This window comes from Delphinapterus leucas, chromosome 20 (assembly GCF_059928025.1).
Source record: "Delphinapterus leucas isolate spDelLeu-1000000601 "Yukka" chromosome 20, BTC_Dleu_Yukka2, whole genome shotgun sequence".
Taxonomy (NCBI): domain Eukaryota; kingdom Metazoa; phylum Chordata; class Mammalia; order Artiodactyla; family Monodontidae; genus Delphinapterus; species Delphinapterus leucas.
In genome coordinates this window covers 60,080,099-60,357,005 of record NC_143148.1, presented here as the reverse complement: position 1 = coordinate 60,357,005, position 276,907 = coordinate 60,080,099, and the positions used below count along the sequence as shown (strand labels likewise).

At 59.7% G+C, this 276,907-nt stretch overlaps 7 protein-coding genes across 32 annotated transcripts in view; 4 read left to right on the top strand and 3 right to left on the bottom strand.

Annotated features, from left to right (window-relative positions):
* ACSF3 (acyl-CoA synthetase family member 3) overlaps window positions 1–59,281 on the bottom strand; it is a 61,576-nt gene extending 2,295 nt beyond the window's left edge. The window contains exons 1-11 of one of the 8 annotated variants that reach the window (XM_089903431.1): window positions 59,128–59,172; window positions 55,475–56,622; window positions 52,074–52,773; window positions 50,974–51,129; window positions 37,864–38,018; window positions 36,138–36,283; window positions 28,834–28,946; window positions 13,237–13,363; window positions 5,620–5,754; window positions 5,067–5,178; window positions 1–1,884 (exon numbers count right to left, since the gene is read on the bottom strand). The exon at window positions 1–1,884 is cut by the window's left edge and continues 1,201 nt beyond it. In XM_089903431.1, coding sequence (XP_089759557.1) covers window positions 729–1,884; window positions 5,067–5,178; window positions 5,620–5,754; window positions 13,237–13,363; window positions 28,834–28,946; window positions 36,138–36,283; window positions 37,864–38,018; window positions 50,974–51,129; window positions 52,074–52,745 — 2,772 coding nt within the window. In that variant the 5' untranslated portion in view covers window positions 52,746–52,773; window positions 55,475–56,622; window positions 59,128–59,172 and the 3' untranslated portion in view covers window positions 1–728. The other 7 variants (XM_089903430.1, XM_089903429.1, XM_022582900.3 and 4 more) reach the window with 7 other exon arrangements.
* Window positions 59,282–143,187: 83,906 nt separating this feature from the next.
* CBFA2T3 (CBFA2/RUNX1 partner transcriptional co-repressor 3) lies at window positions 143,188–228,326 on the top strand. The gene is made up of 12 exons (XM_089903414.1): window positions 143,188–144,178; window positions 206,067–206,213; window positions 209,205–209,282; window positions 213,474–213,715; window positions 213,825–213,914; window positions 218,145–218,326; window positions 219,000–219,223; window positions 222,035–222,120; window positions 222,764–222,962; window positions 223,406–223,474; window positions 223,741–223,931; window positions 225,183–228,326. Exons 1-12 carry the CDS (start codon window positions 144,091–144,093, stop codon window positions 225,480–225,482), a joined length of 1,896 nt encoding a protein of 631 aa, XP_089759540.1. The 5' UTR covers window positions 143,188–144,090; the 3' UTR covers window positions 225,483–228,326.
* Window positions 228,327–232,488: 4,162 nt separating this feature from the next.
* On the top strand, window positions 232,489–236,215 carry PABPN1L (PABPN1 like, cytoplasmic). The gene is made up of 6 exons (XM_089903427.1): window positions 232,489–233,653; window positions 234,069–234,207; window positions 234,530–234,582; window positions 235,085–235,191; window positions 235,298–235,385; window positions 235,873–236,215. Exons 1-6 carry the CDS (start codon window positions 233,405–233,407, stop codon window positions 236,182–236,184), a joined length of 948 nt encoding a protein of 315 aa, XP_089759553.1. The 5' UTR covers window positions 232,489–233,404; the 3' UTR covers window positions 236,185–236,215.
* A 4,318-nt stretch (window positions 236,216–240,533) lies between these two features.
* Window positions 240,534–244,992, bottom strand: TRAPPC2L (trafficking protein particle complex subunit 2L). 4 transcript variants are annotated; one of them, XM_022582925.3, is made up of 5 exons: window positions 244,890–244,992; window positions 243,029–243,201; window positions 241,792–241,879; window positions 241,575–241,654; window positions 240,534–240,741 (listed from the first exon to the last, which is right to left on the bottom strand). In XM_022582925.3, the coding sequence occupies exons 1-5, from the start codon at window positions 244,920–244,922 to the stop codon at window positions 240,696–240,698; spliced, it is 420 nt and encodes a 139-aa protein (XP_022438633.1). In that variant the 5' UTR covers window positions 244,923–244,992; the 3' UTR covers window positions 240,534–240,695. The 4 variants fall into 4 exon arrangements, with proteins under 4 accessions (XP_022438633.1, XP_089759552.1, XP_022438634.1 ...); XM_089903426.1 differs by having other exon boundaries at window positions 243,029–243,178; window positions 244,890–244,963; XM_022582926.3 differs by lacking the exon at window positions 244,890–244,992 and adding an exon at window positions 244,117–244,195.
* Window positions 243,964–266,713, top strand: GALNS (galactosamine (N-acetyl)-6-sulfatase). Of its 14 annotated transcripts, XM_089903405.1 has the most exons (17): window positions 243,968–244,406; window positions 244,506–244,963; window positions 245,058–245,296; window positions 251,110–251,233; window positions 251,960–252,034; window positions 252,536–252,638; window positions 255,095–255,238; window positions 256,005–256,071; window positions 256,152–256,279; window positions 256,555–256,694; window positions 258,294–258,397; window positions 258,667–258,803; window positions 259,389–259,491; window positions 261,531–261,786; window positions 262,504–262,625; window positions 263,149–263,266; window positions 265,743–266,713. In XM_089903405.1, exons 3-17 carry the CDS (start codon window positions 245,087–245,089, stop codon window positions 266,393–266,395), a joined length of 2,484 nt encoding a protein of 827 aa, XP_089759531.1. In that variant the 5' UTR covers window positions 243,968–244,406; window positions 244,506–244,963; window positions 245,058–245,086; the 3' UTR covers window positions 266,396–266,713. The 14 variants fall into 14 exon arrangements, with proteins under 14 accessions (XP_089759533.1, XP_089759535.1, XP_089759537.1 ...); XM_089903407.1 differs by lacking the exon at window positions 265,743–266,713 and adding an exon at window positions 263,382–263,659 and having other exon boundaries at window positions 243,964–244,963; XM_089903409.1 differs by lacking the exon at window positions 265,743–266,713 and adding an exon at window positions 265,302–265,736 and having other exon boundaries at window positions 243,965–244,963.
* A 112-nt stretch (window positions 266,714–266,825) lies between these two features.
* Window positions 266,826–269,696, top strand: APRT (adenine phosphoribosyltransferase). Of its 2 annotated transcripts, none has more exons than XR_002645898.3 (5): window positions 266,826–267,519; window positions 267,655–267,761; window positions 268,781–269,059; window positions 269,169–269,247; window positions 269,344–269,377. XR_002645898.3 is itself a non-coding variant. In XM_022582923.3 (5 exons), the coding sequence occupies exons 1-5, from the start codon at window positions 267,257–267,259 to the stop codon at window positions 269,484–269,486; spliced, it is 726 nt and encodes a 241-aa protein (XP_022438631.2). In that variant the 5' UTR covers window positions 266,826–267,256; the 3' UTR covers window positions 269,487–269,696. The 2 variants fall into 2 exon arrangements, 1 of the variants encoding a protein (XP_022438631.2); XM_022582923.3 differs by having other exon boundaries at window positions 268,781–268,914; window positions 269,344–269,696.
* Window positions 269,484–274,475, bottom strand: CDT1 (chromatin licensing and DNA replication factor 1). 2 transcript variants are annotated; one of them, XM_089903415.1, is made up of 10 exons: window positions 274,124–274,475; window positions 273,557–273,712; window positions 273,331–273,482; window positions 272,642–272,839; window positions 272,398–272,543; window positions 272,140–272,240; window positions 271,542–271,730; window positions 271,116–271,256; window positions 270,838–271,039; window positions 269,484–270,478 (listed from the first exon to the last, which is right to left on the bottom strand). In XM_089903415.1, the coding sequence occupies exons 1-10, from the start codon at window positions 274,343–274,345 to the stop codon at window positions 270,315–270,317; spliced, it is 1,671 nt and encodes a 556-aa protein (XP_089759541.1). In that variant the 5' UTR covers window positions 274,346–274,475; the 3' UTR covers window positions 269,484–270,314. The 2 variants fall into 2 exon arrangements, with proteins under 2 accessions (XP_089759541.1, XP_022438630.2); XM_022582922.3 differs by having other exon boundaries at window positions 273,557–273,688; window positions 274,115–274,473.
* Between the last annotated feature and the right edge of the window lie 2,432 nt (window positions 274,476–276,907).

Here is a 276,907-nt window from a genome sequence, read left to right as displayed (position 1 = left end):
GGCCCTCCAAGCGAGATCCAAGCACTACGGGTTTGACAGAGCCCAGGGTGCCCGCCCCCGGCTTTGGTTTGGGAGTCGAGCGCAGGGCAACACGGAGCCGCCAGGCTGAGGCATTTCCAGCCCCGGGAACTTTCCCAAAGCCTCGGGACCTTCAGCCTTGCTGGCTTAGCAAGTGGGGCTCTGTCTGTCTCGAGGGCCAGGCCAGGGCCCCCGCCAGGCTGGGCTGGACCCACGTGAGGAGCGACAGAGGATGAACCTGGCCCGAGGGCGCCGAGGAGGCAGGGCGGGCAGGGGCCAGGCCACGTTCTGCATCCTGAGGGGCGAGGTCTAAGAGCCTGTCAGCGACCCAGCCCGGTCTTGCTCTCGGTCAAAGATGGCCGTTATTCTTCGTAACGTGGTTTGTACAGACGATAGCAGAAGGCAGATGACGGCGTGAACGTTTTCAGGAATCACATTTTCAGTATCAAGACAGACACAGAGTCCAACCAGTGGGATGAAGTAAAGATCTGGGGACGTGGGAACTGATTCTTCCCAGGAGCTCGCGGTCCCCAGGTCCCAGGACACGAGGACAGCAGGAGCCACAGTGTCCGGTGCTGCCCTGAGAGTACTGGGCTGTGGGCCAGCGCCAAACAGGCGGGTGACCAGTGCGTGTCCAGGGCTCGGGCAGGAGGGCGCTGGGGTGGACGTTCCTCCGAGCAAACGCCGTGCCCAGGGCCAGTCTCGTGGAGTCACAGGTCACGCGCACAGGGTGGGGGAGCAGCCCTGGCCCCCACGTGCTGCCCACCAGGTCCTCGGCTCTGTCCTGGCTTCTGCCCATCCTCCCCACGACACCAGGGCCTCCAAGGGTGCCTCTGCCCTTGGCTGAGGAGGGCAGGGAGCCTGGGGGCCGGGCAGCAGGGCCGGGTGGGGGCGGTCTGGGAAGGAGAGGGAGACATCCAAAGGCCAAAGGGGGCAGGGGGTGTCGTGGAGGGAGCAGCACAGGGGAGGGGATGGGGGTCAAGGAGAGCAGCTGCGGGGCCATTCGTGCTCAGCCTCTGGCTACTGCACTTTGGACTCTGTATGAGGTCTGTGGGGCCCGGGCTGCGGCCTCGACAAGGAACACTGGCCCCAGAGCCCAATACTGGCCCCCTGGCCCGTCCCAGAGTGGTGCCGACCCCTGGTCCAGGAGGCCCCCTCTGGGGGCCGAGGGTCCTCTGGTCACATGAGCTGCATCCCTGGCCCTGAAGCCTAGAGAGCCTCTGCCAGGGCCACGGATGCCGGACACCCCAGCAAGGCACTCGTGTGGTGGGAAACGCCCTCCCCTGGACGCCCAGGACCATCGTCCGAGTCCACCAGAGAGACCCCCACCCTGTGCACCGTGCACACGCGTGCAGACCGGGCCCTCCCTGTGCCGTGGGCAGGGACCACGCAGGCCCTGGGAAGGAGCGCAGGACAGGTGTCTGCTTCTCTGTGGAGCCTTTATTGAGTTTCCAGGGAGACCTGCTTTCCCCGTGACACCTCCAGACCTGCAGGGACCTGGGGGGCGGGGACTGCAGAGCACATGGAGCTGTGTGGTGTGCCGTGGCCACGAGGCCGGGACAGAGGGCACGAGGCGGTTTCCTTCCGGTCAGGCGTGGCCAGGCGGGAAGCCGGCTCACTGGCGCCCGGTCTTGGGGGCAGCCCAGTCGCGCGGGTAGAGCTGCCGGACAAGGTCTTGCTTGTTGACCTTCCCCATCTGGTTCCGCGGGATCTCCTCCACCAGCAGGAGTTCCGAGGGCACCGCGTATGGGGCCAGGACACCTCTGCAGAGACAGGCCAGGCCTGAGGGCAGGAGCCACGGGCGCGGGTGGGGCCTCCGCAGCAGGTCGGGGCCTGGTCCTGGGCATGGAGACGCCCCTCTGCCCACTGGGGGAGAGGGTGAGCCTCACCCAGGGCCAGGCCTCCCGAGACCCCGCCCCTGAGCCCCTGAGCTGGAAAGAACTGGTCCTACCTCGCGGTCCATTCACTGCAGCCCTGGCCAGACAGCTGGGGGAGGTGGGTGGGCACCTCACAGACCCCTGGGTGCCATGACCACACACGCCGGCTGGAGCCACCCTCCCACCCCAGAGCCTGGTGCCCAAGCAGTAGGAGTGGCCGTCTGGGTCCAGCAGCTGGCCTGCAGCCGCACCCCCAAGAGGAGCACCGTTAGACAATGCGCCCTCCTGTGAACGGCCACGTGGTGGGCCCAGCCCCAGGCAGCTCTGCACACCACGCCCAGGCTTCTCCTGAGCAGAGCTACCTGCTCCTTGCTCGAGGGCCGCACATGGGGCCCTTCAATAAGGAACCAGCAGGTGCATAGGATGCCGCCTGGGGTTGTGGGGAGAGGGGCCACCCATCGTGGCCTCCTGGCCCACAAAGGCCCTGCGCTCTGTGGCTGCTGCCAGTGACGCAGACAGCGGGGCATCGGGCAGTGGGGCTCTGGACAGCAGCACCGCGAAGTCTGCTCGGGGCCCGCAGGAGTAGGGACAGCCTTGGCCACTCAGGACGTGTGCAGCAAAGGGCCGGCGAGGGCGGGCAGAGAAACCCCGTCCCTTGGCCTCAGTAGCTGGTGCCTGCATCCACCTGCCCACAGATGGAGAGAAACGCTGTTACCTCGGGGCAGCTCTGGCGCAAATCGCCTGCTCCGGGCCAAAGGTCACGGAGGTTCCACCAGGGACACCCGCTCCCCGCCCCCCGCGGCACAGCACCGCCTCCCAGGCGGCACCCACCTCCTCTCCGCCCACCAGCGTGGAGCGGGTCAAGGGGCAGCCGCAAGGATGCAGGCCCTGCGTGAAGAGTAGGTGAGGCGGGAGTGGAGCACGAAGGAAAAGGAAACCCCGTCTGTCTAGAATCCCAAACCCAGAGAAGGTCTCCTTCAAGGATGAAGATGAAGTTAAAGGCTTCAGACACAGGAGCTTGGGGTCCCCAGCAGCTGACCCACTCCCCACACTTGAGGGTCTGTGGTGGGAGGGGCCGCCATGGGGGGAGAGTGCCAGACAGGATACGTGTCATCTTCCTTATTAGCGAATCCTCCTTAAGAGATAACCGTTTGAACAAAAAGTGTTCAAGCACATAGCGTGGGCCTTGTAACGACATAAAAGTAAAAGGTAGGACGACAGAGCACAGGCGGGGTGGGGTCACAGCAAAGGCAGGACACACAGCCGGAAGCCTAACTCACGGCCACCACGAAGAAGCAGAAGCTGAGGACGTAGAGGGACGCACTCTAAAGCCTGCAGACCCGCGGATTCTGAGAACAAACCCTGTTCTCCTACGAGGGGCGTCAGCTTAGCAACTGGTCTCATAGGAAACTGTCAGAGCAGCTCCCAGGCCAAGTGAGGCCCTGGGCAGGAGCACAGCAGGGCTGAGTGGTTTGTTACAGAGCCAGCTTCCCTGTGGGAAAAGCCCCGTGGGCAGCGGCGGCCTCAGCTCCACCGCTCAGCCCCGTGGGGAAGGGAGGTGGCCCGGGGGCCCAGCAACATCTCCCCTCCACGGTCTGATCGGACGGCAGCGCCTGCGCCATCTGGACACCGGATTTCTGAATTATCCCTGGGGTGTAAGCCCCACGTGGGCCACTGCAACTGGACAGTTTGGTGGGCGGGCCACGTCCCAGACCGGGAACGTGGTGCTGCCACCGAGCCCAGAGGCCACGCCGGCCCCTCCAAGTGTCACGGTGCCTGAGCTGGGGCGGGGGTGCCAGCCTCCCCCAACTCCACTAGGAGCACAGCACAGGGTCTGCAGGAGGACGTAGGACAGACCTTTGCTTGGGGGTCTTGTAAGATTCAAGAATCTTCAGAAATGAAAAAAATGGCAGCAAAAGGGAAGACATTATTTAAAAAAAAAAAAAACCCTTTAAAAAAGACCCCCAAATGGCAACGAACAGGACACAGAAAGAAAGAGCAGCTTCACTGAGCCAACGTCTGGAAACCTCAGAGTGAGGCCCCTCCCCCACTCCCCCCCATGAGGGGGCGGAGCCGGCCCTGCGCTCTGAAAGGAAGGTCCCTGCCCTCCCTCCAGAGAGTGGGCAGCCGCGGGGTCACTGTCCAGTGACCGCCCCATGGGAGGACACAAAGCCCAGGGAACCGGCCGCGTGGAGACTGCAGGCTGACCACCCGCCCCAGGCCCGCCCTGCTGGGAGCATCTCCCCAGGGACCCAAAGCCTCAGCACACAGCACGGCGCCGCCCCAGCCGGGGTCTCAGGCCCACAGCCGGCAGCACGGGCCCCTGCGGTGAGGGGACAACGGGAGCCCCGGGCGTGAAGGAGCAGGTTTGAGGGCCGAGAGACCTGCTCTCAGCACAGGATGGCAGGTTCTTTCTTTTAACAAAGCAACTGTTTAACCAAAGCGGCAAAGCCGACTAGAATCTTCTTCGTGCCTTTGTGAAACTGCAAAGTTCCAACTGTGATTTTGCAAATCCAGGGGAATCTAATCGCCCAGCTGTGCTGCCCTGATAAACAAGGATTCCTCCTGTTTGTGAAATCACGGTGGCTGAGCCACAAGTATCTTCCGTGCAGAGGAGGAGGGGGTGTGGGGAGAGAGGCCAGAAGGAGGGACCTCTTGGATCTAAAATAAAGGCCTTGGGGATGTAACTCACAGCTCCTTTCTGAGCTCTGGCCTGGGGCCAGCAGCGGGCACCCAGGGGCCCGTGTGATGCCCTGTGCTTAGCACGTGCTTCGGGCCCAGCAGCGCCCCGAGCCTGCTCAGCCCACGCCCCGGGGTCCCATCGGGATGGCTCTGAGCTCAGCTCCTGGGAACGGACCTTCCTTGACAAGGTTCCTCCTACACCCAGGAGGGGACGCACTCACTCACCATGGGACCCCGTCCACCTCTGACCCGGCCTCGGAAGCTTACACCTGAGTCAGGGGTCGGGGTCCTACATCTGCTCCCATCGTCACGACACAGCTTCCCCGGGGCCCTTTGCACGCGCGTATGAGTGTGCGTGTGCATGTATGTGTGTGCGCGTATGCGTGTGTGTGCATGTGTGTGTGGTGTGGGGGGCGCAGCTCCTACAGGACCACGTCACCTGGCCCTCAGCCCCCAGCCCGAGACCCCGCCCACCCGCCCGGCCCTCACCTGGCCCACTCTTTGAGCTCCCTGTGGGACAGCGAGTGTCCCTCTTGAAGGGTCACCACTGCGGTGACCCGCTGGCCCCACGTCACGTCTGGAACTCCGATCACAGCCACGTCTGCGGAGAAAGAAGAGGGTGGGGGACCTCAGAAGCACAGGAGGACGAGCACCACAGGCTGCAGGGCAGCGGGCACCTGCGGGAAACACCTGGGACCCGCCGCCCCAGAGAAGCCCGCCTAGTGGCCAGAGACAGGGGATACGGAGTCTCTGAGGGGCCAGGACGGCCCAGGACGCCACCACTCCTGAGCACGGGGTCCCGGCCTGCACCTGGCCAGCCTGGACCCAGGCGGAGGGCGGGGGAGCAGGCCGACTGTGGGGAGGGGTGGGGAGGGGATGGGAGGCAGGCCCTGGTGCTGTGCCCCCTCAGCACAGGTCAGGTCCCCGTTTTGTCAACAACACACACACAGAAAGACACATCTGGACTGGTCCCAAGACAGCCCGGGTGGCCGAGTGCAGCTGTGTCATCCAAAGGTCAGGGTCCGGGCACCTGGCCGCTCACCCGTGATGCTGGGATGGGCCAGCAGGAGCCGCTCCACCTCCAGGGCGCTGACCTTGTAGCCGCCACTCTTGATGATGTCCACGGACGTGCGGCCGCGGATCCAGTAGTTGCCGTCCTTGAACACAGCTGTGTCACCTGGGGAGAGGCTCGGGTCAGCGGGAGGCACCTGGCTCGGCCGCAGTGGGTGCTGCACACGCACGTGAGTGCCACCCTCCCCGGCACGTGTGGGCCCCGCGTCTGGGAGCATCAACACCTTTCTGGGACAAGGCAGCAAGCACCAGGCAGACGGCTGGGACCTCGCGTGACGCCGACGCCAGACGCCTCCGTGGCCCTGCCACTAGGCAGGTGGCGGCCTCCCACAGGGACGGGCAGGACCCCCGTGAAACAGCCCAGGACCACGGAGGCAGGAAAGAAGAGCTTCAGGGCCTCCCTGGGGTCCTGGCCACAGCAGGGCCACAGCAGGCCCTTTCCCAACAGGGCTCTGGACCATACGCAATGTCACACGGGGGTCTGGCAGGAGGGAGGGACCCCGAGGGACCCCGCCCCCCCACCCGGCATGCTCAGCGCCGGGGCTTCCCCACCCACTTCTCCTGGACGTGGTCCTGGCGGGAGCCCTGCCCAGCTAAGGACCCACGCGGTCCCACCTCAGGAGGCGCTAGAGACCTGAGTGGGGGGCGATGAGCTCAGTGAGGGCCGGGGCCGCACGCCAGACAGGGCATTGCGGTCGGGGAGGTGGGGCTGAGCGTGAGCGGGCACACACACGTGTGCACGGACACGTGGGGACGCCCACCGTGCACTCTGAGAGCGGCGCTGACGCTTCACCGTCTGCTCTCACACACCCCATGCTGCACACGGGTGATTAGCTGGAATAAATCATCAATACTTCATGACACATCACACCGCCCAGCGCAGGAGGGCCATCCGTCAGCTCGCACTCCTGGCGGCCTGCCACGCGGGGCGCCCCAGCCTACGAACGAGACGGACGGCACTGGCTGGCTGTGATGCAGCAGGAGCTGGGCTCCTGCCGGTGTGGGGCCTCCTGCCTGATGCGAAGCAGAAGGAACGAGAGGCACTGTGGTCTCCGGACAGAGGGATGGAGCAGGTGGCCGGCTGGTGGGCAAGGATGCAGGCGTGGAGTAAAAGGCGGGCCGCAGGGACAGGACGCAGTCTGCCCCCATCCCATGAGGCCCACCGGGGCCCCTCTCCCATTCCTGCTGTGCGGCCCCGGCTCCAGCCATGTCCCCTCCACACTGGACAGCCACTGGGTCTCCCGACGGCTTCCCAACCACTGGACACCAACCCCTTAAATGCACCCAATGGCCCAGACAGGCCTCCGCCGGCCAGAGACCCAGCGGTGTTGGGGGTGGGGGTCACTGCCCTGCCCTGGTCCTGCCAGGGATGCCCCCATTGCCCATACCAAGGCCGACATTGCTTCGGGGCCTCTGGCCATGTCGCCTGCACCCTCTTCGCTCTGTGTGACACCAACTTAAGTCAGGGTGAGAGCTCCCCACGGCTGCACCCACACGCCCTACGGCAGGGCCCCCAGCCACGGCCTTCACCCCAGGGGTGCTCACACCCGCTACCCCATCTGCGGCATCTGGTTCTCCATCTGCCCGATCCCCTTCGCTGTCCCTCTGCTCAGACATCACTTCTGTGGCATCTCCAGGTGCCCCTCCCCGCGCACCAGCTCACAGTTACAGCGGCTTCCTTGCACTGTCTCCTGTCACCAGCTCTTACACTGACCCTCATCCAGCCTGATGAAGAGCAGTGAGAATTAGGATCTTCTCTGAGAAAAGCCAGGCACCGCAGCGGTAGGGATGGCGCTGAGGACACACGGACACTGTCCCGGGCGAGGTCTGGGGGTCTGTGTGCCGAGTGAGGAAAAGCCCCGCGGGAGAGCCCTGCTGCTTCCCGGGACCACCGTCAGGCAGGGTTGCCGACAGATGTCAACACCACCCTGGACTACCCGGTGGCCTCAGTGTGATCACACACGTCCTTGTGAGGGGTGGGGGCAGAGGGATATTCGAGACACAGAAGACCCAGGAGGGACCCCGCGGAGACGGAGGGAGGAGGCCCCAGCGGCTTTGTGCCCCTCACACGTGGCTGTGCAGGAGGCCAAGGAAGACGCTAGAAGGAAGACGAAGACACGACAACCTCCCAGAGCGGAAGCCTCGCCTGAGCACACAGCTTGGTTCTCTCCCTCTCGGAGTGAAATCAACAGCAACTGTCGTTTTCGAGGCCCAAAGCCGCGCGCAGGGAGACAGGAGAGGGCACGACAGTGAGCGGACTGGCGGCCGGGAAGCAAGCGGACAGACCCCGCGGGCGGAGGGAGGCTGTGTGAGGCGGGTTATGGCCAGGGTGGCAGGCGCCCTGCGGGAGGTGGCGAGGGCGGGCCGAGCGAGGAACAGCGGCACCGGCCCCCAGCGCACGGCCGCAGGTCCTTCTCTGCGGACGGAGGAGGGTGGACGGCGACACGGGAGTCCACGGGCCCTGAGCAGCGGTGGCTGGGCCTCCCCACCCCCTCTTCCTGCTCCCAGCCCCCGGACCCCTGCTGGGCATCAGAGGGGAGAAAATCAGCCATCAACCCCCGGAATTACAAGACGTGGTCTCCAGAGCCCCTAGGGTGCATGGCCTGTCGACTTCAGGGCTCCCAGGGCAAAGGGAAGATTCTCTAGGACCTCAAGAGGGGAAAGGTCATGATGCGCCAGGAATAACGCAGCTGCAGCCAGCAGCACACGTGGAGGCCTGACAGCAGTAAAGACAATTTCTAGCCCAGACTCCTGTACCCGGCCCAGCCAGGACGAAGACGCTGGCAGACACGAGCTCTCCTGAGCTCACCTCCCACCCACCCAGCCTCAGGAGGCTCCTGGGGAACGTGGCCGACGAGGAGAAAGGAGGCCGGTGGGAGCTGTGCACTGGCGTGGGTGGCAAGCACAGGGGGGGTCTCCCAGGAGGACTGGAGGCCAGAACAGATGAGCCCTCCTGCCTCGGGAAACACTGCGGCTCCCACGTGGCTCAACCCTGAACGGTGTGTCCACAGGCATCTGGCAGCCTCCAGGTAGCCAAGATGGGCACGGCTGGGGTACGAGGGCCATGCAGCCTTCTTCCCAAACCAGACAGACCACTGGAGTCTTCCAGCTGTGCACGTGGGGCCTTGATAAAAACAAAGACCTTCTGCCCAGAGGCCTGAGGCCGACCAGGGTAGACGCAGCGGCCAAAAGGCAGCGTAGGGACTTCCCTGGCAGTCCGGTAGTTACGACTCTGCACTCCCAATGCAGGGGGCCCAGGTTTGATCCCTGGTTGGGGAACTAGATCCCACATGCCGAAACTAAAGATCCTGCACGCCACAACTAAGACCTGGTGCAGCCAAACAAACAAACAAACAAAACAAACCCAGAAAAACAAACAACAACAAAAAACAAAGGGCAAGGCAGAGGACCAGCAAGAGCACGCAGGATGGGGACACGCCGTCCGCACAGAAGCCACTCCAGGTGGCTCGGAGACTTAACTCCAACAAAGCCGGGCGTTTCAGAAGAACATGGAGGAAAAGCTCTTGACGACCGCTGGGGAACAAAGGGACGACCAGCAGACAGGCCCGCAACACAGCCCCAGCCTCCTGTTCACAGGGCGCCTCCACACAGAGCCCAAGCCCCGCGGGGCAGGGGGAGGGCCGGCGGGATCGGCAGCCTGACCACACCACATGGCCTGGGGGGCCTGGGGGCCCTGCCCAGGGCTCTGGTCGTACGCGGTCAGCAGACGTGAAGGGGTCGACCACCTCCAGCTACATGTGCTGTCACACCCCTAACACGAAGCACTGGGCGCCCTCCTTTCAACATGCTGCCTGATTCCTAACTATTGTTGGTCAAAATAAAAGCACTGCTTTCTGGAGAACCACATCAGAGCTCAGTGTGGCTCAGAGTGAGCGGCTGGGCAAGAGGACGGAGCTCACGCCCAGGTCCACCCTGGGGCCTTCGTCACATGACAACTGGAAAGATTTTATACTTCTCGTCCGTGTTTGTAAGGGAACGAAGCTTACTGAGGAAACACTGGCAGAGAGAAAACAAAGGGACAGATGACAATCACAGAGACAGCAGCTAGCGTCTGTGCTTGGCGGTGCAAACCCGCATGACGGCCACACACACACACACACACACACACACACACACGTGTGTGGTGCACGCCAGCAGGGGCTCCCTCAGGCCAGGATCGCTCGAGTCGTGGTTGCAAAAGGCTCACGATCCTCTGTGGTCTGGATGCACCACGAGGCACCCACAAGCCCAGCGCAGAACAACGGACTCCAATTTCCCACTTTATAAACATCGTATGTGTCCCCCCGCACCCGGTTTCCTTTGAACAGATTCCCAGGAGCCCTCCTGACACACAACCCGCCCGCGGGTGCCAAGCACCTGCCTCACAGCACCAAGTGTCAACTTCGGAAGAATCTCTGCCAGTTTGGTGAAAGGAGACTGTTTCCATACTTGCTCTTTCACCACAAGGAAGTAAAACGTTTTCCGTATTTTTATGTCCAATTGCACTTCCTCTCGATCTGCCCGTGGCCGTGGCTCGTTTTTCCTACTGGGGCTACTGGGCTCAAGGGACCCACTCCCTCAGCCCCAGTTGGCCCTCACTGACTTCTCGGTGGACTCCATGTTCCACCGAGGCTGCAGACCTCGGCCACATGTGCACCCAGGGCTCTCTTGTTTCCTGCTAGGGAGTCTTTTTTTCTTATATAAATAGCCTTTTATGTTTTCCCCTGATAACATCATGTGCTCATTAGAGAAGAAAAAAAAGGCAGTAAACTCAGCAGCACCAAGATACCCCCGTTAATGTTCTGCAGGGTTTTCTTACAGACCTTTTCCCCAGTTACCTAAATTTCTTCTACAACTGTGTTGACTTGTCATTAGGTGTGTGCAGTTTACTACGTCACTTTCTAACAGTAAACAGTGTAAGGAAGTCTTCTTTAGAATAAGGCAGAGATACCATTTCTGTTTCCTCGTGTTCAGTCACAGTCTTTCTACGATGTCCAGAGGGTAGGAGCTATAGCCCAGCTCAGCCCAGTCCCTGCATCCCTGTGTCCTCAGCTCCGTCCGCAGGGTCAAGGGTAGGAGCTGTAGCCCAGCTCAGCCCAGTCCCTGCATCCCTGTGTCCTCAGCTCCGTCCGCAGGGTCAAGGTAAAGCCCTGAGCAGAGGGGGCTCCCGGCACTGCCATCTCCCTGCCCCGGCCAGCACTGGGCCCGTGTGCGTGTGGAAGGTTCTCCCCAGCCTGGCGTGCGCAGGTGGAACACGATCAGGGTCGCCATTGGAGGTGCTTCTGGATAGAGAGCTTTGGTTTCCGGCCTGAGCTGCAGCCAGGACCCCTGGGGCTGGCAAGGAGCTCCCTGGCGATGGAAACCAGGCTTCATGCAGGGCAGGGAGGGCGGCCATGGCTGGCATGGCCGAGGGAGGCCTCTTTCCTCTCGTCCAGACACGGAGGGGGCCCTGAGGAGAAGCCGGCTGGACGCGGCCCCTCTCCAGCCCGGGCCAGAATCTGTGTGGCAGGAAGGGCTGGCCAGGGAAAGGGTTAAGTTTAATTCATCCTGATTTCTATTTAATATCATGCTCTCCCCCGCAGGAGCGGCAGCTGTGAGCTGATTGCCGCGCTCATTATGCAGCCTGTATCGCTAATGGCCTGTGACAAAGGCACGCGGCTTCCAGGCCTCACCCCCGAGAGCCAATTAAACACACAGACTCCCTTCCTGTTTGCTGCGCATTACAATGAAATTAAACTGAATTTCAAAATCATTTTCTCCTAAAGACATCTCTTTACGATAATTAATGCATGCTATTCCTTTCAACTGAAATATTCATCACGACCAGGGACTAAAATGTTTTACCGCTGACTGCCCTGCACTTCGCAGCGCTGCCGGCCCAGCGTTCAGCGAGCCCTGCTATCTGCAAAATCCACAGGGCTTTGGTTCCTGTGCTTTAAAAAAAAAAAAAGTTGCAGCTCTTTAGCTGAATTTAAAAATGAAACAGGATGGCCACAAAGAAGTCAGATTTCCAAGTCAGGACACTCGGAGGGCTACAGGAGGGACCCACAAAAAAGCAAGATTAGCTCAAAAGTAGTATTTCTTAAATACTGCATTTGAAGGACAATGATAGTGGTTGGCTGCCACCAGGCTGGCCCATATGAACGCGAAGTTTACAAAGGGAAGCCGGGGCGCGTGTGAATATGCCGCACGGACAGGTGGCCCGGGCTCCTGGGCCCCAACCACAGAGCCCTCTGCTGGCGCTGGCCAGGGCTCCTGGCACAGGCCTCTGCTCTGGGGGGCCCGAAATGGAGCCCCAAGGTCCCCCAGGAGAACCCCTCATGTGCCCCTTCCCCCTCAAGCCCCACCCAGCGGAGCCCCAGCACCCCGAGACCTCGGGGGGTCTGCACGTGGCCGCCGGCTCTGTCACCTGGTGACCTCAGGCCCACGACGGCGGCAGATTGGAGGTGATTTCTGCCCTTCCTAACCCGTGCTGCCCGAGCCCGTGGAGAAGACACGTGTGTGGTATCGGCCAGCAGCAGTTCCCCAAGGGGTTACCAGGCCAAGGACACACCCACTGTGCACCTCCTTGCCCGCCCCCAGGTGCGCCCGGCACCCCGTCACGGCCGCGCCCCCCACACAGCCTTTCTCTTCAGCTCTGTGGTCCACAGAAGACCTGGCAAGAGGTGCGTTTCTAATTATGAGGCCAGCACATGACGGACGGGGTAACAGGCCTTCCTTCTCGGAAAATACTGCTTTAAGATTATTATTATGAAATAATGCATTTTCAGTATGAAAGTTTTAGAAATACAGACAGGCAATAAGAAAAAGAGAAACCCCAGAACCCCACCTTCTGGCTGTCACGAGCTGCTGTTCTGGTGTGTCGTGTGAACACAAACGCAGTGAATCAATGCAGCTGCAACCGTGAATACACCCAGTACCTGCCGAATCGTCCACATCGATGGGACCGCCTGGACCAAGGAGGAGGGGGGCGGGGCGGACAGAAGGGGTGGGGCTCCTCAGAGCGGGACCCGGGTGCGCGTCCGGTGAGAGGGCTCCGAGGTTGGGGGGTGGGTGCCTGCCTGCCCACGCACAGACCCCGGGCCCTGGCTCCACGTGCTGCTCTAGCAGGCGAGAGAGTGCAGACTTCAGGGCAGGGAGTAACGTAACGAGGGACCCAAACCAAAGTGAAAACCAACCTCCTTCTGTGAAAACGGGGGCGGGGTTACAAAGCAGGGGGCGGTGGCGGCGGGGAGGGCGCGGCGCCCAGGAGGGTCTCGGAGGTGGAGTGCACTGGTCACTCGGGAAGGAGAGTCCTGACCCACGAGGGGCAGAGGGACCACCTCGTGCAGGGCTGCTGGGCCAAGGGACAGGACGGGAGCCTGGCCACAGGGCTGGGGGCTGCTAGCCCCCCTGCGGGTCATGGCCTCAGGACCTTCCTTCTAGAGGCCTCAGGGGGGCTGGGGTGCAGTGTGGGAGGTGCAGCCTTTAAGACGGAAGCACAAAGAGTACCCCACCCCATCTCTGCCCACCAGGGAGGATTGTGGGGACGTCCCAGTGCGGTGGTACCCGGGTGACCCTCCCGTCCCCTCTGGACCCTCCGTCCTACCTGTTTTGAACCAGCCGTCCGAGGTGAAGGCGGTTTTTGTTTCCTCCGGCTTGTCCCAGTATTCCCGGAACACAGAGGGCCCCCTGACCAGGAGCTCCCCCTCCTTTTCTTCAAACCCTGGGGTCACCTGCAACGGGAGAGAGAGGTGGGCGTCAGAGCTCGCCCCTCCAGGGCACGTCTCCACCTGCCCCCGCCCCTCCCGAGGCCCACATGCTCTCCTGAAATTAGACACTTGGGTGGGAAAGACGGCAAACGCAGCTTTCCGTGCCCACCTCAGTCATGCTGGCCACCACCTCCGCGCCTGCCCTACCTGGGGGGCTGTCCACCTCGCTTCCCCAGAGCTCGCTGCTGGGCCCCATTTGCCTGACTGTCCACCTCTAAAGGCCACGCTCCCGTGAAACTCTGTCTTCAGGGTGTCTCTTGGACCAACTGCAGACACGGGAGGAGAGGGCAAGCTGCCCACACCTACCGTGGCTGCTGGAGAAGCTTGGGGTCGGCAGCTTCAGGGTAGGGAGCCCACAGGGCAGCCCGTTAAGGAGGGAGAGCCGGGCGCCTAGGAGAGCGAGGTGGTCAAGAAGCAGGGATCTCAGCGTTTCCCCTGCTGGGAGCACAGCGAGGGCTGGAAGGGGGCTGCGTGTTAGAGGACACGGAGTCGATGTCTGTGATGCCAGGAAAGGATACAGCGAGGCGGCACCACACACCGCGGTGCCCAGCGAGCCCCTCGGGTGCATCCTCGCTGGCTCCATGCTCACAGAGTTGGCTGACGTAACTGTGACCCACGAGATCAAGTGCCGTACAGGCCTGTTCCCTGTTCAGCTCATCAGCTCCCACCTGGGATGAACTTTCCTGAGGAAAGAATATCCCCCTCTTTTAAAATAAATCAGAGCCCCTTTGAAACGTGCTGTAAAATCGTCTGAGTTGTTTGTCTGAGGCCTGGACGGCAAGCTGAACGCCCCCGGGGCCGACACTGCAGGCAGAGGGTGAGGAGAGTCTGCCCCACAGCAGCTCTGTTCCCAAGCCTTGCTGTCGACTCATCACCCTGGTTCTCACACAGGAGTGATGTCACCGAGGGGACCGGGCTGCATGTTCTGGGCCCAGCCGAGCTGCTGCCATCAGCCTGCTCAGAGGAGGTGTTTGTTTGTTCAACTAAACTGCAGGCTTAATTTGTACTTCACCATTTTTCCCACTGCCATCCTTTATCTCCTCCACTGCCAAGGTCAGCCTGGCCATGGGGTGGCACACCTGCAGGGCAGGTATACACGGCAAGGCAAAGGCTGTGAAAATAATCTGACGTGGAAACCAGCTCCAGAGATGGCAGGTGGGAACTGGCAGACTTAAGTCAACGAGATAATAGTAAAACAAGAATACCAACATCCTCCACTGGAAGTGAACAAGGTCCAGAGTCTCATAACACGATGTCCAAAACGTCTAGGACACAACACGAAATCGTTCAGCACGTGGAAAGCCAAGCAAGGTCCACCCTTATGGAAAAAGGCCATCAGTGCAGGACAACACCAGACGGCACAGACGCTGGGAGTGCCTGAGAAAGACGTGAGAGCACGTGTCATCAGTGCTCCAACAAGTAAGGGCGAAAACACTGCGAATAAGTGGGAATATAAAGTCTCAGCAGAGAAATAAAAGACAGAGGGCAGAACCAAATGGAAATGTTAGAACTGAAAAACACAACAACAGAAATAAGAAAAATTTGCTGGATGGGCTCAGTAGCAAAATGGAGATTACAAAGCAGAGAATCTGAGAATTTGAAGACAGAACAATAGAAGTTACCCAATCTGAACAACAGAGAAAAAACTATTGGAAAAATTGAACAGAGTCTCAGAAGCCTACACCAATACCACAAGGGCTAACAGTCACGCTATTGGCTTCCCAGAAGAGAAGCTAGGGGCAGAAAGATATTTGATAAAATTTGGCTTAAAACTCTTCAAGTTTGGTGAAATACATTAGTGTGCAGATTCAAGAAGCTCCATGAACCCCAAACAGGACAAGCCCACAGAAACACAAGCCCAGACACATCCTAATCCAATCACTGAAAACTAAAAAGAAAGACAAAAATCTTGACAGCAGAGCATAACTTAGAGGCATTCAAACGACTACTGACTTCTCAGCAGAAACAATGGAGGCCAGAAAAAAGTGGAATAACATTTTTTTTAAGTGTTGAAATAACTGTCAACCCAGAATTCCAAATCCAGTGAAAATAACCTTCAGGAATGAAGATAAAGTGAGGACATTCTTAGATGAAGAAAGAAGAGAATTTGTCATCAGCAGATCTGACCTAAAACAATGACTACAGAATTTTCAGTCAGAACAGAAATGACACCAGAATGAACCTGGAAGATCAGAAGTAAAGGAAAAGCAACAGAACTGGTAAATATCTGGTTGAATAAAACTGACTACTCTTTTCCTCATGAGTACTTTAAAAATATTTTGACCATTGAAAGCAAAAATTATAACATTGTTTAATGGAGCTTACCGTATACATAGACGTTACGTATGACAACAACAACCTAAAAGGGAGAGGGCAAAGTGACCCACAGAGTGGTGACAAAGATTGGAACATATGTATATGTATAACTGATTCACTTTGTTATAAAGCAGAAACTAACACACCATTGTAAAACAATTATACCCCAATAAAGATGTTAAAAAAAAAAAACTAACATCATTTCCATAAAGACAAGCAAAAAAAAAACCTTTAAAAAAATCCAGTTTTAGCAAGAACTTGGCTAAGTCAGTGTAGTGAGAGGCCCCCTCCACCCTGATATCTGCTCACCCTCATATCTGACCAGGTTCCTCATCCCCCACCATCTCGCACTTGATGTCTGACCACCAGGCTTTCAAAGATCCTGTTAGGTCGGTTTAGCCAGAATCCCCCTGACCCTTGATGTTTCCTCTTAGCAAATTTCCATCCAATGACTCCACCTGCTCCTTGGCTGTGAACCCACACTTGCCGACGCTGTATCTGAAGTTGAGGTCAATCTCTCTCCCCTCCTGCAAATCCCACTGCAGTGGCTCCTACACCCATCGTGACGGTCCTGAGTCCGCCTCATCATGTTTTTTTTTTTTTGCGGTACGTGGGCCTCTCACCACTGTGGCCCCTCCCGTTGCGGAGCACAGGCTCCAGACGCACAGGCTCAGAGGCCATGGCTCACCGGCCCAGCCGCACCGCGGCATGCGGGATCCTCCCAGACCGGGGCACGAACCCGCGTCCCCTGCATCGGCAGGCGGACTCTCAGCCACTGCGTCACCAGGGAAGCCCCGCCTCATCATCTTTAACATGAGTGATGATTAATTTTTCCTTGACATGTACATGTAGTAGGAGTTCTGTGTTCTTCTGGAAGTGTCAAAATGTTGAGTCTAAGTAGATTTCAAAAAGTGAAGTATGTATTTTGTAGTCCCTAGAACAACTACTAAAAAACTGGAAGACATGTGTTCAAAAACTCAACAGATAAATTAAAATGGAACACTAAAAAACTGACCCCAAAGAGGGCAGTTAGAGGGAAGCCAAGCAATGAGAAACCAAGGGACAGAACAGTAAGCAAATAACAAATGAGAGGCTTAAATTCAAACATATCAATAGTCACATTAAATGCACATGGTCTAAACTGGCCAATTAGAAGACAAACTTCAGATTAGATTAAAAAACATACATGATGCAACTGTGTGCTGTCTATAAGAAACTCATTTCAAATACAGTTACATGGTAGGTTAGAAGCAAAGGGATGGAACAGTATATACCATACAAACATCAATCGAAAGAAATGGAAGTGGCTATGTTAGCACCAAAGTAAATGAACTTAGCAGCGGAATGTCAGCAGCAGTACAGGATGACAAAAGTCAATTCACCAAGAAGGCACAGTAACTACAAGTGTGTGTTCACCAAGCAACAGACTTTCAAAATTCATGAAACAAAAAACTGATAGGAGGGGGCCTCCCTGGTGGTGCAGTGGTTAAGAATCCACCTGCCAATGCAGGGGACACGGGTTGGAGCCAGGGTCCAGGAGGATCCCACATGCCGCAGAGCAACTAAGCCCGTGCACCGCAACTACTGAGCCTGCGCTCTAGAGCCTGTGATCCACAACTACTGAAGACCGTGCGCCTAGAGCCCGTGCTCCACAACAAGAGAAGCCACTGTAATGAGAAGCCCGCGCACCGCAATGAAGAGTAGCCCCCACTCGCCACAACTAGAGACAAGCCTGTGCGCAGCAACAGAGGCCCAACGCAGCCAAAATTAAATAAATAAATTTATTAAAAAAAACTGATAGGAGAAATAGACAGATAATTATAACTGGAGAATTCAACACTCCTCACTTGGTGCTTGAACTAGTAGTCAGAAAACCAGTATGGCTTTGAGAGACCTGAACACTACCATCAACCTTCTTCATCTAACTGACATTTACACCCCAACCAAAACCAGCAGAATACACACTCTGTTCAAGTGCACTAGAACAGTCACCAGGAAAGACCACATTCTGGGCCATAAAACACAGCTTAATAAATTTTAAAAAACTGAAATAATATCAAGTATGTTTTCTGACTGTAGTGGAATTAAACTGGAAATCAATAACAGAAAAATTGAACAACACACTTCTAAATTATCCACGAGTCAAGAAGAAGTCTTAAGGAAAATTAGAAAATTAGAAAATATTTTGAACTGAATGAAATTAAAACACAACATATCAAAATTTCAGGGGTAAATCTCAAGCAATATTTAGAGGGAAGTTCATATCATTAAATGCATATATTAGAAAAAAAGAAAAAAATCTCAAATCAACAACCTAAAGTTTTATCTTAAGAAACTAGAAAAAGAGAAAAAGAAGCCAAAAGCAAGCAGAAGAGAAGAAACAATTAAGATAAAAACTGAAACCAATAAAAATTGAAAAGAGGGACATCCCCGGAAGTCCAGTGATTAAGGCTCTGCCTTCCAATGCAGGGCTGCAGGTTTGGTCCCTGGCCAGGAGCTAAGATCCCACATGCTGCCGGTTGTGGCCAAAAATTAAAAAAAGAAAAAAAATTGAAAAGAGAAAAATAATGGAGAAAATTCAATGAATCCTCAAGTGAATCCTTTGAAAAAAGATTTTAAAAATGGATAATCTTCTAGCAAGAATAACAAAGAAAAAATAAATAGAAGACACAAATTATCAACGTGAGTTGTGGGAAGCGTATCACCTCAGACTATGCAGACATTAAAAGGTCAGTAAGGGAATAATACTGTGAAAAACTCTATGCGCATCAAGATTCAATTTCTCAAAAACCACAATCTACCAAAACTCACCCAAGATGCAATAGATGACCTGAATAGTTCTTTAACTATTAAAGAAACTGAATTCATAGTTAAAACCTTCCAAAAGAAGAAACCTCTAGGCCCAGACGGTTTCAGTGGAAATTCTATAAAATACATAACACTAATTATATACAATCTCTTCCAGAAAGTAAAAGAGGAGGGAACACCTCCCAACTAATTTTATGATGCTTACATTACCTTGATACCCAAATCAGAAAGAATTTGCAAGAAAACTACAGACCAAAATCCCTCATGAACAGAGACACAAAGATCCTCAACAAAATGTTAGTAAAGCAAATCCAGTACTGAATAAAAAGAATGACCCACCACGGCCAAGTGGGGTCTGTCCTGGAAACACTAGGGAAATCATCCGTGCAGTCCACCATATCAGCAGCCTAATGAAGAAAACCCAATCAATGCAAAAAAGACATTTGAAAATATCCAAAATCCATTCATGATAAAAAACACTCTCGGACTTCCCTTGTGGCGCAGCGGTTAAGAATCCGCCTGTCAATGCAGGGGACACAGGCTCGAGCCCTGGTCCGGGAAGGTCCCACATGCCTCAGATGGAGCAACTAAGCCAGTGTGCCACAACTACTGAGCCTGTGCTCTTTGCCCGCGAACCACAACTACTGAGCCCATGTGCCACAACTACTGAAGCCCGCATGCCTAGAGCCTGTGCTCCGCAAAAAGAGAAGCCACCGCAATGAGAAGCCCGTGCACTGCAACAAAGAGTAGCCTCCGCTCGCCACAACTAGAGAAAGCACATGCAGCAACAAAGACCCAACGCAGCCAAAAATAAAATATAAATAAATAAATTTATATATTAAAAAAAAACCTCTCAGCATATCAAAAGTAGAATGGAATCTACAAAAAGCCTATAGCTACTGTCATGCTTAATAGTGAAAGACCAAATACTTTCCCCATAAATCGGAAATAGGACAAGGACATCCACTCTCACTCTTCCTATTTGGAATCATACTGGAAATGCTAGTCAGGACAATTAGGCAAGAAAAAGAAATAAAAGGCATACAGATTGGAAAAGAATAAATAAATCTGTTCTATTTGCAGAAAATAATTGTGTATATAGAAAATCTCAAGGAATTAAAAAAAAATCCTCCTAAAACTGAAAAACAAATTTACCAGGATTACTACAGGATACAAAGTCAATACACTAGAATCAACTGTATTCCTATACACTAGTGATAAACAATTAGAAACAAAAAATTCTATATTTACAATCGTTGAAAAAGAAGAGGAAGAGGAGAAAGAGATGGAGAAAAGAAGAAATACTTAGGTATAAACCTAGCAGAACATGTTCAGGAGCAGCATGCTAAAAACCTCACACATACACTCCCCCACACCCCCCCGCAAAGCAGACCTAAGTAAATGGAGAGGGGCACCATGTTCATGGATTGAAAAGAGTCATCGAGGTAAAGATGTTAATTCTTCCCAAATTGATCTATAGGTTTAATGCAACTTTGACCAAGATCCCAAAAGGATTTTTTGTAGATACAGACAAGCTATTTCTAAAATTGGTATGAGCAAGCAAAACAACGAGAATAACCAAAACAAAAAACAAAAAACCCTGAACAAGAATAAAGTTGGTAGAATAACACTACAGTTCTGAGGCTTAGCCACAGTCGTCAAGACTGTGGTATCGCAAAGGAACAGACACACATATCAGTGGAAGAGAATATATAATCTATATATGAACCTGCTGAAATATGTAAAATTGATTTCTGACAAAATTGCAAAGAAGAAAGGGTAGTCTTTTCAGCAAACAGTATTTGAACAACTGGATATGGAAAAAAATAAGCTCCAACTAAATTTCATATATAATGCAAAAATTCACCAAAATGCACAATAGATATAAATGTAAACCGTAAAACTATAAAACTTTTGGGAGAAAACCTTTGTAACCTGGAGTTAGAGATAACACCAAGAGCGTGATCCATAAAAGTAAGAGAAAGAGAGAAATTAGACCTCATGAAAATTAAAAACTTCTGCTTTATGAAATACAAGACAATGTAAAGACAAGCCACAAACTAGGAGGAAATATTGGCAAATCAGATATCCGACAAAGAACTCTTGAAACCCAACAGTAAGAAAGTAACCAGAGGGGAAGTGGGCAGAGCAAGAAACACCAGGAATCCAGCTCCCACCTGGACGGCAACTGCACAGGCAGGATCTGTCTGATGTAACTATTTTTGAAACCTGGAGTCTGTTGAAGGCTTGCAACTTCCAGGGGAAGGCTTGGAGGGTAAACTGTGGTTAATTTTGGTCATTTTCAGCTCTTAGCTCTGTAGCAGCTACCACTCCCCCCGCCCCCACAGGCAGCTGTGCATGTATTCCTAGAGCAGCTTGCAGACAGACTGTGGAAGCCAGGGCGGGCAAAACGGACGCAGATCTTCAATAAGATTATGTCAGCAGATTTCTCATCAGAACTTTGGAAGCCAGAAGCAGTGCACCCATATATTCAAAGTGCTAAAAGAAAAAAAAGTTGACAAAGAATCCGATATCCACTAAAAATGTTCTTCAAAAATGAGGGAGAAATTAAGACATTTCCAGATAAACAAAAGCTGAGGAAGTCTGTGACCACTACACCTGCCCTGCAAGAAATGCTCAAATGAGTCCTGCAGGTTAAAAGAAAGCACCTAGTCAGTACACTGAAGTTGTATGGAGAAAGAAAGATCTCAACAGAAGTAAATACACTTACTATGACACATTGTTTTCTACATGATTTAGGAGAGTAACACATTAAAAAAATTATGTGTAAAAACTAGTATTACAAACTCTGGTTTGTAACTCCAAATCTTGTTTTCTACATAATTTAGGAGACTAATACATTGAAAAGAATTAACTTATGTTTTAGGGCACAGAATGTATAAAGATGTAATCTTGTGACATCAACAGCTGAAAGGGGTAAGGACAGAACTGTAAAGGAGCAGAGTTTTTGCATGTTATTGAAGTTAAGCTGGTATAAATCCAAATTAGTGTTAAAATTTTTAGAAAGATAAATGTAATCCTTGTGGCAACCACAAAGAAATTAGCTGGAGAAAATACACAAAAGGAAATGAGAAAGGAATTTAAACATTTCACTACAAAAAATCAACTAAACACGAAAGAAGACAGAAACGCAGGAAATTAGGGACCAAAAAAAGCTATATGGCACATAGAACACAAATAGCAGAAGTAAGTCCATCCTTATCAGTAATTACTTTAAACGTAAATGGATTAAATTCTCCAGTCTAAAGACAGATTGGTGGAATGGATAAAAATCCATGATCCAACGACAGTAGACCCTTGAGCAATGTGGGGGTTATGGGCAGAGACTCACCACACAGTTGAAAATCTGCATATAACTTTACAGTCAGCCCTCTGTATCTGTGGTTCCACATTCATGGATTCAACCAACTGTGGATCGTGTAATACTATAGTGCATGTTTACTGGGAAAAAAACCCCACATATAAGTGGACCTGTGCAAACAGGGTCAGTTGTATAGCCTGCCTACAAGAAACTCACTTGAGATCCAGAGACACAGGTGGATGGAAAGTAAAAGGATGGATCAAGATATTCCTGCAAATAGCAACTGACCAAAACAGACCAGGGTGGCTGTACTAACATCAGAGAAAACAGACTTTATTCACACACCTAAGGACAAACCATCAAAATATATGAAGCAAAAAAACTGACAGAACTGAACAGAGAAATGGGCAGTTCTAACTGAGTGCCATTCTACCTTAGAAATCCACATCCCTGTGTCCTCTTCCTCAGCACTCCCCAGCACTGGGTGCCCTACAGAGACCTCTTATCACAGTCACTCTTCTGTCTCAGCGCAGGCATTCTGGGTATTGCACATCACCTGCTCAAATCACTGTGTGCTTGTGTCCTGACAATACCTACTGTGTGTTAATTTACAGACACGATCACCCAACCCTGTGCTGCGTTCACTCCAGCTCCTGTCGTCTGTGGACCCTCCCTTTATTCCTCCATCATGCTGGACCCACAGCCAGGTGCGTGCTGACCGCAGGCGAGCAGGCCTGTATGGTGGGCAAGAAGCGGACCAGAGCTCATCCAGTCAGAGAGGACTTCCTGCCCACCCCCAGCACTGAGTCCTAGATTCCTGATTTCATACGGTAAGAAAAGATATTCACAAGCTTCTTCCAGGCAAGTTGCATGAAATGCAAGATACTAACTTTTGAACTCCACAGAACATTTTTTCACGTTTAGCATCTCTGAAATTGGGCTGTGCCTCGCCACGGATGGGGCATGGATTTGACAAACAAGGATGACCACTGTCCACGGACACTGCTCTGCCCCTTCCCGTGACACGCAGACCAGCCCCCGAGCACAGGAGCTGCGGGCATGCAGGCTCTGTGGCCACAGACACGCGGAGCATAGAGTCAGGGTCTTCTGGAACCGAAACCAACTCTTTGAACTGAGTCCCCTCAAGACCCCTCACCTACTCAGCACCATCCCACTCAACACTCCATCTGAGCGTGTTCTTAGGTTCATCTAATACACCCATCATGGGTTCAATGCCACAAAGACACACCTACCCCCCAATTCTAATTTTTGTACAGATCTGCCAGGGAGTCTCTGGTCTACAGAAAAAAAGTATCAAGAAACTAAGACATGGGACTTCCCTGGTGGTCCAGAGGTTAGGACTTCGCCTTCCAATACAGGGGGTGCGGGTTCCCTGGTCTGGGAGCTAAGATCCCACATGCCTCACAGCCAAAAACCCAAAACAGAAGCAGTACTGTAACAAATGCAATAAAGACTTCAAAAAATGGTCCACTTCAAAAAAACATCTTTAAAATAAAGAAACTAAGACACGTCACCATTTTCTTTATGCCAGAGAAAGACAAGGCATTTTTTCATTTCTTCAGGGAGGGGGAAAGTGAACCACCAATTCGAAGTTCTAATAACAAACAACCTAAAATAGTGTGTAACCATAAACGCTGCCTTCGGCTAAAATCCGTCCTGCGTATCACCAGGTCACAGGCAGAGCCAGGGCGCTGCGGGTTTCTGCCACCATGCCTCAGAACCACGTGGAGTTACACTACCCGTCCATGGGACTGGGCGGGCAGTCCCCGTACTCTGGGGACCCAGCTTGGGTGCAGGGGGCGAGGCACGCATCCCGAACCCGGACTCCCGGTGACTGCATGGCTTCAGACCACACCTGCCATCCACCCTGCAGTGAAAAGTCTGGCTGCCCTCACAGGGGATCCCGTTCGGGCGCACAGGAACGTCTTGACCCAGGGCACCCACACCTGACACGTGTACTCCTCGTTCGAGGGCCACTCTGTCGTTGGGCGGCCAGGGCCGTGCTCGAGAGCTGCCGGCGTGAGAACACGTGCTTCCTCATCTGAAAGCATCTCAGAGGCGGGAGTTGCTGTAAAGTCCCCGGTGGAACCATGACCCAAGCTCCAAGGAGGGGGAGTTGAGCTGGCGGAAGGTGTGGGAGCCCAGGTGAGGGGGCAGGACCGGGGCAGGGGCAGAACCGGACACAACACAGAGCCTGTCCCCAAAGGCCTGGCGCCCCTTGGGCCGTGAGCCCCGCTCCCAATGCATCCTGATGGGAGGGCTGTGTAGCTCACTGCCCACTGCCCAGCCCCAGGACAGGAGCCGGTCCTCACAACACGGAGGATGAAGCCAACAGAGGGGGCGGGGTGGCTCCAGGGGGACATTAAAAGCACAGTTGGGGGCAGGCAAGCGGCACAGGGGTGCTAAGCGCTCCAGATGCTCACCTGGCACGTCAGGGGGCCTACTGGACCCGCTTTCCCGTGTGAAAGTCCTCATTTAGGGTCCTGCCACCTCCTACCAGGCCTTTGGAAAAGAGGTAGTGGACCCACCTCACCCTAAGAGGCAGAAGCACACGGCTGACGACGGTCAGCTGCTTGTCTGAAGTGAGTGCCTTTGTGGGGACAGCACCCCACCACTCATCGCAGGGCAGAGCGTGCCCAGGCCCCGCAGGGCCCCTGTCCCCGTCCCCACCTCCACGGTCCGTGCAGCAATCCATGGTCCATGGCAGCAACAGGGGAAGTGGCGAGAGGGAGCACGGAAGAGGCAGGTGGCAGGGGGAGCACAAGCACCCACACATCAGCCCACTGTCCAGGGCAGCAGCTTGCACGTGGGCCACACAAAGTAAGTGATTTTTTTTTTGCGGTACGCGGGCCTCTCACCGCTGTGACCTCTCCCGTTGCGGAGCACAGCCTCCGGACACGCAGGCTCAGTGGCCATGGCTCATGGGCCCAGCCGCTCTGCGGCATGTGGGATCTTCCCGGACCAGGGCACGAACCTGCGTCCCCTGCATGGGCAGGCGGGCTCTCAGCCACTGTGCCACCAGGGAAGCCCAAGTAACTGATTTTAAGGGGATAAAGGGAAGCGGCGCTCGCTGCCACTGTCCTGCCCCAGCTTGTCCCACACCCCACGTGGGTGTCTGCATCCTCTGCAAGACAAGAGGATTCCACGTAAGGCCTGGTCACCTCTGCGCTACACGGCAGTGTGGCCCGTATCTGTCAATGGACCCGGCTCTGCTGGCTGGCATTTGGCTCTTACGTAAGTGAGCAAATTGAAACCATAAATAAAGAGACAACTACACCTCAATAACTAAATTAAAAAAAAAGAGAGAGACCACACCACGTGCTTGCAGAGTTTGCCAGCTGGGAAGAGGGACACACAAAAAGAAGCATCGCAGCAAACAAAGCCCCCTACCCCATCCCCAGGGCCTCACGGGAGACGGCAGAGGACACCGTGAAGCTGGAACCACCTCACCGGGGCCAGGAGACCCTCACGCTGTGGGGAGGCTGCCCACTCTTCCAGCCCCCGACATCCCGCCGGACAAAGCACAAGACTCAGGAAGCGATGGCTGCAGAGCCGTGGAGGCTGGGGCACCGGAGTGCCCCCAGGCCGCCGACCACGGAGCACCCAGCGCGGCCAGGGCCCCCGCACGCTGGGAGACACAGACGGGGATCCACAGCAGGAGCCCAGCCATGCTCTGCAGGGTGCGCAGGGGACCCTGACCATACCCAGGACAAGGGAGCATCCCCTGAGCGTCAGGAATCCGGCCTCCACTGCCTCCCTCTGCCCTTGCTCTGGGCTGGCAGGAGTGGACCGGATTCTCCCTGCTGCCTGGGAGCACCCCTTGGCCCAGGCACCCTGTGCCTTCACAGGGCTCCTGTCCTCCCCTGGGCCTCCGCTTTGCGGGACAGACACAGGCCGGAGAGCCCCCTGGTCACCACTCCTGATTCTCGGCGGTCGGTTCCTGCCAGAGAAGCAAGAGCTCTCAGGCTTCAGAGGTGGGGGACCCTGACCGCAGCGCTGCACCGCCTGGTGGGCGCTGTCACCGCTGCTGCGCTTCCTTCCCCAGGCTCCGGCCCAGGGGGCTCCCCACGTGCGGGCTGAAGGAGAGAAGGAAGGAAGGGAGGATGGAAAGGCCCCAGCCACAGACCCCACAGAGAGGTCAGCCCCAGAGAGGCTTTGGCCCACCACCAGCCCTGCTGCCCCACCGCAGGCTCAGCGCACACACCTGCCACGCTGCACACATCTCCTTGGTCAATGCGCCTGCGCTGACCTTGCGCCTACCATTCGGGTCAAAGGGCCTGTGACCATCAGGCTTAGGGGGTACTTCCAAGTTCAAGATGTGCCCTCATGACAAGCAAAGAGGACCCTGACCCCAGAGAGCCTGCAGTGCAGGGAGTCGCCACGCGGCGTCATGGGGGGGGGGGGGCCGGGGATAGCGGCAGGCAGGCAGTGAGAGGAGGACGGACGCTGCAGGAGCCCATGCTGGCCTGCATGGCGCCCTGACAGAGGGGAAGGGCAAGTGCACCGGGAAAGGGCGCATGGGCTTTCTGCACACTGGTATTTTTGCAACTTTCCTGTAAGTCTGAAGTGATTTCCAATTAAATGTTAACAAAAACCTTGAACCACATCGCCTGCAGCCCCCCAGATTTCAGAACATGAAAGAGTCCCTGCCCTCCGGACCTGCCGAGCGTGGGGGCGATCAGAAGCGAGTGGGTGGGTTTTCGCTGCGAGTCCCCGTCAGGGACAGAGCCAGCACCTTCCAGGCCTCCTCACCGCCACCGTCAGCAACGGGGAGTGCCTGTGACGTCACAGAAGCCGAGCGCAGGCGCTTCCTCAGCAAGGCCTGAGCCCGGTTCTCCTGCCTTCGGGGCGCACCCCGTCCCAGCCCGTCCTGCGCAGCGCGGGGACCCAGGCGGAGGCTCCACGGAGGTCTCGCCCGCCTCAGTGTGGAGTCTGGCCTTGTTCCCCTCTAAGGGTCCCGGGGGCGGGCCGGTGAGTAATACCCCCAGCCGGGAGGCGGCTCCTGGGGAAAGCCACGGGAGGGGGGGAGTGCCCCTGTCGTGCTCCCGGCAGCGGAGAGGGGGGGACGGCAGTGGCCTCTGACCAGCCAGGGAGCGAGCCCAGGCCCAGGCCCACCCCAGCCCCCGGGGGCAACCGGCCTGTGATTGTTCTCTCCGCCCCGGGCCGTCATCGGCCATGGAGACGGCTCCATTCTGGACCGTGTGTCTCACTGACCCCTCGACTGAGTTGGAAACGTTCAAGAACACACCGCCGCGAGCTCCAGGTCTCCTTACCTTCACGTTTATGAGGCCTCGCTTGTGGCCAGCAGATCGTCATCCCTGCCCTGTCTCCACCGCCCCCGAGCCCCCACACCGTGGACCACACGCTTCCTTCTCAGACCGTCAAGATGCTCAGGGCCAGGCTGCCACCTCCTATTCTGAGCGCGTTTCAGTGAGGAAACCCCTACAGCCCCCAGCAGGAGCCGGGTGAGGGGGCGGCTGCTTGCCCCAAGTTGTTAAAGTTCAGTGTGACTGAGGAGGGAGACGCTGTCCACCCGCACCTCCTCTCTGGCAGCATCCCTGCCGCATCCAGCATTACAGGTGCTCAGGCAGGGCGGTGCAGGGGGGCTCCCTGCCATCTGTGCTGCTACTGCCTGATGGACCCACATGCCCCGACGCTGCTCTGCTGGGGACCTCCTCCCAAGCGGGGTCCCCGGAATGACACCCAGAACCGGCGGACTGAGCATCCAGCAAGGGGAGGCAGCCCCATTACTGCAGGAGGGCTGGACGCTGGGACAGGTGACTCGGCTGTGAGCATGAGTCCCCGAGAGGCAGAGAGGACCGCAGGGCACAGGCCAAGAGCCAGAAAAGGACCCTAAGCCATGGGCATGGCTGACGGCCCTGGACCAGCTGGGCTGATGCAAGAGCCCAGGCAGCAGGCAGCCAGGGAGCGAGAGCCATGGCTGGGGACCTTGAGGCCACCCTGAAAGCTGCCCATACAGCGTGGGCGGGAGCAAGGCTGGTCTGGAGGGCCATCACGTGTGGGAGGAGAGGCCGAGGGGGCACGAGCCCAGCAAGGGGGGTCCAGGTGAGAGGTTCTTGTGTAAACGGATACATACTTCTTGGTGTCATTTTTCATAAAATTACAGTGAAAACCACCCAAGTTGCGCCTACGTTCTCGAGCTAAGACATTCAACAACCATCTACTGAACGCTGCCGTTTCCCACTGCAGACCGAGGCCCACAAGGGCAGGGCCTGTCCGCCGCCCCTCCTGGCACAAGTGAGAGGCAGGATCGCTGCTGCTTTCAGCTTTTAAAACTTCTCACGGTGACAGAGGTCAAGAGTATGTACATCCGCTGTGAAGAAAACAATCTCTCAAATCAAAATTCCACCTCCAGCAAACCCGAGCCTCTGCTGTGACCCTGACCACTCGTGACCAGCAGACTTGTGTCACTGAAATGAGACAACAGTCCTCTCTTCCCGTTGACCCCCGGAGCTTAGAACAGCACAGAAAGCAGGGAACAGTGACTTCCCAAGCGGGGGACCTCAATTTACAGCTTCCGTGAATCTGTCCAAATGGGCGACTGCAAGGCTGGGGGCCGGTGACACTGTCGGCGTCCACTCTGAGCGGGTGCCAGCGTCCCGCCAGCGCAGAAGTTTTAACAAGATCCTGCCGACAATGATCTCTGCTTGAACTCGGGCTCTCCTAGCTGAGGCTATCAGGACCCAGCTCAACGTGGCCCAGAGGACAGAGCCCAGGAGGAGCCTGGCTGAGCGCGGGGAGCCCTGCTGGGCCTCACTCTGCTCTGCACCGTCCACACGGCAGGCAACGCCCCCAACACCAGCACTGCCCTGAGTCGAGGCCCGCCAGCGGCGCCGCAGTTCAGGCCCGTCCCCGAGCGGTGGGGACTCACCCTCTGCCATCGGCCTCCTGGGTGGTCGTGGCCGTGTGATGCCCACGTGCCGCCAGAGAGAACACAGGGGCTCACCTTGGTGTCCTCCTCATTTCCCTCCGCGTGGACAACGTAGGGGTAGCCGTCCTTCTGCAGGTTTTCGGACACAATGCGCACCTCGACGCCGGGCAGCGGGGTCCCCACAGAGCCTGCAAGGGGCGGGGAGGCGCGAGGGAAAGAGGCGGTCAGCAGGATTCTGAAAGACAGAGCTGCACACTGAGGTGCTCGGGTCTGCCTGACGTCACGTGCACACACGGAGGTGGGGGGATCCCGCGTGGATGTCACGTGCACACACGTGGGAATCCCGCATGGACATGACGTGCGCACACAGGGGTCCTGCCCCTTGTCACGTGCACACAGCGGGGCGAAGCCCCAGGAGCCAGAAGCACAGCCTTAGGCGGGACACGCAGAGCAGCAGCCAGGGCTTTGAACGCCCTACAGGGCCTCCAGGTCACTTGGGGAGGGCCGTCCGGTGCCCAGGGCAAGATGCAAGGGCACTTCTATCTCACTGGAGCGCCTGGCTGAGCGGTCAGGGCACCGATGACCGCAGTTTGTCGCTGGCGAGGGACTGGAGTGGGCCAGATGCCAGAGGGTGAGCGGATCCTCACGGCAGGGGTGACGCAGCCAGCGTCCCGGCTCGCTTGTTAGGCGCCTGTGCGTGGCTCAGCGTCTTCACCCCTGTGTGGCTATAATCAGCTTTTGAACCTGCAAAGGTTAGGTCAGGTGGTGCCCTGGCCGCAGTGGAGTCCCCGTGGCCACTGTAATGAATAGCCGAGGCGGGGCAGAGATTCCAGGGCCAAACTCTTCGCTTCAAGGTCTCAGGGCCTTTTTTTCTTTTTTGCGGTACGCGGGCCTCTCACTGTTGTGGCCTCTCCCGCTGCGGAGCACAGGCTCCGGACACGCAGGCTCAGCGGCCATGGCTCACGGGCCCAGCCACTCCGCGGCATGTGGGATCTTCCCGGACCGGGGCACGAACCCGTGTCCCCTGCATCGGCAGGCGGACTCCCAACCACTGCGCCACCAGGGAAGCCCCTCAGGCCCTTTATTTTAACTGTTATCAATGAGGACTTGTCGCAGGAGAAAAGTCCCGGGAAGCCCACTTGGCAAACTCCACGAGGTGCTTAGTGCTCTGGGATCCACACGCCTGGAAGAGTCTGTGACACAGGGCTCCGCTTGCTAGATGGCGCCGTCCTGTCCTCCTCAGCCTGTCTTCTGTCTGAGGTCCTGGGGGCCGCCCCCGCCGCATCTTCCTCCTCCTTCCTCCCCTCCTTCTGTTTTGCTTCCAAAGATTTAAAAACTACAGTGAAATCCATATATGATGCAGCTATTCGTTATAAAGCCTAGGATTCGGGGGCATTCAGTACATTCACAACACTGTTCCATTACCACCTCCATCTAGCTCCAGAACTTTCCACCAGCCCAGAAGGAAACCTGTCCCCGTCAGCTGTCGTATCTTCCCCCCACCCCAGCAACCACTAACCCATTCTCTGTGGACTTGCCCCCTGGATGTTGTGTATGAAAGGAACCGCCAGGCATGTATCCTTCTCTCTTTCTGCTGCGGCCAATGGCTGCACGAGTGCCAGGATGCTCAAGACCAGAGACAGCCTGGAAAAGGAGGTGTTCCACCTCAGCTGCAGACAAGACACGAGGACCAGAGACAAGACCTAGGCTGTGAACGTGAGCTGGGTCCAAGCCCTGCCCTCCTGCAGGCTCTGCAGGACCCGGGGCCAAGGCGGCCACAGTCCCGACACTCGGGATGTGTTTCCCAACGGACCTCAGCGTCGTAGCTTCCCTCTGGATCTGTCTCCAGTGAAGCGTCTGTCTCAGCCCTGTCGTCTGCGTTGCTCCTCCTTGGACCTCACGTCTGATAAGGACCGGCGGGGCCACAGCTCTGACTGCTTGGTTACAGACCAGGCCCAGGCATCTTGGAGATTTTCCCAGGTCTTCACATCACTGCCAATTGCTCATATTCCATGGCCAAATGTCAGCAGGCTGACCTAGGATTTAGCCCTCGGTGTGTGTGTGTAAAAGCCACAGAACAGAAGGTTTAAAGGAAGAAATGGGTTGATAAAGTGCAGGAGAGAAAGGACGTGTGTAAGAGGACATCGGTCGGGCCCACTGGGCTGATGGTCCTCCTTCCTGGGTTCCCAGGCAGTGAGAGGCTTTCTTGCTGTGTGAATTGATTTATCACTTTCTGAGACTGGTCAGGGTGATTCCTTTAGTATGTGGCAGAAGTAAAGCGTTCCATGAACACACCTAGAGCCATCAGGAGGAACGTGATGATTTTATCAGAAGCCACTTCATTAAGCCAGGTACAGAATCTTGAGCACGAGCAGCCGCCTCGCTCAGGAGTGAAACCTGCTCCTCCTCCCGTTTCTTCTGAGCTCTCGTCCCCACGGTGGTGTGACGCCTGCTCAGGCCCAAGCCCTCCAGACGGCGACGCCTCCTGAAGTGTGCGCCCTGGGGATCCTCGGAGTACGAAAGACCCTCCATGTCCCTCGTTTCGTGTTTGTAAAAAGACACTTTAGTCTCCTAAACCTTCCCTGAGATCCAGAGAGCAGACTGAGGCAGTTACTAATTAGAGAAACAGAGGAACACAGACACAAAGAAAAAGCAGTTACCTCAGAGCTCAAACAGTAAATCGGTAATAAGACAGAGTCGCACCTGCTCCTCAAGAGATGCACACACTAAGCTGACGCGCATCCCGGAGTTGTTCCGCGTGAACTGAGGCCCCCACCCGGGTGGAGGATGGTGACTACATGCTGAGACCCCCAGACTCGTTGGAACCAGAAGGCTGATGACTGATATTCCTGGGACACCACCCTGTTACCTCACCACCAACCAGTCAGAAGGATGTCACACATCCTGCAGCCCTCCCCGCAAATGTCGCCTTTAATAGCCCTTCCCTGAAAGCCATAAGGAGTCTGGGTCCTTTGAGCGCCAGCCGCTCGCTCTCCTTTCCTGGATCCTGCACTTTCCTTCACCACAACCCAGTGTCAGTAAATTGGCTCAGTTCAGTAACACTTACAGAAAGGAGGAAGCAGAGGCTCCATCCAGGCGCTGGGAACACAGGGAGATGTGGGGAGATGCTGTGGAGAAGGGAACCCTACGGGATCTGCTGTGGCCTCCAGGGAGGTGAGTGGCTGCCCTCAGTCCCACAGGACTGACAGTCACAAGGGCATGTCCCCACTTACCCACAACTTCTGTACAACTTGGCTGCAAACTGGGGGTCCCTGAGCCCCTCCTGGGATTAAACAGTTTGCTAGAGCGTCTCTCAGAACCCAAGAAAACAGGTCACTTCCTAGAATATCACTTCATTACAAAGGATACAAGGTGGGAACAGCCAGTTGGAAGACACACCTCTAGCAAGTATGTGGTTGGGTGGGAGTCTCTAAACTTGCACACTCTCCAGGCACATCACACTCCAACACCAACCCGTGTTCACCAGCCTTGTTTTGGGTTTTTATGAAAGTTCTATTATGCAGGTACAATTGATTAAATCATTGGCCATTTGTACTTGATTCAACCTCCAGCCCCTCTCCCAACCTAAGGAAGTCAGGACTGTCCACCCTATTCAATGAAACCTGAACCGCTAAGAACGTCTATAAAGAAAACACTGACAGGGCTTCCCTGGTGGCGCAGTGGTTAAGAATCCGCCTGCCAATGCAGGGGACACAGGTTCCAGCCTTGGTCCGGGAAGATCCCACATGCAGTGAAGCAACTAAGCCCCTGCACCACAACTACGAACCCACAAGCCACAACTACTGAAGCCCGCACGCCTAGAGCCGATGCTCTGCAACAAGAGAAGCCACCGCAATGAGAAACCTGCGCACCACAGCGAAGAGCAGTCCCTACTCGCGGCAACTACAGAAAGGCTGCGCACAGCAACTAAGACCCAACACAGCCAAAAATAAATAAAAGTCAAATAAATTTATATATAAAAAAAAGAAAACGCTGACCGAATTACAGCACCACTACCACAACGGTGGCATTAAAATCTCCACAGAAACACCTATGCTTTGTTAAAGTTAGGTCTACAAACGGCAGAGACTGCTGTTAGGGCAGGGCAGCTGCTGAGACCCCAGAAGCCCCCGCCCCTACCCCAGCGGGTGGAACAGAGCAGGGTCAACCATGCAGGGCCAGCCTCCTACACCGAACTAGATGGAGTCCCGCCCACGCCAAGTGCACGCTGCCCTTCCCACGCCGCGTGACGCTGCCCGTCCCATGCCACGTGACGCTGCACCACCCACGCCACGTGCACGCTGCCCCTCTCACACCGCGAGAAGCGGCCCCGCCCACACAATGTGCACGCTGCCCCGCCCACACCACGTGGACGCTGTCCTTCCCACGCCCCGTGACGCTGCCCCTCCCAGGCTGCGTGACGCGGCCCCTCCCACGCAGCGAGACGCGGCCCCTCCCAGACCGCGGGACGCGGCCGCCCCAACGCGTGACGGGGCCCCGCCCACACCACGTACACACTGCCCCGCCCACACCGCATGACGCTGCCCCTCCCACGCCACGTACACGCGGCCCCGCCCACACCACGTACACGCTGCCCCGCCCACACCGCGTGACGCGGCCCCGCCCACACTGCGTGACGCTGCCCCTCCCACGCCACGTACACGCGGCCCCACCCACACAACGTGCACGCTGTCCCTCCTACGCCTGACACTGCCCCTCCCAGACTGTGGGACGCTGCCACGCCCACACCGCGAGATGCTGCCCCTCCCAGACCGCATGACACGGCCATTCCCACACAGCATAGACGCGGCCCCTCCTACACCGCGTGACGCAGTCCCTCCCAGACCACGGGATGGGGGCCTTCTAACCCCCCCGTGACGCTGCCCCTCCTACGCCTAGTGCACGTTGCCCCGCCCCCACTTCATGCGCACTGCCCCGCCCACACCGCGTGACGCTGCCCCGCCCACACCGCATGACGCAGTACCTCCCAGACCGCGGGATGGGGGCCTTCCCACGCCGCGTGACGCTGCCCCTCCCACACCGCGTGCTGCTGCCCCACCCACACCACGTGCACGCTGCCACGCTCACACCGCATGACGCTGCCCCTCCCACTCCTCGTGCACACTGCCCCTCCCACGCCACGTGCGCGCTGCCCCTCCCACACTGCGTGACGCGGCCCCGCCCACACAGCGTGACGCGGCCCCTCCCCCACTGTGTGGACGCTGTCCCTCCCTCACCGCGTGCACGCTGCCTCGCCCACGCCGCGTGACGCTGCCCCTCCCAGACCGCCTGACACTGCCCCTGCCACACCGTGTGACGCTGCCACGCCCACGCCACGTTCACGCTGCCCCTCCCACACCACGTGCACGCGGCCCCGCCCACACCGTGTGACACGGGCCCCACACCGCGTGATGCAGCCTCGCCCAGACCGCGTGGACGCGGCCTCTGCCACAGCTCGGGACGGGCCCCTCCCACACCCGCAGGGACTGAATGTCCTCCTGGTGTCCACTGGGCAACAGGCTGGCTGCAGTCAGAAGGGCAGGCTGTCCTTCCGCCTCCCTTTAGAACGGTGTCAGCTGTGGCCAGGTGACTTTAATTGTCCTGTGGCTCTGTCCGGCCTCCGGTGACGGTGCCTCACTGGGTCCTGGAGCGCCTGTCCGGCAAGCCCTGTATCTGATAGCAACCGCCTATTAGCGCATGTCAGGCCCAGCAGTTCAGGTCACCACCCGGGGCCTCAGCCGAGCAAACAGTATCCTTCAGGCCACGCGCCCCTCCGGGCCGCCAGGGAACCTGTGATGGGCCAGGCTGGCAGGATGTGTCCCCGGAGCAGCCCAGAGTCCCGGCTGGAAGAAGCCCGGCCCGGGAGTCAGGGGCACAGAGGACACAGCCTGATTGCTCCGGAAGCGGCGCTCAGGGACTCACTCCCGGATTCAAGGTTGACGGCTACTTCCTTCATTGTTTTTAAACCAAAGAGCCGGCCGTGCACCCACTGTGAGCCGCCTGCTTCACGGGTGAGAAAAGACCCCGGGCGCTTGGTTCCGGTGTCGAGAAGAGGCCACGCACAGCCACGGCAGAACCCTGAGACTGAAGAGCTGCAGCCAATTAAGATTCGAGAATTTCTGCCCAGAAGCCTCGGGTTTAGGGCACGGGCGCAGGTCCCTCTGTCCCGGGGCCTTTGCCCCCGCCCGACAGAGGGTGTCCTGGTCCGACAGTGCGAACGCCTGCTCCGTCTGTGTGACTTCTCCAAGGCCATCAGAGGGGTAAGACCAGCCCAGTATCGGGGCTGTCGTGTGGACAGTTTGCAGCTTCTTAGAAAGTCAAGCTCACGCCCCCTTCTGACCCAGCAGTTGTACTCTGAGGCGTCTGCCCACGAGACGTAAAGACGCATTCGCACAAAACCCTGCATGCAGACCTTCACGACGGCCCGCCTGGGAGCTGTCCGAGGCTAGACACGACCCAGCGTCCTTCGGTGGCGGACAGGTTAGCGCCGAAGATGCTGCTCGGCACAGGATGTGTCTCACACTTGTCCTGCCAAGTGAGAGAAGCCAGACCCAAAGGCAGGTCCTGGAGGCTGTGCCTCTGTGTCGTTCCAGGAAACGCACAGCTACAGGGAGAGGAACCAGGGATGTGCTCGCCGGCCTGGGGCAGCAGGCGCTGACCGCCAAAGGGGGAAGGTCTGGAGGTGATTCAACTTCGTCTACCTGAGTATGACGGCAGACACACTGAAAACTCACAGACCTGCCCACCAGAAGGGTGCCTTTTACTGTCGTGCAAGACAAGTGGATGCACAGAGGCAAGTACAGGCACACGATGACTTAACGTTTATTTCCAGACGCCTACTGTGTTTTGGACAAGCTGGAGGGTACTGACCGGGAGGGCTAGAAAAGGGCCCAGGACAGGACAGGCTCACGTCTCAGGCCTCAGGCTCCGCCTGCAGGTTCCCTGTCAGGGACCCGGGACGTGAAGGCTGTTTATGTGGAATGGCCTAGAGAAGGGGGGACAGGAAGACCAAAGGGCAGGAACCCGTCTAGAGCAGCAGGCCCTCCAGACGCGTGCAGGTCCCCGAGCACAGGCGGGGTGTCCCTCCTCCCTTGCCCCCGACACCTGCCGTCTCTCCCGCTGCCACCGGCCTGTGTGGCTCAGGGCACCTGCATGGGAAACTCTGGGCCACGGGCGACCTGGTCTGGATGGAAGCAGCCCCCAGCCCGGGAAGGGGGGAGGGGGGCGCCCTGCCAAGCACACGGCGTCTGGGTAACCTGGGAAGGACACTGCCACCCTGAGAACGTGACCGTAGCCCAGCAGGGGAGCATCCTCCACAGAATGGCCTACCCGAGGACCCAGAGCAGAGGGAGGACACGGCTGGCGGGCGCCACTCGTACCTGGCAGGCGAGCTGCGGTCAGGGGGTTGGACAGGGCCATGCCGATCTCCGTCATCCCGTACCTCTCCAGCAGAGTGTGGCCGGTGATGCCCTTCCACTTCTCCAGCACAGGCAGGGGCAGGGCGGCCGAGCCCGAGACCATCAACCTGCCCGGCACAACCACAGGCTCCTGAGCTCTCGGGAGCACATGGCTTCTTCAGCCCGGTGAGAGCCACACGCGCCCAGCACCCCAGTCACCGTCACCCTTTAACTCACGGCTAAAAGTGCAGTTCGGGCTGAAATTTAACTCTGTTCTTTGGAAAGAATCTTGGGTATATTTTAGAATGCAAATAGGTCTTCACAAGGAAGGGGTAATCACAGTAAAAGGAAAAGTGATTTGAGGGTCCCTGGTGGCACGCTCTGCAAAGAGTCAACGTGCTGTCCACAAACAGCCCCGAAAAGAGCAGTGATAAGAGTAACGTGATGATAGCTTGTCTGCTTTGGGGACAAAACACCACCGGGTCTGAGGCGGAGTGGGGGAGACGGAAGCAGGTAGTCTCCAGGGCGGGGCGCACGGGGGCTCCTCCACGAACACTACCTGGTGCTGACGGCTCACTGACAATGACATCGATCTGATATGAGAGCCTCGGCATGCGCTATGTCCCGAAAGCACTGTGTGCAGGAAGGAAGGTGCTTCTGCTTGTAGTGGGGGCCGGAGCAACGACCACCCCTGTGCTCCCCCGCCCCGGAGGTGCAGGCACAAGGACCCCCCCCCCCACCAGGAGCCCGGCTGCTGAGGTCTGAGGGCCTGTCACCCAGAGTCACCCTCATCTCCCCTCTCTGATCTCATTCTTGCCCTTGGCTCCTGAGATCTGGGTACATCGTGCTACCAGTCCCACTCTTGTCCTGGTGGTTGGGCTTTGGATCCCAGCCCCACCATGGTGCCTCGTGGGCGGCCAAACCAGGGAGGTGCTGGCGTGGCACCCTCAGAAAAGGGCTCTAGTTCCATCAAAACGTCTTTACAGAAAAGGCGCAAAGAGTGGTTGAATGGGAGCAGAAGAACAAGATGAAATGCTCGTCTTGAGTAACTGGAAATTCTCTCCAGGAAACGAAGGGCTTTCCTGAGCTCCTCTCAAGGACTAGGAATCAGATGCACAGAGGCCATGAAGCTCGTGGCTGTCCAGCGCCAACTCGCTGCCCTGTTAAAGGCTGTGTCTGCCACAGACACACGTGTCACACGTCTTGGGCGCACGTGTCATCATGCCTGCGAAGACCTGCCAAACCGCTCACTTCTGTGTGCTCTGCAGATGAACCGCTTGACCACAAGCAGAGAGGAGCTGCAGTTGGCAGGCTCATGGGAACACGCAGAGCAAACCCCATGCCACCGAAGGGGCCAGACAGCCACACGTCTGTCAGGGAGTGTGTCTGCATGGGGTCAGGGAGGGGGCAGGGCTGAGAGCCAGCAGGTGTGGGGTCAGAAAGGACTTCCCCATCCTCGTCCTTCAGACTCTACCGGAAGACAGGCGGACAGACAGAGACAGAGGGACAGAGAGACCCAGAGATAGAACAGAGACACGGATACAGAACACAGGCAGCTGCGTTGGGAGCACAGATACGTAGAGAGAGATGTAGATACACATTTTAAAGCAAAGAAAAAATACTGCTTCCTAAAACTTAGTAGAACTGACTCACTAAAAATAAGTTATATTTGGCTTTCTGGATGGGAAGGTGGACTATTTTCATTTACCTGATTTTTTCTTCACAAACTGCACGCACGAAATCCTGGACATGAGGGTGGGTAAAATGTTTGTCGTAATAATCCATCAACTTGCTGTATATGGTAGGCACTGCCATAAATACATTAATCCGTGGAGTTTCAGAGCTTAAGAACTTTTCCCAAACCTAAAAAGAAAAAAGGAAGCACACAGCAAAAAGACTAGAAGACACGCATGCACAGACACATACGGACCCTCGGTTCCACGACGAGTGCTCTCAGCAGAGGACCCCCCTTTTCTTAAGCATCAGACAGTCTGTAAGCGGCTCCCGTCTCAAAGGGGGTCTCACTTTGACAGGGTGACACAAGCTCCCGGACCTTCCGTGGAGTCACTGTGCAGGGGACACTGGCGTCTGGCCTCAGGGGTGGCCCGTGAGGAGGAAGAGGACTGGGGGGAGGAGTGGCCCTGGGCCTGGGCACCGGCCTCGGATCTGCCGTCAGGGGAGACGTGGCGCCTCAGACTTTTCCAGCCACGCGGACGAGGGTGGACAGAGCTGCAGGAGGGGCCAGGTAGGCCTGAGCACAGCGTCTGGCAGACGGGCACGCACGCACGGGGAACCGATGGCGTCTGCTGTTTTCTCCGAAGAAGTCATGTGAAGTTTGTATCTTACTCTGTAACGGATGTTTCTCGTTTTAATATAAAGATGCTTCAAGTTTCTCAGCTTATGCTGAGAACGTGCTCGTGTGTTAGCCCTCATCTTCAGAAGGAGCTCTCTCCGTTCAGCCACCGCATGAGCCCATGGTCAGGGCGGGACGGGGAGCGCGGGGTGCTGCGTGCTCAGCACACCCCACACAGACAGCCTTCCCCCTCAAGGCATCCAAAACGCTGCAGCCAGCCCGGCCTGCCCCAGTCCCTGATCGCACACTTGCAATTACCTCCTCACCACAGCTGCTTGACAGAGCAAAGGCACTCCTCTTTGGGGGGAAAATTACATCGTTCTTTTAAAGACAACCCCGCCCCCATTATAAAGCATGTATGGGGCTTCCCTGGTGGCGCAGTGGTTGGGAGTCCGCCTGCCGATGCAGGGGGCGCGGGTTTGTGCCCCGGTCCGGGAGGATCCCACGTGCCGCGGAGCGGCTGGGCCCGTGAGCCGTGGCCGCTGGGCCTGCGCGTCCGGAACCTGTGCTCCGCAGCGGGAGAGGCCACAGCAGTGAGAGGCCCACGAACCGCAGGAAAAAAAAAAAAATCATGTATGAAAAGAGAAAAATGTGACCCATAACTAAGAAAAAAGTCAATAGAAGCAGCCCCTCAATACGGATGTTGGAATTATCATACAAGGAATTTAAATTAATAAGTAGGTTAAGAGATTCAGAAAAGGTGAGTGAAATGGGGGATGATCAAGGATTTCATCAGAGAAGTGGAACTGCAAGAGAACCATTATAAGCTGGGAAGTACATTATGTGAAACTAGGAATTCACTGGATACACTGAACAGACTAGATGCAGCAAAGACAGCAGTCAATGGAAATGATCTAAACCGAAGTACAGACAGGAAAGAGGAGAAAGAGAAGAGTGTCACCACGTGTGGGACAAGATGACACACTCTGACCTGTCAGGAAAGACAGACGTGCTCGGTCAGTGGAGACACATCCACGTCCACACATGGGAAGACTCAGTGTTGCTAAGGTGGCAGCTCTCCCCAAACCCCAGCAGCTGTGTTTTCCGGAAATTGACAAGCTGACCCTGCAGTTTACAGGGAAAGGCAGAGGACTCGGAAGAGTCACAACAACAAATGTGAGAAGGAGGGAGGAAGGTGGAGGACGCACGCTTCCTGACCCAAAACTTACTCCAAAGCACCAGCATTCAATGCCGTGTGAGGCTGGCGTAAGATCAGACACACAGACGAACGGAGCAGATGCCCAGAAACAAATCAATATGATGATGGCCAATTGAGTTTGACAGAGGAGCCAAGTCACTTCCATAGGATAATCTTTTCAACAAATTGCGCTGGGACAACTGAATATCGACAACCGAAAGGATGAACTTTTGACCCTTACCGCACCGTACCTAAGAATCCAAAGTGGATCAGAGACCTAAACGTATCAGCTAAAACTATAAAACTTTCAGGAAAAAACATAGGTGAAAATCTTCATGACCTTTGGTTAGGCAAAGATTTCTTAGATACGACAGCAAAAACATGATCTATGAAATTAAAAAACTGATAAAATAGATCTCATCAAAAGTTAAAGCATGCGTGCTTCACAAGATATCATTAAGAAAATGAAAAGACAAGCCCAAATGGGAGAAAATATCCGCAAACCATCTATGTGATAAAGGACAGGATCCAGAATATATAAACTCAATACTAAGAAGACAAATAGCCCAGTTTACAAACGGCAAACATCCCAATAGACAGTTCAGCAAAGGAGATACACAGACGCAAATAAGACCATGAAAAAACACTCCCCGTCCTCAGTGATTAGGGAAATGCAAATTTAAAACACAATGACATACCACGTCATATCCACTACAATGACCATAACAATGGTTTTAAAAACCAACAAAACACACGTTGGTGAGGATGTGGGGAAACTCACGCACTGCTGATGAGAACGGGGACGAACGGCCACTGGGGGAAAGTGGGGCAGTTTCTTAAAATGTTAACAATAAACATCGCACACCCAGCAATTCTAACCCTACTTATCTACACAAGGTAAATGAAGAGTGTCCACACCAGGATTTGTACGTAAATGTCCACAGCAAAAACTGGAACTGACCCAAATGCCCAATAACTGATAAATGGGTGAACCAAACGTGGCCCGGCCACATGCTGAAGCACTACCCAGGGACCAAAGTGACAAAGTACTAATACACATGCTACAACGTAGACAGAACTCAAAGACGTTCTACAGAGTGAAAGAAGCCAGACCCAAAAGACCACATGTTCTATGATTCCATTTACACACAAAGCCCAGAAAAGGAAACGCTGTGGAGATGGAGGACAGACAGTGGTTCCCAGGGGCTGGGTGTGGGAATAGGGACTGAGATAATAGTTGAACAAATCCTATAAATTTATGTAAAATCACTACATCGTTCACGATAGGTGAATTTTATGGTATGTGAATTACATCTCAATAGAGCTATTTTTAAAAAAGGACAATGCAATGAAAACATTTTCAGTGAAACAAAGCTGAGAGAATTTGTCTTCAGCAGAGCTGCACTACAGGGCTTCCCTGGTGACGCAGTGGTTAAGAATCCACCTGCCAGTGCAGGTTCAAGCCCTGGTCCAGGAAGATCCCACATGCCGCAGAGCAACTAAGCCCGTGCACCACAACTACTGAGCCCACGAGCCACAAGTACTGAGCCCACGTGCCTAGAGCCTGTGCTCCTCAACAAGAGAAGCCACCGCAATGAGAAGCCCGCACACCGCAATGAAGAGTAGCCCCCGCTCGCCACAACTAGAGAAAGCCCGCTCGCAGCAACGAGGACCCAATGCAGCCAAAAATAAATAAAGTAAAATAAATATATATTTTTTTAAGCTGCATTATAAGAACTATCAAAAGAATCCTTCAGGATTAAGGGAAACGACCCAAGAGGGAGACACAGATCTGAAGGAAGAAATGAAGAGCGCCAGAAAAGGAAATATATGGGTGATTTAAAAAAATTTTAAGGACCCCTGACTGTTTAAAACAACAATAGTAGCAGTGTGTCATGAAGATGAAGGAAGGGAATAATAAGAAACAGAAGGAACAGGAATATAAAGCACAGGTGCATTAGAGGAAAATCAACACAGTTGGTTCTTAGAAAAGATAATAAAGTTGATAGGCCTCTAAAACAAGAGTGATCAAAAAAAAAGAAAGAAAACATAAACTACCAATATCAGACACCTAAAGGAGACGTCACTACGGATCCTAAAGATATTAAAAGGATAATGAGGAGAAATTATAAACTACCCTATGCCAATAAATTTAACAATTTTGACGAAATGCACAATTATTTTTTTTAAAGTACCAAAACCGACACAAGAAACAAAATAGAAAATATTCGAAGTCCTACATCTATTAAAGAAACTGAATCCTTAATTAAAAACCTTCCCAGAAAGGTTGGCCCAGATGGCTTTAATGGAATTGTGTCAAACGCTGAAGGAAAGAATACTTTCAGCCACACAGAAACTTCCAAAGAACAGATAAGGGGAGGAGGGGTGGCTGCCACACTCCTTTCACAAAGGAGCAAAGCTCCCATACAGAAGCCTAACAAGGATGTCACAAGGAAACCACAGACCTGTGTTCCTTGTAAACACAGAAGCAAATGCCTTAACCGAGTATTAGCAAACCAAAGCTAGCAGTATGTGAAAAGGGCAATGCATCACGGCCGAGAAAGTTTACTAAAAGAAATTAGAGATATTCAAAACTTTACTCAGTATAACTAACCACATTAACAGAATAAAGAGGGAGACAAATAAAGGGGGTAACTCTATACAATCAATTCAAGAGGTAAAGAAAACCCATTTGATAATATTCAACCCACCCTATAATTCAACTCTCAGAAAACAATGGATAGGAATGTCCTCAAGCTAATATACGGTATCTGCAAAATGCTATAAGTAACATCATACTTAATAGTGAAATATTAATGTTTCTCCAAGATTGAGAATAAGTCAATGATGTCCACCATTACCACTTCCAAATTAGACTCACCAAAATTTAAAATTCTCTTTATCAAAAGACTATTAAAAAAGTGAAATGAGAAACCAGAGACAGGGGGAAAGACTCACAACACGTATTTCTGACAAAGGCCTTTTATCCATAATATATACGGGACACCTACTGATTAGTTATAAAAAGACAACCCAATTTAAAAATGGACAAAAGCCTTGAAGAGGCATTTCATAAAAAGAAAATCTCTGAATGACCAGTAAGCGTATGAAAAGCGCTCAACACGATCACTCATCAGAGAAATGCAAATCTTATGAGGCCAGTGAGGTAGCAGCATTACACACCCACTAGGATGGCTGAAATCTAGAAAGCCCGACCCAGTTGCTGAAGGGTGGGGCACGCTGCAGACAGGAGCATAGAACGGATAAGCACTTGGGAAAGGGTTGGGAGTTTCTTAAAACATTTCACATACGTGATCCTGTGACCCACTAATTCTAACCCTGGGTATTTACCCAGAAGAAATGGAAATGTGCATCTGCAAAAAGACATATGAGAATGTTCCCAGCAGCTTCATTCATAAAGCAAAAACTGGGAAAAGCCAGATGCCCATGAACAGGAGAAGGGATGACAACTGTGGGTCCTCGGTGATGGAAGGAACTCGCCGCTTACACACGCAGCACAGATAAGCCTCAAAGGATGCCCAGTGGAAGAAGGGAAACACAAAGCCTACAGACGCTGATCCCATTACATGCAAATTTCAAGAACAGGTCAGCTAACTTATAGTAACAAAGACCAGAAGACGTGGTTGCCTGCAGGGGGGTGACTGGGGGTTGTCACGAAAGAACTTCTGGGGCAATGGGAATGTTTTCTTTCCCAGCCTGGGTGTGGGTTATACAAGTGTAGTCATCAAAACATACTAAACTGTACACTTAGATCTGTGCATTTCACTTCATGGAAACTAAAACTCAATAAAAGGAAACAAAAGCACCCTCACTGAGATGGCTAGAATCAGCAAGACTGACCACAGTAAGTGTGGGTAATGATCTGCAGTAACTAGGACTCTCACACATTGCTGCTGGGAGGATAAAACATGCACCCACTCTGCAGAACTCTTTGGCACTTCCAACCATAATTAAATATACATCCAGCCCAGTGGGTGTCCAGCACCAGCAGGTACAGATCCAAGAGAAATGTCCACAGAAAGATCTTTATGCAAATGTTTATAGCAGCTTTATTCAAAATATCCCCAAACTTGAAACAATCCAACCTCCTTCAACAGAAGAATGGATAAATTGTGGCGCTTTCATACAAAGGAAGGCAACACAGCAACACAAAAAGAACGAATTACAATTGATGGAACTCAAGAGTAAATCTTAAAATAGTACGATTAACTGAAAAGCACAAAAGGACACATACTATGGGGTCCACGTATATGAAGAGCATGTGAAACTCAGCTATGGTGCAGCCCCGACTAGGAGAGAACACTGTGGGCCATGTAAACGTGCTCTGTCTTTATCTGCGTGGTGACTGTCACACAGACACATACTCAGTTTACATACATTTTACTGTATGTAATTTATGCCTCAATTAAATAAAAGAAGCGTGACAACATTCCCCACTTTACAAACCCCGGTGAGTTGACAGCTCTAGGCTATGAGCATCAGCAATGCTGACGTCAGAAGGAGAGGGACAACTGGGCGTTATGTGCCCTGCTGGACAGATACACACACTGCCTGTGAAGTCTCCTCCCTGCCAAAGCAAAACAAAACCCTGAACCTCATCACGCCTCTAGACCTAACTACCAACTTTCAAGAAGTATAAGGGATAGCGAGGCATGTTAAACGACACCACAGGGATGTAATCCACAAGATCAGACTGGGGGAAAGTCTACAGGACACACAATTTCATAAACAAAAACTGCGAGGAAAAGACTGAGGAGAAACTGAGGAAGTAAAACCATGTGCACGAGCAGTGGTCCAGCCGCCGAGAGCAAAGTGCCTGTGAGAATCCCCGGGGCACAGAGACCTCCTGATAGGCCTTCCCGCCCAGCAGGACCCCTGTGGCATCCTTGACCAGGCCCTGCAGCTTTCTTGCTATCTTCTCACACCACTGTGTTAATCTGGACAGAATCCCTCAGCTCCCTTCCAAGCTCTGACGTGCAGATTTGCTGGAAATCCTGTGGGGCATCCTACTTCCCACTGGCTTGTTAAAGAAACTCTGTCCGCCAAGTCCGCGCTGGCCTGGCCAGGCCACTCCCCAAGGTGGAGGGCAGTGCCCTCGCTGCCACCTGGCACCAGGGAAGGCATGGGTCCTTGGAGGACACACCGGACAGCACTCGGGCATCTCCGGGAGCGTGGGTATCCCGATCTGGCTAACCAGGAACAGCCTCGAGCCCGTTCCTTCTCACTCACGGTGGCAGCGTCTGCAGGTTAGCGCCTGCAGTGTGCAGACCCCGCCACTACCCAGCCTGGCGAGTCCCGACAACCGCCTCACGGGGGGGTGCTTATCCTGCTCACCAGGGCTCGCCCGTCGCCACGAGCACTAGGACAAGGAGACACAAAGCAGCGCAGACTGTACCACGTCCAAGGTGAGGTGCAGGGCCCTGGCCCGAGAGGAAAGGGAACAGGCTGGGTGAGGTGGCCGTCACTCTGGGAACCTATGGTCCTGGCCAGGCCTCTGGTGGACGCACATGTGGTCCTCACCCAGGCTTCCCACCGGAGGCTGAAGGAAGGACAGAGCTCACACTCAGCCGAATGAAGGGGGAGGACCGGCCCTAAAGTCATCAACTCAGACACTTGACCCCTGGCACAGAAACGACATCTGCCCCGGGGGCTGCCTCCTGAGAACTGTTGCAGCCGGGAAGGCGTGGCCATTGTGAGAACTCACCCCCATTGGCAAAGGGAACAGCAGCACCGCCACCGTGCCGCGTCCCCGCTGCTTCAACACGTCCATACACTTCAAAGTTGAAGGTCGGGCGATTCCGTCAAAAGCCTCTCTAGGGCCTGCGTCTTACCAGTGAAAACACTCCTGCGGCAGCCAGACCGCAGAGCCCAGACGGATGTGAGCAGCTCCCAAGCGGGCTGCACACAGGAGCCCACACCGGATGCAGCAGAGCGAGGGTCCGGGGCCTTTTCACGCACCAGCTCCCCGACGTGACCCTGCAGAGCATCCGGGACTGGAACCTGGGGCTAGACCCCCAGCAGGACTGCCCTGCCCAGCAAAAGCCAGGACAGGGTTGGAGCACAGCTGCCACGGACGCCTCCTCAGCTTGAAGCAGTGGCCAGGGGTTAAGCCATCACCCGTTTCTGGCAATTCTAACAACACACGGGAGGGCTCTTATTCTGTTTTTAAGGTGCTCTGGCCAAAGTCTGGCAATGACAGAGGACACTCCACAATGAAAGGCTGGAGACAGGAGAACAGATGCCTGTTTATCCCGTTCCATGGGCCTGTGTGCGCGGCCCCGCCCTAGTGGCCCCAGGCTGTGGGTCAGATCAGAGATGCACTTGAGCTTAAGAGCTCTGCTTCCCTCCCCCAACTCCGCCTGCAGACACCTCCACCCACTTCAACAAGACGCAGATTTCTCAAAGCCCAGAATGAACGACCTCTGCGGCCACAGGTGTGCCAGGCAGCAGGCTTCACCGGAGTCCCGAGCAGGGCACTGGTCTCTACAGAGTGCCCTGGCAGTGGCCCCAGCAGCCTGCACCGCCGAGCCGAAAGCAGCGCCACGCGCCGGGGTCTGCGCCCTCCTGCCTCACCGGCCGGGCCCCACCCTGACTCAGTGCCTCTCCGAGAGCCACCGTGATCCTGAGAAGTCACCGGATTACGTTATCTGCGACAAGGAATCGATCGCAGCCAGGCAGCCTAATCAACAACCAGACTGCATTCCGCGGGGCTGTCGGCGGACAGCCCGCCATCACTCTTCCTGCCGTCCCCGAGGCACCGCCACCGCATCAGTCAGCCTCGCGGGACGCAGACAGCCCCTCACCCCACCGTTCACGGAAGGGCTTGAAGCCACCAGGAGCTGAGACCGTGTCAACACCAGTGCAGGTTTCTGGGCCCCGCACCTCTTTACACTCATTTCTTTGTTTTTTGTTTTCAATGAATGGTAATACACTTTTTTTTTTTCTTTTTAAATATATTTACGTATTTGGCTGCGCTGGGTCTTAGTTGCGGCAGGCGGGATCTTCGTTGCCCCATGTGGGATCTTTACTTGTGGCATGTGGGATCTAGTTTCCTGACCAGGGATCGAACCCAGGCCCCCTGCATTGGGAGCGAGGAGTCTTAGCCGCTGGACCACCAGGGAAGTCCCCACGTGCATTTCTCAAAAACAAGCTTAGACAAGCCCCGATATTTAATAGTGCTAAAGGTGGGGTTTTCCTATCAATAGTATAAGTAGATTCACAAAGCTCTGAAACTCAGGGCTGCGTCTTTTATCAACCACAGCAAATGTGTTTGACTCTTCAGCCCTGCTGCATGGTTCTGAGAAACCCCAAGTCAGTGCCTAGGATCAGGAAGGTCTGAGCTGACTGTCCCGGCAAGCTGCCCTGCAGCCTCTGGTCTCCAGCCCCCAGGCAGGAGAGAAGCAGCATCCCAGGGTCTCGCTCTCAGAGGTGCAGGCTAAGTAGTGACAGCGACGGGCCACTGGAGTGACGGGAGACAGCTGGAGGCCAAAGAAAATAAATGGGACCTGGTGGCCTGGGAGCAGGTGGGAATCCCTGAGGTTTGTTTCCCTGTTGAGTGCTTCCTTGTCCAAGATCCGCTCTCGTTTTCACAGTATCTAAGCTACACAGGTACATGTTGAACAGAGCCAATCCCATTAGGCTTTACACCAGCAAGACCTCTCGGGAGGGTGAACACCAAGGCCGTCAGGTGGAGCTGCCCACACCCCAAGGATGATATTCCACATGGAACCCCCGGCTCAGGGACACTGAGAAGCCCGCCCGTGTAACCCGCCACCTGCGGCCACGGGCAGTGGCAGATGGAACTGAGCTGTGAGCACAAGAGGCCCCATCCGCCGTCCTGGTCTTTTTTTTTTAATTTAATTTTTGGCCACATTGGGTCGTCGTTGCTGCACGCGAGCTTCTCTAGTTGCAGCGAGCAGGGGCTACTCTTTGTTGCAGTGTGTGGGCTTCTCACTGCAGTGGCTTCTCTTGTTGTGGAGCACAGGCTCTAGGCGCATGGCGTTCAGTAGTTGCAGAGCATGGGCTCAGTAGTTGTGGCTCACGGGCTCTAGGGCACAGGCTCAGTAGTTGTGGCGCATTGGCTTAGTTGCTCCACGGCATGTGGGATCTTCCTGGATCGGGGCTCGAACCCGTGGTCCCCTGCATTGGCAGGCGGATTCTTAACCACTGCGCCATCGGGGAAGTCCCCGCCCTGGTCTTTATACACATCTACAAACCCAAAGTGTGCAGAGAACTCTATCCCTTTAAGGGAACCTTGTGGTGGGTTTTTCAGTGGAATGTTATTATGTTTATCTGCTTATGCTCTGATTCCTGAGGAGCTGATACAGTAAAGTTTTCATTAAACAAATAACCACTCCCCTAAGTGACTTTCAGGGACGCTCCCCCCAGAGGCCTGTTCACAAGTCCAGATGATCACAATGACAAAAGCCAAGGGGGAGCCTGTGGAGAGGGTTCAAGGAGCCAGTGTTCCCTCGTGGCCCATGGGGCCCGTAAGTGATAACCGTCCATTCATCTACAACAGCTCTGAGCCACCTGCTCTAGGCCCTGGGGACAGGCCCTAAACAGAAGGAAAACCATGCCCTCGGAGGTGACATTTTAGAGGGAGAGAATGAGGACCCACAGCAGAGTCTATGTGGCTTCGAGGGGGGAAGTGCTACACTGAACAGTAGCACAGATTAGGCCAGGACGGGGGCCAAGATGCACAGAGACTGAGCCTGCAGGCCCAGGGCAGTGGAGGTAGGTGGGGAGGAGAAGGTGGCGGTGGAAGAGGCCAGCAGGGGCTGGGGCTCCCCTCCTGGACGAGGCAGCCACACTTCCTGCTCTTTCTTTACCTTCCTGGGTCTGTGCTTTGGGGAAGGAAAGGCCTGCTCAGTCTGCAGGCCAGCAGCCTGCCTGCACCCCTGCCTCGCCCACCAGGCACTCACATGGATCAGGAATGAGGAAATCAGGAAGCTGGGACTGTAGCCGGCTGGTCAGCCACTGCGGCTCAGCCTGTCCGGGTCCCTGATCTAAGCTCAGGGTGGGGCACCCCTCCGTCCTCCTCCTGTCTTTGTAGTGCCCTGCAGGGAGGCCCTCCAAGTGAATGAAGCATTGGGGGGAGGGCAATTTGCATTCTGTGGAGACCCCAGGGCGCTCCTGCACTCCTGCTGCACAAGCCCAGTCACAAAACCTCCCTGGGACTAGGGGACGAGCTGGCTGTCCCCACTTGCCCTTAGCAGTCACTCCCGATAGCCTCAGGGCCCCCCTTTCTCCCCCTCCCCGCTGCCCAGTCAGTTCAGTCAGAGCCCCCTTAGGAAGCCATGTGTGCCGGGCCGGACCGACCCCTTTGGAGAGTCACTGGGACTTGTGTTAAGAGGCAGACAGCCCTCTGTAGACCCCACTGTCTAAATCCTGAGGCCCTGCAGCTGAAAAACAAACAGCAGGATGGCGGCGGAGCTGCGGTAGTGGGCGGAGGAGGGGGCTGGCTGGCTGGGTGGGGTCTGAACGGGCTGCCCTGGCCCTCGGACTGCCACTTCTACTGTTTGGCTCGCCGGTCTGTCCACAGCGCTCACGCCGGATTTTAAGCTATGTTCTCCTCCAAACCCAACAGCATCACCTGTCAGCACACAGGGTCCCCAGCTTCCCTGACGCTGGTCTGCACGCAGCACCCTTGCAAACAGGAGGAGAAAGGGTCCCTGCTTCTCCCTGCTTTGCGTTGCTGGGATTGGGCTCAGTGCCCACCCTGCGCCAGGCTCATCGCTCCTCCGTTAGACGACGAGACGGAAGGTCAGGGAGGTGCGGGGCTCGCCCGGGACCAGCCTGTCTGTAGCACCTCGTCCTCTCACTCTGACCTGGCACCAGCACCGATGTGAATTAAGGCTCCAGGCGTGACGTGAGGACGGGCCGGAGACGATCTATCTAGAGCTGCCTCTTTCTGGTGGAGACAGAGGAGGCCGACTTCAGTGAACGATGGATTCTGCAGACCAGGGACCCCAGGCCTCAGGGACCCCTCGTGAGGAAATTCACCCTGGAATAAAGTGACTAAACAACAAGCTCTGTGCTGCGGGCCGAGCCTGGGCACCTCTCCAGAGACCTCACTCGGCAGCCCTGCTGCGCAGAGGTCTCCAAGCCACTCCTCTCCTGGGGCTGCAGACCTGCAGGACAGCAGCCAGCACAGGAGCCCCGCCCCCACAGGAGCCCTGCCCCACCTGGAGCCCATCCCCCAACCGGAGCCCTGCCCCCACAGGAGCCCACCCCCACCTGGAGCCCCGCCCCCCACAGGAGCCCGCCCCCACCTGGAGCCCAGCCCCCATCTGAAGTCCAGCGCCCACAGAAGCCCAGCCCAGGTGCTTCCCGGGCTCTCCCACTTCGCATTCCCATGCTGTATAGGTTACAGCGTGAGTCAGTGACAGAGTAGGGTCTCGTTCAAGCCCTGTGCTTCCTGGCGGCCCCACGGGGACGTGTCACTTCGGCAGCCTCTCCGTGCAGTCAGCCCATCACCACCTCAGAGCCCTGCCTTCACCTGCCCCAGGCACCTGTCCCCACCAGTCCATGGGACACGGAGGCTGGGATGGGGCTGCTGCACAGCAGCTCACCACGTGCCGGAGGCAGGGGCAGCGTCTGGCCAGGTCGCTCCCCTCCTTCTGCACTCTGCAGTGACCGCTCTGCCCCACCTCGTAGCCACTCGGCCTCCCTCCCCCGCTGACCGCACGGCAGTGCTGGGAAAGAACCACCTGCTAGAAAGGGGGACCGGTGGGGAGACTGGCACGGAGCCCCCAGCTGGGCCATCCGCTTGGGACCTTGAAAGCCAGCAGTCAGCTGCATAACAGCCCCAAGACATCCACGTGCTCACCCCCGTGGATGCGCCCCCTCACGTGGCAAAGGGGACTCTGCAGGGGTCTGGAGATGCTGCAGCTGCCCTGGACACTGGGTGGGCCGGACATGGTCACGGGGTCCTCATGTAGAGGGAGATCTGGCCACAGAAGAGGCAGCGGCCACGAGAATACAGAAGCAGAGGTGGGGGTGATGCAGCCACAAGGCAGGGCACACAGGCGCCTGCAGCAGCTGGAAGAGGCAGGAGCAGATTCTGCCCCGCAGCCTCCAGACAGAATCAGGCCTGCGGCACCTGGCCCTTAGCCCCGCGAGCCTCATCTTGGACTTGGCCTTCCAGAACCGAGAGTACACACTTGGGCTGTGCGAAGCCCCAGTGGGGACCCTCTGCTCCAGCAGTAACAGGAAACTCGCCGCTGGGACTCTGCACCCCAGAGAAGGGACCTAGCCCAGGGAGGCCCAGAGCCCGCGACGCCGAGAGCCCGGCCCTGACTCACCAGCTGAGCGCTGAACTCGGGCAGCATCACGCAGGTGGCGCCCACCCAGAGCGGACAAAGCAGCTTGTTGACCACGCCGTGGACATGATGCAGCGGGAGGACGTGGAGGATCACGTCGTCCTTTGTCCAGGCCCATTTGCGGACCAGCCCCGTCACCTGAAAGACAGGAGCACAGCCTCAGAATAGGACGGCGCACACAGCCGGCCGCCCCGGCCGAAAAGGCAGGAGGAGATGGCCGCTGCCCCGCCCTTGACGGCACGGGAGGACATGGTAACAGAATGACCTGGGGTCTGACCGCGGAGCCGTCTGTCCACCACTTACCCTCCTGCTAGAGAACAGGGCCGCATGCAGTCAGGGGCTTCAGCCAGTTTGAAAGGGCCTTTGATTTGGGGTCAAAGGCCTCTGCAGACTCTGGGCGGCTCTCCCGTCAGGCGGCTCCGACAGGCCCTGGGACTCTGGCCTCGCCAGAGTCCAGGCTTGAACCCGGCTGTCTGTCTGAGCCACGTCTATTCTGGTACCACCCTCGCCCCGGCTTAGCCTGAGTCCATGGCGTTGACCTCTGACCTCCCTCTTTGTGGGCCCCAGTCCTGCTGTGTAAGAGTCTTCACTGTGCGTGCAAATGCTTTTTGGAAGCAAGAAGAGTACAAACTGCAGATAGATACAGCGGCCGGGGGGTTTCACAGAAATGGTAACTGAGGCCACGGAACACAAGATAACACCTACGATGTGGCGCACACGAGTTCCTGCTTCTCGTTTCCCAGATCAGCCGCAATTCTAGGTGCTGACGGCACATTCTGGATAATCGCTTTGTGGCTGGTTTCCTTTAAAACCTCAGCGTCACATATAGTGACCCGTTCCATGCTCCACACGCCACGGCTCTAGAGGAGCCCGAGGGGGCCTGTTAACCCCCCGGCACCTGGGCACTGCACCCCCTACACCGCCAGTGGGGCTGCTGGTCACACGGCCCGGGGGTGGGACGGTGAGAGCTGTGACTGGCCCTACAGAATGAACAGAAGGCCGCCTGCCGTGACTGCTGCTGGGACTGGCCTGCGGGGACACAGCAGACACCTCCCGACTATGGTGGCCCCAGAAGCACTCACCACAGCCCTGATGTTCTGATGCGTGCTCAGGACACCCTTGGGTCTCCCCGTGGTCCCGCTGGTGTAGATGATCATGGCGCCCCGGTCTCTCCAGTCCCACTCTGGCAGCCGGCCTTCCCCGGGGTCCTCGGCTGCCCCGTGGTAGACTGCGGGCGGGAGAGGCAGGAGCGGGACCCCCAACTTCTGGACCACTGGGCTCAGGAGCTCCACGTGCTCTGGGCCGGCGAGGACCACAGAGCTGCGCGAGTCCTGGATGAAATACTCCAGCTGGGCCTGGGGGTGCTTCCTGCAGAGGGGGACGGCGATGCCGCCGCTCATCCACGTGGCCCACTGCGCCACCACGAAGGAGACGTCATTGCCGCACAGGAGGGAGACCCTTTCCTCCCGGAGGTCCCCGTCGGCACACCCACGGAGCCGGCAGATCTCCCGAGACAGGCAGAGGCTGCGGGAGTAGAGGTCCTTGTACGTGTGGCTGCCGTGCTGGTCGACGAGGGCGATCCTGTCCCCGAAGCCCAGGGCGCGGCGGAAGCCCAGCGTGCTGCTGTCAGAGCGCACGGCCGGGGCCGTGTGCAGGGTGCTGCGTCCTCTGCACCTCCGGGGGGCTGGCCACCAACATGGCCCAGGCCAGGCCCAGGCCAGGCGCCGGAGGGACATCACCACGCAGGGCAGCATCGCAGCAGCAGACGCCAAGTGCCGGTACCTGGCAGGAAGAGAGGGCACTGTGGTCACTGCCCTGTCCTGCCGGACCCCCACAGTGGCCAGGAGAGGCGGCCTCACTTCCAATCACAGGGGGACATCCCGAGACCGGAAACGCTAACGATCTCACAACACACACCTTTGGAACTTAAATGACCCAAGTTTCAGCTTTTTATTCAATCTCATTGCTTTAAAGGTTTTAAAAACATGCAAGATTCTAAAACAATGAACTAAACTAGGTGAAGCCAAGGAGAAACAAACAGAACTCAATGCACTTCAGGTAAATTCTGAATAACGGTTTTCAAAAACCTGAACCCGGAGAAGTACGAGCCGAGAGAAGTAAGTACCAAGGGCCCTTGAACGGTGCAGTGTGCACGACGCGGGTCCACTTACGCGCGGGTTGTTGTCACTAATCTGCACTGCGGCACTTACACGAGTGTGAATACGGAGGGCGGGGATGTGCAGGAAGGGCCGGCTGTGAAGTTACTCGGATTTTCGTCTGTGGGGTCGCTCCTAACGCCCACCCGACCCCCTCCTGGTTCAAGCGCTGGCTGTGTTCCCTCCCCGCCAGCAGCGGGGCCTGGAGATTCCAGCGAGCGGAACACAGACACTGGGCTCGCTTCTGCTCTGGAACACGTGCCAAGCCATGGACTCTTAGGAACCTGTCTAAAATAGAGCAGAGACGCAAATAGGGCAGGTTCACATGTCTGCAAAGCGTCACTCCGTTTTTTAAGCCAAAACATAACTCTTCCCTCTCTTCCCCTCAGCCTAACTACTAAACAATGACCAAAACAGTCCACCAGGAGGAGGGCTCCCCAGGAAGGCTGTGAGCCACGACCCGCACCTGGAATTCTCCAGCGTGCTCAAGAGGAGGAGGCCTGGGAAAGGGTGGCCGGGCGCACCCCTCCACGCTGCCGCCCCTCCACTCGAGAGGTCAGGAGCCCTCCTGACCCCCGGGACCACGGAAGACGGTTCCTTCCCAGCGCCAGGGCGGCCAGCAAGGTCCACGGGCCACCACCTGCCCTGGCTCGGCGTCCCCACTGCCGTGCCCTCCCCACTGTAGCCTCTGCTGCCTCTGCTCCGCCTGGGCGCTCTCAGCCAGAGCAGCGTCCCTGACGGGGGGCTGATGGATGCACCAGCTCCCCCGGTTGTTCCTGAAGGATTTTTAATGAGTATTATTTGGTAACACACTTAATATATTACGTGTGTTTTCACCTTCGACCACCCTGTTCAATAAGCAAGGCAAGCACTGTTAACCCTATCTCACCCACAAGAAAATTCAAAGTCCCCCCTCCTAAATCACAGCCAGGAGCCCAGCTGGAGCCTTCCCACCCCCAGCCATCGTTCCCCACCAGAGTCACCACGCCAGACGCCCACGGCCACCCTGGCCCACGACAGCACAAGGAAATGGCCTGATGCTGGCTATGCCGTGGTGGGGGGGCGTGTCTCTCCCTGTTACTGGGGCGGGGCCGGGGGCGGTGGGCAGACTTCACAGGGACCCTAGAGGGTACTTCTGAGTGCCAGAGGCTGATGAGGGCGCCTCCAAGGGGCTGTCCAACATCATAAAATACAACTTGTAACCCTCGTTCCCGTTCCAACGGGCCCAGCAAAGCAGGGAAGGTGGGGACTGGTGGGCGGGCAGCCCCGCACTTGCCGCCAGGAGGCTGCTTCTCCCGGGCTCAGTGCCTCCTCTCCCCGACAAGCCTCACTCTTCCGTCTCCTTCATTAACTTGCTACAGGGGAAAACAAATGTGCTATGTTTGTTACATGTACCAAACAGTTTTGTTCTCTGTTGTTAATTTAAAAAACAGACTACACACAACACTTCATAATTACCTAACAAAACAAACAGCCCACAGCAGTCAAGGTCGGGACTGAGCTCTCCTCTGTCCTGAGATCCTCCGCGTGCTGGCTGCCCCGGGTGGCAAGGGCTCTGACACAAGGTCTCCCAGCCTCCCAGCCCAGCAGGCGGAAACCTGGCACCAGGGAGATGCCCGCCTGCCTGACCCTCCTGCCTGCAGGGGCCTCGGCGGCCCCACCTCCTCCCCAGCGGCTGCTCCGAGGTCCTATGGAAACACTCCCAAAAGCTCCAGGCCTCCCCCACCGGTGGGCTCTCCAGTACACGTGGCCCACACCCCTTCCAGATGAAGGAGGCCAGAGTGTCTTGTGACGTCCTGGGCTCTGCCCTCTACACAAGGTTCAGAGGTGGGCTCGCAGTTGGTTTCACACCTCTGGATTTCTGTTACTATAAAGAAACCTGACAAATTGTAAGAAAACAGCTGGGCTTGACCAGAGAAAATAAGAAATGTGATAAACATGTGAGATGTGCCAGTTTCACAAAGAAAATGAGCTAGTGTGGGCTTCCCTGGTGGCGCAGTGGTTGAGAGTCCGCCTGGCAATGCGGGGGACACGGGTTCGTGCCCCGGTCCGGGAAGATCCCACATGCCGTGGAGCAGCCGGGCCCGTGAGCCATGGCCGCTGGGCCCGCGCGTCCGGAGCCTGTGCTCCGCAACGGGAGAGGCCACAACAGTGAGAGGCCCGCGTACCGCAAAAAAAAAAAAGAAGAAAAGAAAAGAAAATGAGCTAGTGAGAAGCAAACCAGGGGCTTTAAGCGCTTCCTCTTCTCACTTCTAGCAAATTCTTTTCTATTTACTTTACAGGCAGGAGAAACTAAAACAAAGAGAATCTATAAACAGAAAACCTACCGCACAACGTCTCTCGGTTACAGCCCGAGGCCTGAGTCTTGTTGGTGACCACGCAAGACAGATGTTCTGGGGTGCCCGCTGAAGTGACAGCATTTTCTGGGGTGTTGAGGAGCACAGCACTCAGGCACTGGGTGCCGTGGAGGACAGACAGACGGACAGCCAGGAGTGGCTGCTGCTCCCACCCCTCTGCCTGGCAGGCCTTACAGGGCTTCACAGGCAGTCACAGCTGCTGCCAGTGAGACCCACCGGCTCAGCCTTCCTCTGTCCAGACACCCCATGAGGGGCCTAGGAAGGGCAAACTTTCTGCCTGCTCCCCCTGGGGCCCCAGGGACTGGACCACACTGAGGGGGGCCAGTCAGAGAGAAGCTGGGGTCTGAGAACTTGAAATGAAAACTGGAAGACAGGCTGACCGCCACTTCCCCTCCCTCCCTGGCCGGGGCTGGGAGGGCTAGCTGACTTCTGACTCCACAGCAGCGAATCCACAGTGGGCTGGGGACGGATCCCGGGGGCAGGCAGTCAGAGCAGCACCTCCAAGGAAAACAGAGAGGTGAAGCCACCTGCCCAAGGCCACAGAGCAACTGGAGAAACAGCATGGAGACCCAGGCCCGGCTGGCTGCAGCACACCGACCCACTCTGAGACACCACAGGTGGTGAGGAAGGCCCTGGGCAGGGAAGGCCAAGTCCGTGCTGGGAGCTGCCCCAAGAGACACCACACATTAACTGGGCGGCACCCCCAGCCTAGTGACGGCTCAGCCGTCCAAAGAGGGCACTCAGCAGTCCCTTCTAGATGCGACATGAAAACAGGAAATGCAAGCCCTCTGTTCCCACGGTTTTGTTTTTTAAATGTATCCTAAGGAAATAATCAGCCATGTACATAAAGGTTCACTGTGGGGTGTTCACTGCAGGGTTATTTCTGATATTGAAAAACTGGGGCTAAGCCGGGTGGTCCGGAAGGTCTGAGGAGGCCAGGGCACACACACGCGTGTGGGGCTGGGCCACGGCCCGACTGCACCAGCCCCCGCAGCGCTGCTCAGGGGAGGGACGTCCCTCCAGAGACAGGAAGGTGAGCCTCCAGGTGGACACGAGGCAGCAGGGCCACAGGTGGCTTTCGTTTTCTTCTTAGCGCTGCTCCATCTGCTCCAGATTTTCTGCAATGAGCACGTACGACTTTTGTAATCAGATTTTAAAAGTCTAATAAATGACATTTATATTTTCAAATGGAGATATTTCAACCTCAGCATTAACATTTTCTTTGGTACAAAAAAGGAAAAGAAAAAAAATAGAAAAAAAGAGGAAAATATTAAAATTATTTGTTCTGGATGGTGGATCTACAGGGTGTCTGTAATTTTCTGTAGCTCTTTAATGTCTCAAAACGACAGAGGCAAATAAAAATGAGATAGCCTTCTTCTCTCAAGTAAACCTAGTGGTTCACGGAAGGCTCATGGGGACAATGAAGAAGTCCTCACAGAAGCAGCTGGAACGCCCGCTGCGCTGGCCCTCAGAGCACCGCAGGGCTGGCGTCCGGCAGCAGTGACCTGGCCCCAGTGTCCCAGTGCTGGGAGGTGGCAAGACCGCCTGGCTCCGCGTGGGGGCGGGTGTCCCGAGGCAGGGTGGAGCAGGTGGCTGGAGCTCGGGGGACGGGGAGCCTGCCAGGTGACCTGCAGGGAGGGAGGCTCAGGGACACGTAGCTGTGCTCACACGGGGGTGTCTGTGGAACAGACGCTGAGAAGGGGCCCTGCCTGCTCACCACGGAGCCTCACAACCCAAATGACTTTTAATCGGGTAAACACTGCCAGAGTGGCCTCCAGAGAAGCTGCACTAATTTTTTCTCCCACTGAACATGTGGGAACATGGGGCCACCCCTTCAAAACAGCCTTTATGTGCTCCCGAAACCACCCATCATCGAGCCATTCAATACAGAGCTAAAATCTCCAAGGTCAAGGGGAGCAAGGCCCTGCCTTGAACAAGCAGAAAGAACGAGGTCAGGTCAGATGACTGTGTCCTGAGCAGGTCCAGGTGCAGAAAGACCAACAGCTACCTCAGGAAAAGAGGCCACGCCTTCCAACCACCAGCCCCCTTGGCCACGGGGCCCCCCATCACTGCCGGTGGCACAGCCTGGAGTGATGTTGCCACCCAGTAAATGCAATTTGGCCACGGATTTCTCCCTGTCTCGATTAACCAACGTCATGAGGTCAGCATCACCGTGCAGCAATGTGAAAAAATCCCAGCCAAGAACACGGAAACCTGAATTCTGGTGAACCAGACGCCTTCTCCCGGGCAGGCCACGCCGCGCTCAGCTCCCTCCAGGAGGCCAGAGCCCAGGCAGAGACCCAGCAGAAGCCACTCAGTGCTCTGACCATCAGGTTCCCAGGCCAGACCACTTAGGTGCACGGCCCTCTCAGGACACACACCCAACACCGGGAAGATGACATCTGTCACGTCCTAACCGGGGTGCTGGTTGAGAGCACAGATTCTAGAGTCAAAACAGACCCAGACTGGAACATTCACTGGTTTTTCCGAGTTTTCCTCAGCCGTCTAAGCCTTCGGTTCCTGTGAGAACCGCCCAGCACACACAGTGGGAAGCACACGGCCCAGCCATCCTCAGCACCATGCTCACCACGGAGCCATGTGACAAAAATTACTCGATAAGAATGATACTTGCATTCAAATGAAGGCGGCTGGTTTCGAAATGAATCAAATGGCACCTGACGGATCATCACCACCTGCCGCCAACCCTGCCCACTGTCTGCGGACTCGGTGAAGGTGCGCGGCTGGGGAGGGGCCCGCACTCTCCCTCTGTGCTGGACACTTGTTTCAGCATGCTGCCTGCGGTTTGGGGAGCCGTTTTCAAAGTTACGTTTTTAAGTAACAGACATTCACACTGCATTCAAATCAAAAACACCAAAAGGGAAAAACAAACGCTTAAACCCATCTCCATATTAAGACGTAAAATACTATTTTAAAGATGCCATCTGGAGGGATGAAGCTTACAATCTTGGGCCGTGGCTTAATCCACAGATGCCGTCTGCCTTGAAGAGTGGCTCTGGGACATGGGGTGGGGGCACAGTAAGGACTGAGGAAAGCTCGCTAGACTCGCTGGGCTTTCACGTTTCACATCAGAACCTCCGGGGGCCCCCTGAAGCCTGCTGGGGATGTCTGTGTTCCTGGGCCCAGCACCGGTGCCCCCTACCCCCACCTGTCCCTGCCTAGGTCTCCAGACAAACATGCCCCTCTTCGGGATGGAAGCCTACAAACTCCCCAAACACGGGATTCCTGTTCCCACCTCCAATTGTCATCCTTCCCCCTTTTGGCAAACTCCTAATCATCCTTCAAAGCCCCGCTGAGTATCACCTCCTCTTTAGGGCACAAAGCAAACAAAGCAAGTGAGGGGGAGGGGCGTGGTGCTTCAAGGAGGATTCCTGCGGCCCAATGAGGCCGGAAATGGATTTGTTTCCGACAAGGCAGATCAACTTCCCTCCAACTATGGCTGAACGTGGACTTGACTCACTCCTACACCCCGGGGGCCTGGACGTCGCCACCAGCGCCGCGAAGGGAAGGCAGGGTCCCCACTTGACGCAGCCCCTGCGAGGGAGGGGGCGCGGCGGGACGCGGGGTGGAGGAGCGGGGGTGAGGGGTGAGGGGGCGGGCTCTACCTCCGCAGGCCGGACTCGCGCTCCTCCTCCTTGCCGGGTCGGAACCGGAACCGGAACCGCGGCTGCGCGCGCACCCCGCGTCCGGCGCCCAAGCGCGTCCCCCGGCGCGGCACCGCGCCGCGGGTTCCGGGCGCGAACGTTCCCCACGATCGGTCGTCGCGGCCCCGGGGCCCGGGCGGCAGCGTGTTAACCGCTCCCATCCCGAAGCGGGTTGGGAACCGGGCGCCTCAGGTGTTCTAACTCCCTGTTGGGCGGAGCCGGGCACAAGTCCGCTCGGCCGAAACGTGAGATTTCTCTGAAGTAACAAATCAACCACGGACACACGGTTCGGGCCAGCGCGGTTCCCGCCCGCCTCCCGGGGCGCCGCGAGCCGGGCCGAACCCGGGCTGGGCCGCCGCCCCCCCCTCGGTGTCGGCCGTGAACCTCCGGGGGGGCTGAGGACGCGGAGCCCGAGGGAAGAGGGGCCGGAAATCTCCGAGGAGCAGCAAAACGACTGAGATGGAAAAAAGATGAGAAGATCCCTGGGCCCTCCGTTCGGTCCAGGAAGAAAAGTATAATAGTTTCAGGAAGGGACCGCAGACAAGACAGAGGGGGAGAATCATCGAAGAAATTCAAGAAAATCAGAACTTCCCTGTTGCAGTGACTGGCAGGGGCCCACAGCACTTGGCAAACAGCGGGGTTGTTCCCGAGCGTGGGTGTGGGGACGATCCTAATCGCCCACCTGACCAGACATCCACCTGAACGTGGGCTCTTCTCTGCTATGGTCTGAATATCTGTGTCCTCCAAAAATCCGTTGTTGAAGCCCTGACTCCGCCAATGTGATGGTGTTAGAAGGGGGGCCTTCTAACCTCATGAGGTCATGAGGGCAGAGATTCCATGAATGGGATTAGTGTTCTTAGAAAAGAGACCCCACAAGGCTCCCCGCCTCCCCTTCTCCAGGTGAGGACACAGCGAGAAGACGCGGTCCATGAACCAGAACGGGGGCCCTCACCAGACACCGACTCTCTTGATCTTGGATTTCCAGCCTCCAGAACTGTGAGAACTCAAGCCCCCCAGTCTGTGGCATCTGTTACAGCAGCCCAGATGGACTCCGACTCACCCCTGAGGTTGTCCGTCAGCGTTCCCATCATTCCTGGGTTCAGTCGTGCAGACTCCCCTCCTTGCTTCCTGCCTTACCTCACATCCAGTCCTGCTGGTTTCTCCTTCAGCATCTTTCAGAAACCAGCCACTTCCCACCATCACCACTGCAGCCAGGGGGCGGTGGGGAGGGTGCTGGGAAACCATGGTCTCACACCCTGATTACTAAAATAGCCTCCTCCTGGCTTCCCTGCTTGCACCTCCCTGCCCCGTCAGTCTGTCCCCAGCACAGCAGCTGGGTGGCCCAGTGACCAATCTTGTCACATCCTAGCATCCTGGACTCTGGGGTCCCCCACCTGGCAGACGGAAGCAGTCATCCTGAGGAAGATGAAACTGGGGGAATAACTGTTGTGTTTGCTCTATTGAGAGGAGATTTGAACCATTGAGGGAGAGTTTGGGGCTAGAAGGAGGATAAATACCTAGAAAACTGATCAAGAGGAAAATAGGTGAGGGACTTCCCTGGTGGTCCAGTGGGTAAGACTCCACGTTCCTAACGCAGGGGGCCCAGGTTCCATCCTTGGTTGGGGAGCTAGATCCCACATGCTGCAACTAAGGGTTTGTATGCCGTGACTAAAGATCCCATGTGCTGCAACTAAGACCCTGTGCAGCCTAAATAAATACATAAATATTTTTAAAAAGAGAGAAAAATAGGCAATAGTTAAATACTGGGAGAACAGCAGCAAAGGCAAAGTATCGCGTGGCTCTAGGAGGCTTGGCTCAGACAAGCATTTACAGAATTGCAATAATGTAAACACTTATAATGCAGACATTGACGTTGGTCTAACGAATTTAGGCAGTCTCCCTCTCCCTCTCCCCCGTCCCCCTCTACCTCCCTCTCTCTCCCCACCCTTCTCTCTCTCCCCCCTCCTCTCTCCCTCCCTCTCCCCCCCTCTCCCCTGCTCTCCCTCTCCCCCGCTCTCCCTCTCCCCCTCCCTCCCTCTCTTCCCTCTCCCTCCCTCCTTCTCTCTCCCTCCCTCCCTCTCTCTCCCTATCCCCCTCTCTCCTTCTCTCTCCCCCTCTCCCCACCCCTCCCTCCCTCTCCCTCTCTCTCCATCTCTCCCCCTTTCTCCCTCTCTCCCTCTCTTGGGCAGGGATGGGGGCACAGGAAGGGTGTGGCGTGGAGAGAGACGCTGAGGCTGGGTGTCCATCACAGGAGCAAAGAGCGCCGGGGTGGACACGTGGAGGTAAATATCAAAGGAATTGAAAGCCGTGTCTCTGGTGATTGGGAAGGGAAGGGGGGTTCCTTAAACTGTGTGGCTGGATAACTGTGTGTACCTGTGATAAAGATAAAAGTTAAACTAGACTATAAAGTAAGTTTTAAAGGGGGAGGAGACAGGAAACACCTCAAGGATGTCCACGTGGATGTGGCTCCTCTCCACCTGCAGGCAGCCCCTGCCCATCACTGAGTCTCCTTGGCTGCTCTCTCGCCTCTGGTCCCAAACACTCCAAGGATTCCCAGGGGTTTGCTTTCCACCAGGCACACAATGGGAAAAGGGGCCTGATCAGCAGCCGTGGCAAATCCTTATCATGGCGCCACCACCTCTGCCGAATCACCCAGGACCCCACGGCCTCCCGCAGCTCACGACAGGCAGCTGGGTGTTTGTGCAGGTGCCGACATGTCCCCAGGTGTGTTCCAGGCACCGGAGATGTAAACACAGCCCCTGCCCTCCGCTCACTTATGTGCTCGTGGGGGAGAAGGAAAGGGAATAGACAAGTCATATGCCATTGATGACATTATAGACTGAAGTTTTTGTCCCGCCCCCCCCCACCAAATTCACCTGTTGAAACCCTTAGCTGCCCCTAATGTGATGGTGTTAAGAAGTGGGGTCTAGTGAGACAATCAGGGTTATATGAGGTGATGAGGGTGGAGCCCCCAGGATGGGATTAGTGCCCTTACGAGAGTCACGAGAGAGCCTGCTCCCCTCTCTGCTCTCCGGCCAGTGAGGACACAGTGAGAGGACGGCTGTCTAAAGGCCAGGCAGTGGGCTCTCATCAGACACATCCAGCCCCCAGACGTGTGAGAAAGAGGCACGTGTCGTTCAAGCTGTCCAAGCCGAGACAGACAAGTGGTCTGGAGGAAGATCAAGCCAGGCCAGGTGATGGGGGCCCTCAGGGGGCTGCACGGAGCCGGTGTCCGAGGCTGGCTCTGACCACAGGAAGTGAGGAGACTGAGGCTCCAAGTGCCTGTCGCTCTGACAAAGTGACAGAGCAGGGTTTGAACCCGGAGCTCTGCTCCCTGCTCCCCGCCTCGTGCCCCTCACCTTTTCATGGCTCTGAGATTCTTGAGCAAACAAGCAGACACGTGTGTCCTTGTGTTTAAGACCAAAACTCTTCCCCACACAAAGCCAGATAGCTCCTTCCGACAAGAATAAATGGTCTCCACGGCGACATCCTCAGAGGTGTTCCCAGCAGTGTTGCTGTTGTAGCCAGGAAACAACCTAAGTGCTGCTCGGTGGGGGCTGAGTTAGGACAGAGGAAATAGCGAGATCACAGGGCCCCACGAAGTACTGTAGTGAAGCTGTATAGAAACACTAGAGGGCTTCCGTGGTGGCACAGTGGTTGAGAGTCCGCCTGCCGATGCAGGGGACACGGGTTCGTGCCCCGGTCCAGGAAGATCCCACATGCCGTGGAGCGGCTGGACCCGTGAGCCATGACCGCTGAGCCTGCGCGTCCGGAGCCTGCGCTCCGCAACGGGAGAGGCCACAGCAGTGAGAGGCCCGCGTACTGCAAAACAAAATAAAATAAAAAAGAAACCAGAATTGCTCATAGCAGTCTACGGTTGAATAGAAGTAGCATAAATAATTTCTTAGATCCTCCCACTGAAACACTGGAACCCAAAGCCACGTGCACTAGGATTTCCCGCTGTGCACTCAGACAAGCTCTGAAGGATGGGACAGCACCCAGGAGGGAGGCACCTGTCCTCTGAAGAGACGGGCTCCTGGCATCACCGCCGCTTTGGTCTCCCATGGCCATGTGTACGGTCAAGAGGGAGCGGCCCTGCGTGCAAAGTGCTGGGGCTGCCTGGCACGGCAGGCCCTAGAGCCAGGAGGCCACAGGAGGTGAGTGCTTCCCTGCTCCTGGGGCATCCGGGGGAGTCCTGCTGTTCCGGACCTCAGCTGCCCTTGGATCTGACCCTGGGAGGAGAGCCGTCCCCGGGAGGGGGTCTGGGGGCGGGGATGGCCTCGGCAGGGCTGTGGGACGCTGGGGTCCACGTGCTCCTGTCTATGAAATGGGCAATGACAGCTCCCATCGCGGTTCCCAGCTTAATCCCACTGGGAAGGTCAAAGAGCCGGGACACTTAAAGCTGTTCATAAATATTAGCTGCGGTCACTGCTGTCGTCATCGGCGTCTTTATCGCCCGCCCCTCAACAGAGAAGAGACCCTGAGCAGGTGCTCGGTCAGCGGAAGTGGAATGAATGGGCTGCTTCTCGCGAAGGCTGGTAAGAGCCTCCCCACCTGACAACTTGCCGAGGCCCCCTGTCCACTCCCAACCCCCAGCCTTTCCCAGGGGAAGCGCTTCCAGCTGGAGCACCCAGGAGCCGCAGGAGACCAGGTAGGAATCTTTCCCCCCACTGATTCTGTTCGCACCTCTAGCTTAATGAGCCCAAGCTGCTGGGGGCGTCTGGGTCACACCTTTTCACTTGATTAAAGCAAAACACAGATGCGCTGGCAGCAGTGTCCTCGCGAGCACGGAGCTTCCCGCCTCACAGGGACGGCTGCTACACGAAGAAGGGGCTCGAGGGCACCGAGTCAGCCCCGGAAGCACTTATGGAGGATGTGCCAGTCAGAGCTGGGGTTAGGGTCAGGCAGCACTCGGGTTCCGCCCTGCCTTTGGCCACCAGCCTCCACGACGGAGGTCCAGCCCCACTGTGCCCGCTTCCTGGTGTCCGTGCCCACGTACAGTCCCATCCCAGCTGAAGAGGGCTGACCTGGGCAGGAATGTGAGTGACTCTGGGCAAGGTCGTGACCAGCACCGAGCTTCCTCCTGCCTCTCGGATAGCTCACCCCGGGGGTAGCCACGTTGTGAGGGCACTCAGGCAGCCCCGGGGAGAGGCCACATGGGAGGAGCTGAGGCCTCCTGCCCACAGCCAGGGGAGGAGCCTCCTTGGAGGCGGGTGGAGCCTTCAGGTGAGACGGGAGCCCTGCCGACACTCCAGCTGCAGCCTCACTTGAGTCCGAGCCAGGGCCGCCAGGCCGAGCCACGTCTGGGTTCGGGACCCACAGAAACTGACATCGTAAGTGTGTTGTTGTAGCTGCTAAGTTTGGAGTGATTTGAACATAGAAACAGAGAGCCAATACCCTGCTTCTGCTAGCTATAGTTGTGTGATAGGCAAATTAATCTCTCTGAGTGTCAGCTTCTCACCCGAGAATAAGAATGCCTACCTCCAATGGATGTTATAAAAATTAAATAAGCTCTTGGCATTGGGCCTGGGATACAGCAAATGCTGAAAAACTAGCTGTCATCATTATTATGAAATATTTACATAAATATATCACAAGATGCGAAGGGCTCAGGAAGACCTCACTTCAAACAGGTGGGTTCAAGGAAGGCTTTGTGGAAAAGTAATGTTTGGCTTGGTCCTTGAAGGAGAAGCAGGATCTGGACCCGAGGAGATGGCGGGAAGGGCAGGAGGGTCCCTGTGGGCAGTTCACGCTCAGCGTAAACTCGGGCAACAGGAGGTGAGACTGTGAAGGCTGGCTGGGGTCAGATTGGGCTGCTGGCATTAAGGGGTCTGGAATTTACATGCTGGGAAGTGAAGCCACCGGTTCTGAGTCAGTGGAAGTGGAATGAATGGGACGGCTTCTCCCGAAGGCAGATAAGAGCACGGTGGCCTCCCCACCTGACAACTTGCCCTGAGGCCCCCTGTCCACAGGAGCGAGAACCCCAGGCACGGCTCCCCAGCACACAATAGCCCTTCGGAAGAGGTGTTGAATGAATTAAATTCTTCCCGACCCCCAAAGCATCCCCTCTTGGATTCTGGCAGGAGCAAATATTAAAGAGGGTGCCTGGGGCTGGAAGGAACGGTTGTCAGGCTGCTGCTGCAACTGATCCTTTTTCTCCCAAACCCAGGATCCAGCTCTGTCTCTGCTGTTTGACAAACGTTTCCACTCGACCTCCCTTCTTCCCTCTGAACCCTGAGTTTGTTCATGTTCCCAATTTCCCCGCGAGCCATGTGGGGAAGAGAGGTGGGTCCCAGACCTCCAGCCCCAGAGGGCAGATCACGATTGGCCTAAACCAGCCACAGGGGTCTCATCCCCTTGCCAGAGATTCTGGCCCAAGGACGTGAGGGCAAGTCTGGGCAGGTTCTCCTCGCGAAGGAAACAAGATGCGTTGGAAGCAGCAGCCCCTCTTTTTTCATGGTGGACGCTGTGTGTGTGTGTGATGTCTGGAATTGCCACGGCCATCTTGTACCATGAGGAGTGCCGTCCTGAGAGTGAGCCAGTGGGATGCCAGGCAGACAGAGCCTGAGTCCAGGGTGATATCCAGAGCCACTGCGCTTACATGTGGTGCCCTCCTGCCTCCAGACTTCTGCTTGGGTGAGCCTAGGATTCTCCTTCCTCTCTGATCATGTTGAGTTTGGGTTTTCACACTGCAGGTGCCAGAGGAAGGTGGGAGTGGGAGGAGGGATAGACTCATGACGAAGCAGTCAGCTAATCAGAGTCTTTGTTGAGCACTGGTTAGGGAGGAAAAGGTGAAGAGGGAGAGCTAGGTCACCACACTCCAGGGGCTTCGCCACACAGCTGGGGTTCAAAACCGGCACCCAAGACCAGAGCAAGTGAGCGAGGAAGGGAGAGTCCTCAGATAGCCAGGACTTGGAAGTGGGGAGGCCCCTGGCTGGGGCAGGTGGACACTGCGTTACACGAGGAGGCAGTGGGGTAAGGGGGCGGGCGTGAGTGTTCCCCCTGGGAGCTTGAACTGGGTCCCCTGCGCCAGCCCACAGTCTACGCCCCAGGGCCCCAGCCCTTCCGGGGTCTGTGAGGTCAGACCCGCTGCATAACGACACTGCAGCCATCTGCCTTTGTCACAAGGTGACCTTTGCACTATGGCCTCAGCCCGGACTGTGCTCACGGCTCACGCTCATGGTCAGAGCAACACGGCTTCCCCGCGGCTGTCCTCAACGAGGCAGCAACGAATACCAGTGGTGTTAAATCCCAACCCCAGAGTAATCGTCTTTCTAATGTCTTCTGTGGCAAAGTGGGAAGTACACATAAGCCACTTGTCTTGCTCTGGGGTTTGATTTTATGTGTCACCCTGACTGGGTTCAGGGAGGCCCAGGTGGCTGGTAGCACATTATTTCCGGGTGTGTCTGTGAAGGTGTTTCTGGAAGAGATTAGCGTTGGAGTCGAGTGAAGATCACCGTCACCAAGGTGGGCGGCCGTCGTCCAATATGCTGGGGGCCCAAATGGACAAAAAGGGGAGGAAGGTCGAATTCTCTCTCTCCTTCAGCTGGACATCCATCTTGCTGCCCCTGGACGTTGGGGCTTCCGGCTCTCAGATGTTGCTTTGGACTGAATCACCCTTGCAGACGGCGCATGGCGGGACTCCTCGGCCTCCGTGGCCACGTTGTTACTTCCCATAACAAATCTCTTCTCACGTATCTATATGTACCCTACTGGTCTGTCTCTCTGGAGCACCCTGACCGAGCACAGGGTGGTCTCAGGGAAGCTTCTCTCGGGACACCTTTTTAATGGGAAAGAATGACACAGATGGCCCGTCGTCACCCAGACTTGGGCATCTGCAGACAGTTCCCTGAAAATGAATGAAGTAAATCTGCCAGTTCAAGAAAAACACCTGACGGTATCTGTGTAAATGGTAGCAGTTTGTCCTGCCATCCCACTCCTGTGCGTGTATCTGGAGAAAACCATACTTCAAAAAGATACACGCGCCCAGCGCGTTCATTGCAGCACTGTTGACAAGACATGGACACAACCTAAGCGCCATTAACAGAGGAACGGATAAAGAAGGTGTGGTGTGCATATATATATATACACCGTGGAACATTACTCAGCCATAAAAAAGAATGAAATGATACTACGTGCAGCAACACGGATGGACCTAGAGATTACCACACTGAGTGAAGTGCGTCAGAGAGAGAAAGACAAGTACCATACGATAGCACACGGATGGACCTACAGATTATCACACTGAGTGAAGTGCGTCAGAGAGAGAAAGACAAGTACCATACGATAGCAGTTATATGTGGAATCTAAAAAAATGAGACAAATGAACTTACTTACAAAACAGAAATAGACTCATAAACGTCGAAAACAAACATGGTTACCAAAGGGAAAAGTGGGGGAGGGGTAAATCAGGAGGCTCGGTTTAACACACACACAATACTATGTATGAAATAGACAACCAACGAGTACCTACTGTATAGCACAGGGCACTGTGTTCACTATAGTGTAACATAATGGAAAAGAATTTGAAAAAAATATCTATACAGAGATAGATAGATAGAGGTATGTACATATATATATATATATATATGTATGGAGCTGAACCACTGTGCTGCACACCTGACACTAACACAACATTGTAAATCAACTCTACTCCAATTTAAAGAAAAATAATTATTACTGGAAAAAATAAGACATTTACCAGGAAGAAAAAAGGTAACATTTGAACTCACAAGAGAAAATTCTAATTTTGGAAAAATTGTGCTACTTCTTTAATCTTAACAGCTTTCCAACACTTAAGGACATTTCTGAGAGCAGGGATAATATTAATAAATGTGAACTTTTACATAAAAAAGTGTCAATATTTGGATGCATAACTCAATGAACCAATATTTTCCAATGACCCACGTGGGATGTTATGAAATCATTCCTCGGGGAATGATCCACTCAGAGTGCAAAACACACCAGAGGATTTTCATGGAACGGAGTAGAAAAGGGTCACTGATTTGGTGTCAGACTCCACCTTACAGCTAACCTTTAAGAAAATACTACTTGTTGAGTAGTATCAAAGAAAAAAACATCCAACATTCTCTGTTAATAAAATACTCCACACCACATACCTGTGTGAGGCCGAATCTTCTTCACATATTTCAACCAGGACAGTGTATCACAGAGACTGAATGCAGAAGCAGATGTGAGAATCCAGCTGTCTCCTGTTAAGCCAGGCATTACAGAAATGTGCAGAAATGTAAGATAACGCCAACAATGTACAATAGTGAAAAATACATAATAATAAATACAAATATAAAAATATATAACAATAATTTAAAATAAATGTAAAAGTGTCTAGAATTGTTTTTTTAATAATAACAAAGATGATGTTTATTAAGGGCTAGATACTATGTTAAGTGGTTTTTTTTTAAGTTATTACTATATTTTATTAATGAAGCAAAGTGACTAATTTTTCTACAGTTACACATCTAGTAAATGACAGAGTTAGATTTTTTTTGTTAGTTTCTGCTTTATAACAAAGTGAATCAGTTATACATATACATATATCCCCATATCTCCTCCCTCTTGCGTCTCCCTCCCTCCCACCCTCCCTATCCCACCCCTCCTGGCAGTCACAAAGCATCGACCTGATCTCCCTGTGCTATGCGGCTGCTTCCCACTAGCTATCTACCTTACGTTTGGTAGTGTATATATGTGTTTTTGAAAATATAGTTATTTTCATTAAAATGTAATTTATGTTACATTTATTTATGGTGATTTTTAGTAAATTGATAAGTAAAGATTTAACTTTTTAATTTTTAATATAGTATGTATGTATCGATAGCTAGTGCCACATAAAGTAAAGCTTTTTGGGGCCCCTGATGATTTTTAAGGCTGTCAAGGAGCCCAAGACCCCTCAGGAGCCAGCTGGACTTGAGCAGCTCAGTGCAGGCCCTGATCCCAAGCCCAGGTGCAAGGGGCAGGCTGTGCAGAGCCTCGCTGGCCCCCTGTCCTCTGCCTTCTCTCACCTGTGATCCATCAGACGTCTCCCGAAGGCCTCAGCACAGAAAGGCGTGAGCCAGGAGTCCTGGGAAGCCGAAGGACTCCGCTGGCCGGAACGTGGGTGTGCGGGAGCCTGCGAGGTAGGCTTCCAGCCAGTCGGCTCCATCCTCAGTTGTCCTGGAGCCTTTCCTCCTGCAGCGTTGGGCCCCTGAGGACAGGGCACCAAGGCCACAAGCCAGGCCCACAGGTGGGATCGTCCTTAGGTCCTGTCTTTTAACAGGAGATGTCCTATTTCCCCCATTTTGTAGGGAAAATCACCCTGGGCTCAGATCAGAGAGGGTACGCGAGCCGTCAGGGTGCACAGCGCCCAGCCCTTTCTCCAGTAGGGTGTGGAGCCCGGGAACCTGCAGGGACGGAGGTGGCAGGTGGCAGCAAGGTGAGTGGTGCTGGGAGCCTATGGAGGACGGAGCGGGGAGGAAGTGAGGCAGGTGACCCAGACAACGCACGTGGACGCCTGCGGGGGCCTTTCTCCCGCCGTCAATCATGAGCTGAGAGATCGTGCCTGAGGCTGACAGCCGAGGGATTCGTCCACGAGGCCACGGTGCCCCCAGGTCCAGCAAGATCTTGGGTTGCCCAGGGCAGAGCCATGGGGCTGGGGAGCTGGTGTGTCGCTTGGGCTCCAGGCTCGCCCCAGCTCCTCAGAGCAGCTTACTGTCGGGAAAACCAGAGGCCTGGCAAGGTTCTGGACCTGTCCAGGGCCCAGCTCTGCCATAGTCTGAACCCAGCAGCTGGCCCTGGAGGGGTCCTGCTCGGCTCACGTCCGCATCGGCTTGGAGCAGGAGGTCCACTGAGCCCAGCCTCGGCGGCAGGCCCGGCCCCTCCCACCCAGGCCCCGCCCCTAGGCCTGGCCCCGCCCCTCCCCTCAGGGAGCGCAGGCCCTGAGAAAAACAGGTGCGCTCGCCGCGTAGTCCGTTCGGCAGTTCGGCCGCTCCTGCTGGGGCCTGGTCTCCCGTCCCCATCCTGGGGCCTGGACTCGGCCTCCGCTCCTGGTCTCTTCTGCTGTTCTCTGTCGGAATGATATTCGAATTCAGGTCACTTTGGGCTCAACGCCCCACTTCCAGACCCAGGGCAGAGTCCTCAGAAGACAGGGGTCGGCCTCCACCCAGGCATCACCCAGGCAGCCTGGGGCGGGGCAAGGTGGCCTGGGCCCATTCCCAGAAGGCAGAGGCTGGAGGGCCCTCGCTGCACAGGGGCCACTGGCCATGGGCGAGCAGCGTGGGGCTCCACAGCCCGCTCTCCCCTTCCCCCTCTCCCCACGAAGCAGGTTTCCAGGAACTCTTCTCCGATCCTTGCGCTTTTCATTTAAATGCTCCCAGGGCACATCTGCACCGGTAGGAGGGACGTCTGGGTTTAATCAGAATGACAGCTGAGCGGCCTGGGCCCCCTACCCCGGGCGTTCCTGAGTGGGCTCGGTGCCAGCCAGTCTGCAGCACAGCCGTCCTGTCCTCATGCCCCTTCCCGCCACCCCACCGGCCCCTCGGTGCCTGTGTCTCCCGGCCTGCAGAGCAGGAGGTGGGCCCAGGTTCCTCTCCAGGACCCTGTCCTGTCCCCTCAGACGGAAGCTGCCCCCCGGGGCACCTGCGCTTGGGAGAGGCCACAGGGTCAGGCCGATTCTTGGCCCAGGAGGCCTTCGGTCCAGGGCACTATGGACTGGGCCCTCGGGGGCCTGCAGAAGCAAGGCGAGGCAAGGTGACAACGATGTGACAGTAACGGTGGTGACAACAGTAACTCACTGAGCTCTGTCTCGGGGTCAGCAAGGGCCAAGCAATGCCACAAAACTGCCCAGTGCAGACCTCTCAAGCCCACGGAAGGAGCTTTTACAGTGGAAGAAGCGGAGCGGGGGTGGGGGCCACACGTGGTGAGTGACGGGCAGTGGACGCTCTTCGTAAGGGAAGCATGGGGAGACACACGGGTACCAATGTACTCAAGCACAGACAGGCCCTGCGGGTGGGGGAAGGGAGGGAGGGAGCCCTGCTGGACAGGAGTAGCCGCAGCCGGGGCCCCAGACTCCCTTGGGGTCCAGAGAAGGGAAAGCAGCCCCAGGAACTGGGAGGGGCAGCAGAGGAGAAACACAAGTGCTGGGGTCCCGGCTCCATCACTCACCGCTGATGCCTTACTGAGCCTCAGTCTGCTCAACTGTGAAATGGGTCCGGTGACGGTACCAGCCTCACAGCGGTGGGAGGATCGAATGAGAACATCTGAAGAGGCAGGCTTGGCTGACAAACATCGTTTCTGTCTTTCCTTCTGTCTCTCAAGCAGAGACACACTGGAGAAGAGGAGCTCCAGGAAGAAGCCAGCAGGGCGCAGCCTCCCAGAGCAGATGGCATAGGTGTCCCACTCCTGTCCCAGCTGGTCCTCAGGACAAGAAAGTGATGGCACTCACTCACAAGGAAGTGAGTGACCATGGGTGCAAGTAGCTGAACGCCTGACTCACTGGTCTAAGAGGCAAGAGCCGGGAGACTGTCCCGCCCTCCACCCGGGGCAGCTGGTCTCCCCGGACTGTTCCCTGCAGAAGCAGAGAGACAGAAGCCCCCGGTGGACACCCCAGGCCTTGCCGCCCCCCAGTCCTGCCAGCAGCCAGGTGGGCCGGTGGCCACACTGTCACCTGAGCCAGGGCAGGTCACTCCAGGGGGGCAGGTCTGGGTCCCGTTGGTGAGGGACAGAGGGACAGCCAGCGCTGTCTGCCGCATGCAGGGGTACATCCAGGAAAGGAGCCACGGCGGGGTTGGTGTGCAGCTTGCCTGAGTCTGGGCGTTCCCAAGTCTGGACTTTCCTGGCCACGTCCTGCGACGCGGCCGGGGGAGCAGTAGCGATGCGGGGCGGAGGCGGCAAGCGAGGGCTTTGGCGAGGCAGGGGCTCCAGGCCCTGCCCCTGCTTCTGACCGAGGGCCCCTCTCCCACCAGCCGGCCGTGTCCCCTCAGAAGGCCCAGCTTTCCGCCCCGAGTCCTGTAGCATCTGGCGCATCTGGCACCAGGTGTAGCCCTGCTCAGTCCTGAAGACAAGACTCTTGGTAGATGGGAGAGTTGAGGCAGAGAGGCCCTAAGGCCCAAACCCAGGAGGGAACCTCATGGGTCAGCGGGACAAGTTGCGGAGGGGGCGCTGCAGCTCCCTGGAGCAGGACTCCATCCGTGACAGTCGGTCAGAGATCCCCCGCCCCGCCCCGTACCAGTCAGACCCTCCCACCTGGCCCCTACACGCGTCCTTCAAGACACAGCTCAAACCTTGCCTCCTGCACAACCGCAGGCCCTCCATGGGCGTCTCACTCTCTCCTCCGGGCTCAGCCCTATGCCCATCTCACCAGGTACCTTTGTGGGAGGCAGGATGGCTTCACGGGGCAGCTAGGGGCACAGACTCCAACCAACTCTGTCGCTCTGAATCCCTGCTCTGCCACTACCTGGCTGTGGAGCTTTAAGGAAGTTACTCCCTCCCTCTCTTCATGCCTGCCTATCCTCATCTGTAAACTGGAAATGATCACTGGCCAATTGTGAGAATTAAAAGAGTTAGTGTGTATAAACCGCTAGAGCAGTGCCTGGCGTGCAGTGCGCACCATCTCAGTGTTAGATATCACCACCACCACCGTCACCACCACCAGCATCACCACCACCACCGCCACCACCATCACTATCACCACGATCACCACACCTCCACCACCACCATCACCACCATAATCACCCCCCACCATCACCATCACCACCAGCACCACCAGCACCACCAGCATCACCATCACCACTGCCATCACCACCACCACCATCACCATCACCACGACCACCACCATCACCACCATAATCACCCCCCACCATCACCACCGCCACCATCACCACCACCATCACCACCGTCACCATCACCACCACCATCACCATCACCCCCACCGTGACCATCACCACCCCCACCATCACCACCATCACCACCACCACCACCACCACCATCATCACCATCACCACCACCACCACCATCACCACCATCACCACCATCACCACCATCACCATCACCACCACCACCACCACCACCACCACCACCACCACCACCACCATCGCCACCATCACCACCCCCACCACCACCACCATCACCATCACCACCACCATCATCGCCACCACCATCACCCCCACCATCACCACCATCACCACCACCACCACCACCATCACCATCACCACGACCACCACCATCACCACCATAATCACCCCCCACCATCACCACCGCCACCATCACCACCACCATCACCACCGTCACCATCACCACCACCATCACCATCACCCCCACCATGACCATCACCACCCCCACCATCACCACCATCACCACCACCACCACCACCACCACCATCACCATCACCACCACCACCACCATCACCATCACCACCATCACCACCATCACCACCATCACCATCACCACCACCACCACCACCACCACCACCATCACCATCACCACCACCACCACCATCGCCACCATCACCACCCCCACCACCACCACCATCACCATCACCACCACCATCATCGCCACCACCATCACCATCACCATCACCACCATCACCACCCCCACCATCACCACCACCACCACCACCACCACCACCATCGCCACCATAATCACCCCCCACCATCACCATCACCATCACCGCCATCACCACCACCACCACCACTACCACCACCATCACCACCATCACCATCACCACCACCACCACCACTACCACCACCATCACCACCATCACCACCACCACCATCACCATCACCACCATCACCACCATCACCACCCCCACCATCACCATCACCACCACCATCGCCACCACCACCATCACCATCACCACCATCACCACCATCACCACCACCACCACCACCACCACCATCACCACGACCACCACCATCGCCACCATAATCACCCCCCACCATCACCATCACCATCACCACCATCACCACCATCACCATCACCACCACCATCATCGCCACCACCACCATCACCACCACCACCATCACCACCATCACCACCCCCACCATCACCATCACCATCACCATCACCACCATCACCACCCCCACCATCACCATCACCATCACCATCACCACTATCACCACCATCACCACCCCCACCATCACCATCACCATCACCATCACCACCATCACCACCACCACCACCACCATCACCATCACCGCCACCACCATCACCACCATCACCACCCCCACCATCACCACCACCACCACCACCATCACCATCACCGCCACCACCATCACCACCATCACCACCCCCACCATCACCATCACCACCATCACCACCATCACCGTCATCACCACCACCATCACCACCATTATCACCACCACTGTCACCATTACCGTCACCATCCTAGTTGAATCTCCAGCTCCCTTTTCTACTAGCTGCATGGCTTCAGGTGAACTGCTAAACCTCCGTGCTGTCCCCTCTCCCATAAGTGGCAGTAACAACACCTCCATTCCCAGGTGCCTCTGAGGATCAAAGCGCCTGACCTCTGCCAGTGACACCATAGCACATATTGGGTGGCCGTCTTCTCATCTGATCTTCTCAAGGACCTAGGAGGGTGGAAGTACTCCTACCCCTATTTTACAGATGGGGAAACTGAGGACTGGGGAAGGCACAGATCTGCCAAAGCCTTGGAGCTGGTGGGTGGTGCAGCTGGGAGACCACCCTGGGGCTGGCCAGGGCGGGACTTGCTTGTGCCCCTTCCTGTCTTCCTGTTGGTGATTCTCAGCTCTGAGTGCCTGTCAGTGAGCCTGGGCGCTTGGTGACAAGGGTTCTCATGGGGCTGCTCTGGCTGGGCTGGGCATCGGGACTTCTCGAGTGCACCAGCTGTGCTGAGAGCCCTGCACGAGCTCAGTTTTGGAACTGGGCCACCCAGACCCCTCCCTGGGTCGCCCACGTTCCTGGAACTCGGTGGCCGCCCCTCACTGGCCAGCACGTTGGGCTGTGTGAGCAGCTGCCGACCCCCGTGTGGGAGGTGGCCTGGCAGCCCTAGTAGAGGACAGGGCGGGTAAGGGCTGAGCTGCCCGTTAACGCTCAGCCTCCAGCCCAGGGCGAGCGGGAGCAGGGCTCCGGGCAACACACTCTGCAAACAAGAGCCACAGCTGTGGGTCCGTGCTGGGCGGCTGCCTTCCACGTCTGCCTGGATGGTGCCGCAGCAGCGTGGCCAGGCCCCCTGGCACTGGGGATGCACACCAGGTGACAGCCTCCACGGCAGCTGCAGTTCCAGGGCCTGGGCACTGCTTTGCCATCATTAGCATGGCCTGGTCAGTCCCCAGGGCTCCCCCAGAGGCTGTCCCCTGACCAGCTCCTCACCTTGCTTTAGCCACAAGGCTCATGGAGAGACACTTCCTCCCGAAAAACAAAACAAAATGCCCCTTGAATGAGACTCCCCTGGGCCAGCCTTTCACACGGGTGACCCACTTGCCTTCACTGAGCACGCTGCCCCCATTTTACAGGTGTGGACATGGAGGCTCAGAGGGGTCCAGCAGCTTGCCCAGGGGCGCACAGCAAGCCCATGGCAGAGCGGGATCCAAGCTTAGACCCTCAGGGCAGGTGCCCACAGCTGCCCAGCAGATATCTGCTGATGGCAGCAAAGAGGTGGGTGGGGTATGCCCATGTCCCCGTGCAGCGGAAGGAGGGCCTCCAAGGCGGGGGCAGTCCTGAGCTGCAGATCGGGCCACACCCGCTACTTGGCCAGCACACGATGACATCTGTAAAGTTTGATCTCTTTGGTAGGGTGTGCCCTCCTTTTGCCCTCGCCTCCACTTACCTCCTGGTCTGCACCTGGCCATGCCCCCTCCACTGTCACTGCTGTTGGTTCTTGGCTGGCGGGTACGTTGTCAGAGGCCAGGTGTGAGGGACAGGCTGGACTCCTGTCACCTGCCCCTCCCCGACCCGGGCGATTCCACACACGGGTCCTGCTCCCCTAAATGTGACAAGCACCTCGAGACACAGTGACAGTCCCCTCCCACTGGAGGGGACCTTGATCAGCAGTCCCACGTGCAGACGTAGAAGTGCCACAAAGGACGACCGGTGTCAGGGGCTGCAGCTGTGAGCCGGACGGTGAGTCCTGAAGAGCCCCCGGCCTGCAGGGAGCCGCCCGAACCCGACTCCGGGACCAGCTCCAAGCCTGTCCAGCCAGGCTCTGAGTGACAGGCGGGGGACGTGGACTCCGCAGGAGCTCCCACTTGCTCTTGGGGCCTGTTTCCCTTATGTTGAAATACGGGGTTGGATGAAACCCATGGTTTGCATTTTCAACACATATAACTCTTTGAACCTTCTTTCCTTCAAAAAAAAATTTTTTTAAGCATGGAGCCTCAATATTCACTTATTCCAAATGATATTGACCACGAGTATGTAAACTAGAATTGCAGTTCCTGGGGGTCGGGTGGGGGAGCCTGGGGGTTTTGCTTGGCCACCCCCCAGGGCAGCCTCTGCGAGGCCCACGGAACCTGCTTCTCCAGGGAACCCAGTCTGACAATGTCTGGACTGGGCCACTTCAGACCCTTCCAGTTTGGCCTGGGAGTCCCTGGCAGTGGGTCTCGCCCCTGGGCGCTGAGGGCTCCGCAAGGCTCAGTGGCGCCCGCCCTTGGTTAATGCTCGGCCGTCAACGTCCTGAAATGCTTCATACTTTTTAAATAAGTGCCCGAATGTTCATTTCTGTGGGCCGCACAGCGAGGTAGCTGGCCCCGGCTCTGAGCCTCTGTTCCCTCATCTGCAGAAGAGGTGGGGGAATGACGCCGCTGCAGGGCTGTGATGAGCGACACGTGCTGGGCGCTGCGTACTGAGGTAGGCGTCTGGCCAGGTGGACCCTCTCCCTTAGACCCACCACGCAAGATGCCCGACCGGCAGGGGACGCTCGTGCACGGGCGCCACCGATCCGGCTGCAGAGTCACCTCTTCCTCCTGGCCGGCGAGCAGGCGGTCAGTGGCATGTGGGTCTCTTGGCAGGTCCGAGCCTCCAGATCCCGTGCCGAGGACACCAGCGCCCACCCCGGTGCCTGGGCAGAAGACCAGCCCCCACGCTGCCCTTGACAACCCCGCCCGTGGACCCTCCCACCCCTCGCCCATCCGCCCAGCAATTTCACTTCCCAGTCCCGGTGGGCGGGGCGCGGCGGGCGGAACATCGCTGCGCCCACGCAGAGTCCGCATCCGCTCAGGTGCAGCTGGGCCGCAGGCCTCGGAGCGCACCACGCCTGATGGAGCGGCTGCCAGCACGTGGGCCGGGGGACCGCTCTCTGCTCTCACAGGCCTGGGCTGCGGCCGCACAGGTGGTCACTCCCCAGGGCCCGGACGAGCTGCAGGACGGCCGTACTGGGGGAGGGGCGGCCGGGGCCTCCAAACGAGGCCCTGGGCCTGGGACACCCTCCTCGGACCACTGGGCAGGCTCAGTGTGTGATCAGAAAGGCAAATGGCTCATCTGAACAGGCCGTCAAGTTCATGGAAATTTCCAGAAGCAGTGGCCGAGCAACCTGGCCTGAAGTGAGCCCTCTCACCGGTCTCGGCCTTGGCCACCTCCGGGCTCTTCAGGGTAACTCCTGCAAACTCCTGCATCCTCTAGGCCCTCCTGGCCCCTGGAAGGAGGGCCTCACCAGCCCGAGGGAAACCCTTGTGTGAGAGGGAAGCTGTGTCCTAGCCAGGTGTGGCCAGAGATCTGCAGGGGACGAGGACAAGCTTTCACCCTCTCTCGGTCACCAGGGAGGGGCAGCAGCGGCCAGGCTCCCTGTAGGCTGGCTGCCTTGGTCCTGCACTCGCCGGGGGCAGTGGTGGGGCCCCTGGGCCAGGCTGTGACTTTGCTGTTCCCAGAGGATCAGGGGCGCCCAGAGCTGAGCGTCCACCCAGAGGTCAACTCGCCCAGGCCTTGGGACCCCAACCCTGCAGAGGCCAGCGGGATCTTGGCAAAGGGTGCCACTGAAAGGGCTCTGAGTAGGTGTCTTAGGAATAACACTGGTGACACTGCATGGCACTGACACTCGAAGGTCTGTAAAGCTCAGAGGGTCAGATGTAATGGGCACAGAGGGGATGCTTGCTTAATAAATGTTTTCTCCTCGAATCACCATGTGGCCTCCCCAAGAGGCTGTTCACTCTTGCAGGGAGAGAAGGGACAGCTTCCCATGCCCCTGAAATGAAGCCTGTTCAGGGCAGTGAAGGAAAAAGAACTAGCACAGGGGCATCTCAGATGGACCAGCTGTGTTAGGGACCTCCATTCCCAGCCCGCAGATGAAGAGACTGAGGTTCAGAGAGGAACACATGCAGCCAGCAGGCGGCAGGTCTTGGACTCCAGTGATCACCTGCGCAGCTGAGACCCACCCTGCCCAGGGCCCACTTAGGGGCCTGGTGGGAAGAGCTGGACACCTTGGTCGCCCAGGGGCCGTGCCTTCCTGCAGAGCCCTCCGGACCCTCCCTCTCTCTAGCTTCCAGCAGGCTCACTCCTTCCCTGGACTTCCTGGGGCCACTCGGTCATTGTGGGCCCAACGACCACACACAGGGGCCACGTTTGTCCTGCTCGTCCCACCTGGCTGTGTCCACGGCACCCCCCGTGGTGCCCATCTCTGGGGATGGACTCCCGGGACCCTGGACTCTGTGCCCTGGACTCCCAGGACTCTCTCCTCGTCCCCTCCACAGCTTCCTCTCCCCCCGCCCCGGAGGTGGGGGGAGGGGCCCCAAAGGTGCACAGGAAGCTTGGTGGGTGACGGGCATGTTTGGTATCTTGGTTGTGGTGATGGTTTCATGACTGAATGCAAACGTCAAAACTTAAATCGCACATTTTAAATATGTGAAGTCTATCCTGTGTCACTTATGTCTCAGTAAAGCTGTTTAAAAAATGGACAGCAAAGGCCCCCCTGGCAACTGGGATGCCAGGAGAACGGTGAGGGAGGGGATGGAGGAGCTCGGGTGGTGGGCAGGTCCGGGGTGGGGGGTGGGGGGGCTGCCATCCCGGAAAGGGTCAAGAGCAGGGGCAGAAGCGAGTCTGTCACGTGACAGGGGAAACTTCCCATCAAGGTGAAACCCCTCATGTTGCAGCTGCTGAAATTAACGAAAGGAAAAAAACCTTAGATGATTCTCAGAGGAAAAAATATTTTCAATCTGGAGACTAAAGAAATAATTATATTAACTTCCAGGAAGAAGAAATTTACATTAAATTCATCACTTCCTTAAAATAATAAATTCTGAGACTAGGCAGTACACTCTGAGAGCTCTGAGAGAAAATGATTCTGGTCCAAGATTTTATGTAAAACCAAGGTGTTATCCTGTGTGGCAGCAGCAGGAAGACTTTCCCACTTATGCAAAAGCTCTGAGATTACGCCCCAGGTGACCACAGTCCAACGAGAGGTTGTACCCATAGGAATAAGGAAGCGGGATAGCTGAAGACAGACAAAATCTACACTTAGAGGCAAATCCAAACAACCATTAAGATGTGGTTAAGAAAACAGGATACATGGGCTTCCCTGGTGGCGCAGTGGTTGAGAGTCCGCCTGCCGATGCAGGGGATGCGGGTTCGTGCCCCGGTCCGGGAGGATCCCACATGCCGCGGAGCGGCTGGGCCCGTGAGCCATGGCTGCTGAGCCTGCGCGTCCGGAGCCTGTGCTCTGCAACGGGAGAGGCCACAGCAGTGAGAGGCCCGCGTACCGCAAAAAAAAAAAAAAAAAAAAAAAAAAAACCCAAAACGATCCTGCATGCTGCAACTAAAGACCCTGTATGCCGCAACTAAGACCCGGCGCAGCCAAAATAAATAAATAAATAAATATTTAGATGAAAAAAACAGAAAGGAAATCAGAAAGGTTAAAATTTAAGTGAGACAAGACAGGCCAGGAAGTGCAGAGCACAGGAGATAAAAGTTCCAGTGTTAAGAGTGGAATTCCACGCGTAGGATAAGAGAGACCGCTTCTTATTGGTGAAGCGTATAATCTGCAACAGTAACCCTTTCAAAGGTGCTCACCGATATCTATCAAATGGACAAATGAGCTGCATGGACCACACACCTGTGTTTGACAGTCCTGATGGCAGAGTCCCCAAACCATCGCAAATGGACTGTTCTCGAGGTTCTCTAGTCCTTAAGGCCATTTTTTACCTAAATGAACATTTTTGTTTTTGAGATCATTGTAGATTCACGTGCAGCTGTAAGAAATGACACAGAGACCCTGTGTGGCCTTTATCCCAACATGCAAAACTACGGTAAAACGTCACAACTGGGATGAGGGCATCAATGCACTCAGGACCCAGAACATCCCCACCCCAGCGGGGGCTCCTCCTGTTGCCCTTTGTAGGCTCCCTCCCTCCCCCACTTTCTCCATGACCCCTGGCAACCGTGAGTCTGCTCTCCACTGTCTGTCATTTCAGTGATGAGGCACCAACGGACCCTGCAGTACGTAACCTTTGGGGACGCCCTCAGCATCCATCCGCGGTGCTGCGTGCACCCGTAGTTTGTTACTTTCCTTGCCAGGTGGCGTTCCTTGGTGTGGACGTACCGCGGTTGGTTTAACCATGCACCTGCGGGTGGACATCGGGACTGTTCTGTTTTTGGCTGTTGCAAATAGAGCTGCTGTGAATATTCACGTACAGGTTTTAGTGTGAATGTAAGTCTTCATTTCTCTGGTATAAACGCTGGAGAGTGCAGTTGCTGGGTCGTGTGGAAGCCGCATGTTTCATTTCATTGTTTCACAGCGGACTGCCAAACTGCCCTCCTGAGAGGCGGCACTGTGTCTGCTCCCAGCAGCAACATCTGAGAGAGGAAGGTTTTCTGCATCCTCACCAGTGTTTGGTGTGGCCGCTATTTATTTTAACCATTCTGATATATACGTGATATACACATGTGTGCAGTGGTTCTAATTTTCATTTCCCTAAGACTAACGATTTGAACATCTTCTCATGTGCTTATTTGCCATCTTCTCTTCGGCGAAATGTCTGTTCATGTCTTTTTCCCACTTTCTAATTGGATTGTGTTCGTAGTGTTGAGTTTTCAACGTTGTCTGTATGTCCTACGTACTAGTGCTTTGTCAGAGCTGTGGTTTGCAAATATCTTGTCCAGTGTGAAGCTTGTCCTTCCATCCTCTTAACAAGGTATTTCATAGAGGGAAAACTTTTAATTTTGATGAGGTTCAACTTATCAATTTTTTCCATTTACAGACTGTGCTTTCGGTGGCAACTCTAAGAGCAAAAACTCTCATGTAGGCCCTAAGAGATTTTCTCCCATGTTTTCTTCTACAAGTTTTATAATTTTACATTTAAGTCTGTGATCCATTTTGGGCATTTTTTTTTATTCTGGAAAAGTGCACATAATATAAAATTTACCATATTCAAGCACACAAGTCAGTGGCGTTAAATCCATTCACAATGTTCTGCCACCGTCACCACCAACCAGTTCTTTCTCCACGCCCCAAACGTAAACTCCGTACCCACTCAGCAGTCACTCCCCGTTCCCTCCTCCCCCCGCCCCCCACCAGTCCCTGGCAGCCACAAACCCACTTTCTGTCTCTGTGGATTTGCCTATTCTGGATAGATTTGGAGTTAATTTTTATATAAGGTGTGAAGCTTTTATATATATATGGTATATATAATTAATTTTTGTATGTTGGTCTTGCATCCTGCTGAACTCACTTATTAGTTTTAATTATATTTTGTAGAATATTTTTTACATAGACAATCATCTCATTTGTAAATATGGACAGTTCTCATTCTTCCTTCCTAATCGATATGCCCTTTCTTTTTCTTGTCTTATCTCACTGGCTAGAACTTCCAGTACTATGTTCAACAAGATTGGTAAGAGTGGAATCCTTGCCTTGTCCTTGGTCTCAGAGAAAAAGATTCATTCTTCACCGTTAGGTATGACTTTAATTGTAGGGTTTTTACAGATGCCCTTTATCACATTGAGGTAGTTCCCCCATTAATCCTGTTTTGCTGAGAGGTTTTTTGTTGTTTTATCATGAATGAGTGTTGGATAGTGTCAAATGCTTTTTCTGCATCTACTGATATAATCACACAACCTTTTCTTCAGCCTGTTGATTTTTTTTTTTTTTTTTTTTTTTTTTTTTGCGGTATGCGGGCCTCTCACTGTCGTGGCCTCTCCCGTTGCAGAGCACAGGCTCCGGACGCACAGGCTCAGCGGCCATGGCTCACTGGCCCAGCCACTCCGCGGCATGTGTGATCCTCCCGGATTGGGGCACGAACCCATGTCCCCCGCATCGGCAGGCAGACTCTCAACCACTGCGCCACCAGGGAAGCCCTGTTGATTGATTTTTTAATGTTGAACCAGCCTTGCTTATGGAATAAGTTCTATTTGGTTATGATGCTTAATTATTTTTATACATTGTTGGATTTGATTTGCTAATATTTCGTTGAGGATTTCTGGATCTAAGTTCCTGAGACATATTGGTCTGTAGAGTTTTTTTGTTTGTTTGCTTTTGTTTTTGTACTGTCTTTGGTTTTGGTAACCAGGTAATTCTGGCCTTATAATATATGAGGGAGAGTATTCCTTCTTCTTCTATTTGCTGACAGAGTTTGAGAAAGATTGGTGTTAATTCTTCATTAAATACTTGATACAATTTTCCAGTGAAACATCTAGACTTGGAAATTGATTGTTGGGGACTTTTTACGTTATGATTTTGATTTCCTGAATGGTTACAGGGCTATTCAGATTACCTGCTTCACCTTGGGTGAGTTCTGGTGGTGTCCATTTCTTCCAGGTTGGCAAACGTGTGCATGTAAAGTTCTTGCTAGTATTCTTGGATTACCTTTTTTTTTAATTTTAAATTTATTATTTGCCTTTGCTTTTTTTTTTTTTTTTAAGATTTACTTATTTATTTATTTATTTTTGGCTGTGTCGGCTCTTAGTTGCAGCATGTGGGATCTTCATTAAAGCATGCAGGCTCTTCGCTGTGGCGCGTGGGCTTCTCTCTAGTTGTGACGCTCAGGCTCCAGGGCACATGGGCTCTGTAGTTTGTGGCATGCAGGCTCTAGTTGAGGCACAGGAGCTCAGTAGTTGTGGCATGTGGGATCTTAGTTCCCTGAGCAGGGATCGAACCTGCGTCCCCTGCATTGTAAGGTGGATTCTTTACCACTGGACCACCAGGGAAGTCCCTGGATTATCTTTTTAATGGCTACAGCATCTGTGGTGGTATCCGATTCATTCCTGATATTGGTGATTTGAGTTTTCTTTCACTTTAGTTTCATCAGTCTTGCTAGGGGTTTATCAGTTTTACAATGCTAACCTTTTTTTTTTTTTTTTTTTTGTGGTACGCGGGCCTCTCACTGTTGTGGCCTCTCCCACTGCGGAGCACAGGCTCCGGATGCGCAGGCTCAGAGGCCATGGCTCACGGGCGCAGCCGCTCCGCGGCATGTGGGATCTTCCCGGACCGGGGCACGAACCCGCGTCCCCTGCATCGGCAGGCGGACTCCCAACCACTGCGCCACCAGGGCAGCCCAACAATGATAAAGTTTTATGTGAAAAATAACAGCAATGAAATACGTAAGGCAAAATCTGTTTGAAAAAATTGACAGACAAAACAGTGGTGACATACTTTAACGTACTTCTCTCAGTTTTTGACTAATCAAATTAGCAAATGGATAGATATTGAGGAACTGAGAAATATTATTAAGTTAATTAAGTAAATCTAAATTTAAATTCTGCACCCGGAAATATATCCTTTTTCGAGTTCCTTTGTAGCAAGTGCTAAAACAAGTCACACTTTAGGTGACAAAGAAAGCCTCGGTGACTGGGGTTACCAACTTGTGCTGGTTTGCCCGGCATCAAAGGACTTGAGTCCTGAGAAGCCCCTCAGTGCCAGAAAAACCAGGACGGTTGGACACCCAGACACGATCCAGGCAGAATCCAGAAACCACAATACATTAAAGTTAATAATTAAAAGTTTGTTACAATTCCCAACTGGAATTTAAAACATAACCTAATTGACTACTTTAACAAAAAGAAAACCAAAACTGTAATTACAAGGTATCTAGAAAATAACATAATGAAATTCCTGGATTTTTATACCTATGGCATACAATTCAAGCTGAACTAAAAGGTATATGCATGGCCTGAAATATTTTCATTGTTAAACGTGGGGTATAAGGCATTCAAATCAACAGTTGGAATAGAGAAAAAAGAAAGTAGAAGAATGAAAGATAAAGCAGAAAAAAATAAATTAGGAGACAGAAAAATGCATATTGATAGATTCAGCTGAGAGATACTTTTTTTTTTTTTTTTTTTTGCGGTACGCGGGCCTCTCACTGTTGTGGCCTCTCCTGTTGCGGAGCACAGGCTCCGGACGCACAGGCTCAGCGGCCATGGCTCATGGGCCCAGCTGCTCTGCGGCCTGTGGGACCTTCCCGGACCGGGGCACGAACCCGTGTCCCCTGCAGCGGCAGGCGGACTCTCAACCACCAGTGAAGCCCCAAGAGATACTTTTTTAAAAAATATCTTATTACTTTTTAAAATTTTATTTATTTATTCATTTATTTATGGCTGCACTGGGTCTTCATTGCTGTGCGCAGTTTTCTCTAGTTGCCGTGAGCAGGGTTTACTCTTCGTTGAGGTGTGCTGACTTCTCCTTGCGGTGGCTTCTTTTGTTGTGGAGCGCGGGCTCTAGTTGCACAGGCTTCAGTAGTTGTGGCACGCGGGCTCAGTAGTTGTGGCTCACGGGCTCTAGAGCGCAGGCTCAGTAGTTGTGGCACACGGGCTTAGTTGCTCCGCGGCATGTGGGATCTTCCTGGACCAGGGATCGAACCTGTGTCCCCTGCACTGGCAGGCAGATTCTTAACCACTGGACCACCAGGGAAGTCCTGAGAGATACTTCTTGATTAAACAAGCAAACAATAAAATATCTTAACTTCTAGTTAATCTAATCCAGAAAATAAGAAACTGGGACATAGAGTGAAGCATAAGAAAGGGGGTATAATGACCAATGAGAAGACTTTAAAAATTACAAGACAACAGGCATAATCCTATACTAATATATTCTAAATATTATTGAAATACATAATTTTCTAGAAATATATGTGATCAAAATTGACCTAAAGAAGTAGAAAATCCAGGACTTCCCTAGTGGCACAGTGGTTAAGAATCTGCCTGCCAATGCAGGGGACACGGGTTCGAGCCCTGATCTGGGAAGATCCCACATGCTGCGGAGCAGCTAAGCCCGTGCACCACAACTACTGAAGCCCGGGTGCCTAGAACCGGTGCTCTGCAACAAGAGAAGCCACCGCAGTGAGAAGCCCACGCACCACAGCGAAGAGTAGCCCCCACTCGCGGCAACGAGAGAGAAGCCCCTGCGCAGCAACGGAGACCCAACGCAGCCAAAATAAATAAATAAATAAAAATAAAAAACAAGTAGAAAATCCAAACAAACCAATAAAAACAACCAAAGAAGAAACTGCAAAAATAATTTGAAAGTTACTCCAAGGAGGGCCCTAGGCTCAGAAGGTTTCATAGTCAAGTTCTTCCAAACACTCAAGGAAACTCGATTCCCAATTTATTTTACAAGGATAGCTTAACCCTGATAGCAAAACCAAAGATAACACAAAAAAGAAGAGGAAATACAGACACCTCTTACTATGGCTTTGAAAGCAACCCACTGGCAACAAATACTAGAGATTGAATCTCACAGTATAAGAAAGAACACTGCACGCTGACCAAGTATGGTTCATTCAGAAATCCAAGGACAGTTCCATACGAGAAGATCCATTTTTGGAATTCCTCACATCAACACACCAAAAGAGAAAAACCCACTCGATAGCACTGTCATCCATCACTTCTTCTAGGAGCAGAGTGTGTTTGTGTGTTATTTTGTAACTTTTTATTTTGAAATAATTTCAAACTGACAGAAAATTTGGGGGAATCGTAGGAAGAACGTCCACACACCTTTTTCCCGGTTCCCTCAATTGTTAGTATTTGATGACATTTGCTTATCGTTCTCTCCTACATTACGTTGCAGACATGATGCCTCCTTACCCCTAAATACTTCTACGGCACCTCCTTTCTTAATGAAAATCAACAACTTAAACTCCCAGCACCGGCATGACTGCAGAACCAGCCCAGGGTAAAGTCACAAAACGTTCCCGACGGGCATAAAATAAGGTCGAGAGACTCACAGCCAGATTCCAGAAGAGGCGATCCCACCTTTGCGTGCACGGTGACAATCACACGCTGAGCCGCTCCGGAAAGGGTGGCGCTCATTCTCCCCTCCCCGAGTTCGGTGACCTCACGTGCGGCCGGACACCTGCCAGGTGGGGGGACTGAGGCCTCGGAACCTGGCAGGCACCGCCAAGCAGCTCCTGGTGGTCCTCGGAGGCCGGCCAACCTGCGCGCTCTCCAACACAACGCACCTGACCTGGCACGCTTGTGCAAATGCCCACCCAACCCAGCTGGGGGCGCGTGGCCCCACCCACCACGGAGGCAGGGCGTGGGGCGTGTAGTAATCAGGCCCCCCGGGGTTTGAGTTGCGGGCACCTTGTGTCCGCAGCTCGGTTTCCTCGTCTGTTTTAAGTGGAGATGGCAGTATGGGCATCACCGGGCTGTTGGGGAAGTGACTGCAGGCAACGACCACCTGAGGGGCCTGGCGCACAGAGAGCACCCCAGGTGGTAACCGCCACCCAGGAGCTGGCGCTGGAGGCCCGCCCTACGCCTCTGGTCAGTGCCGGGGCTCGCCAAGCAGGCCTCAGAGCAGGCCCCGAAGGGTAACCTGTGGGCCTCAGCCCGGCCAGCGCCAAGGCAGCCCCAGTGGGCACCAGAGGCCTCCACCATCAGAGGGCAGCTGATGGATGGATGGGCAGGGAGGGGCGGGGAGCTCCCTTCCCGCCACTGCTTCCTTCAACCAGCACCTGCGGCTCCTTCTCCGACCGTGGACCTGCCCTCACCAAGCTGCTGGTCTCTTGGGGGTCAGTAACACAGCACTCCGTTAGCTACAGCACTTCAGAGAAAAGGCACGTAGGGGTGGGCCTGCGAGAAGTGCTCGAAGGCTCCCCCTGGGAAGCGGTTGCTGCAAAGCTGGCGTATGAACAGAGACCTGCAGGAAGCGTCTTCCAGGCTGACGGAGTAGCAAGTGCAAAGGTTCTGGGGCAGGAGCCAGCGTGGGTTCCCGGAAGAGCATGGAGGCCGGAGGGGCCGGAGGGAGAAGGCAGGAAAGGAGAGGGAACACATTGCATTCATCTCCAGGACTTACTGTGCTAGACGTTTCCTCAAGTCGAGGGCAAATCAGGACAGGAATGGACACAAGACCACACAGTCAGGCCGACTTGAACTGTCTGGGGTGGGAGAGACCAGGACGCACCAAGGCGCTTGGGGCAGTGTCTCACCCACATGCTGCTGGTCAGCCCTGCAGAGCTGGGAGGGCCGCGGGGGCCGCAGGACTCACAATGAGCTGCAGGGCTGACCCCGAGATCTCTTCCAACCCCTGGGGCCCCAATGGTGGAAAGGGGGCCGTGGAAGGAGGACTCAGGACCCCTCTCCCACTCGCCTACCCCCAGACGCGCCCCATGGGTCCACCCGCAGCACACGTGCTCACGTGGGTCCACAGCACTCGCAGGCGGTCAGACACGCACCTACACCTGCTCTGCCGAGGCCTCAGGAGCCTGTGACCAGCCCTGCAGTATCCGCCAGGAGGCCGAGGCACGGAGGGTCACAGAAGGCACAACACTGCGGGGCCGCCCACTTGCGCCTGGCTCTGCCCCCCGCACAGCCCCCAGGAACGCCCCTCCTGCAGCCGGACCACCAGAAGCCCCTCTGCCACAGCAGGCGGCAGCAGGTGGCACCTGGCCAGGGTTCCGGGGGCTGAGGGGGGTGGGTGTGGCACGGCCACCCGCCCTGGCTGGGGAGGGCCCGGGGGCAAGAGGCACTTAGCGCCCACTCGGCAGCCTCCGAAGGCATGCACTAGGCACTCGCGCAGCTGCCGCGCCCGGCCTGCCGGCAGCCCCCAGTGATGGATGAGGCATGAGTCCCACAGGCAGTGGGGTGCTGACCCCAGCTGGGGGTCCCCTGGCTCCGCCCATACATCAGCGTGACAGGTGGAGCCCCAGGGAAGGTGGGGCTGGGCAGGTGGGGGAGGCTGAGCCTCCAGCAGCTGTACACGCGGGCATCCCCGGGAGGACAGGGCTTGGAGTCACTCTGCCTGGTGCAGCTGGGCAGTCAGACCGTGGCTGCGGGTCCACCTTCCTGATGGGCTGCGCTCCCGCTGACCGTGCCCTAGGCACGCCAGTCCAGGCCCACAGTGGACACCTGGTCGTTCATCGTCCCTCGGCCACACCTGCCCTCCCCAGCTCAGGTCAGCCAGCTGACTGCTGCGTTTTAGCAGGACGGCTGGAGCCCTCCTCCCCCGGCTTCTGCGTGGCCCAGCTCCGACAACCACGCCCGGATGGCCAGTGTCGCCTTACTGGGTGCAGCGGCGGCTGCTCGGGTGTCTGTGGGCCTTGGGCCCCACAGCCCCGGGTGCGCCCAGCAGGGCTTAGAGCGTAGGGGTGGTGGCGTGGCCCTGTCCACGGGGCGGGGCGGCCAGGGCAGGGTGACCCCCAGCCCGGCCGAGATGGGCACCCGGCTTGTGTTTAGGGGAATTGTGTATCCTCCTGTCCCACACCATCCTGAGTCACTAAAAAGCTTCATTCTCGTCAAAGCGAGTCTGGCCCCACCCGGTCACACCCTGCGGTCACCATGGACGGAGCCACCGGCGCGTAAGAGGAGGCAGGGCCATTGAAGAAGGAGCCAAATCAGCCCCCAGAGTCGGGCAGCCTCGCCGCGGGCCACAGCCTGGAGCAGCCTCGAAGCACGTCACAGAGAGGAGCCGCGTGCGGGCGGAGCCACATGCGACAGCCAGAGCAGGGGCCCCAGGTGGAAGGCGGAGGTGGTGGCCACACAGCCTGTGGACGTGCTGGATGCCACTGACCTCTGCTCTCCCACGTGGTTCCAATGGTGACCTTTACGTGTATTTGAACACACTTTAAAAAGGCATGGTCGGGGGCTTCCCTGGTGGCGCAGTGGTTGAGAGTCCGCCTGCCGATGCAGGGAACACGGGTTCGTGCCCCTGTCCGGGAGGATCCCACATGCTGCGAAGCGGCTGGGCCCGTGAGCCATGGCCGCTGAGCCTGTGCGTCCGGAGCCTGTGCTCTGCGGCAGGAGAGGCCACAACAGTGAGAAGCCCGCGTACCCCAAAAAAAAAAAAAAAAAAGGCATGGTCAGGGGCTTGGCTGGTGGCGCAGTGGTTGAGAATCTGCCTGCCAATGCAGGGGACATGGGTTCGAGCCCTGGTCCGGGAAGATCCCACATGCCGCGGAGCAACTAAGCCCGTGAGCCACAACTGCTGAGCCTGTGCTCTAGAGCCCGCGAGCCACAACTACTGAGCCCGCGTGCCACAACTTCTGAAGCCCATGTGCCTAGAGCCTGTGCTCCGCAACAAGAGAAGCCACCACAGTGAGAAGCCTGCACAACACAACGAACAGTAGCCCCCGATCACCGCAACTAGAGAAAACCCACGCACAGCAACTAAGAGCCAACAACGAAGACCCAATGCAGCCCAAAATAAATAAATAAATCAATAAATTTATTTAAAAACAAAAGGCATGGTCATGGGACTTCCCTCGCAGTCCAGTGGTTAAGACTCTGCGCTCCCAATGCAGGGGGCACAGGTTCAATCTCTGGTCAGGGAACTAGATCCCGCATGACGCGACTAAATATTCCGCGCACCACAACAAAGATCCCACGTGCTGCAACTGAGACCGGGCGCAGCGAAATAAATAAATATTGAAAAAGAAGAGGCATGGCCAGGGAAGACCCCCTAAGGAGGGGGCACGTTGGCCTCTCAGGAAGGGAGGGGATAGCAGTACCTCTGCAGGAGCTTCCGGAATGTTCCAGAGCAGTGAGAAGGATATGGAGGAGTGCGGTCCTGGCTCACCGTCCAGAGAGGGACACCCAGTGGCCTCGAGGTCAGAGCTTGCCCTGGAGGTCACCTCGGAGCCACCTGCATGGTGCGTAGGGCCAGGCCCAGGTGGCGCAGGGGGGCCGCTGGGCCCCAGCCCCGCAGAGCAGGACTGTCCAGTGGTGACTTTTCCTGCTTGTCCACCTGGGGCACTTCAAGGAGTTTTCAAGCCAATTACGGTTGTCAAGCGCTTAGAATAATTGGTAGGAAAAGAATTCACACAGAGAAGAGCAAAGCAAGGCCTAGAGACGGAAGATCAGAGAGGTTCCTGCCGAGGCCAGCCGCTCAGGGGAGGGCAGGTGGTTGGCTTGGGTGACCTTTGACCCAAATGGACACCCAGCCAGACGGCCAGACCAGGTCCCCGAGAGGGGCAGGGAGAGTCCCGAGAGCTGCTGGCCTCCCACCTGTGTCCGCGGGGGCCGTGGTCTCTGTGGGCTCCAGGAGGCTGCCCCGCACTCGCCCAGCTGGCTGCCCAGCACGAGGCCCGCGCTCAGCCCTCCGCGAGTGAGCATCCCTCAGGGAAGGACGGGGAGTGGCTGTAGTCACCGCGGCAGCGCGCCAGCGGGACGGACGCTGTGGCCAGGCCAGGCCGGGGACAACGTGGACCCGTCTGGAGGCTCTGAGCATGTGTGACTCTGAGTCCGTCTCCTTCCCCAAGGTTGACGTAAGAGAGAGGCGATGGCAGAGGCAGCCGTGCAGAGGCTGGGTCTCCACCGCCCACCGCCGGGCTGCCTCGGCTGGAAGTGCTCCCGACAGACGGGCTGCGTGTCGTCAGGAGCGGGGGGCCTGGCGTGTGCGCATGCGCGTGTGCCAGAGCACGTGTGTGCGTTCAAAACATGGAAAAAGGAAGCGTGGCTGCACTCAGCTGTGAGAGGCTGGCCAGCTCCGTCTGAGCTGGCGCCGCGGGGACAGGAGGAGGGCGAGGCTAGCGGATGCTGCAGAGGGGAAGATGGACGCCTGCCATGGCCAAGCGGTAGGGCTGGCGCCTCCCGGGTGCCAACGGGCGCACGGGGCCAAAATTCACAAACAAAACCCATGGCAAATTGCTGGCAGCCCGTCCCGAAGGCGCCAGCCGCTCGTTAGAGAAGCCACGGAGGACCGGCTGGAAGCGGGCAGCCAGCGCAGCACAGGTAACGGCCGCGTGGGGCTCACCGGGCAGGCGGCTGGGTCTTAGCCTGGGCGTGGGCGACATGGCATGCAGCTTGAGGGGACAGCTGCGTCCAGTGTGGGTCTGGACCCTCCCATGTCCAGGCCAGTGCAGTTGGCCCTCTCACTCCCCGGTTCCCCGAGCACTGCCCTGGGTGCGGGCGAGGGTCCGCCACCCCAGGGCCTGTCTGTCCAGGTGGCACAGGAATCGTTCCTGCACCGGAGAACAGAGATGCCAGCAGCCACGCCCAGGGTCCCTGGCTCTGCACGGCGGCGCCTCTGGCTCTGGTGCTCGAGCCCTCCCTCCGGGGTCTTGTGGCTGTGGCATCTCCACCCTGCTAAGCCCTGCTGGCTCTCAGGGCTGGGTCCTGTTGTCCCCCGTTTTGGAATGTGTCCCCCAACCGTTCTTGAATGTCTGTTTCTTCTCACAGACCAACCTGGGGACTGGGTTGGGAAGAGGGATTAGAGGGCAACACCTGGAGGGGCTGGGAGATCCCAAGATCTTCCCTCCCTCCCGTCTGCGCAGAGCCCCACAGCCGGCCTGGCCCGGCAGTGCCGTGTGCAGACCCGCGGGAGCACAGCCAAGCGTGCCCGTCAGAGGAGCTCGGGCGGTGTTGCCAGCTGTCGAGGGCACGGGCTGGGGGCGAGCAGCCTGGCTGGGGAGGACCCGTGCCAGGGGCTCACTGGACAAAGCCCTCCTGGGCAGAAGGGGCCAGGCCAGCCGGCAGGCGCCTAGCCACCCCTCCCTGGGTGAGAACCATGCTTTCGGGGGAGGGAAGCCTCTGAGCACCTCGGCTGGGGGCACAGGAGCAGACGGGATGCCACTGCCGCCCCAGGGGCCCGAGGCTGGACACTGTCCACTTTGACGCTTGGAGCTCCCAGTATAGACCCAGAAAGAAAGCGCATGGGGCGCGTGGCCCAATAGGGTGTGCGGTTCCCCAGCAGCGCCTGCGCCCCAGGCAGTGGCCGGTCCCAGTGTTGCCGAGTTGGTAGGAGCTTGAAAAGCCAAGTGCAGGGTCTGGCTGGGCTGGGGGTGCCTGGCCCTGGGAGGCAGAGAGGGGTCTGGGCTCTGCGCAGTCACTCGGGCAGGGGGAAGGGGCTCCCAGCGGCGGGCCACCCACCTCACCAGGCAGGTAATGGGGGCTCTGAAGAGGGCGCCCAGCCCAATCCCCATCTCCGGGAACCGGGCCAGCAGTGCGCAGCCTCGAGCACTGGGTGGACAGCACCCGGGGGCCCCCAGAAGCGGCAGGAGAGCAAGGTCTCCCGGCCTCAGTGGGCGGCCCCCTCGATGTGCGGCCAGTGGGACCAGGGGGTCCTGTGGAGAGCCTTCCCTGCTCTGCCAGGGCCACGCCCTAGCCCTGGGGTGAGTTTGCCCAGGTCTTTGAGGCCGGAGGTGTCACTCCGTCCCAGCCCCCAGGCCTCGCCATCTCTGGCCCTGACACTCTCACCAGCAGGGCAGGTGCTGGCCTGGCCCAGGTGAGCCCCGGTCTGAGCTCTCAGCAGATTTCGGAACCCCAGGGGCTTTGGGAAACCGTGCCTGTCCACTGTGCCCCCAGTGAAGGGTGCAGGGACCCCCGCCCCACCGCAGCTCCCCTCCCCCTCAAGCTCCAGGTGGGCACTCTCTGCCTGCCTGGGCGCCCCTGGTCGCATGCTGCCCCAGCTCTGTGGCTTCATCTAGAGGTTCCGACCCCAGGTCTAGCCCCACTCTGGGGTCCCCTGCCCCTTTAGAAGCTCTGACCTGGCCACGGGCCTGAGTGGAGCAGCACGGGCCATGGGAGCTGTGCTGGGGGAAACGAGGAAGCTGGCCCAGGACGTCCACCCCCATGCCAGCAGGTGTTTGTCCACAGAAATGGGGTGGTGGCCCACGCCAGCGTGGCGACAGACAGGGCACGAGGGACCCCGGGCGGCTGGACGCGAGAGCCACCCTTGGTGGCAGAGGCTGGCGTCCCACCCGCTGCCTCCGAGCCTCCTGCCCCGTCACCCCCATTTCACTCTCCTGCTTCCTGCACCGGGTCCCAGCGCCCTGGAGACCCTGCCAGACATTCCTCACGGTCGGCACAGCGCTCCCCTAATGAAATATTCACAGAGTCTTTCTGCTTCTTGACAGAAAAGTCTCTGCAGCTTCCCACACCTCGGAAAGTGAACCTCGGCACCCAGCCTCCCAGAGAAGTCCCGGGAATGAGCAGGTGACTGCCAGGGTGCCGCCCTCCCCCGCATCAAACCTTGGCCACCTTTCGTGGGCACCAGCTGCCCCATGGGGACAAGCTGTGCCGCTCTGCAGCCCCAGCTGGAAAGGGATCTATAGCTTCCTTTGAAGACTTGCTCTGGTGTCTGATGGCCCACCTACCCCATGCCAACAAGACCAATCCACAGCCCACAAAGTCTCACCCGCTGTGTGCTGGCCACACTATGGTCACCTGCCAGCCAGCCATCCACTTGCTCACTCTGTATCAGCTGAAAACCTATGTGTGGTTTCTAGGCGTGGAGATGGGGCTTCATAATGGAGCAAAACAGACCCAACCCCCTGCTCTGGGCCACACACACTGACATCACCCACGCTGGTCACGCTGGGCGCCCCCAGACCCTTGCAAAGTCCGTAGAGAACCCCAACGATGGTCTGCAGCCTGCAAGGGGCCCCAGGTCTCCCCATCAGGCGCCTGAGACGCAATGGAGAACGTCACAGTCACTGTGCCCCCTTCCCAGCCACGCCTTGTGGGAGTAAGTACGGGATGGCGGGGGGGGGGGGTGTCCCAGCCCGGGGCCTGGCCCTGAGTGGCCTCAGCCACTGCTCACACAGGTGGGCCAGGCGCTCCATGCGCATGGATCCTGGCCCCCGGCCCCACTGTAGCATTCCACGAAATGGGAGAACAAACCAACCCGGCCAAGCCCCTTGGGGTGGCTGCGGACCGCCCTGCTGTCAGTGCCAGTGGGCGGCCCCCAAAAGCCGCCTGCCGGCTGAGCCCTGGGCAGACGCTCTGCGATGGTGCCAGGCGCATCCACGACAGCTCTGAGGTCGGCTGCCCGTGCCGCCGTCCCACCTGCCCGGCCCCTCAGCCTGCACCTGTGCAGCTCTGCATAGGCAGGGACTACCCCTGCGGCGTCCTTCCTCTGCTCCCCGATCTCACTCGTGCTCCCAGGTGGTACAGCACTCCTCCTGACCCTCGGATACACGGGGTATGTGTCTGCGCTCGAAGCCAAGGCTCCGTTGGTCCTCGAGGCTGGGTCTCTGGGTGAGAGGCAGGGGCTGGACAGAGAGGAGAGGAGGGGGAGGTGGGTGGGGCTCAGGCGGTGTGGCTGGTGCCTGTGTGGCCTGGCGCTCTGCTCATCAGGAGCGGGGGATGGAGTGGGGGGTACAGGTGGCGGTGCCACATGCTGAGCCCAGCTCCGACCTTGCTGTGTGACCTTTGTCCTCTCTGAGCCTCCACTTCCTCATCTGTAAAATGGGATGATGGTCCCAGCCACATGCGAGTTCACGGAAGGATGGTGCTTGGCCCCAACGGCCCCCAGGAAAAGCCAGCTGGCAGTGACCAGGATCCAGTCGGCCAAGGCCAGCCGCTGCCATTGGCCACCCTGGGTCTACGCAACCCCTCTGCCACCTCTTCCCCCAGGGACCATCCTCATGGTGGACCAGGGGAGCCCTATGGAAACTTCTGGTCCAGCGGCCTCCATGAAGGAAGGTGCTACTGGCAGGCAAAGGAGCTCAGAACCTCCGGAACTCTGGACTCAACGTTCCTTCCCTGAGGAGACACCGATGGCGTTTCCCCTAATCAGGGGGCTGGTCTGGGGGACCAGCGGCTTCTCCACGCAGCGTGAGCTCCCCAGGCGCACCTCCCTGGGACTCCAGCCCCCGAGGGGCAGAGCAGGCGGCTGGAAAAGCTCGCAGGGGGAGGGGAGAGGCCCGCCCGTGGCCCCAGGTCTAAGCTGGGAAGCCGGCGCGTAGCAGGTCTTTAACGAAATCCTCCCGGTGCTGGGTTCCTCTGCTTAGCTGGGTCTCCCAGGTCTGGAGGGAGGGCTGGTGGGGCAAGTGGCTGCCCCTGAGACCCCATGGAGGCGGAGAATCATGATAAGAGTAGCCCTGTGAGGGGTCTGTGTGACCCCAGGCTCCGGTGGCAGGCTGTGGCCACAGGGTGGCTGTGCCCCCCAGGGCCTGAGTCCTACCCCCAGGCCTTCCCTGGGCATCACACGCTCAACCCCCCCTTCCCCCCCCCCCCCCCCCCGTGCTCTCAGCGTTCAGTCCTGGAGACGCTGCCCTGGATCAGAGCCAGGCGGCCCACCCCTGGGCTCACTCCGCCACATGCAGGGGCTCCAGGGCCGCCCAGCTCCCCCGAATCTGCATGAGGCCTCGCCCGCCTGTCCTGGCCTCTGGGTGGAGACTGTGTCTTAAATGCCTGCTCTGACCTTGACAACCGTCACCTACAGTAACAAAATAGACTCGGTGCCTTTTACTGAGAGGTGAGCTCCAGCTTCACCAACTGGTTTGTCTGATTGCCTGGGAGGCCGGTACGGGGACTCAGAGACGTCAAATCACCTCCCCAAGGCCACACAGCTGGGCGGTGCAGGAATGAAGTTGCCAGGAGTGTCAGGCCGGGAGCCCTGAGCGTTGTCACCCGACCCTCCCTCAGAAACGATTCCCAGAGCCCACGAGCCTTCCAAGTTCACGGCCCAAGGATCTGGCACCAGCGCCCTCCCTGGTCCAGGCAGTGGATTGGGGATGGAGGAGCCGGAGGGGCCAGCGCCTCTCCTGGAGCTGCCGCGAGGTAATGAGCTCTGTGTGGAGCGTAGAAATAAAGCATGTTCTGCAGAACAAATGGTGTTAATTTGCACCGCAGCCTGGCCGTGCCGATCGCTTGGGGGTGGGGGGCAACAGCTGCGCCAGAACACACAGCCGCGCGCACACAGCGAATTACTGGGGCCATGCATCACCGTCAGAGGGACAAAGCCCCAACCCCGACGGGGGCAGCCCTCACCTCCGGGAGAGGCCGGCTTGGGAAGCGAGAGGATCGGCTTTTCAGACTCTCCCCCGTCCCGGACATCCCTGCTCAGAGCGGCCAGCACCCACCACTGGGTCAGGAGTGGGGTCCAGGGGGGGCTCAGGTGTGGCTGGCCACCTGGACCCCCTCCTGCAGGAACCCAGGCTGGCGTCCCACCCACTCGCGGTCGGCACAGCGCTCCCCTAATGAAATATTCACGGAGTCTTGGTGGGGCAGGCGGCCAGTCCTGCCTTGGACCCTGTGCTCTTGGGCCCCTCTCCCTGGCGGCCTCGAGGACACCCCACCTCCTGGCTCTCCCTCACCGGAGGTCCCCTCCACCCCGGCCTAATTAGCCCCTGTCCATTTGCTCTATCACCGCTGAGGCTGCTCAGAGCTGCAGCTTCCTATTGACACAGCGACACTGGAGGCTCCGAGACGTGCTGCCTCCCCCGGGGGATCTGTCTTCCTCAGCCGCCACGGCCCTCTGATTGGCAAGTGCCCACCTCCAGGGTCAGGGAAAGCTGGACCACACTCCACATACCTTGTCGCATCTGAGCAGTGTTTGACGTCACCCACGCACCCACCCATCCATCCCTCCCCCCCTCCCTGCTGCCTGTGCTCCTGCCTTCCTGACTCTAACTCTGGACACATGGGCTGCCCCCGGGCTGGGCAGGGAGAGGGCAGGTGTGCAGGGCGGGGGCGTCCGCCTGCCTGCTGGTCCTCTCTGCCCTCCCGACTTGTGTTCTCTCCGCTGTGGGGAAGAGGGTCGCCCTGGAACTGTGCGTCCGCTGCTGAGGTAGGCACTGGGCACCCAGAGGCCTTCAGTGGGTACTTAAGGGGTGATGGATGAACAGACAGATGGACAGGTGGGATGACAAGGCCCTGGACTCGGAACTGTACACGAGGAAGGATCTTGGGAGGGCATCTAAGCCAATGGTCCATATGGGGAAACTGAGGCCAGCGCAGTGGGTGTGACCTGACCCACGGCACAGCCCCAGGACTACGACCCACGGGCTCTGTCCACTGCCCACTGCTGTGCCCTTCAGAGCCCGGCACACATCCGCTTCCAGGTGGGGGAGCGCGGGGGTCTGCACCCCTCTGCAAGCCAGGACAGCCCCGGGCCCTGGGGTGTCCCTGTCCTGCCTGCCTGGCAAGGGTGCCAGTGCCCACCCACCCATCTGCCCACTCTAGCCTCCCAACCTCCTGCAGTCGCTAAACCCCCACATGGCTGCTCCCTGCCCTGTGCTTCCAGTGTGTCCGGCAGAGCAGGGCACCCGCTCAGCCCGTTCACCGCTTCCCCCGGGCCAGATCTTCAAGCCCTGAGCCGAGGGCCAGGTGCCAGGAGAGCCACAGAGCCCAGCACAAGGTGTTGTCCTGCAGTGGACCTGGAGGCGAGCTGGCAGCACCTCTCAAGACTTTGCGAGGCTTCTCAGGAGAAGTGGCCCAGGGAGTGGGGGGCTCGGGCACTCGACCTGGAGCTGGGCCCGGAGGGGTAACCGAGGTGGAGGCCGGGAGGAGGGGTCTCGTGTGAGCACCCGAGAGGGAGGGGCAGTGTGTGGAGGAGGCTGCAGCGGTGGGTGGGGAGGGCTGGGGCTGACGGGCAGAGCGCCGGGCCTTGAGAGTACAGGAAGGACCAGGAGGGGGGCTGGGGTCTGGCCCACCTTCAGCTCCTGGGCCTGTCTGCTTCCTGCTGACACTGTCAGATGACAGGGAACCGCTGGCGCCTGTCCCCTGTTCTCCCCTGTTGTCCAGACACCCACTTTGCAGAGAAACACCTTTGGGGATGAAGTTGAACCTACAGCCACAGTATACGAAGCAGCTTGCGAGAGCTCCGTAGAGAGGGGGCTGGAGGTGAGGGTCTCGCTCAGCTACCCCTGCTCGCCCCGCTCGGAGGCCTCGTCCACCAGCGGAACTGACCGCCCTGCCCACTCCCGCCGTCATGTGGCAGCCATCACTGCAGCCCCCCAGCCCACAGGCCTGACCCCGGGCACCTGCCCCACGGGGGTCTCGGGGGGATGCTGCCTACAGGTGGGAATGTGGGGTTTGGCTCGGGAGAGAGGGGAACAGGGACAGTGCATGGGGTCTCCCCTCGGCCCCTCCCCTCGCCTGGGGCGAGTGTGTGGAGGGCGCTAGTCCTGAGGCCCTGCCTGAGCCTGGGGGCCGTGGCCACTGCTGGGTCGCATCTGCCGGCACAGGAGAGCGGCTCCAGATGCAGCAGGGGGCAGGCTCAAATGTCATCCCATCTTCTCACAATCATTTCAGCAGCCCGCCTGCTTGAATGCATAATTAGCCTGAGCATCCTACCTCGCTAATTTCAAGGCTGGGGAAGGGAGTGGAGGGGGTTTAGGAATTTGCATATTAATTTAGCCCAGGGAGAGAAAAATTGTTTACCACTTCTTTCTCCCAGTCGCTCACAGAGGACTTAACTCTTTCCTGCTTGCTGCCTGCAGCCTCACCCGCAGGGCATGCCTGGGGTGAAGCCAGCGTCCCAAACTCCCACCCACACCCCCACCCCCACCCCTGCCCCAGGCCTCCTGCTGTGTCCCACCCTGGCAGCCCCTGCACATGCCAGGCTGCAGCTTCCTCTCTTTGCAGGGCCCACGTGGGGCTCCTCGGGGGCCAGACAACACAGAAACTGGTGTTTCTGGGAGTCTGCTGATGACCGCGAGTTCCCCTTCTCACTGACCCTCACCTGTGGTTTTCCGGGACTACAGATCCCCGGGTCCCCGGAGCCACCTCGCCACCCTCACCTATTTACTCCATAACCTCCACGGCACCCCGCATCCAGTCTCCGCCCAGTGCCGGGGCCGGGGGCCCCGCCCCACACTGGAGCCAGAAGCTGGTACTCACAGAGGGGTGGGACTCTGTGGGGAGCCCTCCGACTTCAGAGGGGAGAACAGGCTTCCAGGTGGAGGTGGCGTTTGCCCTGGGCCCTGTAGGAGGGAGCTGGTGAGAGGAAGGGCCTTGGGGCAGGGGGCACCTGGGAGGGAGACGTTTGGGGAGCTGGGTTGTGAGGGCTTGGAAGATGGAAGGCATTGTGCAGGGCCCCCGGTGATGGACCTGGTCTGTAGGGGATAATAATTCCAAGGGTTGTTGCAGGGTGGAATGACATGCTGTGAGCAACCAGCACAGGTGGTACGGCTGGTGTCCTCAGGCGACACTGCCCTGAGCTGTGGTCACATTTCCCACTCAGATGGACAGCAGCGCATCCGCTTGCAAGGGCGTGATGCTTCAGAGCCGTGCGGGCAGCTCCAGTTCCCCAGAGACGATGTTTACTGGGGGGCTGGGGGCGTACATCTCGCAGAAGGCCTGCTCTTTGCCTCGTCAGAGGCCCGAGGACACATCCCCGGGCCTAGTGTGCACTTCAGATGCCGGTCGGCCCACCACGCACAGTGAGCGGGACAAGAGCGGCCCCCGTCACGCGCCTGATGGCAACCAGGAGCTCAGGCCGCATGTGCGGCGACACGAAGCAACCCGTAAAGTGTGTAGACACCAGCCAAGCCACAGCTGGCCATGCAGGATTTCATCATCTACAGAACTGGGACAGGGTGCCCATGTCAGGCAGTGGGCAGGCGGGGGACTTGAGGGCAGCTGCCAGGGCCCCTGTGAGCCACAAGACCTGGGAGACCCGGGTGGAGGGCTGACCCCAGAGACACAAACCGGTGCCCGCAGGGAGAGCTCGGGCCAGGGCAGCTACGTCCCCCCTGGAGACCCAGTTTCTCCGTCTGTATCGAGAGGCCTGGCCCCATCCTGAGCCAGGGCAGACATCACTAATCAATCACAGAGCCTCTCCCACAACCCACGGGAATTCCAGGGAGCCGCTGTCCACCAGCTGTCTGCCACCTGGATTGCATGAGCTCCAAGATGACCATTCAGGGTAAATCTCTGCCCCATGTGGCAGCCAGCACAGTGGAGACCTGGCACAGACCCGTGAACATCCTGCTCCCACCAAGCTCCCTCGCAGGCGCCAGACCCACCAGGAGCTGGTGAATGGTGCGTGGATGCGCGGTCTGCCCAGCACTCTACCCGGGAATCTCCGCAGCCAAACGCTGCCTCCGTCCCTGCTGAGCTGTGCACTGTGACCAAGAACACAGACCATGGGGCCACAGATGATATGCCTCCGTGGGGCACACTGCACGTGCTCGGTAAAGCATCGACACACGCCCACACGTGAAGCTGACAGTGCCGAGAGCTGCAGGGCATCGGCCACGACGACAGACACAGGGCTGGCACCTCCCAGTTCGGGAGGCCCGAGGACACAGGACATGGCCGAGGTCAGGGAGGGAGGGTGGTGGGTGCGCACCAACAGGCTAGAGGCCGCCCTGCTCCCGGAGCTGCTGGCTAAGAGGAGGGGGTGGCCACATGCAGTAACGAGGCACCCAGAGCCAGCACAGGGGATCTGGGCCCCTGACAAGTCCTCGGGCCCCTCACCGTGGGCCTCCACGGAGCCTACTCCGCTCAGACAAGCTGCCGAGACCAGCGTCTGTGCATGGGAGATGCAGGCGCCACAGGTGAGGAACCTCCCGGGCACAGCCAGCACCAAGCGGCGGGCTGCCTGCCCCCAGCCCCTCTGGGTCACCCTGCAGAGACTCCGGCAGACTCAGAGCGCAGCCAGGAGCCCGGCGGCTCCAGAGAGACTAGCTGCCCCCCATAACGTGGGGCCCGGAGACAGCTGCTCCAGATAATTTGGGAGGACGGAATTCAGTGCTGCGTCTGGTAGCCGGGAGGGAAGAAGCCCCAAGGCTGAACCCCCTCTCCCTCTCCCTCTGCCTCCAACAAAAGGTGGCTACGAGGCCCAGGGGCTGAGGACTGGTGCAGGGCTCGCCTGGGGACCCCAGGCCAGTGGCCCAGCATCCTTCTCAGGGTGGTCCCGGCGAGCCTCACCTGTTCCCAAGGCACCTGCTCAGAATGCAGATTCCCTGGCTCGCCCTGGCCCAGTGAATCCAACCCACCCTCCAGGGTCCCACTGCCTGACTGTTGGGGTCCTCCCAGGGTCACTGGCCACCCAGGGTCCAAGACCCCAGTGCCCTCGAGCCTCACACGGGGGCGACAGCCTCCCCCTCCTGCTCTCTTCCTTCAGGGAACCTGTGAGGTGAAACAGCAAGGGACTCAAGAGGCAGAGGCACGGCAGAGGCGAGGGGCTGTCACCCGGGGAGCACAGACACGCGCGTGTGCGGACGCCGAGCGGCAGGGCAGGAGGGGCTGCAGCCAGGCTGCGGTCGTCCGGACACCCTAGGAGGGTGGGAACAGCCTGCTCAGCCCTGCCGTCCCCGCGCGTCCACGTGAGCCACGACGGCGCTTTTGTTTGCACCTGTGGGCGTCGTGGGCTGGGTCTGGAGGCGCTGTGTGCCTCCCGCAGCTGCTGTCAGTGCGCATCTGTGAACCGGCCTTATTCTCACTGTCATTAAAAATCCCAGGTCTGACAGGCAGGGAAAATCCAATGTAAAAACACCCCAGGGACCGACCGCAGCTCCGGCGGGAGCCCAGCTCCTGGGCCAGAGGCCAGGGTCCTCTGGGAGCCGGGGTGGGGTGTCCACCCTGCCCCCACTGTTCTGGGGTGGGTTAGGGTAGGACAAGAGGGGACAGAGAGGCAGAAGGAGGGAATGGAGGAGGAAGGCACGCCACTGGGGGCAAAGAGACCGGCCCAGGGCCACACGTACACGCCTTGTAGGGCGCTGGACACCGCAGTGAGTGACCCAACACCGCCCCATCTACAAATGAGGCGCCACAGGCCACAGACACACAGATGGAACCCGACGTCCACCTCTGACCTCCACTGGGCCTCCTGGGAGAGGCCCTCTGGCCAGAGACCATCCTTGAGACTTGAGGCCTCCCTGCCCTTCTGGGTGGGAGATGTGCGCCTGTTGGCGGTCCCCAGGGCCCTGGGAAGGAGCCGACGCCCCTCTCCCAGGGCACTACAGGCAGCCCCAGTACCCCAACCGGGAGACACAGCCCCGTGGGCACTCGGCAGGCCCCGAGGATGGACATCATCCCTGTTCTTGGAGATTTCTTCATCACTCGGACGAGCCACTCGCCCCTTCTGAACCCCTGAAGCCACAACCATAAATGGCGGTAGGTGGGTGGGTGCATCCCATCTGGGCACAGGGAAGGGCCCGTGTTGGGGGACTGGCCTTCGGCCTGTCTGACCACGCCCTGGGCTGCAGTGAAGCACCAGCTCTTGGGGTCTCAGCTCACAGGGTCGGAGCACGTGCTGGACACCAGCCCCAGGCCACAGATCTGGGGAGTCCGAGATCTCCCACCACCCTGGGGCCCTCCTGCAGTGGGATGGGGTGTCGGGCCTCGGGGATTCTCTGCCGCTGCACTCACCCTGGTTTGGGGGCCTCTGGGCGCCGGCACTCACACGGCTGTTACATCTGGGAAAAGTTCACGGAGGGCTCAGGAGGGATGCACGCCCCTCCCACCTGGGGCTGGGGAGACCTCGGAAGGGCGGGGACCACCCCGGCATTGAGCTGAGGAGCCCGGCGCGCGGAGGGTTAAGCGCTGATTCTCCTTCTTCTGCTTGGGGCGCATAATGCGCTCGTCTGCACAGTGCAGTGTGCGCTCAATTAAAATGAACTTTTATGTCTTCTAAGTAAATTACTTCTTGCCAGTACGTGACGCGCACAAATGTCAGAATAATGGGAGAGCCCTAATGAGCTGGGGGTGGAGAGGGGGGTGGCGCTATTGGGAGTAACCCAGAACAGGCATGTCCCCACGCTGCACAGACGCACGGGACGGGCGCGCACGCGTGCCCTCCACAGGCAGGGCCCCCCCCACACGCAGGGCCCCCCCCACACGCAGGGCCCCCTCCACACGTTACAGGATCTATCCCGCTCCTGATGGACACAGACATTTCTCGCCAAGCCTCAGCCTTGCTGCTGCTTCTTACTCATCTTATGAATAAGGATGTGAGTTTAGAGGTTGAAACAAAGGAACAGAATCAGAGCAACAAAGAGGCTGGGCCACCCCCCTGCCCTGTGACTTCGGGGAGCGCTGGGGGGGAGGAGTCACCCCCTCCACCTGGGCCCCAGGAGTCCAACCCCATCATCATCCCTCCTCCTCTCGGCACCTGAGGGGGCCGCGGACAAGGGCGCCACAGTCGGCCCAGGGCACACGGCTCAGTCCTGCGAGGACGGCACGGGGGTTGGTCTGCCTGCTTTTCTCTCCTCACCCTTTGAGGATGTGGACGTGGCATCAGCCTTGTGCTGCCCGGCTGGCCGGGCGGTCATTCAGCACTTCGGAGAGGGCTGCAGACCAGCCTGGCCCCAGGGTTCTGAGCCCTGATCCCGGGCAGGGCTGCAGTCAGCAGCCATCTCAGGAGAGGCTGTGGCCTCTGACCAGAGTCCTGCACAAGGTCTGTCCCCATCCAGAGGAGGCGGGAGACACATGGATGCTGGGTCCACACAGATGTGGGGTCAAACATCGGTTCCAGCCTTGATGGCCCCGGACAAACCACAGGGCCCCCTGGCCACCCAGCTGTCTCCTCTACACCCACCTGGGGCTGGGGGCTCCCTGGGGCCACATTTGACCCCTGCCCTGCACTGTGACAAAGCTGCCACTGGGCAACTTTGCTACCGGTGACCACCCACGGAACTGTTGAGAGCCACTGCCGGATGCCCCGTGGAAACACAGCTTGGATGCCTGCGGGCCAGAGCCCCCACTGATGCCAATGCTTGAGTCTTGGGTAGACCAACCTTCTCCTCAGGTCCCAGGAAGGTCAAAGGAGAGTCAGTGACATCGATGATGAATCTAGGACGGGTGGACACAGCTCCCAGGAGGATGGAGCACGCCTAGGAGCCCGTGGGCAGGTGCTCTGGGCCTGCAGTGCACCTGGAGGTGTTTTTTTTCTTTTTTTTTTTTTTTTTTGCGGAACGCGGGCCTCTCACTGCCGTGGCCCCTCCCGCTGCAGAGCACAGGCTCCGGACGCGCAGGCTCAGCAGCCATGGCTCACGGGCCCAGCCGCTCCGCGCGCATGTGGGATCTTCCCGGACTGGGGCTCGAACCCGCTTCCCCTAATCGGCAGGCGGACTCTCAACCACTGCGCCACCAGAGAAGCCCATCCTGGAGGTGTTTGAAGAGGCTTGTGGCCCTGAGGGGAGGGGCACAGACATCGCTGACCATGCCTACAGAGGGTGATCAGGGAGGGCTTCCTCGAAGAGGGCTCGCCTGGGGAACACCAGGCCAGTGACCCAGGCCAGTGTACGAGGTGGCAGAGGGGCTGACGGGGGCCCCATGGGGAGGCACGCTGCAGGCAGGAACGGCTCATGAGGGGCACAGGGCACGATGCCCCCGGGACACACACCAGAACACCTGCAAGGGATGTGCCCCAGCCGGGAGGGCAGACGGGAGGGCTCAGTGTCCATGGGAGGCGGGGATGCAGGCGCTGGGGGTCCGAGGCTCTGGCTGGAGCCTCCCAGTTGGGCTGGGGGTGGTTCCTCAGTGTGCGGGATGCAGTGAGCAGGCGGCAGGGGCCGCATTTACAAATCATTTGTCATTACTGGCAAGCTGCGGGAGGTGTGCGGGGAATGGTGGCAGCCAAAGGGAGGGCAGAGTCACCCAGGGCACAGATGGAGAGCCCCGGCCAGCCCTCACTGGGAAACCGAGGGGGAAACCGAGGCCAGAGGCTCATTCAGCTGGTCTGGCACGGTAGAGGGCTGGAGGGCCAGGCTGCCCATGCTGGCCGCGGTGCAGTGGGAGATGGGTCTCTGTCACCTTCACCTGCCCCAGGGACATGCCTCTCCCCCAGTCTCCTTGCAAGGGGGTGCCACCCAGTGTCAGAGGTTCGGAGATGAGCTGACAAGTGAGAGGGAACCGGGACGGCGGCAGGCAGAGAGTAAAGGAGAGAGAGAGGCTGGGAGGCTGGGCGGGAGGGGCCCCTCCCCTGCTCAGCAACTCTCCATGGCTCCCCAGTGCCTCCTCAACAACACTGGAGCTGGCATCCCTGCCTTTGCTCAAGGGGTCCCTGCACCTGCCTGACTGAACCCCCAGAACCAGCTGAACTGCTACACCCCCCGACAGGGACCATCTCTCTTCTGATCCCTTGATGGCCCCGTGTGACTGTGCCACCCAACCTCGCCTCCCGCGGTGGGAGGATGGGCCGCACATGGGGAGCAGGGACACCCACAGGGCTAGGGCCCGGCACCCTGTGGTGTATCTATCCTCAGCTGAGGGCCGCAGGGTCCTCCTTGGGCTGCTGTGATATCAGAGGGCCTGAGCTCAGAGCCTGACCAGCCGGAAGGTCCCCACCAAGTTCCCGCATCCTCCTGGGGGGAGGGGCGTTCCCCTCCTGCCCATCGAGCAGGTGAGCGGCTGTGCCTTTAAGAGGACGAAATCCCACCCTCAGCCCCCTCCCTGTTGCTCATGCCCTTCTCTCCCCACCTAGATGGGTTCTGACAATTACCACTTCCCTGGCAGCTGGGGTGCACTGCACGCGCGCGTGTGTGTGCGCGCACGCGCGCGTGTGTATGTGCGCGCGTGTGTGCGTGTCTATCCGTGCACATGAGGTGACTGGAGCCCAGCTTTCCCCCATCGCTGAAATTTACATTGAACCACAAATTAATTTCATAATTTTTCCTCTCTAATTATGCCAACATGTGCTGCAAAGCCAAGCTGTGCACATGCATTTTAATATCTCCCCTCCTCTCCCCTCACAGCACCGCTCTGTCCTCTCCCCCTCACAGCATCGCTCTGTCTACACTGAACTTTTCAATAATTATCGCCAAGAGAAGAGCTGGACTTCCACTGCTCTTGCTTTTCAAGAGGAGGAAGATGGGGAGGGGACGAGGGGAGACAGAGACAGAGAGAGAGATGGAGGGAGAGAGAGGGGGGGAATGAGGGGGGGAAAAGGATAAAGAACGAGGGAGCGCAGAGGAGAGACGATGAAGAGACGTGAGCGTGAGGGGAGGAAGATGGGCAAGTTAATGAGCAGATCTGCGTGTCAGCGTCTCCGGAGCAGGGCGGGAGGGTGGCTGACAGTCCATTTCTTTGTTGCTGCAGGGGGAGAGGGTGGGTCTGGAGGGAGGGAGACAGGAAAGGACAAAAGGCGAGGGAGGAAGAGAAGGAAAGGGAGAGAAGGATCTTGGGGGGGTGAGGAGGGGCGGGGTCCGCAGGGGTACGCGGTCAGAGGCACACCCGGCACCCCAAGAGCGCAGCCACCCTGGGACCGGGGACGTGCTGAGGGGGATGTGTTGGTTCTGCCTGCCCCTCTCTGATGGACAAGCCACGCAGCCCCTGTCCCCAAAGACACAGTCGTAACAGAGCACAGGTCTGGGCGCGGCTGTGGGACCCCCGTCTCACCAGCCCTCACGCAGGGCGGGCCCGATCTCGGCACTGCTGTCCTGGGGCCCTGGCACCTTCGCCTGCCAGCCATGTGCACGTGGGGCTGCACCTGACGGGCAAGTGCTTCGGGTGAGCCCGCCTCCACCTACCACGACGCCCCCCGCCCGCACACTCATGTGGGTGTGCGCGTGCGTGGGCATGTGTGCGCAGTCTTGGCCGCAAAGCCACCTCCGCTCAGCCCCGCGGCACAGGACGGACATCACCTGTCCGAGAGCCCGTCTGTGCACACGGGGTGCCCGCACACAGCTGGTGGTCCACGCCACGCGGTGAACGGAAAGTTAGGAAGCCCTCCTTGCCTCCGTGCCATCGGGCTGTGGTCTCAGCTTGGGGACAGCCAGCTGGCATTTGGTGAGTGCCCCCCCGTCCACCTCCTGGTCCCCCCAGAGCCCGCCTCCCTGCACGGCTCCTCACTGCCGTCAGATCACAGCCACCCTCCTCATGCTGGCACACAAGGCCCTCACCCCAAATCCCAGGCGAGCCCACGTGCGCACCTGGGACGCCACCCCCAGGCCCCCCGGCCCCTCCACAAGCTCCTCCCTCTCCCCCTCGACAGCTCCACAGCTGAGCTCTGCTCTTCCCGAAGCCCTTCCGTGGGTGGACATCACTTATCCATCCCTCTACTTCCCCATGTCACCCCCGCCTCAGAGCTTTTCCAGGGCACAGTGTGTCATCTCTAGGTCCAGCGCCTCACACATGGCTGACGTTCAACTATTTTTTGTTCAAGGATGAATAAATGAATGACATCATTGAAACACATCACAAATCTTCCCTGGGCCCACGTCCTCATATAGAAAATGAAGACACGGGTCCCTTGTAGCTGAAGATCGTCGCCCCCCAGTCTTTCCCACGTCCACTGCAGCCCTGCGGAGAGGTCAGCTGCGGAGGGAGGGGAGTCCCTGCTTCAGCACTAATTCAAACCTCCCACATTTACTGAAGCTGCAATGTGCCAGGATCCGTGAATGGTTTCTACAGGGCACAGCTCAGAGCCCCTTCAAGGTGCTCACTGTCCAGAACAAGACGGGCAAACAGCCAACCAAGAGGCCCGTGAGAACGTGACGAGGCTCGGCGCGGGGAGCGCTCCGCCTGATGGCTCCAGGAAAGTGCTACTGATGACGCAGCATCCGAGTGGGGTCGGGGGAAAGAGAAGGGCTTGGAAGGGACTGGGTGTGTCCTTGGGAAGCCCAGTACAAATGGAAGGCAACAGGTTGCAAAAGGAGAAAGTGGGCCTCTGCTTCTGGCTGTGATCAGTATAAAAGGCACAGGCTTGCCCTCCTGCTATAAACAACTGCTGAACTGCACAAAGTACGTGCACAAACCGTCTTCAGATGTTGCACAACAGACAGCTCCACGTTCCCCCAGCTTCCTGTCTGAAAGCACTTCCCAAACCAATACAGGGAAACAGAGCCCAACGTACTGCCGTGGCCTTAACAAGAAGGGAGTCGGAGGTGACACTGGGGCTGCTGAGATGTCTGCAGCTTGCACAGCACAGAGAGGAGGAAGCTGTGCACAGAAGGCCCAGGAACGTGCACGGGCTCCCCGAGTCTCCAGACAGTGAGCCCCACACGCGCAGGGCAGGAACGCACAAGAGCCAGCAGAGAAGCCCTACGCCGTGAGCTGACCAGAGAGTCTGGGGTGGGGGTGGTGCCGGGAGGCACAGTGCAGCCCAGACGGCTGAGTGCAGGGGCTGCACCGACACCCCAGAACGGCCTGTTTCAAGAGTAGGGCTCTCCTAGCCTGAGGGGGAGGGTTGCTTGAGCTCCTGCCCTAACAAAGCCCCAAACCAAGCTGTGACAGATCAAGCCAAGCTGCTAGCAAACTAACTCCCAGAACAAAATGTAACACTCTTTAAAGAACATAGTGTGGGGGCTTCCCTGGTGACGCAGTGGTTAAGAATCCGCCTGCCTGTGCAGGGGACATGGGTTTCGAACCCTGGTCTGGGAGGGTCCCACACGGCACAGAGCAACTGAGCCCATGCGCCACAACTACTGAGCCTGCTCTAGAGCCCGTGAGCTCTAGAGCCTGCAAGCCACAACTACTGACGCCCACGCACCCTAGGGCCTGTGCGCTGCAACTACTGAGCCCACGTGCAACAAAGACCCAACATAGCCAAAAAAAAAACCCCCAAACAAACAAAAACCAAAAAACCACAGTGTGATCCAGACCCTCAACAGTATAGGATTCATACTGTCCAGAACACAATAAGAAATTACGAGATGTGCAAAGAAGCAAGAAAATGTAACCAGAAAAGAAAAAAGAAAAAACGGTCAATAGAACAGATCCAGAGATGACACAGATGTTGGAATTACAAAAGAAAGACATGAGTGAGGAGATGAAGACTCTCAACAGAATGGAAACTATAGGGGGTGGGAATCTAATGGAAAATGTAGGACTGAAAAATGCAAAATCTGAAATGAAAAATTCACTGGATGACTCCAACAGCAGATTGGACTACAGGAGAAATGACTTGTAACCTTGAAGACAGGTCCTATAAAAACAATCCAAATTTAAGCAGAGAGAGAAAAAGAAGCCTTTTAAAAAAACAACAAAGACCCCCAGTGACCTGTGGAGCAACATCAAGCAGTCCAATGTGTAAATAATGTAAGTGCCAGAGGGCGAGGAGAGAGAGTGGAGCGGAAAGAAATATTTGAAGAAATAATAAGTGAAAATGTCCCAAATTTGACAAAAAATACCAACCCCAAAATCAATAAAACCAAGAAGCAGAAACTAAAAAACAAAAACCAACATCCCATACGTAGGAACATACTAAAAACAAAGATACAGAGATCGCCTCAAAAAGCAGCACGTCACAAGGGGACAAGGATGAGAAATAGAGCTGACTCCCCATCAGAAAGGAGGCAATCCAGAAAACAATAAAATGACACCTTTAAAGACGTAAAACAGAACTGTGAACCTAAACGTCTGTATCTTGCAAGAAAAAAGTTGTTAAAAATATAAGTGAAATACAGATATTTTCAATTCATCATATAAATGTGTATGCACTTACAAGCTTCAAAACACATGTAGCAAAGACTACCAAATTAAAGGGAGACGGATCCACAATTAACGCTGGAGCTTTTAACATTCCTCTCTCAATAATCGATGGGCCACGTAGACAGAAAGTCAGCAAGGGATTTAAAGACTTAAACGACACCATCAACCAAATGACCCAGGTGACATTTATAGGGCACTCCACCAAACAAGAGCAGAACACACACTTTTGTTTTTCAAATGCACATGGATTATTCACCATAAAACATGTCTCAATAAGTATGAAAAAACTAAAATCACACAAAATATATTCTCTAACCTAGTACAGCTGGAAATCAATTACATCAAGATATTTGTAAAATTCCCTCGAATGTTTGGAAGTTAAACAAAAAACTTCTAAATAACCCATGAGTAAAACAAATCACAAAGGAAATTGGAAAATATGTTGAACTAAATAACAATGAAAACGTGACATATCAAAAGATGTGGGTTATAGCCAAAGCAGAGCTTAAAGTGGAAACTATAGCTTTAAATGCTTGTGTTAGAAAAGACTAATGGCTTTTAATAAGTGATCTAAGTTTCCACCTTGAATATCTAGAAAAAGAAGAGCAAATTAACCTCCAAGTGGAAGGAAGGATTAATAAAGAACAGAAATCAATGAAACAGAAATTGAACAAACAATAGAGAAAATATTTTAAAACCATAAAAGTAGTTTTCTTTAAAGATTAATAAAATTGATAAACTTCTAACTATATTACTCAAGGGAAGAGAGACAGACAGACAGAGGGAAGAGAAACAAATTATGAGTAACAGGAATTAAAGATAGGACAGCATCACAGACCCCACAGACATTAAAAGGAAATAAGGGAATATTATGAACAACCTTGTGCCGGTAAGTTTGACACACGGAGAAAAGGGAAAAACCCCTGAAAACACGAGTTACTAAAACTGACAGAAGAAGAAACAGAAACTCTGAAGAGATGTATATCTGATTTTTAAAAATGAATTCATAATTGAACCCCTCTCCACAGAGCAAAAACTGGAGGCTGCTTGGTGCCCAGAAGGCGGGTCAACGGGTTTTGCCGAGGAAGGTGTGTGGGAAGTGTGGATACACACAGCGAGGGTGTGTGAGCCTAATGCCTCCGCCCTTCTTCTGTGTCTGCCCTGGGCGACACCTGGTGATTATCCGACCACCTCTCACCCTCAGGGCAACCTTGGTTCACAGATGAGAAGATAAGAGGCTCAGAGAGATTTACTTTCTGGCCAAAGTCACACAGCAGGATTCAGAGCTCTCCATGGCAGGGAGGCTACTTGGAGCTGCTGAAGCTGGGCTCCCACATCTTTCCTTCTCACCCCCGAACCTTCCAGACCAAGGACAGAGCCGCCCTCCCCCCCAACAGCGACACCCCTTTTTGCTCTCTGGACCTCATGCCTTGTCAGCTCTTTGGTAGCACACGCCCCGGAGGTGAGGGACTCCATTTTATTAGTGCGTTAGTAGTAAAGCAGAAACATAAATACCTATACACACACATACGGTCACCCTATCATTTAACCCCCAGGGTAAGACACTTGGAGAGTGAAAGGGGCACTACTGGTAGCCACCTCAGGACGACGGGCACAGACCAGGACCAGCCTGAGCAGGAGGTGTGACAGGGTCTTTATTGTCCAGGGACCCGACGTGATACAAGAACCATGGCAGTGACAGCTCTGCAGCCACGTCACTGCTTGCACCGTGCTTCCTGGCCATCGGCCCCACGCCCGTCCACCGCCCGGGGAGCAGGTGGACACTGTCATTCCTGCTCCAGGCAGGTGGGTTGATTTTCTTGAGGTCAGAGAGCGGGGATCCACTCTAGGCCTTACACAGCCTTCCCCTGAAAGCACCTTCATCTCCTACAATTTCCTGGAAACTCTGAAATACAAACTTGAACCTGTAGCACCTTAGGTGTCAGGAGGCCCGGGCTGATCTGGGTGTGACAGGTCGACCTGCCACTTCTGCCTCCACAGTCTCCTGATTTCTCACGTTTCCCCAAAACCCTTTTGGAAGCACATGGGGTGCAGGTCACAAACGCTACTTCTAAAGGAACCAACCGGTGTGCACAGGTGGGCCTCGTGCTCCACGAACCAGTCCTGCCCAACGCCGAGCCTCCTGCACAGGACCTTCCTGGGCGTGTCCACCCCGCAGCACTCCTCTCTCAGGGCAACTCAGCGCCTGCTTCCAGGAGGAGACCCGCCCACCATGGGGGGGCTGGTGAGTGGATCTGGGGCAGCGGACAGTTCCAGCCCTGCAGGCTGGCCCTCAGGACGCTCCACCGCACCCCAGCCTCAGAGGCCCTCTGCTGAGCCCAGGCTCCGTCAGCTAAATGGTCCTGGGTGCCCAAGGCTGTGAGCCGTCCAGGGGACCCTGCTGCTCTCTGGCTCCTCCCAGCCCCGACTCTAGGCCCCTTCTGCTGGCACCACCTTTGCCTGATCCCCCCATGGGAAGCCAAGACATCACGGAGGGAGGACCCCCACCCCCAGGGCAAACCTACACCCCTTCCAGCCCCTCTGGAAGCACGTGGCAGGCCTCCGTCCTCTCATCCCTAGCTGCTGAGCTGGGGACACGCCCGTGCCCTGAGCGGCACACGGGCCTGGACACCACAGCCCTCTCACCTGTGGAGCGGGGTTGCCCGCGGCCTCCCGCACAGTGAGGGACACGGGGGCCCGCAGCCCCCCGGCCGGCCGTGTCATACCTGAGCGGGTCAGTGCAGCCAGGACCTGAGGGCTACTTGGGAGGCCCCGCTCCCCGCCTCGTCACACCCCCCTTGCGTGTTTGCTATTTTGTTATTGTTGTTAATTCCTCGCCAGGTGGACCCCAGTGCTGTGGGGCTTAATTGAGCTCAGCCAGCTGTCGTGGAGCTCAGGGGTTATGATGCGTGGCAGGGCCAGCCTCGGGCGGTGGCGGGGGAGGGCGAGGGCCGAGGAGGGGGCACCTCGGAGCCGCTGGGGGAAGGGGCCCCAGAATGGAATGGGGTCTGGGTTGGGGGGCAGGAAGCCAGGCTGCCAGAGGGGACCTCGGCTGGCACCCCAACCCCCACTGATGCAGAAACCCCAGCTCCTAAGTAGTGAGACCCCAGGACAGGGGAGAACGTGTGCTGGGGGCGGATCACCAGGGGCCAGTGCTCAGGACCTGCTGCCCAGACGCTGGAGGGCAGCCGCCGGGGGGGGCGTGGTGTGCCGTGTGTGTGCATATGTGTGTGGTGGGTGGTGTGTGCACGAGCCTGTCCACACGTCCGGCTCCAGGTAGGACCAGGCTGGGTCAGCACTTCCCACTCGTTTCTCGGAACACGCCTCACAGCCTCCCCAAGATGGTCACAGATACTCTAAAGCTGGTCAGTGAGTGAGCGGGGCACTGGTGGAGCATGGCTGAGCCGGTCTGTTTCCCCAGGACGTGTCGGGGCCCCTCACGCGGCCACCAGCTCCGTGTGAGCCCCTTCTGCACTGCACACATGGGAGGCGCGGGGCCGGGAGGAGTGCAGGCGGGAGGGGCTCATGCAGAGCGGCCCGCGTCACATCCTGCCCCGTGGCCACAAGCCGGGCTGTCCTCCTGGATGTATGAAGAACCCCTACACGTCAGTAGGAAGAGGCAATAGACCAAACAGACCCTTCACAAGGCAGATCTGCAAACGGGCAACACGTGAACAGAAGCCTTGGGGACGCCACCACCGCGCCCACCGAGCTGGCTCCTGCTAACCCCGTGGGGCTCACGCCCCTGCCGCCCCTCAGCAAAACCCTGGCATCACCTGTCGGTGGGGAACACAAACGTGCCCAGGATGGTCTTCACCTCTCTCCTACCCAGCACCCCTGCCCCGTCCCCCGTTTCAGCTGCGACGAAAAAAATACCACAGACTGGGGGGCTTAAACAACTACCACTGAGCTCCCCCAGCTCTGGAGGCTGCAAGTCCAAGATCAAGGTGCCGGAAGACTCGGTGTCCGGTGTATGCTAACTGTGAACTTATCTCAGCTGTTGGAACAAAGCACCCAAGAAATGAATCCAGATTCCAATCTCTGACCAGGAGGAAGAGAAAAAATGGAGACACTCATGTCTGTCTCCTGACACAGTCTGTAGTTTTCTAAACGTTTTTGCCAACAAAGCTTCACTGGGTTCTGATCACCCCTTAGCGAGGTGAGCAGGATTTTAATTACCTGCCCACGTCACACTGTCAACAGCAGGTAAGACTAAGTGGATGGAGACAGAAGCGGATTCCCCCAGTGCTCCTGGCAGCGGTAACAAGCTGAGACAATAAGTAAACGTCCCCTCCCAAACGGAAGTCCACAAAAGGGCTGGGTCCTGCGTGGGCGGATTCAGCAACCCCGCTGTGTCAGCACAGTCCCTGTTCCCACCTTGGCCCTGTTGCAGTTTCCCGCAGCCCTGCACACTTCTGCACATGTCACAAGCACAGTCGCGGGCAGCCTGTGCTCCAGACTGTCTTTTCAAGGATGCCTGTTTAGCAAGTGGCCTTGACAGAGAGAATGTCCCTCCAAGTGGAGAGCAAGGTGACTTGTTCTCAGGGGTGTCATCAGGCAAGTTTGCCTGCAGCCCATATGAAAGGTTCAGGTTCCCTCAGCTCACCATTCCTCGGCATGCACAGCACCTACCTGGACCACGTCCGGGGAAGGGAAACCAGTGCCACGAGGCAACTCCAGCTCCTGCTGTGCTGTGGGTGACAAAGCTCTTTGGCTCTGATCCAGGACGCTTGTGTCCTGCCGGCATGTTCAAAACCAGGGCAGACTAACTTATTAGCCTCAGACCCTTCACAGTTCCCAACACAGGCTGGTGGTGAGAAGGCTTAGCGATTGGGGCGTCACGCTGACACGGGGGACTCACATGGAGAGGAAGGTGGTCCATCCTCCCAGGATCTCTCTGAAGTGCCAGAAGAACGTTTCCCAGGAGTCTCCCTCTATTGGGTCTCATGCCCATTTCTGAACCAATCCGTTGAAGGACAGTGGGGCAAGGACGCTGGGTGGGAGGCGTCAGCATCCACCCAGGAGGGCGGGCGAGCCACGCAGGACCCAGGCAGCAGCTCACACCTCGTCCTCGTGAAAGCCCTAGTGCTGGCTCTGCCATGTCACACTCACGATGCGTGTCCACGGAAGGCCAGGCCCTCCCTCTAGACGAAGCCTCAAGCAGCCCCCGGAAGGTTACAAAGCCGGCCGGGGCCGCACTGGGGCGGGAACCCTCATGCCATCTTCTGCTTGCTGGTGACAGAAGCCGTTTCTTGGGGGCCGCCATCTCCCTGCGGAATGAGACAGCCGTGACTCAGGCACTCCTCCCTGCACTGAAGAGCCGGTGGGGGGCTGGGGACCCCCCGCCAGCTCGGCCTGAACTCCCTGTCACCTGTCTTTCCAGCTGTCACCACCCGGTGGCCCTAGAGCCCTCCTCAGTGGCCCCCTCGCCAGGATGCGCCCTGCAGCACCTTGGACGTCCTTGGCAGGTGGGTGAAGACAGGCAGCCTAGGCGCTGGTACAGGTTCTGGACCTCAGGTCCCTCCCCATAGTCCATGTGAGTCCCCTCCCCCACTAACCGCCTGTGGGGGAAGGAGTAGGGTGAGGGGAGGGGCGGCTGAGCTGCCAGCCCCTCATGTGACCCAGACCAGGGAGGCCGGTCCCTCTGGGTCCCAGCCTGGCTCCGGCCTGTGGCCTCACCTGCCGCCACACCTGGAGAGGGGGGCTCCGACCTGTCAGCCAATGGCCGCCGGCCCACTTCCGGTTGGAGCAAGCTCCTCCCCCCGTGTGAGATGACTGACAGGTGCTAGACCCAATGAGAATCAGGCCCCGTGCACGCGGAGGCACTGCGCCTGAGCAGCAGCCGCCTTCGCACCCTGCGCCGGTGGAGTAGGGAGGTCTAGAGCAGGCAGTAGTGTGCACGCAGACCTGGCTCTGGAGGGCCCGCCTCGTCTAGCCGGACGCCCGCGTTGTGGTAGAAGGAAGGCCTGCAGGCGGGGTCGGGAAGGCAGGACGCTGGGGTCCACCTGAGGAGCTAGTGGGACCGCGCACTGCGAGAGAAGGGGAGATATGGCCGGGAAGACGGGCGGGGAACCCAGGCACCCTCAGCACTGATAACCTGGCCGTCTGGAGGCCTGTCCCCAGGCCTCCACCCATTTAACCCCCGGGTGTGAGCTGCCTGCAGGATGGTGGGCAGGGGTCTGGGCAGCCTTCCGACACCTGGCAGCGGTACCGTGGAGGCCAGCTTCCCGTCCATGGCCAGGCCTTCGGCTGGATGAACAGGTGGTGAACCCCAAGCTTCAGTGAGGCGTTTCCAGGGTTATGGCCATGCTGCCCTCGGCCCTGGAGCTCCCTTTTCCAGGTGCTCTGGGGACAGAGGGTGCAAATGACCCCAGCTGGAGCTGTCACCTCCACAGCCTGTCCTGCTGATGGCCCTGAGCAGTTCAGTCTCATGGACCACTGGGCCCCTGGGAGACAGCCTCGTGGACTCTTGGCTTGTGGATTCAGCCCCCAGCTGGCAAACAGCTGGGGCCCTGCCTGGTATGCATGCTGCAGGGGACGGGTGCGTCGGATTCCTGAGAAAGCCCATCGCAGCAGGCTGCTTCCTAGGTGGGGCACGCAGACGCAGAGGGCGTCCTTGCCCCCCTCAGCCGCCCCAGCTGGCCAGTGCCTGTGGTCTCTCCACGGTGCGTCCACCCAGGCCCCCTCTCCGGGCCACGGGCTAATCCACTCTGAAGGGAAGGCCCTAGATTAAGGTCACAAGCCAGAAGAATCCCTGGGGCTTGGTATAAATTCAGAGGCCCAGGATCCAGCAGCCTAGGTGGGGTGGGGCCGGTGAATCTGCATTTCCCAAGCCAGTGGCCCTGAGGGTCACAAACCCAGAGGGCCTGGCGGCAGCGATGCTAAGTGAATGCGCTTCTGACACTTTCTTGGCGGTTGCCTGACTGGGAGGGAGCAGGGCTCGCCAGGCAGCCCAGCGGGAGGAGGGGTGGGCGTGGGGGAGCCCGCAAGGCGGAGGAGGACAGGTAGGTCCTGGCCCCATGAGGGTGTTGGGAGCACCTGGCTTCTTCCTTCCACCTTAAAAGCCCAGTCCAGTGAGCACCGGGAAGGCTGCCAAGACAGGGTGGAGGCGGCCTGGGCCTTCACTCGTAAAACATCCAACAGCAGTGGCAGGAGTTCCCCCCACGGTTCATTTTTAATTGGATTTAATTATTTTCCATTTAATTGCATTTTTTAAAGCTCTCCCCGGTGGTTTGTGGATCTGAGGATCTCTCCTCTCCTCTCCAGGCTGGATGCTTGGCTCAGGTGGGGGTGAAGAGGCAGAGCCGGGGCTCCCTCAGGACCTGGGAAGGGCCCGTGGAGGCGGGGGTAGTGGAGATTGAAAATGGGGTGGGAGACCAGAGCCGGGGGCTGCCCCGGGTCCCTCCCTTGGCCAGGTAGGCAGATGTCGGCCTTCCCAGAGGCCCCTCGCTCCCCAGCCCCGGGTCCCTCACTCTCCCTCCATGGCTCTCCCCGACCTCACTGTGCCCCCCCATCGCTCCCCTGGTCGGCTCCTAACTGACCACCTCCTCATATCCACCTCTATCCTCAGCTCCACCCCACAGAGCCCCTTCAGGCTGCCTCGACCTGTCCTGGCCCTTTCTCGCCTCTGCACCTCCGCAGGTGTGCGCCCCTCCCCTTTCCCTTCCTGAAGCATCCCACAGCCAGGCACTCAGCAAACACCTGTGAGCACTTGGCAGACACCGTCCTCGGCACTGGAATACGGTTGATGAAATGTGGCCACAAAGGATTTGTGGAAACACCCATGAAGAGGTGCGTCTCCCGCACCCTCAGGCCTGGGCAGGCCTCTGACTTGCTTTAGCCAATAGAATGTAGCAGAATTGATGTCGGGGGAGTTTGGAGCCTGGGCCCTAAGAGGCCATGTGGCCTCCACTTCACTCTCTTGAAACGCCACCCCGAGTGGGAGGAAGCTGGGGCAGCTCACGGGGGCCGGAGGCCACAGACAGCCAGCTCCACCTGCCGGCACATGAGCAAGGCCGTCTTGGCTTGTCCAGCCCAGAGCTCCTTTGTCTGAAGCGGCTGCAGGCATAAATGCAGGCAGAAGCCACCAAACCCCAGTCACAAGAAACAACCTCTGTTGTTTGAAGCCACTGAGATGTGGGGTGCTTTGTTACACAGAAAGAGTTGGCTGATACACAACACAGCGAGCAGCCCCTGACTCTTCATACTTGGCCTGGGTCCTCTGTCTCCCCGAACAGAGCCAGCCTTGCCGTCTTCCTGGTCCCCACAGAGCTTCACGCACACACTGATGCGGGAGATCTGATTCCGGCGTCCTCTCCAGTGGCTCCCGTCACCCACCAGGGTGGAGTTCAAGCTACCTGGCCAACTGGCGTCAAAGGCCGAGCCAACCCTGCCCCTGCCCACGCCTCCTCCTGCCCCCAGCCGCACACTCAGTAGCCTGAGCGGCTGCCCGCTCTGCAGCCCGGCCTCCCCTGCTATGCTGATTCTGCCCGTGGAATGTTCTTCAAGTTCTCCACCTCACAGGCTCATCCTCCAAGACCCACACATCCTCACCTCCTCCAAGGAGACCTCCTAGGTGTCCAGACACCCCTCGTTCTGCAGCCTCACACCCCCGTATGGAGGCCCTTTCAGTCTGAGCTGCTGCGCTGTTCTCACTTACCTGGCTAAGTCACTGCTCGCTCCCTTGACTGCAGTCCCCAGAGGAAAAATGTGCCAAGCAACATCTTCCCTGTAAACAGATGCACAGACAGTCGTTTAAATGATGGGATGGGGTCAGATGCATACACACAGAGGTGCCAATGTCTCCTTCCCTGCAGCCCCCAGTGGTCACATATGCAGTCCCCAGGGTGTGTGCTCCCCTGCCTGGAGCCCCAACTTAGATGGGAAGCTTGAGTGTTGACATGTGGTGTCATTGTTGTGCTTCCCAAAGGCTGGCACAGTGCGTTAGGCACGTGGCCCAGCTCGGTGACTATCTGTGGGTAGGTGGGTGGGTGGGTGGAGGGGTGGGTGGATGGATGGGTGGGTGAATGCTGCATGTCCATGAGAACAAAGTAGAGGCTTAACTTCCCAAATGGGTTAACTTCCTAGGACAAGATGGTAGGACAGCCCCGGACAGGCGGTTTTAGCCACGTGTGCCTTCTAAGAGACAAAGGAGCTGAGCTGAAACCGTAGCTCTGCAAATGTTCCACTCTCCCTAATGCAGGAAAAACAGCTCAGTTCTGAGGTCCTACCTGGGGCATCAGGACATACACCTGGCTCCTCTGGGCCAAGCCCTCTCCCCAGGGACAGCCTCTGAGCACATTCCTTCCAGCACCTTCTCTGGGCATCCCTGCCATTAAGTGCTTCTGGGAACGGCTGGACCCCTCCAAGGAGCAAAGCCTGGGGGTGGGGGTGGGGGGTGGCTATTAAAGGGTCTACTTCAGCCGCTTAGTCTCGGGGTGTCGGTTGGCAGTGTTGAAGGCGAGGCCCTGGGGAGAAGCAGGGTGGCCGCAGCAGTCGGGCTGTGTGTCCTCACTTGGTTCCCATCCAGCCGGGCTACCGTGAGGGTCACGGAACCATCACAGGACACAAACCCCAGATGTCCCTTGCTCCCTGTGTCTGTCTCACTCTGGAATCCACTGTGATGTCTTGGAAAGAACCCAAATTAGGAGAGAGGAAGGCAGTTTCTGGCCTCAGCCCTGCAGCTTCCTTGTTCCAGAGCTTCAGACCAGCCACCTCACCTTTCTGGACCTCAGGTTCCGCACACGGGCCTCCCTCACACACACGTCTTCCTGTGCTGTCCCTGCGGCAGACATCACTAATTGATCCCAGTTCTCTTTGTAGATGATCAAGCACCGCCTCAGAACATTTCTGGACACAGCATTTTGGGCAGGTACTGTGAATAGACTGGCCTGTGTGAGACCACTCCTCTTAACCATCCCTGAATTTCTAAGGTACCGTCTGGCCGTGACAGTGAAGAGTACTGCCCTGTCGACTGTGTCTGTCTTCCTTACGACGTCGGGGGCACCTGAGCTCTGGACTGTCTCTTTGGCCCCAGGAAGCTCTGCTGGACAGAAAGGAATGAGTAACTGCTTATACTTCTAAGTGCTTTCGCCTCTGGGCCTGGGGAGGACATTTGTTGGGACTGATTCCAGTACCCACACCTGCTCCTGACATGAGCAAAGCAGATATGTCCTGTCGGGACCACCAGCCTCACCCACGTGCTTTAGGCATCCCAGGATGGAACATGTCACACGAGACCCGGTAACCGTCACTGTGTCACAGCCTCACCTTGGCTGGGGGTGCAGCTTCTGCTCCTTCCCCCACATTACAGCCACCAACCCCCTTCCAGCATCAGACAACAGCCTGCAGACTGTTTAACTGCATGTGGTCAGCTCGTTGTAACAGACCCACATACATGTGCACATGTATGTATCTATATATCCTGCATGCACACACGCACGCCCGGTGGGTCTGCTGCTCAGGCTGAGCGCCGGCACAGACGCCCTGAGGACGCACAGGTGGAGCACGTGGGAAGGAGAACAGTGGCAGAAAACCATACGGAAAATATCCTCCTTAGATTCCATGACTGTTGAAATATGAAGCCCAAACAAAAGTTCCTCCTCCTCCTGGTGACGTCAGAGGAGGTGGCCTCCCTCTGTCTGACCCAGAGCCCATGTCTCTGTCCGTCTCTCTGCCACTGTCTCGCATGTCTCTCTTGCTCTCCTCTCTCTCTTTCCTCTGCTCTCCCATCTTTCCTGATGCTTTCTTGCCCCTCACCTGGCACGTACTACCTGGGGGAGGCTGGACAACGTGCCTGGTTCCTAGGGTGGAGGAAGCAGCATTTCCTGCAAGACTGTGGTTCAGAACCACGGACAGAGCAGCAGTTCTAGAAGAACTGGCGCAGGCTCATCTGGTGCGATGGGGCTGTGGCCACAACATACCAACTGCTGTGTCAAACCGGGCCATACGGAACCCCCATTTCATGCATTCTCCTTGCAAGGCTGGAGGAACTGGTGGGATGCTGACTGATCCGAGATACCAGCTCACCACCACCCTCACCTTACACCTGGGAACACTGGGGCCACCTGTTCATCAGAGCCAGAAAGAGGAGCTACAAAGAGGAGGTGGGTCTGTCCCTGAGCCGCCATGGATGGCCCCAACCACTCAGAAGCAGCCCACAGCCTGGCCTGAGTGCAGCACTCAGAGCCTGCGATGGGGAGCTGGGGAGAGGCAGGTGGATCGGCCAGGGACCCCTGTGGCCCACTGGGTACCCACTCTTGAGAGAGACCTTCCTATTATAATTCTCATTTATTTATCATTCTCATCAATGATTATTAATGATGGTGATATTTGCACAGAGCTTTCCGGCTGACTATGAGCTCTGGATCTGGGTGACTTGGCATTTGCTTATGAATGAAGCCAGATGTGGAAGCAGCCCGGCCTTGAGGGAGGGGAGGTGCCGGCACTGGCATCCCGGAGATGAGGGGCGGCTCTGAGCACAGACGCTGGGGAGGCGGCACTGCGGGCCAGAGGGCAGCTGTCCTCGTGTGCAGGGCTGATGCTTCCGCGCCTGGGAGGCTTGCATGACTAAAACGTACGCCTTGACGATTAGGAGAATTAGGAGTTCGGTTATACTGATTTCCTCTTTGTGTTCTGTACATTTTCCTTTGAATGTGCGGGCTGCTGTCGGCTCAGCCAGGAGATGAGGCCTCGTTCCCTCTGCCTCTGGGACCAGAAGGGGCAGGGATAGTGGGGACGAGCTGCGTGAGGTGTGACGGCAGTGGTGCCCATCTCCTGAGGGCTGTGTCCCATCTGCACCTCACAGCGCCCTTGATGGGAAGTCCCCAGTGTTACTTATGCCCATTTACAGAAGAGGACACGGACGCACAGAGAGGAGAGGGGACTGATCTGGGGGCAACCCGCCAGGGAGTGTGCAGCCAGTATACGTGCCTCGTCTGTCCACCCCGAGGTCCCAGCTGCCCTTGGACAGGCTAGCCGCCCCACACCTCAGTTTCCTCGGCTGTGGAACCCGGCGAACGAGGGCGCTGTGAGCACCGGGCCAGTAGTGCACAAAGCAGGAGGGTGCAGGGTGGACGCGAGCAGTGGCAGCCCTCCCCACCACACTCAGGCACACGTCCCCAGAACCACCTTTCACAGTGTTTACTTTTTCCACGTGCAATGCATCCCAATTGTTTTTAGGATGGTGGTCTTAACCCACAGAGTTAACCTCACAGACCACAGCTCTAACAAGCCCTGTCGCTGACAGGGGAAGGACCCCTCCTGGAGCGAGAGTGCCCGGGGACAGAGCCTCCCTCCAGGGTGGTGCTTTGTCTTGGAGAAGGGGTGCTCCACCCCTTATCCCGCCCCCCCAAAAAACCTGGTTATGACCAGGCTTGATGAAAGAATCCATCCAGAGAAGGGTGGGCAGGGAGGGTGGCTCCAAGGCGGGGCTGCAGCCCCAAACGGGGGCAGCCTCGGGGGAGGGGTACAGCTCCGAGCACAGACGCTGCGCCTTTCCTCAGGTGCCAGATAGAAGGACTGTCCCCCGTGCCTTGCCTTTTCCGTGCCCGGCAGCTGGGCATCCTCCTGACAGTCCTGGCATCTCTCCCTGGCTGCGGGAGCCCACCTGTGAGCGTGCTGCTGGGGGGCCTGCACCAAGAGAGCTGGGCACGAGCTGTGTGCTGGGTGTGTGCTGCATGCTGGGTGCGTGCTGCATGCTGGGTGCAGGGAGTGCTGGGTGCCCAGGGGAGCTGGACGTGCTCTCCTGTTGCTCTTGGGAAGAATCCCCCAGAGTCTTCCCCGGCCTGAGGCCACATCTGCCTGGCCCACCTGCATCTGCTGCCTCTTCTCTCTCCCCACCACCCGCCGCAACTGCATCAGACTCCACCTCAGGGCCTTTGCACAGGCCAGTCCCTCTGCCTGGAGGTCTGTCCTTCCAGCTCCATTTGTCCAACCCCGCTCCCCGTCCACATCTCCATGCCCTTCCCACACCCAGCGTCTAAACGAGGTGCCCCATTCGGCCTCCCTCCTTCACTCAGTAAATGTCACTGGACACCTGCTATGTGCCAGGTGCTGTTCTGAGCTCTGGGCTGTAGCACTGGATAAAACGGGCACAAACGCGTGTTCCTGTGGTGCCTGCGTTGTGAGTGTGGTGGGGGAGGGGTGATGCCATTAAGGGGGTTGGGGAGATGCGGGGTGGTCAAGGAGGGCCTCTCTAAGGAGGGGGCCGGGTGGACATCCGGAGGAGGCGGGCCCCCGGGAGGCAGGTGCACGCGCAAAGGTCCTGCGCAGAGCGAGCCCGGCATGAAAACGAACAAGCGCCAAAGGCCAGGAAAGGAGCGGGAGCCTCTGGGGAGATGGCAGCCACGGAGGGTGTGAGCAGAAGCCTGGCTGGGTGTCTTCCTGGCCCCTGTCACGCCCCTCACTCCCCTCCCGTCACTGTCTTGCGTGTGGTGTGTGTTCATGTTTCAGCCTCGGTCCCTGCCGGTGGGCTGACAGCCAGGGAGGAGAGGGCCGCTCACAAAGGACCAGGAGGATGCGGCCGGCTCGGCCACGGCGCTCCGCAGAGCCCCCTGTGCCGACGGGAGCCATCTCCTTCTGGAATCACTGCAGCCCCTGAAGCCCGGGGGGCTGCCCTCGCCTGTCTCCCACAGGTGTGCAGGTGTGTGGGCCCCCTCCCCTCCCGGTACCTCCACCCGCAGCTGAAAACTTAGTGAACTAGAGGCTCAGAGGAGGGGCGGGGGGAAGGACAAGATGGATGTCGTCCACTTTCCGCGGGATTTAAATGCCTGCGAGCGGATTAATAGGGGCTCTGCGGCAGCGGTCTCTGCCCCTATCTGAGCGTCCGCGGCCGGCGTGTGAATACTGATGGCCGGCGGGGTTGAGACCAGGCAGCACTGCCGGCTTTATCTCGTGGGCACAGGCGGCCGGGCCCTTATCAGGCCGGCCCGGCTGCTGCAGCTGCGTCTTCAAGGGCCCGCGCCTCCCACCGCCTGCTTTGTAATCAGAAAAGAAGAAGTTGCTGCCTTGATATTTCCATTTTTATCTCTTTTATTTACTTCATTTTAATGTCTTTCAGGGAATATTTTCTCTGAAACAAGGCAGGGCTGTCAGTGGCTTACATCCTTCTGCCGCCCCCTGGCCGGGTGGGGAGGGGGGCTGAGGATGGGGTGAGGGGCTCTTGACCCCCTGCCCACAGCGTCCCTGCCCTCCACTGGTGCGCCCCATCCTCTCCCTGCCCTTCCTCCTGCCGTGGGGTCCTTCCCAAGCGATTTGCACCCTCCAGATCCAAGGCCTCACCCCTCACCCAGCCCAGCCCGATGAGGGATTCATGACCAGGAGCCTTCACCCACAGCCCCTGGGGGACCCCGGACACTGGTGTGAGGGCGCCATCCAAGAGGAGCCCGTCACGGCCCAGGGACCGGCGGTTCAAGCCTCCTTCCCCTCCGCCGTCCCCACTGATCCAGGGAAGACATTATCTCCCTTTCCCAGGTGAGGAAGCAGAGGTTCCTAGAGGTTATCAGTTGCCGTCACCCGGCTCCGTGCTGGCGACTCGCGACAGGGAGAGGAAGTGCAGAGCCCCGGCCAGAGCGTCTGCGCGGGGCCTCCCTGCGTCCATGGTGTGTGCTGGTCGCATCCCTGTTACCACAATTGACCAAGACAGCGTGTGACACAGCTCACGGAAAGGGCTGGCCGTGGGAGGGCAGAGGGGCCGAGCCCCCTCCGGTCCTTGGTTGAGTCTCATCAATGCCCCTTTCTGGGCTTTTTGAGTCTCCCAAAAAGACATGCCCACATCCTAAGCCCCGGAACCCATAAACGCGACGTGTCTGGATGAAGGGTCTTTGCAGACGTGACTGAGTGAAGGATCTCAGGATGAGGTCATCCTGGGTTGGGGTGGGCTCTACATACAAAGACTGAAGTCTTCATAAGACAGATTCAGACACACAGGTGGAGGCCACGTGAGGACAGACAGAGACTGGAGGGAGGCGGCCACCAGCCAAGGACGCCTAGAGCCCCCAGGAGCCAGAAGAGGCAGGAGGGACCCTCCTCCAGAGCCTCCAGAGAGAGGTGGACCTGAGTGTCAGACACGGGCCTTCAGAAATGGGACGGAATAGATTGTGTCGTCTCAAGCACCACCCCCCACCCGTCCCCTGTCTGTGCCAGGACGCCCACACTGTCCCCACCTGGCTGAGAGCCCCTCAGGGCACGACGGCAGCGGCCCGATTCTCTCCAAATCCTCAGGAGCTGGCGCCTGCTCCTTTGGGGAGAGCTTTGTTGAACGAGCGATGCACCAAGGGTGGGAATTGGGCCTGAGCACTGAGGACACTGGTGTCGGATCCCAAGCACACAGGTGCTGGGCTCAGGAAGCCCAGAGGCAGCAGGATGGCTGTGTTGCCCCCAGACCCTCAGGGTAGGAGGGACGCGCCTCTCAGGGTCCAACTCCTCCTGGAGGCACCGAGGCAGCGGCTTTGGCTTCAGGAGGTGCGAGCAGCTCAGTCCCGAGGCCCCTGGAGGGCTGCGGCCAGGGGTGGGGCGGGCACCCTGACTGAATCAGTGGCCGCCCCACGGTGACCCAGGGACTCAGCAGGACCCACGTCTGCAGTGGGACGTGGGCTCGGGCCCCAGACACTCTGCCATCTTCTTCACAGCGTGAGAAGCAGAGGCCACCCCAGGAGGGACTGGGACAGAAATGGCTATGGTTGTTCCACAGAGCGGAAATCGGAGAATTTTCCAGAATTCATGCTAAAGAACAGAAGGTGGGAGTGGATGAGAAGTGATGTGGCTTCTGTCACCAAGAAGCAAAAGGTCACAGGTGATGCACTGCTGCCCCACCAGGAACACGGGGCTCTGGGCAAGGCCTTGTCCCGCCAGCGCCCAGGAAGCCCCGCGGCCCTGAGTCACCCCGCCAGGCACATCCCCCGCCAGGCGGCCAAGCACCAAGACCTGGCCTGCTGGGCCCAAGGGAGGACCACCTCGGCCACTCTCCAGGGGCCTCAGGGCTGTGTCCAAGCGGGCAGCAGGGAGCAGGGCAGCACAAGTGGAGACCGAGCTGAAGGCACCCAGCCAGCAGGACGAGGCCGGCACTGGGGGCAGCCCTCTGGCTCCAGGGGAAAGGCCAGGCCCCTCCAAGCAGAGGCTGTGAAGTGCCCAATGAAGAGCCCTCACGGGCTGGTCAAAAGCATGTGCACACCTCATCCTGCAGGACTTGCTGCAGCTCTGTCCAAACCGCAAGAGGCCGCAGTGACAGCTCCCAGGAGGGGTGGCTGGGCCACGCAGCCTCCCTCCCACCTGCCAGCCTCGGCCTCAGGCCGGCTCCTCCCCACTCCTCCCTCCCCCTTGGATGCCCCGCCAAGAACGGAAGCAGAGCTGGAGGGATGCAGACTCCTGCCCTGATCAGTCTAATGGGATTTGGTGTTGTCTGTTCTTCCAGCTAAACCTCAAGCCTCCTGGACCTCCTTGGAGCCCCCGGCAACCCCGCTCCCCTCCGGCCCAGCCCTCACCTGCCCTCCCCACCCTGTCTGACCCCAGGGGTCCCTGGCTCACACCCTCAGTTCTCTCCCCTCTGCCCCTCACACCGGGAACCAAGCGGCACTCCAGACCTGGAAGCGCCTTCCTTCCAGGGCTGCCGGGGAGAAAATGCCAGCCTCCTGCCCCAGTTGCCCTCTCGGTCACCAGGCCTTGCTGATTCACCTGCAAACCCCTCGGGTTGGTCCCGCCCTCGTCTCCTGGGTCAGAGCCCAGACCGGCCCCGTGGCCACTCACCCGGCTCCAGAGTATAAGAGGACATGCCGTCATTTCAAGTGCCCAATTTGTGGTCCTTTGTTACAGCCGTCCCCGGACACGCGTCCAGCGGCAAGACAACCAGCCCGTCTGCCGCTCGGCCCTCCGAGCACACAGGGCGTACACTGGGCCAGGCCGGGTGTGATGAGGCAGCCAGGGCTGAGACGGCTGGGTGTCCCGTGGGGAGCCGTGGTCTCCACCAGAGCCTCACGCCGGAGGAAGCTTGCTCATGCAGAGAGGGTCGTTCATCGAGGTGTAAAAGCCAACAGTGTGTGGCTTCTGGAAGGAAACGAGGAAAACCTACCAGCAAAGCTTCCTTAGTTAGGACACAGAAAGCATTCGCTGTGGAAAAAAACCATAACTTCATCAAAATTAAAGCCTTCTGCTCACCAGGACACCATTAGGACAATGAAAAGGGAAGCCACAGAGAAAAGAAATGAGACGTATACGACAAAGAGCTCGTACTGATGTTTATAAAGAACTCTTACAGCTCCATAGTAAAAATACAAACAACCGAACAAAACGTGACCCTGAGACTTAGACACGTCAGTGAAAGAAGGCACATGAACGGCCAATAAGCACAGGAACAGATTCTCGACACCAATGGTCACCAGAGAAAGTGCCCAGTGGACCCCACAGGCCATCACTGCACGCCTACTAGAAAAATTAAAATTCTGAAAAAAACAGAACACAAAAAACTAACACTATGAGACGCTGGTGAGGGTGTGGAGCAACCAGAACGCCCTTCCGCACTGCTGGGAATATAAATGAGAACTACTGCTTGGGAAAACAGAAATTTCCTGTAAGAGCAAAAAGAGTTGATTAGAATAGACCAGCAATTCTGCTCGGAGGGATGCAGCTGGAAGAGATTAAAAAGCACAAAACGTCCTCATTTGCTGCGCAAACGTTCTCAGCAGCTCCGTTCACCCAGGGTAGTGACAACGTAGAGCGCAGGTGACGGACAGACGTGACGTGGTGTATTCACACTTGGGGGTATTACTCAGCAACCAGGGGAGCCCCAGACACACATACACAGTGCATCCCTGAACCGGGAAGAGCCCACGAAGTCAGGCACGAAGCGAGTGCTCTGTTTAGACAAAGTTCCACAAACAGCCAAACGAATCTTGTAACAGGAGGACGCTGGTGACTGAATTGGGGGTTGGGGGGAGTCGATTTTAAGGAGGGGCAACATGATGGAAATGCTCTATATCTTCACTGGAGAAACGGTTTACCCCTTGGTTCACACTCACTGAACTGCATGCTCAAAATGTGTGCATTTCACTGTATATAAATTTCACCAAAATGAAGTCAATTTCAACGAGGGGCAGTGCAACCTGGAGGCAGCTCACACTGCTTGGTGCATTAGTCAGCTCTGCTGCTGTGACAAACAGTCCCCAAGCTTCGGTCTCACACGTTTATGTCTTGCTCCCATTACAAGCTGGCAGTGACAGGCTGGCCGTGGTGGTCTGAGTGCAGTGCGGAATCAGTCCCACAGGCGACACTGGTCTCAGATAAAGGGGTGGGAGGGAGCTGGGGGGAGACTGAGGCGACTCCTGAAGCTGCTGCTTGGACGTGGCAAACGTCAGTCCCCCTCATTCCACTGGTCACACCTGATGCTGCCCAGGCAGGATGTGTCCCCCTCCTCCTGCCCAGGCAGGTTGTGTCCCCTCCCCAGAGGGCAGGGGTCCTTGGAGCCCCAGGCAGGGCCCAGGTGTAATCCCGTCCGGGGAGAGAATCATCAGAGACCCACCACCCACACCCCCGCTCCTGGGAAGCCACCCAGGGCTCCAGGCTGGGGCTGGGTGGCCAGGTGAGGAGGGGACACAGGCAGTGGGTAGGGGAGAGTCCCCCAAGCGAAGCCGAGGGGATGAGGGGGCCCATGGGCTGGAAACAGTGATAGTCACAGCACCTCCCGGGCACCTCCCACCCCAGCACCTACTGTGCCAGGCGCTCAGCGTGTTCTAACTCCTGAGATCCTCACCCAGCGCCGGGGGTGGGCACTGTCTGGAGGAGCAGGAAGCACAGACCAGACAGGTCACAGGACCTGCCCGAGGTGTGCAGTGAGCAGAAGGGCCAGTGTGAGGCCCAGCGGCCTGACAGCACAGGTCACGCTCCACGGCAGGGGCCTGGGGCGTGGACGTAAGAGGTGTGGCTGGGGCCACTCCGGGGGCCCGCCTGCCATGTTGCCAGCCTCCTCCACTGCCAGGGATGTGCCGGGCCACGCGGGAGCCACCCTGGTTTGCCCGGCCCGCTGCCAGCCAAGTGAGCTGCCAAGCCAGCCGCTGTGTGCCAGGATGCTGACGGCCGGGGGCCACCGCCTCCCATCTGTCTCTGCTCCCAGGTGACACCTATTTTTAGAGCCAAGGCTTCGCAGCCTGGATGCAAGCAAGGCTTCGGAGTGGTGGGCTGGGCTCGGGCTCGGGGTGCGGGGGGCGCCACGGGGGAGCCGGGCCAGGTCCACCTGCCGAGAAGCCAGCAAGCTGATGAGGACGGGCTTCCGGGCTGGGGCCGGCTCGTGGAGGAGGAGGGTCACCAGGTCTGTGCCCGGCCGCCCGCGAGACTTGTTGCCCCCTCTTACCGCCGAGCACCCCTCTCTGTGCTTCCTCCCACCCTTGCTCCTTCCTTTCCCTCTGGAGACCCTTTGGTCACCTGGTCTCCGGGATGCTGCACTCCCTGCAGCCCCTCTGCTGCCCCCACAGCTCCGCATCTCTTCCTCTCATCCGTGGCCGCTCTCTCCGCCGATACCATCTCCCCTGCGACCGAGGGGTCTGGGCCTGACTCTCCCACCAAACCTGCAGAGTGAACTCCAGGAGTTCCTCCCCCACTGCCCCGGCTCCCCTGGGCAGCCCACCCTCCTGCACACCTCGGCACCGTCCTAACCACCTCCCCGCCGGCTCCCTCCCATCTGCGGGCTCTGGAATCAGCCTCACCCCCCTCCCTGGCACCACTGGCTTCACCCTGGCCAGGCCTGAGGCTCCAGGTGACCTCTGACCCTGACTCCTAGCCCCCGTCCTCCGCTCCAGTCACACTGGCCTTGAACCCCAAGGCCTCTGCACCTGCTGCGCCCTCCGCCTGGGCCCCTTGCTCCCCCTCTTCAAGTCTGCTCCAAGGGCTACTCCTGGGGCGTCCCCGCCAAGCACCCCCTGCACCCCCACTCCGTTCCTGGCTGTAACTTCCCCCGTGAATTTGTCGCCAGCTGGCACAGCGTCAGTCTCACTTCAGGGGTGTCCCTGGGGCGTGGCACAGCACTGACACACAGTAGGTGCTCAGTGAACTTTTGTCGGGTGAGTGACTCACCATCACACAGACCAGGAGGGTAACCTTCTTTCAACATTTCCCACAAGGCAGGTCTGCTGTGATGAATTCCCTGTTTTTGCTCATCTGAAGAAGTCTTCGTTTTCCATTCACCTTGGAAGAGAATTTTGCTGACTTCTAGATGGGTGGTTTTTTTCTTTCATCTCTTGAAATATTCCACTCCACTCTCCTCTTGCTTGCATGGTGTCTGACAAGAAATCCGCTGTGACGTTCACCCTTGTTCTGTAGGTAAGGTTTCCCGTTGACTTCGAGATTTTCTCTTTGTCTTTGGTTTTCTGCAGTTTCAAGATAACGTGCCCAGATGTGGGGTTTTGCTGTGTTGTTGTCTTTATCCTGTTGGGTGTTCTCTGAGCTTCCGGGATCTCTAGCTTGGTGTCTGTCATTAATTTTTGAAAGTTCTTTGGCATGATTATTTCAAATATTTCTTCTGCTCTGTTCTCTTGCTTTTCCTCCTGGTGTTTTGTTTGTTTTTTAAAATTTTTTAAGTTATTTATTTATTTATTTTGGCTATGCTGGGTCTTAGTTGCAGCACGCAGGCTTCTTAGGTGCGGCATGCATGCGGGATCCGGTTCCCCGACCAGGGATTGAACCCAGATCCCTGCATTGGGAGCGCAGTCTTACCCACTGGACCCCCATGGAAGTCCCCCTCCCAGTGTTTCAGTTATGTGTATTCTGCACCGTTTGATACTGTCCCACGGTTCTTTTCCTCTTTTTGTTTCAGGTTAGGAATTTTCTGTTGATCTACCTTCAAGTTCACTGATTCTCCTCAACCCTACTGGGCCAACTACCAAGCCCGTGGAAGGCGTTTCCGTTTTTGTCACACGTTGATTTCTCACATTTCCTTTTTCTTCTTTCTTAGAGTTTGCGTCTCTCTGCTTACATCACCCACCTGTCCTTCACACTGTCCGTCTTTCCCATTAGATCCCTTAACGTATTAATTATAGTTATTTTAAACTCCCCATGCCATAGACCTGGCCTCTGCCTCACGTCTGAGTCTGTTTCGACGCCTGCCTGGTCTCTTCAGAATGTGCCCAGCAAGGGCAAAGCACACGTGAGACCCCGGGGCCGCCGTGCACCCCGCGCTGCGCCTCCGCCCGGTTTTAATGGAGGTGATGTGGCAGCCTCAGCCAGGAAGAGCCTAGCGACCGGGGCTCAGTCCCTCAGGAATGGGGGTGTGGGCAAGCTGCCCAGATGGCAGAGATGCTCGTGACGGTGAAGGGTGCAGAGTGCGTGGTGTCCAACTCGGCTGAGATGGACTCAGTCTTCACTTCTTCTCTTAAAACTTTCCCCCCAAAACGTGACCAACCACAACTCAGTTGGGGCAAGTTTCCTATAAGAAGCAAGCAGGCTCAGCAGCTCATGGGATGGAGACTCTATGCTCCCCAACCCCGTCCTCGGGGCTGACACGCTCGCCCTAGCAGGGGGAGGAGTAGTCCTGCATGGAGTGTGGGGAGGGCAGGTGACAGAGCTGGGTGTCAGTCCCAGCTCTGCAACCAAGCTATGTGGGCCTTAGGCAGGTGCCTGCACTGTCCAGGCCTCCGTCTCCTGTAAAGTGCGCACAACGGTGACAGTGCCGCCCACAGGCCCTGCAGATGCACCAACACTTGGGGGGCTTTTGAGGGGAGATTTCTGTTACACCCATGAGAGAAGGCCGGCTGAGGAATGGCGGCCTGCCCAAGTGAGGAAGAATGACACAGCAAGGGTACCGTTAGCAAAGCTGGGGGGGGAAAGAGTGGGCGTGGGGAGAAGGAGAGACAGGGACAGAGGGAGAGAGGGGCGAGGGGCACTGGTTCATGCAGAGGTCAGCCCCGTTACACGTGGGCAGGGGGCTAAACACCCCCGCTAGGCCTTCAGAGGGACTCAGAGGTGGGGAGGCCAGCCCGCCCTCTGGACCTCCCGATCAGAATGGCATACACTAAGGCTGGAGGTCCACCCCGCAGCAGCTCGTCCACTGCTCTGCCGACCGTGGGAACCTCCCGGGCAGCCTCAGCAGGTCGGGGGTGGGGGGGGAACCTGGCTGACACCCTCTCAAATCCTGGCCCATACCAGCTCTGTGTCAGACCCCAGAAGGAAGTCAGTCCTTAAATTGAGGGCGAGCAGCCTCAGTAACAGTGAGAAAATTCATCCCCACGCAGATCCCACAGGGAGCTGCACGGCTGGCCCTTCCCAAGCTCACACCGGAGATACAACTGCGTTGGCCTGTGGCTGGGACCCGCCAGGAATGGGCACTGGGCCTGGGGGGCTGCCATCCAGGATTGTGTGCGCCTTGCAGCCCAGATCAGTAGCCTACTAGGGGCACCAGTGCGGTGTATTCAATCAGCACTGCTCTGACTCGGTCTCAAAATCCGTATTATTGGCCCAATGGAGTGTGACCAGCTCCTCCAGGGTCTGTCCAAGCCACTTGAGTGAGACTAATAGGAAAGCTTCAAGCAGGCGGCCATGACAGCAGCGCCAGTGGCAGGGGCCTCAGGGCTCCCGCACTGCAGCCCCACCACCCAAGAGTGCAAGCCCCTCACCCACACCCAAATCGTGCCGCGTTGCCACATGCACTTACTCTCTGGGAAGCCAGGGCTGGCGCTGGGGTGGAATTCAGGGTATTTAACCGCTGTGGGTTGAACTGAGTCCTCCTCAAATCCATGTTGACGTCTCGACCCCGGCAGCTGTGAACGTGATATTATTTGGAAACAGGGTCACTGCAGATGTAATTAGTTAAGATGAGATCATCAGGGTGGGTTCTCACCCAATATGACTGGTGTTCTTATAAAAAGGGGAAATTTGGACACAGAGACAGACATGCACACGGGGAGACGTCACGTGAAGACAGAGGCAGAGATGGGGGTGAGGCTTCCACGAGCCATAGAACATCAGAGGCACCAGCAAACGCATGTAACACACAGGAGCAAGTAAATATTGGGCAGGGTATAAAATGTATTTCCCACTATAGCTCATACTCAGAAAGGCTTGAAAGCCACGGATCTAGACAATTCTCAGAAAGATACCAGGATACTTGTTCTTCTGATTCCCATTTGACAGACAGGGAAAACTAGGCTTTCAAGGAGTGGGTGAGACAGGGCTCCTGGGCCCCCTGGGTGGGAAGCCCTTGCGCTGAGGCCCCCCGAGGGGTCTGCAGGACTGGCTGTAAGGGCAGGACTCCCGGGTTGCAGATCTGGTGCCTGGTCCCCCTGCTCAGGAAAGCGGGGCTGGCCTGTGTCTCACATCTCAGCAGTCTGGGGACCAGAGGGTGTGGATGTCTGGAGCTTGGAGGCGGCGCTGGGTTCAAATTCCAGCTCTATTTTCTCCTGCCTGGGAGACTGTGGCCCTCAGGGACAGAGGAAAGTGCCTTGAAAGGCGACGGCCCTCCTGCCCGCCCACAGCCCCCATGGAAAGCCAGGGTGCCGGCCAAGGCCATGCTCGCCTCCACCTGGACACAGGTCTCCCGCCTATCCAGTGGAGGGCAGACGCCTGGGACTTGGCCTCAACGGCCCGTATCCCTCTGGGCAGGCCCTGGTTCCGACCAGCCATCCAGACCTGAGCCTGGGGCTGCCGCTCACCTGGCTGTCCCTGGCACTGAGCAGGTGGGGACCACAGGAGCGCCTGATGGGTGGGAAGAGGCAGGGCCACCACCTCTCAGGCCTCAGCTTTCTCCCCCGGCCATCCTGTTATTTCTTCCTTTGGCTACGTCCAGACTCCAGCCCCTTCTCAGCCCCCAACACCTCTGCCTCCTTGTCCAGCCCCATCCTGGAACTCCTGAATGACGGCTTCCGTGCTGGTCGCCCCACGTCCGCCACTGTCCTGGGGAGGAAACAGTGGCCGTTTTCCTTTCTCTTCCCCTCTTGAAATAGGACCAGTAAAGATGTTCATAACATGAGGTAGACGGGTCTTGATGTGAGTCTCAAAGCAAGAAAGAAACAGTCGTATTTGTCTAGTTCCAACCCTGTCTTAGCAAAGAGCTGCAGGAGGTGGGGGAGGGGCAGGTGGCCCCTGGGGAGAGTTCTGGGCAGGGGGCAGCGCAGGTGCAAACGCCCCCAGGTGGCCTGCCTGTTACTCGGCCGCTGTCCACCTCCTTCCAGAGCAGCCCTTGGCCCTGTCCCCGCTTTAACCCCACGGCGGGCTGACAGGGGGCTCAGGGCAAAGGGGCCCAGCTGGCCCCGGGGGTCCCCGCTCCCCGCCGGTGGGTGAGGCTCCTTGTGGGTCCCGCCCTGGGACGCTCCTCCTGGTCGGCGGGGGGAGCCAGCCCCTTCCGGGGTGGGGGCGTGTTTTGGCCCAGGCTCCTGGGCCCAGGAGGGGCGGCGGAAGGGGGAAAACAGGCAGCAGGTGCCGGTTCTACCAGCCTTGGCGGCTGCCAGTGGCCTCTGCGGTCCAGAGCACACCTGCGCTCATCAGTTGGCCAACAGATGGGCCCCGGTTTAATATTTTTGGATTCGGTTACACTTGGGGGCCAATAGGAACCGTACAGCGTGCAGGTGTGTGAGCAGAACAGCATCCTGCGGCGGGGCAGGGCGGGGGGACGCGCTCGGGGCCGGTAGCCGGGAGCCTGGCTGCAGGCGCTCCGGGTGCCCCTGGGGAAGCAGCCTCATTCCGCACCTTGGGTTTGGCTGCGGGTTTTGTTATAAGCTTCTTGCAAAGCGCGGGCCGCGGTAATTCCCCCATCCATCCCGGGAGTGACAGCACCAGTCAGCAGGGCTGGGCAGGGCCAGATGGCTGGTGTGGCCGCTCATGTTCCCACCAGCAACTGCTCTTGTTACTTAATCATGTCACAGGCAGGAAAGCACCCACCCCCATTCCTAGTATCTCTGGGGCCACCTTTGCAGCTGGCCCCGGGGGAAGTTCCCAGGAACTGAGATAAGGCTGCCGGATGCGGCCTTGGACTTGGAGCTCCAACCAGGACCCCGCAGACAGTGACCCCACGGCGACTGTTTGGGACGGGGAGGTGGTGCCGACCAGGTGCCTGGGGGACCCTGGCAGGAAGACGTTCTGTAGCCGAGGTCCCGGGCAGGGCAGCAGTCACAGGCCCGCCCTGCCCGGGCTCTTCCTGAAGAGAACAGCTTGCTTCCTCTTACGCCTGTTATCTCCAGCTGACGATGGGGAAACTGAGGCCCAGGGCAGCCAGGGAGCCTGCCCAAACCACAGCCCAGCAGGCCGGGGCTGCAGACACTGTGGGCGAAGCCGTTTGCTTCACCAGCCTACGGTGTTGCGTCCCTCATGGGCCCGATGGTCTTACAAGGCCCGCCTCACTCTGCAAATTCTCCTGTTCATAAGGCGCCACCTGTCTCCCGGGGCCCCCATGACCGCAGCTGTGTGGGAGGTCCTCACGGGGTGGGCCGGGGGAGGCCTCGGGAAGGAGTCCCTGCCCACGGGCTGCAGTCCAGCTGGAAAGGAAGACTCACACGTGGTAAACACACACGTACATGTAACCAGACTGAGTGCACGCTGGCCTCCCGGGCCTGGTACAGGGGAGGCTGCAGTTCACGTACTCCTTCACTCATTCATTCAGCAAGTAGCAACACTTATTGATCACCTTCTGTAGGCCAGGCACGGCTCCAGGGGCAGGGGACACTGGTGAGAAGACAGACGCCTGCCCTCCATAAACACAAATATCAGTATGTGGTGTGTGAATTAACAGCTAAAGGAACCAGGGGACTCTTCATTTGAAAAGCAAAAGTTGAGATTTTTCAGGGCAAACAATAAAAGCTAACCTCTTTGGGGCTCTTAGTAGGTGGCAGGCAACAGGAGGAAGGCATCGCTGAGGGTCCCTTTTGCGCTGAGAAGGGGCAGGGACTCCCGAGGGTGCCCAGCAGCAGGCGGCGTCCAGCCGGGCAGAGGGAAACGCCCGTCCGGCAGGGGGTGCACCCAGGCCGAGAAGAGCACCTCCACTCTGTAGATGTGAGTGCACGCCTCGGCCCCTGGAAACGAGAAGCAACTCATACCTCGTCTGTGTCCCAGCAGAGCAGCCCGCAGCCCCTCACCAGGACAGGCCCCTCAGCCCACTGTCGCCACTCTAGGCTGTGTGGTCCACGCCCAGGTCCACCGTGAAGGGCCCAGGGCACTGTCACTGAGGCAGGAGCCTGGGGTCACCCCCTCGACACACCCTTGGCCTCCTATGGGTCTGGGCGCTGCGCACCAGCAGGGCCAGCCCTTCTCCCTTCTCTCCTAAACCCAGCCTCGGGGAAGCTCATCCTCTCCTCCCCAGTCCTGCCACCCCTGCCTCCTCTGAGCCCTGGCCACTCCCCACCCCCAAGTGCACATGGCCAGCTCAACCCCTCCCAAAGGCAGGGACCTCACAGGATGTTCCCAGCCTCCCTTGCAGCTAGGCACAGCCACAGTTTAGCTAACAAGCTGGAAGGGGAGAACTGCCTGAAAATTTCTGGGAAAGATTTTCCTCCCTGGCTCCTTTTCTTCCTTTTTTTGAATGCAATGGTCACAAGCTGTGATAGTTGCAGCTAGAGCAACCACCTTGGAACCATGAGGCAACAAGCCAGCACTCAGGGGATGGCAGAGCACGAGGATGGGAAGAGCCGGGGTCCCTGATGACATCATTGGCTCACGGCACCTAATCCAGCACCACCTTCTCCAGTTCCAGAAAATATACGTGATTGTTTGTTAAACCACTGTTGGCTGGACATCCTGTTACTTGCAGCTGAAAGCATCCCCAGGAAATGCAAGGCTTAGTACCCATGAACCCCCAGGCTGGACCTGGTCCACTGCCAGCCCTGCTTAGAGGCCAGTGGAGGAGAGAGAGAACCTGAAGATGAAGCCAAGATGGTTCTGCCACTCACTGCCTGGTGACCTTGGGCCAGTACTGAAACGACGCCCACTGGGCCTCTGCTTCCCCATTTGAAACGGGAGGGGGCCCAGCAGCCTCCCTCCCGACCCCGAGCCCCCTCCAGTGCACCCGTCTGGAACCACTGCGCCGAGCCATCTCCGAGGGCTTTGCCAGCTCACATCACCCATGACCCCTCATCTCTAGTAAAGGAGGGCTGAGTTGGCTGTCGGGGAGGCACGTGGTGGGCATTCTAGGGGAGGGGACGTCATAAAGACCACACAGAGCCACAGGCTGGAGAGGCGCACAGAGGTGGCTTAATCGGGGCCTGGATGGGAGCTGAGGAACCAGTGAAAGGTGGTGAGTGGAGGCCCCCAGCCCCAGCCCCGGTCCAGGCTGAGTCCTGACACTGCTCCCGGGCTCCCAGGCTGCCCTCGAGCTCTGCTGGGAGGAGGCTGGTCTGGTAGGGGGAGGAGCGGGAATCCCGGGGTCCTCCCTGCGTCCGGGTAGGCGGCCGAGCCCTCCTGCACCCCTGACAGGCCATGGGGTTTACCCGCGGGGCCACACCTGGCCCCTCCCCTGGCCTGGGTCAGAGCCACGAGGGAGGAAAGGTAACCAGGCTGCTGCCGGGGCGCCGGGCGTCCCAATGCCCCCATCTCACCCTCACGCCCCCACTGGGCGGATGGGGAAAGTGAGGCTGGGGAGGCGCAGACGCCCCCAGGGGCCAGGTGGAGCCTCCCCTTCCCCCCGCTCTCGCCGAGCGAGGAAGGGGGGCAGCTGAAGAGGCGCCAGATGGCCCAGATTCCCGGCTTCCGCAGAGACGCCCGGGAACAAGACCTCCTCTCTCAACTACTCTCGCAGCTGAAAATATTTACATCCAAATACGTCCCAATGCGCCATATTTCTGCCTCAAGCCAGCCTGGGAGTCTGTCCCCGCCACCTGGGAGGCGGCGACGCCTGGGTAGGGAGGGTCTTGCCTTCCAGGGGAGCTGACGAGTCTTACCAGAGGCCAGGATGAAGGAGCGCGGGCCTGGGAGGGAGCCCAGAAGGGACCCCGGCGTTCTGAAAGGCCGGCCTGCTGGGCGCTCCGGCCTCGGCCTCGGGGCCCTTACACTAGCACGAGGCTCTGCTCAAGGGCGCGTCCCACAGGAGACGCGAGAAAAGCACCTCCTCCTAGAGAGCCAGTGTGGCACTCCACTTCCCTCCCGCGAGACTGCCCTCCAGCGAGACTTCCCACCCGCGAGACTTCCCACCTGCTAGGTTGCCCTCTCGCGAGACTGCCTTCCCGCACACCCAAGTAGCGCAAAACGTGGGTTGTTTTGCTGCTCTTCGGCTCGCGGTGTCCTCCGACCGGTAAGGCGGCGCCTGGCCTCACTCGCCCCGGCTCCCCGGCACAGAGAGTAGCGTCCAGCTCCGGTAGGCGCTCAGTAAGTGCATGTGCAAAGCACAGACCACTGAGTGCGTGGGAAGCTCACGCAGACCACTGGCCTCTGGCTTCCCGTCTGTGAGATGGGAATAACCAGTGACGCGGCCACGCCTTGCCCGGGCTGTGCAACAGGCTACGGTGGACGGCAGACTGAAAGCAGCCGAATTGTGTCCTCTCCGAGTTCCGCAGGCAGGGAGGCCAGAATCAAGGCGTCCACAGGCTGCGCTCCACCTAAAGGCTCGAAGAACGGATTATGGGCTGCATTGTGTTCCCACAAAATTCGTAGGTTGAAGCCCTGACCCCCAGTATCCCAGAATGTGACTGTATTTGAAGATGAGGTTGCTGGGGTGGCCCCGAGCCAGGGTGACCGGTGTTCTTATAAGAAGAGGAGACTAATCCACAGACGCTGGGGCTGCAGACACGCAAACCTGGACGTGGACGTTTACAGCAGCTTTATTCCCAATCGCCAAAACTTGGAAGCAACCAAGATGTCCTTCAAGGTGAATGGATAAATAGACTGTGCTTCATAATAAATAGACAGTGGAATATTACTCAGCACTAAAAAGAAATGATCTGTCAAGCCATGAAAAGGCATGGGGGAACCTTAAATGCAAGTTACTAAGTGAAGAAGCCAATCTGAAAAGGCTACAGACTGTGTGATTCCAACTCTGAAACATGCTGGGAAAGGCAAAACTATGAGACGGTGCAAGGATCAGTGGTGGCGGGGGGTTGGGGGGAGGGAGGATCAACAGGCAGAGCACAAAGGACTTTCAGGGCAGTGAAACTACCCTGCATGAGACTACGATGGTGGATACAGGTCATTATGCACTTGTCCACACCCACGGAATGTACACCACCGAGAGTGACCCTGGTGTAGACTGCGGACTCCGAGTGTGGTGGTGCAGGGCCATCAGTTGTAATCAAGGTACCACCTGGTAGGGGTGCGATAATGGGGGAGCCTGTGAGTGTGAGGGGGCAGGGGCTCGATTTTTCTGTAAACCTAAAAGTGCTCTAAAAAACAGAGTCTATTTAAAAGAAAAAAACCTGGCCCACAGAGCTGACCTTCTAGTGGAGGAACAGGCAATAAACAACATGAATGAGTAAAGCTTCTCTCCCTGGAGCTAGTGCCCAAGGGGTAGGAGGGGGAGGAGAAAAGGGGGCAAAAAGTGAAAAATGACATCGTTCCCAGTGGAGAGGTTTTCCTTTTTTATTCTTTCTGGATCAAACACAGCCTCAGGTCCACTGGGCTCATGCCTCATGGGCTCACAGGAAATGCATTTAGAGCTGATTGCTGAGATGCGGGGTAGACACTGGCTCCTCTGCAGGCGGGCAGCTCGAGGGACGGGGTGGGGGGTGCCCAGGACGCGGGAAACCTCAGCCCAGAGTCAGAGAGAAACCAGGACCTGCCGGGGCCTACCCCACCCTCCACCTGGGGCTCCTCAAAGGGAAAGTGGCCTCGGGGAGGGGCCTTCCCCTTTGCAGCTTGGCTGCTCAAGGGAGCAGGGTGGGCAGCTCCCCACAACCCAGAGGACGCGCTCTGCCGGCAGGCAGACAGGTCCCCAGGAGTGTTGGGGTCACGCAGAGGTGACACTCTTCCCTTCTGAGCCTGGGTTTCCCATCCCTCGGAATGGACAGCCTTGCCCGATGCCGCTGGAGGGGGTGGCTGGTAAGCAAAGAGACTAGGGGTGGGGCGGTGAGGGGCTGGGGTTTGGTGCAGCGGGACCCTCGCCCATCCCGCCCGGCTGACCCAGCGCAGCCCCACACCCCGGCCCCGCGCACCGGCTGGTGACGTGGGCAGCCTGCTGAGCCTCTCGGAGCCTCTTGGTGACGGTGACAGGTATTAAGTTCAGGTGCAGACTGAGGAGACGTCTCCGCGCTGAGTCAAGGGGACTTGGCTGTCGTCACTGTCACTGGCAGCACTCTGTTTCCGTCCTCACACTGTCCTCCCTGGGCTCAGCCCAAAGCCCCAGGCCTGCTGGTCAAGCGAGTGAAGTTCAGGACAATAGGAGTGGGCATGGCTCCCCCGCCACTCCACACCCACCTCCAGGTTCGGAATGTGCATGCCGCCCAGGCACAGGCCACAGAGCCCCGGTCCCCCGAGGGCACTACACCAGGCCCCTGGCTCCCAGAAGCTGGGCCTGGGGCACACCCTTAGTGGGCCGGGTCTCTAAAGGCAGACCACTTAGGGCCTTGGGCCCCGTGACCACCTCCCCTGAACCAGCCACACAGCTGGGGTCAGGGGTTGAGGAAAGCTGGTCTGTCTTCCTTGGAGGGTGTGTGGCGCACAGGTGGGGAGTAGCGTCCTGAGGGCTTCCCCTTCTCCTCCCAGTGAGTGCGCCGACTGCCCCAGAGCCCAGCCTCGTGTGCAGGATTCCCAGGCATCAACCCAGGATGCGAGTGGCCCTTCTCCATGGCTCTGTTTGCTCAGTGACACCCTGACTAGGGATTGGCGGGCAGGGTGTCCAGCCCTGGGCTGGCCCGTCCTGTCTGCCCCAAGTGAGCCCATGGGGGCAGGTTTTCTCCTGCACCATCCCTGTTGACTACCACCATCTGGCCACACTTCACTCTGGACCTGGAAACAGAGGTTGGCCTCCAGCCAGGCACTGGGTCCGGGGTTGCTGGTCTGTCTTGGCTCACGTGTAGCCCACATCTCCCCATCTGGCCTCCTCTGGGGCTGCCTTGTGACTCATATCCCTCTTTTGGGTGCTTTGTGACTGGGACTGTCGCCCCTGTGAGTCCCAGTACCTCCTCTCTAAAGCATGGCTGGCATGAGATTTGCATAGAATCATGTTTCCACTAATCCATCCATCAGTCACCCATCCATCTACCCACCCATCCCTCCCTCCATCCCTCCATCCATCCACCCATCCACCCACCCTCCCATCCATCCATCCACCCATCTGCTCATCCCTCCCTCCCATCCATCCATCCATCCATCCACCCATCCACCCACCCACCCATCCATCCACCCATCCACCCACCCACCCATCCATCCACCCATCCACCCACCCACCCATCCATCCACCCACCCACCCATCCATCCACCCATCCACCCACCCTCCCATCCATCCATCCATCCACCCACCCTCCCATCCATCCATCCATCCACCCATCCCCCCCTCCACTCTCCCATCCACCCACCCACCCACCCTCCCATCCATCCATCCACCCATCCACCCACCCACCCTCCCATCCATCCATCCACCCATCCACCCACCCACCCTCCCATCCATCCATCCACCCATCCACCCACCCTCCCATCCATCCATCCACCCATCCACCCACCCTCCCATCCGTCCATCCATCCACCCACCCTCCCATCCACCCATCCACCCACCCTCCCATCCACCCACCCTCCCATCCACCCATCCACCCACCCACCCACCCACCCTCCCATCCACCCATCCACCCACCCACCCTCCCATCCATCCATCCATCCATCCACCCACCCACCCACCCACCCTCCCATCCATCCATCCATCCACCCATCCCTCCCTCCACTCTCCCATCCATCCACCCACCCACCCACCCACCCTCCCATCCATCCATCCATCCACCCATCCACTCACCCTCCCATCCACCCATCCACCCACCCACCCTCCCATCCATCCATCCATCCATCCACCCAGCAGTCATGGGGGCTCCTACAGGATAGGAGAGGAGGTGGAAATAAGACACCCAGCCCGATGGGCTTCCCTGCCCACCTCCACCCAGTGTCATCTCACCACTGAGCCCCGCTGGCCTCCCTCCAGCTCTCTGGCCATCCTACAGAATCCTGAAAGCCTGAAAATGTGACCGCCTCAGGGCCCCTCTATCTGGAATGCTCTTCCCTTCACTTCCCCAGGGGCAGCTCTTAATTGATCCCTCAGACACAGCTTCCAAATCACCTCCCTTGATTGCCCCACGGGCCACATCTATTGGGGGCTTTTTGGTTGAATGTCTGCCTCCCATAGGGGAGAAGGTCCCTCGCCCCCTGCCCCCCGTCCAGCGGTGGGTGCTGGCCGCGGTGGCCTCTGGAGGGAGCAGCCCCACCCGCTCCTGCATCCACTCCTGCTGCAGCCACTTCCTCCTCGGGTCCTTATCTCCCGGGCCGCCCAACTCCGAAAGCCACAGCCAACGTCTGCTTCCCCACAAGCCCCAACTGCCCGGCCTTGGGGGAGCGGGGAGCAGGCAAGCACCCTCGAGGTGGCCACCAAGAGCCGGGCAGCCCCCGCTCCCCACTCGTGGGCAACTTTCTTTTCTTTCAACCCAACCTCTGTCAGCCCCTCTGATCAGAAAACCAGGCAGGATGAGACGCCTCCTCACGAAAGTGGAAGTGGCCCATCTGGGGTGCTCCCTGCAGGTGCAAGCGCCCTAAACGACTGCCCAGAGCCGGGGTGGGGGCTGCCTTCACAGGGGAGGGGCCTGTGCCTTCCCAAGACCCTCTCGCTTCCCAGTTCGGAGAGGCCCCACCGCTTGCAGCCTGGAAAACGGGGCGAGGCGAGAACCCCAGCACCAGTGCGGGTGACAGCTGCACCGCCGACCCCGAGGCAGGCCGTGCCCGGCGTCCCCCGCGGCATCTCCTCCCGGAACAGTCTGGGAGCTGGAACCACTGTGATCAGGGTGTCACACACGCCGAGGAAACTGGCCAGGGTGACCCTGAATCCCACCCTGACTGAGAGCAGGGGAAGCTAGGAGTGGCCGTGAGGACAGTGGCGAAACCAGGGACTGGCCCCTGGCTCCCGGCACCCTCCCCTCCACCTGAACCCTGGGGCCCCGGGGCAGTGCACCCTGAGGGGACATGCACGTCGCAGCCCCTTCCAGGAACAGACAGGGTCTGTCCCTGCCTGGACTGTAGAGGGACGCCCACCTGCTGTGACGGTGGCCTCTGGGGAAAGAGCGGGAGGCACTGGTAGGGGTTCTTACTTGCTGCCCTGCGCCCTCTGCACTGCTTGGACTGCTCCCCACGGGCAGGAATTACCTACAATCCAATTCGGTTCTGTCGGAATAGCACAGAAACCTGTGCGTCAGCCCCGGGTCTGCGGGCTGCACACCTCTGGCCTGTCTGAGGCCTTGAGACTGCGGCCGAGGTACGGTCCCCAGGGACTGACTGCCAGGCCAGTGGAGGGCGAGGGGCACACTTCGAGGGGTCTTCCCACGGCGGTCACCACCTTCACCAAGTGGCCATTTGAGTGACTGTGAAGGGCCCCGCCTCCCCTGTGCGGGGTGCCGAGTGGGGAGCGGGGCCTGGGACACCCGCTTCTGGGCTGAGTGGTCACAGAGGGCCCTGACCTTGTTTCTGGCGTCCGTCAGAGTGGGGAGCAGCCTGAACCCCCCCAGCAAATTCCACCCGTGAGCCCAAATCGGCACTGTTCCCCAAGGCGTCCATCGGGAAGTGGGGTAAGGGTCCCTGAGGAGCCCCCAACCAGGAGGCCAAGCCCAGAGAGGGGGTTAGCCTGCCCAGCCTGGCGGGCAGTACTTCCAGGGTGGGTGGGGGCAGGACCCCCAGGCCGCGAGGGGAAAGCCCTGAGTGGAGGGGAGCTGGCCAGAGCGGCAGGACCGGATCAGACCAGGGCTAACCCAGAGGTCAGGTTCAAGGTTACAGGCGATGCCCTTGAACAGTTGGCCCTGGGCAGGCGGCCCTGGGGGAAGTCTGGCTGAGGGCAAGAGAGGGCGGAGACCCCCGGACCAGCCCAGGCTGAAGACAGTGCCAGGCCAGAGGGGAGACAGGTGCACTGGGCAGCGTGGGAGTTGGAGGTTTGGCCAGGATGGACGTTGCCCCCATGCTGCTGAGCTGCGCCCCTGCCCAGGTCAAGGAAACACACCCAGCGGGCCAGGCCCAGGGTGGGTGGGGTGTCACTGGCCGGGTGGTAGGAGGAAGTTGTTGGAAAGTCAGGACGGAATGGCCGTGAGGGAAAGCCGGGCAGGGCTGGGCCCAGATGGTTCCTGTTGAGGAAGCAGTGGGCACAGCTGCACGACTCTTCCTGGCCTGGCCACACTATCACAGCGACACAGCTGGCTGCCTCGCTGCAGGCTGCAGGCGACCTCCCCCACCTGCGCGTCCCCAGGCCCGCCCCGCATCACATGAGCCCCTGCGGCCGCCCGCCCCTTCCCCAGGCCGGCGGGCAGTGGCTGCTAGAAGGCCCAGAGCGGTCTGGGGGACAGAGGCCTCCGGCTCGGAGAAGCCCAGGCTGGCTGAGGCCCCTGTCTTTCCCTCGAGGGCTCACGAGGTCGGGAAGGACGCCCAGGGCCGTGCTCAGGCCCATCTCCCGCCAGCAGCAGGATTCAGTCTCCTGGACCCACCTCCAGCTCCATGTCCCGTGTGTCCCCCGTACTGGAGAGTGGGCTCACGGCGCCCACCAGCTGCTCAGCGCCTAGGGGTCCCAGGAAGGGCGGCCCAGGTAAGGGGATGGGGCAGGGGGAGGGGCGGCCCGAGCAGGTGGCGAGGCTGTGACATCTCCACGCTGCCGCCTGACTGGCCCTGTTGACTCACCCCCACTGTCAGCGCGGCCTCCCACCGGGCATAGGCCCGCACAGCTGGGGCAGGTGGCCGGGGAGGACCCGGCAGGTGCCAGGCCGGTGGGCAGGCCCCACCCAGAGGCAGATGCTAGAGGCGGGGGCGGCTCAGTCCTCTAAGAGGGGTGGGCTCTGTCGGCCTCAGGGAGCAGGGCCCCGGAGTCAGCAAGGAAGAAGGTGTGCAAACTGGTGGGGACCCCTACGACTTGGAGGTCGGATGAGGAAACTAAGGCCAGATAGAGAGGGCCTCGCCCAAGGCCCCGGGACGGAGTGATGGTCCAGGACCTGGCCCTGGGCCCCAGTGAGGAGCGCCCCTGCCAGGGCTCCCACCCAGTGGAGCCAGTGCCAGGGAGAAGTGGTCACATAGGGAGGACTTCCTATGGGCTGCTGACTGGGAGGTGCAGGAGGCCATGGCCCTCCCTGACACGCGACCCCAGCTGCAAGGTCGCGTGCCCGGCTCTCCCAGGACTCGGGGGCCAGCAGGGCTGTAGGCAGGTGGCCCCGTTCCCCAGCCACAGCCACGTGCCCACGGTCCCAGGAGCACAGAGTCCCAAGTCTCACTGCGGAGTGCAAGCATGCCCTGCCACTCACCCTGGCACCCCGACCCCAGACATCCCATCTCCCCTGCAGAGGGACCGTCTCCCCTGAGCAGGCCCCCACCTGCCCCATCCAGGGCCCAGAGGGCCAGCTCCCTACACAGGCTCTGCCAGGCACTCAGCGCATCCAGGACTAGAATCCTGGGTGTGCAAGGCCCGCCTCTCCACACAGTAACGAGCGTGCTGCTGGCTTCTCCCGAGTGTGGGTGATTCAAAGACATCGCCAGGGAGGCACCAGTCACTGGCCTGGGACACGCTCGCCCTGCCCTCGGGCTGGCCAGAGGCTGCAGTCCCATCCAGCTCCAGCTGGGCCCCACACAGCTGCCCCTCCTTTCCCAGGGCAGCCCTCCCTGACCCCACTGTTCTGGGACCACTCCCCCCTCCTCACCTGGGGCCGGCCCCTCCTCGTGTCGGCCTCAGTTTCCTCATGTGTCAGGCCCCGTCCTTCTGCCCACTGAAGGGGTCAAGGAGCGGCTTCTCAGAGGCGGGGGAGGGAGGGGGGAGGCAGACGAGACTGCTGGCTGCTGTTGTGTTTGGATGGTGGAGTGCCAGCCCGTGAAAGGGGTTTGAGGCCAGGAAACACGATGGACCCTCCGTGCGCATGATGTCTCCTGCGGTGTTGGTCGGGCCGCGGGCCCTTGGAGAAGATGGTCTGGGTGGACCTCCGATGCAGAATCCCAGCCGCCCCAATGGGGGCACTTCTCACTTGGGAGGCTTTGCTGGGAGGAGGGAAAGCAGTGGCTCGTGCATTTGACTGGGGGCTTGCCTGGGCGCGGGGGTCCCAGCCCTGGGACACTGGCTTCTAGGAGCTCACGGCCCATCGTCTCTAAATCCCCTGGCCCCAGGTGATAGGCACAGCCACACATCCTGCTCCCCAGGTCTCCTTACGGGGGCAGATGCTGGGCCGTACAGTGCCAGGCATCACCACCGGGGGAAGTGGCAGGCGGAGCTGGGCTGGAGGGAGCCGTGGGGGCTGGGGCCCGGGGAGCCTGGGGACTGGGGACGGGCCCGTGGATCAGTGCTGCTCCGTCCTGCAGGCTTCCCACGATCCCGTGAAAACCTTTGAGACCCCAAATGTTAAGTAGCGCCCAAACCACAGAAAGAACAGTAAGCATATCTCCTGAAGCTGAACCTGTCCCTCTGGAGAACAAATGTGCGTGAACCCTGCGGCTTCCCTCCTGCTTAGCAGGAGGCGGGGCGGGGCTGGGGTGGGGGGATCCATCAGGACCGCACAGTGCGGGGGGGCCGCTGCCAGCAGGTGGGAAGGAACGGTGCTGTTTAGTGCTGAGTGCTCACTGCACTCAGATGTGTTAGGTGCCGGGCCTCCTGGAGGTCCAGTGGTTAAAACTCGGTGCTTCGAACATCATGGTACATGACTCTTTTTGAATTATGGTTTTCTCGGGGTATATGCCCAGTAGAGGGATTGCTGGGTCACATGGTAGCTCTATTTGTAGTTCTTTAAGGAACCTCCATACTGTTCTCCACAATGGCGGTACCAATTCACATTCCCACCAGCAGTGCAAGAGGGCTCCCTTTTCTCCACACCCTCTCCAGCATTTATTGTTTGTAGATTTTTTGATGATGGCCATTCTGACTGGTGTGAGATGATATCTCATTGTAGTTTTGATTTGCATTTCTCTAATGATTAGTGATGCTCAGCATCCTTTCATGTGTTTGTTGGCAATCTGTATATCTTCTTTGGAGAAATGTCTATTTAGGTCTTCTGTCCATTTTTGGATTGGGTTGTTTGTTTTTTTGCTATTGAGCTGCATGAGCTGCTTGTAAATTTTGGAGATTAATCCTTTGTCAGTTGCTTGCAGCTCTATTTACAATAGCCCGGAGATGGAAACAACCTAAGTGCCCATCATCGGATGAATGGATAAAGAAGATGTGGCACATACATACAATGGAATATTACTCAGCCATAAAAAGAAACAAAATTGAGCTATTTGTAATGAGGTGGATAGACTTAGAGTCTGTCTTACAGAGTGAAGTAAGTCAGAAAGAGAAAGACAAATACCGTATGCCAACACATATATATGGAATTTAAGAAAAAAAAATGTCATGAAGAACCTAGGGGTAAGACAGGAATAAAGACACAGACCTACTAGAGAATGGACTTGAGGATATGAGGAGGGGAAAGGGTAAGTTGTGACAAAGCGAGAGAGAGGCATGGACATATATACACTACCAAACGTAAAATAGATAGCTAGTGGGAAGCAGCCGCATAGCACAGGGAGATCAGCTCGGTGCTTTGTGACCACCTAGAGGGGTGGGATAGGGAGGGTGGGAGGGAGGGAGACGCAAGAGGGAAGAGATACGGGAACATATGTATAGCTGATTCACTTTGTTATAAAGCAGAAACTAACACACCATTGTAAAGCAATTATACTCCAATAAAGATGTAAAAAAACAAAAAACAAAAAATGGTGCTTCCACTGCAGGAGGCCAGGGTTCCATCCTCGGTTGGGGAACTAAGATCCTGCGTGCCGAGCGGCCTTAGCTTTATTAGGTGCCAATTGTGTGCACTAGAAGCTGGGCTCCCGCAAACGAGAGGTGGGAACCAGGACACCAGCCAGGCTGCCTCAGGCAAAGGAGGTTCGGGGGCAATGCCCCGTGACCACCCCGGGGGAGAAACTGAGTCAGGCCTGTTCAGTGTCACCTAAGAGGGACAGGTGGGGCCCAGGTGGCAGATTTCCAGGGAGACAGGGAATGTCCCATCACCAGAGGGTCCAAGCAGAGGCAGCTGGGGCCTTAGGGGGTGTTGGGCGAGATCCCATGGAGAGCGCTGTCCTGGGAGCCTTGGGTCGCCTGGTCCCAGGGGGTGGGGGTTCAGAGGTCAGCACTGTCACCAGGTGGGCTTGCCCTCCCTCTCCCCCATCCTCATCCTCCCCCTCCAGCTGCACCGCCCCCCCCACCACAGGCTCTTCTCTGGAACGTTCTCTGCCTGGAATGCCCTTCCCTGTTGTATTAATTTCCTGGGGCCGCTGTAACAAACCACTGCAAACCAGGTGACTTACAACAGAAATCTACTCCCTCCCAGATGTGGAGGCCAGAGACTGAAATGAAGTGGTTGCAGGGCTGGGCGCCCTCCAGAGGCTCTGGGGGAGGGTCGTTCCTGCCTCTTCCAGCTCCAGGGGGCTCCAGGTGTCCTTGGCTGGAGGCCACGTCCTTCCAATCTCTGTTCCCGTCTTCCCATGGCCTCTACCCCATGTCTCTGCCTCCTCTCCTCTTCTTATAAGGACAGTTGTCTTTGGATTTAGGGTGACCATTCCAGATGACCAGAGCTCCGACTGTCCCTTCTGCATTCCAGGCAGCAGGGTTGGGGCAAAGGTACCCACAGCCTGCAGCCAGCCACCTCTGTCACAGCCAGGGCCAGGGCTTGGGCACGTGGCCTCCAGCTGCCAGGGGGCCCAGTGGTGCATCCGGGGCCGCATGGCGCAAGAGGGGAGCCAGGTTATCAGAAGCCCACATGGCCTCCCAACTGCCCGCTGCCCCATTTCTCATTCAGCTGAGGCCCCTGGGACATGCTTTCAGGGCTGTCGGGAGACGGTCAGCTATGGACACTGGGGAATTCACACAGGGAGGGCCCGGGGCTTCTGGGGTTGGCGTGTGCGTGCAAGGATTTCTTGGTTTCTTCTGTACCGTCGTCCCGCTCCGGATGGCAGTCCTGTCCCTGCTTTGCTCACACGCTGCAGGGCCTTCTCCCCCTCCTCAGGCCTGTCCCCACGTCTTGTTGACCACATGGTGCTGGGGGCTCCTGTGTCAGGGTCATGGCTCAGGGCTGCCAAGCCCCACGTGCTTCTGTGACTGCCATCTCAGAAGAAAATACCGAGGTTCTGAGGGGCACACAGCAGGCGAGAGCAGAGGTGTGATTGAACCCGGCTCTGCTGACCCTGCAGGACCGATGGAGTGGGGGTCTATTTTGGGTGGAAAGCGGGCCCTAGACACCCTGCCAGATCAGTTGGTCCTGGCAGGAAACTGCTAGCACGACCGCCGGGCGACGAGTGTGGACTGTGTGATGAGGAACCTCTTACACAGGTCAAACAGAGCAGCCAGGTCAGGACAGGAGCCTGGGGGCCGATACAGCCTGACCTGAGGGGTGAGAGGGGAGAAGGGGAGGGAGCTGAGAGGGGCCAGGAGACGAGTGGAGTGGGCTGAGCCCCGGAGAGTGGATGGCAGGGCAAACACCCACGTCCTCCTTCCCCACCCCACATCTCCTGGGCCTGACCGGTCCCGGGCCAGCCTCCAGGGCACAGAGCAGAGGAGCAGGGGTGCAGCTCTGGGGCAGACGGAGGCTCTGGACTGAGTCCCCATCCCCCCACGTCCTGTGTCAGGACCCAGAACAAGTTTGGGGAGAGAGGATTCCACTCCCCACCAGGTCCTGGGAAGAGTGGGGCTCCCTAAGCCCCCTGCCCCGGGGTAAATGTGGAGCGTTCTTTCCCTGAGACCCTCAGTTTCCATGCTGTCCCTATCGCACAAGCCTGTGGGGCAAGACTTCTGGGGGCAGCCAGCAGGAGGACACCGGCCACCCGTGTCCTCCCCACCCATCAGACAGCAAAACTGAGCCTCAGAAGACAGAGCCGCAGGGCGGGGTGATGCCCAGGGGACAGGGTGCAATCCAGGCCAGCTTCCTGAAGGAAGTGGTCCTGCGGGGGCGGCGGGAGAAGGCAGAGACTTTCACTTCTTGAAGCGTCTTGACTGAGAAGAAAGGCACTGGTGCTAACCTCTCACACCTTCACTTCCGTGACTTCAGTGCAGGAGGGAGAGGCCAGGGCAAAGAGGGGCCTCCCCTGGACTCCGTGATGGGGCCAGAGGTGACGCTGCACTGGTGCTAATGAAATTCCCATCGTTAAACCCCACCTAGGTCACACTGGCACAGCCAGTGCCGGCAAACACCCTGGGCTGGGCAGTGACCGTCAGAGTGCAGCCCAGGGTGGAGGTGGCCTCCGTGGAGACCCCATCCAAAGGTCTTCTGGGGGCGGGGTGGGGAGGGTTGACAGGCTCTTCTCGTGGGGCTCTGGGGAGTCACTTTGTCATTCCGCCGTTTGCAAGAGTGAGCCCAAAAAAAGACAAGTGAGATCACCTCTAGCCTGTGTGCACGCCCTGGGGGGGGGGGTTCCCCCGCCCCGCGTCCTGGCCCCCCACTCCCGTGCCTCCCTTCAAGTCTTTGCTCCGGTTACCCTCCCCTCCCCCCGCACACGTGCACTCAGTCCTCCTCTCCTGCTGTTTTCTCCTTCATTTATTGTTCCCTCCGACAAGGGGGCGGCTCAGGGTTACGTACCTCTTCAGCATCCGTCTCCCGGGCGTGCTGTCTCCTCTGCCTGCTTGCCATGGCGCACTCAGCGCCCAGATCCTGGCACTGGCAGGTGAATGCATCCCATGTCCAGATGACTTGACCACCCCGCACACAACAAGCCTGCTGACCAGCACAGGGGCTGTGGGGAGTGGCTGCATTGGTCTCCAAATTCTAGATTTGCCATCACAGCCACTGTCAGACAGGACCTGAGGCCCAGAGATGGGGGCAGACTGCCAGGGGTCACACAGCAAGCAGGGCCGGGGCTCAGAGTTGGACCCGGGCCTAGCGGCCCCTCTCAACCCCTCCCTGCCCGAGGGCCTCTCCATGGGCACCAGGGTCCCCTCCCCTGCAGCCTGAGGCATGGAGGGCACCAGACCACCTACCCTCCTATCTTCTCTCACCGCGTCCTCTACAGGGGGACACAGGGCCCAGAGAGGGGATGTGACTGCCAAGGCCACAGGCTGCAGTCACAGGACGCCCCAGGTGGGGTGGTTTGTAAAGAGCAGACATTTATTTCTTGCAGAAGAGGAGGCTGGCCATCCAAGACCAGGGTGCTGGCAGGTTTGCTGTCTGGTGACAGCTCCCTGGTCCATAGCCCGCTTGCTCCCCACCCTAAACAGCACTTCCGGGAAAGGACCGGGAGGGGGCTGGGAAGGGCCAGCGGGCCAGAGGGTGATGCTGACTGGAGGAAGGGGCAAGCACCTCTGGCCATCCTAGCGGGTTCCGTTGCCTTGGAAACACTGACCTGCTGAAGTCCTCCGTCCCAGGCATGGAGGAACAGCCCCCTCTTCCTGCCCCCTGTCCCAGTGCCCACTTGGCCACAGGACCCTGGTGGGGCGTTTGTACCCTCGCCTACCTGGCCCTGGGGCCTGGATCAGGGGCCTGGGCACGCACACACCCCTCCCCCAGCTCCTGAGCCGGCAGGCGGCCCCTCTGCTCCGGGCGGGAGGGCTCAGGTGGCACTGCCAGGAGCTGGGCAATCCTTGGGTGACGAGTGGGTTGTGCACAGGAGGCCTGCTCCTTGGGCAGCGGAGGCTCCCTGAGTAGGCCGTGACCTCGGATGCAGCCCCCGGGGCAGCGACAGTAGCAACACAGGAGGGTCCTCCGAGGTTGTTCCCTAAGAACAGGCTGCAGGCCTTGGACAAGCGGGCAGAGGGGACTGGCCACTCCATTCCAGATGCCTTCCTGGCCCTGGGCACGGCTTCTTCCCAGTAACCCTTCAAAGGCATCATTGGCCTGGCTGTACAGATGAAGACAAATCAGAGGGGTCAGGAAACCTGCCCAAGGTCACACAGCAAGTCACTAGCAGGGCTGGGGCCTCCCTGTCTGCCCAGCGCCCTCCCTGGGAGGAAACGCAGTTGAGGTAGGGCCTCAGGAAAGGGACCCCTTTTGCACCCATCATTCCCCATGTGGGAGCTGCACCCTCTGAGAGCCTACAATGCGTCTGCTGGCTCTGCACTAGGGAGCCCAAGGCAGGTGCCATCTGGCGCCCCAGCTGACACCTGGATCGAGCGCTGCCCCAGCTGATGCCCGCAGAGCCACCGCCCGGCCTGGCCCTCGGGGCGAAGCCCCTGTGCTGCCTGCTGCTCTGAAACCTTTGGAAAAGCGGGCCGGGCCTGCCCCAGGCTAATACCCCGCGTTGAAGCACTCGGGCCTTCTGAGGGCCCAGTCCGTGCTGCTGAGGTCTCGAGGAGGGTGTGGCCTCTGGGTGCGGCTTCCACTCCACGGGTGCAGAAACGGGTCCCTTCCTGAGAGGAAGCAGCATCCGGCCACCTGCTCCGTGGGGCTCACAGCCTAGAGGGGCCGTGGTACGAAGGTGCACACGTCAGGGGGCAGAGGGTGAGGCCTTGCAGGTGGCCCATCCTCGCCCTAGAGACATGGCCAGTGTCCAAGCTGCCCTGGGCCTAGGCAGAGGGGGCACCCGAGAGCCTGGCCCTCACGCTGGCCATGTCCCTTCCCTGGGCCTGTAGAGCTTCACAGACACTGCAGGGGAGGGACATGAGGTGCAGGGCCAGGAGACCCCAGAGGGACAGGAGGGGTCTGCGTAGCCTGGCTTCCCCGATCTCAGTTTGCTCGTGGCAAGGGCAGCCGGTTGGACTAGATCATGGCCGGGAGGGGAGGGCTGGGCTGGAAGCCAGCTCCATCACTCACCCCGGGACCCAGCAGGCCTGTCTCCTCGTCTGTGACATGGGGGTGGCATCCAGCCCCCGAGAGGCTGGAGGATGGTGGGGGAGGACCCCGGCACCTACCTAGCCCTCCCCAGGTCCAGGCCTGCCTTTCTCGCCCCCCCCTCGGATCCTGGCTGCGACCCCCTGCCTGCACCCGCTCCCCGGCCAAGGGCCCTCGCAGGGGTGAAGAGGGAGCCCCGTGGAAGGAACTGGGGATTCACCCGCCCTCGGGCTCCCAGCGCTTCCTACTTCCCTCCCAAATTGGGGTGCATTTTGAGTGTGTGGAAAGCCCCGACCTCACAGGGCCTGGGAGAGGGCAGCGCGGTGGGAGGGGAGACAGTCAAGAGGGGTGCTGGGACCCTCGCACCTCAGGCCAACTTGATGGGGCCTCCTCAGAAACAGGTCCCCTGTGCTGAGCTCCGGGGCTGGGGCGGCGGGGGTCTTCCCACAGCTGGGTCCTCTTATTAAGAGAAAAGATCTAAGGTTCCAGCCTCGCTCTGAGCAGAGTGGCCGGCCCGGACACGGGACCCCAACACCCAGACCCTGGAGCTCAGAGAGGCCACAGTTTGCCGAGGGGTCCCTGGGCCTACCTCCCCAGGACGCTGCCTGCTGCCGCCAGCCCCCCACTGCTGGCCGCACGCCCACTCCTGCCTCAGGGCCTCAGGACAGGAGACATCCTCCCCCTGGAGGCTCAGGGCACCCGGCCCCTGCCTCTCCCTTCCTGTTTCTCAGGAGGGGGGTATTGCCTTGATGTACCCCCAGCCCTGGATAGATGGACACGCAGACATCAGACTCATTCCCACCCCTCCACCAGCACAGCGCTTTCTAGACCCAGGGTCAGGACCCGACATCCTAAAAGCAGGTGACAAAAAATGCAAGTCAGAACGGTATCGCTCCCATTCACGGCCCCCAGGTGTCCCACCCTGAAGTCCTCCGGGGCTCAGGAGGCCGGTCGAGAGGCTCTGCTTGGCCCTGGCCCCTCAATCGGGGCTTCCTAGTCTGCGGTGCAAGGGGCTGTCCCCACCTGGGGGGCTCTCCGGGCGGGGGCTGCCACCCGGAGCTGCAGGGCAGAGAGCACAGCTGGCTCGAGGGGACATGGGAGCAGGCGGCTTCCTGTGGAAACCGAAACTGCCAGGTGCTTCCCTCCCTCCCGCGGGGACCCAGAGACAGCTGGACCCGGTCCTGCAGCCCTGCCCCGCCGAGCTGCCTCTCCTTCAGGCAAATGCCCGAGGTCCAGACTGCGCTTCTCACCCGTCGCCGCGACAACTGGGCCTCAGGTCACCACCTACCCCTCACCCTCCGCGCAGAAGAGGCCCAGCGGCCCCGAGGCTCTGCCACCCCCTGGGGCTGCCCGTCCAGCCCGAGCCACCCTGGCTCAGGATTCCAAAGTCTTTGGGCAAAGTACCTGAAGTGATCTTCAACTTGAATACGTGTGAGGGTGATGACATTCCAGATAGATCAGATTTACCAGAACATAGCATTAAAGCCAGTTGCCCTGGCTGCCAGAATATGAAACGCTTCGCCCGCGGCTCATGTCCATCTCCTACTGGCTCGTGTCCATCTCCTACTGGCTCGTGTCCATCTCCTACTGGCTCGTGTCCATCTCCTACTGGCTCGTGTCCATCTCCTACTGGCTCGTGTCCATTTCCTACTGGCTCGTGTCCATCTCCTACTGGCTCGTGTCCATCTCCTACTGGCTCGTGTCCATTTCCTACTGGCTCGTGTCCATCTCCTACTGGCTCGTGTCCATCTCCTACTGGCTCGTGTCCATTTCCTACTGGTTCGTGTCCATCTCCTACTGGCTCGTGTCCATCTCTTACTGGCTCGTGTCCATTTCCTACTGGTTCGTGTCCATCTCCTACTGGCTCGTGTCCATCTCCTACTGGCTCGTGTCCATCTCCTACTGGCTCGTGTCCATTTCCTACTGGTTCGTGTCCATCTCCTACTGGCTCGTGTCCATCTCCTACTGGCTCGTGTCCATTTCCTACTGGTTCGTGTCCATCTCCTACTGGCTCGTGTCCATTTCCTACTGGCTCGTGTCCATTTCCTACTGGCTCGTGTCCATTTCCTACTGGACGGACTGCTGAGCTCACAGGAAACAGGAGACAGAAGGGGCAGGTCTGGTCGTTGCCCGCAGCTGGGCCTCCGACGCGCCGCCTGCTCCTAGCATCCCGTTGTCTCCTGGCCCACCTTTCATTTAAATCGTGAAAGAATTCGCCCAGGCCGGGAAAGCCCCATCCCAAGTCAGACGGGCAAGCTGAGGCTTCGCTCCGGAGTCTGCTCCCCCATCACCACTTCTTCTTAAAAAGGAATCGTTATAGATCCAGTGCCCCCTGCCCATGCTGCAGCAGCAAGACGGGATCAGAAATCCCTGAAAGCCAGGCTGCTGGGCCTGGACCCAGCTCAGGGTGCCCTGCGAGGTCCCCAAACTCGTACCCATGTCGTCATGTGTAAAATGCGGACGGTGTTACACGTCAGCCCTGGGAGCCGCCCAGCTGTGGAACCGTCCAAAGGACTGCTTTTATCTGTGTGTGTCTTTCCCAGGTACATTGCGATTTTCTGTTTTAAATTGTTACATAGGAGGATCACGTTCTGTGCATCTTTTGCAATTTTCTGTTTTCTCTCCACGATGACACATAACACTGGATCCGTGCAGGCGCTGCCCGCGTTGCCCTGCGGCCCCATGAGTCCCCACGAGCCCAGGCAGTGGGAGGGTAGGACCTCAAGGAGACCCCACCTGGCTCCCATTGAGAAAGGCCTTTCGACAGCCACGTGTCCAGAGTCATGTGGGGTGTTTCTGGAGGTCATGAAATCTCCCTATGGCTCTTGGGGAGGCCCAGTTCACTGAAACTAGTGTGGGCGGGGGCGAGGCACTGGCACCTGGGCTGGCCTCAGCTCGACCTAGTCCGACCCTTTCTGAACGTGGACTCAGAGTCATCCCGGGTGAGGCTGTGGTGGGGAGTCCAGCTGTGACGAGCAGGGGGAGAGGCCAGTCTCTGTGTGGCCCCCTCGCTCTGCACCATCCCCTCCCTGACTCTAGCCCCGCTCCAGACCTTTGACCTGAGGCCTGGGTGGTGGAAAGTCCTGGCGTGTGTGGGCCAGCGGGCCGGAGGCCTCCAAGCTGGGAAACCCCGCTCCTCTTCAGAAAGCCAGAAACGGGGCTCTCAGCAGCCCCTCCACGATGCTAGAAGGAAGAGGCGGCTGAGGGGACTTTTGTGCCTGCCTGTTGGCTGCCTGAGCCTCCACCCCTGCCCCCGGTCCCCACCCCTGCACAGCACTGCACAGAGGGGGCCCCGGCCTGTCCTGGAGGGGTCAGGAGACTGAGCTGCTGAGCGCGCATCCCCGTCCACCCCTCAGCGAAGCCAGGAACATGTGACAGGTGGCACTGGCTGCAGAGGGTGGGCAGCTGGGCTGGTGCAGGCAGGACGGGGTCAGAGCAGCTGGATCGGGGCCCAGGGGGGCAGTGGGGGCCTGGCGGGGGCTGCCGTAATAATAGTGGCGTGTCACCGAGCTCTCCCTGCTCCCTGGAGGGAGAGCTCCTGCAGCCCCGACACCGTGGCTGGTGGGAAACGGGCCTGCCATGTGCTGGATGCCAGGGCCTACCCTCCAAGCCGGTGGCTCAGGGGATTTTTATTACTTTTGGCTGGCATGTCCCCTAAAATTTTTTTGAAAAATCAAACCCCCTTTAAGGTGATATTTCTTACAAAGCGGCCTTACTGGGCTCAGTCACACCTGACCCTGGGCTGCTGCTTTTTGGTGGATAACAGGGGCCCGGGGCCACTAGAGAAGTTTTGGAAGGTGACAGTTAGCTGGCCACAAGAAAGGCTAACCTTAACACCCCCCGTGAGACATTCGGAGTGAGCAGTGCACAGAGGCACACGCCAGTTTCCCAGACTCCCCACCCTGCAGGCACCCTGCCTGCTCGGTAGGAAACAGGCCTTGAGCCCCGGGTGGGCATCATGCTGCAAACGTTACTGAACTGAACCTGGGTCTGCTTGCCCGTGCGCAGCAGAGCTGATCTGATACTGTGCTGTGATGAAGGAAAGTACAGCGTTTATTACAGGTGCCAAGCAAGGAGAATGGGCAGCTCGTGTTCAAAAGACCCGAACCCCCCCATGACTTTCAGGGAAGGGGTTTTAAAGGTCGTGTGAGGGAGGGGGATGCAGGGTGTCTGAGTAGCTAATGCACAATTCTTGTATTGGTTGGCATCAAGGTGAAATTTCGAGCATCACCAACCTTCTGGTTTCAACCGGTCTGGGGTCTACGTGCTTGTGGTCATCAGTTTTCACCTCGTGGGGGTCGGCTTCCTGTAAAAACAACTTAGGAATGTGCATCAGGCCGTTATCCAGATCCTTCAGGGGACTGGGAGTTCAGTGATTCTGCTCTGTGGCTGGTTTAGAGTCTAAACTATAACCAATTTCCTGCCCAACAAGTATTCTTTGTTTCTACATCTTCACATTTTGTAATCATTCACTCTTTTTTTAAATTAATTTATTTATTTATTTATTTATGGCTGCGTTGAGTCTTCGTTGCTGCGCACGGGCTTTCTCTAGTTGAGGCGGGCAGGCGCTACTCTTCGTTGTGGTGCGCGGGCTTCTCATGGCGGTTTCTCTTGTTGCGGAGCACGGGCTCCAGGTGCGTGGGCTTCAGTAGTTGTGCTCACGGGCTCTAGAGCGCAGGCTCAGCAGCCGTGGCGCACAGGCTTAGTTGCTCCACAGCACATGGGATCCTCCCAGACCAGGGATCGAACCCGTGTCCCCCGCATTGACGGGCAGATTCTTAACCACTGCTCTGCCAAGGAAGTCCCTGTAATCATTCACTCTTGAGCCAGGCTTTTGAGGCTTGGGCAGGCCTGGGAAAGTAAAGCAAAAGCCTTTTACTTTAATGGACAGGGACAAAGGGGCCTGTATATGGGTTCACAAATATCCTTCTAAACCAATGGGGGACATAGGACTGTGGGTGATGGTGGTGATGGGCCAGTTCAAAACATCTGGACATTGTGGTTTCAACAGTCAAAGGTCAACTGGTCCAGCGTATCGTATATTTTATGTGGCACACGTGCTTGGGACCTATTTTCATGGCAACCCTGAGGCCGCAGGTTTAGTACCTTGACTAGTGGAAATGTTGCCACAAAACCAAATTGTCAGGACCCAGACTGACACTGTCAGCTTTAATTCAAATAAGCATGTTATTAATGACTCAACTGTCTCACTTTGGAATTCCACTTCTGGTGTAAATGGATGGATGGCAGATGGATGGGTGTGGGTGGGTGGATGAATAGATGGACAGGGAGAAAAGAAAGAAAGCAGGAAGGCAGGAAGGTAAGTTAAAGCAAACCTCTCAAAAAGCTATAAACATGATTCTTCTATGAAAGTGTAGCAAGCACGTGTCAGAGACATGTCTCCCCCATTGCTGAGGTAGCCAGCCAGGTGGCAAAGGCGACTCAAGGGAGGACACAGCAATTTTCCAACCCAAAAAGAGAGAACGCCGCCCCAAGACCCCTAAACACAGTCATGAAGCATAGCCTTCTCTACTGAGCAGAAACGGTCTGCAACTTGTCTGTTTCCTGCAAGTTAACACCTAACTTACAGCATCTGAGACCCAATCAGCATCAATAGAAAGACACCCAGGCATGTTCCAGGAGGCCCACTGACCTTGGCAGCCTGGCTGGACATGAGGACACGGGTGGCCCTCTGCCTTGTCACTCATTTGGGACAGGTGTTTCCATCAGACGAAGGCAGGGGAGGCCCGGAGACTCACTGGGTCTTTATACCCTGAGGCAAAGCACTGAGATGGGTTCAGCCTGCAGGAGAGAAGGAGGGTCAGGAAAGGAGAGGAGGGAAGAACGGGCAGACCACAGGCCTCGTTTCCTGCTGGAACAATCCGGAAGTTGAGGACCCCAGGATTCCTTCAAGCTCTCTTGCCCAGCTACCTGGAGAGTCTTGGCACATGCCCGTTAGGAAGACCCTGGCCACAGACCAGAGCAGCCTGCCCGCCGCACTGGCCAGGGCTTGGGGGGCCGGAAGGCTCTTGGTTCTCTTTCGTTGGAAGACAGAACCCCTCTTCTTTCTGCAGGTACTGCTGCAAGCCAACTGCCCCCCTCACGGTGAGAGATGGGGACCCCTCCAACCTCTGTGCGGGGGCCAGGCCTCGACCCCAGTCCTGCTGCCGCCCCCGCCTCACCTCCTGCCGGCTCCCTGCCCATGGGGCCCGAGCTCTACTTTCTGGATTATCAGGAGGCTGTTCTCTCCAGGGTCTGTGGTTCTCCTGGTCATTCCCCCCCCCAGAACAGAGCATGGCACATCAGGTGCTGGGAAACGTCAGCTGAGAGAGAGAATCTGGAGAATGGCTGAGTGGCTAGAAGCTTGGATGAACCCTGGAAACATACTCACTGAAAGAGGCGGGACCCAAAAGGCCGTGTATTATACGACGCCACTCACACGAAAGGTCCACGAGAGGCCACTCCACAGGGATGGACGCAGATTCGGGCTTGCCAGGGGCTGGGGCAGGGGCCGTGCTTCCTGTTGTAACATCAGGCTCTGCGGACGCCCGCACTGGGGGGTGCCAAGCGCCCCCAGGACCAAAGGAGACGCTGAGAGTAACGACGCTCCTCGGGACCCAGCGAATGCCACCGCTGACACGTGGGTCCTGGGAACCTGTGCCTTTCTGCTGAGCGCAGAGGAGGCCTCAGCATCCTTCACAGCACGGTGCTCCTGGGGCCAGTCCTGGCCGGTGGTCGCACACCGTCCATGGGGAGCTACTGTCCCCCATCCCCGGCTGGTACTTTTGTCAAATGGAATTAAAATGTCATGACAGCATCCAACTGGAGCAGAAGCTTCACCACCACCGACCGTCGCTTTCTGCACGACTCTCGTCTTTGGACCACTCTTAGCTCGATTGCTTTGTCCTGGGCGGTGAGTCACATGGCTCTTCTGAGTCTCCTTTGTGCATCATTAAGGCAGGGTTTAGGAAGCCCTAGAGGCCCCGGAGAAGGAGGACACAGCCTGTGCTCCACCGCTTGCTCAGGACGAGACCTCGGACAAGATGTGCAACCTCTCTGGGTTCTGTAACTTCGTCCATGAAAGTTCACATTTCAGATAAACAATATTTTAGTATAAGTATGTCCCAAATACTGCCTGGGACACACTCGTGCGGAAAATTATTCACTGCTTATCTGAAGTTGAAATTTAACCGAGCATCTGTATTTTTGTTTTCTAAATCTGGCAACCCCATCCATGAAGGATTCGAACCCTGTCTCCAAAAGGATTGTGTTCAGCTGCAAATAGCAGAAAACCTAACAGCAGTAGGACAGGGTTTGTGTGTCTTTGTCCTTGTAACAAAAACTCAGAGGCAGGCCATGGAGGCTGGTCAGCCGTCCGGGACACAGGCTAGTTTACTCTTTCTATCCTACCTCCTCTTACTTGTGGCTTCCTAGCTGCAAAGTGGCTGTGTCACTTCCAGGCGTCACATCTGCCTCCCGAGCAGGAAAAAAGAGGAAAAGAGAAGGTGCAGAGGACAAAAACTGGACCAGCCCCTTCTTATAAAGAAAGCAAGGCTTCTGTAGAAGCCCCAGTCGGCAGACTTCTGGTTACGCCCAGGATGGGGGGTCCGGTCCCCACTTCTGAAGCTCCTTCCCAAACCAGGACTTTCTGGCTTCTAATTTCACAACTTCTCTGCTGTTTTCAAAAAACCTCTGCGCCCAAGGTCCATCCACCCGGCCACGGCCCCATGGGGCCATTTCACAAGTGGCCATCCCCGCTGAACTTGGAGGAGGAGGGGGAGACCGCACTGTCCAAAACCCGGGCTGGGAAATCACTGCTCTCCTGCCTTGTCTGCAGGGCCTCCTGAGCTCAGGCGGTGGGAGCTGGGACGGGGACCCGAAGGGTCTGCTCTCATGTCTGCAGGCATCTATCCCTCCGAGGGGCCAAGGGACTCATCTTCGCGGGAAATTGACTGGTCTTTTTATTTTATTTTATTTTAATTTTTTAAAGTCTTTACTGAATTTGTTACAATATTGCTTCTGTTTTATGTTTTTTGGTTTTTTGGCCACAAAACATGTGGGATCCTAGCTCCCTGACCAGGGATCAAACCTGTACCCCCCGCAGTGGAAGGCGAAGTCTTAACCATTGAACCACCAGGGAAGTCCCTCGACTGGTCTTTTTAAACAAAGATCCAGCTTTTCCCCACCAGGGTCCTGGACACCAGCGTTTCCCTCTCCCCATTTTCTCTCCATCACTTTTCCAAGCGGCTGGGAGGAAAGAGGAGACTCCGAACATCCCTGGGACCCTTCTCCCCTATTCCCCTCTCCTGCTCTCAGTTTCCCTCCGTCTTGCTCCCCGTCCTGGCCTCTGCCGGTCACAGCCTCGTGTCCACCGACTTCCAGAGCATCTCTCCTGTGCCTGAGCTAGACAGGGGCAGCATGTCCACGCTCCTCCTGCCTCTGTCCTCACCTTCCCTTCGAGACCTCCGGGCCCCTGGAGCTGGGGGCTGCCGTCCCATGACGACCCCCGCCCAGGGGACTGCCCCAGCCCACGAGGCTCCCCTCAGGCCCCTCCGCACAAACCCACGTCAACGGCCAGGGTGGCTCTGAGCCCGCTGCCCCAAAGGGGAGGCGGCCGTACCCCTCAGAGCCCGTCAGTGGTCACAGCACCTCCTGTGTGCCCTTGACGCCCTGCACAGAGCCTCTCCCCACCCCCTTTATCAATGGGGAAGGGTGGGCCCCCCTCGTGCCCTGGTCCTCCAGGGCCTGCTGGAACTCAGACGCCAGGAGGACCTCGTGTCCCCAGCCCTGGGTGCTGCCGGGAGCAGCTCTCAGCTCACAAATGAGCACCTGGCGGGGCCGGGGGTGGTGGGGCTCAGAGAGGAGCCCAGTGGGCCCGGGGGTCTGCAGGGCCCCTCCAAGGGCAGCAGCGGGCGATGGGACACCCCCGCGCTGGGCTCTCCGCCTGCCCCAGGCCTTGGTCTCTGATCTGGGGACGGAACTTCTCCCTCTCCTCTCGCGGGCTCCTTCCACCAAAGTGCGTGATGCCTAAGGGCACTGGAAACAGGAGTGTCTCCACGTCAGAATCCTTTCTTCGCCACCTCCGCCGCCTCACCCTGACGTCCCCCAAATAAAACTTCTCCTTTCCCTCCGCGAGCAGATCAGTTCCCCATTCGCCGTGACCACACCACCCTCAACTTCTGCCCGGAGTTTCAGGTTCTGAGAGTTATTTTAGGTCTTCCTCCTACGTGCCTGCCTCTCCGGACAGCCCGGCCGCACTGACCTGCCTTCCCCGAGCCTCCAGACCCACGGCGGCCTGGCCGAGGGGCCTCGGCCCCTGCCCTCCGCCCTCCGCCGGCCCCTTGTCCCTAGGAGCCGGGGCGGTGCGTGCTGTTCAGAAGGTGCCTCAGTTCTGGGTCTGCTTTGATTTTAAAACAGCTTTCTTGAGATAACTCACAGAGCATACAATTCACTCATGTAACATGTCCAATTTCAGTGGTTTTTAGTCTGTTCACAGAGCTGTGCAACCGTCATCACTGCCTAATTTTAGAACACGTTCATCTCTCCTAAAAGAAACCCTGTGCCCCTTAGCAGTCACACCCCACCCTGCCCTGGTCTCTTCCTGTCTCCTGGACCTGCCAGTTCTGGCTGGTTCACACAAATGGGATCGTGTGAAACGCAGCCTTTGTGTCTGGCCTCTTACTCAGCGTGATGTTTTCAAGGCTCATCCACATTGCAGCACGAATTAAGACCTCATTTCTCTTTCTGGCGAATCATATTCCATCGTTTGGACTGTGAGGCAGCCTGGGGGAAACCCATACACGCTGTGGGTCTCAGCGAGTGACCGCCCCTCTCTGGGCCTCGGCTTGGATGAGGACAGCCACCTGGGCCTGGCGTGAGAATTCCATGGGGGATCTGGGTGAAGTGCCCTGCGCGGGCGGGAGGTGACTGTCACCTTCTCCATCGTCCTCCCCACCGCAAGCGTCCGCGTTCCTCACACAGCACCGCGTTCAGATCCTGCGCACGTCCTCAGCACCCTCCCTGTCACCCTACCATGTCCAGACACGAGGGTGTGGGTGGGAGGGCAGCCGTTTCTGGAGCTCTGCCAACGCTGAACAGGGGTGTCAAGAGCGGGCTGTGGGTGGCGCGTCTGGGAAGGACTGGGGGGCACCGGTCAGCGCCCCGCATGCTTGCTTGGACGGCTCATCAGCCCCCAGCTAGCGTGGCCCCGCACGGAAGTGCGGCTGCAGTGGCGCATCCTCTGGCATGGGTTTGTCTTCTGTGCAAGCCGGGGTTGCATCTCTTACACAAGAGGAGATGGCGGGGCTGACTTTGGGGGACCAGGCGTGGCCACCTTTGTCTTACGGCTGCCCAGGCAGGGCAGGGAGGAGGGGACGATGTCCCCTAGTATCTGTCAAGAGAGCACAGCTCTCCCATGGCACCAGGGCAGACCTGGCTCTTCCTCCGTCCAGCCTCAGAGCTGCTCCCACACCAGCCCCGAGCGGCCACACCCCTGCTGGGCGGGCTCCCTGCCCCCGAACAAGCCAGGCCTCTTGGCAGGAAAAGGACCCCCGCAGTCCTAGAACTGAGAAGGGCCCCCTCTCTGAGGCTCCATCCATTTCCCTGTCTGTGAAATTATTGGGCGGCCTGGTGAGCTCCGAGGTCTGTTCACCTGTGTGTCCCGCCTCCCAGCCTCCCCTCCCAGGCAGCGAGGGCTTTCTCTGTGCCCTATGTTGAGGGTCATGGGCTGAGAGGATGCTGAGGGTGCCCCCGGCCACACTGTGGACACATTAAGGGACAGGGAGGACAAAAGGGGATCCAGGGAGCCTGGTGGGGGGACCCTAGGACCCACCTTTCCCGCCTGGTGCCTCATCCTCTTTTAGTGCCCCTGGGCGCGGGGTGGGGGTGGGGAGGACGGTGTTCGAGGAATATTTGAGGCACAAATGAGGAGCAGGTGGGCTTTTCTTTGTGGGTGAGGATGGCCCTCCATCAGCCACTCATTCTAGAGCAGACACAGTAAATCAGTCTCTGCAGAGCCTGTGTGTGGGTCCTGGACACTTGTACCCCAGGACAGGTGGGGGCAGGAAGCCATGGCCATGCATCAAGGGGTCCCCTACCTCCTGGGACACGTGAGCAGCTGTGATGGGGCCATGACGAGGGTGCAGGAGGGCATCTCCCCCAGGTTCGGGGAGGGCAGTATGGGAAAGGCCTCTTGACAGATTCCTGAGGTGGAGAGGGGCTTAGGGCAGGAGTTTCCAGGTAGGAGGAGCTGCATGTACCTGAGGGGCAGACTTTTTCTCAGGCGGGAGTGACAGCACCAGATCTGTCTTGCCGGGTGCTCTGCAGGTCCCCTGCAGGAGAAGGCCTGGGGGTGCCCCTGCTCCAGGGATAATAAACGGCCCGTCAGAGTGGGAGATGCATGTGGGCTTGGGATGGTCCATCTGGGCCTGCCCTGGTTGTGGCGCCGCAGCAGGCAGGCTCTTCTCATCATTCTCACGCACAGAGCTCGGCTGCCCACAGCTGCTCCAGGCCGAGTTCCCCGTGTGCACGGTGGAGTTGCCGGGGCATGTAGTCAGGCTACTATGCTTGCAGGTGATAGAAACCCTGCCCTGGAGCTCAGGAAGGACCCTGATGTGTTGGTTCAAGTAACAGCCTCCAGGAAGGATAGGGTGGGACTGGCTTCAGGGACCCTGGTGCAGCCACCACATGCTCAGAGCAGGCCCTCTCCACCTCTCAGAGCAGACGGCCCCAAGCAGCTCTGGGGGCGCCTCCTGAGCAGAGCAAAAAGAAAGCTCCCCTTCTCTGGTCCAGTTCAAAAAATTCCAGGGAAGGATTGTGATTGGCCCAGCCGGGTCACATGCCCTCCTCGGGGCCCAATCAGTGCTGCCCCCAGGCTTCCGAGCCGGATGCCACCCTGGTGCCGGGGAGCAGCCTGTGACCGGATCCGGGACTGAGAAGCCACAGGCCTGGCACCAGAGCAGCTACCCTGATCGTGCACTGCAAGTGCACTTTAAAAACTAACTGCTATCTTCCCTTACTTAAGAAAGCAAGACTAAAATGATAAATCCAAACATGCAGATAAGAGAAAGGAAGGTGAAGATAAAATAAAATGAGAATAATGAAACCTCTCAGAGAGTTGCATGAAGCTTAAATGAGGTCATGCAGCCACTCAACAAATACTCATTGAGGGTGTAGGCCACCTGAGGCCCTGGGGACTCGGTGGTGAACAGACAGACATGCCCTGCCCCCGGGGGAGGGAGACTAGGGAACAGGTAAACCACAGGTAAACACGCTGTATGTGCAATGACGGAAAGACAGGCGCCTCGTGAGCTCACAGGAGGGCCGGGGTGTTCCCTGTGGAGGGTGGGTCTGGGTACAGGCGCTGAGAGGGGGCAGCAGGTGGACTGTGACACCAGCGGCGCCCCAGCACAGGGCGGATGCCCCACTACAGTGACCGCCACTATCGTTTTATTATCACCAGAACCTAGGAAATGGATCTAGTGCTCAGGGGAAGTTTTGCAGGAAAACCCTGAAAGTGTAGGCAATTATTACGTGGGCACATCCTTTGCCCATTTTTACTCTGTATGTCTGTATTCTCTACTCCTTTGTGGCAATTTTCACATATGGTGCTGCAGGCCTTTGCTACACCCCCTGCTCCCACCTCCACACCCCCGTCCTCTACTCGCCACCTGCCAACAGAGCATGAGGTCCCCCACGGTCCCTTCCTTAGGTATTTAGTGTTCACCCAGCTACGTCTTTGGGCTGGGCTTTGTACCACTTCTGACGTTCACTGTTGCACTGTGGTGTTTAAGAAAGAAACACGTAAGGATGTAAGAAGCATCCTCTGGTAGGTAAACCTGAGTGTAGGAATTGCTGGATCTGTTTACAGCTCTCAGCAACTATTGCTGAAATGCCCCGTGGGGAAATGTCACTCGGCCTGTGTACCAGCACCCTCACCCACACTGGACATCTTCACTTTTAAGTGTGGCCATTTCTCCAGGTGGGGAGCATATGTGGCTTTTTAGCCCACGGTCCTGTGATCACCAGTGAGGGTCCGTGTTTCCCACAGCCTTGGAGTCTAGGGCACTTAGGTGAGTGAAAGTCTGTGGAAACCTTCCTTTCCTGACTTCACCGAGAATCCCTCAGAGAACTGGGTGCAGGGAGCAAACTACCGCTGTGACCATGTCCGGTCCCCACGGGCACTGTGCCTCCACTGCCGCAGCTCTGCCACCCCGGGCCCTGAGCCACATCTGAGTCTTCCTGGGCCCCCCAGCAGCGCCCAGCCCTCGAGAGCCGCCGCCTTGGTTCCTCCCTGCAATCTGGAAGGCAGATGGGCCGCCCTTCCGCGGCCTCCTTTCCTGTGACCGTCACCCAAGGCGTGGACAGGCTGGTAGATGGGTGGGCCAGGAGGTGGCAGGGTGTGACCGGCCAGATTGCAGGGCGGAAGCGAGCAGCGTAGGGCTGGCAGCGCCGTGCAGCCAAGAGGCGCCCGGGCTGGGGTGCTGGGAGAACCTCTGGGACCCCCGGCGCCACCACCCTCTGTGGGCTCTTGGTCTCTCTGGGCCTGGGTTTCCTCATCTATAGGAAGGTGGATCATTACCTGCCCCGGGGTTGTTCCGGGGTTTGGATGAGAGCGTGTCTGAAGCACCTAGCACCGCCCCTGCGCAGGTGGGACGCCAGGTGGCTGCTCCCCCGCCACAGGAGAGCTCCTCTGAGAACACCTGGCCGGGGCTGCATTTGGCCCAGCCTGGAACTGGGATTTTAGCAGCCTGGCTTTGCACACAGGATATTTAACGGCTTTGCCCAGAGAACTTGACTTCACAATTCTCACAACGTGACCGTCATCCCGATTCCTGACAAAGCTTCGGTGTAGGTAAAAACAAATGACCTGGAGTCAAGGCTTGGGAGCCCCCAGAGGCATGTCCCAGGACTCCAGGATTCTGAGGAGCCCTGGGCCAGGTGGAGGGAGCCCCACGGAGGGATAGGGAGTCCAGCCTGGCGGCGTCTGTCCAGGCTCTGCCTAGCTGGCCGCAGTCCTGGTGCTCCGCCCAGATCCTCAGTCCCTACTCGTGCCGCGCCCACACCCACAGCCCGCCCACTCCCAGCCCCGCCCATATTCTTAATCCCCACCCACGCCCCTAGTCCCCTCCCACTCCCATGCCGCGCCCACATGCCGTTGCCCCCACTTCCGGGCGCACCCGCTGGCTCGCGACCACCAGACCCCGCTACTCTCACCTGTGTTCCCCCGGCACCACCGCCACCGCAGGGGAGGACGCAGGCGGGGAGCGAGGGTCCCGGGAGCAGCCCCACCGGAAGGGACAGGAGCTACTGCATAAATCCGTGTCCTCCCGCCTCTCCAGCCCTGGGTGGACGGTGGCTTTTGCTGGTTCCCTCCCTCCGGGTCTCACTTCCACTCCACTGCCCCGCCTTCTGGCCTTGACCGAACTCTGGGAGGACCAAATAAGACAGTGCCGGCCACTTGTTCACATCCTGCCCCAGAACAAAGCATTTCCCAGAGGCTGTTTCCCATTCCCAGAATCCAGGTAGGAAGTTCAGCCTGCCCACCTGCCGGGCTGACTCCACCTGAAGGGCTGGCCTGAGCACCAGGGGGAGGCTGCCTGTGAGTGACCTGAGTCATGATTTGGGGTCCTGTTTCCCACAAGGCGGCCTTACCCTCCCCAGAATCACATGGAGGAAAGGGCAGAGTGATGACTGTGTAATGCAGGCTCCTGGGCCTCCCAGCCCTTCTAATGCCAGGGGAAGGAGCCAGGCAGAGCCCGGCTGTGGAGCCCGACCCCAAAGGAGAAATCAGTAATGGCAATCCCGTCTTTATTTAAAGTTTTGATACTTTGCTCATATGGATTTCTGTCATTTATTCTAATATTTTAAAATATTGGGTTAAAATGGGATTTATCTTGTATACTGAGGGTTTCTTTGGTGCCCGTTAAATTCTGTACCTCAGTACTTGCCAGGTCCCCATCCCAGGAGCCTTCATTTTCACAATCGCTCCAGGTGATTCTGATGTATATTAAATTTGAGACCCTCTGCGTCAAGAGTGATAATAACCTGCAGCCGCCGTCAGATGGCTGCGATCAAGAGCCTCCGGAAAGGAAGGCATATAGTCAGAATGCTTTCGGTTGCAAGAAACAGACTCAGCTAAAACCAGCTCGAACAGTAAGAAATGTATTATTGAACCAGCAGTTCCATAAGCATGGGTGGGTTTCATGGTGGGTTTCAGGAAGCATGGTGGGATTCAGCAGCTCAACAATGCTCTGCGGGGCCCCCATCCTTTCCGTCCATCTCCCCCCGCCCTGCCCTGCATCAGCGTCATCCTCAGGGTGCTGGCCGTGGGGTAGCAACAGGAGCAAGGACACAGAAGCTTCCTCTAGGCACGTGGGAGCCAGAAAATTCTCCAGAACCCCCTCTCCGCACATCCCACTGGCTGGAGTGGGATCACATGCCCACTTCTGAGCCAAGAACGAGCCACTTTCTAAACCTGCAGATGGACTGTGGCTGGCTGGGCAGGGTCCAGGGCTGAGCGGTACCCTGGAGCATCTCTCGCGGGGATGTTTAGAATGGAGACCTACACCAAGTTGTGGCTGAGCCGGTGAGGAGGAAGAGGGGCGAGTGAGGGGTGGGTGGGGGGCCAGAGGCCCAGGAAGGCAGGCTTCCCCGTAGACACACCAAGAAGGTATTTCAGAGCTGGTTGACGGGGCCCCTTGGTGACAGGCAGAGCTGCCTTTGTGAGGACAAAGGAAGGCACTTCTGCCCCCAATGCAGCCGCACCTGCCTTCCCTGCCTGTCCTCTGGGGCAGTGTACTCCCTGCACAGTCTTACTCTGCAGCCCTGAAGCCAGGTGGACAGGGTGACCTCACGGACCTCCCGCTCAGCCCTGCTAGTGTGTCTCTGCCTGGGGCTCTGGGTGGGCCTCCCCTTCTGCAGGAGGAGCCATCCCTGGATTGGGGTGGGAGGACCAGTCTTGTGTGAGGGGCTGGGGGGAACCAAGAGATGCCCCCAGGGCTGTGGGGGCTTCACACTGGAGCCCAGGACTCTCTCTGCTCAGGCTTCTTTCCCTGCCTTCGTGGTCGACTCAAAGCCCCAGACTCTGATGCCCACACAGGTGGCTGATGGCCAGGGCAGGATGCCGCCCACCTGGGCCCAGGTGCAGCCCCTTTTCCCAGCTTCCTCTGCGTAGTCATCCCTCTCTCACTTACCACAACGCCTCCTCTCCGCCTCTCCGCCTCCCCACCTGCAGCAAACACAGTTTCTTGCAGTTCGAGCCATTTCCAGTCTTTGCCACAAAACTGAAGGAGGCCTATGGACTTGGCAACTGACAGTCCTTAAAAATCGCTCTTGTGACTGGTCATCCCGGGGTTCGGGGCAGAAAACTGATGGAAGGAGGCCACGGTGGTATCACTAGGGCAGGTCAGCCTCTGATCCTGATCTATTTACTTGTGTGATTGGAGTTTCTCACACTTTCACATTAAAAACCCACGACAGGAATGGGATTAATGTGGAACTTTGTCTTTTCCTGGCAATAAGTAATATGTATGGAAGGATACACAAACTACTCCACAAAATCTGTCCATCCCTCTTTTTAGGAGAGATATTTCTAATAAAAATTTACCTTTTATGTTTAGTAATTCTCAAAATGTGTAATAAATTCACATGGTTTGTATCAGCTGCATACCACCGATAATTATGATGATAACGCAATCCAGACGACAAACTGGAGCACGCGAGAATGTTTAAAATATTGTTATTCCAACGTTTTTACATAGTTCTGTGTGATAGGGGAATCTAAATACGTTAGGACAAAATTCTATAGGGTGGAATGGAAATATACGGTGAGGGGGGAAGGAGCTGTGTGAAAATTCAGGTGTCAGAGAGGAGGCTTTATATACATATATTTTTTAAAAGATTTATTATTTATTTTTGGCTGTGTTGGGTCTTAGTTGCAGCACGCGGGATCTTTGTTGAGGCACGTGGGCTCTTTCGCTGCAGTGCGTGGGCTTCTCCACGTGGGCTCTAGTCGAGGCACGCGAGCTCAGTAGTTGTGGTGTGCGGGCTCAGTTGCTCCACGGCATGTGGGATCTTCCCTGACCACGGATCGAACCCGCGCCCCCTGCATTGGAAGGCAGATTCTTTACCACTAGACCCCCAGGGAAGTCCCTATATATTTTAGATAACAGTTCTTTATCAGGTATGTGTCTTGCAAACATCTTCTCCCATTCTGTGGCTTGTCTTTTCATTCTCTTATTAGTGTCTTTCACAGAGCAGAAGTTTTAAAATTTTAATGAAGTCCACTTATCCAATTTTTCTTTCATGGATCAGGCTTTTGGTGTTGTATCTAAAAGCTCATTGTGTCAGCTAGGGACCTGGTGAAAATTCAGATGTTAAGAGTTTGTTCGCGTATTTTTAAATGGACCGTGATGCCTATCAAAACGCTATCACTTCTAGCCCATCAGCCACCCTTTTATTTCGAAATATTCATATTTAACAATATGTCAGATTTTATACTCTTGGCAGCTAATTTAAACTTCTGCTGAAGAGTTTTACATATAACAGATACGTGTTTGAGGAAGTCCACCATCACTCAGAATTATTGTTTTTTAATATTTATTTAGGCTGCGCCAGCTCTTAGTTGCGGCATGCAGACTCTTAGTTGCGATATGCATACAGGATCTAGTTCCCTAACCAGAGATCGAACCCAGGCCCCCTGCATTGGGAGTGCGGGGTCTTACCCACTGGACCAACAGGGAAGTCCCTCAGAATTATTTTTAAAGACAAGTGGCCTGCAGTGGCTGGTGGTCTGCACGCCCAGGCCAAGTTGGCCTGGTGGGACTCCAGCTCCGCCAAAGACCCAAGGGTTGTTCCTGGGTCATCTCCAGAGTGAGAAACCAGCCGATGGGAGGCAAAAGGGAGTCCAAAGTGTAGCGGCAGCGTGGGCATTCAGCCTCCACCCGTGTGGGTCTGTGTGGCCATGCAGCCAGTCGGAGCCTCAGTCCCTCCACCTGTAAAATGGGGGTTCCAGTAGCCTCTGCCTGGCAGATAGGTGAGAACTAAGTGGGAAAATGCAGAGCTTGTGCTCAGCTCAGTGCCTGCCCCCAGCAAGCCCTCCTCAATGTGGCAGCTCCTGCAGTGACTCACCATGACTGTGATGTGGCCAGACTGGCCTGGCCGTCCGTCTGACCCAGTCACCACAGGCCTCAGTCCTCCCAGGTGGGGACACGGGAGCCTTTGGACTGGCTCAGGACCTGAGCGTGGTCTCTAATGATTGCAGTTTTATTCTTGGTGTTTTGGGATCTGTCACGTCTCCAGTGGTGTTCAGCACCCTGTTTAAATCAGTGACAATGCAACTGATCATTTTTTTTAATATTTATCTATTTATTTATTTGGCTGCACTGGGTCTTAGTTGTGGCATGCGGAGTCTTAGTTGCAGCATGCGTGCAGGATCCAGTTCCCCGACCAGGGATCGAACCCTGGTCCCCTGCATTGGGAGCACGGAGTCTTACCCACTGGACCACCAGGGAAGCTCCTGCAATTGCGAATTTAACACAAAGAACTGACAACGATGTGCTGTTTGTAGGGGTCAAGGTGCAGCAGAGCCCAGGCTGGACCCAGCTTCTGCTAATGCTCTGTGAGAATCTGGTGCCTGTCTGCCAGGCACCTGTCCGTCGGCCTGGCCGAAAGCCCCTGAGGCTGGCTTCAGGCTGTCTGATTGATGCTCCACCTGGCCCACTGGTGGCACGTTAACACATCTGAAATCTAGAGGCATCTTAGGATCATAACGGCGAGAGTGCTCTTTTCTTAGTGGCACTTAAAGTGACGGTGCGTCTATATCTGTGGTGCCTCAGAGTCCATGAAGTAAGGGAGCCCGTATGAATAAACACTGATGTATGAAGTCTGGAACACTTGCTTTTAAATCCACGTTCTTCTGTGACACGGGTTCAGGACCCTTTGCTCTTCCCCCAGGACAGGAGGGGTCCACACCTGATCACATTCTGAAAGCCAGGGGATGGGAGATGCCAGACATTTGTGTTCCAAGTAATCCTTCACCACACCCCTCATTTCCACAAGGACAGAGGCCCAGGAGGTCAAGGGACTGGTGGGGGCCACATGGCTAGTTGGTGACCCAGCTGACAGACCCCAGAGCAGTGCCCCTGGGGGTGGCAACCAGGATTTGACAGTGGTGCCCCCCCCCCGAGCCTTGCACTGTGTTCCCACCAGCTTCCTCTGCCTAGCTCGCCCCAGTGGGCAGGGCTCAGTCAAGAAGAAGGATATTTTTTGGCACATTGCTGTATTTTTGTACTTGGGAATTGGGGACCTTGGAACTTCACATGCAGATTTATGCCAAATGAGATGCAAACCAGGGCTGTAGTGTTCTGAAGTTCTGGCCCCTCTGTCTCTTAAGACCGTGACCTTGGGACCCCAGCTTGTCTCTAAGAAACAGTCTGTGTCTGTTGGAGGAAGAAGGAAGGGAAAAGGCACCGATTTTGCCCGATGTACTAACCGGGCAAATGCACCAGATAAGCCGCAAAGCACTTTAGGGAAAGAGGCAAAGTGGGAGCGGGTAGGGAGGTAGGGCGAGGGCTGCAGGCAAGGAGAAGCGGGGCGCACAGAGGCCAGGGCAGCGGCTTGGGCGTTCCTGCAGGGTGACATTAAACGAATGGGACGCAGACAAATGCAGAGCACACGCAAACGCCCCAGGCCAGAAGCTGTGAGCGGGAATCCTGCGCCCCCCGCACTCCGCTCCGTAACTCGGTCAGCGTGGGGCATAGGCCACCAGGGCGCGCGGTGCGGGGCGCGGCGGGAGGGCGCCCCCTGCCGGCTGAGCGCGGAGGCGGCCCCGGCCCGGCCCGGCCCACGCGGCAGGCGGCAGGCGGCAGGCGGCAGGCGGCGGGCGGGGGGGCGCGGCGGCCGGAGGAGGGACGCCTGCCGTTCGCCTCCCGCCGGGACGCCAGACGCTGCGGCTGTAAAACTGCGAGGCGGGCGCCCGCCGACTGCTCCGAGGTGGGTGTGCGCGGCGGCGCGCACAGCTCCAGGCCCCCACCCGCCCGCCCAGGGCGCGGCCTGCGGAGGCGGAGGCGGCGGCGGGGGTGGGCGCGGGCGAGGGGCCCGCCGAGCGCGCCACTCGAGCTCCCTGCACGGCACCCTCACGGCTATCCCCACGTCAGCCCGCGCTCCCGGCCCACGGCACCCACACTGCCACCCCCGCGGCACCCGCGGCACCCCCACCACGACATCCCGCGCTCCCACACTCTCCACGCTCCTCGCTTCGCGGCACCCTGCGCTCCCCTCACGGACATCCCTCCCTACTGAGCGGCGCGCGTCTCTCTCTCCACAGCAGCCGCTCTCCCACCCCGGCACCCCGCGCACCCGCATTCCGCCCGCGCAGCCCCCACACTCGCACCCGCGCTCCCGGCCACCGGCTGCGCCCTAGAGCTTGCGGCCCCCAAGGCTGGCCCGCGCCCTCGGCCGAGTTCTCAGGACGCGCCCCGGGGTCCGCGGCTGCCCGAGTGGCTGGGACGGCGGGGGCGGCCCTCGGCGTTGGGCGGCGGCGGGCGGAGCCACTCTCCCGCGCCGACCCCGCACGGAGCCCGGCGCCCCGGGGCGGAGCTGAGCGCGATGGGCGCCGAGCGGGAGGCAGGTGGCGCAGCGGCGGCGGCGGCGACGAGGGGCAGGAGGCGGAGGCGGGGCGCGCGGGGCGGGGGCCGCGGGGCCCCGTGAGACGCTCGGGCGAGCGCGCGGCAGCCGGAGCCGGCGCCCGCGAGCCAAAGGCGCGGCGGCTGGACCGGGCGCGGGCCGCGGAGGCCGGAGACCGCCCGGGGCGGCGTGCGCGCTTTGTTCCCGCGCGGGCGGCCGGTGGGCGGAGTGAGCGGCCCGGAACGCGACTGGGCATGGCCCGGGCAGCCGCCCTGCGCGCCCCGGCCCCGTCTCGCGCCTGAGCGCGGCCGGCGCGAGAAGACAGCGCGCGGATTGCCCCCAAGTTACGGAGGCAGGGACCGAGTTCGAAAGAAAAGCCACTTCAGGAGCCGGGTCGCGAGAGTGCAATCGCCTCCCGTCCGCCGGACCCCCGGACCGTAAGTGTCCCGTCCGTCCGCGTTCTGCCGCGCTGTCACCCGACTCCGCCCGCGGCTGCTGTCCTAGGGTCTCCCTGCAGCCAGGCAGAGTGCGTGGGCCTCCCGAGGCCCCCTCTCCCCACTTTGCAAAGTTGGAGCCGACAGCGGGGTGGGGCCAGCCCAGTCAGCGCCCGCCCACTGACCACCCCCAAGGTGAGCGGGAGCTTGACCTGCTGGGGGTGTGGTCAGACCTAAGGTGGGACCTGCGTGCGGAAGGTGGGGAGTCCTGTGGGTTCCCCTGCGGTGCCCGCGCTTCCCGACAGAGGCCTCGGGCCATGTGACAGGGGACTGGTTGGGGGGCAGAGAGGGTGACCCTAGGACAGATGGAGGTGCCTGTGGCCATGCTGGGGAGGGCCAGAGCTCCTTCTAGCCCCTCCCCCTCTTGTTTTGGTTCCTGGACATGCCTCCCAGCGCAGGAGCCGTTAAACATTTTTAGGGGTGAAGTTCTGGGGGGGTGGGTCCTGCCCCACTCCCCGTGGCTGGGGAGAAGGTCTTGAACAGCAGCCGCTGGATCCTGACAGCTCCGGGGCCTCGGGCGCAGCCCCGTGGCAGCGATTCTGCTCACACGCTTTGGGAACCGTCCATCTGCATGTTGGGCAGGCTGGGAGCCAGGCTGTGGGAACGGCGGGGAGGGAGGTGTGAGCCGACGTGGAGGGACAGATGGCTGGAAATTCAGCCCTAGACGGGCTTACGTGAAGCAGAAGGCGGCGGGGCTGGTGGCAAGCCACACTCTGAGCCACCGGGCTCTGAACACACAGCCCCAGGCTGTTCCGCCTTCCGGCCCCTGGGAACTGCGTGTGTGCTCAGACCCCTGTAGGAGTGGAGACCCCTGCCAGTCCCGCCCCCCCCCCAGAATAACTGTATTCCCCACGATTTGGGCTGAGGCTGGCCGATCTCTGGCCTGTTGCAGAGACCAGGGAGAAACATATTTCCTTTGAGAATAGAGATCTTGTGCTCCTGTGGGGGATGATCTGAGCAACCATCAGGCCCTGACTTTGACTAGTGGCCAGGACACCAAATCATTATGTCTAACTGGGCGTGTGTTTCCTCCCCTGGACCCAGAAACAGGAGGTTCCCAGGGCGGCCGCCTTCAGAGGACAGGGGCTGGCCGGGGACAGAGGGAGGGCAGCTATTCTGTGTCCCTCGTCGCTCTCCCAAGTTGCCGCAAGTTTTGAGAAACTTCTTGAGGTTGGGCCCCTGGGGGGGTTAGCTCTTGCCTGCCCTGGACGCCAGGAAGCCCCCCGCATCTTTTCAGGGGCAGGGGCAGGGCACACTCATAGAGGGCTGGCACTGTGATGGGCACTGTGGTCTCGCTGTGTCACCCCACCTCCCACCTTCTGTCCTCTGCATGGGGGTCCCAGGGAGGCAGGGGGTTCTGTTCTCTGTTCTGTGCAGCTGACAGCCGGGTCCCTAAAGAGCCCGGCTGCGTGGGGCTCTGTTGCCGGGCCACCCTCATACGACGCGAGGAAGAGGAGGGTAGGGGCGCTGAGCAGAGGAGCAGACGTGGTGCCTGGGGCTCCCGAGAGCTAGGCGGACTCTGGGTGGGAGGGGATATCACATTAGGACCAATTTTCTGTCGGAATCCGGCTCTCTCTGGAGTTGCCTTGATCTGTGTGTGATGGGGGGGAAGGGACGTGGTACCCGGTTGCTCACAAGCCCACCCAGGGTCCCCGGGCTGGCGAGCTGGAGGATGTGGGGCGGACATCTTCCTCCAGGACTCTCTGGGGCTGCTCTGGGCCACCCACCAGCCCTTCCTCGGTCACCAGGTGATCCGCATAATGAGTTACCACCTCCAGGAAATCTCTCTGATTTGGGTTCACATATTTTCATTTCTGCATAACTGGAAGAAATTAATTTTCCTTCCTACGTAAGGATCTGGAGATGCCGGCAGGCTGGGTCACTAATCCACAAGATCCAAGCCCACGAGGCTGCTGTAGGGGGGCGGCTTTGCGCACTGGTCTCCGGGCAGCAGGGGAGGGTGGTGTCGGGGGAGGCATCTCCCTGCCACCTGGAAGTGCCCTGGAGCTCTCCGCGCCCTCCCCCTTCCAGCCACTTGTCTGCCTCCTGCAGGACCTGCAGGGTGGTGGTTGAATTCAGTTCTTCTGAATTCCCTTGCCAGTCAGTGTGTGCATGTGTGTGCACACATGTGTGTGCTCAGAATCCGGAACGTGGGCGAGGTGAAGGGCTAGCACACAGTAGGTGCTTGATGAGCGGTGCTCTGGGGGCGGGAACTGGCGTTTCAGTGGCCCAGCTCTCACCGCGTGTGGTCTGTCCCGCCGCCAGCACGAGTCAGCCTGGGGACCAGGCATGCGTTGCCCAGCCAGGCTCAGCGCTCACGCTCACCGCCTGAGTCTGCGGGACAGCCTGCTGGGCGGTGGGGCTTTCCCCGTTTCACAGACGCCCGCCCCGGGGGGTATGGGCTGTCGATTCCATGAGGGGAGCCTGGGTGCCCCACCCCCACCCAGACACCAGCCGCCTTGGCCTCCCTGTGTCTGTAGCCCTGGTCCCCGGCCCGCCTGTCAGGGTTCCTTCCACACCTGGGGGGGCTGGTGGTGACTGCTGGGTGCTAAGGGGGGGTTAACGCCCCAGATGTCGGAACCCTCACCTGGACACAGTCTCAGGCTCGTGGGGCACAGCTGTAACTGACATCCAGGGCACCACCTGGGGCTGGGGGCCACCTTGGATCAGGGCCGGGGAAGGTGAGCACCTCTGCCATGTCTGGGTCACAGAGGCCCAAGGCCAGCCCCCTCCCCCGTGCCACCACACTGGACAGGGGAGGGGTGGTCATTGTCACTCGAGGCCCTCTGGAAGCCACTGGACGTTGTCTGTTAGAACGCTCGCATCGCTGTTGGGCAGCTGGTGTCACCTCCCAGACCCGGGTGGGGCGGCCTGAACTCTGTAACTTGTAAACGTGGGAATGTGGCCACTGTTGCATTTACTGGACCATACTGGCTCTGGAAGGTGCTTGTCACCCATCGCTGCATTGCTGGACAGGTAGTCTTCCAGGCAGGGGGTAGAGTGATCGTAACGCAGCACCAACAGCAGCTCACACTCGTGCTGGCGGCGGGACAGACCACACGCGGTGAGAGCTGGGCCACTGAAACGCCAGTTCCCGCCCCCAGAGCACCGCTCATTAAGCACCTACTGTGACCTCAGGACAACCCTGAAGGTGGGCACCCTCGCTGTCCCATTCTCCAGACGGGGACACTGAGGCCGGGAGAGGTCCACCAGAGGGTGGACAGGCCCCTTGAGCTTTCCGCCAAGTTCCGACTCCGGAGGGCCAGCGTGGGGCCTGCAGGCATGCTTCCTTACAGCCCCTGACAGATTCCCATGTCCCCCCACCTGGAGCCTCTGCGTCCGTCTGCATACGAGGGAGGGGCAGGAGGAGGCTGGTAGCTCGCGATTGGTGGGTGTCCGTCTGGGGTGTGGCCTTTGAGGGCCCAGGCTCGCGGGGAGGGGGGAGCTCAGAGGGGTTGGTTGGTGGAGGCTCCTGTTTTGCACGAGATCACAGCTCCTAGAGGCGTGGGTGTCCGGGTCCAGGCCAGGCTGCGCGGGCACCACGCTGCGGGTCAGGCTCCAAGACGGTTGGACACACCTCCAAATCCTTTCTGGGCATCATGCCACCAGACTTCTGGGCAAAAAAGGAGCAGGCGTGCTTCTGCTGCCACGGTTCTGAGGCCGGAACCCTGCTCCGTGGGGGCCCAGATGAGGCAGTGCGGAGGGCGGGGCCGCTAAGCCAAGCACACAGATGCCAGCACGGGCTTGGCATCTGTAAACAGGCTCCTGGGCAGGATGTCACCCTCGTAACCTCCGTGGAAAGAGCCAGGCAGAGGCCTGGCGCTAGGGATGGAAACTCAGGATAAGGAAAGTGAGGAATAGTGGGTTCCTGGTTCCCGCGTCTGAGTTCCCGGCATACCCGGGGCACTCGGTGCGCGGCTGAGCGGAGCCTCCGACGGACGCACCGTGTGCAGCGGTTTCCTGCGGCAATAAAACAAGTCAGGACTTGGGCTCTTTGTACCCCGGCGACTGCACCGGCAGCCAAGTGTCAGTGGGAAGGAAAGCAGAGATGCTTTTGGCTGCAACGAGGAAACCTTCTCTTGGGGCCGGGGTGCCCGCAGTCCCGCTCGGCTGACCACCCGCACGCTCTTGGCGTCCGGTGTCCATCCTGCTTACTGTCCACACCCGCCTCCAGCCTCCCGGAGCCTGGGTGCTTGGACCTCCCACTGCCCCTGAGGCCAGAGCGTGGTGGACGTGGCAGGAGGAGGTTTGGGAGGACGTCCGGCACTGGGCGCCTTCTGTTTACTTGGGCAGAGAAAAGTCCACAGTGGGGGCAGGGCAGGAGCTGCAGCTGCCGGGGCAGGTCCGGAGGTCTCCTTGTGTACCTGACAGCCCTGGGCCATGTGCGGGACCCACGGGGAAGTACTCACCCTGTGGTCCCGACCCGGGAGCACCCAAGAAAGCCAGGGTGAAGCCACGGCAGGAAAGGAAAGCCCTCCAGCTGCTGTGGCCCCCTTACAGGCAGGCGGGGGACATGTTGAGAGTCTGGAGGGTCGTTAGGACCAGAGGAGGCCACAGCCCCCCCCAGCTTGGGGAGCCTCTGTCTTGTTCACCCAGGCTGTGTGGAGGGGAAGGGGCACCACCCTGGCCTCTCTGAGCCCCACTGCTGAGATTTGAATCCCGATTCCCCTCCTGGTCACTGTGTGACCGGCAGCACATCGCTCACCCTCTCTGAGTCTATTTCAATGCAAAATATTGTCGCACTGGCTCCTCCCTCTTTGGGTCGTAATGAGGGGTGAAAGGTCGGGTGTATCTGGCTGATTGATGGCTCTAGACCTGGCTGTCACAGCCCCTCTCTGGGGGACACTCAGTGCCAGTGCTGCCACAGCTCTGCAGTCACGCCCTGTTTCTCTGATTCCCAGCCTGCGCCTGCGTCCTCCTGCCCAAACTGGGGTGATCCGGCGCAGCCCAGGCCCCCACACCTGCTGACCCGCCTCCCCACGCTGGGGATGCAGCTAGCTCAGAGCCAGGGACCGGGGCTGTGTGCCCTGCACCCCCATGCTCCGCTCCCCTCCCAGCTCACAGAGGGAAACTGGGGCTGGCGTCATCACATCCCACCTCGGTGGCAGAGGTGGGGTTCCAACTCACGAGCCCAGGTCATCTGAGTCCAGTGCCTCTGTGTTTCCGCCACACCTGGTTCCCCCAACAGCTGGTGCAACTTCTCCCTGGGCCTTGGGCTTCCCGAGCCCACCCAGCCCAGCCTGGACTCGTGAGCGCAGTAAACACAGGAGCCCTTTCCTCCGACCTCCCTGCCCCTGAGAAGTCAGAGTGGGGCACCGGCCACCCCTGCCCCGGGCAGAGCACAGACGGCAGCGTTCCGTGTCTGAGCTGGCTGTGCACAGGGCGGAGGGAAGGGCAGGTGTTTGTGTGCTGACACTTGCACACCAGGCTGTGCTGGCAGCACGGACGTGGACGGCGGGGGTGGTCATGGTCCTGGCAGAGAGGTCCTTCTGCTGTCGTAGAGGACATCTGGGCAGGAGAGTACAGGGTACGCAGTCCTATCCACTCCCTTGACGAGCAGCCGTGCTCGCCCCACCAGGTGCCTGTCCACAGGCAGGGGACAGGACGACACCACCTTGCTGTGACCCCATCTGCCACGCACCTTGGAGTACGGTCTGGACAGCACTACAGGCGTTGCTTTTACCTGGGGAAGATCCCTGCTTGTGAAGGCTCAGGGTCGGGGGTCTGGCTGAGACCCTCTCCACGTGGCCCGCCAGCCGTTGATCTTGTCGCCTCACGAGCTCTTTGCGTAGCTGACTCCCCGGGGTCCGATTGTGTGTGGATGGAGCCCTGAGATGGCCTCTCTACATGCCGGCGTCTCTTTGGACTATTCGGAGACCTCACGGAAGTTTGGAGTTTGCTCGGTTTGTGATCCGAGTAGCTGTTAGAGGGTGGGACATGCCATGTGCTCTCTGGGACACCCGAAGCCGTGTCCCACAGGAGATGCTCTGAATGACGGCTTCTCCCAGGACGCGTTGGCCCCCACAGCCTGGTGAGCCCAGCCTGCGCCCAGCACCCACAAGCAGAGCAGACTGTGTCAGTTAGGATTGTGGCCGCAATGAGAAAAGGGAAAAAGGAAAAGGAAACCCACATAACTTTAGTGATATATGTTATTTAACCCAATATATCCAAAATGTTGTCATTTCTACAGGCAATTGTTCTTTTTCAATTATTGAGATCTTTTTTAAAAAAGACTTTGAGGGACTTCCCTGGTGGTGCAGTGGATAAAAATCTGCCTGCCAATGCAGGGGACATGGGTTCTATCCCTGGTCCGGGAAGATCCGACATGCCATGGAGCAACTAAGCCTGTGCGCCACAACTACTGAGCCTGCGCTCTAGAGCCCGCAAGCCACAACTACTGAAGCCCACGTGCCACAACTACTGAAGCCCATGCGCCAAGAGCCTGTGCTCCACAACAAGAGAAGCCACCGCAATGAGAAGCCCACACACCGCAACGAAGAGTAGCCCCCGCTCGCCACAAGTAGAGAAAGCCCGCACACAGCAACGAAGACCTGACACGGCCAAAGATAAATAAAATTTTTAAAGAAAGCAAAAAGACTTTGCAATTCCACGTGTGTTTTACACTACTCTGAGTTCTAAGCAACCACGTTGGCTGGCTGGTGGCCGCCACGTCGGACAGAGCAGGGTGCGGGCACAGGGAATTCTCAAGTGGCCACAGCACCGAGGGCTGCTGTGATGCGACGGTGCTGGGGGTGCAGATGTGTGGCCTTGTGAGGCATGTGTCGGGGACGACCCTGCGGAGGTGACAGACCACACGGAGGCCAGGGGGCCGGGGCCAGGCGGGGGACTGTGGGGCGTGATGGACCCGGAGGGGACTCTGGTCTTTATCCCTGGAGGCTCAGAGGCCCAGGAAATCCCCTTGAGCTGGGCTGGGTGGGGTGGGGTGCGGGGCTGGTCAGGTTTGCATTTTGAGAAGATGGTCCTAGGGGACAGATGTGGGCAGACACGGGCACCGAAGAGGGTGGGTCTCACCCAGGAGAACCATGCCCCCTCTGCGCATCGAGCCCGAGCCGCCAGCATGGGCTGCAGAGGCCCCTTCTGTCCCACAGTCAGCATGTGGGTAGAACGGTCTGAAGCCAGGGCACTTATGCCTGAAAAGGTGTGCTTCCCAGCTCACTGCCCTTCCGTCTACTTGGTGAGGAGGGGGCCGGGCTGCAGAGAGGTCCCTGGTGGAGGGGGAGCCGCTCACTCCGGGGCCCATGGTGGACCTCACCCTGCTTTGGGAGCCCTGTGTGTGAGTGGGCACGTGGGGGGTGCACACGGGGCACGTAAGTGTGTGTGCAAGGCTGTGAAAACCAGGCAGAAGGATGTGTGACCTCCCTCGACTGTCCCGAGGGCAGCAGCCCCGGGGGCACTCAGGGGAGCTGTGCAGCCAGCCTAGACTGTCCCAGGACACCTGTCACCACCACCTGCATGGACTATCCCAGGACACCTGTCACCACACATAGACAAGGACTGTCCCAGGATGCCTGTCACCATTTTCAAGGACTGTCACAGGACGCCTGTCACCATTTTCAAGGACTATCACAGGACGCCTGTCACCACCATCTACATGGACCGTCCCAGAATGCCTGTCACTACACATAGACAAGGACTGTCCCAGGATGCTTGTCACTACCATCTACAAGGACTGTCCCAGGACGCCTGTCACTTCACACGTGCCTGGCTTTGTTGTGGGAGAGCCTCATTCAGGGTGTCAGGCGCCCAGTTGGAATCTCGGCCCACAGGCTTGCCCTTGGCTGGAACATGTTATATGGTTTCTTGGAGCCTCGGTTTCCTCTCTGTTCATGCGAAACCTTTTCAGAATCTCTGCAGTCGTGATCGTTAAATCCCTGGTTAGGGACCAGCACAGTTCCTGGCCCGGGTGGGTCGGTGGAGTTGTCGGGACTTGTACGGCCCTGGGGGCTTCGGGGTGGAGGGGAGGACGGGTCAGGGTGGTCACGTGGTCCTGGGCTTGACCTGTGCCGACGCCCCGCGTTCCGAAGGCTTTTATCTGATTCTCAAAGCGGCTGAGGTTCCTTCAGTTGCCACCCGAACCCCTTTCCGGCTGCTAATCCTCACATCACAGGGGCCTTTAGGACAGTAGGCCTCCTGGTTCACGAGGTTGTTTAGGCAGACTGTCCTCAGGGTCCCTGCTGACTCCCAAAGGGCATGCCTCCGGATGCGGGGCGTGTGTTGGAAGGTAGTGGGTCACTAGTCGGGGGGCCAGGCCTCACCATCTTCCTTCCTGGGACCACCAGCCCCAGGGGAGCCGGGGTTGGGGTCAGCAAGGTAGCCACCCTCCTGCCCACTTGTAGGGCTGGGACCCCCAGGTCACCAAGAGCCTTGCGCCTGGGAAGAGGGCCATGACCCTCCCAGTTTGCGCTGCTGTGGGCCGGCCCTGGCCGCCAAGCGGGGAGGGCAGTGTGTCCCCATCACACCTGGACTCCCCAGTCCTGGGCTGTTAGCAACACAGATGGGCCACGGGGGGAGGACAAGGTCGCGTCCTGCCTGCCTCCGTCTCCCCACTGGGTTTCTTTTTTATTGTAAAATACACAACATAACCTTTACCACCGTAACCACTTTTAAGTGTGCGGTTCGGTGGCATTTAACACATTCACGATGTTGTACAACCATCACCACCGTGAAATTCTCAAACGTTCTCATCACCCCGAAAAGAGGAGACCCGTACCCACCAGTATTCACTCCCACCCACCCCCCCGCCCCGTGCCCCAGCCCCTGGCAACCACTGCTCTGCTTTCCATCGCCGTGGACCTGCCCGTTCTGGGCGTTTCAGATACTTGACTGCCTCCTGCCACTCAGCGAGGTTCGTCCGTGTTGTCACACATGTCAGTGCTTCATTCCTTTTTAACAACTGAGATTGGACTGCGCAGATCTGCACGTCTTGTGTGTGTCCATCCCCAGTTGATGGACAGCTGGGCTGCTTCCGCCTTTGGCGAGTGTGATTAATGCGCTGTGAACCTTCGTGTACACGTTTTTGGGTGTGTGTGTGTTTTCAGCTCTCTTGGGCTCACTCCTGGGACAGGAACTGCTGTGCCGAGTGGTCACTCGGTGTAACTCACTGTCCCCCAGGTTTTGAGAGATGAATTCACAAGAAGAGCCTCCCACCCTGGTCGCCCGGCTTCCCAGAGTCGCTTTCCACAGGTGACACACCCTGGCCCGGGGGCGGGGCGGAGTGGTGATTCCTGGCTGTCGGGGATGCCCCGCCAGGAGCCTGGAGGGTGGTTGGGCCGCCAGGGCTCGTCTGCCCGCAAGCTGTCCTTGTATTTGGTTCCGCAAACAGTTACCGCGTCTCCTTGGCACCTTTCGTCCGGCGTCCGTGGCACGAGCAAGATTCTGCACCTGGTCTCCGGCTTCACCCTTGCTCTCCCCCCACTCACAGGCAGGCAGTTTGGGGCCTCCACGTGGCAGCCGGAGAGGCCCCCAGAAAGCTAGTCAGATGTGGCTCCTCCGGGGACAGAGCCAGATTGCCCAAATTGCTGCGGTGGCTTTAAGGCCACATAGCCCTGACCCGCCTGCCTTGCTGTTTCCCCGGCACACCGGGGCCTGGCGGGTCCCTCTGCCTGCGTGCTCCCCCCACCCTCACACGTGGCTGCCAGTGCCCCCCTCTGTCCCGCCCAGCAGTCCTCTCTGCCATGAGTGCCCACGGCCGCCCCTCCCCCTCCCCGCTGGGCCTCTTTGCACGGCACCACATCTCCCTCCTCGAAGGTCAGCTCTGTGAGGGCAGGACTTCCGTCTGTCTGTTCGCCGCTGCCCCAGAGCCCAGGTGGGAGCCTGACACCCAGGAGGCCCAGAGGATCAGGAACGTGTGTCATCTGTGAGCGCCCCCATCTCGCGTGCGGCGATGCCAGGGTCACGGCTGCGGGGATGCCCTCGCCGGGTGCTGGGAGAGGGCTGTTTGAACAGCAGGGCCCGCCTGCCTGCAAGCTGTCGCTGTATTTGGTTCCACAAACAGTTATCTCATCTGCTCTCCAGCCCTGGAGTCGGGCCGTGAGTCCTGCCTGCGTGGGGGCCACGGGGGGAGGCGGCCAGGGTCATGCCGGCCACCTCAACCTTACCCCGCTGGCTCCCAAAAGGCGGCGTCTCGAGGGCTCACTCCAGGGGCAGCTGAGAGGCAGGAGAGGGCACGCCCCAGAAACAACTCGCTGGGACAGGCGAGCTCATGGAGAAGTCATCCAGCTCTGCCTGCCGTGGCCAGAACACCCCTCGTTCCATAGCATAGAACCACCAGGTGCCGGCTCTAGGATTCCTGGGTCGGGAGTTTGGACGGGGCCCGGCGGGGACGCTCAGTCTCCACCTCGTGATGTCCTCAGACTCTCCCTCTGGCCACCCAGGATGGGGGACTCCTCGTGTGTAAGGAGCCTGTGTGGCGTGGCGAGGAGCCCCCCTCCTGCAGGAAGAATTACGGAAGGTTTCAGGGTGGGGGGTCAGGACAGGCCCCTGGGGGTTGGGACCCTGCAGAACCTGGGCCTGGGGCGGAGGAAGGGAGGGCGGTGGAGATCACTCCGGGACACCTCTGCTTCAGTCTCCCCAGCCAAGACGGCCCCGTCCCGGGAACCACTGAGAGATTAGGCATTTTCCTTCCCAGCTGCCAGGCAGCCCGGGCCTCTGGGGCCACTGCAAAGCCAGGAGCAGGCTGGCACCTCGTGGTATGCCTGTCCGCCATCAGCTGACACAGCTTGTCCCCCGGGCACCCCGGCTCCCACCTCACGTGGGGCGGTCCCTGGAGAAGGACAGATGGACCCTCCCCTCCCAGAGGCCTGGCCCCTCCCCTAGCCTGTCTGGACACAGGGCAGAATCTAAGTACCCAGGGCCTGGCCAGGGTGCGTGAGATGATGATTTTTCATTTCTCTCCAAACTGGAAGACAGCGTAGCTCTCGAACTGCAGCAGAGCTTCAGTTCCTCACTCCTCCTCTGAGCCCCCTGCATGCTGGGGGTGGGTGGGCCTGGCCAAAGCCACCGTGACCCCAGCTTCGGGGGGGCTGGGGGTTTGCGTTCTGACTCCAGGCGGTGCTTCCCCGCCCCCTGCCTCCGCTCACATCTGCTCATCAGGGCTCCCCCTCCAGCGTGACCCCGCTTTCCAGCCGTTGTTTCCTTCCTGGACGAAGCCCGGGAGGCTGGCCCCAGGGTGGGGGTCACTGGTACCTGGCACAGCCCACGCCCAGCGGCCGTGAAACGCCGGCACAGAGCTGGGTGACATTTAGCTGAGACGAGCCGTCAATTAAAACGTAGTTGGTTCGGTGGTGCTTGCTCGTTCCTTCGACAGCGCCTGAGGGCCTGTCGTGCATCGGGCGCTGTTCCAGAATCGAGCGGATGGACCGCTGCCCTTGCGGGGCTGCTACTCTGTTTGGGGAGAGACGGACAATAAACGAAGGGGTCGAGGAACATTTTCTCCACCAGGGCCCGCGGGGAGGGCCTATGGCTGGGGGGAGGTTGCTGTCCTTGCCAGGTCCAGCTTCTCTGATGAGGTGACATTGAGCTGAAGCCTGGAAGGGAGGGAGCCAGGAGGCCACCAGGGCACAGCCCCTCTGGCATAGGGAACAGCCTGTGTGAAGTCCCTGGGGCACGAGTGTGCCTGGCACATTTGAGGACCAGCGAGGTGGCCTTGTGGCTGGAGAGACATGAGGGAGGAGTGCCGAGAAGGGCGGAGCACGGCCTGGGAACCGCCGGTGGGCACTGAGGACTTTGGCTGGTGGAGGTGGTGGCATACACACTGAGGCATGGGGACTTCCCTGGCCGGGGAGTCTAGTGGCTGAGACTCCGTGTCTCCTCGGCAGGGCACGTGGATTCGACCCCAGGTCAGGGAACTAAGATCCCACATGCCGCGTGGCCCGGCGGAAAATAGAACGAAAACGATACTAAGGCATGAAAAGCCATGAGCTCCCCGTGCGCCAGGCTTTGCGCTGAAGCACTCGCAGGGCTGATCTGATGGGAGCCCTGGCATCGCCTGGGGTCTGCCTGCCCCCCACCCTCATGACCGCACGGCAGTGGCCAGTTGTCCCTGAGGGAGATCCCCGCGTGGAGCTGCGCCTTCCCAGGCTCGCGGGCCTCCTGGGTCAGGCTGTGGCCCCACGACTGGCGGCTTCGGCACTCGCCCTGTCCTCCTGCTCAAGCCGAGGCAGGCGCTTCGTCTCCATCTGCCCCGAGGCCTGCCGAGAGGGAGGCGGGGGAAGCTTACTTGTGCCCTGAGCCCTGCGCTGCTGGGAGAGGGTCGGAAGATGGGCATTCAGAGACCAGGAGGGCCCGCGGGCGTCCTCAGGGCGTTGCAGCTGAGGGGAAGGTTTGTGGAGCCGGAATAGGCCGGAACTGAGCCCAGGCTGCCCCTCGGGTCTGTCCCGCTCACTCCCCGGAAGCTTGCTGTGCTGGACGATTGTGGGTCTGAACCACACTGAGCTCAGAGTGTCTGCCCTGCCGTGGGCTGTCCCCGGATCACAGGAAGGGCAAGCGAGCGAGTCCCACACACCCGCACGGAGCACCGTCTGCACAGAGGCCGCCCTGCAGGCCGCGGGGGGCGGTCGGGGTGAGGCCTACGGACACAGGTGTTCCCTCCAAGGTGCCGGGGCTTCCTTAGCAGCTCTCTTTTAAAAAAAGGTCACGTGGAAACGGTCACACTACCGGGGCGGGAGGGTGTCACGTGACTGGGAGCGCCCCGCGGCCTCGGCCGCAATCGGGGCCCCCCACTTCTCGGCCTCGGGAAGCTCACCCTGAGGGGAACCCGGGAGATGAGGGCGCAGCCCCAGATAAAGCGCCGCCCAATTCCACATGCCCTGAGACTCACGACAGGCCTGGCCAAGCCTCCCGGGGTCAGAGGGGAGACCCCGGGGCCAGTGGTGGCCTCGGCTTTCCCTGCTGTCAGGCGGGGGGATGGCCTCACAGCCCCGGCAGAGCTGCTCCTCCCTCCACAGAGAACCCCGGGCTGTTTTGACTCAGCAGGGCCCCACCCGCAGATCTCCTGGAGGTTCTGTGGAATGAGTCAGAACACCCAGAAGCTTCCGCCCAGGAGGGAGGTGTGGAGCCGGCTCGCTGCTCCCTCTCCCAGAGCAGCTGCCACCGCGGCTGCAGCAGCGCCGGCCCATCTGCCTGCCCGGTGCCGTCCAAGGCGGGGAGGCGGGGCTGGAAACAGATCCTCTGCCCTTTGTGGACACGGCCTGTTCTCCAGATCAGGGGACTGAGGGCCGGCGGGTGAGGCTGCCGCTCTGTGACCCCAGGCCGGCTCCTGCCCTCTCCGTGCCCCTCGGAAGCAGCACAGCGATTCCACCTCGGGGCTGATGTAGCATGTGGACACTCTGAACCTTGCACTTGACCAGTGAGCGCCCGCTGGCCGGCAGCATCTCATTTCTGCAGGACCGTCCCTCTGTTGTAACTACCCACCCCCGGCCTGTGTCACCTCTAAGGGGGTGGCTTCATCTAGCCACACACAGAGGAGGTCACTGGGGTTTAAACCCCGGGGTGTGGACCTCCCGCTGCAGACGTGGCCTCTGGGGTGTGGGGTCCCTGTTCTGACTCGGGTCATCACGAGCCCTTGCCTCAGACCCGGGGCGTGGGGGACCTGAGGGTCCCTGTGGTCCTTTCCCTGTGGCCACTGCCCATCTGAAGTCCTGACCAGCAAGTCTGGGTTCCTCCCCACAAGCAGGCGGGCCCTCTGGAACACATGGGGCTGCAGGCTGCCAGCAAGATATCTCTTGGCCTGAAGGACGGGCCTTGGGGACGGCTGTCCTTCCTGGCCGTTGCTCGGAGAGCCCCCCGGGCATGGAGATGTGCTCAGGGTGAGCTAGCACGGGGCTCCCCACGTCAGGCCCAGCTGCCCCAGCGCTCTGTGCAGAGTTGCCGTTAGATGCATCTTATGGCTCAAATTGGCCAAAAAACCCCAGAGAAAGGCCCAGACCCATGTGAGGTTGATGGCCGGCGGGTGTTGAAGGGACAGCACGCTGCAGAAGGTCTGAAGGAGGCCCCCACCCGGCGAGGCTGAGGTGCAGGCACGCCAACAGCGTGCAGGCGGGCCTGGGCCCGTGCTGGCCTTGGCCTCAGCAGCTCAAGGAACTTCCTGGCCACGTGCAGGAGTTCAGCCTGGTGGCCTGCCTGGAAGGGGAGACATGCAGGGAGGCTGGCAGGACAGCCCCAGAATCCTCGCACCCGTGTCGCGAGGCAGGGTGAGGGTCCCCCACTTCCCGGGGAAAATGCTGAGGCTGAACCAAGCGAAGGGACCCACTCATAGCTGTGGCCAGAAGGTGGACGGCTGCCCGACTCAAGCCCGAAGGCTGTGGCTCACCGCAGCAGCCCGCTGCTGGTCTGGGAGAGGAGCGGGTTGGGTCCAGGCAGCTGTGTGCGCTCAGGCTGGGCACACGCGGAGCTGCATCGTTGGGTGGAGCCCCACCCCTGCGCGCCCCAGCCGTGTGCCCAGCAGTTACTGAACCTCTGTGTGTGAGTTGCATCTGTAAAACGGGGGGGAGTAACATGTCTTACGTGTCGACGTTATTATTAGATAGCAGGAAAGCCTCACGGGGCTGTTGGAAGGATTAAATGAGCTAATACATTGTTGGTTACTTAGCACTGGCTGCTCCCCTCCCCCTCTCCCAGGGTGGGACAGGATTCCAGGTGCAGCCTGTGAGCTGGGAGCCGGTGCTGGAAGGGCTTGGCCCCTGGCCTCTGGCCTGTGCATTTGTGGACTGTTCACCACCTCTCAGAGGAGGCCTGGTGCAGCCAGCCTCCTGAGCAGGTGCCCACCGGCAGTTGGAGAGGCAGACTATTCTAGAACACTGTGGGTGAAAGGTGGACTGAATCCTGGGTACCTCTCCATCCACTTCCTGTGATGCCCGTGGCAGACATGGCTTCTCATTCTCTGCCCACTCCGATGCCCGTGGCAGACATCACCAGTCAGGCGGACACATCTTACCCTTTTCCTCAGCAGCATCATTCTCGCTGAGCGGCTCTGGTGCCCACCTGCCTGATGGGCCTGGAGTGTGAGTGGAAGCCCACCGACCGCTCTGGCTGGGTGGGCTCTGACCATTTCTGCTTCTGTAAGCCCTGGGAACCTGGGGGAGATGTGGGGAGAGTGTCTGTGGGAGGCCGGGATGTGCCCCCCACCCTGGAAGGAGAGACCCAGGTGTGGAAGGAGGGGGCACCCCAGGGGCCCATCAGACGTGAGGCTTGAGATCCCGCCAGCCCAGCCCCCAGGGACAGCGTCGGCTCGCGAGCTTGGCCTCTGTGATATACTCGGTGCTGTCAATACACCCTGGAATCAGGGCTCCCCCCGGGTTCAAATCCAGCCCCTCCGGAGGGGTGATGTGACCATGTGACACCTTGGAGGGGTTTCCGCCCTCCCGAGCCTCCTGAGTGGGAATAATGACATCTCCTGGGTGAGCCTCCCTGGATGAGGCTCACTCACAGAGCATGTACTGGCCGCCTCCTGCCCTGGGCCGGGCTTCAGGGAAGCAGGCACAACACAAGAGGGTGAGAAATTACAAACCGTGGTGAAGGCTGCGGAGGAGGGGCGGAGGAGGGGCGCAGGCGAGGGGCGGGTGAGGGGCACTCCTGAGGCGGCCAGGCCGGTGCTCAGGATGCAGCGATGCGATGCAGCGATGCAGCGTCTGACCGAGCTGTCTTCCCCCCCGCCCCTCCCAGGCAGGCCTTCTTGGACCAGGCACAGGCCTCCACTCCCTGGCCGCCTCCTTCCCCCAGCAAAATATGGCCGAGATGTGAGTGGGGCGCCCTTAAGGTCCCTCCTTCCTCCCCAGTGATGAGGGGGGTGGCTGGAGGAGATGAGGGGGGAGGGCAGAAGGGGTTGTAGAAGGGGGCTCCACCCCATCCAGGGGCCCCTGGAGGAGGTGCCCACCCGGCAGCCCCAGATCAGGGAATCCCGGCTGGCACCGCGCCACCAGCTCCCTGCCATGCTCATCCACCAGGAGCCAGACACAGCCCAGATCCTTGCCAGGCTGGGGGGAGGGCGCGCACTCGGCTTCGCCTACTCGTAGGCATCCTTTCTGCTGCCTGCGTGTAATTAACAGACTAATTAAAAGCAGGACGAGTTAATTGGGATTCATTTATGTGGCAGATGTTTTTAATTGAGGCAGGAAACAATTTACCTGTTTACATAAACAATGGCAAAGGCAGGCTTGTAAAACACATTTTTAAAAATATTTTCCTCCCCTTCCTAAAAAGAATGGAAATCACTTGGTCTCCCCCGCGCCTCTGTGTGAGAGCGCAGGCCCCGCCCGGGAAGTTCGTGCCAAGAGGAAACATCTGTTTAAAAGGTTTGCTTCCAGAGGACTGTGTTTTCCTTAAATCCAGTGAAAGGAGGTTGTTCCCAGCTTGTGGGGACGCTGGCTCACGGGGTTGCCTCCCCAGAAGGCTTTAGTGTCCCCTTAGTGTCATCCCCAGGGCCCGCTGGGGGCTCTGGCCTCCAGGCTGGGTGGGCCAGGCTGGGGGGAGACCACCCAGCAGGGTGGGGGGCAGGGCTGGGAAGTGGCAGGGGACACCGTCCTGCCAGGCTGGGGGCTCCTCTGGGTGCGGAGGGGGAGGCTTCCTTTCCACCTGCCTTTGTGTGGTGTGGCGTGGCGTCCCTCCGTCTCGCGGCAGGGCTCGGGGGAGCACCTTCGAGAAAGCAAGGGCTCAGGGGAGCACCTTCGAGAAAGCAAGGGCTCCGGGTGTCTCCTGTTGTAGGTTGGCACTAATTTGGCACTTGCTGTATGCCTGGCTGCTGCCTGTACTAGTTATTACTCTGCGTCTTATTTTTTTAATTTATTTTATTTATTTACTTCTGGCTGTGTTGGGTCTTCGTTGCTGCACACGGGCTTTTCTCTAGTTGTGGCGAGCAGGGGCCACTCCTCGCTGCGGTGCATGGGCTTCTCATTGCGGTGGCTTCTCTTGTGGAGCACGGGCTCTAGGCTCACGGGCTCAGTAGTTGTGGCTCGTGGGCTCAGTAGTTGTGGCTCACGGGCTCAGTAGTTGTGTCGCACGGGCTTAGTTGCTCAGCGGCATGTGGGATCTTCTTGGACCAGGGCTCGAACCCGTATCCCCTGCATTGGCAGGCAGACTCTTCCCACCAGGGAAGCCCTCTGCGTCTCCTCTTAACCCTCGACGGCAGGGCCCATCCTCCCCATTGCACAGGTGAGGAGACTGCAGCGGGAATGAGCATAGCCTCCAGGTCTCGTACACACACACACACACACAGACACACACAGAGTTGTGTTTACATAGAAGTGTCTGGAAGGATCCTGGAGACCCGTCAGCAGTAGTTACTGTGGGTGGGGGCTGGGAGGGGTAGGAGCGGGTTATAGTCACGGGTTTCCTGTGTGACTATGACCCCCACCTGGGGCCGGCTGCCACGCTCACCACGGGCACATTGCTGACTCTCTGAAAGTAGGGAAATAGCGGGGTTCCAGAGACTGCATGAGGTGACAGTGGGAGTGGGGGGTAGACGCATGGCCCATGGCACGCAGCAAACGTGCAAGAAGCTCTCTGCACTGGAAACGGGCTGTGTGTGGCCCCTGAGGCTCCTGGCCCCCCTGCGGGGGAGGGTCTGGGCCGTGACATTTGGGTGACATGTGATTGGAACTTCTGGAACATTTCGACGGTTCCTGGGGAAGAAGATGGACTGTTTGGAATCCATCAGGGAGAAGGGTCCTGGGAAGATGGCGCCCAGGATGCAAAGAGGCTGGGGCCCGGTGCCTCCCTCCAAGAGGTGGTGTGAGGCCACACTGCCCCCAGGCCTCTCCGGTGTGGCTGGCGTTAAATTGTAAAATTAACCACAGGTATCTGAGGAGGTGAGCAGTAGACAGAGCTGCTGGGGCCAGAGGTGCCTGTTGTGTCCTTAGGAGCGCCCAGCCTGCACCAGTGCTGTGTGACCTCGGGTGCAGACCTGGACCTCTCTGAGCATATGGGAAGGGAGGCAGTGATGGCCTCCCCGGTGCTATGAGCTTTGACCACGATAGAATGCTGTAGCTGTAAGGCCCCCAGGGTACCTCATCTCCTGTCTTTACCGAGTTCTCTGCCAGAGGAAGCGTGAGCTCTTCCAGTGGCCCCCAGCCTCCCCCATGAAGGCAGAGGCAGGAGGACGGGAGGGCCTGGGGCCCAGGGCTGCTGCCCCCGCAGTGATGGGGTCTCTCGTGGGCCCGGCTTCGTCCCTGGGTGTGTGGGTCAGGGAGGGGCCTGGGCAGGGCCTTCCACGTCCAGGAAGCGAGAGGGCACAGAAGGGGGGTTGGTTGTCTCTGGGTGGGGCGAGAGAGCACAGGCCTGCCCCCACCCCAGTCCCGGTCCACAGGGGCTCCCGCAGCAGGCACGGGGGCAGCGCCATGTCGGGCTGCCGCTCACCGCAGAGCAGCCAAACCAGCTCTCGGGTCATCCTTACAAAAGTGGGGCGTGAGAGCTGGAGACACCCTGGCCCTCGGAGCAAAGCCAGCCCAGACGACCTCCTCAGCCCCTACCTCTGCGGGCGGTGACTTGTAAACCTGCTTCAGCGGGTGCAGGTCACCACCTGGGATCCCTCAGGCCTCGCGGGCAGCATCCTGGGGCCACACCCCCTCGTCCGCATCGGTGGCTCCCGTCACGGGTGACCGGGGTCTTCGCGGGCCACGCGTGCCAAGGGCGGTGTTCTGTGTCTCGGGGTTGGCGGGAGAATCATGTGGCACTCTGGGGAGACGCCCTCGATGGGCCATGCATGCAGGGTAAACCGCCGGTCCCTAATTATTATTTAGCATTCACAGGAGCAGCCTTATTATTTTATATTTTGGCAGCATTCCTCTGGGGCGTTCAAGGTGATATGCAGCCAGTCTGCACGTTTTTTAAGCAACGAAAATGCCTTGGGAATCGGGTAAGCCTTCGGGGGCGCCTCGTTGCCGGCAGGGGAATATCCCGACCGCGTGGCCTAGGTTTCCAGACCCTCCGGCCTCCCCGCCCTGCTCTCCACCTTCGTGCACAGGTGGAGCTCGATACTAGATTGTTCCTGGAGTTCCGACCGCACTGCTTTTGCCAAGCTGCGCCCTCCACCAGGACGCCCTCCCAGCTTCAGCTGTGCACATCGCACAGGTGCAATGCACCTCTTCTTCCCTGCCTCTCCCAGTGACGCACCCAGTCCAGGTGTGCCTGCGCGGATGCAGGGCTTTCCGCTTCACCCAAGCCTGGGCACCGACCATCCTCAGAGGGTGTTGTGGCCAATGAGTTGCTTGCGTTTTGTCAGTTCCATTTTTAAAATAAGAGATCTGGACTAAGGCTTCTGTTTATTCGCTCAGTGGCACTTTGTCATTGTCTGTCTGTTGCTCACGTTACTGTCACTTTCGTTCAGAGCTGGCGGGGGGCACAATGCTGGTGGGCGGCAGGCAGTTTAAAAATAAATCAGGAGGTGGTTTAAAAGCGAGGTTGGTCCAGGAGGGAGGCAGAGAGGAGGGGGCCATGCTGCCTTTGCCCAGGGGCAGCTTTTGTTTCCTTCTAGAGGTTCTCCGTGTACATATCAGATCCTCTTTTGTTCCACGGTGTCCTGCAGTCTTCCTTGGGGTCACAGCCCCTCCCCCCAGGAAACGCACACACGTGCACACGCTGCACGGCAGCCTCTACCAGGTGCTGCCGCAGCCCTCGGGGGACACGTCTTTTGTTCAGGCCTCAGTGTAGATGTCCTGGGCCCCAGGAGGACTTCCCCCACCAGGCGACGCAGCTCCTGGGGTGCCAGGGTCCCCCGCCCCATCACATCCCCGCCAGGTGTGTGTGTGAGCAAAGCAGGGTGTTGGGCGCACAGCTAGTCCTCACGGGGACATCGGCCCGAGTGTGCAGTTGGGGAAACCAAGGATCAGAGGAGGAGGCCCAGCCAAGGCCACCCCAGTGACGAGGCCATGGCTGGAGGCCGGCCTGCTCGCCCCCAAAGCTGGGCTTTTCCCCCCTACCGCGCAACCTTGTGTGGTGGCCTGTGTGTCCATCGCCTCCACCACTGAGAGCTGCAGGAGGGGACTCTGTCCATCGTGCTTGGGTCACAGCACCATCCCCCCGCCTTCTGCTCACCCACTCGTGTCTCTCTATCCACGTGCCCACACCCCTCGTGCCTGCCCAGGCACCGCCACGTTTATCATCACAGCCTGTTCACACTAGTGTGCCAGCCTGCAGCTGAGCCACTCCCCCTTGGGGGCAGGTGTGCATGGGTGGACGGGAGGGGACTCCCAGAGTGCCAGGACCGGTGCTGGGAGAGGAGGGCACCCTTCCTCCCACTGCCCCCGGCAACACACACACACACACACACACACACACACACACACACACACACACACACACACACACACACACACACACACGGCAGGCGGCCCAGATGGCGGGCGCCTCCCCCTCAGCTCTCAGAAGCTGCTCTTGGCTGCGCAGCCCGGACAGCTGGGCGAGGAATGTGCTCCCTCTGTGCGCCAGCCGCGGGGCGAGCCGGGGGACATCTGGATCACGTTTGCGGCCGGCGGAGAGCAGGGAGGGTTTCCATTCCAGCTGCTGTGAGCTCTCCACCCTCGCCGCCTCAGAACTCCGCTCAGCGCCGGGGCGCCGTGGACTTGGCTCTGTGACCATCCCAGGCTTGGTCCAAGAAGGAAGTCTCGCCCCCCTCCTTGTTTGGGGCATCTGCGCTTGGCGGCAGCTCTGGCCTCCTCGCTCCAACCAAACCCCCAGACCCCTCTTGAAAACACAGACACAGACAGAATGGCTCTGACCAGCCTTCTACCAGGAACCACGGTCACCTTTTGTTTCTCGTCCTTTTTCTGCACGTGTGTTTATTTACAAGATGGAGTTTCACGTGTTTCCGCCTCTTTTGATTCTCCTTATTATTAGGTGGTATCCTGGGGCACCATTTTTGCTAGTAATCGGGTATTTGAAGTACAGCACACACACAGAAAAGTGTATGTGGGGGTGCTCACAGACTGTGCAGATACCAGGCAACGTTCCCCGACGTGCCCCAGGCCCTGAGCCCTTCCCCGTCCCTGCCTGTCGCAGGACTACCACCCTGACCCTAATGCCAGCTTCTGAACTTCATGTAAGTAGAATCACATGGCCCGTCCCCTTTGGGGTCTGGTGTCATGTACTCAGCCTCCCGTTGGTGACACTTGTCCGTGTTGGTGCCGGGGGTTACACGTGTCCTTTTTCCTTGCTGCATGGTATTCTGCCGTGTGGCTCTGCCCCTTGACCTATCGATGGGCCTCTGTGACAGTGGCCAGTGAGTATTCTTGTCCTTTGCTGCCGATGCCCGGCTGTTTGCACTTCTGTTGATTCCCTGCCTCAGAGCAAACCGCTGTGCCTTGTGTGTGCAGTGCTTCAGGCTTGTGGGCACGGAAAAGCGGTTTCCTGAGTGAAAGTACCCACCGTGTGATTTCAGGCTCCGTAGGGTCCCCCTGGTGGAGGATGTGTTTGACCTGTCACCTGTGGGCTTATCCCCCTCACAAGCAATGCCGTGGCGAGTTTCCTTGCAGGTCGCTGTCTGGGCCGGATGATGTCCTCAGACGTGGTCCGTTGGGTGGCCTGCTAACCTGAGCCCAGACGTCTCCACCAGAACAGGGAGCAGAGGGGCAGGAACCCTGGTCCAGCTGGAACCTGCCCCTGTGACATCTGATCCTTGGGTCTCTAAGGGCCCTCCCAGCTCCAAAATGTTGTGGTTCTAAGTACCAGTGTGTACCTGTTAGTTATTGCTGGGTGACAAACTGCCCAAAACTTAGTGCCTTAAAACAGCCACCTTCATCTGGCTTATAGTCTTTGGGCGGCTCATGCGTGAGGTCCTGGTCCTGGCTGGCCTTGCTCCTGGCTCTGCTGAGTGTGGCCGGGCCCCTCATGCGCCTGGACCCCCAGCTGGGCCGACCCTGCCCCCTGTGAGCCTTCGCCTCCAGCAGGCTCGACAGGACAGCAAGTGGAGCTGACCGCCTGGTGTCCGGCTCAAACCGGCTGATGTCACTTCTGCCGCATCCTAGTGGCCAGAGCGACTCCCAGGACCAGCACGGATCCAAGCGCAGGGAAATCGACTCCATCTCTGGGTGGAAAGAGCTGCAGTCACATTGCAAGGGGTGTGAGTGGGCGGGGGGGGGCGCGAGAATTGAGGCCGTTTTGCAATCCGTCCACCCCCGCAGGTGGCGGGTGTCTTAGGCAGCCACGACCAAGCTTTACTGCTGTGGGGCAGGCTCAGAACAGCTCCTCGGTCCCCCCCCTTCCCCCCCCACACACACAGGGGCACTACATGCTGGGGCCGCTGGGCGGGGCAGGTCCCAAGCCAAGCTCCGCCCAGGCTCTCCGGCCACAGCCACCAAGCTCTCGAACGTGAACATGAACGGGCTGGGCAGGGGGCCGAGGCAGCACAAGGGCAGGTGGGGCCGCTCTGGGTTTCTCACAGGTCAGCCGGCACACCTTTGTGGAGCATCTTACTGACCACCAGGCGTCGGTGCTGGTCTGGGGTTAGCAGTGCACGGAAAGACGAGGCCCGTGTCCTTGGGGCGAGGGGTGGTGAACACGGGGACCGCACGGACCACCATTGCGGGTGCTGACAGGTGCTCCACAGGAGATAAAGTGCGTGATGCAGCAGGGAGGGCAGGGGTGGGGGCTAGGAGGGCTCCTTTAAGGGGGGACATTGGGACCCAATCCTGAGTGAGCATGAGGAGGCAGCCTTGTGTGGACGTGGGGGGCGTCCCAGCAGGTGCAGAGGCCCTGCGGCCGCACAGGAGTACCTGGGACGGGGTCTCCCAGCCTGGGGGCGTGCAGCCAGAACAAAGGGGAGATTGGACTGCTCCTGAGGTGACCCCTGGGCTGGAGCACAGTGGGGAGATTGTGTCTGGCCCAGTTTCACAGCATCTCGGTGGTAGAAGGGAAACTCCCGTCCAAGCAGATGGCTTCCTCTCAGCACCAGTGGGATTCATGAGCCCCTGCTGAGGCGGGGGGCAGCCTGGCCACCGCAGTGCCCCCTCTGAGGCTGTGAGGGGCTGCCCTGAGTAGCAGGACATTCTCTTGTGGACCCTCCATCCCACCCCCAGACAGAGGCTCACCGCCACCCCTCTGGGCAGGCTCCGAGGGTCCACAGTGAGGGACCCTTCCTGCGACCAGCAGGGTCGTCAGCCAGAGGGCTGCACGTGTGGGATCTGCTGCATTATGGCCGTGTGACACCGGGCACGCGCCCTGTGCCTCAGTTTCCCCATCTGTAACTCGGGTCTTACACATCAGGGCTCTGTCAGGATGAGGGGGTCTTGGCACCCAGGCACATACGCAGCTCCCAGAAAAAGGGAGCCCGTTTAAAATCAGAGCTGTGCCCCCGCCTGGTGCCCAGGCCCACGGGCCTTTAGAAGGCGCCTCTGGCTGAGCATGTCCCGTCCCTCCGAGCCTCTACGGGGCGGCTCTGCTCTCATCCCCATCTCACAGGTGAGAAAACCGAGACCTCAGGTAGAAAAACCGCTGACACTCCGGCCGAGAGGCTGAGACGGGGGTGGAGGGAGGCCACCTGGAACCTCCCCGACACAGGAGCCACAGTGGCCTTGCTCCTTACGCTTCCTTTTCTAAGACCACACCCGACCTGAGAAGAGGGAGTTACGGGCCCATATTACCAATGGGTATACCGAGGCTCAGAGCCATGCTGGGGTGATTTTATGGATTCACAGTTAGTCGGGGATTCCCTGGTGGTGCAGTGGTTGAGAGTCCACCTGCCGATGCAGGGGACACAGGTTCATGCCCCGGTCCGGGAAGATCCCACATGCCGCGGAGCGGCTGGGCCCGTGAGCCATGGCTGCTGAGCCTGTGCGTCCAGAGTCTGTGCTCCACAACGGGAGAGGCCGCAACAGTGAGAGGCCCACATACCGCAAAAAAAAAAAAAAAAAAAAATCAGTCGGTCACAGAGCAGGATGGGGGACCCAGGTTTCCTGGCTCCCAGCCCAGTATTGTTGCCATGGCAACGGGTGACCTTGTTGTCACCCACAGGCCCGGTGGTCACAGGGTCCCTGGAGGCAGCCCGGCCGGGGTGGCTAAGCGCTCTGCAGCGGGAAGGGCGGCGGCGGCAGCAGCAATGCACAGAGGAACAGCCCTCCCGGTCAGACCCCAGGACCGGGAAGGGCCACGCGGGAGGATCCAAGGGACGTGGCTGGAGCGCCAGCGGGGGCGGGAGGGCCGCCCAGACCAAGGGAGGGAAGATACTAATCTTTGTGTATATTATTACTGGTTCGTCGGTCGGCGGAGACCTTGATTGAAACCAGATGTGGGAAGCGGCCCAAGTTCCAGCTCCTGGGACTCATTAGGGCTGCCCGCCCCCCAGAATTCTCGTTGCTTTGCAGAGCATTGGGGATCAAAGACAAGCCGTCCCCTGACCTTGGCCTTGGAGGGGGTGGGGAGGGGTCAGCCTCCTGGTCAAACCCGCCCATCTTGATGTGAGGGGTCACCCCATGTCCTTGGAGCCCCCCGAGTCCCTCCGCCTCTGCCTGAGAGCCCCGTCCGGCGGGGTCACAGGCCCCTCTGAAACACGGCTGCTTCCTGGGGTGCAGGCCTAGCTTTTCCCTTGTTTGTCCCACACGCGCCCACTGGGAGGTTCTGGGAGGGTCCATGTGCCCCTCTTCCTGCTCCAGGACGTTAGCCCTCAGGCGGTTGCCCGGCTTGCTCGAGACCCCCAGGGTCCAGGAGAGAAACCCCCCACCCACCCTCCGGGAAGCCTTGAGGGGAGGGGAGGGCATTCTGGGGGCAGGAGCTACCTAAGCAGAGGTGTCTGCCCCCGCTGTCCCGCCGCCCCCTCTGCGCGCTGGCAGTGGGTCTGTCCCACCTTGCCCAGGCCCCACAGCAGCCAGTGTGCAGTGGTCAGTGGCCTCGAAGGAGGTGAACCTGTCCCCAGGGCGTGCTCGGGGCCGGCCTTCCGGAAGGACCTGCCTGCACCGCCAGCATCGCCCGCGTCTCTCATGGCTTCCAAGGTCCTGCCTGACGGTCATAAGGCCAGAAACCTGCCTGGGACCGCGTAAGCAGAACAACGTCCACCCCTCGTGTGGACGCAGCGGGACCCCGTGGGCGCCCGGCGCTCAGGAGGGCCGAGGCACCTTGCTCCCACCTCCACGAGCTGTCACTGCTGGGGGACGGTGCCCGTGCTCGACCACGCTGCACCGGGGTCCAAGGGCCCCCACGGTGTCCGTGTCTGACACACAGGCACGTCTTCGAGCGGGTGCTGCCCACGAGGGACGCCCTGAAGCCGTGGACTTCAGCGTGCGCTGCCTGACTTCCCCACAGACACACCCGCTTCTGTCTCCTCTGTGCTTGTGGGGGGTCGGGGGCTGTTGGTAGTTAGAAGGGGCCTTGGGGCTCATAGCGGTGGTGTAATAGGGGGTGTAAGAAGAAAGGAAGGGAAGGAGGGAGGGAAACCCTGGCCGGGACCCAGTGGTGCCAGAGTCAGAGGACTCTGCAGCCTCGCTGAGCTGTGGTCTGGCGTGAACCCCGACCTCCAACCCCTCGATTTCCTCATCGCGTCAGCGGGCAGCGACATCCACCCGGACTAGGGCTCTGCCACGCGGAGGAGGAGCCTGAGAGAGCGTGGGCACTCGGGAGCCGTCGGGGCCTTGGAGGACACGGAGATGAGGCCGTGCGGGCCCCGAATGTCACACGCACAGTTTGGACCTGATGGGAAAGGAAATAGGGGGCCTGGACCCTGGAGGCACCTCGCTTACTGTGACTCTGGGCCCTGCTGTCCCCATCCATAAGCGGGGTGATAGTGGCGTCTTCCTCGAGGGCTGGTGTGGGATGAAGGGTCCCGGGAGCCCAGGCTGGGCCCCGATGGATGGGCTGCCCCGCCCTGGGCAGGATGTCTGTGGGGATGGGACACTGCGATCCTCCTGGGAGAGTCTGGCCTGAGCAGGACAGAGTGTGCCCGGAGGCGCCGGGGACGGGTGGCTGTGTGCCCTCGCTGGGGACACCTCGGGCTCTTCCCGGGACACCTGACACCAGCCAGCTGCTGCCCTGCCCGCAGGCCTTCCGAGGACGGAGGACGGGGCTCCAGAGGACACCTGACCGGGGAGGTTCCCCTCCAGTCTCTGGCCGAGGCTCTGGGCTGGGGGTTCAGGACTGGCGTCTGCCGAAAGGGAGCCTGTGGGGCTGGCGAGGCTATGACCGTCCCGCTGTCCGTGGACCATCTCCCCGTTCCCTTGGTCCTTACTCCACAGCATTTGTGGAGCACCTACTGTGTGCTTGGCCCTACTTTGGGCACTTGGTTTCGCTGAGAAAGATCGTCGCATTTGGGCAAAGGCGTGGAGGAGAGCGTGAGAGGTGAGGGCAGAGAGGGGACGGCCACTCACAGAGGGTCCTGGGGCACTCTCAGGATGCCGGCCGAGGGGCAGGGGGCCACCTGGTAATGCTCTTAGGAAACGTGTGTCAGGGGCCAGCTCGCCCCTCTGCCTCCAAGAAAGTCCAGCATCCGGTCCACCTCGGCAGGAGCTTCAGAACCTCGGCCAGCTGCCCGGCCCAGGGCGGAGGCCAGCACTTCAGAGCCGGGCCCAGTGGGGCTCCCTCCTCGTCCCCTACCTACAGCTGTGGAGGCTGAGGCCGGGCAGTGTGCCCAGGGGCCACCCGCTCGCAGGGGAGGGTCCGAGGCGCAGGGCTCCTCCTCAGGGTGCAGGCCTCCTGCCGAGCCTCCCACGGGCCTGGGGAGCCCTGCCTGCCTGCGGGTCAGTGCCAGGGACTGGGTGTGGGTGCGCCACAGGTCGCGTCCCGAGACCCCACAGAGAGAGTGGCCTCGGCCCTGAGCCTCGGTCTCCCCATCTGCCACGTCCCAGGCCGGGGGACCCGTGTGGCTGCTCAGCTCAGGCCTGGCTCGCAGTCCGGACTCTGTCACCGTAGCTGTTACCCGTCGGTACCGGCCCACCTTCCCACCTTCCCACTTCCTGCAGCTTCTATGAGGGTCAAATGAGGTAACGGCAGAATCAGAGCACGAAAGATCAAAGCGGGGCCCGCTGTTTCTGCGGCGCACGGATGGGGAATGGGCTGTGCCGGTGCTCGTGGCCCCCCTCCCGTGGAGGGTTCTAGAACCCCAGGGCTGGGAGCGCTGGGCTGTGGCCAGCTCTCAGACGGGCAGGGCGGGCTGGGAACACAGGAGGCAAGGGCAGTGATGGATGGGGTGGCTTGTTCCGCACACTCAACGTTCTTTCCCGCCGGCTGCGCCTGGCCTCAGAGAGCAGCTTCCTGTGTCAACAGATTAGTGACGTGCAGTGGGAACTGGAGCTGCGGTCTGGGAAAGACGCAGGGTCTCCCAGGGGCCCTGGGGAGCGCCGCAGGGGTCTGGGAATGTTCTCGAGGGCTGGGAGTGCGGGGCAGTGGGTGGGGCTGCGACAGAGGCCAGGGGAGGAAGTCCAGCCCAGCCCCGAGGGGGGCCGCTCGCGTCTCACCCTCCAGCTCACTGGGTGCCACCAGCGGGGACCACCCCCCGCCCTACAGGATCGGAATGGGGCGGTGGGGAGCGGGGGACGGACAGTTAGAAGAAGATTGGATGGGGACCACCTCCAGCGGCAGCCCTCGGGGCAGGTGGTAAGACTCTGGGGCCGCCTCCAGCCCTTTCTCAGCTGTGTGAACAGAGCAGGTCACCTAGCCTCTCTGTGCCTCGGTTCCCCATCCGTAGGTTGGAGCAGAGCACCGTCTGCCTCCGAGGGCTGTGAGAGGGTCACGAGTCACTGGCTGGGCCCCTCGCCCCTGTCTGCCTACCTCTGAGCCAGGACCATGGGTGCGGGGTCTGGCACCCCTAGAGATGTCTCCCACCTGGCAGCACAAGGGCTGCCGTTTTGGTCAAGGCGCTGTGCGGGACTCCAGGAGAGCTGGCGGGGAGCCCCGGTTGGGGATAAGCCCAGACGTGTCTTCCGCTTCCGCCCCATCTTCCACTTCATTTCTGTGTGGGATTCTGGGGCTGCCGTGGCTGCTGGCTTGGCCCCTGGCTGCTGACGGGGCTGGGGAAGGGACAGGGATGCTGTGGCCGGCCCGATTCTTCCTCCCTGGAGCTCTAACATCTGGAAAGAGCCCGAGGAGTTGGGAAGGTGGTCCTTGTGCTCCCCTGCCCCAGAGTCAGGGAGCCCAGGGCATTACCCACTGACTCAGAGCAATGAACCTGCCCCGGCCTCAAACCCCAGGCAGCTGCCCTTTCCGTGTTCTGGTCGGCCCATGCAGGGAGCCCTGGGTTGGCTTCAGAACTTTCTAATCTCCCAAGTGATTGCAGGGCGCGGGGGCTTGAGGCTCTGATGGAGAGTCCCCAGGCTCGGTCCCTGCTGCCCTCAGGCTTTGAGACCCTGAGCAAGTCACTTGTCCTCCCCGAGCCTCAGTTTCCCCATCTATAAAATGGGCGCGATGGCAGGACCTGCCTCCTGGGGCTGCTATTGAGGTGCAGTGTGTCCTCGAGCAGGGGCATGGAATTCTTAGTCGAAGTCGGTCCCTGGGGTCCTGAGGGGGTGGGCAAGCTGAGGCATGAGGGGTGGGCAAGCTGAGGCATGAGGGGCACGTGCTAAGCCGTCATGGGGGAAGCTGTTATTTATATATTAATCTCATAAGAAACAAGGAACTTAAAACTTGACATACATTCAGCTGCCTGGGCTCCATAACCGACCTGCTAGATCAGAGCTCCCTAAAGGGGGGCTTGTGTAGGAGGACCCCTGGTGTTGGGTGGAGGGTCTCGGGCTGAGGACCCCCAATGACCCTAGAATCAGGAGTGGGGGAAACGCAGAGCCGGGGTGGGTGCAGGGGGACCGTTCGAGCCCGGGGTCCCATGGATGGGGTCAGTGCCTCTCATAGGCGGGGCACAGGATGCCACGGTACAGGGGCTCTGACAGCGCCTTCTGGGGGGGCCATGAGGATCCAATGAGATGCCGTGTGGACGTGCAGCACACGGGGCCTGGCTTCCCCCGGGGCTGAGGACCCCTGGGAGTGGACGCTGGGGGCAGAGGTACCTGAGAATGGGGGAGGGGGGAAGAGCTGCCCCACAAGGCCGGCCCAGGTTTTCTGGGCGGAGTCTGGAACTTGCCGGGACGTCCCCCCTGCCGCAGCCTTGGCGGGGGTGGGAGCTGCCCCCTCACCGGCCCCCAGCAGTCAGCACCCAACAGCGGGCCCCTCCCCAGGCGCCCATGTCCTGGCCAGCTCCTGCTCGTGCTGGCTTGTGGGTGCAGGATCCTGCCTACACGGCCCTACCCAGGCTGCCAGATGGGCAGTAAGGTTGTGCCACAGCCCTCGGGGGTCCGAGCCTCGCAGTGGGTCTTAGGGGGTGAGGGAGCAGCCCTTGGCTGGCGCGGGCCCTTGAAAGGGGCTGGGCAGGAAGCCGGCTCCTGGGAGAGTGAGGCTGCCTGTCTGGCAGGTCGTTAGCCGTGTGCCCTCAGGCCACGCAGGCCAGCAGGCGGGCAGGCTTGGCTCCAGCACGGGCTGACCAGGGCTCCACACACAGCTCAGGGGTGCAGAGGTGGCGAGAGGACGGTAATCATAGCTGCCACCGCGGGTGGCGTGACCACGGTGGGTGCTCGGCCCCCCACTAAGAACGCTTCTCCTCCTCCTCTGATCCATGCTGGCTCAGAGGCAGCCACTCGTCAGGAGGGTGGGACTCAGCTCCCTCGCACCCTGCTGTCCTCGCTTGGCCAGCCCCAAGGAAGGCAAGAGTGCAGGGTGAGCTGTGGGTGTGTCCACAGCCCCTCAGCAGCCCCCGTGTCGGCCCACCTTGGAGCCAGGGCAGCCAGGACCCCCCGACCTGCCCCTTCTGGCCCCTGAGCAGGGAGACCCCTCCTCTAGGAGGGCTGCTGGTGGTGACCTCATTCTCGTGGCCAGCCTTCCAGAAGTGCCAGCCCAGCCAGAAACCCTGTGACAGGTGAGCCAGGAAACAAGGTCATCTCGGGGGGTCACGTTCCAGGGGAGCTAGAGACCCTCATGTCTCATGTGGGGACACCTCTCCTGAGGACATGAGGTCGGAGCTGGACCCCCAGGAGGGAAGGGGGAGTGGTCCGGGGGGGGTGTGAGGGCTCGGAGCTGGGGCTCTGGGTGTCGTGGGAGCGGGCCGGGGGGTAGGACCCTGGGAAGCCCCACATGCAGGGGAAGCTGCTGGAGGGTTTCAGGCAGGAGAGATGATGTGCAGAACTGTCACTGGCTCCCTGCTGCCCACCAGCCCGGCCCAGCCAGCCTCCTGTCGATTCCCTGCACAGCTAGAGGCCCTGCACACTCCCTGCTGCCTTCGTGTTCTCTGTCCCTGGACCACAATTGCTGTCGCTCGCGGTCTCCACACCACCTCTGCTCTTCCCCGAGGGGCTCTGTCACCTTCTGCTTTATGGCTTGGGGTGTGTGCCGAGGGCAGCCTCCAGAGCAGGGTCCCGGCACACAAGTTGCTCCGTAAACCGTGACCGAATTTCACTGAGAGCTTTGCCCTCAGCCTTTACAGAGTCAGCTCAGAGAGGTGAGGTGACTGGCCCTAGGTCACACAGCCAGGAGGCAATAGAGCCAGACTCAAACAAGATTCAAGACCTGTGGGGTTTCCACTGTGCACAGCCCTTGGGGACCCAGGACCCAGGGCTGGAGGTGGGACCTGGGAGAGCCGCAGGGGTGCCCCCGCCCAGCCAGCCCAGAACCTCCATCCACCTGGGTTTGCTGCCTGTCCTGCAAGGAGGAGAGTTCGCGTTGATGTCAACCAGGCCTTGGAACCCTGCAGACCCACCCAAACCATACGTGCTGTGTGCCCTTGGTGGATGGCTGCACCTCTCTGTGCCTGTAAAACAGGGCTGGCAGCAGCGTCCCCCTCACAGGGTTTCCTGGGAACAGGAGCCACGACTGTCATCTTCCAGGAGCGTGTGTGTGTCTCCTTTGTAAGTGGACGGCCTCGGGCCTGCTTTCCGGGCACCAGCAGGGCACTGCCCGCTCCATCCACAGGCCCGGCAGGCATCTGTGGGGTGGGCGCAAGACTCCTTGCGATGTGGCACCCTCGTCATCGCGGGCACACTCGGTCCACCCTCCCTGATGGCCCCCTCCCGCCAGCTTCTCTCCATCCACTTCTCTGGTCTGCTCCACCCGTGATGCTCCAGTGAAGCCCCAACGTGGAAGGGCTTTGGAAGGTCCGACCAGGCCCTGCATCCCAGACGTCCCAGTCTGGCACCCTAAGCGCCCTCCCTGGCCTGCTGGCGGGACTGCCTGCCCCAGGGTGGCCTGGTCAGATGAAGGGCTGGCCAGGATGGGGCTGCACCCCACAGAGGTGGCCTGGAGCCCACGGCGCTGGCCACGTTTTCCTTGTTTGGTTGTCACTGGGGACTGGCCGCCAGCCCCGTAGCCAGGCATGGCGTTGACGGGCCCCCACAGCTGTGGCACACGTGTGCCAAGCCGTCAGCCTCCTGACAGACGGGCTGTTGGGGGGCAGGGCGCCCGGCGGGAGGGAGGCCAGCTGAGTGGACAGCAGGTGCTGCGAGGCCGGGTGGCTGCTGGTGAGCGGCTGCTTCCCCCTTCCGTGGGGCCCGGTGGAGAGGGGGCTTCTCTGCTCTCACCCCCTGGGCCCTGGAGTGCCGAGGGCACCTCCTCTCTGTAAAGGAGGATGTGGGAGCGATGAGGGGAGGTCTGCACGGTCTGGGGCACAGGTAGCGGTAAATGCCGTTCATTAGCATTATCGCTGTTCACGGAGGTGGCTGCCCGGGTGCATGTGCATCTCCACGTCTGCCCAGATCGTGCGGGACCCCTGGGAGGGGAGGATGGGCAGGGGCAGAGGCAGAGGGACAGAGCTGTAGTCCTGGTGATGGCTGACAGGTGTCAAGCCTGGCCCCATCGGCCCCCTGGCCCCCGGGAGACTCCGTCAGTGTCAGCAGGGCGAGCAGTGGCTGGGGCGACGTGGGCTGTGCCTGTTCGTTACAGGCGGGGACGCCCACCCACAATCCCAGCCACTGCTCCCGGGTCTCGGCGGCCTGCCCTGGTGCTGGCTGACCCTGAGCTAAGATGGAGGGGGGAGGCCCAGAGGCTCACCCCCCTCCACCTGCAAAGAATACCTGGGCAGCTGCGGCCCCGGGGGCCTCCCTGGCAGCCTGTTACAAGTGCGGAGTCTCAGGCCCGCTCCGGACCTGCTGAGTTCAGGAATGGGGGTGGGGAGGCTGTCTGTACATGCCCTCCAGGAGGGGCTGATGCAAGCAGAGTCGGGGTACCGCAGGCTTGGGGGATGCCGCCCGACTCCCTGGTCTGCAGGAGAGACAATCCAGCCTCCCCCAGGGCCACTTCCACAGTGAGAACTCCAGCCCGGCTCTGGCTGGCCAGAGTTCTGAAAGCTACACCCTCCAGCCCACCTGAAATGGGCCGACCCAAGCCTGCTCTCCGGTCCTAGGTGGGTGGGATGTCAGCCACCCGTGAGCACACCTGGGGCTTATCTGGGGCAGGCTGGGGCCTGGGACGGGCTCTGTAGGCAGAGCCAGAAGCTACCTGGGGGCCATCTGGGAGTCGCCCACCTGGGCCCCCAGCAACATAGGCCCACGTCCAGCTGCTGGGGCCCTTAGCCGGGAACCAGGTGGGGCTGGGCGGCACGACCCCTGTGCCCCTCGGCCTGCTTCACCCGTGCTCTCTCTCTGTCTCTCTCTCCTTTCCCCCACCCCGGTGGCCATGGCGCCCACAGCGGACAGGAAGGAGAAGGCCTCCGCGATGCCTGGCTCTCCAGCCGAGGTGAAGACGCAGCCCCAGGCCACGCCCCCCAGCATGCCGCCCCCGCCGCCCGCCGCATCCCAGGGGGCCACGCGACACCCCCCCTTCACACCCCACACAAGTGAGTAACCCCAGGGCCCGGCCCCGAGGGGCGCAGCGGGGAGAGGCACCTCCGGGGGTCCCTCGAGCCCGTTAAGGTCCGAGCTTCCATCCTGGACCTGTAAACGCCCCTGTTGGGCCTTTAAGAGGAGGATGTCATCATGGGTCAGGGCCCAAGCTTTGAGGTTCGGGTCCCAGCTCTTCTGCTTGGTAGCTGTGAGGCTTTGGGCAAACTTCTTAACCTCTCTGGGCCTGGCGTTCCTCATCTGTAAAGCCGGGCTGGTCATGGCCCCTGCCTCAAGGAGCTGCTGTGAGGGCGAGTGAGTTAGAAGTTCTTAGCACGCTGGGCACATGGTGAGCATTCTGTCAAGGTTAGCTGCTATACTGGAGCTCAGAGAGGGATGAGGGCTTCCCCATGGTCACACAGCAGGTCACTTGCATGTGGGTGAATCCTTTTGGGCCCGCACGCCCTGGAGGGCCCATTGGAGGCAGCTGTGGCCTTGGAGGAGCTCTGCGGCCAGGCCTGAGCCGGGTGTGTGGGTGGGCCAGGAGCTGGGGTCAGGGGGGCCTCGGCTGCCAGCAACGTGGTGGGCAGACCTGACCCCCAGGTGGTATCTCGCTGGCCCTGGGCCCTGGGTTGAGCATCTCGGCACACACAGAGGGTCTGGGTGGGCTTCGGAATCCACAGCCACCACCTGAGCCCCGGTCCTTTGAGTCAGAGCAGTTGAGAAGGAGACCCCCGGCTTGGGCTGGTATGGGGGACACTGTTCCCTGTCCCCTCGACCAAGGTCTCAGCAGTGTGTACTAGGTGTTTCTGGCAGGCAGTCCACGTGCCTCCCCCACCCACATGTTCAGAAGCCAGAAAGCCCCACACCGGGGGACCCTTCCCCAGGCTTTGAAACCCTAATGAAGCCCGTCTCTGGGGCAGGAACCTCAAATGCCTTGGCCTGGTGGCCCCTGGCTCCCACCGGGTTCATCGGGCTCCACTCCGCCCACCCGGGGTCCTGGGCTCTGCTCAGAGCCTTTATTCCTGGGCGTGAAGGGTACTGGTTCTGCCCTCCGAGGCCAGGCAGCGGCCCCCACCTGGAGAAGGAGGTCGGGCTGGGCCCCTTGTTGTAGGATGTTGGCTGTGAGCTGGTCTCTGTTGGGAGATGGGGCAACACCACCTGCTCCCAGGAGCAGCCACCTGAAAGCAGGGCGATCCCTGCACAGTAGGAGCTTAATGGCCAAGCACCCCTCCCCACACATCGCTTGGCACAGAATGTTCCAGCTTCTGTCCCCCCGGGGTCGGTCTGAGTGAGGGTCCCCACATGTGCCAGAGACTGGGGTGGGCCCGGCCCTGCCTCCCGCCCCGGGGCCCTGCCCTCCGCCATCCTGGGTGCACAGCCTGCACTGGCCGCACGGGAGTGGCCAGAGGTGGCCGTGCTTTGTCTCATTCACTCTTCTCGCCCGGGGACTGTCACCCCTCCCTCTTTTCCAGAAGAGTCAGTCCTCACCTCGGGCTGAGCTGCAGGCCGGTCTCCGTCCACTGACCACTGCCTCCCCGTGCGGCCTCGTGGGTGGAGAGGGGAGGCTCCAGCCTGGCGAAACTTCCCCCACCTACGCTCAGCCCGGGCGGGAAAAGGAGTTCTTCCTGACGGGGCAACAGCAGCTCCCCCTGGGAAGATGACGTGCCCCACAACTGTTGTCCGGGTTCCAAGCAGGAGAGACCAGCAGACCATCTGAGGGTCTGGTCGAGGGCTCCGACCCGGGGACCCCGACCCTCGTGGGTGCGACTCCCTGGCCTGCTTTTCTTCCCAGTCCAGGAGCCCGTGTTCCAGATAGTGCTGGTCTGGGAACCAGATGTTCCAGGCTGTGGACTGGGCTGGGGTCAGCTGACACCACCAGCTCGCCTCCGTGAGGCCTGCGAACAGACGTGCGGGTGGCAGCCTGCGTGTGGCTCAGGGTCCGTCCCTTCTCGTTGGGGTCCCGGCTCCGTTTAGAGCATGGAGGTTATGAGAGACAAGAGCGTCTTTCTTTCCTAAGCTGACGCCTAGTGCTATCTGGCTGCTGGGGGCTTTTGTCTTAAGTGTCAGGCTTCCTCCAAGGTGGCCTCAGATTTGTTCCCTAACCCACGAATTCCCTGAAAGCAGGGTGGTTAACCGCTTCTGTGCACCTGCTGATGGGAGCCAGAGTAGACAGAGCCCCTGCGTTCCCTGTGGATTCTTGCCAAGAACCTCCCCAGATTCCCCAGGACCGGCCTGCGAGCCAAGCTGACCAGAGACTGACCTTGAGCCATGGCTTGAGGGCTGTGGTTCTTCTTGCCTGGTGACTGCCCTGGACACGAATTCATTTTAGAGTTGAAGCTGTGGTGTAGCTCGGGACTGGGGCAGAGGGCTGAGAGAACTCTGGGGAGGGATGTAAAGGAGCTGCTCGGCAGCTGGGAGGACCCTTAAGGGGCTAGCGCTCCATCCTGCCCTTGATTACCCCCTGTGACGGGGGGCTCAGTCTCTGTTGACAGTGCTACAGCTTGTCTCCTTGTGGCTTTTGCCTACTAACTCCAGCTCAAACAAATCAAATCTCTCTTCCTCTTTGGTGCTTCTGCCCTTCACGGCAGCTCAGACCTGGGCTTCGTTTTGGAACCACCGTTGGTTTGTCTGTTGACCTCAAGCCCATCACCTGGGCTACGGGTCCCTGAGGATGGTGCCGAGTGGGGTCACCAGGCGCTTTCCAGAAACACAGCTGTTAAGAGCCAGGGTGTCCCACCCGTACCCAGGGAGGTGCCAGAATCCTTGTGGAGCCCCAGATGTTCCCACCAGAAACGGCCCTAAGACATCCCCTGATCCAGCCCATTTTTCAGAGAAGGAAGCTGAGGCCCAGAGAAGGTTGTGGACTGGCCCAAGGTGGTGACAGAGTCCCAATCCCCAAAACGCTGTCGAGAGGCAGGGGAGGGGCCGACTGTAGACGCCCCCCAGGGCAGCGTCCGGTGCCCGGCCTCCCTCCTCACAGCGTGCTTTTCTTATTTTGCTTACAGATCGAGAGGACGGGCCTGCGATGTCTCTGCCCCACGGCCGTTTTCATGGCTGCTTAAAATGGTCTATGGTCTGTCTTTGTAAGTAAAATAACAAAAACCACGGCCTCCCGGGAGGTCCTCACCCGGCGCCCACTGCTCTGCCTGCACCCCTGCATCTGCCGGGCTAGGCCTCTCTTAGGGGATGGAGCCCAAGGGACAGACCCAGGAGAGCAGAGCAGCCAGGATCCCCAAGTCACAGACTGAGTTCACACCCAGCCCTGCCGCTCACGCGCTCTGTGGCCTCAGGCAGGCGGATGGCCTCGCTCAGCTTCCTTTTCCCCAACTCAGAACAGGGCGAGTCAGGCAGGTCCCACAGTTGCAAGAAGGTCAGATGTCAGTGGCCAGTCCACAGCCCATCTCAAGGGCAAACCCCAGCCTGGGGCAGACCCCACGCTTACCCTTCCAGGCACAGTGTCCACAGGCAGGGACCACCACCTGTAGAAAGAAAGTTATGGAGCCCGCGCCAAGGGTGGTCACACGAAGCCCTGGGCCACGGCAGCATGAAGCCTGGCCCACGCGGGGTGCTCGGCAGATGTTGGTCACTAGTGGACGTTCCCGTCCAGGTGCCCAAGCCGCAGCTGATGCCCTCCGGCGAGGCTCTCATGGGGCGATGCTGGCAGTGTGTGTCAGCCAGCAAGCGCAGCGGGCTCGCCCATCTGGAGCGGCCCGATGTAAACCCAGGTGTGGCATCATCTAGGGCCTGGCGTGTCCACGGAGCTGCGGTGCTGTGAGGCCTGTGAGCTTTGTGTGGACAGGAGGATGGTGATTCCCAGCACCAAGGCTGGGAAGGGGGCTGGCGGGAGGGGCTGTTTTCGGTGCCTCATCCTAGCCCCCCAGGCCCAGGCCCCGGGACTGGGGGAGCCGTGGGGTGCTGCGCTGTGCCCCCAAACCTCGGCCGGGACACGTGTGGTCTATCTTAGTAACACACCTGTTGTGGGAATGAAAGCACTTGTGGCCGAGGGTTATTTTCGGCGTCTCTTTAGCAAGCTGCTGAGACTGCCCGGCAGCCTGGGAGGGAGTGCAGCGAGCGAGGGCAGGCCGGCCGCCGGGAGGACCGGGCACCGAGGGCAAGCGGGTAAGGGCGCCACAGGGAGGCCAGGCCAGGGGCTGGCGGGTGGGGTCCCAGGAGGCACGGATAGCCGCACGTCTTCGAAGCCCCTGAGGATCCAGACCCCGAGCGACGGCCCAGCTCTGCCGTGAGTGACCAGAAGCCCCCGCTGCGGTGAGGTCCCCATGCAGCAGGCCACCTCCCGGCCTGTCTGGGGTGACCACCAGCGGCTGTCATCAGTCTCGACCAGGGTGTGTGTGTGTGTGTGTGTGTGTGTGTGTGTGTGTGTGTGTGCGCGCGTGTGCGCATCAGCTCCATAATGACAGAGAAAATTAGCACAACAGCAGGGTCTTCTGGTCCAAGGGTGCCCTGGACACACCTCGGAGAGGGTGAGGGACAGGACCCTTCGTGTTCTGTGTCTGGAGCTCCTTCCATCCCAGAGCGAGAGGAAGTCCCCAGAGTGACTGTCCTGTAGGATTACCCCTGAGCCGGCGTGCCACCTGTGGGTCCTGGAAGGAGCTTCTAAGGTCGCCCAGACCAGGGGGGCAAACAGGTTTCAACCTGCACTGTGTCTCCAGGGAGGGAGAAGCGGCACCAAGGGCCGAGTGAAGGGCACGGGCCCCAGGAGCGGAGCGGGTCACCACGCCTGCAGCCCCGCCCCCTCTCGGGACACAGAGGCAGCACGTCTGTTCTGGCGCCAACCCTGGCTTTCAACCAGGGCTTTCCAAACGTCTGTTACATGGGGCTAGTTATCGATGAGCCATCACCCAACACGTAAAAGCAATCAGGTCAGGCGTTTCCGGCGCCTTCCAGTGGGAGGATAACCTGGGTCCCGCGAGGGGGAGCATGCAGCAGACGGAGCGCCCCGTCCTCCGCCCAGAAGCCCCGCCTCTGGTTGGGGCCGAGGGCCGTCTGCTGATGAGGGAACGGGGGCCGGGCCCGAATCTCGCCCACATGGCATGTCTGGGCTGGTCCAGGACGTCCACTCCCAACCAGGGTGCTTATCTTGCACCCACAAGGGCTGGGCTGCGTTAGTCTGCCTCTGAGGGTCTGCGGAGTGCCAGGGCCCCCGGGGGACGGGAGGCGACCTTGAGCACTGTGTGCGCTGTTCAGGGACTGTGAGGCCCCTTGCCTGGGGCTTAGGTGGCTGGTCCCTGGCCCGCAGCTCAGGGCGGGGGGGCCGGGGGGAGCGTTCGCAGGTGTCGCCGGCAGGCGGGTCATGGAAGCTGAAGGTGCAAGCAGAGCCGACCAGACAGCGGGCTCGGGGTTAACGGGGTGCTCCAGTTCCAGCTCCCAGGGGGATGGCGCAGGCCTAGGGCTGGAGGGGAGCTACATCCCACAGGCCTGCAGGGGCGGGTGGAGCCAGCAACCGGGACCTGGAGAACCAAGCCCTGGGATAGTCGAGGCCCAGGGAGGAGGGATGGGCACGCGGCCACCTCACGTGCTCCCGCCCTTGCAGGCTGGGCGAAGCCAAGACGGCGGAGGTCACCCCCCAGAGCCAGGTCAGGATAGCCGGGCTGGCGTGGTCTGGACGGGCAGAGCGACACACCCTCCGTCTGTGCTGTGGCTGTTCAGAAGGGGCCACTTCCCAGAGCCGAGCCCAGCAGCATCCCCATCCGGGAGAAGGGGGCTGCTGCTCCCCCGTCTCCACACACACAGGCCCCGGCAGATGCTGGAGCCCTGGAGAAACCCGGCCCTGAGAGAACAGCAGCTCTGAGCTGTCCTGCATCCCCAGATCCCTAGTCCAGCGAGGCGTGAGCGCACAGCCTCTGCACAGACCCAGCCAGACAAGGCGGGAGGGCCAGGGCACGGGCCTTGGGGACCACAGTTGAGTGAGTGAGAAGTGTGCCTGCACGTGTGCATATGCTAGTGTGCACGTCTATGTGTGCTGTATGGGTGTGCACATGGGTGCGCCGTGGGGCTACATTGCATCGTGCCCGTGTGTGCACACGTGTGCAAGTGTGCATGTGGGGTGTGCTTGTGGGCATGTGTGTGCACGTGTGTGTGTACATAGGTCTTTGTGGGCTGTGCACTGGGTCCATGTGCACATACGTGTGTGCATGCATGCAGTGCATATAGGCCTGTGTGCAAGCACACGTGAGGTGTGTGCACGTGTGTGCACATTTATGTATCTGTGCATGCACGTATACGCGTGTGTGCGAGCATGAGTGCACGTGTGTTTGGCATGTTGTGTGAGGTGCGTGCAGGGCTGCTGAGGGAGGGAAGGTACGTGGAGTGCAGGGTGTGGGCGAGGGTGGGCTTCGGGACGATCGTGTAGGGAGCACAGACGTGCGCAGGAGCGGGAGTTGGCCTGCGGGAGTTGGGTGTGCAAGCAGGAGTGTGAAGGTGCGGGTCCTGTGCAGCCTTCCCGTGTCCAGACCCCCTCCGCCATCACCGAGGGCCCTGGGAGCCCACGACCTCTGATCTCTGTGCAGGCCCTGGTGCAGGGGAGTGGGGTGCAGGTGGTCAGGCTCTGCAAGGCTCCCCGGCCCTGGGGCAGACTCAGCTGAGGATCACGGTCCTGCCCCTGGTCCCCTTCACAGCATCCCAGTGTCTGTCACCACAGGCACCCACAGTGCTGCTCCGGGGCCCCCGCACAAGCTCAGCGCAAGCCCCTCGGGTCACCTGCTCGTCCTCCGCACGCAGCTGGGGCCCGTGTGCGCACACGTCCACCCGTGCAGCAGCCCCAGACAGCAGCTGTGCGGTGTCCCCCCGCCAGCATCCAACCCCGCTTGTCCCGGGGGTCCAGGCTCCCCTGCCCCACCTTGAGCCCTGTCAGCCTGGCACCGGGGCCCTCATGTGGGTGATGGCACCTGCATAGGCACTGGGGCGTGGCTTTGGGCCGTCGTGGTGGGGGGGGGTGGTCACTACCCTTTAGGGGGGGATGAGGGACCTCCCCGTGGAAGAGGAGGGCGGGTCTGCAGATCCCGGTTGTGGGGAAGCCCCTCTACCTGTTCACAGGAGATGCGTGTCTGCCAGGCAGCGTGCGGCCGTGGTGTCCCCCGGGTGTGGAGGGCCTGACTGCGCGGCCCAGAGCAAAGCCGAAGGGCCGCTGAGCCCGGGCCACACCTGGATCACGTCTGTACTCCCCCCCTGCCGGGGCCCCAGTTTGTGCGTCTGTAAAGGGTGTCCGTGGGGCCCGGCCGCCCTGCAGCGTCTTCAGCCCGCCTCTCCCCGCGCAGTGATGAACGGCAGCAGCCCCTCGCCCACGGCCGTCAGCGGCACCCCGTCCACGCCCAGCGGCTTCAGCAACGGCCCAGCCACCTCATGCACCGCCGCGCTGTCCATGCAGCAGCTGCCCCCAGCCTGCGGGGCACGGCAGCTCAGCAAACTCAAGCGCTTCCTGGCCACCCTGCAGCAGTTCGGCAGCGACATCTCCCCGGAGATCGGGGAGCGCGTGCGCACGCTGGTGCTGGGGCTCGTGGTGAGTCGGGTGGGGACGTGGTGACCCCGGGCCGGGCCAGCCCTCAGTCTCTGCCCTCCTCTCCCCGGGGCTGAAGCAAGGTGTTTTCTCCCCCCGCCCCGCCCCCCAGAACTCCACGCTGACCATCGAGGAGTTCCATTCCAAGCTCCAGGAGGCCACCAACTTCCCGCTGCGGCCGTTCGTCATCCCCTTCCTGAAGGTAGGGACAAACCCACTTCCCCTGCGCTGGGGCCCGAGTCTTTTCTCTGCCAGCTCAGATCAGCCACTGTTCTCGAGACTCTGACTCCCCTGTCCCCCGGGGGGGATCAGTGCTGACCCGTCGTCGCGGCCGACTCCTGCAAGCTCGCTGCCAGGCCAGAGTAGTCAGCCACCCGACCCTGTGCTCGGAGACCAAGCTCCCAGGCTCAATCCTGTTATGTTAGTGACCAATACACTCAGTCGCTCGAGAATTTTTCGAGCACCTGCTCTATGCCAGCCGACACAACAGCCATAGACTCTGGAGCTACAGGGAGGGTGCATTCGAGTGGGGAACAGAGCCAGGCAGCGGGGACAGCACATGCAAAGGCCCTGAGGCAGGGGTGTGTCTGCTGTGTTTGAGGAGCAGCGAGGGTGTACCTGGAGCGGAGTGAGGGGAGGGGGACAGTGGACAGACGGTGGTCATGTGGGTAGGCAGACAGATGGCTGAGTGGGTGTCAGTTGGAAGGCAGCCGTGTGGCCATCACGGAAGATAAACAGTGGACCAGGGCCTCTCGGTAGTTGGTGTTGGATTGGTGGCAGCAACACCAGGGTGTGTGAGCAATGCAGGTTCCCGGGCCCCAGCCCAGACCCACTGAGTCAGACTCTGCATTTTAACAAGGTGCTGGGCAACGTGTGTGCACAAAACGGGGACAAGCGTTAGACCCGTGTCTCCCCTGCAGTGCTTCTCAGGGCCTTCGCTCCCCTTGAGGGTCGCACATCTCCCAGAGTGGGTGGAGGTGAAATGCTTCCCAAATGTATTTGACCACGGGTGCCCCTGCTGGCGCGCATCTCCTCAGGTCAGGTTCCACAGAGCTCGCTTGGGAGATGCCCGCCCTGGAGCGCCTGGTGGGCTCTCGTTTCCCAGGCCCAGGTGGTGCTCCCAGCCATAGGCCATGCTCGCCTGCACGGCTGCACCCTGGTGGGGCCTGCCTTTCAGAGGGTCGTGAAGACAGGCCATACCAGACGTGCCCAGATGCGAGCCCTAACCCTGCCGCTTAGCCCCCACTGTCCTGGGCCAAGCTAGTTCACCCCTCTGTGCCTCAGTTTCCGCAGCTGTGAAGTGGGAACCATTCTCAGGCTATTGGGAAGGTTGTGGGGAGACACGCAGGTAAAGACTTTGGGACGTGCTCGACTGCCACTGGGCGTCATCATCTGGGGATTTCAGGTGTTCTGCAGACGACGTGTCCTTTGCAGCTTCCCCTGCTGAGCCCCCAGCAGCCCTCGGGGTGCGGGGGGGTGGCGCAGGCACTGCCACTGTTCCCGGTTAATAGGCGGGGAAACTGAGGCCCTGAGGTCCCCTCTGGTGGAGGGGTGGAGCAAAGCCGGAGCCCCGATCCCTCCAGCTCCAAGCCTCCCAGCCTGCCCGGGGTGTGCCCCAGGCCCGCACCTCGTTGCAAGGGGACCCCACATCCGCTCCCTCCTCCCGCCTTCCCGCCCACACCCCGCTGAGCTCACCATGAGCTGGGCTGAGGGTTTGCCCACCTGGCAGTCATTTGCAATTCATCAGGAGCCCTTCCCGCTCCTCCCTGCTTTCAACGTACTGCTGACTCCACGCTCCCCATCGTGGGGGACACAGTGCCTGCTTATCCTGTCAGATTAGACATTTACAGCACAGGTCCCACCCGCCTGTGTCCGCTGCCCTTGTTTATCAGAGGAGCAGGAGCAGGGAAAACACGCCACATCCCCGCGCCGCCCCGGCCAGCCCCACTCGCCCTGGCATCCCCGCATCCTCCCAGGCACACCCCAGTGAGGCGCCAGACGGGACGCGCAGGCCTGGCAGTGCCTGCCTCGCTGTGCCCCCTGCCCACAGCGCAGTCACGGGGCTGTCGGAGCTGTGGCGCCCCGATTGCTCTCCTGGTGATGGGGCAGCTGGGTGAGGGCCCTGGGGCAGCTGGGTGAGGGCCCTGGGCCGGCGGGCTGTCAGGGACACAGTCCATTCGTCTGCCAGACGTGGGGCTCCTGGGCGTGGCCAGTCCTGTTCCCAGGGCTTGTGGACAAGTCGTCGCGGCCCTGCCTGGGAAGTGCCCCGCCCCTGCCCCCCCCCACTCACCGTGGGACCCTGGCCTCTTGAGCACACAGAGTGCCGCAGGGAGCCTGGGGGCGTGCCGGCCTGCTGGGTGGCCTCGGTTTCCCCACCTGTGACCTGGGAGCAGCGGGGGCACCGCCTTCCTGGGGATTGACGGCCTCCCAGGCCCAACCGTGGCGCACCCATGTGGTGGCCCTTGGCGCCATCTCCTATAGCAGAGGCAGGAGCAGTGGCCAGCCCACCCGGCTCAAACCCAGCTCTGCCCTTGGGCAACCGGAATTCCCACTTCCCAGTCCCCTCCCGGGTCCCTGGGGTGTGACAGCCCACCTCCTCAGGTGGGACTGGGAGAGTTAACTCATGAGAAGCTCGTGGGAGCCTCACACCCAGGATGGGAGGAGCCAGAGCTTCTTGCAGCTCCAGCTGCAGGTGAGGCAGAAGTCAGAGAAGTTAAGTGACTTGCCCACGGTCACACAGCACAGCCAGGGTGGGCAGACACAGGGCCTGCAGTGGAGTGTGGGGCAGTGGAGGAGGTCCTTGGGAAAGCATTGGAAACATCATAAACCCTCACCGAATGGGAGACACCTGCTCCAGTAATGCTGACTGCGGGTGTTTATGCAAACACTGATTTCCCTCCGGCCGGTCCCGTCTGTGAAGGGGGCAGCATGGAACCTTCTTTCAGGTGGCAGAGCTGGGATTCACCAGCTCGGTCTGTCCAGCATCTCAGTGGCAAGGCCTTCCAGGCCTTGGAGACAGAATTGGGGCTGCTGCCCAGGAAGGAGATGCGCACTGCCCCCCATAGCGTCTATGCATTTCTTCTGGGCCCTGGTCCCCATTCCCCCAGTCAAAGGCCCCAGGTCCCCTGCACCCTCTCCTGAGCCTAACGCTGTGCAGGGCTGAGTGGTGGGGCTTTCCGGAAGCTGGGAGATGCTGCCCCGCCCAGCCAGCCCTCCACCCGTGGCCCCGGCTCGCAGCTGGGTCCAGCCGGCCAGGAATCCAGATGTTTCCATGGCTCTAACAGCAACCAGCCAGGGCCCGTGCTGTCCCCCACCCTGCTGCACCAGGAGAGGAGGGGCTGGCGAGGGGGAGGGAGGATGTTTGGCGTCCTCGGACCTCCCGGGACCTCCTTTCCCAGCTCACGCTCCTAACGTGTTCGACAGATGGCGGGCTGGCCCCTGTTCAGCTATCCAAGTAGGAAAAGAACAGGCCTGGCAGCCGGCACTGCTTGACAAAAACGCATTGGCTGCTTGATCACGTCTGGGTGGATGCGCTAGTGGGGGCTGGCGGTGCAGAGGCGGGAGAGGCTGCTGAGGTGGCTTTGAAACACCGTGAGAAACTTGGGGAACTGCACTTCGTTACAAATACTTAGAACTCTGGCCCTCCCAAGCGGCCTGCCGCTGCGCCCCCACCCAGCCGGCATCCCCCCACGGTGGCTCTGGGGAGACCGCCGAGCCCCCGGGGCCCTGCCGTGCTCGCTGGGAGGCCTAGAGCAGGGCGGAGGCAGGAGGGCACGGCAGTTACGCACGGTGGTCACAGGTGGGATCTGCGTTCGAATCCCGTGCCCACCCCCACGTGCCATTCTGCTCCCTGTGCTGTGGTGTCCTTACCCACAAATGTGGAACCCAGTGGTCGTGTCCAACTCCGGGAGGTGACACGCATGACGGCCCAGAGCGGTGTGGGTACACTGATACCTTCATTCAAGGCTGGGCTGGGAACCCGCAGAAAGTGGGCAGGCGGGACCAGCCAGCGCACGTTGGGGTCTGCGGCAGGTGTGCTGGGGTCCTGCTCATCCACTGCGGTGACTGTGTGCAGGGCTGCCCCGTCCCCTCTGAGCCTCACTCTCCTTCTCCGTGCGGGTGGTCGTCTGGGGCCTGTTTCCTCAGGCGCAGGCAGCGGGTCCTGGTGAGGAGCCCGCCTCGAGTTCTCCAGATGCCAATGCAGGAGGGAGCCTGGTGAAGGGGAAAAACCCCAAACCACTGGGTCTCCTGGGGGGCATGGTCCCGCCTCATCCCCAGGCTGTAGCAGAGGAACTCGAGGCCCAGAGCGGTCGTGCAGCTTGCCCAGAGTCACACAGCAAGGCTGGCCGTTGGTGTCCCTGCCTCACCTCCAAGCACCTGGCGCCCTGACCTCAGTCAGCAGCCGGTCCAAGCCCCTCCCCGCCCCCCACAGGCTAACCTGCCCCTGCTGCAGCGGGAGCTCCTGCACTGCGCCCGCCTGGCAAAGCAGACCCCCGCCCAGTACCTGGCCCAGCACGAGCAGCTCCTGCTGGATGCCAGCGCCTCTTCCCCCACCGACTCCTCGGAGCTCCTACCGGAGGTCAACGAGAATGGCAAGAGGAGGACACCTGACAGGTGCCTGGGGGGACGGTGGAGGGGCCGGCTCTCTCCCTACCTGACTCTCGAGAGCTGCGCTGGCGCCGAGGCTTAGCAGGCGCCCCAGTCCTGGGGCCGAGAGAACGCAGGCCGATGCCACGTTGCGTTCTGTGGCAGCCGCTGCTGGGTTGGTCAGGTTCAGCCTGAGGTGCAAGGCCACTGAACAGGCTGAATCACCGGGAGGCTGCCCTGTATGGCTGTGGCGGGTTCTCCTGAGGACTCGGATGCCCCGGGAGGACAGGGGCGGAGGCAGGACAGACACTGCCTGGCCGGCGTGCCCTGGCTATTCCCTTCGTGCTGGACGTGCACCCCGAGTGTCCAGCAGCCCGAGGTGCCCAGGTGCCTGGGCTGGCCCGCACTGCTGGGTCATAGCGTGGGTACCTGTCTTGCTGATGGGGGAGGGTGTCTCCCCCACTCTCTCCAAGGAGGCCCAGGCTTCCTGACCACCTCACCCCAGGAGCCCCAGAGGAGGGGGAAGAGGGGCGCACCAGGCTGGGCCCCCAGCGGCCGGGTCTGATCTCTCCCGTTGTTCACCTCGGTCTGTCTCCTCCTCGCTCGCTCGCTCTCTGCCCGCGCCCCGACCTTCCCCTCACCCCTCTGTCCACGGATTGTGGCCCCGTGACCACTGTCCCCTGCCTGCTCTTGGGACCAGGACCAAAGAGAACGGGTCAGACCGTGACCCTCTGCACCCGGACCACCTCAGCAAACGGCCCTGCACCCTGAGCCCCGCCCAGCGCTGCAGCCCCAGCAACGGGCTGCCCCAGCCCACGCCGCCTCCGCACTACCGCCTGGAGGACATGGCCGTGGCCCACCACTTCCGGGACTCCTACCGCCACCTTGACCCCCGGGAGCTGCGGGAGCGCCATCGGCAGCTGGGTGAGCGGCGCGCTGCGGGGGTGCACGCGTGCGCCAAGTGGAGGTGGGGGCGGGCGGAGCATCCGGGGCTGCCGTGTGCTGGTGAACGCTGGCGCTGCCCGGCCGCGTCTGTCCGGGGAGGATGGGCACTGAGGACGTGGGTGCAGAGGAGAGATTTGCGCCCCACCCCGCCTGGGCTGCGCCCAGAAGCCTGAGGGACAGCCATCTTTCCCGGGGGGGGCAGCTGGACGCCGCCACCTCAGGGCCAGGAGGGCCCCTCCCCATGACAGGTGGGTGCCATGGCTGCAGAGGTGCCTGTCCTGGGGACTCTGCAGGGCCAGGTATGGGATCTAGAGCCGCTCAGGATGCACTGGCAGCCGGGAGAGACCCGGCATGTGGGGGGTCCCCAAGCCGCAGGAGTTGCAGCCCCCCCCCTCCAACGCACAGGCGCCCCGAGGGAAAGCAGAGGCACCACTGAGCACACACGGCGGGTCCTGCTACACCAAATCCGTAGAGGGTGGTCCGTGCAAGAACGAAGGAGATCAGGGAGGCTGGGCGCTGGGGCGACACCCCCCGGGGGCAGGACTGCCTGGTCCTCCGAGCTCCCCCAGGTGTGCCCTTGGGCAGGTCACGTGCCCTGCATGCCTGCTTCCTCCCTGCTGGCTGGGTTTAAGAGCAGCCCCACCTTCAGGGAGTGAGAGGGTGTTAATACAGGGCCCAGCCCAGAGTGGGTGCTGAGACCCAGCTGTCACTGGTGGTGGTGTGGCAGGTCCCGGGGGTCCTCTTGTTGGCATTGTATGTTTTGCTGGGTCCTAGAAGGCAGCACCCCGATGTGTTCTGACACACCTGTGTGATGTGTTAGCATGCCCACATCACAGATGGGGAGTCTGAGGCCCAAAGGGGTAACAGGCCCAAAGTCGTCTAGCTACCACGACTGACCTTCTGACCTTCCTCTGTGCTGGGTCAAAGGGATGAATAGGATTAGCCTCCACCCCAGGGACCTCCCCCCCCCCCAGCGTTTTGGTGAGGGAACCTGGAAACAGCTGCCCCTGAGGCAGAGGCCCAGGGCACCGATGGTGGGCCCAGAGGAAGGGTCAGCAGAGGCCTTGCCCCTGCCTCCTCCCCCCGGAAGCTTCCAGGGCCCGGGCCCGGGCAGCAGGTGACAGCGTCTGGCTCCCTGCAGCCGGGTCAGGCAGGTGCTAATTCCCGCCCGCTTCTGCTAAAGCAAAAATAGACACCAGCTGTCAGGCAGATCCCAGCTCCGTGGGCAGCAGGGCAGGGCGTCGGTGCAGGCCCAGCTCCGTGGGCAGCAGGGCAGGGCGTCGGTGCAGGCCCCAGCTCCGTGGGCAGCAGGGCAGGGCGTCGGTGCAGGCCCCAGTTCCGTGAGCAGCAGGGCAGGGCGTCGGTGCAGGCCCCAGCTCCGTGGGCAGCAGGGCAGGGTGGTGCACCGCGGGCCCCAGGTCCGTGGGCAGCAGGGCAGGGCGTCGGTGCAGGCCCCAGCTCCGTGGGCAGCAGGGCAGGGTGCTGTACTGTGGGCTGTGGCTACTACCTCCCACCTCTGCTGCAGTTTGGGTAGGCATTTCAGGTTTGGGGGCTAAAAAAGGCCTAAGTAGACTCCAGCCCAGGAAGCATGGGCCCTGCTGGGTCACAGTGGGGTGAGCACATTCGGTATTTCAAAAAGTGTAGGAGGAGCTGCTGTGAGGAAGCCAGACGCTGCCCTGCTGGTGTGAATTTCTCACCTCTCAGTTGTTTTTTTTGTTTCTGATTACGGGGTGTGGGCACCCCATTGTTTCAGTCTCTGGAGCTATACCAGCCAGCGGCTAAGGGCACAGCCCCAGCTCCAGCCGACCTTGCTTTACTTTGGTCCACATGTCCCTGTAACCAGTCTCAGTTTCCTCATCTATAAAATGGAAATAACGGCAGAACCCCTCCCCCACACACACACGGTTGGAGGTTGAGGCAGGGATGAACCCGTAAAGCCCTTAGCACAGAGCCCTGCTCCACACCCAGGGCCCTCCCCTCCATCTTGTCTTCCGTCTTGAGTCTTATCACACCTCCGGGAGGCAGGCAGGGTGGGAGAAACTGAGGCCACAAGCAAGACAAAGGGCCCAGGTCCCATGGGGAATGAGTGTCAGGGCTCTGGCTTTTCCCGACCCCACTGTTTCCCAGGAGACCACACTTAGACCTGCTCACCTGAGACCCAGCAGATAAGCCGGATCACCCCTCTTACCAGGCTGGAGCTCGGCCCAGGGGACACAGAGGTGAACAGGCCACACTGGCCCTGCCCTGGGGACTGACACAGTCTGTTGGCAGGACTGAGAATAAGCTAAGAAGCACCTATAATTACTACACAACCAGAGATACATGGGGCTTAAGGAAGCCTGAGAGCCCAAGGCTGCTGAGGAGGAAGGAGCCTGTGACCTGTGCTTTGAAGGACGCATAGGAGTCCAGCTAGCTCCGGGGAAGCAGTAAAGTATGGGTGAAGCCAGGCAGCCACAGGAGGCCCTGAGCAGTGGGGAAGCCCCTTGACTGAGGTCTGAGGCCACTATGCCAGCAGCAGGGGGCAGAAAGAGTGAGAGTGGCTGGATTTGGAGGTGGGGGGGGGTGGCCAAAGCGCGGGATGGGGACAGGGGTCTCTTCCTCCGAAGCATGAGTAGAGGCCAGGCCTGTTCCTGAGCCCCCAGGGCAGTGGGCAGACGTCAGTGCCCAGGGTTCTCTTCCTCACCTCTCCACGGGAGGGCACAGCCCGTGGGCGGGGCCTGCGGCAGGGGCGTGAGCGGGGGCGGGGCTTGATGAGCGGGGGCGGGGCCTGAGCGTCAGCCTCCTCCGCAGCCGTGCACGGGTCCCGGCCTGAGGAAGTGATTGACCACAGGCTCACGGAGCGCGAGTGGTCGGAGGAGTGGAAGCACCTCAACAACGTGAGTGTCCAGGCTCGGGCCACGGGGCGTCGCAGCAACTCGCAGGCGCTCTGCCCAACCTGCGGGCGCTGCGGGCGCTGCGGGGGCTGCGGGCGCTGCGGGGGCTGCGGGCGCTGCGGGGGCTGCGGGGGCAGGGCTCGTGTGCGCCCCCTTGGCCCTGCGCCCGCCTGTCTAGGGTCGCCCGTGCGCTCCTGGTCGGCCCCTCAGCACCCTCCCTTCTAGGGCCCCGCGGACCGTCTCCCGGAGAAAGGTCCCCTGGCCGCGGGGGTGGGACCCCTTTAACACCATTTTCAGGGTCATCCCTGCCCCGCGTCCTTTTGGGGAGGGGAGCCCAAGAGAAGGGTGGTCCCCAGAGCGGCGCTGGCCCGTCTGCTTCGCGGGCCAGGCCGCCCCTCGAGGGCTGCAGGGAGAGCCCCAGCCCTGGGTCGGGACAAGCCTCCCCGCCGGTGTGGTGCCCCGGTCGCCCCCCCAGCCCCACCCAGCTGCTCCGGTGTCTTTTCGGGCAGTGGAGGTGGGTTTTCAGGCCGCAGCCTTGAGCCCCCTCGGGAAGGCCTGGCGGGCGGGCTGGCCGGGCCCGGAGTGTGGGGCAGTGTCCCGGCTGTCCTCGTCATCGAGTGGCTTACCCGGCCCCGCGTGCCCGCAGCTCCTGACCTGCATCATGGACATGGCCGAGAAGACGCGGCGGTCGCTCACCGTGCTGCGCCGCTGCCAGGAGGCCGACCGCGAGGAGCTCAACCACTGGATCCGGCGCCACAGTGACGCCGCCCAGGACAGCAAGAAGGGCCCCGCGCCCGCCGCCCGGCCCCTCGGCAGCTCCGCGGGCGCTGAGGGCTCTCAGCTAGGTGTGCTCTGTGGGCGCGCGCGGGGCACCGGGGCCGAGGCCACCACTCGCCACGGCAGCGCCCTCACACGGCCCTGCAGTGAAATAGCACCCAACACCGTGTAACCTGGGAAAGAGGGGCTGCCTGCTGCACAGACGCTGCCTGACCCGCTGGGAGGCCCAGCTCTCGGCTCCGATAGGCCAGGGGCCCGGCGCTGGGAGGCCCCTGCATGATGACCGTGGAGACGCAGAGGGGCCAGGCTCGGCCCAGCTCCCAGCCGAATCCAAAGCCCATCGGCTCCCGAGGGTCTCCCTTCCTGACATCACCCTGCTCCCCCCGCCCAGCAACTGATAACAGGGTTTCCACCATGGGTACCTTGGGGCCCCAAGATCACACACCCTGCGCCCATGGCCCAGTCGGGTGGGCCCCGTCCTGTGTGTGATGCCGGCCTTCCTGTGTTTCAGATGTCCACCGGGAGTCCGTGCCTCGGACCCTGTCCAGCTACGTGCCCGAGGAGATCTGGAGAAAGGCTGGTGAGTGGGGGTGGCCCGGGGCCCCAGACCCTCTCACCCTCCCTGTCTGCGTCTGCGTGGGGGTCCCTGCGGGCGCGCCCAGGCCTGTTGACTCAGAATGTGGGCGTGGGCCCGGTCCCCGCCCTCCAGGGGACGGTCCTCTACACTACAGTAGAGGGCTGGCTTTGCAGGTTTCCCCCGCGACCATTCACGCCCCCGGGGCTGTGGGCAGGGGAGACCCGTCTGGGCCGGTCCAGGTGCCGACCAGCCGGGGGCGTCCTTTGCAGAGGAAGCAGTGAACGAGGTGAAGCGGCAGGCGATGTCAGAGCTGCAGAAAGCCGTGTCGGACGCCGAGCGCAAGGCCCACGAGCTCATCAGCATGGAGCGAGCCAAGATGGAGCGGGCCCTGGCCGAGGCGCGGCGGCAGGCCTCCGAGGACGCCCTCACCGTGGTCAACCAGCAGGAGGACTCCAGCGAGGTAGGGCCGCCCGCCCTCCCTGCCCCCACACACACACCCAGTCCGGGGCCAGAACCCCACTCTACCGCCTCCCGGTCACGTGCTTCCCAGCCACGTGACCTTGGGCTGCCCCGGGGCCCCTTGACCCCACACGGCCTGGTGAGGCAGGTCCTGTGGCTGTCCCCATCGTACAGATGTGGACACTGAGGGCTCCAGAGGGTAGATGGCTCACCCCAGGTCACTCCCTAGGAGGTGGTGGGGCCGTTATTTGAACCCAGGCTGGCAGACACCAAGCCTCCCTCTAAGCTGTGAGAGCAGAGGCAAGCAGTGGGGCGTGAGAGTCACCGTGTTGGTACCTGCGCGTCCACTGCATTCTCTCCTTGTCTGAGAAGGGCTTGGACGGCAGAGAGGTCAGGAGGAGGGAGAGGCTCTCTCCAGGGGTCCTGGGACTGTCCTCGGGGAGGGCACTTCTCCAAAGGCCCCTGGAGTCGTCTGTGCTGAGCTGGCCCCGAGGGGGCAAGGGGAGCAGGGACACAGAAGGACATCCTGTGGCGCTTCAGGCCGTGGACGTGCGTAGGGAGGACGGTGGGTGTCAGGGAAGCCCGCTAGCGGTACCGTCCGTCCGAGCAGTCCTTGAGGGAGTGAGCCAGCAGAAATCTGGGGAGCAGCAAGGGTGGGGCGGGGGGCATGCCTGCAGAGTGTGGCCAGCAGGAGGCTTTGGGGGCTAAATGGGCGCTTGGACCTTCCTCCCAGGGTGGTTTAGCTTCCCCGTCCCACAGCCTGGGCTGCTGCCTCCGGCCTTTCGCTGGAATCCCTGCTCACCTTCTGCTCATCTGGGCGGCTGGGGTCGTCGCTTGTTACAGAAAAAAGGATCAGAGGCCCAGTGGTAGGGGAAGGACGGGACCTCAGCAGCTGTGGCTGCGCAGCCCGCCTCTTTACTCTGCCAGGGCTGCCACATTCTGGTATCGGAGCCCTGGCGAGGCCAGGAGGGCTTCCTGGAAGAGAGGGAGGGGGCTGTGGCCCACCGTGAACCTGTCTGTGGTGGGCTGGAGTTGTGGGAGCCCGTCCCCCCCAAACGTCCCAGCTGAGGGGCCGTGTCTGCAGGGGGTCATCGCAAGCTGGGGCTTTTCTCTTGTTGCTCGGTGATGTCGTGGCTGGGTCTGAGCAGGTGTGTTTGGAGTGTGTGCTTCCCTGGTCCGCAGCCAGGAAGGGTACTCTGGGGACCTGGGGGGCCGGCCCGGGCCACCTCTGACCGTGCCCCCTCACATCCAGAGCTGCTGGAACTGCGGGCGCAAGGCCAGCGAGACGTGCAGCGGCTGCAACGCGGCCCGCTACTGCGGCTCCTTCTGCCAGCACAAGGACTGGGAGAAGCATCACCACGTGTGCGGCCAGAGCCTGCAGGGCCCCTCGGCCGCAGCGGTCGAGCCAGTGCCCGGACAGCCTGACGCCACCCCAGGCCTGGGCCCCTGCCTGCCCCCGGCCGCCGCCAGCCCCAGCGAGGCGGGCTCCACGGGGCCCTCCCGCCCCGGCTCCCCCGGCCCGCCCGGCCCGCTGGATGCCGCGCCCCGCTGACCCGCCCGGACCCAGTGCCCATCGACGCACCCGGCCCCGCCCGGCCCGCTAGACGCGCGCCCAGACCTGGGAGCCGACCTTGGGAGTCACTGCTGCTACTGCTTCTCTCCAAAAGAAAACACAGAACCAACAAGACTGCATCAATGCAACTTCCTCAGCTACCTGATGACGATCACGCCTCAACCTCTCGTGCATCCTGAGAAACCACCCGACGAGCTTTAGGCAGCCGGACGGACGCCGGCAGAGGTGACCGGCTCGTCCACACCCGCCTCTCCCTTTTTCTCTCTCTCATTTTCTCTCTTTATGACTTTCACACACTTTCTCTTCAATGAAAAAATCTAATTGTTTGGTGGCTTATATTTTCATTGAAGAATTTTGGGGGGCTGTTTGGCAAAAGAGCTACTCAGAAATGGACAAAGAAAACTGTGGGGTTTGTTTCCCCCCTTCCTGATTCAAAAGGGAAAAAGAAAACTGTTCTTTTGTAGCCGGAGATCTGAGCCGCTGTGTCACGGAAACCACCCCCCGGGGTGTGTGGCAGGTGCAGTGAGGACGGTTAGAAAGATGTCAATTTCAGACTCAAGAAGTAATTTTTGGTTTCAGGGTTGTTGTTTTTTTTTCCTTTAATGTCAAACTGTTTGGCTTTAAGTAGAAATCCAAAAAGTTTTTTTAAAAAAAGGTAAAGGAAGCATACCTGTAAACTACCTTGCCAGCTAGCCAGCCAAGGACGCCGGACACACCTCTGCTCCAAAGGAAATCCAAAAAACAAACACGAGAAGTCCAAATCCACAATTTTTTTGTCGCTGCCAAAGTATTTATTTCACTGTCTTACTCTACGCCTGGGTTTGTTCAGATGTCGGTCTTTTGCTTTGATTCTGTTCGGGGGGTTGGGATGTTGGGGTTTGAAGTGTTTTGTCCAACAAGAAGCGACTTCTTTCTTTTCAACTCGACAGCAGCACCTCCGCCGGGGCCGGGTGGGGTGGGCAGCTCGGCCCTCGTCATCCACGCGTGCGTGCCCGTCTGCGTGTGCACCCGGGGCACGCCCAGCGTGCGTCTGCACACGTGCAGGGAGGGTACCTCGTCTGTCCTCACTCCATCTGTGAATTTCCATCACATTTCATTCCTTCCATTGGTGAAAAAGAAGTGCTCACGTGTCCTTCCCAGAGAGAACATAATTCTGAGACGGAACTGTGACAATCTTTTGGGTTGATTCTTGACTGCGTTTCAAAGTGCGAGGAGACAGCAACTGCGCCTTCAACCGTTGCTTCTCGCTGTCATCCCCTACCTCTGCCGCCCGCTCCGGGAAGCCTCCCGCCCACCTCGTCTTTCCGTCCAGCCCCTGTGTCTCCTGCAGCTCCACGCTTCTGCAGAAAAAGGAAAAAAACGACAAAGGAAAGCAATCCGCCCTCCCCGCACCTTCTGGAGACTTGATCAGCTGTATATAACCCTGCATTTTTGTCTAGCTGTTCCTCAGGGGATGTTCTCTCCGAAATCCCCCCGCCAAACCTAGCCCTGTCCCCCCACCACACTCAACTCCCCCAGCGATCTCAAGGAGGAAATAAAAGAATAAGGAAATTCTGATCTGTACCCAGTGGGAGAACAAACAGCAAACACGGTCTCCGATCTGTGTTTTCTTGCATGGCTGTAAGGAGTTCCCTGGACTGGAGTGCAATAGTGACCAGCTACTGAAACCGGGTGCCCAGGGGCCCCACCGAGAGGAAGAGGTCAATAGTCTGCGATAATGTGAATGTATATAGTCCTTGCGGAGGTCCAAGTGATGATATTCATGATGGTGATAATAAAGAAGAGATGTTTGCCAAATAAAAAAAAAATTAAGAGAAACCATGGAAGTATGTAAAGTTCAGGAACTAGGTTTTCAAAGAAAGCCGAACTGCGGTCCTACGGGGAGCAATGGGTTTGTTGATCGCTGTTACTTTTCAGAGTTGTAAGAATTCACCCTTTGAGTATTGCCAGGAAGGATTCCATCGGTACACAGACCAGGTGCCATCCGAACCCCACCTGGCAGGAGCCCTAACTCTGACCATCGAGCTAGACCTATCTCACCCTCCAGAAAGCTCCCGGGCCGCCTGGGGCTGCAGGGCCACCCGCCTCTCAGAGGCTCGCTTCTGTGGGTTTCAGAAGACCAGGGGCCAGGTGGAATTCGGCTCTCGTGAGGCAGCGGGCGCCCACCCGTCATGTTTCCAGTCTGCTTTCTCTCTCGCAAGACTTGAACCTGTCAGAAGGGCGGTTGTGCACGTGCTGTGACGTAGCCCCGCCTCTCCCCTCGGACTCCGTTCCCACGAAGCTGTGCCAGTGGAGGGTGGCGCCCTGGGCGCGCTGGGGTGTGGGTGTGGAGGTCTGAGGCCCTGATGTCAGGACTGCAGGGTGAGTCCTGGCTGGGAGGAGCACCTCACCTGCAGCCCCGCGGGTGTGCTTTGCCGGCCTCTGTTCCTCTTCCCCTCTCAGGGTCCCCTTTGATTTCAGGCAGGCGCGCCAGGGCTGGCCAGCTGGTGGCATCGGGCCAGACCAGCCTGCAGGGCCGGACCACAGGCTGAGGGTCCGAGGTGGGGACGGCCCCTTCCACCCCAGCTGTTGGGAAGAGGTCGCCTCAAGCCAGCTAGGAAAGGCCATCTTCCCTGTGTGACCCCCATACCTGTATCTCATATACCAAGACCTTCCTCTGGCCAGGGCTACAGAAGCCTGGCACGAGGGGCCGGCCAGAGGCCGACAGACGTAGCCCCTGCCAGCAGAGAGGGTCCGCAGGGTCAGAGGGTGGCAGCCAGGTGGGCGGGGCTGGCAGCGAGGAGGCTGAGGCCCAGAGGGGGCGGGAGGGGGTGTCCCCGGGGGCGACGTGTCAGTGGATGCCGGGTGTGGGCTGGGTCACACCAAGCAGGCGGCTCCTTCCGTCCAGGGCCCCTTCCATGCTTTGGGAGCCGGCATGTCTGTTGGTCGCTGTGCTCAGGCCCTGTTTGGCCAAAGTGCTCACAGAGAAGGCAAACTCCCAATGAGTAGCTCTGGTCGGGGAGTGGGGGGGCGGCCAGAGCTGGAGTTGCTGGTGGTCTGTGTCCCCCCTGCCTTCCTTATGTAAAGAGGGCGTCTGGACAGAAGGGGGTCCAGCTCAGAGGCCGGCCTGCCCTGCTACCTCCCGAGCTTGTGGGCCGTCGGTGTGCACGTGAGGGTCTCTTCCCCAGGGGCCGAGATCGGACACGCTGGTGAGCCCAAAGCTCAGTGAGATGCGGCTGCTCGCAGACCCTCCCTCCCCCACAAGTCAAACCGAAACGGCAGCATTACCCTGTTCTGAGGCCAAAGCGCCGGCAGGAGGGCAGAGTGAGGCGGGCGGCGGCCGGAGCTCCCGGCCCACAGGGCCGAGTCAGGGAGGATGCACAGGCTGGGACAGCGGATGCTGGCGCCTGGGCCCCCTCACCCCCGGTGGAAAGCGCCCTGACGTGTGACCCTTCGACCTTTCCCACCCCCTCCTCTCTCTGGCCTTTCTCTTAGGACGTGTCATTTTCCCCAGGTGGTGGTGTCTGGGGGGGGTGTTCTCTTGGCAAAGACCAGTGCCTACCATTCCCCATGTGGACAGGCTGGCACACCCCAGACCCCGTCAGAATCACGAGGGTTCCCATCCCCAGGACCAAAGGAAAGCCTTGGGTGCTACCGGGGAAGAGAGGAGAGCTGGAGAAAGCCTTGGGGCCAGGAGAGTTAAGGGCCGTAGTGCAAGAGGAGCCTGCCTCCCGGGAAGGGGCCGCCCTGTGGGGCTGCTCATCAGGGCCCAAGAGGTTCAGTGGCGGAGGGACACAGATGGGAGGGGGCGTTGCTTCCGGTTTCATCCCAATGACACCGTGGAGAGGGATCGGGACAGGCCCTAACTTCCTCCTATTTGCCAGTTTTTCCAAATACATCCTCAAAATGACACCAAAGTCCAGTCCCTGGCACCACCCACCTTGCCTGTCCCAGCTCACAGCAGCGTGTCTGTCTGGCCATGATTCTGCCCGTCCCTTCAGCCTACCTACAATTACTTATTGATTCTTTTCTTTTATCAGTTCACCCTTCTGACCAATCCTGTCATCTCTCTGGCCGTTCATCCATACACCCATCCATCCATCCATTCAGTCATCCATCCATCCACCCATCCATCTGTCCATCTATCCATCCATCTGCCATACACCCATCCATCCGTTACTCTATCGCAGCTATCACTTGGTCCCACGTTCATCCTTTCACCATCCACCTGTCTGCACACCACACATGTGTCTCCCATCTAATCCACACAACCACGCCTCGGTCCATCCCCAGCCAGAACCCAGTGTAGCGTCACCAACTCCCTCAGTGATCCAAAGCCATGGGGGTGCTTTGGGTCCCCTGTGGCCTTGGCCACCCCCTCCCAGGGCCCCTCCCATTGGTCCAGGCCTGCTCCGGGGACAGATAAGGTTCTGCTGCAGACGTGGGCAGATTGGACCAATGTCCCAGCAACAGCTCTGGCCAGTCTGGGCCCGACTAGCAAGTGTGGTGGCCGTGGGCCAGGAGAGGCGCTAGAGGTGGCCCGCACAGCTGCTCAGGGGCCCTGTGACCAGGACCACCAGTTGGGGAGCGCACATTCCCTGGCAAGTCCCAGACATTGCGGTTTGGCGCCACTTACTCCTCTCCTTGTCACCAGGGGTCACTGCCTGGAGGTGTCCCCAGGAAGGGAGGGGCAAGACAGAGCCCCATGCTGGCCTCCCTAGAACACCAGGACTCCTGGAGCCCCTGCTCCCGGGGGCTCATGCCCGGCTCTGCCTCATCCCTATGCCCGTCTTCCATCCAGGGGTCGTGGGGTGGGTGTCCCTGTGGCCCTACAGGCGCAGCACACTCTCCCAGCCCCGGCTCTCCCTGGGCCCCTCAGCCCCACACCTGCCTGCGGGCTCCCGCGACCTACGGGGCTCTTCCAGCGCCCCCCGCGGGATCACCTCCTGCTGGCAGGAGAGGAGGAAGAAGAGGTTGCAGCGAGCCTGGACACGGTGCACAGATGAGGCCCGGGGAGCCGGCTGTCTGGGCAGCAACCTGCACAGTCCCCGGCGTTCCAGAAAACTCTGGAATCTGCCTGCTTCCCATTGCTTTTGCTTCAATTCAGCCAGACCCTGGAGTGCCTCCCCAGAGACCCCTTAGAGCAGTAACTCGACGTCAGGACTCAAGGGGAGCCTGGCTTTAAACGTTAGAATGAAGGACAAGGGGGGCCTAGCCAGGCCAGCCTCCGTGGGCTGAGGGGCTCGGGCAGCGGGAGCTGGGGCCGGCTACACGCAGCCTCGTGGGCAATGGATTGACTGTCCACTTCCTCTTCATGTGATTTTATTTTTTAATTCCCCCAGAGGGGTTGGACCGAGAGTGCTGGGTCACATTCCTCGGTGCCAGGCAGGGTCCTGGTGGCCGCCCTCCCGTGTCCCCCCATCTCTCTGTTCACGGCCGCGTGGGTTCTGTGTCATGGAATAAAGCCGCCGTTCACCATCACGGGCTCCGCCTCTCCTTGGGTCCCCGGCGACTCCGCCTAAGCCCGTTTCACACACTGATTCACCAGATTTGTGTTGGGGGGCTTTCTCGGTGACAGGCAAGAGGGACAAGAGGGGGTGCACCACGCCACGGGGGTGGACGAACGTGTAGTGCAGGGTCGGGGCGTGAGCGGGACGTGGCGGATGACCTCTGCCTCCTGAGTTCCGGTCAAGTGGGGTGAACTCTCGAAGGTTGTGTCCTCGAGGTGGTCGGGACGACCTCGGACCCCAGATGACACACTCGTGGCTTCAAGGGCTCGAGCCCCCCCTGCCTGTGGCCATGTGGGCACCTCCCACAAGACCCTGAGGGTGGACACCTTGGCCCTGAGGAGCCAGGGTGTCCCAGACGTGGTGTCGCGGCTCACAGAGCAGGTCCCACCCCTAGTGGGTGTGCAGGGCTAGGGCTCTGGGCTCACGGGTGGCCCCTGGGAGGAAAGAGGTGTTATTAATACTCGGGCCCAGCCTGGAACATGGTGTATTTTGAAAGGCGTCACTGGAAAGGCCAGCATGGGGGCAAGCCTGTCCGCACGCCAGGCAACTGGCCGGCGCCCCAGCCGGGCCTGGTGTGTCAGCAGTCCCGGCACAGAGGGGATGACGGCGATTTTCCATTGCAGAGGTCTGAGCTCAGAGGGAGGCTGGCCGGGCCGGGCCCGAGTCCAGCCGGCCCTTGGCTTGGACGCAGCCGCCCTGGTGTCCCGCCTCCCACCTGGAGGTAGAGGGAAGGGCCTGGGCGAGGGGCCCTCCATGGGGTCTCGGCCCACAGGAGAGGGGGCCTGACTGCCCCGAACTGTGGGAGAAAGACCTGCGGCAGCCGCACTTCTGTCCTCATCCAGCCAGCCTTGGACTGGGGCCCTGTCCTCAGTGCTGCCCTTGAGGCACTCTGGCCAGCCGGGAAGGACCTGGGGACGTGTAACTTACACAGGTCAGACAGAGGGTGAGGCCCGGGCGCCGTGGCCACAAGAGGGAGATGGAGCAATCGGGAAGGCTTCCTGGAAGCAGCAGCACAGTGAGAATAGTGCCCCCTGGAGCCTCGCACATGCAAGTGCATGAAGCCGTGTGCAGCCGGGGGGAAAAGGGGGTGTTGCAGGCAAGGAGGGCCGGGAGCTGGGAGGCCAGGCCTGCAGGCTTACAGCCAACTCAGGCCGGCTCCTTTCCCTGCAGGGCCTGGGGGGGGTTCAGCCTCCACGGAGGTGAGAACAGAGCCGGGAGGAGAAAGGCAGCCACGGCGGCCCCCACTTCCTTCCAGGGCGCACGCCTTGTCCCCCCATCCACGGCCCCCAGGGTTCGTTCACAGGCTGCAACTCTCCCCTCCCCCAACTCCACATTCCCAGGGAAGGGACCCTACCAGCAATGGTCTGGAGGGTGGGATGTGGGCTGGGTGGGCACACGCGCCCAGAAAGGCCCCCCATAAACACGTCAGCAGGATGGAAAAGGCATGGCAGGAGCTCCCCCAAGACGACGCCAGGGGGAGAAGAGGCCAGAGCAGCTGCTAGGGAGGACGGACGGAGGATACCAGGGCACCCAGGGACACAGGCCTGCAGCTGCCCTGGGGGAGAGAGAGGAATGGGGTGGGACTTGACAGACTGCCTTGAGGCCCCCAGTATCCAGGCCTGACCTGCACAGAATTCATCATTGTGCCCTGCGGCCCAGGCAGGGACCCGGCTTCATTACGTGGTTCCCACCTAAGAGCTGGCCCAGAATTGGGGTGGGGAGGGGAGGGACCGCAGGGAATCCAGGAGGGGTCAGGAGGAGGGATGTCACTCCTTCTGGCCCAGGACCCTGCCCTGGCCTGGCCCGAGAAGCCGCTGACCTCGTGGCAGTCCCCTACCCCCCACCCCCAGACCTTTGTTCAAGCTGTTCCCTCTGCCCAGGCCACCCTCGCCTCGGCTCTGCCTGACCCAATCCTTGAAGGCCGGCTCAAATGCCACCCCCTCCAGGAAGCCTGCTCTGACCCCCTGTGCCTCCTCCGTGCTCTGCACACTCAGGTAACTTGCTCCCCCGCTGCGTCATCCTAACCGTGGCTGGCCACTGGAGGCGTGACACAGCGAGGTGGGGGGACCTGCGACCCCTTAGCTTCCTGGCTCCTGCATCGTGGCGGGTGAGGCCGAGCTGTCGCCAGGAGGCCCTCCCGGCTGTGCCGCAGCTGCACCCTCTCCACCTGGAGTGTCCCAGAGGGGCCGGCCAGTGAGGAAGAAGGGCACGGGGGCGGGGGTCCAGCCTCTGACCCCTCAGGGCCCAGAAGCCAGGGTGGAGGCTTGGCCGCAGCCGGGAGGCCTCTGAAGCCTTTAGTGGGAACACCTGGCCTGGGGGAGGGCTTAAAGCCCGGGAGGGTGCAGGCAGGTGCCGGCAGGCAGCGTGGAGGCGAGTGCGGAGGCTCTGCTGGCCCCTCCTGCCCCATCCGCCATGTGGCCCTTCCTCAGCCGAGCTCTCTTCCCGCCCCCCACTGAGGCCTGGCTGAGGAGGGCTTCTTCAGACCCCGAGGCCCAGGGCTGGGGGGCCTGGAGCCAGGCCGAGAAGAGCCCTCTGGGCCCGGGGGCTGGAGACACGGAGGAGGAGGAGACGGGGGAAGCGGAAGAGCGCGAGGAAGACGCAGGCTTCTTGCTGTCTGTCCTGGAGAGGGGGGACCTGGCCAAGTGCCCGTTAGCTGACCAGGTAACAGCGGCGCCGAGCGCCTGGTGGAGGCCAGCCGGGATCTCGGGAACCTGGGGAACGCTGTGCATGGGGGCAGGGGGACGGACGGCTGCAGCTCTGACCCCAGGGGTGAGAGGGCCAAGAGGGCCACTGTCCCCACGCCTGGAAGAGGGTGTAGGGACGCCCACCTGTGCACGGGCTGGAAGGGGCAGGGTGGCCTCTCCGGCCTGAAGGGGACTTTGTGTGTTGGGGGTGGATTACAGGGGCTTCTCTCCAGGCCCGAGTCCGTGTGGTCTTCCCTTTTCCCCCCGCCCAGGGAGCTCCCAGCATGACCCTGAGAACAGGCAGGGTCAGGCCCCCTTCCCCTCTGCCCTCCCTCCAGCGGAGCCTGGGGGCTGTCCCACCTGCGGGCTCAGCCTGGGCCGTGTGCTGGCAGGAGCTGGAAGCCATCAGACTGAAGCTGTGGGCCATGGAGCAGGCCCAGCGACCGGAGCCGCCCGGGGAGCAGGGCCCAGAGGGGGAAGAGGAAGACGCCAGGGCCCTGCTGGCCGGGCAGCTGCTGAGCCCCGAGACGGGTAGGAACCAGAGGGCCAGGCTGACCCCTTCCCTGGGCTGTGGCCCGCAAGTCCTCGGGCACGAGGGTAAATACGGATGAGCTGCGAGCTGCTGCAGGAAAAGTGTGGGCTCCCGGGGAAAGGCCAGGGTTTCCATGAGGTCCGGCCTGGCAGTGGGTCCTTCTACATAGGCCCCAAGGGGTGCTCTTCCCCAAGAACCCAGGTGCCCCTCTTCCCCGAGGAGCGAGGACTGAGCCACCAACGTGAGGTGCCTGCCCTTAGCAGCTGCCGGGAGGCCCCTGCCAGGCCAAGCCCCCTGGTCCTGAAGCCCCTCTCTCCACAGACAGCCCCACGGAGGCGGTGGAGGCCGATCACAGATCCGTCTACGTGGGCAATGTGAGTGGGGGGAGGGGGGCGAGGGGGGGTCGGCCCGGCAGCACTGGGTCTGCAGCCGCCTCCTGGCTGTGAGGATTAAAGGAAGGGACAGTATGGGTAGCAAACTCAGAAGCCACATAGGCCTGGAAGCGAGAAGCAGGAGCGGGGGGGCTCTGATGAGGGGGCTGTCCCCATGAGGGAGCGTGGACCCTCTGTGGTCAGGCCTGATTTCCCACTGTGGGCTGGGATTCGGAATTTCCACGTGAAATCTCCCAGTGGGCAGATTATTGGCAATGAGTTCCACTTGAAAAAGCCACGCACCCTTTGCATAGGCCAGTAAACTTGGGGAGGATTCATCTGGATATCCAGTCCACTCCCCCGGCAGGGGGCCGCATAGAGGTCTAGGCTACCACCCTCACCCTGGGGCCCAGTCACCCCCTCTCTACCAAGAAAACGTGCTGCAGGAGACCCTGGGAGGCGGGGGCCCCTGCAGAAGGCCCCCCACCAGGGTCCATGCCTGTAGGTGGACTATGGGGGCACAGCCCAGGAGCTGGAGGCCTATTTCAACCACTGCGGGGAGATCCAGCGGGTCACCATCCTGTGCGACAAGTTCTCCGGACACCCCAAGGGGTCGGTTGGGGCTTCGGGGAGGGGCCGGGCGCCCAGGAGGCGGGGACACCTCTGCGTGGGTGAGCGTGGGTGAGCATGGCCCTCACCTGCCTCTGCCTTGCCCCAGCTATGCATACATAGAGTTTGCCACCGAGAGCTCGGCCCAGGCCGCTGTGGAGCTGGACAAGAGCGTCTTCCGAGGCCGGGTCATCAAGGTGTGTGTCCCCCACCAGTCACTGCGGGGGCGGGGGGGTGGGGGGAGCGCTCAGCTCTGAGCTTCTCTACGTTAACCCATTAATCCCCAAGGGGACAGGAAAAGCAGGCAGCTGCCCCAGCCTGACCCTTCTCCAGTGTCCGGTGTTTGGGCACATCCTCCGGCTGGTGTGGGGGCACCTCAGACCCCAGTGGGTTTGGCCTGGGTGTAAGCCCTGGGGAGGCTTCCTTCCTGACCCCCCCTGCAGGGGGAGATGTTGGCTTGACAGGGGCTGGGAACAGGTTAAGATCTGATGCCTCAGGCAGCCCCATGCCCTGGGGCCGCCAGGGCCTGGTGGGTGCTGGGGCCTGTGTTCACCTGCCTGTGAGCCTTCAGCAGGGAAACCCAGGAAGGCTTCCTGGAGGCAGCTTTAGCCCTGGTCTTGGCCCTGGGCTGGGGAGGAGGGTGTGAGAACAGAGGTCTCAGGCGGACTCGGCCTTTGGTTCCAGGTGCTGCCCAAAAGAACCAATTTACCAGGGATCAGCTCCACGGACCGCGGGGGCCTTCGGGGACACCCAGGCGCCAGGGGGGGACCCTTCCCCCACAGCAACTTCCAGGGCGGGGCCCGTTTCAGACCACGGGGGCGGAACCGGTGGGCCGGGCCCTGCGAGGGCGGGATCCTATTGGAGCGGGGCCCGGTGGGCGGGGCTCTGCTGGGCCTGGCTGGGTCCGGTGGGCGGAGCCCTGGAGGCCGCTCGCCCCCCGGCCTCTCTTCGGGCAGGGGGCGCGGAAGATTCCCGCCGTGGTATTCACCGTATTGAAGGGAGGGCCCGATTTTGAGAGTGGGGCTGCCGCTGGGTCAGCAGTAGACAGCCGTGCTCCTCGTGCGACCATTACTCCGCGCAGAATAACTACCCGTCCCCCTTCCCTCGGCGGGAGGACAGCCCAGACCCCACGGCCGAAGCCACCGGTCGCGAAGCAGGGCACGGGGTGGGCCTGGCACGCGGGCTAGTCGGGGCTTTGGAGGGCACCGGGCAAAGCTGCGGGCAGGTGAGGCCCAGGCAGCGTCGGGTCAGCTTCGGGGCGGCATACTCAGGACTGTTCCACTAACGCCTTTTACAGAAAAGTAGAAATGTGTGTCTTACTGGTAAAGCATAAATTATTAAACTTGAATATTTTTTAAAAGCACATGGCAACAGACCGCCCCGCTTTGTTCGCCTCACCCGGACGCTGTTTCCTCGGTGCACACCGTGCAGAGAAGGCGGCGGATGGGCTGCGGCTGTGGATCCCAGACCCAGCTCTACCCCCTTCACTCCTGGCAGCCAAGCGTTAGCTTCGGGGTTTACAGCGTCACCGCCAGCCCCCGCGCCTCACCCGGGCCTGGTGGCCTCCGGGGCACACACTCCGCCGCGACGAGTGACACAGACGTCGCCTTGTGGGTCCTCACCTGTGAGGCTCCGCAGGAGGGTGCGCCCGGGGCACCTGGCGCAAGCCTGGGCTTCTTCACATAGGGACGCAGAGGGGCTTCCGTGACGGGCGCCCTGCCTGCGCTCCTCCCTGTGGCAGACGCCCCGCTCTTTCCCTCCCTGATGGTGCAGCGTGCTTTCTGCCCTCTGACTGAGTTCGGATTGGGGAAAGGAAGCTCTGGGGCCCAGCTGCAGACACACGGGGTCCTGGCCTTAAATAACCACTAACAAATTTCAGCCTGGGCTTTTCTAAAGCAACCCTCTTTGCCGCGTACTATTTATTTATTTATTTATTTATTTTTTGCGGTACGCAGGCCTCTCAGTGTTGTGGGCCCTCCCGTTGCGGAGCACAGGCTCCAGACACGCAGGCTCAGTGGCCATGGCTCACGGGCCCAGCCGCTCCACGGCATGTGGGATCCTCCCGGACTGGGGCACGAACCCGTGTCCCCTGCATCGGCAGGCGGACTCTCAAGCACTGCGCCACCAGGGAAGCCCACCTTGTACTTTTTTGATTATCAGGTCCTTAAGCTATCCACAGGTGGACGGTCCCCAGTCCCCAGTGTCCCCTCTCCAGCACCAGTGAAGTGTTTTCTCGGGAGGGCGCGCCTGTGCTCTCCATCCGCGTGTCCATCTGGCCAGGTTCACACTCCGCTTGCGATCTGGGGTCAGCACTGGCCCTTGTGGTGGGGTGAACCAAATCCCCCCCAAAATATGTCCACATCCTAATCTCCAGTACCTGTGGATGTGATCTTATTTGGAAAAGGGGTTTTTGCACATGTGATTAAGCTAACGATCTGGAGATCTCCCTGGATCACCTGGGTGGCCCTAAACCCAGTGACACACATTGGGTACGAGACACACCGACACACGGAGAACGTGATGTGGAGACAGAGGCAGAGGTTGCGGTGATGCGTCCATAAGCCAAGGAACTCCAACAGTCGCTGGCAGCCATCAGAAGCTGGAGAGGCTGAAAAGACCCTCCCTCAGAGCCTGCAGAAGGAACCAGCCCTGCCATCACCTTGATTTCTGACTCTGGCCTCCAGAAACGTGAGAGTATAGATTTCTGTTTTCATGTGCACACGTGCACGCGTGCACGCACACACACACACCACCACTGGCCCCTGGAGAATGTGGGTAGGAGGGGCTGAGTGGCAGGGACCTTGCCAAGGCTGCCGGGTGGCTCAGGGCCGAGCCAGGCCTGGATCATGTGCAGTTGGGGGCTGCAGGAGAGGGAGGCCTCCCAGACGTAGTTCCTGGAGCTGAACTTTATGAAGCACCAGCTCCTGCCGCGCTGTACCTTGTGCCAGTCTCCTCCTTGGCGAGGATGTGCATTGGTCTTGATGCGTTCATTGTGCATTTTGCTTTTGTGGAAGGACCTGCAGACAGGCTTCTATCGCAAGGAATTGGTCCCTTTTCAGATGTATCTTCTTAATCCCTTCTGCGTGGCCACTGCGAGGAGAGTGGGCCCTTGAGTCCCTCCTTTCCTGTGGATTTCAGGCCCAAGCAGCCCATGTGGGCGGCCAGGGCTCCGACCCACACTTTCTCAGCTATGCCCAGAGAAAGCCAAGACACGCAGGATCCTCTTGGCTGTCTGGCCCGGGGAAGAAGGGAGAAGGAATGCTGATGGGGAGGGAGGACAGAACTTCAGCAGAAGCACCTGGAGCAGCAGCCAAGGGCTGAGCAGGTGGCGGGGGATGGGCAGGCAGGTGGCCCTCAATGAGGCGAGCCTCACAGTACAGAGATGCAAAAAGTTAAGATGGAACTGACATCTGACAGTTCTGTTGGCAAAGCAAAGGCCAGCAGATTACATCTAAGCCTTGATTTTCTCAGACCTAAAACGGGAATGCTACCTGACAATGCACGTGAAAAACGTCGAATGTAAACCCATTATGGGTCGCTCTGGCTCCATCTACAGAAAAACCCAAACAGCAGTGGCTTCAAGATAGGGGTTTCATTTCCTCATTAAAAAAAATGCTGAACATAAGTAGTCCAGGGCTGGTATGTCAGCAAAGACCCAGCCTCCTTCTAGCTTTCTGCTCTCCATCCTCAGGGGATGAATGTTGCCTGCATGCTCTCAAGATAGCTGCCTGGGCTCCAGCCATCACATCTAAGTTCCAGGAAGGAGGAAGGGTAAAGATAAAGGTACTGCCAGCTGAATCCCCCTTTTAAGTGTCCTTCCTGCAAGTGCCTCCCAACGCCATCCACCTAAATGCCATAACTACCTACCCTTGTGAGGGCAGGAAGTATATTTTGTCTAGCCAATTGTCCCCAATAACACTAGGGTTCTGTTAGTAAGCAAGCAAGGGAGAATGGATGTTGCCTTGGCAACCTGTAGTCCCTGCCTCAGCCATTACTCAGGCAGGAGAGATTACTAAGTAAAAGCTCAACCAGAAAGTTGAGGATGGACTGTGGGGAGAAAGCCCGTGTGAGGGTGGCCTGCATCAGACCAACACCTGCTGGTCGCACTTCTCAGCCCTCTTCTAGGTCTTGCAATTCCACCTGTGGCAGGTGAGGCAGGGTGGGGGGAGCCCGGGACGTGTGTCTTTAACACACACTCTGAGCTGTGTTTTGTTTGTTTGCTTCTGTAATCCCGTGCTCAGAGGAAGGGAAGGAAACCCAAAGCCGAGCGGAGTGCATCCCAATTCCAGCCCTGGGCCGACGACGCTCACAGCTCACAGCCTCCCTGTTCCTAGTGGGTCTGAGCCACGCTCCTACCTTCCTCCTGGTCAGAGACCCTCTCTAGAGTGACTGAGGGGGCAGGAGGGGCTCATGGTGTCTGAGGGTGCCTGATCAAGGAAGCCAGCCACGCTGAGACCACACAGAGCAGACTGTGTAGGTGGCTCAGGCCCAGGAGGGCCTCTTCCACTTCAGAGATGCCGTCACTAGAACCTGGGTCACCTGATCCCAGAAGGGGCCGCGGCCTCAGTCATGGTCAGTTAGAACTGTGATCAGCCTTGACTGAGCAGGCTTCTGGGGCAGCAGGCGGAAATCTGTTGACATCAGCCCCTCCTCAAGTGTCAGCGCCCCTCCCACAGCCTGCCCAGGGGCCTGGGGGTCAGCAGGGAGGGGGCTCCTCTCCCAACACCCACCTGGCCCCCGGGCCCTCAGGAGCCTCAGGGCGCTGACAGGCAGGAGGCGCTCTGGCCGTTTGCCCATTCGATGCCCAGCGGCAGCCGATGCAGACGCTGTAGCGCACGGTCTTGGGGGGTGGCCTTCCGGGCCCGGGCCAGACCAGGAGGAAGGGCCCTCCCGCCGGGGGAAGGTGTGCAGCCCGTCCCACGTGCCCCTCTAACCCGGCTCTGGGCACAGAAGGCCGACCCCTCCAGATTAGCCCACCTGCTGAGCCACTGGAGGGGGCGGCCGGCCCACAGGTCCTCTGCCCCTCCCTTCGCAGCCTCTTCTGGGCTCCAAGCTCTGAGAGCTCCTGCCACCCGGCTCCCCCTGCCCCTTCGTGCCTAGTGGGGACAACAGCTCCTGCTCTGTCTGGTCCCTGATCTGCTCTGTCCCTGAAAAGTCCACATAAACTCCTTCGTTTTGTTTTTTGGCCGTGCCGTGCAGCATGCGGGATCTTAGTTCCCTGACCGGGGACTGAACCTGCGGCCCCTACAGTGGAAGCGCAGAGTCCTAACCACTGGACAGCCAGGTAAGTCCCTAAACTGTCTTTAGTTAAACCTTCTGCTGACGCAGAAGGAAAAAGCCAAACCTGATCTCACAAGACCTTTAGTCAACAGGCACCGTGCATGAGGCCCTGCCCCCAGCGGCACGTCCATGACACCCAAGAGGAGACAAGTGGAAATAAAGATACATCTGAACAACACAGTTATGCACAGAACGATTCCTTCCAGCCACGGGCTGCAGAGCTCTCCTCAACAGACCTGTATCATCATGGACGTCACCATGCCATCAAAGGCCCTGCAAAGAGAAACAGACAATCAGAGAAGCAGACCCAGGCCCTCCATCCCTGGCTGGCAGAGATGTCAGTCTCTGAGGTCCAGGTGAGTAAAACTGGCTGAGGCCAGGACATGCATGCCGCCACATCAGGCGGTGAGAATCTGAGTCTCCCACCTCATTCCTGTGCGGTTTCCCACGGTGCTGCCCTTGCTGGGTCTCCAGGCGGGGGAGGGGGGGAGGGGGGGCACCCAGGATGACCCAAGACACACTGTCACCACTGAGGGAAGGCACCATAGGAAGGGGTCATCTTCCCTGGCTGGGGTCACCTGCCGGCTACAAGGAACCCCTTGGGATGTGTCTGGGATGCAGGGAATTCCCAGAGCAGGTTTGGAGCACGTGCTCGTGAATGCTTCTTTGGGAAGCATCATTGTGACATCCAGATGTTAGGTCTGTGTTTACCTGAAGGCTATTTGGAAGACACCTGCAACCTAATTTCCTAATCGTCTAAGTTCAACGTCAAAGACAAAATCGGGCAGCGACAGGAGGACGTTTTCTCCCGGAGGCTCCTGTCCATATGCCTGGGCCCTCACTGGGATCTGGGGAGGCGCCCCAGGACCTGCTGGGCCGACCTGGGAGACCAGACGGGCAAGCTCTGCAGCCCCCGCGCCCCAACTCCCCTTCTGCTGATCTGGAGATCCAAGGAAGAGTTTGTTTGGAAAAACAGGGTTCTGCCTCTTCAGAATGGCTGCCTTAGACGGACAGTGCCCGTCGCTTAAAAAGACCTTCCCTCCCTGCCTCTCAGAATCGCTGCCTCTCAGCAAGGCGGGGGCTACCCGAGAAGGCGCCACGCCCACCTGGATTGAATGCGGTCTCCCGGGTTATAGAAGGGGTTGCACATCACGTCTGTGTAGGAGTTGTGCAGCTTCCGGAACATCTGGAAAAAGAGCCAACAACGTGTTTCATTCACACGTGCAAGTACACACAGCTGCTGCCACGCTCGGGCTTCTCAGCATTTCTGAACAAAGACGGAAAACCGAGCGGCCAGGCGCGCCCACCGGCCCCCACACTCACACTGCGAATCTCGTTGTCTCTGAGCGCCGTGTTGGAGGAATCCACCACCATGACAAACTTCACCTTGGAGTTGGTCACGTAGCCGTAACTGCACAGCTGGTTAGGGAACACGCTCTTAACACGGGGACTCTGTGACAGCCCCAAGCACGGCATCACCGTGCAGAGCCTGCGAGAGGAAGGCCATCTGTGCATGTCCTCCGGCTGCTAAGCTGCTCTGGAGGAGCATGACACCTGCATCACAGCAAGTGCCCCAGGCTGGGCCACTCCCACAGTGCCAGGAGGACACGGGACTGCAGCAGGTGTGACTGGACACTTCCTTAGACAGCTCTGGTGTTTACTGGAGAAGCAAAGGGCACGGAGCTAAGCCTTATCATGATCCAAGCCCCGGGGCAACCTGCGCAAACCCTGGGGCACCTCGCCTTCTCTCTGCATCACTTCCCAGCTGGGAAGGGTTAACTGCAAGGCCAGAGGTTGCACAAATGAGGCGAATCCTGCCTAAGGTGCCTATACCTCTAAAGGCCACTCCATCTTGCGGAACAGTGGCTCCGGGCAGTGACACTGGGCGAGCTCGTTACTGCTTGTGGGAATGTCTTTGAACTCCATAGGTTTCGAGCCATTTGTCCCAAGGACTGGTCAAGATCTTACAGTGACTGGTGGGGCCGGGCCTGGCAAAGAGATGAGTGGGGACTTCCCTGGTGGTCCAGTGGCTAAGACTCCACAATCCCAATGCAGGGGGCTGGGGTTCGATCCCTGCTCGGGGAACTAGATCCCACATACTGTAACTAAGAGTCCACATGCCGCAACTAAAGATTCTGCACGCTGCAAGGAATATCCCACATCCCGCAAGTAAGACCCTGTGTGGCCTAAATAAATAAATACTAAAAAAAAAAAAAAAGATGCGTGAACAATGACCCGTTGCTCAGGAGGTGGTGGCCCCGCTGAGACAGCATGAAGCCAGAGAGTCCCCAGTTCCTCCACAAACCCAAGGAACAGGTGGGGACTGTCACAAGGCAATTCAAGCCTGGCTGCTCCCACATTATCCTCCTAATTAAAGAAAAAAGGGTGTGAGGTCCTAAGTGTCCTCGAGCTGCTCTAATTCCCCACTGGCCAAAAGCCCGCATCTTTTTTCTTTTCAAGTGATGTTATGAGATGCTTTTCAAGGGGACCTAATGCTACAGCGCACCCTGCGACTGCAGGGAATCCCCAGACTCGAAGCCACTGCCAGGTGCGAGGATACACCTTGTAGTCCTCTGTGGGGTACAGCAGGCCCAGGTAGAGCTCCCTCTGGTCCACCAGGGCCTTCCCCATTGCTGAGATCTTCTCGTCCACCACGTCCAGGGACGTGTGTACCATGTAGTGAAACTTGAGCTCGTTCTCCGTGGGGACACTGCGGATGTAAAGAGGGTAATTCTGCAAGAAAAGGATGACGGTGGCTGAAGTGACAAGGATCCACCCCATGTGCGCTGGCCTGGAAAACAAGGCCACGGGGCACTCAGGAGGGCAGATCAGCCAAGTGCCAATTAGCCATGGAATACGCTCTCATTCCCCAAAACCCACTGCTTAATCCTCCAAACTGGGACTTCCCTGGTGGCGCAGTGCTTAAGAATCCACCTGCCAATGCAGGAGACACGGGTTCGAGCCCTGGTCCGGGAAGATCCCACATGCAGCGGAGCAGCTAAGCCCGTGCAACACAACTACTGAGCCTGCGCTCTAGAGCCCGCGAGCCACAACTACTGAGCCCGTGCGCCTAGAGCCCGTGCTCCCCAACAAGAGAAGCAACCCGCTCACTGCAACTAGAGAAAGCCCGCGTGCAGCAAAAAAGACCCAAGGACGAAGACCCAACGCAGCCGAAAATAAATAATAAATAAATAAATAAAATTTTAAAAATCCTTCAAATTGCCGTGGGCATTGCCTTCAGGGCACCCAATCTAATCTGAGGAGGTTTTCATACTGTCTGCAAAGGGGCATGGGTAGGATGGGCAGAAAAGAGAAGACGCCTCTGAAGTGGGTCTGAGCGCAGCCTGTCACTCACGTTCTGAGCAGGGCCCCATCCTAGCACGTGCCCTCCTCCTGGCCCCGTCATACTGGCTGTTTCCCAACACTCCAGCTCCTGCAGTCTCAGAGGCACTGGCAGGCTCCCTCAAAACCCGTCAAGGCTTGTCTCAGACCTCCATCTCTGCAGGGCCATTTCTGAGCAACCTAACCCTGGAGTTAACAGCGTCTTCCCAGGCTCCCACAGGCCTGGCACTGCACAGATATAGTGTACACAACGCTGTCCCTACCCTGATGGAGATGACAGATGAAGGAGACAGTCCACAAACCCACCAACAAATAACGCAGCAAGTGATAAGACGGAAGTCAGCGTAACAAGAGCTTCACGGGAAAACCGCCGCAGAAGCCTAGTCTTCAAAAGGCCGGGGCGGACACCACGGCTCCGTGCAGTAGGAGCGCGTGGATGGCCACGCAGCCCAATCTCAGGATTCAGAAAGAGCTTTCTAGAGAAAGTGAAATCTTCGGTGGCCAGTGGAGGGGACAGGAGTGGGGGAGAAGGAGGAAGGGGTTCCAGGTGCAGAGGCCCAGACGTGAGGGAGCAGAGCCTGCCGGGGGAGCTGCAGGTAAGTCCGTCAGCTGGAGTGGAGCGTGTCTGTGGTACGGGGAGGGGATTATTCGGACATGATCCTACGGCAATGAGAAGCCACTGTTGAGGTCTCTAGGCAGAGGTGTGCAACGGTCTGACTTGTGGCTGCTGAGCGGAGAGGAACAGTCACTCGTCCGGGGGTCGACGGCCTGGCCGTTGGGAGCGCGCGGCCGAGCAGGATGGACAGAAGTGGACGCCTAGACTCGGGAGCAGGAAACCACAAAGCCCGCGGACGGGTGGCTGGGCGGAGCGGCGGCCCGCACGGAAGAGGAAGACCCGGCCCGTGACGCTTCGGCAGCGGCAGGTGCAGGTCTGGGCGGCGCCTCCGCCGGGCCCGCCCCTGGCCACCTACGCTCGGCAAAGCCCCCGGGCCCACCCTCCGGAGCCCTTGGGGCAGGGAAGGAGAGGAACCGGAGAGCTAGGCTGACGCTGGAGCGGGCCTGCCCGGCGGAGTACGCACCTCCTTGGCGATCACCGCTACGCAAACCGCCATCTTGGGAGCCCGACAGGCCGCATCACGTGACGACGACGACGGTAATGCGTCCGGCTAGGCCCCGCCCCACCCGCCTGTCACATCCCTGTCACTCAGCCGGTCTGACCCCGCCCCACCTCTCATTCTGTCGGTCAGGGCCCCGCTTCTCCTGTCACTCAGCCGGCATGGCCCCGCCCCATCGCCAAGCCGGAAGGGTCGCCCGCTTCGCCGGGCCGTTCCCGCCGCTCCGGGGCTCGGTGGCGCTCGGCGTGGTTGCCATGGCGGCGGTTGCTGCGGCGACGAGGTGGCGGCTGCTTCTGGTGCTGAGCGCCGCGGGGCTGGGGGTCACAGGCGCCCCGCAGCCCCCCAACATCCTGCTCCTGCTCATGGACGACGTGAGTGCGGGTGTGGGCCGGGATCCCGGGAGGACTGCGCTCGGGCGGGGTTGGCGGCGGCGGCCGGCGGTGTGGGGGTCGCGCCTGGCCCTGCAGGCCGCAGCCTGGCTCGTGGGTGAGGGTGAAGTGAGGTGTAGTGTCCAGGCCGGGCCAGGAGAAGACCCTCCTTCCCTGTTCCCTCCCCCGCTCCTTCCGCTGCCCCTCAGGCGTGCTGCGATGCTGGCCGCGTGAGGACCACCTCCCCAGGATCCCTGCTCTCGCCTGCCGCCCCCCACTGCTGGGGGTGTGGGTGGCAGAGAAGCGGTGCAGAGCTGACTAAGACCCCGGCCTGCCTGCCCGCCCTGGAAGTCGCCTTCCCCGCTGCCTTTGGCCTGCTGGACCTGCCCTGGGAACCGGAGGAATGTCCCCGGATGGGTGTGTGTGTAGCCCCAGGCCACCCTGGTCACTGCGGCGGGCCAACCCTTCCCACAGAGCCTTGCTGTTCGCGCCTCCTTTGCGACTTGGTCCCTGTGCTCCTTCCCAAGGAAGCAGGACTGTATTTGGGGGGCGCTTTTTGGGGAGTGAAATGGAGGCTCTGGAATTAGTCCCTGTGGGGCGTTGGCGTAAAGTGGGGACGCAGACAAACCTGGGTTCAGGTGCCTGCTGCCCTGAGGTGTGGGGAGACCGCGGCCCTTTGGGCCTCCCCTCCGCCCCGTCCTGAGGGCTGAGGCAGTGCAGAGGGTCCTGCATGCGGCTCCTAAGCCCTCGAATCCGGAGTGATACCAGTGTCTGTAGCGGGGGGGCCCTGGATGGCTTCAGGATGTGGTCGCCAGGAAGGCCAAGGCGTGACTGGAAGGTTAGAGCTTCCAGCACAGCCTTGACCTCCTCAGGGGCTCCAGGTCGGTGTACACGTGGAAGGGCTCAGAGAGGGCAGGGAAGTCCCCGCGACACCTCACCTGAGTCATTCTTCCACCTGTTGTCCCTGAGTTGTATCCTTGATAGTAAACAGGTGATAGTAAACACAGCGCCACCCTGAGTTCTGTGAGCCGTTCTAGCAAATTATCCAACTTTGGGGGCAGTGGGGGTGGGTTGTGGGAGCCTTGACTTACAAGAGGCCCAGGATGTGGGCCTGGCATGTGAAGTGGGGGCAGTCTTGTGGGGCTGAGCCCTTGACCTGTGGGGTCAGATGCCAGGTCCAGGTAGGTAGTGTCAGACGGAGCTGAATTGTTGCACTCCCAGCCGGTGCCCGGAGGCCAGAGAAGTAGTTGCTGTGGTCACACACACACACACATTTGGTGTCAGAAGTGTTGTGAGTAAAAATAGCTCAAAGTTCCCCAAAAGACCAGCAGAGACACTCCCAGGAGCCTTTGGACCAAGGCCACGGGCCTCACGTGGCTGCTGGGCAGTCCCAGCTGGTCGGAATTGCGAGGTACTGTGTGTGTAAAAAACACGCTCGGATTTCAAAGACCTAGTACAAGAAAAAGACATAAAATATATCTCATGTAATTTTTTTATTATGAAAATAATTCTTTATTACAAAAAGTTAACAACATTCAAATAAGCCGGAAAAGATCACAGAAACCCATCCATGGTGGCACCACCCAGAGGTGACACAGACCGTGCTTCTCTTTACCTGTAACTGTTCAGACACAACGGCTTCCGTAGGGACCCGGAAGCTCCTCTCCTCCAGAGCCCGCCCCGATGGCTGGTACGGAAACTTTGCTTCATGACGAACACATGCATCTTGGAAATGCTTGCTGTGTCAGCCTTCTCAAAGCTGAGGTTCCTGGGCAGGAAGGCTGTTTAAGTACATAAATTACTGGGGCAAGCAAGGCTTAGCTGAGCACTTAGCCTCTCCGATTTCTGCCCCTCCCCTTCTCTCCAAGGTGACAGTTCATTAGTGAAGTTCGATGCTGCAGGCTGGTTGAGATGGTCGTTTTCTGGATTTATGGGGCTACAGAAAGTACAACCTGTGCCCACACCCACCTGTTTCTCTTTGCCCGTTACCGGGGCCGCTGGGCTCTGTTGGAGGCCCTGAGTGGTGGAGGGGGACCGGCACTGGGCACGTCTAACTCGAGGGGGGCTGACCCAGGGGCCCGTCTGCCTGCGTGCCCAGGGTGGGTCCAGGAAACAGGAACAGTGGGCCAGGAGGCCCCAATGCCCTGACTCTCCTCTGCGGGTTCCTCCTGTGACTTTGGGGTTCTTTGGCAGCTGAAGCCCAGAGAAGTCGGGGAGACCTCTGTCCTGGTCAGCGCATGACAGGAAACACACTCAAAGCGACTTTAGCAGAAGTGGGGGCCGAGGCTCTCCCGACTAGACAGGCTTCAGGCCCCCCAGCTCTGTGTCCTCACCCAGGCGGTCATCCGGCCTGGCAGGAGGCGCAGGCCCTGGTAGGCATCAACTTGTGGAAGAATTTAGAAGAGGCTGAGAAGCTCCATTCTCTAAGGCTGATGGGTGATGGGGCCGGAGCGCAGGGACAGAGCTCCCTCCTGCCCGGCTGGGCCCGAGTGCCGTCTGTGTCTCAGTTCTTTACTTGTAAAACAGGACTAAGGAGGACGCCCTGTGGCTACTGGGAAGGGTAAGGCCAGGCTGCACAGAGGCCAGCCCCTGTGTCCCCACGGTGGGCCCATCCAGCCAGTGCCCCCGCCCTGACCCTCCAGGGCCTTGCACACGTGTCGATGTGGACACATGCACGGGTAATAATCCCTCGTAGCTGTGTGTGGCCCCTGCACTGCCCAGAAGTCTTTTTTTTTTTTTTTTAATTTTTATTGGAGCGTAGTTGCTTTACAGTGTTGTGTTAGTTTCTACTGTACAGCAAAGTGAATCAGGTATGCGTATACATGTATCCTCTCATTTTTGGATTTCTTTCCCATTTAGGTCACCAGGGAGTACTGAGTAGAGTTCCCTGTGCTATGTTCTCATTAGTTACGCCCAGAAGTCTTGAAGTTCCCACCGAGTAATGGCAAGGCCGAGGCCAGGAGGAGGACCGTAGGCCCGGGTTCCCGGCTGCCTTGGGAGCGCGGGTGGGCGATCACGTGGGAGAGGGGAGACATCCTTCACACTCTGTGGGAGACCCTGCCCAGGGTGCCGTGGAGGACCGTCTCATGGAACCCGTGATAGCCGTGCAAGGTGGATGTTAACATCCCTATTTGTATAGCCAAGAAAGTCTACCGATAGGTGATAATAGAACTGGATTCAACAGGAAAGAGCTAACACAGCAGGCCAGTGACTGCAGGCCTCAGAGAGGCTCACCTGTAAATAGGTGGGCCCTTGGCCGCCATCTGGGAACTTGGATTTGGGGAGTATCCCAGCATTCCCTGTGCCTAAACTGTTTATGCAAACGTAAGATTTGTGCTGAGCCCCACCTCCCTCCTGGGAGGCTGGGATTTGGGTGGTGCCAGCGGACCCAGCCCCTCTGCCTCTCTCTGCTCCTCCTACCTGGCCTGTGGGTGAGGGTCGGCAGCCCGCCTGTGCCCCGTGGGGTGCGGGGAGAGGGGGCAGCAGGGAGAGGCCTGGAACCTCAGCCTCGTGCCTTCCACTCCACTTCCTGCCCCTGTCGGCCGCACTTCCCTCCAGGGGCAACTTTCATTCCGGCTCCTGTTGTGGTGAACGGAAAAGCCTTTTCAGTAATTTCAAGATAAACCATCTCCAAAGGGACTCTATGGCTGGAAGGTTCTTTGAGAACAGACCGCACAGTCCAAGGGCAGAAGCCCCCAGGCAGCTCTGGGACCCGAGTGTCAGGATGGGCCTAAGGCCGGGAGACGAGGGGACGTGTCCCCCTCCTGGCTCTCCCTGATGGAGAGGGCGCCGTGTGAGCTACTGCCCAGTGCAGGGGGCATGAATGATTACAGCCAGACCACACACTTACCTGTGACCATCCTGGGCAAACCTGCATGCTCGGCCCCCACGTGTGATCCAGGGCTCCCCGAGCTTCGTGCGCGCTGGCCCCGCTCTCCCCAGCGTCTCCGTGCAGACCTGCCGAGCCTGCTGTGGGCTGGCAGGCCGTGGCGCATGAGTCTGGAGAGCTTTAAGGGGCCCCAGAGAGACAGGCACGGCCAGGCCTCTGCAGCACCAGGTGCCTGCGCTTCTCCAGTGGCACTCTACGGAGACGTAGTTTCCATCATGCACAGCTCACCAGTTAAAGGGCACAATTCCGCGGTTTCTAGCACCTTCACAGCCTCGTGCAGCTGTCACCACGGTCAGCTGTAGGTCATCTTCATAACCCCGGGAAGAAGCCCCATCCCCGCCCTCCCCCCCGCTCCACCCCTCCAGGAGGAGCGGCCGGTGAAGGAGAGCCAGCATGGAGGGAGCTGGCGCGTCTAGAGAATCCAGAGGGGAAGCAGGGCCGCGCCCGCCAGCAGCGCCGAGGGGAATCAGTTTGTCGGGGTCACTCCTGCCCCACGCCACTGGCCGCAGAAGGATGCGTTGGGTCGTAGGGCGAAGTCACACCCCGTTGCCCTTTTCAGGTTATTTCTTTAGCGCTTTATGATGAAAGTTGTCAAACGCCCGCGCAGCTGAAAGGGTGTCGCAGTGCACACCTGTCACCCCACCTGGACTGCCTGCTCTGTCTCACATCTGTCCATCCGTCCGTCCCTGTGCACGTGCTAACCCACCTCACCACCTGGCAGGTTTTATTTTGGCACAACGCACATAACACGAATTCACCCTTTTAACATTTTAAAGCGTGCAGTTTGGTGGTGTTGAGCGCGTGCGCCGGCTTGTGCAGCGCCCCCATCCAGTAGCTGAGAACATCCCACCCCCCGAAGAGAAACCCCTTTCCCACTGGCAGTCACTCTCCTCCCCCTCCCCCAGCCCCTGGCAGCCACCCATCTGCCTTGTCCCCATGGACTTGCCTGTTCTGGACATCTCACATCCATCGTACACCCTGCGGCCTTTTCTGACCAGCTTCTCAGCAGCCTGTTTTCGTGAGTGTCAGCACCTCGTTCCTCTTTACGGCCGAGTACTGGTCCGTAGTGTGTGTATCAGGTCCCTCATGCCTAACAGGTGGCCACAGACTTGGTGCCTTGGAATAGGAATCTATTTCCTCCAGTCCTGGAGGCCAGAGTCTGAAATCAAGGGGTTGCAGGGCCAGTCTCTCTGGAGGCTCCAAGGGAGGGTCTTCCCTCCCCTCCATCTCCTGGGGGCTCCTGTGCTCCTTGGCTTGTGGCCACGACCCTCCAGTCTCTGCCTCCGTCGTGGAGGCCTGGCCTGTCCTCGTGTGTCTGTCTTGTCTCTGTGTCCCATCTTCTCACACGGACCCAGTCACTGGATTTAGGACTACCCTAGTCCAGTGTGATCTCATCTTAGCTAATTACGTCCGTATTTCCAGATATGGTTACGTTCTCCGGTTCTGAGTGGACATAAACTGGGGAGGCTGCTGTTCACCCCGGTCCTGGATGGATAGACCACATCTGTCTGCTGTTGATCAGTGATGGACACAGGCTGTGTCTTTTGAGCAGTCGGGAGTCCTGCTGCTGTGGACATTCATGCGGCGCCTGGGTGCCAGCCGGCCCAGTTCTCAGGACAGCGAGCTCAGGAGGACCGCGGGTCTCGGGGCCTCGCCGGGTTAGCCTCACGGGGCCTGGCCACTGTCTTTAAATGTGAATTCACACCGCAGAGTAGGACAGCCTCCTTGTCTGTGCGGAAGGCAGAGGTGTGTGTCTTGGTGCCGGTGCCCCGTGAGCACGTGGGGCCGGCGTCGGAGCCGGGAGGAGGTGGGCGCTGGGCATCTGCACCGGGGAGCGGCTGACCGTGCACCTGCCGCACTTGGGATGCGCCGGGGGCCGCGGCTCCGGCTACATTCTTATCCCACCTCCACACGCTCTTTCCTGCAGATGGGGTGGGGCGACCTCGGGGTGTACGGAGAACCTTCCAGAGAGACCCCGAATTTGGACCGGATGGCTGCAGAAGGGATGCTCTTCCCGAACTTCTACACGGCCAACCCCCTGTGCTCCCCTTGTAAGTCACGGCCTGCTCAGGCCACCAGGGAGTGGGGCCGGGCGTAGGGCATGCTGGGTGGGGGGACACAAGGGGGGCGGGCACGGAGCGCGAAGACTGAGGCGCGGTGGGGAGGCGGGGAATGCGTAGACCAGAAAGGGGCACAGGGTGCGGGCACGGAGCGCAGGGGTAGCCGCCCTGACTTGGGTGTCGGCTCCACCGGCATTTCCTGCAAGGGGCAGAGGGCTGGCAGGTGGGCTGCGGCCTCTTCTGTCAGATCCTGGTGCTTGGGAGCACCTGAGCTCCATGCTCTGGGGAACGCGGGGCCATCAGGAGCCATCAGAGGCCACCAAGGGCTCGGAGCCTCTGCGGGTGTTTGAGGCCCAAGTGGCTGCCTCGGTGGCGGCGGCTGTTCATTCATGGAGCTGAGTGTCGCGGCTGGTTCGGGGGAGGTGCTCAGCCGGGGAAGGGATCGTCAGCTGGGGGTGTAGTGGCCTCGCAGGTGGGGAGAACCTCTGATCTGGAGGACGAGAGGTGACCCCGGAAGGGGCGGCACATGAGGAGGCCTGTGGGCTGTCCCGGGAGCCAGAGAGCGAGCGAGGGGGAGCTGCAGCTGGCCCCGCTGCTGGTCTTTGCGGGGCTGTGCTCCCACCCGGCTCTCAAGTGGCTGCCGGGGACTCAGGTACCACAGGGCTGGCCTCAGGCTGCACGCGTGACCCATGTTTCTGTTGTGTCCCCTCCGCGTAGCCAGGGCGGCTCTGCTCACCGGACGCCTGCCCATCCGCAGTGGCTTCTACACCACCAACGGGCACGCGAGGAATGGTAGGCTGTGCCCTGGGGCAGAGGGAGGGGGCGTCTGTCACCTGTCCTCTCTGGTGACCTGGCTTCTCCCGGGCACACTCATTGCCCAGGGTTGAGGCTTCTGTCTGGGTCGTAACCCGTTAAAACAGAACGCAGAGCTTCCATCAGAAACAATGTGTTTTAGGCGAGTGGGGAGGATGGTGAGGGTGCGGCCGGCTCCCGCCCTGTCCCGGGCGTGGGGGCAGCCCGGCTCTAGGGTGGGCTCCCCGACCAAGTGGGGCTTCAAGGGGCCCTTGGAGGAAGGTGTGGTCTCAGAGCCCGAGTTCTGGAGATGCCGGGGGCGGGCCCTCCCCTGACCCCTGACGTCCGGACCCCCCTCGGGGGCACGTTTGCCTGTTCGCTCTGGTAATGGTGCTGGCTGTGAGGAGCGCCGGAAGACCTGCAAAGTGCCCAGGCGGTGCCGCCCCGACCAGGGCTCTGCCGCTCGACCCTGCCGGCTCACACGGTGCATTGCTCCACCAGCCTACACGCCACAGGAGATAGTGGGCGGCATCCCGGACTCAGAGCTCCTGCTGCCGGAGCTGCTGAAGGAGGCCGGCTACACCAGCAAGATCGTGGGCAAGTGGTGAGTCCCACACCTGCCTGCTGGGCTCACCCAGCGGGTTCCTTACTCACGTTGCCCAGTGGGAGCCCCTCGGGTGGGAGTAGAGTCCTTGAATTCCAGGTCCGCTAAGATGTCCAAAGCATCCCTTTAAAAGCTGCTGTGGCCATGCCCGTGGGACCTCCCGTGGTGAGGCTGGGGTGGTGGCTGCCACGGCAGCACCAAAGGAGCCATGTTATTGCACACGCGTGCCGTCACGATGACACGCCAGGGAGCAAAGGGGCTCTGTCTGGTGATGAAACCAAGAAGCAAGCAGGGGATAGGGGACGGTCGTGTGGTGTGGAATCATTGGGATCAAGTGATCGTAAAAGATCATGTTGTCACACGCGTGTCGCGCTGTTACGTGGTTAAGCCTGTTAAGTGGCTTCTCTCCAACTCCCCGGGGATGCCTAAGTACGCAGCCCTAGAGGTTGATATGAAGGTCGGATGTCCTCTCTTTCCTCTCCCACGTGTTGGAGCCCTTGGAGACCAAGCCTGCTTCCTACAGGAAGCCTTCCCTGACTTTCCAGCCCTGATCATCTCTGCTCGGCTGCTGCTGTGCTTTGGACCCTCTCGCCTTGACCCCTCTGGCACTCACCACCTCGAGGGCAAGCACCTCATCTGCGCCCCTTGGGGACCACTGCCCCACGCAGTTGACAGTCCTAGTGATGGGGGATCTGCAGAAACCGGGAGAGGAGTCCTCAGGGAACCCGAGGACCTGGAGGCTGCTTCCTCACCCCCGAGAGGGGCTGGCAGCTGTCCTGCTGGCCGAGCGGTCGAGCCTGGAGGCGGTGGGGGCTGCACAGCAGAGCTGACGAGGGTGCAGGATGTGGGAGCCTGCAAGGCCCAGCAGTGCCGGGAGGGCCCGGGAGACGGCGGTAGGGCGGCTACAAGGCCCGCCGGGGCCGTGCCAGGGCTGCGCCCACAGAAGGAGGAGCCCCTGCGATGACCGGCACTCTCTGCCCAGCCTGGCGGCTCTGCCCTGGTCCAGGGGCCTCCCATTCGTGGTCACTGACACGGGGCAGCCAGAGCTGGAGTGGGAGCCTGTCCCCACGAGCTCCGGAGATGGGCGGACTCAGGAACAGGAAGGGACGCGGCAGGGCCTGGAGAAGCAGATCCATGGACTCAGGGAGGTGGACGCAGTGCTGGTGGACCAGCCGGGGTCAGGGCGGCCATGGCCAATGGGATGACGGGCTCTGGGAGGCCCGGGGCAGGGGGCTCGGTCCCTCCTCTGCCAGGTGGGTGTGCTGGTCTCAGCAGGGTCCCATCAGAGCCGCAGGGGGTGTTGGTGGCCGTGGCCGTGACTGCCTGACAGCCAGCCTCGGGCCCCAGCACCACGGATCTGGATTTTGTCAGCCTAACCAAGGCCTGGGGTGGATGGAGCCTGGACTCCCGCGAGAGGCTGCCCTGAGTCCCAGGGGCTCGACGTGCTGTCACTCAGCTCGCTGGCAGGCAGTACTGACCCCGCAGCTGCCCTGGGACCAGCACTTGGAATTGACAACTTCACACGAGCCGGACCTTCGTGGGTGTTTTTGTTTCATGAAGGCCGTTTGGGCTGAAGGATGCAGGACGAGGAGTGTCACACCCAGCGGTGTCCAGCATGGAGGGGACGTCATAGCTGCGGGCCCAGAGAGGAAGCACGGGGCGCAGCTGGCTCTCCTTTGTGGAGACAGCGCTCAGGGCAGAGCCCGTGCGGGTGCCCCCGGCACAGGGGCTCCCGAAGCCGGGCAGCCATCCGGCGGAGGCAGAGTGTTTCGGGACCAGCAGGGGGCGCCCGGACTCCGCTGCCGGCCAGCTCAGTCCGGCCCCATCCTGCCCAGCTGCCTCGTGCCGCATCCACCTGACTGAGTGAGCGAGCTGTGCGGCAAGCTCACGGTGACGTGGAGTCGGCCTGGCCCGGTGCAGCCCCCCAGCGCTGCGCCGGCGATGCTGGCCACGAGAGGCTTTCTACAAACGTGACCCCAAGAAACCTGTCTGCTTCCCAGGGAGGAGGAACCTCACCCCGAAACCCCTTCTCTAAGCTGCGCCTTCTCAAGAGAGACCCTCCCACTGGCGAGAGGACCCGACGTGACGCACCCGCGGGGAAGGGCCTCCCGGGTGGGAGCAGGGGGCGGGTCCGAGCTGGGCCGGACCCAATGGGTCCCCGACGGACCTGCAGGCACCTTGCCGTGTTATCCTCTCGGCCCGTCCGGCTCCTGCCCAGGGCGCCGGGACAGTGAGCCGCGCTCATGGGACCTGGTCACCGTCCCCATGTGCGCCCCTCGGTTGTCGCCTGGGTGGACCGTGCGGGCAGGGGGGCCAGGCCACGGGGCATCCGGGCTCAGCACACCCTGGGGCTGGCTGGAGCCTTGTCTCCTGAGCTGTTCTCTGAAAGCGAGGGTGTTTGCTTCCCGGGGCGCCCATGCGGCGGTCCCTGAAGTGCCCCGGGTTCCTCTCTCTAGGCATCTGGGCCACAGGCCTCAGTTCCACCCCCTGAAGCACGGATTCGATGAGTGGTTTGGATCCCCCAACTGTCACTTTGGACCTTATGACAACAAGGCCAGGCCCAACATCCCTGTGTACCGGGACTGGGAGATGGTTGGCAGGTAACAGGCCCTGCCCACTGCTGCTGCCCACCCGCCAGCTCCTCGTCCTGCCCAGACCTCGTGCTGTGACCTCTGACTTATAAGAGCCCCGCGTCCGGGGGCTTCTAACTGTCTCAGGAAAGGTGCTGGGAGCCCCAGGTGCTCCCCAGAGCGAGGCGCTTCACTCGGCTTCTGGGGTTTGGGCCCCGTGCCCTGAGGGGGCTACGCTCTGCACGGTCAGCCTCGCTCCGAGCCACCGTCTGGGGGGCCGTCGGCTGCAGGACCGGCCTGGTCTGGCCATCGGGTGGCTGCAGGCAGGCCCTGGTCTTTCCTGTCTGGCCTAACTTCCCTTTCTTCCTTTTTAAGTTATTTTTGTCCTGGTGGAAGCGCAGTACGCGTCACTGGACCACAGAGCTGGGCCAGCATTGCTGAGGTGTAGCTCACCCAGCACCCCCATCCCAGACCGCCTCCGTCACCCCAGAGAGATGCCCACACCCGTTAGCCGTGCCCTCCGTGGCCGTGGACTGGCCACTTCCTCTCGCACTGTCCTGCCTGTTCATTGGCGGGGCTCCCCTCCTTCTCCCAGATGGTGGGGTCACCGGGGCACCAGACTCAACCCCAATGGGTCCCCGACGGGCCTGGGAGCTTCCAGGCTCCGGTTTTGTTCCTGACGTGAACGTTTCCATCTCTCTTTTAAACGAGGCCCCTGACTTTGCCCAGGAAATCGGGGAGGAGGGGCTTTCCTGCCCTGAAGGCCGATTTCTGTCTGGATCTCTACTGTTTTCAGATTTTATGAGGAATTTCCAATTAACCTGAAGACCGGAGAAGCCAACCTCACCCAGATCTACCTGCAGGTGACGACAGCAGGGGCTGGCCCCGCTCTGGGGTGGGAGGTGGGCCTGGAGCGGGGAAGACCGTGTGCGCTTCTCCTCAGGAAGCACTCGATTTCATTAAGAGGCAGCAGGCAGCTCACCGCCCCTTCTTTCTACACTGGGCCATCGACGCTACACACGCACCTGTTTATGCCTCCAGGCCTTTCCTGGGCACCAGCCAGCGAGGGCGGTGAGTCCTTGGGCACATAGACCTGGACCCCGGGGCGGGGGGGTCAACTGTGCTTGGTTACCACCAGAGGCTGGGCCCTCGCTACCATTGTCAGCTGTGGACAGAGTGAAGCATCTGTGCCTCTGCGGTGGTGAAGGGAGGGGTCGGCTCTGCCCCGATTCCGTCTGAAACTTGACTGGAATGCCCCCTCCTCGTCCCTCCCTGAGGTTCGGCTTCGGCCGCCCTCTGGTCCCGGAGGCCGCTGGCCCCTGCTGACTGCTTCCTCCTTCCCACAGTTACGGGGACGCCGTCCGGGAGATTGACGACAGCGTCGGGAAGATCCTGCACCTCCTCCGGGACCTGAGCATCGCAGAGAACACCTTTGTTTTCTTCACGTCCGACAACGGCGCTGCCCTCATTTCCGCGCCCAGACAAGGCAGGTGACTTGAGCAGATGGGGCTCCACCCGGGGCCCCTCAGCACCCCCTCACCAGGCCGCGTGTGAAGGGCTCAGCCTTGGGGAGGGAGGGACACCGGCGAGCGCCCCCCAGGTCCAATGCCCCTCTTCCCCACCGCCTGGCAGGTGCCTGGTCAGGAGGGAGAGCTCGGTGGGGCAGGCGGAGGCAGAGGCTGCGGCCCTCACTGCATCCTGCCTCTCTACTGGCCAGCCCTGGGGCCAGTCACGTCCGGAGTTCTCTCTCTGAAGCCGCGACGCTCCCTATCAGCGTTTCCGTTCTGATCTCAGCTGTAACACAGTGGCCGTTGTGACTGGACACGTCTGCCCCTTTTTCTGTGTTTGGGGGCCTCCCTTCCCACAGGGGCGATGACCCTGCAGCAGCCAGGCCCAGGCTTGGCGCCCACCCCCGCCCCTCGGAAGTGCCCTCCCAGGCCTCGTGGTGGGTGGTGTCCGGGAGGGAAGGGAGCGAGCCCCCCTCCTCTGCAGTGCCGGAGCCCCTGGCGCAGCGCGGGGGGCCTGCTCACTCCCCCAGACCCTCCTTCTGTGTCCCTGCCAGCCTGCAGTCCTCCTGAGGACCCTGGCCTCTAGGCCTCTCTGGCCTGAGGCTTTTCCACCTTGCGGAGCTGGAGCTGGAGCGAGGTTGTTAGAGCCGGAGTTTCACAGTCTTATGAGGGTTTCACACCCCCGCGGTGATGTCTCTTTTTCCCTTTCTTCTTAAAAAGGCTGGGCCCCAGGAGGGCCCTGAGTCACTCAGACAGCTCTGGAAGGAAGGCCACAGAAGCTGGAAACCCCACAGGGCCGGGCCTGTCTGGGGAGGCACTGGGGGACCTTACGGCCACGTGTCCTGGGGGCAGAGGGGCCCAGGGATCTCCAGGGATAGGAACAGCGCAACTGGGAGCTGCAGGGGCAGAACAAGACAATGAAAATCCATGTACCCACCCCCAGCTGGAGAGACAGGAGCAGGAGAGAAGTAGGCCCTCACTGGCCTCTGGCCTGTGACCCTTGCCGTCCCTGTGCTGACCAGCGAGGCCCATGCTCAGGGGTCCCTCCCTCCATCATGGCAGCGAGCTGGGGATGTGCCATTTGCCAGGACCGGGCTGTCGGCCCTCGGCACCGCCCACAGCCGGCTTCAGGGACCACCTGCTCAGAGCAGGGCGTGTCAGAAACACGGGGTCTGCACCCCCAAACCCCAGGCACACAGGAGCTGCTTGTGCACAGTGACATTTAGGGAACCTGGCACCTGCCAGGCCCGGGGTCGGGACTGTGTCTTACCGATTCCACATCTTTCACTAACACGTCCATGTGCTGTGTGTGTGCGTGGTTGCGGTCTATGGGGGCGTGACCTTATGACCACAGCTCTAGGTCAGAGCCATCTCCAGGCGTTCCGACCTTGAACTTGAGGCCTGAACCCCAGGGCTGGTCCTTTGTCTCCACAACGGCCTCAGTGCCTCAGTAATGTCACCTCCAAAGGGCCGGGCAGGGAGCCAGGTGGACAGACGTGTCCCGAGGGCGAGTGCCCGGCAGGGTGTGTATGGCCCTGGGGACTCAGGCACGTGGTCTGATGGGCGACTATCCCCAGGCGGCAGCAACGGCCCTTTTCTGTGCGGGAAGCAGACCACGTTTGAAGGTGGGATGAGGGAGCCTGCGATCGCCTGGTGGCCCGGGCACATCCCTGCCAGCCAGGTGAGTCAGAGCCGGCCTTGTGCCAGCCCTGCAGTCATCCTGGGGCGTGAAGCCTTGGTCCCCTCTCTGGCCTGCTCCCTGCGCTCGTTCTGCCACGCACGCGTGTCATCGGGCAGGGAAAGCCTCTATTCTGCGTGTGTGGACATGCTGCGGGATGTGACCGCGTGCGTGTGTGCGTCAGCGAGCACGCCTGGGGACCTGGCCCCTGGCCGCCATCTGGGCAGGGCAGGGCGGGCATCCTCAGTGCGTCTGGGCCACGTCCATTGCAGGTGAGCCACCAGCTGGGCAGCATCATGGACCTCTTCACCACCAGCCTGTCCCTCGCAGGCCTGGAGCCACCCAGGGACAGGGCCATCGACGGCCTGGACCTCCTCCCCACCATGCTCCAGGGCCGCCTGACAGACAGGTAGGTTCCCGCCGGGCACTCGCCCCGCCTGGCGCCCCGCACCTGGCGCCGGAGCCGAGCTGGCTGACAAAGCAGGTGTCCTCGCCCAGGGGGAGGTGAGACCCGGGGGTCTTGGCATGAAGCGCTTGGTGGGGTGGAGAGGCCTTGTTCCTCCCTGCGGTGTCCCTCACCCTCTGCCCGGCCCCAACCTACACCCAGCTCCACGCCGGGACGCTGTCCAGAGGCAGTTGCTCCAGCTCGAGACCTGCTACTGTTTTGCTCAAACAAAATGAGTTTCCCAGGCTGCCGTGAAGGGGCGTGGACTCTGAAGGGTGTACAGTGTAACCAGAGCAGGCAGACGGCCAGGAGTGGACGGCTCACTGTCTCTTTTCTGTCTTGAAACCTGGCATGAGAGTTTGCTAGCCCTGGCGGGGGTGGCAGGGGGTGCCAGCCGCCACGCTCGTCCCCACAGGCCCGCCTGCCATGCCCGCGTGCTACCCCCTTCCTCTGCCGCCAGCCTCCCCAGCACCGAGGACGAGGGGCGGCCAGGGGGCCCCTCCACAGCCTGGAGACCCTTTCAGTTGATGCCGCCTGTCCCCCTGACAGGCCGGTATTCTACTACCGTGGCAACACGCTGATGGCGGTCACCCGTGGCCAGTACAAGGCCCACTTCTGGACCTGGACCAATTCCTGGGAGGAGTTCAGGCAGGTGAGGGGGTCCCGGCTCCGTGAATGCCTCGTCCCTCACGTCCCACCTTGGGGAGGCCTCTGTGCCCCCGGCTCACGTGCTGACCTGCTGTCAGGGACTTGGGGGTGACGAGCTGTGGCCACAAGGACAACACCCACCCTGGCCCGCGCCACCCAGGCTCCGGAGACGAGGCCTCAGGGCAGCTCAGCCCCAAACCTGGGTCAGATGCCTCAGGGACCCAGGCAGACCCGGCACGTTCCCGGCCTCCCCTCCCATCCACCCACTGGCCCGGCCAGGTGCTCGGCGGCCCCCCGAGACGCTGTCGCCATGTTTGCTTCCCCGTGTCCACCCCCAGTCCTGACGGTGAAGTGCCCCTGCCAGGCCCGGAGCCCCACTCGGCCCTCCCAGCTCGTGGCCGCCCACCACCTCCTCTCCGCGTGCCTGGGCGCCCCTTGCTCGCCCTCCCCTAGCCAAGCCTGTGCCTCCCCACGTCCCATCACTGCTGAGCTGTCCTGAGCACCCAGCACCCCGACGGGCAGGGCTGCGGCTGGCTCGCCCCTGAAGATGCTAAGGGGCCGAGGGCCTAGGAGCCCCCGCCTGAGGGCCCTGAGGCAGGCGGCGTGGCGGCCCTTGGGGACAGCGTGTGGCGGCCCTTGTCCCTCCCCGGGCCCCTCCCCACCCCACCCCGTAGGGTCCCCGTTGCGTCCAGCTGCACGGGTGCGCTGGCGTTCTGGAAGCCACCGCTTGCCCACCGTGGGCTGTTGGGGCTCTTGAGGGCAGGTGTGGTCAGCCCAGCCTCCACCCAAGCCGGAGCCCACAGGGGCTGGGGAGCCTCTTCGAGCCCAGCGTGTCTGCAGGCAGCGAGCAGCCAGCTGCACGGCCTGTGCTGACTCGAGTGCGTTCACGGTGGGGCCGGAAAGTGTCAGGAGAGGCCCCCTCGGCGCAGCTGGGTGACACCCGTGCGCAGAGCTCCGCGGGGGGCGCTGCTTCCCTTTCCCGAGGGTTGTTTGTGGGGCTTCTGGTTGGTTTGGTCTGCACGGCCACTGTCCTCTTGTGAGACAAAACGCGCAAAACTCCCATCTCTTCTCCAAGGTGCGCAGGCGTGCAGGCACTGGGGGGTGCCCCCTGCGGTGGGTTTGCATGGTTGCAGTTCCATTCAGATGCTAGGGGTGGGGGAGGGGGCACCCGCACGCTGCTTTGATGGCCCTTCTTCCTGCAGGGACCAGTAAGGCGGAGGGGGTGTGTGCAGTCGGGAGGGGCCCCAGAAACCATGACAGCGGCCTTGTGGCCGTCGACAGCTCCCTGAGCTCCGTGGAGACTTGGGTCCGCCTCTTGCATCCCTTCCAGGCGATCAACACATGAGGGGCAGCCTTGTCTGCAGGCTGGGGGCATGGCTTAGCTGAGGAGGTCAGGGGTCCCCAGGTGCAGGGTTCGCCCGAGGGGACCTTGTTAACTTCCCACTGTACCCTTGTCTGGGGCATCTCCCACCCCCTCGACCCCCCCGCCGCCCCAGTGCCTGTGGGCCCACCTGCCCGCGTCCTGATCAGGTACCAGAGGCGAAGGAGGAGTGAGCATTCTCCCTGTGCCAGGTCTGGTGCCACCATCACCAACAAGCCCGTGACCTCCCCTCAGGAGGCATCTGAGGCCCGGGGGGCCGAGGCAGGAGGGAGGGCCCGTGTGTCCATGGGACCTTCTGCATTTCTGGACTAAATCCACGAGCGTTGGCTCAAGGGCACGGCTCGCCCGCCCCCCTTCTCCTTCCCGTCCTCCCAACGCCAGTGCTGTGCTGGGGCAGGGCGCCGCGCGCCCCCTCTGCCTGGCTGGGCTGCGTGGGGCTCAGCTGCGCTGCCCCTGGGGCAGGTCCTCCCTCCCGAGAGTGGCTGTGAGAGGAAAGTCCTGTACTAATTAACGGCATCTTAATCAAATAGCTGACGTGATTTGCTTCCAAGTGATAGCTCGTGTTTTCTGTCTAGAGTTGGATTCTTCCCCATTAACTGCTCGGCTTTTTTATGCTAAACGTGGTGGTTTCTCCCACCGTTAAATCCACTTTTGTTCTCCAGCTGGTCTGCTCCCAGAAGGTCAGAGGTCACTTACTTGGGACCCACCTGGGTGTCCGTTCTCCACAGCTTGGATTGCAGCCGCTGACTCAGGGGTCTACAGCTCAGGGCAGACGATGGATTTATCTCGCTCCTCACTTCCCTGCTCTACTGAGAAGCAGGGTATTCACTGCTCCACTGCCGGGCTGTCCAGGACAGACCCGCGGGTGCTGGGAGGATTGCCGTCAGGCCGCACCGCTGCCTGCAGGAGAGGCAGGAGGCACGTCTCTGTCCCCGGCCCCGTTTTAGGGTTAACGGGCCCCGCCACGGCTCCGCTCCAGACCCTGTAAACAGAGTCCCATGATGCCTGGAGACCAGTGCCCAGCTGCTTATGGGGCCCTGAGGTCCCCAGTGCTTCTGGGGTGGCAACCCTTGGCCTCGCCCCACTCTGCCCAGATGGCAGCAGGCCTTTCCCTAAACTAAGTCAGGGAGCCCCGAGGGGCAGCCTTCAAGCCTGGGGGACACGCTGGCGTGGGAACCCCATCTCACGCGTGCGTCGAAGGCTGAACCTCGAGGGCAGAGGCCGCCTGGAGGGTGCGGAGCGGGGCTGCACACCTGAGCCTTGGTGGAGAAGACGCTCCATTTCCTGTTAAGGGTGGGGGCGGTGCGTCCGGGTCCCCTGTGTCTCCTCTGGCTTTCAGGCCTGCGGTCCCTCCTCCTCAGCTGGCCAAGGAGTCTTGGAGGAATGCCGACCGCTGCGCACCTCATCTGCTACGAGGCAGATAGGGTGGACGTGAAAAGCTTTGCTCTAGAAATTAGATAGAAGATGGACTAAAATATTTTAGAGACTCACCACCCCTTCCCCCAAGAAAGTACTGAAGCCCTAGGGGATGGCGCACAGGGCCGATGGCACGCAGCCCGGGGCATCCGCGGTCTTGCTGTGCTCGCCCGCTGCGAGCCCCGCACACGTCACCTGCGCTCCGGCCTGTCGTTCCAGGGCGTGGATTTCTGCCCCGGGCAGAACGTGTCGGGGGTCACCACCCACTCGCAGGAGGAGCACACCAAGCTGCCGCTGGTCTTCCACCTGGGACGAGACCCCGGGGAGAGGTTCCCCCTCAGGTGAGCCGGGGGTTACGGGGCCCCAAGCCCCCTTGGGGGGCGAGTGCAGCCGACCGAGCAGGGCGCCGAGGGCCCGGGAGCCACGCGGTCTCAGGGCGTTTGGGGCAGGACCAGCCTCTCCGAGAGAAATGAACCGGGGCCAGAGGATTAAAAGGGACCCTGAGAGAGGAGAGATCGGGCGCTGCCAAGCCTGTGCAGCTCAGGGCGCCTGCGATGCCGGGCGGTGCCCCAGTGGTTCCTGCAGAGCAGCAGGCTGAAGGGTCACAGCTGCTGTCCTGGGCATGACGTGGCTCTGCCTGAGCCCTCATTTGCTGGGTGGTTCCCAGGGTGCACGCCTCTCAGGGAGGGCGGGCGGGACAAGGTGGGGGCCCCAGCTGCTCTTCCCGGGAGGCTGCTGGATGGTGACCCCGGGGGGCGGGGCTTGTTCCTCAGTCTCCCCCCCAACCCTGGCCTACCTGGGTGGGCTGCCCCACTTGCTCTGTCCCTCCCTCCACCTCGGTGACCTGGTGCCCCTCGCCTGCAGCATTGCCAGCACCGAGTACCTGGACGCACTTCGCCAGATCACCCCGGTTGTCCGGCAGCACCAGGAGGCCTTGGTCCCTGGACAGCCCCAGCTCAATGTGTGCAACCGGGCGGTCATGGTAAGTGGTTCGTACGTGGGCTATGGGGGGCATCCCAGGGCTATGTGAGTGCTGACCGGTCTGCTGCAGGCACGAACCCCACTTCCCTCCTGCTTCTCTGTCTCCGATCTCACAGGAGTGGCAAGGGGTTGCTTGGCACCTCTGCAGGTGCAGGACGAGCCAACCCCATGTGGGATGTGGGTGTTGAAAGGCTGGGCAGATGGCCTGGGGTGCAGCAAGCCCATGGGCCACCTCCGAGCACAGCCTCCTCCAACTCCATGGGGGCTCACCCACAAGTCTGTCCCATAACTGGGGTGTCTGTGTGGCTCCCTGTTCCACAAAGATGGGCAGTCTCCCGTCCCTGCAGCAGAAGCTCCGGCAGCACCCTAAAACCCGCAGAGCAAAGCCAGTAGCTTAGCCTGGCTTCCAGCCCGTGAGTGCCCCCGCCCCGCACACCCCATTCCCCCGACCCACCTGGCGGTTGTGAGGACGGCTAAGCCCCTTGAAGCTGCGGGCGCGGCCGGGCCAGCGGAGCCGCTGCCTCGAGCCAGGAGGTGACTGAGCGTTGCCGGGTGGCTGTGATGGGTGCGTGTGATGACAACGCACGGGTGTTGGAAGCATTCCCTAGGGGTGAGGTGTAGCAGGGGGCCGGTGGCCTTGGGGGAGGCCGAGGGTCGTTGGCCAGGGCCAGTGGGGCAGCCTGGTCGCTGTTGTCCACATCTGGGGCTCACAGGGGAAGACATTTGGGGCGGGGGCCAGCAGGGCCTCCCCCTTCCCTTGGAAGGACGCCAGTCTGGCATTCCAGCCTCTGGACTCAGCACTGGAGCAGGAGGGCCCCCCTGGCTCAGGACCACTGTGGCCCCTCGGGTCCGAGGAGCCCCTGGTGCCCCCTGCAAACCTGTCTTGTCCTCTGTGACACGGTGCTGTCTGCACCCCAGCATGCCATCTCCTGTCACGCCTGCCCTGTGGGCCGAGTCTCCAGGTAGCAGCCGTTGCCTGGTGGCTCAGAGACCAAAGGGGTCTTAGTGACAGTAGGGAGATGGGGAGGGACTGACTTGGCCGGGGTGCTGCCGCCACCTGCTGGGCGCGGCAGGAATTGCCGAGGCTCGGCCGACCCCGTAACAGGAGAAAGCAGGGACCCCCGCCCCAAGTGAGCTGAGGACCCCGGAACAGCGTGGCTTGGCCTCAGACTCTGAAGCGAGCACTGCCACCAGAGAGGTGCATGGACTTAACAGTGTGTGGACGCGTGTGGGCGTGTGTGTGTGTGTGTGTGTGTGTGTGTGTGTGCGCGCGCGCGCACACGTGAGCGTGCAAAGCCCTCCCCGGTCCCCGCACTCTGCCTGGGCCCCGCTCGTCCAGGCCAGCGGGTGAGGACTCTGGGTAGCGACCTCTGCTTTTGGGACAAGAGCAGCCCGGGCAGCCCGCCTCCCTGAACCCCCAGGCTCACAGGTTGGGTCCAGAATCTGTTTTGTGCAGGCACCTGGCCCCTTCCTCTGCTCTGCCTCAGAGGTTGGGAGCTGCTTCCTTGTCTAAACCTGGCCCTGCCGGGCGGCCTGTACAATCAGAGGGCCACTTGATGCTGTTCAGGGCAGGGGAGGGCTTTACCTGCGGTTCTCACTGGCGCTGATGTTCTGATTCAGACTCAGGCCCTGGCAGGGGCGGTAGTAGGGGGAGTGCCCCCCACAGGGTGATTAGGGGGATGGGTACACCTCCTGGGTGAGGCGACACGACAGAGCCACAAAGGCTCCCTCTCAGGGGCATGAGTATCCTGGGTTTTTTTTTTTCTCTTGTCTTTTTTTTTAAAGGAACATTTACTTATTTATTTATTGGCTGCGTTGGGTCTTCGTTGCTGCGCGCGGGCTTTCTCTAGTTGCGGCGAGCAGGGGCCACTCTTTGTTGCAGTGCACGGGCTTCTCATTGCGGTGGCTTCTCTTGTTGCGGAGCACAGGCTCTAGGCGCGCGGGCTTCAGTAGTTGTGGCACACGGGCTCAGTTGCTCCGCGGCATGTGGGATCCTCCCAGACCAGGGCTTGAACCCATGTCCCCTGCATTGGCAGGCGGATTCCCAACAATTGCACCACCGGGGAAGCCCGAGTGTCCTGTTCTGCTGCCGGGAAATCATGGCCACACAAAGCAAGTCGGCCCATGAAGGTGCAGCCAGGAGAGCCTGTGCTGAAGCAGGCCAGCTCTCCCTGGGGCACCGAGGCCGCCACCTGTAGAGCTTACCGGGAGGCCAAGGTTGTGGGCAGTTAGCGGACTGTCCCCTTCAGTGACAGGCAGGCCCTGTTAATACCAGGCTTCTGTGGGGCAGTGTCTGCTGTGCCGGCCTCAGGCATTGAGTTGCCTCCGAGCCAGGTGGAGATGGGTGATTCCACACTGCAGCCACCCACTGCGGTGCGGCAGGTCACAGGCCTGGGCAGGGCAGGAGTCTGGGAAGTGCTGAGCCCGCAAGTGCTTGGAATCACTGCATGTCCCCTTTCTGAACTTCCATTACCCAGAACTGGGCGCCCCCGGGCTGCGAGAAGTTAGGGAAGTGCCTGATGCCCCCGGAGTCTGTCCCAGAGAAGTGCTCCTGGCCCCACTAGCACCGGCTTGGGCTCAGGACAGGCCTGGGCGTAGGAAGGCTCTGGCCTCAGGGCTCCTGTGCTGGAAGAGCCCCAACTCCCTCTGCCCTGACGGCTGCCAGACGGACGGCACCTGTAGCCAGCAGCAGGACCTGCAAGAGTACGCCTGCTGCAGCCCGGCCCTGGAGCCAGCTCCCAGCCCGCCGGGCCTGCCTGGCTCTGCAGCCGCAGGCTCACGCCAGCCCCTGAACCGGAGGCTGCCTGCCTCATATCCGCCCGCTCTGCTCCAGCTGCCTTCCAGCTGCCTCTTCCAGGGCCTGAGCTCTGCCCCAGGACCCAGAGGCCGGACTCGCCGTGGCTGCCCCTGCAGTCCCCTCAGGACTTCAACCCTGGTGTCAAGGGCGGCCGTGCCAATCCTGTGTTGCCCCTTGGCGCTGCGCACAGGGGATACCCCAGCGCCCCTCCCCCGCGTACTTCCCCCACCATGGTCGAGGGGTGTGAACATGAAGGGGGAGATGGCCAAGGGCCTCCCTGTCCCGGAGGAGCCTCGACAGCCAAGGCCTCCCCAGTCCAGCGCGGACAGCTGAAGCCACCAGCTTCCCTGGAGATGAGGACTCCCAACCCCAGCACACTGTGGGGCCTGCCTGTGCTTCAGCACTCCCGTCCTCGGGCCCAGGGTGGCAACGCCTGAGGGTGAGCCCATTCACCAGCGGAATCAGGAGAGCCTGAGCAGGACTGTGAACGGCCTCCAGGGACTTCCCCTTAGGGCTCGTGGGTCGTTTCCATGGTGTGGAGTTTCCACTCTGCAGACTATCACACCAACTCTGTACTGTTGTAAAACTTGGGAAATTATGAAGAGAACAGGTTTAGAATAAAGTAACGGGCATTTTAGCCTTTTGTTTTTAAATGACATTCTATTTGGGGGAATTTGTCCCCCCTGGGTACCACGGTGGGGGCTGGAGTGGGCCAGGCCAAGCATTCCATCACTCCCTCCTCCGCTGCCCTGCCCCAGCAGGCCCCGGGGGAGCCAGGCAACAGACGCCTGGGCTTCCGCCTCTGGCTCGCCCCGCCCCCGGCCGTTGGTTCTCTGAACTGCTCCCTTCCGGGCCTCTGCGCCGTGCGCCCCGTGCGCGCGCTGGCGCCCTCGCACCGCGCTGCAGGAGCTCAGCCGAGACCCGCCGGGGAGGGAAGAGAGCGGGAGAGGCAGTGCGCGCCGCCCGAGGCCTGGGGTCCCGGCCACAGCTGCGCCGAAGACCTGCGGGCGCTCTCGGCTCGGCCGAACCGGGCGAGGATTTCCCCTACAGTCCGGCCGGGGCTGCGTAGACGCCGTACTCCATCAACCCTGACTCGCACCTGGGCCCCGTGCGAACGTCCTTGAGGCGGGGACCCTAGTGTTCTGGGCACAAGAAATAAGCACGTGTCTTAAGACCGACCGCACTTCAGATTCGATGAAATACGGTACCTCCTACGGGAGATGGTGGGCCCCGCCCACCCGAACCCAGACCCTTTCCACGCTGGCGCGGAGCCGCCTTGGGCTCCCGGCCCCGCCCCCTGGGGGGGCTCCTCCCCCACCCCGCGCAGGCGCGGAGCCTACTAGCCGGCTCTTGCCCTCGAGACGCGCGGATGCTGAGATGGCGGATTCCGAGCTGCAGCTGGTGGCACGGCGGGTCCGCAGCTTCCCCGACTTCCCCGTCCCCGGCGTGCTGTTCAGGTACGGGCAGCCGGGCCACGTGGGGCGCGCGGGCGGAGGAACGGAGGGACGGACCGGGCCGCGCGGCCCGGGATGTCGGGGCGCGGTGGGCTCTGCGTGGGCCCGAGAGTCACCAGGCCTGTCCTTGCGTGCCAGGGACATTTCACCCGTCCTGAAGGACCCCGACTCCTTCCGCGCCTCCATCAGCCTCCTGGCTAATCACCTGAAAAAGGCCCACGGCGGCAGGATCGACTACATCGCGGGCAAGTGGAGCGTCAGGGCTCCGCCGGGTCCCCGGACTCTCCCTGGTGCTGCTCGAGTCTGCCATGAGGGCACAGTGTCGGGAGTCCTTTACCCTGGGCAGGGTGGCTTTGGGGGTCTTTTAGGGGACCCGCCGGACGCCCCAACGGTGCTTGGGTTGTAAGAACAGACCCGCTGCCCCATCCCGACTTTGCAGCCGTGAGAGGGGCGACAGGCCCCTCCAGCGGCCGGGGAACGCCTCTGCTGGGTGGGTGCCGGCCGCGGGGCTGAGGGCAGGCACGACAGGTGGGGGTGTCTGACCAGAATCCACTGGGCCAAGCATGCTTTCTTGTTTTACCGGCGGGTATTGAGCGCCTGCCGTGTGCCAGGTCCTGTGCCCAGTGGTGGGTTTTAGAAAAACCCAGGAGATCGTGGAAGATCCTGGCGCAGGTCCTGTTTCTCTTTGAGAGCCCCCCCCCATACTCCCTGGTTCTTGGATACTCTAAGGGGCCACAGCACTGCCCTGGAGGCCGGAGGGCTCCAACTGGTTGAGTCCTGCAGAGGATTCTTCCCTTCAGAAGCTCTTCCTCCCTAACCACACTCGCACGTGGGGAAGAGGCCCTTGAGTTCCCCCATCATCACAACTCAGTCCACCCCCGGAGGTGGACTGCCTCTCCTTCTGGACTAGAGCTCCTGGGGCAGACGCTGAACCATCTGCTAAGGGCGTTTCAGGTACCACCAGCCACTGGTGAGCAGCTGAGCTTTGGAGAGAGATCAGGTGACTTGCCCGAGCCCACACAGCTATTTACGCTGCCGTGTACGGAGTGGCTCCTGACCTCTAGCACCTAGCAGTCCCTGTGTGGTAGGTGATCTGTCAACATTCCCAAAGTGGTTGGATGTCACTGGTCTTTCATCTGGAGGCAGCAAGGCTGTGTGTCCTGTGTTGTGATGGCTACTTGTCACTGTTCAGCCCTGACCCATGGGGACCCCAATGCTACTGTACCACGCGGCTGCCCCCCAACACCCCAGGTCTCGCCGACAGGCCTAGACTCCCGTGGCTTCCTGTTTGGTCCCTCCTTGGCCCAGGAGCTGGGCTTGGGCTGCATTCTCATCCGGAAGCGAGGGAAGCTGCCAGGCCCCACTGTGTGTGCCTCTTACGCACTGGAATACGGGAAGGTGAGAAGCCTGGGGGCTGCCTCTGTGGACCCTCCATTCCCAAAAGGAGAGTCGTGGACTCCAGTGGAGCTGCCGTGGTTGGTTGGAGTGGACATGGGAACTCAGACTGAGAAGCTGGGCCAGGCTGACAGAGCCAGGAGACAGGGTGGGTTGGAACTGGGGCCCAGGGGGTGGCCCCTTGTCAGTTCCCCAGCTCTGCACACTAAGGCCCTTTTGGGGAAGCTGGTAGATCACGTGCCCGCTTGCTTCTGCAGGCTGAGCTGGAGATCCAGAGGGACGCCCTGGAGCCAGGGCAGAAGGTGGTGGTGGTGGATGACCTGCTGGCCACTGGTGGTGAGGGCCCGGCCTCAGGGTCTGGCGGGGGTGGGCGATGGGTCTCAGCACTCTAGCTTCCCAGGGCCCGTCTCCACACCACCCCTCCCTCCCCAGGAACCATGCGTGCAGCCTGTGAGCTGCTGGGCCAGCTGCAGGCCCAGGTGCTGGAGTGCGTGAGCCTGGTGGAGCTGACCTCTCTGAAGGGCAAGGAGAAGCTGGGGGCTGTGCCCTTCTTCTCTCTCCTGCAGTACGAGTGACCCCGGCCCCAGCCCTCCACCAACTGGAAGAGAAGAGGATCAGCCTTTGGGGCAGGGCGGGGCGGGACTTGGGCGTCTGTGGCTCAGTATTTTCTTCTGAGCGGGGCTGCTACCTGGGGGGGGCCTGCTGGGGCTTCTGGAAGCCCCAAGGCCTGGAGCTGCAGGCTCATTGACAGTGGAATGAGAATGAGAATAAACTGACTTTCTAGAGCGGAGTCTCTGCCCCAGTGTCAGTGTGGGAACGTGCAGGGGCCACCGGCAGGCTGGGCACTTTCTGACATTAGCGTTTGGTGGTTCTCAGTCCTGTGAGCCGCCGTATGCACACACGGGCAGCCCACCCTGGCTTCCCCTGCCGCTGTAACTCATCACGCACGCGTGTGGATTTGAAACAACTTTTATCTTACAGTTCTGGAGGCCAAGTACAAAAACCAGGGTGTGGGTAGGCAGGGCTGGTTCCTTCTGTGGGCTCCAGGGGGAGCCTGTTCCCTGGCTCTCGGCTCCTGGCATCCCAATCTCAGATTCAGCATGTGCCTGCCTCCCTCTTACGAGGGCCCTGTGTGACACCCAGCCCACCCAGATACTCCAGGACCACCTCAGGATCCCACGTGGACACCTGGGAGGGTTATCTGCCAGCCACACTACCCTCCCTGCACCCTGTGTACGAGGGGGGCCTCCACCACACTGGCCAGAAGCCCTCGAGCGAGCCCAGCAGCCTCAGCCCTGACCCTCACGGGGACTAGGGACAGGGAAAGCAAAGTGCGTCGTGTTCCTAGTGTAAGTGAGACACAGGCCCGGCGGCCCGACAGTGTTGGCACCTGTCCGCCGGGCTCACAGCGCCTCCTCGGCACGGGCAAGGCGGGCCAGCTGTGCCATGACACCTGCCAGGTCAGCGGCCTTGTCCAGCTTGACGTAGGTGTCAGTGCGGATGCGGTGGAGGCTGAGCCAGTTGGGCAGCAGCTCAGAGAGGAGCTGCACGTGCTTCTCCATCTCCCCTGCGGAGAGGGGGCACGTGAGGCTGGGGGTCAGGGCCCTATGAGACCTCCCAGGACAAGATTGGGAAGGACTCCAGTAGTGACCACACAGCCTTGCCAAGGAGCTGACCCTCCCGTGGAAACCCCACAATGGGAGGCGCCCAGCAGCTGAGGTACCAGAGACCTTGGAGGCAACAGGCAAGTCCTATGGGGCCTGGGGGCCGATGGAGGGACCACAGGGGAAACAAGGCTGGGTCGGGTCGATGGGGTGGGAACAGCCCCTCAAGGCTGCAGGAGGCAAGGGGGCCAGACAACCTCAGGTGAGCCCAAGGGTACGGTGCCCGCCCTCACCTGGGACCTGGGGAGGGCCCTGCACGTACCGGGGCTCATGGCTGCGCGGTAGCTGCCCACCATCCTGGCGCAGGCCACCTCCATGGTAAGCGCTGGCTTGCGCTCCGACACGAAGACGCTGCGCAGCACACGGGCCAGCTCGGGCAGCCGCTCGAGCCGCTGCAGCCGCAGCTCCTGCTCCGGGCGCCGCGTCATCTGCGCCAGCTGTTTCTGCGCCTCCTTGGCCCGGACCTGCAGCAGGCATGGATGGTCAGGGGACGTCTGCCTCACCCCTCGCCACCACCCCGCGGGGACGCCAAACACTCACCCGCTCCAGCAGGGCCTGGGACACCCCCTTCAGAGCGGCAGGCGAGGTGGCCGGCGGGGTGGCTGGCAGTGCCGGGCTGGGGGACTGGGGGCTGCTAGGCTGGGCCGTGCGCTGGGCCAGGTCACTCAGAGCCTTCTCCATCTGAAGCAGGTCAGAGGGGAGAGGTCAGGAGACGCCTCCCTCCGGTTCAGCCACAGGGGAGGCTCCTCACACCCCGCCTGTGTGGACCCCCCCAAGAGTCCTTTGTCCAGCCCAGGGTCACCCCAGCACATCGAGAGCCTGTGCTCACCGCCCCGGGGCAGAGCCTGCCGGTGGGCGCTGCTCCGCTTGTGGGGAGAGCAGGTCCAGCTACCCTGAGGCCCACGGCCAAGGGTGGAGCCTGTCAGGCACCAACATGGGGGTCAGGCCGCCCCACACCAGCCTTACCCTGGGTGACATCAGGCTGCGGGCACGGGCCAGCACCTCCTGGGCGGAGGCCAGCTTCTCCACAGTGGGCGGCTGGGGCAGCTCGGCTGGCTCGACGTCAGGCACTTCGTCCACATTGAAGCGGGGGTGCCAGCGTGTCAGCTGGTCCTCAGGCACCTCCATGGGGGGGTTCAGGGAGGCCAGGAAGGCCTGTGTGAGAAGGGGGGGCACCAGCTGACCCTGGGCACATCTGCCTGTGGGTGTAAAGAGCTGTCCGGGTTCCTGTCCCAGCTGGGCAACCTCGGGCAAGTTACTTCACTTCTCTGAGCCGCAGGTGCTCAGCTGGGCTGAGGGTACAGCACAGGGCACCCAGCGGCACCCACTGGACTCTCCCCAAGCTTCCCGGGGCCAGAGGCTACCAGTCTCGAGCTCCCTGCTTGTCTGCTCAGGGCCAGGGTCCCCGCCCAGCCCCGCGCCTGCCCACGTGTAGAAGACAGCCGTGGAGAGCGGTTAACTGAACTCTAGAGTTCAGCCTCGGGAGGAGCCCATTTCCCGCGGCGGCAGATGGGGCCGCGACAGCAGGGACAACATGAGGACCTGAGCTGGGGGACCCGCTCACCCTGTGATGCTCCCGGACTCGGGCTACCAGCTTCTGGGTGAAGACCTGGCGCCGTTGCAACAGGTGCGACGCCGTGAGCCGGGGGGCCGCACTGCCAGCCTCTGTGGGGAGAGTCCAGGCCTGAGCCCCAGGGCCGAGCCTACCCAGTCACCCAGCCCACCCCCACGGGTCTCAGACAAGGCCCAGTGCCTGAGGCCTTACACCCACGCTGAAACTGTGCAGCGTCCTGGGCAAGAACCCGAGGCCCAACACACTCACGCTGGTCCAGCAGCGGCTCGATGGTGAGCTGGTAATCAGACCTCCTGACGCCATCCTTGAAGGTGGGGATGTAGTGCTCCTGGCGGAAGCGGTAGGAGCCAGGGTACACGGTTTTGATCTGGCCCACGTTGCGCTCCTCAAAGCGCCTACAGGACGAGGGTGTGGGGGGTCAGAGAGCTGGGGTCGGAGGGCGCACAGACTCCAAGGGCAGGATGAGGCCCTCAACCCCCAACCCCCGGCTCACTTGTGCATCATGTCCTGGACGCCCTGCTTGACCTTGGTGAAGGTCACAGTCTCAGAGCGGTTGTAGAGCATGCTCACGATGGTGTCCATGCTGCGGAACATCTCGGCCAGCACCTGGTACTTGTAGGGCAGCACAAGGCCCGGGGGCCCCGGCTGGGCCAGGGCATGGAAGCGCTGGTAGGCAGGCATCTGCTCACCACTGCCAGGGAGGGAGCGGGACGTGAGAGAATCACCACACCCACCCCCTCCGGAAGACCCCAGAGCCTGGGGTTCCACCCCCAGGGCGCACTGCCCACCAGTTTACAAAGCCCCTACACGCCCACTGTCTCCTGGTCACGAGCACTACCAGGGACAGAGACAAAAGCCTGGCCTCAAGCCCAGCTGTCACCCAGGGCGGTCCCCGACCATCCCCAGCCCTGGCTTCCTTGTCTGTAAGAGACATATGATAACTACGTGACCTGGGAGGACAGACACGACGCCAGGCAGCAGGTCCCGGTAACTGCTGGCTGTCCGGGTGGTCTGCAATTCGCAGGAGCTGGCCCTCTCACAGACGGAGGCCGACACAATTGCACCGCGCCGACCCCTTGGAGGACGCGGCCCTCCCCGACCCGAGCCACCACAGCCCGGCCCCGCCAGGCCTCCCACCAGGCCACCCCTTCCTGGGTGCCCAGCCGCCCTCCCTAGACTCACCACAGCCCGGCTGGGTGCCCCTTGTCCTCCGGCGCGCTGGGTTCCCCGGCATTCTTCTGTGCACTTGCCTTCAGCTCCTGGACCCGTGCCCCCAGCTCCTGTGCCCGCTGCAGGCACGACGCGAGCTCAGAGAGAGTGACTTTGGAAGGGACCTGCGGACACAGTGCTGTCAGCCCGCCTGTCACCCCGGGCCAGTCCACCTCCCCTGCCCTCAGTCCAGCCTCACCTTGTCCTCGTCCTCCTGGGCTGCCAGGCAAGGTCGCTGGCTGGCTGAGAGGGGGGCCTTCTTTGTCTTCTTGCTTTGGGGAGAAGAGTACTCTGGGGAGCCAGCGGCAGCTGGGGAACTAGGGCCAGAGACCTGGTGGGAAAGACCCCAGCGGTTCTGAAACCACAAGACTCCGGGGTGCACCATCTCGCAGAAGGCCTGAGCCCTCGCCCACTCTTGCAGACGAACCTGGCGTTTACCAGTCCGCTGGGCTCTGGCCCTCCCCCAGCGTGTGTCAGATCAGGCAGCCCCCCCCCCCACGCTCCCCGTCAGTGGAAGTCCTCTGGAAGGGAGGCCCCGCGAAGTTACGGGACCCCGCCTGCCAGGTGCGCGTGAGTTGGCCCTAGCCCCTCCTCCCGCGGGGGGCCTGGGTTCCACCCGGGTCGGTGCCCTCCTCCAGGGCAGGTCTCTCCAGCAGCCCCGCCCCCGCCCCACCCGGGCCGGCTCACCGCTCCACCGGTTCCCTCCCGTCTGTCTCCCTCCCAGGCCTCAGTTTCCTCCTCCCCTCCGCGCCCTCACCGCGTTGGCCGGCAGCCGCAGCCTCCTGCGCGCGGGCGGTGCAGGCTCGTCGCGCGTGGGCTCGGCGGGCGAGCGGGCGCGCTTGCGGCCGCTGCCGGGGCCGGGGGCCGGGGCGCGGGGCGCGGTCTTGGCGGGACTCGGGGTGCGCCAGGCCGGCTTGGTGCGCGTCGGCTTGGCCCGGAGCCCAGGACGGCGGCGCGCGAAGAAGTCGGTGAGGCGGCACTGCGCCATGGCGGGAGCGGCGGGAGCGGCGGGACGGGGGCTGCAGGACCACGACTGCAGGACCACAGGCGGAAGTGGAGCCGCTTTTCCCGCTGATTTTCGCGCCGCGCCCTGGCCCCGCCCCGGCCGTAGGCGGAACCATCGGCGCCTTGGCCAAGGGGGTTGGCGCAGTATGGACGGGCCCGGGCGCGTGCGCGCTGGCCCTCTCGGGCTGCGCCTACCGCGCATGCGCCGCAGCTAGGGTCTCGGTTATTTGGTGGTCCGTGTGCCGTTTCCCGAGTGCTGGATGGGTCTGCACCGGGCGGCACGGTTCCGGGTGGCCGTCGAGCCAGTGCTGTCCTGGCAAAGAGGAACATGCTACGCTGCTTCCACCTGAAATTTAAAATGATACGGTGCAATGAAGCTGGCGCCCAGCTGCGCGGACTAGGAGGGCGCTGCGCACGTGGCCGCGGGGGCGGGGGTCTCGGCGTGTCCTGGGCCTGGCCTGGCGCCCAGTGTGCGGCCCAGGACCCTGAGGCTGGTGGATGCGCCTCGAAAGAAGGTGTTCGGCAGTTTTGCGAACGGACCGAGACCACTGAATTGCACACTTCTTTAAGGGTGAAGGTTATGTTTCAATCAAGCTGTTATTTTGAAAGAAAAAGTTGCTCTCAAATGGCCAAATTGGAAAGAAAGTTCTTAAAGCCTGAAGCTGGGTTATCTGGCAGGCTCAATGTCTGTGGAATTCCCATCACAGAAAAATGCAGTCAGCCCGGTTCTGAAGTCTGACCACAGGTCTGGGAGGAAACTAAATCTCAAGGGTTGTCTTTGGGAGGGGGTGAGGGCCGAGACGGGAGTTTTGCTTTGCCATCTTTTCCAAGTTTTCTGTAAGGAGCATGAATCGTGCCTTTACAAAAGTAAAATTTAAAGGAACAGAAACGTCAGTTGGGGTGGTGCTTGCAAAATGACAAGAGTGAGAAAGTTGGGGGCTGATGAGACAGTTTGGTAGAGAAGCATCGTTGCCCACATGTTATAAAGGGCACAGCAACTGGATCCATATTTTGTTAGCAGCCAGTAGCAAGTTATTAGTGGGCCGAGGCCAGCATTTTTAAGGCTACATTTTGTTACAGTTTTGTTTTGGTGTGTGTACTCTGAGCCACCAAGTAAAGCGTGTTTTTTGTTTTAAGTGTGTTTTTTAAAATTTATTCAAGTATAGTTGGTTTACAATGTTGTGTTAATGTCTGTGGCGCAGCAAAGTGATTCAGTTATACATACACATGCATATTCTTTTTTTATATCTTCTTTTCCATTATGATTTATCTCAGGAGATTGGATATAGTTCCCTGTGCTATGCAGTAGGACCTTGCTGTTTCTCCATGCTATATATAATAGTTTGAATCTGCTAACTCCAGACTCCCAATTCAACCCTCTCCAGCTCCCACTCCCCCTTAGCAACCACAAGTTTGTTCTGTGTCTGTGAGTCTGTTTCTGTTTTGTAGATCAATTCATTTGTGTCATTTTTGTTTTAGATTCTGCCCATCAGTGATATCATATAATATTTGTCTTTCTCTTTATGACTTACTTCACTTAGTATGTAATCTCTAAGTCCGTCCATGTTGCTGCAAATGGCATTATTTCACTTTTATGGCTAATATTCCACTGTCTGTATGAACTACATCTTCTTTATCTGTTCATATGTTGATGGACATTTAGGTTGTTTCCATGTGTTGGCTATTGCGAATAGCGCTGCTGTGAACATAGGGGTGCGTGTATCTTTTCGAATTAAAGTCTGTTTGGATATAGGCCCAGGAGTGGGATTGCTGGATCATATGGTACCTCTCTCTTTAGTTTTATGAGGAACCTCCGTACTGTTTTCCATAGTGGCTGCAACTCATTTACATTCCCACCAACAGTGCAGGAGGGTTCCCTTTTCTCCACACCCTCTCCAGCATTTGTTACTTGTAGACTTTTAATTTTTTTTTAGCATTTATTTATTTGGCTACACCGGGTCTTCGTTGCAGCATGTAGGATGTTGTTTTTTTTTAGTTGTGGCATGTGGGCTCTTAGTTGTGGCATGCAAACTCTTAGTTGCGGCAGGCGGGATCTAGTTCCCTGATCAGGGATTGAACCTGGGCCCCGTGCATTGGGAACGTGGAGTCTTAACCACTGGACCACCAGGGAAGCCCCCTGTATGTAGACTTTTTAACGATGGCTGTTCTCACCTCTGTGAGGTGATACGTCATTGTAGTTTTGATTTCCATAAAACGCATTTTTAATCAAAACAGTGGTTGGGGGTTGTAGGCAGGCATCAACCTGAGTCAAAGTGGAGCCCCTTGCGCGTTAAAGAGGGACAGCGTGTGGGAGTCTAGACCTGCCTGCGAGCCTATGCCGCAGGCATAGCCTCTTCTTGAGACCAGAGGCGATAAGGGGACCTTGTACACCTCGGCTGGCTTGTAGCTGCTCATCAGGAGGGAGGGTGCAACAAGTTGGTTTCCCACTCTGTGTTTCACATTTTGAAAACAGAGAAACACCTGGTCTGGAGAGGTGGCAGCGCCAGGGCCTGACAGTAGTGACTGTGCGCTCGGCCCCCCACCC

Bases quoted from the DNA above. Each gene is read 5' to 3' on its own strand.
- CBFA2T3 (XM_089903414.1), top strand. From the start codon at position 144,091: ATGTCCCGTGTGTCCCCCGTACTGGAGAGTGGGCTCACGGCGCCCACC. The intron at 213,915-218,144 runs GTAGGGACAAAC...CGCCCCCCACAG, and splicing joins TCGTCATCCCCTTCCTGAAG to GCTAACCTGCCCCTGCTGCA. The intron at 219,224-222,034 runs GTGAGCGGCGCG...CCTCCTCCGCAG, and splicing joins GGAGCGCCATCGGCAGCTGG to CCGTGCACGGGTCCCGGCCT.
- PABPN1L (XM_089903427.1), top strand. From the start codon at position 233,405: ATGTGGCCCTTCCTCAGCCGAGCTCTCTTCCCGCCCCCCACTGAGGCC. The intron at 233,654-234,068 runs GTAACAGCGGCG...GTGTGCTGGCAG, and splicing joins AGTGCCCGTTAGCTGACCAG to GAGCTGGAAGCCATCAGACT. The intron at 235,386-235,872 runs GTGTGTGTCCCC...CTTTGGTTCCAG, and splicing joins TCCGAGGCCGGGTCATCAAG to GTGCTGCCCAAAAGAACCAA.
- TRAPPC2L (XM_022582924.3), bottom strand. From the start codon at position 243,249: ATGGGGTGGATCCTTGTCACTTCAGCCACCGTCATCCTTTTCTTGCAG. The intron at 241,880-243,028 runs GTATCCTCGCAC...CCAGCTGTGCAG, and splicing joins CCCACAGAGGACTACAAGGT to TTACGGCTACGTGACCAACT. The intron at 241,655-241,791 runs GTGAGTGTGGGG...CTCTTTTTCCAG, and splicing joins GAGACAACGAGATTCGCAGT to ATGTTCCGGAAGCTGCACAA.
- GALNS (XM_089903405.1), top strand. From the start codon at position 245,087: ATGGCCCCGCCCCATCGCCAAGCCGGAAGGGTCGCCCGCTTCGCCGGG. The intron at 252,639-255,094 runs GTGAGTCCCACA...TCCTCTCTCTAG, and splicing joins AGCAAGATCGTGGGCAAGTG to GCATCTGGGCCACAGGCCTC. The intron at 258,804-259,388 runs GTAGGTTCCCGC...TCCCCCTGACAG, and splicing joins CAGGGCCGCCTGACAGACAG to GCCGGTATTCTACTACCGTG.
- APRT (XM_022582923.3), top strand. From the start codon at position 267,257: ATGAAATACGGTACCTCCTACGGGAGATGGTGGGCCCCGCCCACCCGA. The intron at 267,762-268,780 runs GCAAGTGGAGCG...TCTCGCCGACAG, and splicing joins CAGGATCGACTACATCGCGG to GCCTAGACTCCCGTGGCTTC. The intron at 268,915-269,168 runs GTGAGAAGCCTG...TTGCTTCTGCAG, and splicing joins ACGCACTGGAATACGGGAAG to GCTGAGCTGGAGATCCAGAG.
- CDT1 (XM_089903415.1), bottom strand. From the start codon at position 274,345: ATGGCGCAGTGCCGCCTCACCGACTTCTTCGCGCGCCGCCGTCCTGGG. The intron at 273,713-274,123 runs GCCAACGCGGTG...TTGTGGTTTCAG, and splicing joins GCAGGAGGCTGCGGCTGCCG to AACCGCTGGGGTCTTTCCCA. The intron at 272,544-272,641 runs GTGAGCCGGGGG...CTCGTCCTGTAG, and splicing joins GTCCAGGACATGATGCACAA to GCGCTTTGAGGAGCGCAACG.